Source organism: Pelobates fuscus, chromosome 1 (assembly GCF_036172605.1).
Source record: "Pelobates fuscus isolate aPelFus1 chromosome 1, aPelFus1.pri, whole genome shotgun sequence".
Lineage (NCBI taxonomy): Eukaryota > Metazoa > Chordata > Amphibia > Anura > Pelobatidae > Pelobates > Pelobates fuscus.
The window spans coordinates 58821637-59109994 of NC_086317.1; the positions used below are offsets into that span (position 1 = coordinate 58821637).

The 288358-nt window shown below is 41.5% G+C and overlaps 4 protein-coding genes across 6 annotated transcripts; 2 read left to right on the forward strand and 2 right to left on the reverse strand.

Moving 5' to 3' along the window:
• Positions 1-56281: 56281 nt before the first annotated feature.
• Positions 56282-112077, reverse strand: PROS1 (protein S). Of its 2 annotated transcripts, none has more exons than XM_063448778.1 (15): positions 111823-112077; positions 91925-92082; positions 89780-89804; positions 85369-85458; positions 83045-83167; positions 81682-81813; positions 77127-77249; positions 75698-75819; positions 64368-64486; positions 63531-63720; positions 62541-62705; positions 62182-62350; positions 61285-61433; positions 58001-58232; positions 56282-56886 (listed from the first exon to the last, which is right to left on the reverse strand). In XM_063448778.1, exons 1-15 carry the CDS (start codon positions 111902-111904, stop codon positions 56744-56746), a joined length of 2022 nt encoding a protein of 673 aa, XP_063304848.1. In that variant the 5' UTR covers positions 111905-112077; the 3' UTR covers positions 56282-56743. The 2 variants fall into 2 exon arrangements, with proteins under 2 accessions (XP_063304848.1, XP_063304840.1); XM_063448770.1 differs by having other exon boundaries at positions 61285-61436; positions 111823-112070.
• A 1993-nt stretch (positions 112078-114070) lies between these two features.
• ARL13B (ADP ribosylation factor like GTPase 13B) lies at positions 114071-167698 on the forward strand. Its single transcript, XM_063448736.1, has 11 exons — positions 114071-114290; positions 119854-119920; positions 120483-120553; positions 121475-121724; positions 146008-146113; positions 147388-147590; positions 159950-160058; positions 160398-160629; positions 161011-161127; positions 162469-162540; positions 167014-167698. Exons 1-11 carry the CDS (start codon positions 114248-114250, stop codon positions 167088-167090), a joined length of 1347 nt encoding a protein of 448 aa, XP_063304806.1. The 5' UTR covers positions 114071-114247; the 3' UTR covers positions 167091-167698.
• On the reverse strand, positions 133037-142778 carry STX19 (syntaxin 19). Its single transcript, XM_063443274.1, has 2 exons — positions 142602-142778; positions 133037-134234 (listed from the first exon to the last, which is right to left on the reverse strand). The coding sequence occupies exon 2, from the start codon at positions 134190-134192 to the stop codon at positions 133311-133313; it is 882 nt and encodes a 293-aa protein (XP_063299344.1). The 5' UTR covers positions 134193-134234; positions 142602-142778; the 3' UTR covers positions 133037-133310.
• A 10793-nt stretch (positions 167699-178491) lies between the features above and the next one.
• Positions 178492-218775, forward strand: NSUN3 (NOP2/Sun RNA methyltransferase 3). Of its 2 annotated transcripts, XM_063448748.1 has the most exons (6): positions 178492-178562; positions 180697-180801; positions 182790-183133; positions 192530-192684; positions 193555-193676; positions 218449-218775. In XM_063448748.1, the coding sequence occupies exons 2-6, from the start codon at positions 180707-180709 to the stop codon at positions 218705-218707; spliced, it is 975 nt and encodes a 324-aa protein (XP_063304818.1). In that variant the 5' UTR covers positions 178492-178562; positions 180697-180706; the 3' UTR covers positions 218708-218775. The 2 variants fall into 2 exon arrangements, with proteins under 2 accessions (XP_063304818.1, XP_063304828.1); XM_063448758.1 differs by lacking the exon at positions 180697-180801 and having other exon boundaries at positions 178526-178562.
• The last annotated feature ends 69583 nt before the right edge of the window (positions 218776-288358 follow it).

A 288358-nucleotide genomic window follows, 5' to 3' on the forward strand; every position in this document is an offset into this window, starting at 1 on the left:
TACATTAGGCTGTACTGGTTCTGGTGACTATAATGTCCCTTTAACAATAAGTTTTTTTTAGTTTTACCTATAACTATTTTTTACATAAACCCCCAATGAAAAAGGGAGCCGATCCGCCTGAGTTAATGACAGGTAAGCCTGTATCAGTGCTCCCTGCAGAGTTATAGTGCCCTAAACATAGTCCAAGCATGTCTAATGATGCACTCATGAGATGAATGCTGTGGACTGTACCCTGGTGTCCCCAAAAGCAGGAAAGCAGGAAATTAAGCGGGGCAGGACCCAAAAATCAGGACTGTATATCTGAAATCAGAAAGGATGGGAGGCATGAGAAAGTCTTTAGTGACTTTAGTGGGGAGAAATGTGCTAGAAGGAGAAAAGGCAGATAGCTTGATGAGAGATAGATATGGTTGTCAGGGAGGGAAATGTGTGGCCAGTCCTGATTCTGTGCACCCCATCAGATTTGGTGTTCGAGTGAAAGTTGCAAGCATCAGCTCAGGAGTGGCTGTACTGGAGGAAGGCTTTCCTTCTAACAGATGAAATAATAGACCCTAAAGCAAGGGTGAGATCTGGAAAGTAAAAAAGGGTTAGACAAGTTGTGGTGCGAGGTGACTGTTATTAAGAGAGCAGACAGGGTAATCTATTGCTCTGATCACTTAAACAATACAGCCTGCTCTCTCCCATGTGCTTTGAGATAGTGCTCATGCCCTATGTTACAGTGGAATAAAAAATAGATATTAGGAAGGATAAAATATGGCTAAAGTCATGGTGTTAGGAGTAGGGTTGCTGCATCAAAGTACCCCAATTATGTTATTTCAAACCAATTATCATTCTTGAGAGATGACATGATCCATATACACCACAGAAGAACTCGGAATAAAGCTAGTGACAAAATCTAGAACCATGATCAGAATGTGTTTGCCTCTCATACAAGAATTTGTTATTAGAACCTTCCCAATAAAAATGATTAAACAGTTGGCTCTAGAAAAGTGGGTTCACCTCCAAAGCATCCTTTTGATGTGCGATCTAAGATGTTTTACCAGTTTTTGACAAATAGTCTTTCAACTACCTAAATATATATATATATATATATACCTGGTTTAACTGGATGAACCACATGATTCAGTATAATCAAACCAAAATATATATTAATGTGGGGACTTTTACATGTTTGGATTCTGTTCTAAAGTGCCAGGTGTTCATTGGTTGAAAAATTGCCTCAAATGTTCCAAATGAAATAAAGTCCATGAGTTGAATGCAGGACACAATGATGAAGGATTGAATCACTGATCTTAAATGTTCTTAAAATACATTTAAGTGTTCGGAAATGAGCGTCCTGAATTCAACTTAACTTAAAAAAACATCAGAAGAATTTGAAAAAAGTTATTTCAGTATTAAAGCATATGTCCTAATTGTTGTTCCAGCTTTTTACTATTTCATTAGACATTTGTCTCTTTTTTGGTAGAGAGTCAAGTTTTACCTACTACAGCAGCTGGACACTTTAACCCCACACCTTAAGTGCTCAAAATGTTACGTACTACCTGAAAAAAATAATTTAATAAGAAAGTTTTACTTTTATACTATGTGGAAGTACTGTTTGTATGTGTCAAATGTACATGCTGTCATCCGACTTATTATGAAGATTTTATTACATCACAGACTTGGAGTCAGAGTGGTGACTTAAAGAGACACTCCACTGCACAAATACAAACAAAAAAACAATAGTAAATATATCCCAATTTTAAAAAAAATGCATGTATTCATGTCTGACATGTCATGATTCCCTTTTATTCCAGAAGTTTGGTCCTTAAGGGGTTAATTACACATTTTGTCATTGGTGGCAAATCTAAAACAGATTGCAAAAGCAGTAGATCTCTTATCATCAGCCATGCCATCCCTTTCTACTCCAAGCCAGGCATCTGCCTCTTAAACAAAGCTCCACTGAGCAGAAAAAAACAACCAGGAAGTAACAGAAACGGTTGACTGATTGACAGCTGGGAGGGTGTAACAAGATTAATTTAAATTTGCCATTTGTGTAAAATGAAAAAGAGAGGACACACTGACATAAAGGGGTCTGGAGTGACCCTTTACAATAATTCAAGCATATATGTCTCATTTACTAGGGAACTGAACAAATCACAACAGTCATTTCCTATAGAAAACTGAAATGAAGCTTTTGTAACTATGTAAAATGTATTCAAGTGTATCTCCCACTGGGAAACAAGTAGAAAAATATCTTTCCTGGCTAATCATGGCAGCATCACTTATGGGTAGCTCCTCCCTTAGCAGTCACAGGACAGGAATTAATTAGATTAATTAATTAATTAGACTGATAGGTATAAAGAGTCCCTCCTCCCCTTACACCACAGTCTTTTTTCCTGTCCTTAGCAAGTTCTACAGGACTTTTTACTTTTTATTTTATGGCCACCTTCCTGCATTTGTCGTGGGTTCGTTCCAAATGAAGTTCAGCCTCTCTTCATTTGAAGGACCCAGTAAACAGCCTGCATGGGCAGGACTAACTGGGTCAGGTTCAGAGTAAGTACTCTGAGTGTTCTGAGGGAGACACTGTTCTAAAACTTCCTGGGGTTGGTTATCCTTAAAAATTTCCCCTTGTTTCTGGAAGTGCCCCTAGTAATTGGGGTCGAAATCCCCCCCTTACCTTGTTGGCAGTGTTTTGGGGATCCATACTGCAGTCATCCGGATGGTGGATGCTGTTGGGCTCTATTGCGTGTTGTTTTCTGCCTGAGTGCCCTGTATTGCCCCTGGGGGCTTGCTGGGAGTTGCTGTCCTTGTGGGGGCTGTATTCGCCCGGATTGGCTGGTTTGCCGTGGTGTGCGTTCCAGCCGCGGAATTGCCGAACCCGGAAGTGCCTCGCGATGACCGCGAGGCTTGGAACGCATGGCGTGCGTTCCAGCGCTCTGCGCATGCGCGGACCGGGCGAAGAGGTATTTAAACAGGGGAATACTGACACTTGCCTGTCAGCTGTTCGGAACTTCTGATTTGCGGTCTGAACTTTCGCCAGTTCTCCTTCTTGCTGTCTCCTGGCTGCCTGGAGTGTGTTTTTTGCCGTTATGAGGTAGGATTGCCTGGTTTTTGCTGGGGGCTTTGGGTTTGCTTTCCAGTTTACCTTTTGGGCTTTTTAGGGATGTGTTCTGATTTTGCCTTTGTTCCTTTCTTAGTATGGATTCTCCCTCTGCCTCTGCTCGATCCCTCTCTAGAAAACATAGGTGAGCCATTTATTTTGTTCAGGGGGGGTTATTAAAAGAGTGCCATACTGAGCCTGTAATATATGTTATATATGGCTTTATTTCAGCCCCAGCAAACAGTTGGATTCTCCAGCGAGAAAATCCAGAGAAAAGACCAACAGATGCATCAATTGTTCATCACCTGCTCCACCTGGAAGGAACCTCTGCAGGGAATGCTTGTCGGAAGCGGCTAATGTCCCCAGTAAGACTTCACCGCAGGACGACCTTAAGCTTTGGATTTCCCGTGCAATTGCTGAGGGCTTTAAGTCTACCACGGGATGTGGTGGCCCTCCTAAGAGACGCAGAGCGGAACCTCAGTCTTCCAGCTCTGAGGAGGATCCTGACCTGTGGGAGGTCTCTGATGAGGGGGAGGAGGAGGCTGACTATGCCTCCAGGTCTCTGGACTCTAAATCTATAGATCGACTTATTACCCTCCTCAGAGACACTCTTAGCCTCACGGAAGAAAAATCTGAATTGAGAGAGGCTGACAGGTTTTTTGAGGACTTGAAACCTAATAGACCAACGTTCCCAGTACATTCCTCTATAAGGGACATGATCCTTCAGGAATGGAATAAGCCAGAGAGGAAGTCCACCTTGAAAAACAAATTCACAAGGACTTATCCTTATTCTGCCATGGACTGCTGCCTTTGGAATTCAGTTCCCAAGGTTGATGCCGCAGTGATCCATATGGCTAAAAAGACCACGCTTCCTATAGACTCCATGGCATACTTAAGAGAACCTATGGAAAAGCGTATGGATGGTGACCTAATTAAAGCCTATCTGGCGCTAGGCTCCGCCCTTCATCCGGCAGTGGCGCTGACCACTCTCTCCAGGGCCTTAAGAGTTTGGCTTGCTAATTTGGAGGAAGATATTGGTCAAGGTGTCCGTAGAGAACATCTCCTGGAAAGTCTCAAGGATTTGAGCCTTGCTACTGAATTTTGCTCTGAAGCCTCCCTGGACATCACTCGCATGATTGCCAAAGGTATGGCCCTATCTGTGGCCTCCAGAAGGGCCTTATGGCTTCATTCCTGGGGGGCGGACTATGCCTCCAAAGCGTCCTTGTGTGGTCTCCCGTTCAGGGGGACCTCCTGTTTGGTAAGATCCTGGAGGATGCCATTCAGAAAGCTGCTGATGGGAAAAAAGTGTTTCTTCCACAAGTCAGCAGAAAGAGTTTTTCCTCCTCCTGGAAAACCAGGCGATTTAAGGATCGGTCCTTTCGGGACAGTAGAAGCTACAAGCCCGGAAGGGAGTATTCCAGGAACTCTTCGTGGAAGTCCTTCTCTCACTCCTCTTCCAATAAGGCTTCCAGAGGTAGAGGTGCCAGAACCTCCGGGAAGACCTTCTGAAGGTCCTTGGGCCCATCCGGGTACGGTGGGTGGAAGACTGCAGTTCTTTTCCCCGGTATGGGCCGCAAATGTCACAGACGAGTGGGTCACCTCAATCATAAAAGAAGGCTACAGGATAGAATTTTCCTCTCGTCCACATGCTGCCCATTTCAGAAAATCAAAAGTGTCAGAAGGTGTCAAACGAAGGGCCATGAGGACTTGCATTTCCACTCTGCTGGAACAGAAGGTGTTGGAGGAAGTCCCTACTCACGAAAGGTTCCAGGGGATGTATTCCACTGTGTTTTTGGCCCCAAAGCCCCAGGGAAAGTGGCGTCTCATCCTGAACCTGAAAGGAGTGAACGCCTTTCTAGACGTAAGGACATTCAAAGTGGAATCCTTACAGACTATCCTAAAGTGCGTAAAACCAGGAGATTGGATGACCTCCATAGACTTAAAAGACGCCTACTACCAAATCCCTGTAAACAGCAATCACATGCAGTTCCTTCGGTTCTGGGCTTTAGGAAGACATTTCCAGTTCCGAGGGTTTCCGTTTGGTCTCAGCTTAGCGCCAAGGACTTTCTCGAAGGTCCTTGTCTCTTTGATTGCCGTCATAAGGATGAGAGGTATCGAGATATTCCATTACCTGGACGACATACTCATCATAGGGCCTTCACAAAGAATAGTGGAGCATCATACTTTAATGGCAATGAACGTCCTGCAAGTTCACGGGAGGCTTCTCAATATAGAGAAAAGCTCCCTGATTCCGTCTCAGACCATCGTGTTCCTCGGAGCGGTGATAAATACCATTTCTGCCCGTGTGTTTTTGTCTCCAGAGAGGGTCATGAAGATACAAGACAAAGTCAAGAAGCTCCAGGTTCTCGAAAGGGCCTCGGCAAGGGAAGTCATGAGTCTCCTGGGTTCTTTAACGTCTACGATAGGTTTGGTGAAGTGGGCCCAATGGAAGTTTCGCCCTGTACAGAGTTGTTTCCTTCTCCAGTTCGACAGAGAAAAAACGGATTGGGATCAGAAGATATCTCTGCCGCTGCCAGTAAGAAAAGAGTTGAACTGGTGGAAGAACAGGAAGAACCTAGCAAAGGGCTTTCCCTTGGAAGAGCCTCTGTGGACCGTTATTACGACAGATGCCAGTTCTTCTGGTTGGGGTGCCCACCTAGATTCCTCGTGGACTCAGGGGTGGTGGACTCGAGAAGAAAGTCGGCTCCACTCGAACCTAAGAGAACTACGAGCTATTTCCAAGGCCATTCGGGTGTTCCTTCCGAAGATCAGGAATTCCTGGGTGTTGATCAAGACGGACAACCGAGCGGTGGCCTCATATGTAAACAACCAGGGAGGCACAAGGAGCAAGCAGCTCTTAAAAGAGCTAGCTCCTCTAATGGAAATGGCCATGACCTATCTCCAGGGACTGAAGGTTTGCCGTGGTGTGCGTTCCAGCCGCGGAATTGCCGAACCCGGAAGTGCCTCGCGATGACCGCGAGGCTTGGAACGCATGGCGTGCGTTCCAGCGCTCTGCGCATGCGCGGACCGGGCGAAGAGGTATTTAAACAGGGGAATACTGACACTTGCCTGTCAGCTGTTCGGAACTTCTGATTTGCGGTCTGAACTTTCGCCAGTTCTCCTTCTTGCTGTCTCCTGGCTGCCTGGAGTGTGTTTTCTGCCGTTATGAGGTAGGATTGCCTGGTTTTTGCTGGGGGCTTTGGGTTTGCTTTCCAGTTTACCTTTTGGGCTTTTTAGGGATGTGTTCTGATTTTGCCTTTGTTCCTTTCTTAGTATGGATTCTCCCTCTGCCTCTGCTCGATCCCTCTCTAGAAAACATAGGTGAGCCATTTATTTTGTTCAGGGGGGGTTATTAAAAGAGTGCCATACTGAGCCTGTAATATATGTTATATATGGCTTTATTTCAGCCCCAGCAAACAGTTGGATTCTCCAGCGAGAAAATCCAGAGAAAAGACCAACAGATGCATCAATTGTTCATCACCTGCTCCACCTGGAAGGAACCTCTGCAGGGAATGCTTGTCGGAAGCGGCTAATGTCCCCAGTAAGACTTCACCGCAGGACGACCTTAAGCTTTGGATTTCCCGTGCAATTGCTGAGGGCTTTAAGTCTACCACGGGATGTGGTGGCCCTCCTAAGAGACGCAGAGCGGAACCTCAGTCTTCCAGCTCTGAGGAGGATCCTGACCTGTGGGAGGTCTCTGATGAGGGGGAGGAGGAGGCTGACTATGCCTCCAGGTCTCTGGACTCTAAATCTATAGATCGACTTATTACCCTCCTCAGAGACACTCTTAGCCTCACGGAAGAAAAATCTGAATTGAGAGAGGCTGACAGGTTTTTTGAGGACTTGAAACCTAATAGACCAACGTTCCCAGTACATTCCTCTATAAGGGACATGATCCTTCAGGAATGGAATAAGCCAGAGAGGAAGTCCACCTTGAAAAACAAATTCACAAGGACTTATCCTTATTCTGCCATGGACTGCTGCCTTTGGAATTCAGTTCCCAAGGTTGATGCCGCAGTGATCCATATGGCTAAAAAGACCACGCTTCCTATAGACTCCATGGCATACTTAAGAGAACCTATGGAAAAGCGTATGGATGGTGACCTAATTAAAGCCTATCTGGCGCTAGGCTCCGCCCTTCATCCGGCAGTGGCGCTGACCACTCTCTCCAGGGCCTTAAGAGTTTGGCTTGCTAATTTGGAGGAAGATATTGGTCAAGGTGTCCGTAGAGAACATCTCCTGGAAAGTCTCAAGGATTTGAGCCTTGCTACTGAATTTAGCTCTGAAGCCTCCCTGGACATCACTCGCATGATTGCCAAAGGTATGGCCCTATCTGTGGCCTCCAGAAGGGCCTTATGGCTTCATTCCTGGGGGGCGGACTATGCCTCCAAAGCGTCCTTGTGTGGTCTCCCGTTCAGGGGGACCTCCTGTTTGGTAAGATCCTGAAGGATGCCATTCAGAAAGCTGCTGATGGGAAAAAAGTGTTTCTTCCACAAGTCAGCAGAAAGAGTTTTTCCTCCTCCTGGAAAACCAGGCGATTTAAGGATCGGTCCTTTCGGGACAGTAGAAGCTACAAGCCCGGAAGGGAGTATTCCAGGAACTCTTCGTGGAAGTCCTTCTCTCACTCCTCTTCCAATAAGGCTTCCAGAGGTAGAGGTGCCAGAACCTCCGGGAAGACCTTCTGAAGGTCCTTGGGCCCATCCGGGTACGGTGGGTGGAAGACTGCAGTTCTTTTCCCCGGTATGGGCCGCAAATGTCACAGACGAGTGGGTCACCTCAATCATAAAAGAAGGCTACAGGATAGAATTTTCCTCTCGTCCACATGCTGCCCATTTCAGAAAATCAAAAGTGTCAGAAGGTGTCAAACGAAGGGCCATGAGGACTTGCATTTCCACTCTGCTGGAACAGAAGGTGTTGGAGGAAGTCCCTACTCACGAAAGGTTCCAGGGGATGTATTCCACTGTGTTTTTGGCCCCAAAGCCCCAGGGAAAGTGGCGTCTCATCCTGAACCTGAAAGGAGTGAACGCCTTTCTAGACGTAAGGACATTCAAAGTGGAATCCTTACAGACTATCCTAAAGTGCGTAAAACCAGGAGATTGGATGACCTCCATAGACTTAAAAGACGCTTACTACCAAATCCCTGTAAACAGCAATCACATGCAGTTCCTTCGGTTCTGGGCTTTAGGAAGACATTTCCAGTTCCAAGGGTTTCCGTTTGGTCTCAGCTTAGCGCCAAGGACTTTCTCGAAGGTCCTTGTCTCTTTGATTGCCGTCATAAGGATGAGAGGTATCGAGATATTCCATTACCTGGACGACATACTCATCATAGGGCCTTCACAAAGAATAGTGGAGCATCATACTTTAATGGCAATGAACGTCCTGCAAGTTCACGGGAGGCTTCTCAATATAGAGAAAAGCTCCCTGATTCCGTCTCAGACCATCGTGTTCCTCGGAGCGGTGATAAATACCATTTCTGCCCGTGTGTTTTTGTCTCCAGAGAGGGTCATGAAGATACAAGACAAAGTCAAGAAGCTCCAGGTTCTCGAAAGGGCCTCGGCAAGGGAAGTCATGAGTCTCCTGGGTTCTTTAACGTCTACGATAGGTTTGGTGAAGTGGGCCCAATGGAAGTTTCGCCCTGTACAGAGTTGTTTCCTTCTCCAGTTCGACAGAGAAAAAACGGATTGGGATCAGAAGATATCTCTGCCGCTGCCAGTAAGAAAAGAGTTGAACTGGTGGAAGAACAGGAAGAACCTAGCAAAGGGCTTTCCCTTGGAAGAGCCTCTGTGGACCGTTATTACGACAGATGCCAGTTCTTCTGGTTGGGGTGCCCACCTAGATTCCTCGTGGACTCAGGGGTGGTGGACTCGAGAAGAAAGTCGGCTCCACTCGAACCTAAGAGAACTACGAGCTATTTCCAAGGCCATTCGGGTGTTCCTTCCGAAGATCAGGAATTCCTGGGTGTTGATCAAGACGGACAACCGAGCGGTGGCCTCATATGTAAACAACCAGGGAGGCACAAGGAGCAAGCAGCTCTTAAAAGAGCTAGCTCCTCTAATGGAAATGGCCATGACCTATCTCCAGGGACTGAAGGCTATCTATCTCCCAGGCTCGGAGAACGTAGTGGCGGATTTTCTCAGCAGAACAGAAATTCTCCCGGGAGAATGGAAACTTCACCAGTCAGTTTTTGCTTGGATCACCCATCGGTGGGGCATGCCCCAGATCGACCTGATGGCCTCGTTCAGGAATCGCCAGGTGGAGAATTACTACTCCCTCCACCCAGAGAGTCAGGCACTGGGCCAGGATGCTCTATCTCTTCCTTGGTCGTTCGATCTGGGGTATGCGTTCCCTCCCCTACCCATGATACCCAGGTTCCTGAGAAAAGTTTGGTCAGAAGGGAAGAAGGTTATTGCCGTAATCCCAATTTGGCCTCGAAGGCCGTGGTTTCCCCTACTGTCAATGTTGAGCCAGGAACAGCCTCGGCCCCTGCCTGTTCTGAAGGATCTGCTAACGCAGGGTCCAATATTCCATCCTCATCCAGAACGCCTCAAATTGGGGGTGTGGGTCTTGAAAAAGAAAGACTTCAACAGTTAGGCCTTTCAGAAGCAGTGGTCAATACCCTCTTACACTCAAGGAAGGCTTCTACGTCCTCATGCTACCATAGAATCTGGGATGTGTTTCAGGAATGGGCTTCGGCCAAGCGAGTTGACTTCATACGCCCTCGCAACACTGAAATCTTGGAGTTCCTGCAAGAAGGTCTGGATAAGGGTCTTAGCATCAGCACTCTTAAAGTTCAGTCTTCGGCCCTGTCAGCTTTGTGCAACACCTCTTGGTCATCAGACCCATTGATCTCCAGGTTCTTCAAGGCAGCTTTCAAGTTGAGACCGCCTTCGAGATCCACTACCCCTCCTTGGGACCTTCCGCTTGTTCTCGACTACCTGACTGAGGATCTATTCGTTCCTCTTGAGAATTTGGATGCTGTCCTCCTAACTTACAAAACATTGTTCTTAGTAGCAATTACTTCCGCTAGGAGAGTTTCAGAGATCAAGGCCTTCTCCACCTTGCCTTCTTGTCTACAATTCTACCACAATAGGGTGTGCCTGCAACCTAATCCAGCATTTCTGCCTAAAGTGGTCTCTCGTTTCCATCTATCTCAAGAGGTGGTCCTGCCATCCTTCTACCCCAATCCTTCTTCACCAGAGGAGATCAAGTGGCAACGTTTGGATGTTATGAACTGCCTGTCTGTGTACCTTGAACGTTCTGCTCCTTACAGGAAAACTCACCAGCTTTTCGTTTTGCCTTCAGGGGCCAGGAGAGGTGAGGCAGCCTCTCTATCTACGTTGAAGCGTTGGATTGCTCTTGTAATCAGAAAGGCATATCTCAATAAAGATCGCTCTCCTCCACTGAAGATAATGGCTCATTCAACCAGAGCATTGTCAACTTCATGGGCTAATTGGGCAGAGGTTCCATACAATGACATTTGCAAGGCAGCCACCTGGTCTTCCCCGATGACGTTCATGAAACACTACAAACTAGATGTGGATGCTCCTTCCACCTCATTTGGGAAGAGTGTCTTGTCTACGGTTTCTTTGTCCCGTTGATATTAAATTCAGTCATAGCATAATAATTTGTTCTGTGTGTTTTATCATAATTTTATTCCCACCCTAATTTCTGTGAGCTTGGGTATTACCCATAAGTGATGCTGCCATGATTAGCCAGGAATAGAGAAAATTTATGCCAAACTTACCGTAATTTTCTTTTCCTGGCTATTTCTCATGGCAGCATCAGGGTTCCCGCCCATTTTTTATTTTCAGCTTTGTAATTGGACTGTGGTGTAAGGGGAGGAGGGACTCTTTATACCTATCAGTCTAATTAATCTAATTAATTCCTGTCCTGTGACTGCTAAGGGAGGAGCTACCCATAAGTGATGCTGCCATGAGAAATAGCCAGGAAAAGAAAATTACGGTAAGTTTGGCATAAATTTTCTCTATTTCTTTAGTACTCCCAAGAAGGAATTTTTTCTAGATTGCAAACTTGGAAAACATTTTAAACTGTTTTTTTTTTTTTTATTCTTTCGGATCGACAACAAAAACAAATGTGAGAAAGGCTGAACTTGATGGACGCATGTCTCTTTTCAGCCTATGTAACTATGTAACTATTTATTGCTAAACAAGAGTCCACAGCAGCCCATCCCTTCTGAGGTGCTTGGACTAATGAGATAACTTTAGCCTGAGCAACGATGGGCAGTGGTAATTGGCTGAGAGTGTCAGCTGACTACTTTCAGCCTACCACAGATGCTGGGACTATAGGGGACTATAGGCACAATAACCTATCCAATTAGATAACATAGTTATAGTGCATCAAGTGTCCCTAATTGTCATCTAACTTAAATATACATGTGGAAAAGCTGAACTGATCAAAGGCAATATAAAGCAAACTGTACCTGAACTAACGCAAACTGTCAACTAGTTAAGCAAGGACGACTAAAGATGTGCCAAAGCCACTTTTGCAGATCACAAGGGAAGCTATATGTCAATATACTGAATATACTGAGGAGAGCTGGTGTAATATAATGATATATTGTATATAATGTTGGTCTCCAAACTTTGCTAATAAAATATTGAGTTATTGATTAATGACACTTGACATTCATTGTATTGGTTTTGCATCTAAGAGTGTATTAATTTTTATGTGGCCATTAAAATGGTGACTTGCTATATAAAACAATTGTTGCCTAATATTCTTATCAGGCCTAGCGAACCACTGCTTGATTGGAGTTCTCACATGTAAATTTAGAAAGTGATTGCCTCAATATTCTATTACATCATACATCTATATATATATATATTGTTATATATTGATATTGTTGAACTCCCATTGCCCTCAGCTACAATATCACTGTAAGAATTATAGGCAATGGACAGCACAGAATTACATATTTTAGGATGCTCTCCCCCAGCCCTTTTCAGTGTTTCAGATTGCTAGAGATCTTTCTTGGATGCCTGTTGGCAGAGATGTTGTGACCACATACAATTGGCTTCTCTGGTCTGCACTTAATCCAGGTGGTCAGACAAAATCTGTGCACTCTGCTGCATCAGCATACATCTATCTATTCTGCAGTTGTTAGCACTGGGCTATTGGTTATTTGACATTCACAGTGAAAATTAGTGTCCAATTCATCAGGATTCCCCTGGACAACTGAGAAAGGTGGAGCAAGACTGATTCCATTGATTGGGGGGTGAATACAGGATGGATTGTTGCAGATCCAGGAGGGTGCTTAAGTTAAGGAGAAGGGATGGATTATTAGTTGGACCAGCATCTGAAGGATCCTATCTGATTTTTTGCAGATTGTCCACTTCACAAAAAAGTCAGATCAAAAGACATCAGGTGTATTCCTTGTACATGGCAGGATGGCCACATTGTTTTGAGATTAGTTGGTGACCTTGCTAAAAGCCTCCCAGGTCTTCAACGGCCATAGCTCGCTTGATGATTTGCTAGAAAGGGTGCATAGAGCACCCAAGGATGCATTGGTCCAGTCCGACAGGAAAGGAGCTCCGGTCTAACAGGGAAGTGGAGGGCTTGGAGATTTGTCTCCTAGCCTGGTGAGAAGTGGTGGTGGAGGAAAACTGATGGCAGGTGGTAGTGGTGAGGCAGAGCCAAATGGGGCAGAGGGATGACTTTGGAGATCAGACAGGCCTGGGGTCGAGAAGGTCTAAGATGGGCAACTGGGGGAGAATGTTCACGCCCTTCTCTTCCAGCACAGTCAGAAATGGCATCATTGTGCACTTTAACTGGCATATGTGGTGCCGATACTGATGCAGGAAGCAGATGTCACAGGCTCTGCTAGAGGATGTTGCATGCCAAAGTGAGCCGGAGAGAATGGCTTGATAGATGGATCCAGTGGAAGAATCAACATCCAGATCTGAGGATAGAGAGCTGACACCGGAATTGGCTCACAGGTCTGCAGCAACAGCAAGCAAGTACTGTTCTGTAGCTTAGGGCCCGCCAGCAGAGTGATTAGAGCATAGGGAGCGCTTGCAAGCAGAGAGATCAGTTGGCCCCTGCCCCTGGGAGTGCATGTGTTAGCTCAGGGGAAGGAAAAATGTATAAAAGGGGACTATGTGGACTTATGTGGCTGGTACTGAAATTGCTCTGTCTGCAGGGGGTTGGGATGCAAGCACGGCCTGAAGTGTGCGCAAGTTGGTATCACGGTGGTGACATTCCTGCTCTGCACAGTCAAATTCAGGATTTGGGAGGGGAGACTGCAGATGGCTGATAGTGAGTGCAGGCTGCTTAGAACTCATGAAGATAATGATTAAAGGAACTGTTTGTTAAGTTATCACTTCAACAGCTGACAACGCTGGCATGTTAAAGTATTAAAAAAAAGCTATGTCCCTGGTGTGTTATTTAAGGGAGGCTATGGTTGGTAGTTGATTTGAATGGGTCAGCACTCAAGGATTCTCCTGGACACCTAGGGAAGGGAGAGCATGACTGATACCCATGGATTGGATTATGGATTGCAGAGGATACATTGTTGTGAATTATGAAGGTTATTTAAGTAAAAGCGGAAGGAGGTTACTTACCAGTTGGCCGGAGCAGCTGAGGAATCCTAGTGGAATTTCCCGCCTACCCACCCTAGAGGAGTCTATTTCTCTTTTGGTGTGTTGTGCTGTTGATTTTCTTTCTTACTATTGTCACAGCAAGCGGTATTCCTGGCAATCCCAATCTAATTAAGGCATTGGGGAGACTGCAGTCTGCAGAGGACTGACAGTGAGTGCAGGCTGTTTAAGGTTTATGGAGATGAGGTTAAAGGAATCATCTTTTGAGTTATCACCTCAACAGCTATCAGAGTGTTAAACGCTAGTGTGTTAAAGTATTAATAAAACTGTGGGATTGCCCTATCCACACATAGTAATATCTCTGGTGTGTTATTTAAGCGGGCTACGGTTGGTAGTTGATATGTATGGGTCAGCAATCATGGAGTTAGTAGCATGCTGTGTGTGCTGTGTGACACCAGATGCAAACGTTGCACAAAACTGATATCGACAGCTTGGAAGAGAGTATTCCAGCTGGCTGATTGACAGCATAGGAAGGCAGAAAAAAAGATATTTATCCCCAGAATTCTTTTTTTTTTTTTTTTTTAAAGAATGTTAGTCTTTGCACCATTATGAAGTCAAGATAAAGTTGCCACTGTGCTTAGGGTGATTTCTCAAAAAATTGCATGGCATGCCCTGTATGTGCTAGGACAGCCAGACATAAAGTGTAAATGATAAAATTAAAATAATTCAGCTTTATTTTTAACAAAAGCATAAATTACTGTTAACTTTCAGTAAGATGTAGTCTATGAAAGAGCTGACATATAACAGTTCTGCTCTAAATGAATACATGCTGATTATAATAATAATAACAATAATAATACTATTGTCCACTTCTGACATGGACTATTAAGAGCAACCAGTGAATAATGCATAATGACATATATAAGTTTGGTGTTTAAACTGCCAACTTAACTTTTTTGATTCTGAGCAAATCCAGCATGATAATTTTATTTATACACCTTCAAATTATACTTGTAGAATTAGCTCCCTGACATCTTTTTTAAAACCGCACAGCTTTAAAGAGACAACTTGTAATTATTGCTTTGACAAAAATTCAGATATCAAGATCTACAACCCCCAAGAAAGCTGTAATTACATCACAAAAATCATATCTTGTACCATCTGAATTTTCTCAGCGGGAATCAACTGAATATGTATAACGCACCTGGCAGAAATTTTTAAACCCGTGTCGTTTGGATAAAGAAGAAACAATTTGAACTAGGGAAACACATTTTTAAATAAATGATTACATTAAGTAAATATCTACACTTTAATTAACTTGAAGAGTATAATGACATGTTTATTCGACACAATTCTCACTAGCCCATGTGCAGAGTTGCTCGAATATATATGGAGACTGGTTTTATTAAACAGTGAAATGTAGCAGACTGGAAGAGCTTTGCAAAATGGAAGTCACGATAGCAGATCTGGAAAATTTTCCCCCTTTCCTTTTTCCAAGTTTAATGTCAAAATGTACAGACTATCATCTGTTTGCAATGAACAATTCAAACAAAAGCAATTGAAATAGCTCAACATAACGAAGGCATCAAGTGGTTTCCCCAAATTCAACAGAAAATATTCAACCTCTTTATAGAAAATAACTTAAGTACTTAGTAGAGCACTCTTTTGGATTCCATCAAAACAAAATGCATAGCCAGATACCAGCTTCCGGCAGCGTTCCTGAGGAATCCTAGCCAATTGTTCATAAGCAATGGCCTCCAGTTCAGTAACATTCTTGAGTTTGCATGCTGCAACCCCCTTCTTCAAATCCCACAAAAGACTTTCTATGGGCTTCAATTCAGGTAACTGTGATGGAACAGAAATAGGTTGTGGTTTTGTTTTAATTCTCATTGTGTTATTAAAGGAATATTGGCTATTTTTTATTTTTGTGCCATATACCTTTTTTCTTTTAACCTGGTCACCTATTTACATCTCCTGAGAAGCACTCACCATAGAATTCCAGGTGGGGATCATGCCACCTACACTTTGATAATTGAGCAGTAGTACCTGCAGGAGCCCCATACATTAGGTTTGCTGCCTTTATTCATTATAATATGCTCTCTGGTTGGTCACCCAGAGCTAATCCACCTGTTGTTCTATTGCAGGTGACTGTGATAGCCACTGGAGAACTTTCCATGACTTATTCTGCAACCAAGCCTTGGTGGAATTTTAGGCATGCTTAGGGTCATTGTCTTGTTGAAAGGTCCAATGAGGCCCAAGCTTCAGCTTCCTCACAGATGGCATTTTCTCGTAGGATTTACTGATACTTCAATAAATCCGTTTTGCCTTCCACATGCTGCAGGTTCCAGTACCAGAGGATGCAAAGCAGCCCCAATTCATCACCAAGCTACCACTAGGCTTAACAGTAGACTGAGTGTTCTTTTCAACGTATGCTTAATTATTCTTCCTCCAGACATACCGCTGATCCATTGGGCCTTCAAATTTTGTTTTGTTGATCCACAGAACAGAATCCCAAAACTTCTGTGGCTTATATACATGTTTTTTTCTTGTGCTTTTGGGTCAGTAGTGGTGTACGTCTTTTGTTATGGCATACCTTCTGCATTTAGTACGTGCCTTACTGTGCTCACTGAAACCTCAGTGCCTGTTGCCACCAAGTCTTGCTGCAGGTCTTTTGCAGTCACTCAAGGGTTTTTCTCAACCTGCCTTCTCAGAAATCTGCTTGCACCCATTGATAGTTTCCTTTTTCTGCTCCATCCAGGTAGTGTAACCACTGTTTGTTCAACTTGGAACTTGCGAACTATGCTTTCAACAATGTCTCTAGGAACATTCAGTGCCTTTGCTATCTTTTTCTATCCTGTTGTTTATTTGCGAAGGGCGATGATCTCTTCACTTAACTTTGTGAACCATTCTTTTGTGCTTGAGAAGACCCCTGGTTTGCATGTTTGTGCTGTTGTGAAGGATTCTATTCCGGGGGTTGAATACTTTTAGGCAGGATAAGTCATTATAAGTTGTATTTTCAATTGAATTAGCAGAAACCACTTGAAGCATTCCTTGCATTGAGCTATTTCAATTGCTTTTGTTTGATTTGTTCATTGCAGCTGAAAGTCGGTAAATTTTGACAATAAACCTGATTTTCAATGGGGGTTAAATAATTTTGATTACAACTGTATATAATATTTGTATATGTAATATCATGAAAATAATCATTCTTATATATTAAAATTTGTATAAGTAATGATGTTGTTCCTGTATTTATAAAGTTAGAGCATGGACTTCGAGTGGGCATTGACATCTTACACGTAAAAATGCTTGTTTCTGATTGGGCCTTTTAAATATTAATGTTAATCTATTCAAGCACTATAAAATCTCACAAAGGTAAATTTGATCAAACATCCATGTTCCTAGCTTTTTAAAAGACCACCAGGATAGTTTGCTATATTAAGAACATATCATTGCCCAAATGCATCCTCGAAAATCAGTTTTAATTTGTTAGGAGTCAGTACAGTTAATTTAGTTTTTAGCTTATATTTAGCTGATTATGAAGGATGGCGAGATCTAATTATTTAATGGATGAAGGTGCTATATATGAAATATAAAATAAATACATTCATCAGAGAGCATTGGGAATTACACAGTTGTCAGTAGTGAAGCTGTGAACACATTTAGAAATTAACTATACAAAATGCTAGGTGGTCTGGGGCTTCCAATTGGACAGCAAACAATCTGAATTTGGTCTGATCATATCATGTTAGTCTTATTTTTGGGATGGAAAATATTTTGTATTCCCCCAACCATCATCAAATGAATAAGCTGAACAATTGGTCTTTTAGAATGCTTACAATAGCACTCCTTGAGACAGTTTTCCTGTTTTCAATGACCTGGAGGCGTTTCTTTTATTGGTTGAACTGAGGCTTGCTGCAATTGGATTAATCTGGCAACTTTTGCATTATTATATTTGTCCCACATTGCCACTGCTTCTAAAATGCTCCATTGTTACAAAAACGAACCCATGTGTATTTAAACTTAAAATTAAAGGACAACTGTCACCTTAAAACTATTTTCTTATGTAATATTCCTTTCATCAAGTTTTGAAAATAAATATATATTTTTTTTTAAATGAATCATATGTGTGAAGTATTAATAGTTTTAATGGTAAATAGTGTGAAAACTATTACATACTATCATTAAACACGTATATAAAGGTATATAGTCACTAAACAAAACATATTCCTGCTAATGCGGAGAATGTAGTAAAAGATCACACAGAAGGTACAAGGGTTGTAATCTGTACACGAAAGAGGATAAAATGTAAAGATAGATCAATTTATTTCTGTTAGGTTAATTTGAGGGTCACCAATAGTTCCCTTTTCCATCATGCAGCATATTTAGGATGTTTCGATGCTTGAAGAAGGGAGGCTAAGAGTATTGAGAAAAATGTAGATGTGCCATGTTTGAGAACAGTTCTAGTTGTGCAAGTTTTCTTGAAATAGGTTATAGTTCTCTGTAGTAAATGAAGGTTAAGAAGAAATGCTTATATAGATAACTAGATCTTATTGAGCAATTCCCTAAGAGAAAAGTTGCACGATAGAAATCACAAGACTGAAATCCAGAGTGATCTACCAGTTGGAGAGCCTGGATGACTGCTCTTTCTGAGATGTGACTGGTGCATTTGACTGAGAAAGGTGAGGCGAGAAAATGGGAATGTGCCATCAACGCAATAAGGGCTGGGATAGAGCTGATAGATTTAGGATATAATGCATTTTGCCATGTAGATGTTGTAGGAAGCTGAGTTTTTATGAGAGAGTTTTAGTTGAGAGATCCATGTGAAGAGTCACTAATGTGAATGGGTATGACTTATTTTTCCAGAGCTAACCATAAGTTGTGTGAGAAACCCTCTCTAGAATTCGGAGAAAGTTTATGTGGATGTTTCCAGTGGCGTCACTTGGGGGGGCAGAGTGGGCCATGCCCCCCGCTACATCATGCAGTGCCACCCCTTGTGCCCCCCAAATTGAAATTGAAGTCAGTAGCACTGCGTCTCCCATCACAAGCTGCAGCAGCACTGTCACTGTGGAACTGTGTTCCCCCCTTTTCCCACCAGCGGCCAGAGGGGGCACTGTGCTGGGAGGACTTTCTCCTGGGTTATAGAGAGCAGCGCAGGGCTGAGAGACAGAAAGAGGAAGCTCAGCTTTGCACAGAGGCATCCAGGCAGCTGCTTGTAAGTGTGAGTCAGTGTGTGTGGTTCAGTCTGTGTGTGTGTGAGTGTAAGGGAGGGAGGGAGGGTCAGTGTGTGTGTATGTGTATGGGTCAGTCTGTGTGTGTGGGTGGGGGTTCAGTCTGTGTGGGGGGGGTCAATTTGTGTGTATGGGTCAGTCTGTGTGCGGGGGGTCAGTCTGTGTGTGGGGGTGGGGATTACGTCTGTGTGTGGGGAGTCAATTTGTGTATGGGTCAGTCTGTGTGTCTATGGGTGTGTTGGGGGGTCATTCTGTGTGTGTGTGGGGGGATCAGTCTGTGTGTAGGGGGGTCAGTTTGTGTGTATGTGTCAGTCTGTGTGTGTATGTGTCAGTCTGTGTGGGGTGGGTCAGTCTGTGTGGGGTGGGTCAGTCTGTGTGGGGTGGGTCAGCCTGTGTGTCTGTGGGTCAGTATGTGTGTATGTGGGTCAGTCTGTGTGTGTGTTTGTGGGTCAGTCTGTGTGGGGTGGGTCAGTCTGTGTGGGGTGGGTTAGTCTGTGTGGGGTGGGTCAGTCTGTGTGGGGTGGGTCAGTCTGTGTGGGGTGGGTCAGCCTGTGTGTCTGTGGGTCAGTCTGTGTGTGTGTAGGGATCAATCTGTGTGTGTAGGGATCAGTCTGTGTGTGTAGGGATCAGTCTGTGTTGGGGTGTGGGGGCTCAATCAGTGCTTGGGGGGTCAGTTTGTGTGCATGGGTCAGTCTGTGTGTGGGTGGTCAGTCTCTGTGTTTATGAGTGTGAAGGAGTCAGTCTGTGTGTGTGGGGATCAGTCTGTGTGTTGGGGTGGGGTATTCAGTCTGTGTGGGGGGCTCAGTTTGTGTGCATGGGTCAGTCTGTGTTGGGTGCGTCAGTCTGTGTGTGTATGGTCAGTCTGTGTTTGTGTATGGGTTTGTGGGGGGGTCAGTCTGTGTATGGGGGTGGAGGGGTTTAGTGTGTGTTTTGGGTGGGGGGTTCAGTCTGTGTGTGTGGTGGTCAGTTTGTGTGTATGGGTCATTCTGTGTGGGGTGGGTCAGTCTGTGTGTGTGTGTATGGGTCAGTCTGTGTGGGGTAGCAGTCTGTGTGTGTCTGTGTATGGTTCAGTCTGTGGGTTTGTATGGGTCGGTCTGGGTTTGTATGGGTCAGTCTCTGTAAGTGCTTGAGCTCCAAGAGAGATACCTCTCATCTCGTGGCCTCCCTGGTACCCTATGGATAGGCAGCTTTCTCACCCACCACGGATTGTGCCACCCCCTTCCTACAAGGTAAGATGAGGGAAAGGGTAATATTCTTTTCTTTCTTTTTTTTTTTAAACAATTATTAAAGTAAAAATTGTAAAGCTCTTCCCTATCTGACTCTCTACAGCCCCTGAACACAGTACACCCAGACAGTGAATCCCTCACATACATACATTAAATTTATATATGTGTGCATGTGTATATATATTTATAGTTTGTATATTGTATTTTTGTAATATTGTATCCTATTGTAACAATGCAATGTTTTGTGGACCCAGGACATGAAAGCGAGAGAAATCTCAATGTATCCATCCTTGTAAAATATTTTATAAATAAATAAATAATACATACATACATGCTCCACCCCATTAAACACAAAATCTCATATATATATATTAACTACAGTTCTTGGTAAGCACTAAGGCAATGCAACCCCAATACACAAACACTCACAATGCAGCCTCTAGATGCACACGCATACACTTTACAGGCCCTTTCAGCACACACACACACTCACCTATTTGTATTTTTATTTAAATCCACCCAGCCTTTGGGAGAGCTGAGTGGATCTTTCCCTGGTGTCCTGTGTGTCTCATCTCAGTCTTCATGCAGTCTCTTTCTGCTCCTCTGCGCGCTCTCTGTAGTGATGCCGGGGCCGGAGTGACGTCATGTAACTAAATAGTGCGCAAGGGAGCAGAGTGGAACTGCAGGAAGGTTACTGCTCCCTCACGCGCCGCCTCTATGCTCCCAGCGGCGTACGGCTTTAATGTTTCCTGCACGGCTCAGCAAAGGGGTGACAAATGCCAGGGCCAAATATCTAGTCAGCATGGCAACCTGGTGCCTGGAATGTGTTGAGCCCTGTGTATATATATATATATACATATATACAAATAAAAAGTTATAAAACTTATATATAATCATATAAAAAAAAAAAATATATATATATATATATATATATATATATACACACACACATACACACACACACACACACACTCATATATACACACACGTTTTATAACTGCCCCCCTACTTTTGATCATGGCCCCTTATGTGCCCCCCCTAAGTATGAATCCTGGAGACGCCACTGGATGTTTGGAACTCCAAGTAGTTCCATTTTATATTGAAGCAGACCTCTCTATTATTCAGGGATACATTAAAATTAATTTCATGAGGCTTGCTAAAAGCCTGAGCTGTGGAGCTCCCCATGCAGGTTTAACACTTTAAGCTCACACTGAATCAACAACCAATCAAGGTCCAAACTCATTTGAATGAAGCTGGCTCTGGTTCAGCTAGTCTTATTTCAAAAAGATGTATATTTGGTGGAATCTCTCTAAATTATGTCCTGAATCTCCTTCTATAGCTACAAATTGATGCATCCAAATACATTGTTTGGGCAGTCAACAATGTATTTCTAAATTAACTCTATATATTGCAGTCCAACTACACGTGATCAAACACACCTTTTATTTGTTTCCTCTTTCTGTTTATTGTGATACTGTTGGTAATTTGTCATCCTATTGTCACCAGCATAGCTCTTAAGTTTACTAAAGGGTGACAATAAGCATAGGTGATTGTTATAGAACTGGCACAAATTATAAAATGGTATAAAATATTGTACAACCTTAGCAAATCAAAGTGGATAATGTAGTATAATCGAATGGCTTATAATATATTGTGACTTTCTCTGACTATATTCAAATTCCTATTTGGAAATTCTATTAAATGTAAAACATTTTCTAGAGCACCTCACTGACAAGGGTGATTCTTGTGAGAATGCTGACAAACCAATAATGGCCATGTATCTGTGTCATCTCAACCTGGTCAATGGAGCCAGCATTAGTCTGTGCATTAGTTTCAATTCTCACGCGGAGGTGCTAATCAGATTTGGCCAAAGAAGATTGGCTGTTCTCAAAAATGTTATTAATCATGTATGATGCTGGCATGATGTCAGTCTGGTACTAGCCCACACAAATTACATTTGTTACATGCATTTCTGGAAAGCTTGTAAAGGAGGTTACTTGATAAATACGTTTTGATGAATGGCTTTCTGTCATAATGTGATCATGAGGTTACTTGTGTGAAAAGATTACATGGCTAAGTGATCCAGAGAAAAGAATATTGACAGGTAGAATTGATGGGCCAAGACTAGGGTTGACCAGAAATACATGATGGTATCTATTGCTTACTTTGTATTCAATGGCTTTCAATTTATCTTGTCAACTCTGTTTAAAATGACAAGTAGCTATACTGTGGTGAAGGTACAAATTGTTATTTTTTTTCTTTTTAACTGGTAAATCACCCATTTATATTACATCTTTATTGTCTGTAGACATTGGAAGAAAAGTTGTTCTAGAATCATGTGCTTCCAAAATATATTTCCATTATTGCTTAAATTGCAATGTTTATTCAATGAGTTCCACTTGTGTATTGCATTATTATAGTGTATTGCTGAGTTCAGAATTACTGTGGAAGATGAAAAAAAACATAATATAAAAATGCATAACATAACGCACATTAAAAATCAGTCGCACAATCTCTCAAATAAGCAGATAGCCACCCTAAAAATAAAGTAGATGTGGCCTAGCATATGCTTTGAAATCCATTTGACTCTACGACCTGTGAACTAAATTCTGTTGTGGTTGATTTTTTCCTCTTAATGTCTTGTGCAGTTTATTGGGAAAAGTTTATTGAGCAGATTTGATGATGCTGAATATTATAGTAATGCGTTCATAATGCGCACCAGTTTATCGGCTTTGACCGTAGTCTCTTTATCCTAGTAAGGGCTTCTGGTAAATTATAAAGGAAACTCACATTTAGGGGATTGGTCACTAAAGTTACGTATTATAGGGAACAATTACAATTACAATTTCTAACTTTCTGAAAAACACCTCATGCTTAGTACGATTACGTGGTATTGTATAAAAATATGCATGAATCTGTACATATTAAACATAAAGATGAGGTCACCAAGAAATCAACAAAATCACAGAAAACCAGACAGGGGGCCAAAATATGTACAAAAGGGCATGCTATCACTTCAAAAATGCTTGTTAGAGTTCGAAGTGTAAAAATGTTTGCCAACCTAATAGTCTCTTATTATTAGGCATGTGTCTGCCTCACTGCTTATTAAGAACATCTGTAAAGGTGACAGATGCTAGGTGCCATATTTTGTCAGGAATACACTTCAGTACTTTCAGTCTTTTTTTTTTTGTTAATGGAAATATAGACATCTTAATACTTTGAAAAAATATTATATAAAATATTTGATAATTTTGTCAGATATAATACGAGAACAACAGTGCAAAATAAAATATGCAGAATTAAATGGACAATATAGTCACCAGAACAACTACAGCTTAATGTAGTTGTTCTGGTGAGTATAATCATTCCCTGCAGGCATTTTCACGTAAACAGCCCCCTAGGGACTCCTCCAGTGGCCACTCCTCAGACGCTCGGCATGGAGACGCTGAACTTTCCTCACAGAGATGCAATGATTCAATGCATCTCTATGAGGAGATGCAGATTGGCCCAGATGGCATTTGGTCCCACCTCCGTCCTGCATCCTTGCCGATTTCAGCCAATCTAATGCTTTCCCTATGGGAAATAAGGTAGGTTTTATTACCTTATATGGGGCTAAGTGGGGTCAAGCAACCTAAATGGTGGTTTTAACACTATAGGGTCGGGAATAAATTTTTGAGTTCCTGAGCCTATAGTTTTCCTTTAAGGAATATAAAAATAAACAAACACTATAGGCATTTAAAAATATAGACTACAATAGTAGTAGGCAGTTATGATGTTCATAATGTACCATGAGATTGACATTTTGATTCCCAGAAAGTATTCTTATCAAGCGACAGCCCTAAAGCATTCGCTTCAGGTAAGGATTGGTCAATAATTGGTGGGATACATCTAAAGTGATGTAATTTCTGAATAACATACTGATCCCCTATGTAAGAAGAGGTTTGAAAATGTCGTTATATGGAGACAGCCCTGGAACATCATGTGTCAAGGAAGTGTTAAATTGGATTATATCACTATAAGAAAAAATGAAATGTTACGCTAGGTGACTATGTTTAATCAATAAAAATATATGTATCACCCATGAGAGAAAATACTTTTAAATTTAACTTTCCCTCATTGCACTAACAAAAAAAAAGCTTAGAATAATTACCTCGCATAAAATTTATCTTAAGTATTAACTATAAACTTTAGGATAACAGCTGGAAGCATATAAATATATATTCCCTGAATGTGTCTTCGTATTCATGTTAGATATCGCAGAGCGACTGGAACTACCTCCAAAAGCACAATGCCAAGGTCATTGCCTGTCCGTATTACAATGATAAACTTAAGTCAACTGTTTTAGAAAGTAAGCTCAGATAAAATATGGAATGTGTGAACAAAGGTAAAGGTGACATTCTTCATTCTACATTGGTTATCTGATAAAAAATTAAAGGGATATTATTTTGATGACAAGCTTTGTGCTTTTATATAATGATAGCATTATTACTATGCAATGAAAGATATAGAGGCTGCGCCTTTTTTCAGTAGTTTTGATTTCATTTTTCTGTTTTTTTTTATTTTAAAATTGCATTTTATTGAAATAATTTCAAAAAGGGAATACAAAAAAAATAACAGTAGCCAATACATCCATACAGTTCCTAGTACAAAAATATCTGTAGTTAAGGGGACTCTCCAGTGCCAGGAGAACATATCCATTTTCCTGGCACTCCCCCTCCCTCCCAACCCCCATCCCATGTTGCTAAAGGGGTTAAAACCCCTTCAGTAACTTACCTGAATCCAGCGCTGATGTCCCTCGGCACTAGGTCAGGCTCCACCCATGCTCCTCCCCCACCAATGTCAGCCGGTGGGGGAGAACTAATGCGCATGCGCGGCAATGACCCCGCGCGCACATTAGAGGTCCTCATGCATAGCGTGAGGACGATCAACATCATTTAAACCACTTGTCGGGTTTTAATAACCCGGAAGTCCCCTTTTTTAATAACCCAGAAGCCACTAGAGGAGGACTTAACCCTGCAAGGTAAATATTGCAGTTTATAAAAACTGCAATAATTACACCTGCAGGGTTAAGGGTGATGGGAGTTTGCACCCAGACCACTCCAATGGGCAGAAGTGGTCTGGGTGCCTGGAGTGTCCCTTTAACATGAGCAGGTCAGATGTATCTGACATCCACAAGGTACACCACTAGAAGAGTGAAACAGCATAAAGTCATCTTACATAGCGCAGCAAGTATATTATATTTTTTACCTGATTTTGCATTAATGACTAGATTTAAAAGGTGATACTTGTTCTGTTTGTTACTTCTAATTGAAACTCAATTTTGTTCTGTAAATGTTTCTTCTAAGGGTCTACAGATTGCCAGGAACTATATATTTATATAAAATATTTTAAATAAATACTAGAGTTGTATTGTATGCAATTCATTATCAGTTAGCCTAGATAATAATGAATAAATAACAGAATGCTTGAAGCAAGAAAGCATCTGTCAAGGAAATTAATGTTTTTATCTGGCACCAGGTTAAGTTCTTAAATGTCAGACCTCTCGGATGGTTTTGAATAGTTTTACATCTAAGGATCTCGCCAGCCGGCCCATGCTAGTAAGCACCGGCCAAAAGAGGGGTCCCTGTCCCAGTGATCCGTAATGCAATGCATAATAGAGCCTTCATACCGGGGTTCTGGCCTTTGCCGACCATAAGTAACACTTGCAAGCTCTATAAGGTAGTGTCAGAGCATTGCCGTTGGGCTGCCCTGCAAGGCTTCAATCTAGTATACTAATTTTTGAGTGCATGCTTGTCATTGGTGATTACATAACACACCTCTCTCTGCCCCATCCCTTCTTTCGAGCTACCTTAAATGACCCAACCAACCAGGAAAGGTCAAAGGGTCTTAACATGCATAGCTTGGAGTAAAGACGAGACAGGGGGATATGATAGAAACATTTAAATACATGAAGGGAATGAACACAGTAAAGGAGGAGAGTATATTTAAAAGAAGAAAAACAAGAGGACATAGTCTTAAATTAGAGGGGCAAAGGTTTAAAAATAGTTTCAGGAAGTATTACTTTACTGAGAGGGCAGTGCAAGCATGGAATTGCATTCCAGCTGTCGTGGTAGAGGTTAATACAGTGAGGGAGTTTAAGCATGTGTGGAATAGGCATAAGGCTATCCTATGTTTGTACAAAAGAAAGGGAAGGTGCACACAATACCAGTAAGGTGAAAACCAGCTCTGACACTTAAATGAAGGAACCCCTTAACCTTCACAACACAAGTAAAACATGCAAGTAAAACAGAAATAAGTGGAGCTTAAGGTTTACCTTAATAAACAGTAATATGATAACGGTGGACAAGGTAAAATTGCAATGATCTGTAAATTACAAACAAGCAAATCTAAGTGCAGATGATTATTACAGAAATAAATAGAAATGAATAATAACTGGGTAACTCACAAACATAGAGCCAATAATACACTTGGCTCAAATGGTTAGCGCCTCTGGATCTTCTAAGGTAGATCCAACACCCTCTTTTTGTCTCCTCTCGATCTCCTCCTCGTTAACTCAGTAAGCAGGGATGCAAAGGGAAAAACTCCAATTGAAGGTATAAACAAACATTTATTTGAATAATTAATAAAAGATAAAAGAATAAAAATCGATATAATAATTCATGTAAAATCAGTCCAAAACGCGTTTCGCCATTAACTGGCTTCCTTAGTTGGTATGATGGTTGCTGTACTTTCTTGTTCTTTTATATACTCCCTAATTGTGAAATTGCCGGCATCTGCCGAACCGGAAATGAGCTGTGTGGAACGCATAAGTGATAGGCTGGAACGCACGTACACGCTGACGTGCGTGCGTTGATCATGTGGTCCGGCTGTTTTCCTTCCTTATTATTCGTGGAACGCAACACATGCGTTCCACTGCCAACGATCCTCAGTATCGGCTGTCTCACTTACTTCCCCTTCGTTGAACGCAATACCTGCGTTCCACATCCGGATTGCATATTTATCGGCAGAGAGTCCTTGAAAATAATGTCCACTGGGTCTCAATAGACCCAGATAAAAGGAATAAAACGGAATGAAGAAATAGAAAAAATAGACATCAAATTATCACAAATGGGGATATTACATACTCAAAATATCTATATTTTACGAGTATTAACACTAATAATGTGCTCTTACAATTATACATAAAGGTGAAGGAGAAAGACATATAAAATATGTAAAAAGGGAAATATACATAAAATAGGATAAAAAGAGATTCAGAGGGGTGGAGAAGCCTTAAAACACTTTCTCAAAGGGCTATAAAATAGCTTCCTCTTAATGGGAAACGGGGTGACAGTATTGAACATCTTAAAGAGGTATGAAATCAAGAGGAAAGGAAGACTTTCAATAGATGGGGAAAATTTAAGGCAAGAAATGGCATAATTCGAAATCTGAATTTAATCCATGTGGAGCCATAGTATTAAAATTAAAAATAAAAGTCATGCTTAAAAACTATGCTTAAAAAAGTTCTTCCACAATAAAGATTCGGTAGAACCTAACAACATTTCCCCGTATATCCATAGCAATCTTAGAGACAAATCTAAATTCTTTCCAAGAAATATGATCTCAAGTGAGAGCAAGACTTTCGAAACTATGGTTATGAAAGAGGTCAAAAAAATCAAACATACAAATAAATACCAAAAAAATCTTACAAATGTAGAGACAAAAACCCTAAAGAACGAAAATATAATCATAAAACCGGCGGATAAAGGGGGAGGAGTGGTAGTCCTATCCAAAGAGAAATATGTGGGAGAAGCGGAAAGACTTTTGTCAGACACAAATACATATAAAAAATTAGCATCCAACCCTAGTCAGGAAATCTCAACTAAGTTTAAAGGTTTTATCAATGAAGGTTTGGACAGTAAAATTTTAACAGATACAGAAGCTAAATACTTGCACATCACACATCCTCAAATCCCAGTGTTTTATTGTTTACCGAAGATGCATAAACATTTAATCAATCCCCCAGGGAGACCTATAATTTCTGGGGTCGAAAGCATCTCATCAAGGGTGTCGGAATATATAGACGTCCTATTGCAACCGGTAGTAATTAAGAACCAAACGTATTTAAAAGACACGATACATATCCTGCAGATTTTAGATAACATCAAATGGGAAGACAACTACATATTGGTCATTTGCGATGTCAGTTCCCTTTATAGTATAATCCCACACACAAAGGGAATAGAAGCAGTGCAATATTTTTTAGGAGAATCTAATTTTAAACAAGAGCAGATAAATTTTATTAAAGAAGGTATTTTTTTAATCTTGACCAATAACTTTTTTTGGTTTAAAGATAGTTTTTATCTGCAAATCAATGGAACGGCGATGGGAACCAAGTTCGCACCTAGTTACGCAAACCTTTTTATGGCGTATTGGGAAGAGGTGTTTATTTTACATAGCGAGTTTTTTGCGAACTTGGTCACCTATCGCCGTTACATAGATGACATATTTTTTATCTGGAAAGGAGATGATCTGAGTTTGACTAATTTTTTAAGCTTTCTAAATTGTAATGACTGGGGGATCAGTCTTACTTCCACTATAAGCAAAAAAGAAATTAATTTTTTAGATCTCACTGTTTTTATAGAGGAAGGAAACATTTTTACGAAAAATCATTTTAAGGAAGTAGACTGCAATGGATATATTGACCTTACCAGTTGTCATCATCCCCCGTGGCTTACTAATGCACCTAAGAGTCAGTTCATGAGGTTGAAAAGAAATTGCACAAAAGACGATGATTTTTTAGGACAAACTCAGATAATTAAGAAACAATTTTTAGAAAAAGGGTACAAAGAGGAAGATCTCCAAAAAAGTATAGAGGGAATAAAAAGATTAGAACAAAAAGATTTATTAACCTATAAAAAGAAAGAAACAAGGATAGAAGATAAAAAATTTAGTATTCCCTTTATCTGCAATTTCTCCGCCAACAATAAGAGAGTGCGGTCTGCCATTAATAAATATTGGCACCTACTGCAAGATGACCCCATTCTCAAAGAAATATTACCAGAGAGACCTAAGATTGTTCATAGGGGATGCAAAAATATTAAGATTTTTTTAGTAAACAGTAATTTAAAGCAACAGCAAAATGGAAATGGTAATTTTTTAACGAAAAGTAAAGGCTTTTTTGGGTGCGGTACGTGCCTTGCATGTAGGGAAACAGCAAATAAAAAAAGACACATAAAAAATATAAATGAAATCTCTAATAAAGAGTTTGCAATAAGAGACCAACTAACATGTTTTTCCAAGAATGTTATTTACTTATTAATTTGTCCTTGCAACAAAATGTATATAGGGAGGACCATTAGATGTCTCCATATCAGAATTTCTGAGCATGTGAGAAATATCCAGAAAGGGGTCGAAACACATAGTGTCTCTCAACACTTTAAGCACTGTCACTATCAAAATCCACAGGGTCTTAAGTTTTGTGCTTTTAAACTGGTTAAAAATAACTGGAGGGGTGGAGATTTCATAAAAAAAATTGGCATTGAAGAAATGACTTTTATTTTTAATTTTAATACTATGGCTCCACATGGATTAAATTCAGATTTCGAATTATGCCATTTCCTGCCTTAAATTTTCCCCATCTATTGAAAGTCTTCCTTTCCTCTTGATTTCATACCTCTTTAAGATGTTCAATACTGTCACCCCGTTTCCCATTAAGAGGAAGCTATTTTATAGCCCTTTGAGAAAGTGTTTTAAGGCTTCTCCACCCCTCTGAATCTCTTTTTATCCTATTTTATGTATATTTCCCTTTTTACATATTTTTATATGTCTTTCTCCTTCACCTTTATGTATAATTGTAAGAGCCCATTATTAGTGTTAATACTCGTAAAATATAGATATTTTGAGTATGTAATATCCCCATTTGTGATCATTTGATGTCTATTTTTTCTATTTCTTCATTCCGTTTTATTCCTTTTATCTGGGTCTATTGAGACCCAATGGACATTATTTTCAAGGACTCTCTGCCGATAAATATGCAATCCGGATGTGGATCCAGGTATTGCGTTCCACGAAGGGGAAGTAAGTGAGACAGCCGATACTGAGGATCGTTGGCAGTGGAACGCATGTGTTGCGTTCCACGAATAATAAGGAAGGAAAACAGCCGGACCACATGATCAACGCACGCACGTCAGCGTGTACGTGCGTTCCAGCCTATCACTTATGCGTTCCACACAGCTCATTTCCGGTTCGGCAGATGCCGGCAATTTCACAATTAGGGAGTATATAAAAGAACAAGAAAGTACAGCAACCATCATACCAACTGAGGAAGCCAGTTACTGGCGAAACGCGTTTTAGACTGATTTTACATGAATTATTATATTGATTTTTATTCTTTTATCTTTTATTGATTATTCAAATAAATTTTTGTTTATACCTTCAATTAGAGTTTTTCCCTTTGCATCCCTGCTTACTGAGTTAACGAGGAGGAGATCGAGAGGGTGTTGGATCTACCTTAGAAGATCCAGAGGCGCTAACCATTTGAGCCAAGTGTATTATTGGCTCTATGTTTGTGAGTTACCCAGTTATTATTCATTTCTATTTATTTCTGTAATAATCATCTGCACTTAGATTTGCTTGTTTGTAATTTACAGATCATTGCAATTTTACCTTGTCCACCGTTATCATATTACTGTTTATTAAGGTAAACCTTAAGCTCCACTTATTTCTTTTTTATAAGGCTATCCTAGACTTAAGATAAGGCCAGGGACTAATGAAACTATTTAGAACGTTGGGCAGACTAGATGGGCCAAATGGTTCTTATCTGCCGTCACATTCTATGTTTCTATGTTTCTTAACAAATTGTTGTCTCAGTTTGGCCTCACTCTGAAGAAGTATATCCCTATGTGAAATTTTTTTTTTCTTTTTATTCTTTTCAATATCCAATGGCCGCAAGTAAATCATGTCTTTTCTAAAAAGAATCCTTTAGGGGCTGCAATATTCTTTGAGGTAATTTATCCAAATAATATACTGGTGCTCAGGGCTCAGGGGATGGCAAATTCTCTTAATTTCTGAAGAGAGTCCAGAAACACAGATTCCATCATATTGCAGACTTTTTATTGGAGTAAGCAAAACATGACAATGTTTCGGCCCATATGGACAGCCTTTTTCAAGTCATGTTGTGCTTATTCCAAACTAAAGTCTGCAGTATGAAATCTTTGTGCCTGGACTCTCTCATTTTCTTAAAGAACCTCTTCAACTTGATATCTTTACTACCAAGTGCTTTTTGTTTAACAAAAATAATTACTATGTCATCTATATAAAACATGGTATGCCTAGCAAGCACATACATAGAAACTAAAAGAGCAATTTGGTGTATATGGATTGTTGAGATACAGATATAAAAAAATAAATAAAGTAATAATCTGCATATGTGTGTGGATTCCTACTTTATTTGTTATTTCACTTTTTGTGATCCCCCAAGCAGAGTGGGTTTTCTTGGATCCAGTACCTATTACTTTTTCTCACAGTGCAGATAAGAATATTTTTTGAGGTAGAGAGATACATAAAATTTTATATAAATTAATTTTCATTTTAAGAGAATACCATTTTTGAGATTATGTGACATTGATTTATTTGCAATAATTCAGAAATTGTTTAAAACATTAGCATGCAAACAGTGAACTTGACAAAAAAAAATAACCAAATATTCTGCTTATGGATATTAGCATGGAGAAAATGCCCTTTTGTTGTATTTTGTTCCCCCTCGTGTCCATCTGGTAGCTGTTTGTGTAATATCATATGCTGTCAGGACAACCCTATGTAAAAAGAATATGCTACCACGTATTTTGACATCAGACGATTACTGAAATGCATGGTCCCTGCACTAACGTGACGTCATTGTATGTGTATTTGTAGTATGTACTTCCAGCTTAAACAGCATGGTCACACTCACATGGGAATATAGCACAAATCTCCCCAGATGTTGAGCACGAATGCCCTATTTTAATATTTTTTTACATCTATTAGTTAATGCTACTAATGTATCTTGTTTCACCGAATGGAATGTTTGGTTTATGGTGGGTCAAACTATATAAGGATATTTAACTCAAGAGCCAGATAATTTTCGGATTGACTGGGCATTTTCTGTTCTGTTTAATATATTATATGGCAGGCCACCATCTAGTTAAAATTCTAAAAGCATATGGCTATAAAAAAGAAAAATAGAAAAAATAAATACCTTTGTAAGGCTTTGTTTATTTTGACATCAATCCAGTTGTAACATTGCAATTCCACCATGAAATCTAAATATTGTTATTGATTTTTACATATGTTTTTGCCTATGTTATAGACGTGCTTACATTGAAAGAAGACAAGCAGATTTTCATGTTTTGCTTGTTTTGGAAGGATTAAGAATAAGGAAGAGAGCCATGGCGAAATCATAAAAAACTGTTAGAAATCTCAGTAAAATGTTCTAGAATGCTATTGTTTCTACTGAAATCATTTTACTTCCTTTTAGTGCCATGGCTGTGTAGACATTTCTATATAAGACAGTATGCAGAAGCATTTGACATAGTAAGAAAATGTCACTCTGTATCCCCAAGGTTTTCAATAAATACTAATATTACTACAATACCAGTGCTTTAGATTAATGATTAATTCTATTTTCACATTATGGCCAGCAAGTAGACCTAAAGACTTTTCATGTTACAGATTACCACCACAAAATAATCTTTGGGAGTTTTGTTTTTCTTTTAACATTTGGAACTATGAGGATCTGTTCAATGTGGAGAGTAACTTTAGAAGAGTAAAGGACACCCAGAGCAAATTAAAGGGACACTGTAGGCACCCAGACCACTTCAGCTCATTGAAGTGGTCTGGGTGAAATGTCCCAGGTCCCTTAACCTTACAGTGGTATTTATTGCAGTTTCTGAGAAACAGCAATATTTACCTTGCAGGGTTAAGGTCACCTCTAGTGGCCGCCAGCGGGGGAGAAGCGTGGGAGGATCCTGACCCAGCGCTGAGGGAGATTGACGCTGGATTCAGGTGAGTAACTGAAGGGGTTTAAATGACGTGGAATACGGGGGTGGAAGGGGGCACTATAGGATGCTATAGGGCCAACAAAACATGTTTGTTTTCCTGGCAATATCGAATCCCTCTAACTTCGCAGTGAAATTTTGGTTGATGTAGCTGAAGCCTACCAATGTGCTGGTTGAGAATGGGGACCCCAAAGATTGCATGATTGTCTTTGAATCTATGAACGTTATATGTAAACATTAGGACACCATAGAAACGTTAAGCTGTAACTATTTCAGTCCTACGAGCAGCTTAAATCAATTTACCATTTACAACATGCTGAAACTTTAAATGTATCTGGTAGTGGATCAGTATTCAATATAGCTCCCTCTCTTATCCAGTGATATTCATTGCACTGAATTCTGGTAACCAGATGGATAGTAAGCTGAAAGTATCTGAATGTTTGCAGAATCATTAGTTGATAATGGCTAGTGTTATCATGCTTAATAAAACTATTAATTGTTGGGGGGCGTGGCTAAGCGACTGAACCACATGGCCGCACGGCTTCAGAGCTCCGGTTTGCCGCGTGAGATTTATATACTTTCTCGGCAGAATTACCCGACTGAACCGACCTCAGACGAAGGAGGTAGACCCACACTACAGCATGGGTTGGAAAACCAAAAGAATAAAGCCCAACAAACCCCGACAGGGCCAAGACATAGGATCACTCCTCCGACAGGCACAGCAGGCCAGCAGGTCCAATATGGCCGCCTACCCTGCAGTATACTCAGATTTGTCTGACGAACTGTCCCTGGAAGACGAAGAGGATGAACTACCGGCCAGACCGGCACCATCAGCAAAACTGGACAGCCCAGACAAGGCACCGGTTACAACAGCAGTGCTTAAAAGCCTGCTGGCGGACTTGCAAAACAATATCCTGGCAGATATGGCGAACCTACGCGCAGACCTCCAAGGCCTGACAGGCCGGAATGGCGCAGTAGAATCCATCACTGGGGAACACACACACACAACAACTTACCACCATGCAGCAGACAATTCTGAAGCTCCAGACACAGAACGAAGCATACGACAACAAATTTGTGATGATAGAAGACATACGGCGCAAAAATAATATAAAAATCAGGGGAGTCCCAGAGGCCATACACACAGAGGAACTACCACACATGCTGAGGCGCCTCATGGCAGCGTTACTATCCCCACGACAGGCCAAATCAATGTCTGTGGAGGATTGCTTCCGCATACCAAAAGCACCGAAAGCCCCCACAGCGGCCCCGAGAGACTTAATAGTCCAACTCTGCAATGGCAGAGACAAAGCGGCAATACTAACAGCCCTCAAAGACCAGGACCAGTACGACTTTGAAGGCATGCATCTCACCTTCTACCCGGACCTCTCAGGAGGTACCCTGGCATGGAGGAGAACCCTTCAGCCATTCCCCGCTCTCCTCCGACAGAAGGATATCCAATACCACTGGCGGCTCTCAAGAACGCTCTTGATCATCTACGGAGAGACCCGGCATGTAGTCCACGACATCACCGAAGCGAGAACCCTATTACCTACACTAGGACTCCAAATGGACTCACTATCCCCAGACAGACCGCAAGGGAGGGCACCTGCAACCCAACGCTGGGACCCAACGAAAGTGACTGTATTCGTCCCGTGGAAGTCTCCTCCAGCCATGCCAGCAGCGGACACTACCTGAGCTCCTGATATGAAAAGCCTGACACATACAGTTATCCTGAACCACTAGAGGTTATGTTAATGTTAATATTCTCATTTCACCCTTACACAGGCTCAGACTAACCCCACATGCAGCAACTCATCCGTACCGTAGCAAAGCGACCATCCGACCACACATTCACATCCCCACACTCTTCTGACAGGGCTCTATGCCGGACAACACAAGCAACTCTTTAGATAGATGTTGCACGCCTCGACCCGACCCGACAACAGCCCCAGCGACACGACTAAACCCCTATGATATAGGTTTAGCAGACTAGTAAGGAGACCCTACAACTATACACCCACGCAACACAAAATCCACAGTTATGCAATACAAGTTTAGTGTACCCTGCTTTATGGTTGTATGCTCAATCTGTGATTCTTACTATTGGCAACGTCATGATTTTCTACAATCAGTATGCCTGACATGACAATCACTCAATACAAGCTTGGCTATGCCAGGCATACCCTACTAGACCAACTGTTATTTCATGCATGCCTTTAGAAACGTACAGATCCAATGTTAGCCTCGTTGGTTGTGTTTTCATATTATATAACAATACGGAACTACATCAACAGATGTGTAGTATAAGCTTAATGTACCTGGCTTTATGTTTAGACGAGCATCTGTAAGCAGCATAATTGTTAAAGTCACGCTTATATACTAGCGGTTTGCCTGACCCAGCGATTACTCAATATAAGCTATGTTGCGACAGGCATAACCTCCTAGACCAAATGTTAACTCACTGATATATAAAAAAGTGCAGATCCACTGTTAGCCACGTTGGTATTGTGTTCAATGCTTAGCCCTGGAATGCTGTCATGGCACCATGGGCCTGTTTGTTCTAACATGCACAGCAAAAATAAAGAATACAAAAAAAACAAACTATTAATTGTTGGACACACTGCTGGCAAAGATGGTAAGTTATGGTTGAGATATTTTGTGGTTTTCATATGCAGTTCCAGATTATCATGATACCTATACATACTATGAAAACGTGCCTCCAGGGAGAAAACTAGACAGCCCTTCCCAGTAATGCTCACAACTCCTCAATAAACACCCACACATCACACCTCCATGGAGTGCACCTCCATCACACATTACAACATGAAAGGAGACTTTTCAATACCTCTATTCCTCCACTGCCACCAATAGCTGATATTCATATTTCATAGCCCAATTTGTTCCCCACTCATTGATTATCACCTTTATTCCTTTATTTCAGCTTCCTCCCTTTATTTAATAGCATATTTACAGTGTTTCATAATTAAAGGGTTAGCCACTTCTATACATATTTAAAGAGATAAAGGGAATCAAGAAAGTAAAGGAGGAGTGTATATTAAAAAGAACAATAACTACCACAACAAGAGGACAGTCTTAAATTAGAGGGCCAAAGGTTTAAAAATAATATCAGGAAGTATTACTTTACTGAGAGGGTAGTGGATGCATGGAATAGGCTTCCAGCTGAAGTGGTAGAGGTTAACACAGTGAGGGAGTTTAAGCATGCGTGGGACAGGCATAAGGCTATCCTAACTATAAGATAAGGCCAGGAACTAATGAAAGTATTTTTTTAAAATGGGCAGACTAGATGGGCCGAATGGTTCATATCTGCCATCACATTCTATTTCTATGTTTCTATGTAACATTTTACTTCTGCTTGTAAGAAGCTGTTGAACAGCTATAACTGTAAAAAAAAAAAAAAAAAAGCACAACTATATACTGTAACATTACAGGGTAACTCCAAGCACCATGACCACCTCAGTGATTTGAATGGCCATGGTGCCTGGAAAAGAGATGAGTTTTATGCTTTACTTTTTTTAAAGTTTAAGAAGGGGGATCCAGGGTAGGGAGGGTTACTCCAACCAAAAGAACTGTATTTTCTTAAAGCACTGTTTTTTGGTTGGAGTAACCTTTTGAATTGGCATTGTAGTACAATAACAACAGAAAATATATTAATATAAACAGTTAATTTGTAATAAACAATAAATTATAATAAATTGTATTTTCTTTTGTTTAAAATAATTCATTTTATACTACATATAAGAGAAATGTTCAGTCACTTTTCTGGTCCATAGCAAATATTTTAATTAACTTTTATTATGAACACTCTATTTGAACTTTATGGGCTTTAAAAACACCTAATAAATTGGAGGAAGATTTAGTTCAGTTTAATTTTCAGAAATGACATATAATCTCCTGTGACTCTAGGGACCTTAACGATTCCACTCCGTGGTGGTCGAAGATGAGTGGGAATTTTCATAAAGACATATCCTTCATGACAACGAAAGACAAATGACTTAAAGATTGTGAGAGCAATGATAGGTCCACAGAGCAAAGGTCTAACATGCACAACCCTGTCAGAAATTACATTAAAAACTGAAAGGAACAATCACTCATTCATCTTCTCTCCCTTGTGGGGTATCAAGAACTTTGCTGACGACATGATTCATGGTAATTCTATGATTAAAAGATCTTAAATCTTAATAGATTAATCTGCTTGCAACAAAACTATGGATCCAGCCACCTGATCAAAAGACCATTTAGTGTAATCGATTAGCCTTGTGTTTTGTTAATCTCAACTTTGCAATAAAATGACTATACCATTCTTACAGTGGCGTTTCTAGGTGGCAAAAATGACCAGGGGCTTCAGCCCAATAGTATCTTAAACTCCTCTTACAAACAGCCCTATACTTTGCCCTAAGTCCAGCCATAAACGTATGGCTTGTATGTGTTTTATAAATCCCATTATTGTGACACCAAACCTTTGATGAATTCAGGGTACTACATTAACCTGTATTTATAAACTCCACAAGCCATGCCGTATTAACTACAAGCCACTCTGTATTAACCCTTCACCCTACTGCATTACAACCCTGCCCTCTCGCAATAATCCCACCCTGTGCTGTATAACCATCTCCAAATATGGTTAATTAAATTGTCACACAATATATGCTTGGAGGAGTTATTTCCTGGAAAGCACCAAGTCTCATCTCGCACCAAGTTCTCATCTCACTATTACAGGAGACTCGGGGCTAACAATGATATGGTGATAACATTAGACTTTGGGATTTTCAGGACTCCATCCTGAGCTCCGGCACCACCCCTATTCCTCCAGCAACGTATATAAGTATATCTCTGCACCAATCACAGGGCAGTAGATACAATGGATTTGTTAATTTGTTTTTTCTTATTATTCATCATCATCATCCATGCTCGCACAGCAAGTGAAAGAAACCTTCTCACATATTGAACTTCTTTTAAAGCACTTGCTCTATGCTGATTGGGAACATTTCCCTGGCGTCCCCATATGCGTGATGCCAGGGAACTAACATGAGATGACAGGAGAGGAGACTGATTTCAGGATAGTTTCGCTGAACCTGGGACAGTTGGGTTGTATAAAATATATACTATCAAAACTAAAGAATTAGACAGTGATTCACTTTCAAACAGACAAACAGATTCCAGAAAAAAATAAAAAATAAAAATATAACATTGAAATTGGATAATGATCTGTGAATAAAACCCTATTCTTGAAAATCTTGTGTATTGATCTGTGTCTTCATCTTTGTTTTTTTTCATCAATTGTTAAACTTTTTAAAAACAAAAATGTTTACAACTTATATTTATATTGAGGCAGCTGTTGGTGATGTTTGATATCGGATATTTTTTTTTATTTTTTTTTTAAGTTGGAGGGTTAAGTGAAAGTTATTAGTGTGTCCACTTCTAACACATGATTTGGATTTGTTTATACATAAGCTATAAAACTATAACCGGATCTTTGTTCTTCTTTAAACCAAAATTGAAAGTGATTTGATGAATGTGTCGCAGGTTCACAGATTGCTAATTTTTATACGTTGGTAACGGTTCCATAGCTCACTCACTGAGGGCGCTAAACATCTGGTAAATTTATTTATATGGTAACCACCTATGGGTTAATGAGTAGAGAGTTTTCTTTTTTTCATTCAAGTAGTTCTAAAAAAAAAAAATGGACATCCCTAGTATTCACATCCTTAAAAATATACCAGGAAAAAAACACTTTCATATATGTTTACCATATATTATGTACATAATGCTAGTGTGTATTTATTACTTAACAGTAAGTCATGATAATATATATGATAGTTAATAAAAGTCTATTAACAAACGTTATTTTTTATTAATTTTTTGAGTTTGGCTATTTTGGACAAAAAGCTTTTTAATTTAATTTTCAAAGCACTGCAACCACAATTTTTGTGAATAACCCTAATTTCCCCCTCCCCCCCCAAAAAAACAAACAAAACAAAACGAAAACAAAAACATATTTGACTCTTTGTGTTAAACTAGATTATTCTTCATACAAATTATCACTGGAACCAACTCTCCCTGCCTTTGGAATGATAATGTCTGCACATGCATGATGTCTCAGCTTCATTTCATACCAAAACACAGAGATAATTCATATCTCATATTCTCAATCCCTATGTCTCAGACCGTGCCGCTATTATCCCTGATATAAAAACCAAGGCCTTATATCTGCAAGTCTGCATAAAATCACTACTCAATCTTTAGTAAATCTGCCAGTCAAATGTGCAAAACCCTGTACCTAATATGTAATTTCTTCTATATTCACTCTCTAAGGAAACTCTTCTCATTGCTCACAACCTAGTGATATTTATCACATTTTATTTTAGATAGTGACAATACAAGCATGGAGAAAAAGTACTTTTTCAATTTCAAGAGTTTTGCTAGCTATAATTCAAATGTTATCAGTTTTTATTAAAGGATATATTTTCTTATTAAACTACTTTAAACAATGATTAATCATTATGAAGATATTTGGCAACCTGGGCCATAGAGTAGAACAGACAGGATAAAAAATAGCATTTCTGTAGTACACTATCTCCACCTAGTGGCAAATACATTAATGCAAGTTTTGTATAACCTAGTAAGTGGTAAGCTTGACTATACGGCAATACTGCAATAAAAGAATACAGACAATAAACATGTTTATCACACAAATGAAATAATTTATCACACAAATGGAATAACACAATATGGTCTAGTTTATATAGATTTTTTTATGAGTAATATGAGTAGTATGAAATACAAAATAGAGCTTTTTAACTTTGTAAAACCCATCTTATCTAAGGTGGAATAAATGAGGATTTAGATGAAAATGAGAGTGTTGCGAGTGTGTACATCTCAGTGTGTCTTAGTAGGGTGAGAGTGTTATTCCACAACAGTTGGAGCAACCGTTATATACTTATCTCCAGCCTGGCATGTCCCTTTAAGTTTCAAAACTTTATCAATCTTTTTGTAACTTGTGAACAGTAAATACAAAAAATATTATATCATTTTATAATAATACCTCATATCCCCAAATCCCCCCATTCCAATCAATGCCTAACCCTATACAATCACTAACACTAAATCCCATAACACTAAGCAACTGCTAACCCTGAGGCACCCCTAACAAATAGATAACCCTAACCCAAGCAATGTGCCATCAGTGGAGGGATTAGCTCATGTCCCTGCAGTTATTCTAATGATAAGATGTTCTCACAAATAACAATATAGCAATGATAAAAAATGGAGCTGAGCTGACAAAAGGTAATCCAGTGGACATGACTTGGAATGTTGCTCCAAGGCATAAAATAACCCTGTTTGGGTTCTACACTGTCTTTTCAAATCATTCTGGATATATCTCCATTCAAAGTAGGATTGATACCTTCTACATGTCTCTTTTCCATTGTGAGAACAATTGGAAATGAAAAATTGACTGTATACTGTATGAATGAACAGAGGGGTTAATGGACGTGGAAATGTTGTTTCCTGTTGACATAGATGGAGCAATGCACACAGGTTCACAGAGAGAGACCATGGAATATACACAAGGCCATTGTTTCATGAACTGAGATGTGTATTCCCTGGACTAAGGATTGCTTACACATACTTACAGAGAGACAATAACTGCACTCAGGTGCAAACTGATCAGGCCTTGCATAATCAAAATTTTATTTTCAATGTATCTATTTAGTTTGATTGTGAATTATTTATTATTCATATGTTACCATTAGTGAAGAGTGAACCCGTTCTCTAGCCATGGGAGATCACTAATCAGCTCATTAGCAACCAATACATAAAACCACAATGGAACCATTGAGCTATAACATAATGCCCTTCAGATGGTCACAGGCAGGACCAGCATAATAAAGTAACTATCCATACAAAATGAGTGCGAGCACAATCCACCACAATGACAACATTAAAGGCTTACAGGTATGGGACTGTAGTCATAAAACTGGCATATGCAGATGACTTATTATGCAGATGTAAACCGGAATCATCCCTTGACACAATAATGACAGAATTAATTACTCTAAGTCTGAGATATTAGGCCTTCATGTCAAACCAGCTTTATGTTGACACCTCCAGTGCAGCTTCCCATTCAAATGGTGTGATTCCCACCTATGGTACTTGGGCATTTGACGAAAGACCCCATGGATCTGTATATACCCAAAATTACCAAACACTCTTCAGACAGTTGAGAGCGGATTGCGCCAATGGAGCATCTGCTACATCTCCTGGCTGTGCCACCTATTTATCTAGTTGGGGATAAGGTCTGACTGTCTACTCGCAATATCAGATTGAAGGTTTCGACTTTGAAATTGGCTCCCAGATTCATTGGCCCATATGTGATCTCTAGAAAAGTCAACCCTGTGTCTTATGCCTTTGCACTCCCCCTGGCCTTGCGTATCCCGAATGTGTTTCACGTGTCGTTACTCAAGCCTTTGGTGTGTAATCATTACACTAAGCGCGTGTTTCATCTTTCTTCTGTGTCTGTTGATGGTCAGGTCGAGTATGAGATCCACGCTGTAGTCAACTCCAGGTGGTCACGTGGGGTATTAAAGTATTTGATTAACTGGAAGGGTTATGGCCCGGAGGAGCATTCATTGGTGCCTGCCTCTGACATGAATGCTGCTTGGCTGCTGCATACTTTTCATGTCTGGTTTCCTCGTAAGCCGGACCCTTCCGGTGGGTTGTTTTCGGGGAGGGGGTACTATCACGCCAGCTTCCAGGTCCTTTCCTGCAAGAGAGCGGTCTGCTACTCAGCGGGCATGTCTCAGGGGCATTCCCAGGGGAATGCAGCTGAATATTTACCTATTGTCACGATGCCCGCCGGGTCCGCTCCTGCCAGAGAGTGGACTGGGACCCGGTGGAGGCATCCCGTTGCGGCGGCATTCCCATGTGGCAATGGGAATGCTGCTGATTACTCACCTCCTCCTGCGGCTTCTGCTGGCCTTACTCCGAGCAGTCTCGGAGCTGACAGGTGCCCCTCTCGTTACACACACATTCCACTGTCACATGCTCCTCTACAACCAATTAAGGAGCACCTTAGGCTATTTAAACCTTTTTTGTCCATTTCTCTCTGCCCTGTCATGGTTTCCATTCTGGTTATCAGAGAGCACATTTCTGGTATTGATTCTTGTGTATTTCGACTTTTGCTTTCTTACTGACTATTCTGATTTCTGTATTTCTTGAACTTTGGATTGTTTCCTGACTTCTGTACCTATCTGTTTACGTATTCTCTGTACTCCTGACCTCTGCCTGTCTTGTGCTTTTATTTTTATATGTTAAATCCAGCTGTTGTAAAGCCCGGTAATACGCCTTAGGGTTTTCTTTATTATTTTTACTTGGGTTCTGCGTGCTGGGGAGATTAGTGTATCCTGACACTTTGAGAAGTTCTACCTCACGGCACACTTTATGAGATTGGTGAGCTGGACAATAGCGAATAGCGAGCAGCTCTGGGTGAGACTAGAGTCGGACAGCATTGGTTCAGACCTCCAGGCATTACTTTGGATCAGGCATGGGAACAGAATGTGAGCTGCTGCTACAAACCCATTCATAAAGTCAACCTTTTCGCTCTGGCACTGCTTCGGAGCTAAACATTACCTGACCATGGATACAGGTCCACTGCTCCCGCTGAGGGGCAATCCTGACTTCATGGCAGATGAACAGGGCCCGGTGGGTAGCATAATGAGGCAGTTTAAATTCCCACGAACAACTGATGTACTGAGTACCCCATTAGAGGTTAAGTAGTTGGAAGACCTTTTTCCAGGAATATCACACATTCTTCTGCATTTCGTCATGAGGACACAGATTGCTGGATACATCTCTTCGATTCCACAAAAGCCATGTTTAACCACAGACCTGACAGACTTTGAGGCAATGTGTCTACAGGACTAGATAGTCCTTAGAAGCATCTTAGTGATCAATGGCATGCTGGCTGTGGGACGATACCTACTAGCTCCCCACTGCATACAATGCTGTGAAGATGACCTTCAACATACCTACACAGAGTTGGAGTGGGACAAGATGATTGAATTGATACAAAAACTCCAATGTCAGTCAGAGTACAGGAGAACACATAAAAGCTATTCACTCATTGTACCAACGTAGATGTAATCTGTCAATACCAGACACCTGCTGGCATTGCAGGGAAGATCTGGGCTTGCTTCTACACATTTGGTGAAACTGTAGATTAATCAAGACCTTCTGGAGAGCCATAAGCCATAACTTAACAACCTATTTCATGAACTTCTGCCTATGGAACCAGCAATATGCCTGCTACACCATACTCAAATGCCGACCCAAAGTAACAAGCACTCGGTGATTCCAAGGCTCCTAAATGCGGTGAAAATGGTGCTGCCACAGTTCTGGAGACAGACCTGAACGAGGAGGAGATGGGTGGAAGAGGTAGAAGACAAGCAATGGTTCGTGAACGGGAGCATTATACCTAGTGTTGGTTCTATTGTCCTCTGATAATTTTGCTAGATTCCTAATAGGTAGAAATGCCGTGGATTAAGGGAGGTCATCAGGGAGGGAGGACTGTGTCGGATGGCCAACGATAGCTCCAGGTACGTATGTCCTTATGAAGACATTGATGGTTGTCAAATTAATTGCGTCCTTTTGTGGCATGAGTAGAAAAAGAGATTCTAATCCTTTTAACTGCAGAAAAGAGGAATCAAATCTACTTCTAGTATAGAAATACAAATCCCTTCACAGGGAAAAATCATATATTCATTAGAAAAATTCTAGATAACTGTCTCAAATTATAATGAAGACCTCAAGGCATTGTGAGATTACTGGGTTATGCGGAATTCTTAAGTATTGAGAACTGATGTGGGGCGGAGCCTGACCGCTGCACCGATCGGTTGCACTTCATGAGGGCTCCGCTGGGAAACTCAAAATAATACCTTTATTTGCTGATTTGTGGCCCAAAATAATTTGTGGCCCACTACTGAAGTTCTTTAGCAGTCAAAGTCAACCGAGAGGAATCCGCAGGAGTCGACATCACTGATAAACCGATGAAATCTGGTGGCTCTGGCTGGGGGCAGACCTGCGGCCTACAAGAGGCCTACTCACAGTTGACGGGGGAAGGCGGACGATTCTTCTACTTGCTGTATGCCAACACTAACAAGGTCTACCTTACACACTCACATTACTCTCCCTGCCCCCCCCCTCCCCCCCCCCCCCCCCCCCCCCCCCCCCCACCGGTGACGGATATCCCTGTACTTGCTACCTGTGTTTAATAACATTTCTAACACTTTATATTCAGTCAGTTATTGGTGATATTTGATGCATTTTTAGGAGGATTTAAGTGAAAAGATTTCACTTTCACTTCTAACACAGGAATGGGATTTGTTTATACACAAACTAAAAAAAATGTTTACCTGTATCTACATTCTTCTTTAAACCAAATTTAAAAGTGATTTACTGAGTGTGTCACATGTTCACGGGTTACTCATTTTTATACTTTGGTAAGGACCTCATGGCTCAAAAGGTCACTAAACATCTGGTTCATTTCTTTATATTGTAGTACCACCTATGGGTTAAGAAGTAGATCGTTTTCTTTTTTTTCTTTCAATTAGTTCTCAAAATGTGGGTGTCTGTACTCTGCATCAATAGGTCTTTTTAGAAATGCTACAAAAAAACACTTTTAAGTATGTTTACCATATATTTTGTATTTAATAGCATTGTGCTTATTCACTTATTATGATGGATAAAATATCTGGTAATTAATAATGATACATTTGAAAAATATATCTAACATACATTAGTACAAATTCAGTTTTTTTGTTTTGGTTATATTTGCAAGTTGTTGTTTTTTCAATGCAGTGCAACAGCATTATTTGTGAATAAACCCAGTTTTATACTTTTTTTCCTCAAAACATTCTTTGACTCGGTCTGTAAAACGGAGTTATTTTTTTTATAGAATTCAGAAATCACCACTGGAACCAGCCCTCACCCCCAGGAAGATCTCTTTGGAATTTTATGAGCATGCATGGTGTCCCAGCTTCATTTCATACCAAAGCACATTGAGAATTCTTATATCTCATATTCTCAATCCCTACATTTCAGACTGTGCATTTCTGTTTTTTGATTTTAAACGAAGCCTTATTTCTGCAGATCTGCAATAAAATCACTACTTGACCTTTAGTAAATGTGCCAGTCACATGGCAAAACTCTCTAGCTAATATGTAATTTCTTCTATATTCGCATTTTAAGAAAGCTATTCTCATTACTCACAGACCCACTGACATTTATTTTACATTTAATATTAGGTAAGGACAATAGAAGCATGTGGGAAAAGTATTTCTTCAATTTCAGGAGTTTTACTAGCTCTAATTCAAATGTTATCAGGTTTTATTATAAAATATATTTTCTTATTAAACTACTTTAAACAATGATTAATCATTATAAAGACATTTGGCTATCTGGGCCAAAAAATAGAACGAACAAGAATATTTAAAATATCACTTTTTTTTGCCTAGTATTTCTGTAGTACACTATTTCCACCTAGTGGCAAAGACATTTATTTCAGTTTTGTATAAGCTACTAATAACACAATATGGTCTAGTACAGGGCTTTTCAAACCTTTATGGTCAGAGACCCACTTTTGAAAATGGCAATTTTTCTTTACAGGTATAAACTTGACACACCATAATAAACAAGTTTAGATTCATACAAGTGGCACACCATGGCAATCAGGTTTAGATTCATACAATTGGCACACTATGGCAATCAGTTTTACAGGCATACAATTGGCACACCATGACAATCAGTTTTAGAAGCATAAAATTGACAAACCCTGGTAATCAGTTTTAGAGGCATACAATTGGCACATCATCGCAATCAGCTTTAGAGGCATACAATTGGCACATCATGGCAATAAGCTTTACAGGCATACAGTTGGCACATCATGGCAGTTTTGCATGCATAAAATTAGCACACCATGGCATTTAGCTTTAGATGCATAAACGTGGCACATCATGGCAACTTTAGATGCATACAATTGGCACACCATGGCAATCAGTTTTAGAGGCATACAACTGACACGCCGTGGCAATCAGCATTAGATGCATAAAATTGGCACAATATGGCAATCAGTTTTAGAGGCATACAATTGGAACATCATGGCAATCAGCATTAGATGCATACAATTGGCACACTATGGCAATCAGTTTTAGAGGCATATAATTGGCACATCATGGCAACTTTAGATGCATAAAATTGGCACACCATGGCAATCAGTTTTAAAGGCATACAATTGGCACATCATGGCAACTTTAGATGCATAAAATTGGCACACTATGGCAATCAGGTTTAGAGGCATACAATTGGCACACCATGGCAACCAGCTTTAGATGCATAAAATAGTCATACCATGGCAACCAGCTTTAGATGCATAAAATTGGCACACCATGGCAATCAGCTTTAGAGGCATAACATTGGCACACCATGACAAACAGTTTTAGAGGCATACAATTGGAACATCATGGCAGCTTTAAATGCATAAACTTGGCACACTATGGCAATCAGCTTTAGATGCATAAACTTGGCACATCATGGCAATCACTTTTAGATGCATAAACTTGGTACATCATGGCAATCACTTTTAGATGCATAAACTTGGCATTCATGGCGATCTGCTTTAGAGGCATACAATTGGCACACCAGGGCAATCAGCTTTTGATGCATAAACTTGGCACATCATGGCAATCACTTTTAGATGCATAAACTTGGCATTCATGGCGATCTGCTTTAGAGGCATACAATTGGCACACCAAGGCAATCAGCTTTAGATGCATAAACTTGGTACATCATGGCAATCACTTTTAGATGCATAAACTTGGCATTCATGGCGATCTGCTTTAGAGGCATACAATTGGCACACCAGGGCAATCAGCTTTAGATGCATAGAATTGGCACACCAGGGCAATCAGCTTTAGAGGCATAAAATTGGAACACCATGGTGATCTGCTTTAGAGGCATACAATTGGCACACCAGGGCAATCAGCTTTAGATGCATAGAATTGGCACACCAGGGCAATCAGCTTTAGAGGCATAAAATTGGCACACCATGGCAATCAGGTTTAGAGGCATAAAATTGGCACACCGTGGCAATTGGTTTTAGAGGAATACAATTGGCACACCATGGCAATCAGCTTTAGAGGCATAACTTTGGCACACCATGACAAACAGTTTTAGAGGCATACAATTGGAACATCATGGCAGCTTTAAATGCATAAACTTGGCACACTATGGCAATCAGCTTTAGATGCATACACTTGGCACATCATGGCAATCACTTTTAGATGCATAAACTTGGCATTCATGGCGATCTGCTTTAGAGGCATACAATTGGCACACCAAGGCAATCAGCGTTAGATGCATAGAATTGGCACACCAGGGCAATCAGCTTTAGAGGCATAAAATTGGCACACCATGGCAATCAGCTTTAGAGGCATAAAATTGGAATATCATGGTAGCTTTAAATGCATAAACTTGCCATACCAGGGCAATCAGTTTTAGATGGATACAATTGGCACACAATGGCAATCTGCTTTAGAGGCATACGATTGGCACACCAGGGCAATCAGTTTTAGAGGCATATAATTGGCACACCAGGGCAGTTTTAGAGGCATAATTCTGGGTATCATGGCAGTTTTAAAGGCAGAAACTTGGCACATCATGGCAATCAGTTTTTTTTTTTTTTTTTTTTTAATTCTTTATTTTTGACGTGCAGGAGATTACAAAGCATAAACATACGCCACAACAGCGTGTTTGAATGGTTAAACATAGGATTAGCAGTGGCATGAGAGGTTTGCACATTTTTGTTTTAAAATGAAAATAACAGGCTGTTTAACAATATTAGGTAAGGTTACAAACGTTATGCTAGACAAGCTTGTGAGTGGTTTAGTCGCGTTTAAGATCGCGTGAAATGTTAGGTCATAGCTATGGTATTGCATACCCGAGTAGGTCAAACGTTGGCGTTTATACCATATTTACGACTGTTTCGAATAAATGAGAGTATCAAGCTATGAAACCTCGTTTTCATGTTATGGCAGGCTAAGCTAGGCATGCATAGAACAACGTTAATTGCGCTTAAGATATGGAGCTGGCTGGTCGTTTAAGTGTATATCTTCGTAGCGCATTACAAACAAAAAATAAGAGATTAGAGTATATAATAATAAAAAAAAAAAAAAACTGAGCTTAATCAACGTATCATGCTGGTGAAGTATAAAAGAGATTACATTGCGCTAGTTATTTAGGCTGGCTAGTGCAGGTGGGTCAGGTAAACTAGTCATATGCAAGATATATGTAGAGTCCACGTTAGAGGCAAAAAACATGAGTATACTACATTATGTTCTCTGTGTCAGGGATCAGCAGTGGTGACTGTTGTTCGTGCTTAGTCCCATAATGGCGTTTCAGCTTTAGGCAGCGAGCTAGAGTTCAGCCTATTCCCAAGGATGGGAAGCGTGAGCCCTGTGTGTGGAGGACGAGGGTGGCTGTAGCGTTCTGACGGCTCTGATGGGTATCCCTCCAGCCCCAGGCCGGTTGATAGGCCGGCATCTTCATGCCACGGACTTGGGGACTCTTGGGGTCCCAGTCCTCCCCTCTGGGGGGTAGGCAGGAGGTTATGGTGGTAGGTGGCCGCTTGTAGCGCAGGGTCCTCCGCCTGTGTGGACGGTGCCGCGGGATTCTGCCCCTGGTGGCCCTCGGCCTAGGTGATCTCTTGTGGGGAGGTTTGTGTGGTTTCGGGACTTGGGTGATCGGAGGGGGCCCACTCACCATCCGGCCCTCAGCCTCCCGGTCGTCCTCCTGGTGTTGGAGCTTTGGTGCGTTTAGTCGTGCCTCCAACCTGGCCCAGAAGTGGGTGAAGATTTCATCCAGCCTCCTGTGGGTGATCTGAGCAGAGTTTAGAGGCTCCGGCTCAGGTTGCTGGGAGTTGGCGCCGTTCAGGGCTAGTCTGGCCGCCATTTTGTGGAGTTCTGCTGGGGCAGTGTCTCAGCGAGTCAGAATGAGGTTGTTGCTTGATGCGTGGTGCAGGCTAGTGCGGACCGGGATAACCCCCGCCGGTCCAGAGGGGGGGAACAGGGCTGTGTTGCAAGCTTGGGAGGGCACTAGGTCGCACAGAGCGGGGGATCGGCCGCCTCACCCGTCCGGCGATACTGCTAGGCCTCACTCCCGTCACCCTCGACAGGCGCTCCGTGCACCCGCGGGCGGCAGACCCGGGGCAATTTGACTGGTTCCTGGGGTGGGTGAGACTTGATTCTGGCGTTTGTGAGGGTCCGGGCTGGCTGGAGTGCAGGTAATCAGGCTGCATGGGAGGATTGAGCTCGGAGCTCACACGAAGCACGTCCAGCCGCCATGAAGCCCAGGCCCCGCCCCCTCATGGCAATCAGTTTTAAAGGCATACAACTGCTTACTCAGTCAGAATCAGAAATGCTGTGTCCCACTTTTTAATCCAGGCACCTCACGTTGATTATCCCAGTTGTGGAATTAATGTAGAGAGGGCCCTGGTGCAAGTATGTTTTCTGGGCCCCCCTCTAGTGCAAGTGTGGCCAAAAGGTAGATCCTTATCAGTCGGAGAACTTCAATAATGCTATGCCAACTGGGGATCTACCATTTGCCCATCATCGCAGGGTTATATTTGTGAGCAGTGTTTGAGCATTTGAATGTAAGCATGTTTTTGCATTAAGTATATGTGTGCATGCATGGGTGTATTAGTGTGTACTGTTGCCATTGGAATGTACTGGTGTACTAGTGTGTCATGTTTTCATCATAATGCATGGGTATTTGTGTGTAGTGTTGGACTTTAAATGCAGGTGTGCTTTTTGTGTGTAGTGTTAGTGTTTGAATGAAGGGGTGTTTGTATATAATTTTTGTGTTTAATACAGGGATGTATTTGTATGTAATGTTTGCGTTTGATTGCAGAGCGTGTGTAGTGGATGCAGTGTGTGTATATTGTGTATATAAAATATACATATACACAATGTGTGTTTCAATGTAAGCATGTTTTTTTTTATGGAGTATGTGTGTGAATGTTGCTGTTTGAATGCAGGTGTGCATTTGTGTGCAGTGTATATACTTCCACACAAATTGAAACACATACACACACACTGACACAAATGCAAATACACAGACACAAATACACACACTGACACAGCGATACACACAAACACACACACAATGACACCTAGTTTCCCACACACAGAACACAGACACTCACACACGCAGACCATGTGACACGCAGAGACACATGGACACACAAATACACACACACTGACACAAAAGGAGACACAGATACACATACACACAGAGACAGGAGGTGAGGGTGACAGTGTTTGAGGGAGGTGAGGGTGGCAGTGTGGGAGGGAGTGTGTGTGTGCTGGTGACAGTGTGAGAAAGTGTTATAGTGGGCGGGCAGGGGGAGAAATGGTTACAGTGTGGGGGCAAGAGGACAAAAGGTTACAGTGGGGGGGGAGAAAAGGCTACAGTGGGGGAGCAGGGGTGGGAGGGACAGGGTAAGAAATTGTTACAGAGGGGGCAGGGGGATAAGGGTTACAGTGAGGGGGCAGGTGGAGAAAGGTTACAGTGGGGGGCAGGGTAAGAAAGGGTTGCAGTAGGGCGAGCAGGGAGAGAAAGGGTTACAGTGGCGGCAGTGTAAGAAAGGGTTACAGTGGGGGGGCAGGGAGAGAAAGGTTTATGGGGGGCAGGGAGAGAATGGGTTACAGTGTGGGGCATAGGGTATCGGGGGGTCGGGGGGGGGGGATCAACAGTCTTCCTTCCTTGTCTGTATGTCTTCTAGTTTCCTGGAATAACCAGTCCTCGTGAAAGAAAATGGCGACTCCCCTTGATTTGTGAGGTGAGTAAGCATGGAATGCCTGGGGTTAGTGACTAGAGTAGATTTGGGGTGAATTGCAGACACACAGATGCGTCTCATGGAGACAGAAAATTGCCGCTCCGGATTTATGCATGTCTGTGGTAAGCAGCCTCCTTTTGTGTGGGCTATTCAGACCCTTCACATTCAGGGAATAAATTTTAAACGTTGCTAACGCTATATCAGTGTGTGTGGAGCAGGGGTGGGAGGGACAGGGTAAGAAATTGTTACAGAGGGGGCAGGGGGATAAGGGTTACAGTGAGGGGGCAGGTGGAGAAAGGTTACAGTGGGGGGCAGGGTAAGAAAGGGTTGCAGTAGGGCGAGCATGGAGAGAAAGGGTTACAGTGGCAGCAGTGTAAGAAAGGGTTACAGTGGGGGGGCAGGGAGAGAAAGGTTTATGGGGGGCAGGGAGAGAATGGGTTACAGTGTGGGGCATAGGGTATCGGGGGGTCAGGGGGGGGGATCAACAGTCTTCCTTCCTTGTCTGTATGTCTTCTAGTTTCTTGGAATAACCAGTCCTCGTGAAAGAAAATGGCGACTCCCCTTGATTTGTGAGGTGAGTAAGCATGGAATGCCTGGGGGTAGTGACTAGAGTAGATTTGGGGTGAATTGCAGACACACAGATGCGTCTCATGGAGACAGAAAATTGCCGCTCCGGATTTATGCATGTCTGTGGTAAGCAGCCTCCTTTTGTGTGGGCTATTCAGACCCTTCACATTCAGGGAATACATTTTAAACGTTGCTAACGCTATATCAGTGTATAAGTGTTTGTGTGCTTTGGTAGTTTAAACCTGGAATTCTCGCAGTACAAACTCTGGGAACCGAAATCCCCTCCGGTATTGTGAGCAGGGCTTGTTGTGAGCGTCTTATACCAATGCTCATTATATTCGTGTTACTGCTGATCGGGTGTTGGGTGTAAGGTGTGTGAATTCAAACCCAAGCAGCGCATGGTATGTGCCTGCGGGACAATGCATGGTACATTTCAATAGAGAACATCACTAAGCATAATGACATCAGTATCAAAACAAGAATTAAACTAAAATTTAAACTAAAAGGGGAAGAACATAGGTACACCTGCATGCAGGGCCGGACTGGGATAAAAATTCGTCCCGGGCATTTTTTTATCAGAGCGGCCCACTAAGAAGGGGCGGGGCAGAGAGGGTGTGTTTTGTCGTCACTAATGACAAACATGCCCCCTTCTCAAAGTGCAGGCCAGGGCAGACCATGCACAGAGCTCTGCTAAAGATCTCTAGCATGAGAAAAAAGCCCTGTATTTGTTCTGCACAGTGCAAGCAAATTTAATAACATGCTTGCACTGTGTTTCCTTGCAACTTGTCTCTGGTGTCTCTATAAATGGAAAATGCCAGGAAAGAGTATTGTGCATGTGTTTGGAGCTTGCTTGTGGGATTGTGTGTGTGTATAGTGTGAGCTGATTGTGGTGTGGTATTGTGTTATAAGGTCGGTTTTAGTCGTGTTGTGTTTGTGGTGTAATGTAATGCATATGTGGCTAGGGGCTGTAGAGAATGTGTGTATAGGGGATGTAGCAAGTGTGTGCATACAGGCTATAGTGTGTGTGTGTGTGTGGGTGTGTGTATATATGTGATGTAGTATTTGTAGAGAGTGTGTTTAGGGGTGTAGTATGCGTTTGCTTACAAGGAATCTAGTGTGTGTATAGGGGATCCAGAGTGTGTGTGTGTGTGTATATATATATATATATGTGTGTGTGTGTGTGTGTGTGTGTGTGTGTATGTTTGGAAGTATTGTGTATGTGTGTTGGGGAGGTTCTGTGTGTATGTGAGGGGTGCAGTATGTGTGTATGATGGATGCTGTGTATGATGTGTGTGAGGGTGCTGAGTGTGATGTGTGTGAGTCCTGAGTGTGATAGTGCTGTGGATGATGTGTGTGAGTGCTGAGGGTAATGCGTGTGAGAGTGCCGAGTGTGATAGTGCTGTGGATGATGTGTGTGAGTGCTGAGGGTAATGCGTGTGAGAGTGCCGAGTGTGATAGTGCTGTGGATGATGTGCGTGAGTGCTGTGTATGATGTGTTTTGTGATAGTGCTGAGTGTGATGTGTGTGTGAGTCCTGAGTGTGATGTGTGTGAGTCCTGAGTGTGATGTGTGTGAGAGTCCTGAGTGTGATGTGTGTGAGAGTGCTGAGTGTGATAGTGCTGTATATGATGTGCGTGAGTGCTGAGTGTGATGTGTGTGATAGTGCTGTGTATGATGTGTTTTGTGATAGTGCTGAGTGTGATGTGTTTTGTGATAGTGCTGAGTGTGATGTGTGTGTGAGTCCTGAGAGTGATGTGTGTGAGAGTGCTGTGTGTGAGAGTGCTGAGTGTGATAGTGCTGTGGATGATGTGTGTGAGTGCTGAGTGTGATGTGTGTGAGAGTGCTGTGTGTGAAAGTGCTGTGATGGGTTTGAGAGTGCTGTTTGTGATAGTAGTGAGAATGATGGGAGTGAGAGTGCTGTGTGTGATGGGAGTGAGAGTGATGGAAGTGAGAGTGCTGTGTGTGATGGGAGTGAGAGTGATGTGTGTGATGGGAGTGAGAGTGCTGGGAGTGAGAGTGCTGTGTGTGATGGGAGTGAGAGTGATGGGAGTGAGAGTGATGGGAGTGAGAGTGCTGTGTGTGATGGGAGTGAGAGTGCTGTGTGTGCTGTGTGTGAATGTTAGAAGGGATTGAGTGTTGGGGGGGTAAAATAAAATGTAGCATTATGCCCCCCCCCCCCTTCTTACCTGTAGCCTGGGAGGTGGGGGGGTACCGGCACGCTGGTGAGTGAGAGGGGGGGACCGGCACGCTGGTATCTTCCCTGGCGGTCCAGTGGGTGAGTGAACTCTAGCCTGCGAGGCTAGAGTTCACTCTCGCGAGATCCGGTCGTTGCCATGGCAACGCGCCGGATCTCGTGAGAGGAACCCGGCGGAGCTGCAAGATAGAGCTCCGCCGGGTCCTCTCCCTCCCTCCCCAGCCGCATGTCTCTCCAAGTGGGCCGGTGAGGGAGATCTTTGATCTCCTCACCGGCCCTTCATTGAAAACAGCGGGGCCGGCGCTCAGATAGTGCCGGCCCTGCATAGACCGGCAGGGGAGATCCTGGGACTTCCCCTGCCGGCCTCGGCCCATGGCCACTGCGGCCCACCGGGCATTTGCCCGGTGTGCCCAATGGCCAGTCCGGGCCTGCCTGCATGGTACTCAGGGATATAGGCTGCCTCATATGGGAGATTGCCTTCTCTCAACTGTGGGCAGGGGGGTGTTGAAAGTCTCCACCGACAGTAAACCTCTCCTGGAAATGTAGGTTATTGAGCCTTCGTGTTCCGAGGGAGCGTAACTGTACAATATTTAGAGGACCGTAACACATCTTAATACATCACTAGACCTAGGCCTACAGGGCCGCCACTTAAATATGCACAGAACATGTTACTTGCGGTTTGCTAATATTATCCGTTTATCGCCTTTAGTTCTAAAATTTGCCATTCATATAGTCTTCACTTTTACAGACTATGCTGATAATTTTAGCGCAGCTAACATACAGGGTATTACACTGCGTGCATTATGACAAGTAATACTTGAGTGGTTGGATCGATTTTGGGGTGACATGTTGGATATGTAGGTTCAGTCCTCATTGTGGGCATCAGGTCTTGATGGTGACCCCACCATTGTCCATTCCGTTCGCATCTTTTTCGGCTGTGTTCTCTGAGGAGAGTTGTGTCCCATATTGTGATGCAGTCCCTTTTCTTTAACTTTCGCCATTCCGACTTCTGGTTCCAGGATTGCTTCCGTTTTGCCTTTGTACCAGATCAATAATTTAGTTGGATATCCCCATCTGTATGGTATTTGGCGATTGCGTAGGGTCTTGGTCATGTTGATAAATTCCCGTCTTTTCGCCATAGTAGCCGCTGATAAGTCGGGTCTGGAAGTTGGTCCAACTTCCTCATGTCAGCCATGAGTGCCTCCTTTGACTTGTAATAGTGGAAGCGGGCTATGACATCTTTCGGCGTGTCCGCCGTGAACCTGGCCGGTCTGGGGAGTCTGTGTACTCTATCCAGTGTCCAGGACGCGGCTTGTAGGGCTTGTAAGTATTGTGGGAGGGCTTCCACGGAGATTGCATCCGTTATATCCCGAAATCAGAGATTATTTCTACGTGATCTGTCTTCCATATCTGCCACTTTCAGTTTCAGGGCTATTTGTTCTTCTTCTAACTTCTGTAGCTGGTCTACCACATCGTTGTGGACTGAATATATTTCCTCTGTTTTGGCCTCTAGTCGGTTAGTGTGTTCCCCTAGTTCCTGAATGTCTCTGCGGATTTCTTTTGTAATTTGTCTGACGTCCAACCTTAAGGACTCTTTCAGGCTTTGGTTTGTGACAGGGGATTCCCCGTGGGGGATTTGCTCCGTTTCTTCCACTGCCAGATTTCCTGTGTCCAGCGAGTGTGCAGTTGATGCGTCGCCATCTTGGTTTTTCAGCGGGCGATCTTTTTTGTTGGAACGGATCGGATCCGTGATCTTCAGTTGTTTGGATGGTGCCATCGGGTCCGGGTACGTGTTAGCTCCCAAAATAATCTTTATTTTGCGCTTTTTCGGCTTGTTTGAGTAGCTTTAAGCTAGGTGGCTCACGGAGCTCTCTTTACTTGCGACTACTCCATGCAGTCGCAGGCCACGCCCCCAATTTAGATGGTCTCTTAAAGCCACAATCCTAAGTGAAAACATTCATATGTAATAAGCACCACACCTTGCATATGCTTTAATTCATATGATAATTTTTAACATTTACCCAATGCCAGGTCCACAATGATTAGCATTATTATTACTATTTGCCCTGAGAAGCACTCCTGTGTTAGCCTAAAGGTCTTGTGTGTCTCCAATAAAGCTGTGTTCTAAGATAGTCAGGGTGTCTGGTCATATCTCTTATAATATAATTAATATTAACTGTCAATCTGCACCACCGTTTAGAAAATCTCTGCAGCTATAAAAACTACCAATGTTACAAAAAATATATATTTGAATTAGTTTGGGCTAAGTTCCATTGTTGCTGTCACAGCCACTCTGTGCATAGAAAGTGTTTCTACACTATCTGTACTCACAGTTTGGTCCTAGCACTGAGACTGTGGGTATGTCTAGTGTATCCTTATACATGTATATTATATATTCAACAAATATAAGTTAATGTATTTTTGATGCATTATAGAGTAATCTATTATATCGCAGGTTTATAACACACTAAACATTTTTGTTTGTATATTTTTATTTATAGAATCTGTTTGTTTGTTTTTTACTGTACAATATATTTGTCTCTAGCGGTTTCAATATATGACAAAACAGTATGTAAAATTGTTTGAATTTTTTGTTCTAAACTCCCCGTATATTTCATAAAAGTTCTTAGAAAAAAAAATCCCCTTCGGTTTAAATCTTAATGAAACTAGATTTTATCTATGAAATACAAACATATATCATAATTATAACACTGACATAAATCACATAATAGGATCAAAGGCAATACACGGTGGTGCTTGGTGTAAATTTGTGGAATGCCAAGAAAAGGAAAAATAGAAAAAAAAAGAAAAAATGTGCTTATAGTGCCAGAGCCAAAAATATAATGAACTTAATCTAGGCACTTCAAGAATTCCATCATATTAGCAATGCTTTTCTGGCACACTTTGTCTTGGACAAAAAAACTTTGGTTACTCAGTAGTGGTATCTAAAAATAAAACCAAATAAGATTATTGAACTAAAGGACATGAATGTGATCGGATATCATTTTGCTTGAACACCGCTTCGTCCAAATCCAACAATTTATCATTTATGGTCACATTCATGCAGCCAATATAAAACGCGGACACCGGAGTAGCAGTAAGCGGAATGCCTAAAGTGAAATAAATGAAAGTGTTGTTAGGAGCACTTTTTTCTTGTATAATGTGTATTCAGCACTATAAATGTAACAATACTGTCATGTTGCATATCAACAATTAATGTGTCTTTTAAAAACAAACAAAGGGAGGAAGGCATAAAGAGTGAGAAAATGAGACAGACAGTTAGATAAGACAGACATTATATATATGTGTGTGTGGAGTGCAGATGGTTAGAGAGAGGGGAGAAAACATGAACACAATAGCTCTGTTAAGGAAGCCCTGTTTGGGTGAAACATGTAGGATTACTCCTAAGCAACCTTTTTTATCCTATGGCTTTTTACTATTTTTATATTTACACTCGATTAAATAAATAGCAGTTTTTTCACCTGTATCCTGAGTCCGGCCCTCCATACTTGCAGCGAATTGCTACGGGAAGAGGCGCCCTGGTTTAGCCCCCCAGTGTTATCGGGGGAGGCACCCTTCTGCGATTTATTCAACAACATCTTGTGCAATCTTTATCTGCGCAGTTTATTATCTCATGTAACAGTGTTACGCTATATTTGTTTTTTTGTGTTTCCTAATTATACCTGTAGATCTACAGCCATATTCTCCCACACACTTGCTGTTTTTCCGTACCATACAAAAGGAATATTGTCTGGGATATTCCTGGAGAGGGCTACCACTATCTAATAAGATAAGTGTTTTTTTCCATCACATTATTGATAAACCAAGTGTTGGATATACTTTGTGTTAGTTTACATAAGATAATCAATTGCCAGATAGGCCCAACTACAATAAAGGCAGTCAGAATCTCCTATCATTTATGTATATTTATTCACAACTAGGGGCAGTGGTCTTACCTTAGGAAAAAAAGGAAGCTCTAACCTATACATGCAACTTAATTCAATTGAATGATAAACAAAGACCATATGCACCATATGGGTGTAAAGTCCTCAAAAATGTATCTGAGTCTTAAATGCAGATGAACCTAGACAGCACCATAGTTTGCATTTTGAAGGGAAGCCCAAAGGAAGCACAGTCTTAGTTTATACTTTTATTCAGATCAGATAGATAGATAGATAGATAGATAGATAGATAGATAGATAGATAGTTGTGGGGGAAATATACCTGGTATTCCTCCCAAATATGTATCCACATGTCCTTTCATTGCTTGGTCCAAAATGGAAAGTTGTTTAACCAGTTGCTCTTTAGGTGAATAAGTGATTTCAGTATATGAATCAGTCACTAGTTCTACGTTAGATTTTGTGACTTTCAAATTCACTAGAAGATTCTTGGTGGTACAAATCCTTTTCGTTGCCAGCCGTGCAATGATAACATTATGTACGCTAACCACCAAGTCCTAAAAATAAGCAAAACATTGACATATTATGTAAAGGAGCCAACTACAGTTGAAATGTGCATTTTTTTTTATTTATGAAAGAGTGTTTAGTAATATACAAAAACATATTTACAGGACAATTCACTACCCAAGTTGGCAACCAAGTTTAGGAAGAAGCTTGGCTTCCTAGTCTCAGTTTCCTGTATTTTATTCTTGGTGTTGAAGTTTAGGGATTGAAGATATAATAGCCCCTTTGTTAGATCAAAACCTACCATTCCACAAATAAAGGTTTAAAAAAGCATGTTCTTCTGGTTACAAGTTAATATGGGTCCAAGGGCCTTTTTCTTTCCCTTTCTTCTTTTTTTAGTCCACACTTTATGGGATTGGAATGGCTTTTTGGTCCATCGCAATCAACTTCGATTGCTGTAGTCCGACTAGTATATCAGAGCAAACACCAAAGAAGCATACACTAGCACTAAGCTTAGTAAAGAGGGGCATTCTGCAATCATGTGTCGCCAGCTTTCTGGTGGACTTTATGTTAAATCAAGCATTTACATCTAAAAGACGGACATGATGTTGTAATTCATGTCTTGTCTTACTGCTGCCGCATTTGCAGTTGGATTGTGGCTGCTTCAGAATGCAGCCTCTCTAGATCTCCCCACGACTCTAGCAAACTATATCTGCTCCAACATCTTTAGCAACACTGGCTGCCCACTCTGTGACTGGATCCAGCCAGGGCTTCAAAGCTGTCTGGCCAAGGAACTGCACAGAGATCCTGCAAACAGTCTGCCTCAACTTTCCTATATGTCTATATAGATTTTCTCAGAAGGTATCAGGATGAATTCCTATAATTTCTTCTGCATCCCTGCACACAATGTTCAGGACTGCTTAATGTTGGTGGGAACAAACATAAAGAGCCTTGATCTTCCCTATCTTCCTCCTTCCCTCCCTCATGCACTCCTTCTCAACCTCTCTGCATTTATAATATTTTTTTTAAAATCCCATCCCTCTCCTCCAAGCAGAAGCATATGATTGGAAACCAAGTGGGCAGCGGTGGCATTGAAACCTATGTAAGAAGCTTTGCCTGGTGCTGTATAACAGGTATAACAGGTAAGTCTACACTTTTTGTGCAGAATTTGAAGGGAAGGGCCCTAGTTAATAATGTTCAGTAGGGCATTGTAAACTAAGAAAATACATATTTTATACAAAAGTTAAGAGTAACTCTTTAATTCAAACTAAGAAGTGCAAACCAGTTGAAAATCTGAATTGATTGCGTTTTAACCTAGCGAAGTTATATTTTATTCATATTTATTTAGGGAAAAGTTTACTTTTTAATAAGCACACCCACTAATGTCTTCAATAAATTGGGAGAACCCAATATATTTCAAATAAATAATGCAATGTATCTAAATTTAAGTGAATAAGGTATTTTCACTCTTCTACAGTATACCTGTTTTTGTCTTACAACAAGTTGAGCTAATACTGAAAATCACATTGCTACTTAAAATACTTCACATTTTGTAGACATGCTAATGATATTGTTAAATATGTATTAGTGAAAGTTACAAATTGTTCTGTCATAAAGCAAATTATTACATTCGTGGTTCCCATTTAATGTGAGCATAAAATGACAGTTATTTGATTGATGTAGACCCAATGAATTATTTATGTTAAATTATATTGAAAATTGTGGAAGTATAATTACGTGCTTTGATAAATAACAGATAAAAGCCCTGAGGACTAGACAAAAACACATTAGAACTCACACAATTCAATGTAAATATGTGTTTGTTGTTGAAAAACACAAATGCCACATACATTTTTTATTCATATGAATAAATACTAATCATAGAGAGATGTCTGTAAAATACCTGTAGATTATTCAAGGAGAAAAAAAACGAGAAGTTCAATGACTAGATATTACTTCCTGCAGGTTAAGAATGATGTCTGAGTCTAATTACTAAATTCTGAATTGCACTATAACAAATGGTGTAAAACCATCCAGCTGTGGGGGCATTTGGACGGCAAAGTTGCAACATTTTTCATAGTATTTAACAATGACCAGATTTTGCAGTCCTGGCCCCAAATGAGGAAGAATTGTGTCTGGATTTTAGCCTGTCCAAAAGTTATTGAAAGACTGAAATTCAGGCATGGATTCTTAAAATCCAGGTCTAGAACTACTTTGTCTTATGGTAAAGTCTAGCCTTGTCAAAAGTTGACAAATGGTGGAGGTCTACAGTTATTTTTTTTCCAACCCTAGCATTCATCACGAAGTGGCTGTGGGATTCAGGTATTGTCTCACTCATTACAAGACATGATCTATGGTGGCTTCCCCAGTCTCGCGGGTTCCTCCATGGACCTCAGTGTTGTACTCTCACACATGTGCAAAAGTACAGCACAGACATAGCTCCTGGCATGTGAAGTATTAGGAGCCAATGAAGTTTTACTGGAAGAAGATGGTGGCCTCCACAAGGTACAACTTCAGGTAAGTAACCCTACATTCTATAGCACCTCACTGCCACCGGACCCTAACCTGTCACTTTGGGGGGGGCTTTGTAATATATAAGTATTATATTTAAGTGAGTGGTGGCCAGCCAGTGCTTGCTTGTGAATAAATACAAAAAGCAGACAGGTGGTTCAATGTGACTCCCATCTAACTATTGGGAGTTTTAAGTTATCAACTCAGACTGGTCCAAAATCCAACATGAATAGTTCCAGAGCCTTTTTGAATCCACTCCATGAAGAATTCAGAAAGCAACATGTTGGTCCAGGCCACCACTAGGTATAACTAAAGCATTACCACGGTGAGCATTAAAGAATGTGAACAATGTGTTGGTTCAAAGTTTGGCATGCTAAGAGTTAAGGCAAAATATGTAATTATATATTTTTTTTATATGTAATTAAATACAATTATGTCAAAATGCATGACAGAGGTGGATTCATGTTGGTCATGTTTAAGTATTAAAAGTGAAGCGATCAATAAAATCCCCCACTATGTTTACCATCCATTATTTACTGCAGATGAATGTTAGTAAAATAAAATAGCAAAGGCAAACTAACAAAGTAAAAATACCTGTAAGATATCAGATGACTGGTCTTCCATAGCTAGAGCGAGAGGCACAGTCTTCCCAGAAACCAAGGCAAACAAAACACCAGTTCCTGTTGATGACCGAATATCTAGAGTAGCATTCACTGACCAATTTCCTTCGGTTGATGCGTTCTCTGCTAAAAAGTGAAATGTATGTTAATTTAGAATGAAAAACAATAAACAATTTGTTAAACAGTCACTCCACACCCCTAAACAACTTTAGCTTGCTGAAAAGTTTTATGTGTGAAGAGTGTGTCCTCTTTTTTTTATTTTGCAAAAAGTGCAGATTTCAATAGAAATTGACACGTTTAGACATTTACCCTTGGCTTTCAAGCAGTTAACAGATTCTGTTACTTCCTGGTTTGGTTAGGTCAGTGGAGCTGAACTCAAGAGTCAGACAGTTGCCAGTGCACCTGCCTTGCAACGGTTTCTCATTGAGCTGCATAGGGAAGTCTGTAATTGGACAGTAACGGAACGTCTGGGCGGGATAGAAGGGGAGGGTTTCCAAAGGCAGCAGACAAGAGAAGTGCAGGTTTTGCAAGCTGTTTTTAGATTTATCCTTAATGATTAAATGTATAATTAAATGCATGCAAGTTTTAATTTGATGTATATCTACTAAATAGTGATTTATTTTGTTTTTGGGCAGTGCAATGTCTCTTAAAGCATTGAAATTCAGATGCAAAGACAGCATGCTCATTTTGGGGCCTTTCTGTGGCAATCTTGTGATTTCATGTTTCTGGAAAGGTAGACATGGATGGAGGCTATTGATTTGTTATGTCCCAGAAAACAATAATGGGAATAGAAAAAAAAACACATCTAGTAATTGTGAGGTTATGCAACGTTCAGTGGATGTGCCTATGATTATATAATTCATCTACTTACTATAGTTCACTAGAAATTGGACAAGTCCACCCCCAGGATAATAGGAGCCTTTGTGCACAGACACTAGGCAATGCTTGCTCTGCGTTTGCTGGATGACCTCTTTTACTCCCAGAGCTCCTTGGTTCATTAAGTTCCATCCACGAATACATCCGTCCAATCGTGGGTTAATCTGCGAAAAGAGTGCAAAGTGGTGGAAATCTGTTACATGTCTATGCTTTGAACAATGGTGTTGTCCAGGACACCAACTACCAAAGAAAGGTCCTAACAATTCTGACAACACAATCTTAGAACAGACAAAACACCTTCAAACAATACAGATAAAGTTTTAGAAAAGTAAATGAAAGATGGTTTCAAATTACCGGTTTAATGAGATTTTCCACCTTCCGTGGCAGTCCTGCAATGTTAACTTTGGTTTCCAAAATTCCATTGATGGGTTTGAACAGAGATGTGGGGTTATTGATATTCATAACTGCTTCTTTTGCTATCTTCACACTGATCATGGTTTCAAACTCTTCCACGGATATCTAGAACAATAACGGCTTTATGTCAATGAAGGCTAGGTGATGGAGAGTTGTACGAGATCAGTAGTATGTTAAAATTATATTTTCCAGGCCAATGTAACCATGGTAACAATGTATTGTGCAGGTAGAGTGGCTAAAATAATTCCCAGTATTATTTTGTCTTTTATTGAAAACAATGTGGGATCTCGTGGGATTTGGGGCTAATACATAAATAATAATCACTATGCCATACCTCCACCCAATGTGAGATATGAACGCATAACTGGGGATGCAAGTACAGTGCTTGGTAATGATGATGTAAACATTATTGATGGCACAAGGGGTGATTTCCTTTGAATAGAGGCTAGCTCATGTACATAGTATGCCTAATCCTGTGCAAAGGTTTATTTGCTGTACCCAAATTTGCAACACTATAGAATAAAATTGAGGTGTCAGAACAGGAGCCTAAATCAAGCAGTGTTATTTACTAAAGTGACAATTGCCAGGAATTTAAAGTGAATTCAAAGTTAATTTAAAATTTAAGGAAAATTGTTTACTGAACAAGAAAAATCTCAAAGCCAGCTATGCTTCTAGTTAGGCTACTTGGACGTTAAATTTGAAATTCACTTTTAATTCAAAGCAATTCTCACTTAGTAAATAACCCTGTAAGACTTCCTATCAAATCGTGGACTTATAGGTGAAATGTGATTACCATTACAACATGCTGAGATAATCTGTTATCTTGTGTCTGCACCAATGGGCTAATATGACTATTAATCAAACATTATGTTATATTATATATACTTATTCATTGTTTATATGTGCTACTGCTAGTTAAAGTAAACTTACTATATGCCATTCACCATTATTGATGGACTTCCCACCAGATGTAACCTTGGTCCATAATTCATTCTTGAACTGGATTTCAATCTTTCCGTCTCTCAGAGCAAGCAGTAACCAGGAATTGCTATCAGGAGACTCGGCATACAGAAGGACTCCCTCTCCATCGTACGTTCGAAAATCAAATTCAGCAGAAAATCTATTTTTCAAATAAATTTCACAAACATCCTTTGACATAAATCTACGCAGTATTATGTGTAATAAATATACATAAAAAAAATATTTATTTTATCATAAAACTCAATGTCTTGTATGGGATCAATTAAAATTGATGAGATTGACGACTCACTGTCTATAGTACTGTAAAACTTCCCACTAGCACCCTGCTGCCAGTCCGAAGAATAACAAAAATCTTTTCAGTCCTAATTTCAGATTTATATGATTAATCATCATCTGGGAAAAATACTTAACAGATATGTTTATTTATATCACCCAAAGATACTGGGCTAGGTGAGAAGTCCATTATCTTCATATAAATCTACAGAATAATGCACATATTAATGGGATCCTCCACTTGCTGGTTTCCTGACTGCTAGGTCATTATGGTAGAAGACTATAGAACCTTGATCACGACTCATTTCTTGTTTACCAATAAATCCCCAAATACATTTTAAATATGTCTTTCTCCTTTTCGTAAATATCTTAATCTTAAATGTTTTTCTTTTCATTTTTCATATTTTTTTTTTTTTTGCATGAAGAGCGTTTGTGCTTAGCCCAAAATGTAATAAAAAACATATACACATCTTTTGTTGCAAACGTTACTTGTGGAACGTGCATATAACCTACCTAGTTATATCTGGCAGTTTAAAGGTCACATAAACTACAGGTATTGCAGTGAATTGTTCAGCTAAGTAGAGTAGTTCATAATTTGTCTCCAGATTCAGTGGCACACAAATTGGGATGACCTTAAAAAAGAGAAACCGAAGATACAATAATGCATTTATTATTTATTTATTCATAAAATATTTTACCAGGAAGGATACATTGAGATTTCTCTCATTTTTAAGTATGTCCCATGTCCACAAAACATTGCATTGATACAATAGGGTACAATAAAATACAAAAACAATATTAATACAAAACATACATACAAAATTTAACATAGAACAGCTAAGAAATATAAAATAAAAATATGGAAGGCTTCACAAATTTGCGTGTCATCCTTACAAGCTTTGTATTTGTAGGACGATATTTACTGAATTGCTGGGAATTCACCAGGAAATTGTAAATTGATGTCCAAACAAACCCGAGCTGGATACATAGCTAAATTGGAGACATTTTACAATTCTGCTATTTTTGGGATAAAGTTTCGAGTTCCCTAGCATTCCCCAAAATTCTCAGTTTGATGAATAAACCCTGACTGTACATAAACCATAATTACCGTATTTATCGGCGTATAACACGCACTTTTTCTCCCTGAAAATAGGGGGGAAATCGTGGGTGCGTGTTATACGCCGATATCCCATAATTACTTACCTGTCTTGAAGCGTGGGCCGGTGTTCAGTGCGCACCGCGGTACTGGAACTTCAATTTCAGGTTCCGGTTTCCGGCGGGACTGAAAGGAAGTGTGCACACTTGTGCACACTTCCTTTCAGTCCCGCCGGAAACCGGAACCTGAAATTGAAGTTCCTGTACCACGGTGCGCGCTGTGAAGCCGGCCCACGCTTCAAGACAGGTAAGTAATTATGGGACAAGGGAAAGTGCACTAGGGGACACTATGGGGGGGGGGACACTATGGGGGGGAAGAATACTATGGGAGGGGGGGGAGAATACTATGGGAGGGGGGAGAATACTATGGGGGGGGAGAACACTATGGGAGGGGGGGAGAATACTATGGGAGGGGGGGAGAATACTATGGGAGGGGGGGAATACTATGGGAGGGGGGGAGAATACTATGGGATGGGGGGGAATACTATGAGATGGGGGGTGAATACTATGAGATGGGGGTGAATACTATGAGATGGGGGTGAATACTATGGGAGGGGGAAAATACTATGGGAGGGGGGGGAAATACTATGGGAGGGGGGAGAATACTATGGAAATGGGGGGGAATACTATCGAAAGGGGGTGACACTATGGGATGAGGGGGGGGAACACTATGGGATGAGGGGGGGACACTATTGGAGGGGTGGAGAATACTATGGAAAGGGGAGGGGGACACTATGGGATGAGGGGGGGAATACTATGGGAGGGGGGAAATGTCCTGCAATTTCCTTCTTAAAATGAGGTGCGTGTTATACGCCGGTGCGTGTTATACGCCGATAAATACGGTATATCAATTAGGCACCCATAATCATGCAGACAGAATGCTGCAAATCGTGAGACCTAACTACTAACGCTCTCAGTTTGGTGCTTCGGTTATTATTTACTGACGTTAAACTCCTTAGCCAGCAATTTCAAACCCTAAATCAGCAGTCCTCTTTCAACTCGCACTGAGGTTTCTTAAAATCGGCTATAAAAACATAAAATTTCATTTGGAAAATCATGTTTGACTTCATACAATTATCTCCACATGCTACATTGCTTCTTGATGACTTGATTATCTAGTAACACATCGTTCCTGGTGCCTGGTATAATTTTGTGTTGCTGAAAATCTGCTATTTCCTTAATAAACACATCCAAGACAATTTACAAGAGGGAGTCAACAAAATTAAATATGACACTGCTTTTTATAGAAAATGTTATTTGCTATCCTGCACTATCTGAACAGAACTTAATAAAAAAAAATAAGTTAAGACACGCTGGAACAAAACTGCTCTCCCCACCACCACACACACACTTACACACACAAAACCATAACAACTACATGTCATTTTATATTTCCAATACAGCAATTTGATTACTCACGAGGAAATATGCTGCTTTCTTAGTAAGATCCATACTTCATGCCACCTGCAGTGCCGGCATTACTAACTACCATTATCTAATAAGAGCCAGTAGTACTATATCAGATGTGTTCCATCAAACACGCGCTCTCTGTGTGCGCAAGAATTATGTTCATTGTTATAGTTATTGGCTACTTACTATATATACCTACCTTACCCACATTAAGATGCTATGCTGTGGTTTCTTATGGCTTCTATTATATTGTATTTGGTCTTCTTGATTTTGACCCAGCTTTGTCTTTGTTTGTTCCGCTCTCTATAACCCGTGACACTACACCAGAAAATGTAATGTCTAAGCCCCCTCTACACCCTCACTGCCAATGTGCAGCTGGACGGTGCATGTACATTCTCGCTGAAATGCACCTGTACAGTGCAACAGCAGAGGATACCTGGGAATTTACATTTTGCAGTATTTTCTAATAAAAAAATTAAAAAAATTCAATATGATTATTTTTAGACTGGTGAAAATTCAGTTCGGCCAGTCCATTTTTTTCCAAAAATAAAAATTTGGGAGAGACGCATTCGGCAATATCTCGGTGTGGCTTGTCAGACTTTTAGTACTGAAAACCTGATACCGGAAACAAATCAGACAAACCAAAAGGGCATAAAAATGGGCCATGTATATTTTGTGAAAGCTACTAATAGGAGCATTTTCCTGCCATTTGATTCACAGATCAAGTGAGAATAATAAACCAATATAAAGAAAAACAGAAGGAGCAGTATACTCAAATATTTATGTATTATAAATTTATTGAATATATAATACATAACTATATAAATGCAGATTTGTTTAACTGCTTCTCCTTTTTTCCTCTATTGCTTACTTCTCACTTGATTTGTGAATAAAATCAACATGTAGTGACTGTCCCCTAGACATCTAGCATCTTTTTTTCCCCACCAATCATCTCTCTTTTTTGGCGCCACATGTGGAATTCAGAATCACGAGCCAAAACAAAGATGCTCGTCCACTGTGTGTTTTGTTTAGTTAATGATAAATCTACATTTCGACTCGCAGTTCGGGTTTTCGGCCAATCGACCAACTGGCACACATTTCAACAAAATGTAGTTCGGAATGAAATGAATCTCCAAGTCTACTTATTTTCAATGCTTCTAACACATACAAGGTGATTTATTGAACTCTAAATGGCAACACTAAGGCAAAAATAGTTGTGTCTATTCCTGAGTTGGAGAATATTTCCAGATCAGCTATTTTTGCCTCCGTTCATCCATTTTGATTTAATTTGCAAAAATCAGGAGTATAGTGAATAACCTTGACATATTTCCCAGCCATGTAACCCAGAGATATGAGAACATTTACTGTGGAAAATGTTGTATTACATCGGATAAACCAGAAGATGGCGATGTTGAACTTTCCAAGAATGTTTTTACAGAAAACCAACATTTGCCATTTTTTACTGTAAAACTGCAACCCAAAGGTATAGAGGGATGGGCAAGTACCTGTGGTATCCAAGGAGTTAATCCACAGCAAACAATCTCTTATATCCCGAAGCAACTGAAAATAATATTGCAATTTAAAGTTTATTGGGAAAACTAAGACGCTGGCTGGAGCCAGCGTCAAAAGACATATACCGAGGTATTTCAGGATTTCTCATAATAATGTGGGGGAGGGAAAGATATAGGTATAGGAAAGGAGAGAGTCTATGGAAAGCAATGACAGAGGGTCGGAAACGATGAATTAGAGGTGAGAATAGGTTTCAGCATTTGAGAAAAAACTACATGTTCACTTAAACTGCTATAGTGCAGTTCTGCAACTGGGCTTTATCACAGAGAAAACCATGCTTAAATTAACAATCATATGTATGACTGGGTAAAAGAACATCACTCTACAAAACAATATTGGCTCACAATTCGATGATCTTATTATTATAACACAGAGGTAGAGTGGGGAACACCTCTCCCATTTAAAATATACAAGGGTATGACTTGCCCTACTGCACTGTTCTTGACAGAGCTCTTTGATTGATGAGGAATTACATTTCATCTGAGAGTATTAAAAAGAGAAAATGCATAGAAACCCCCTGAGTAAAATGAATGAGCAAGCTAAGCAGAGTTACCCGATATTGGTGGCCACAGAATGATTAATAACAATTCAGAGCAATCAAATCCGGAAAATGTTTAGAAATACTTTGACCTGGTACCATTATCGTGTTCATGGAAGAAGTGGTGCTATTTGGAAAGCGGTGTGTATTATGTCAAGCTTTGAAACCTGGCACACATACATAGTTACTAAACTCCGAATTGGAGAGAATAAAATCCAAATGCCAAAACTGATCTAAAACAAATCTCGAACTCAGCTATAATCACAGCTTGGCTATTCAGCTTCAGTTTTGCCATTCGGAATTTAATTCAGGAGAATTCAGAGTTTAGAGAATAACCCTTTAACCCCTTAAGGACCAAACTTCTGGAATAAAAGGGAAACATGACATGTCACACACGTCATGTGTCCTTAAGGGGTTAAAGGACCACTCTAGGCACCCAGACCACTTCAGCTTAATGAAGTGGTCTGGGTGCCAGGTCCAGCTAGGGTTAACCCATTTTTTTATAAACATAGCTGTTTCAGAGAAACTGCTATGTTTATAAATGGGTTAATCCAGCCTCCAAATCCTCTAGTGGCTGTCTCATTGACAGCCGCTAGAGGCGCTTGCGTGATTCTCACTGTGAAAATCACAGTGAGAGCACGCAAGCGTCCATAGGAAAGCATTATGAATGCTTTCCTATGAGACCGGCTGAATGCGCGTGCAGCTCTTGCCGCGCGTGCGCATTTAGCCGAATGGGAGGATCGGAGGCGGAGAGGAGGAGGAGGAGAGCTCCCCGCCCGGCGCTGGAATAAAGGTAAGTTTTAACCCTTTCCTCATCCCAGAGCCCGGCGGGAGGGGGTCCCTGAGGGTGGGGGCACCCTCAGGGCACTATAGTGCCAGGAAAACGAGTATGTTTTCCAGGCACTATAGTGGTCCTTTAAATCATTGCACCATAACCACTACACTAGCCTGCAGTGCTTATGGTGTTTGGTATGGCCATTTATGAGGCAACAAAAACCATATGCAAGCAAAGATTAAACTGCAAAGTGCAAGTATTCCACAAACATTGTATTATAAACCTATGCAGAATGAAAGGAAAACAAAACACTAGAGCAGGGGTCCCCAACCCAGTCCTCAAGTACCTCCTACCAGTCCAGTATTTAGGGATTTCCCTGTTGTGTCTAAAGTGTTTTTTGTTTGTTCTTTTATCTAAATAAACCTTAGACACAACTTGGCAATCCCTAAATCTTGGACTGTTAGGGGATACTTGAGGACTGGGTTGGGAACCCCTGCACTAGAGTAAATGAAACAGAAGATGGCGATATTGAGCTATGACTTCTCAACAGCAATCAGTGTTCTTGTAAAATTGCATTGTCCTTTGCAGTGAGGGACAACCAGCCTTCTAGTAGTCAAAGGGTTAATTTCAGCAAACAATCTCTTGTATCCTGTTTTCTGGTATTATAATTTTATTACAATGAGGAAACTAGCCTTCGGGAAATAATCTAACAAATGCATATTAAAATTACTGGATGTAGTTTGAGATACTGTTGTTAAAAGCTGTATAAAAATGCCATCTTATTTTGTCACAGTTTTTTACATTTTTAATGGCATCACATGATTATGCAGCTGTTTTACAACTGGAATGCAATATATGGTAATAACACTATTTTAATATATAATGTCAGTTCTTATTTTCTTTTAGAATATTGCATTGATTATCTTAATCTAAGGTTTAGAAACATAGAATGTGACGGCAGATAAGAACCATTCGGCCCATCTAGTCTGCCCAATTTTCTAAATACTTTCATTAGTCCCTGGCCTTATCTTATAGTTAGGATAGCCTTATGTCTATCCCACGCATGCTTAAACTCCTTCACTGTGTTACCCTCTACCACGTCAGCTGGAAGGGTATTCCATGCTTCCACTACCCTCTCAGTAAAGTAATACTTCCTGATATTATTTCTAAACCTTTGTCCCTCTAATTTAAGACTATGTCCTCTTGTTGTGGTAATTTTTCTTCTTTTAAATATAGTCTCCTCCTTTACTGTGTTGCTTCCCTTTATGTATTTGTATGTTAAGTTATGTACAATAATATTAATATTAAACTTTTTTGAACAAGAAGGGTAAATTTAGCTTTCTCTAGCTTTTAAGTATTTTTGAGTCCCTTTTTATTATGAGGCCATAATTGTTGACCAACTTAACAGTATTCATTTTAGTGAACTTGGAAGTATAGAATTATGAGCAGAAATTACTGGAAATCAGATCTGCAACTTAGAGTTATTTCGCATACTGTATATAAATGTTTATGGTGAATAAGAAAAAAAACTCCATGAATTTAACCGAACGAATTGAAAAATAACCAAACTCATTTAATGATGTTCCATGGAAATTTCAAAGACTGCGAGTAAGAGATAAAGAAGCTGGTTCCAAAGTAGTGGTTAGGGCACCCCAAGTTCTTTTCCAGTTTGTACTGCACCTATATTTCCATCCAAAGGTTTCCACTTGATTGACTACATGGCCAAGTGAGATTCAATTGTGGTTCTAGAACCTCCAGTATTCATTTGGCTGAAGTACCAACATAAGGCACAAGGTCCCAATCGGTGCTTAGTGTGACTACGTTTCTGTGTGACTTGTATTCTTCAGACATGTTTTTAGATGCACACATTTCAGCACGAGATAAAATGTATCTGTTTTCACTAGTTTCTCCTTGATTACTCAGCACGAACATTCCAATGTTCTATCGATCCATATAAACACATTACACTTGCTCCAACATACAAGGCACACATAATATCCCTATCGTAGGAAGTAAATTAATTAGATGCTTGGTTTGAGAACAGCCGTGTGCATTTACTCCATGTCTCAAATAAAGATTTCATGGAGTACAAAATATAAGAGCCACAATGTTCTGCAAGATTCTGAATGCCATGGCCATTCCAGTTCAACCACTCATTCCTATCTCTTTCAAGTACTCTTAACCTATTGTTTGGTGATGGCGTACTGCTGGCAATCCAGTTGTAAACTTAATTTGAGCGATATTTAGTCAAGATGCTAGACACCTGAACACATGGTCCATCTCCATGCAATGACTACACTTTGTCTCAATATTTGCTTTGGATTAATCCTAAAATGCTCAGCCAGCTAATTTGTGCCTGTGCCTATTGGAAACAGTAGTCCACAATCATTGGAGTGCCTCTGGCAAACTTAGACATTAAACAAACATGTATGACTGAGCCTATAGTGTTAAAAACACCATCTAGCCCCTTGACCCTCCCCTTGATCCCCCTTTTCCACCCTAAATATAGTAAAACTTGTCTTTATTCCAGTCTGCTGCTGCTGGCTCTGCCCCTGATCTGCCTGCTGGCTGACATCATCAGAAATGATGATCTGATCCAATCACAATGCTTTCTCATTGGATTGGCTAAGATTGCTAAGGAGGTAGACCTGGGCAGAGCCAGCACGTAAAACACAGCCCTGGCCAATCAGCATCTCCTCATAGAGATGAATTGAATCAATGCATCTCTATGAGGAAAGTTCAGTGTCTCCATGCAGAAGGTGGAGACACTGAATGGCAGTTCTGCTACCACAGGAATCACTTCTAGTAGCCATATGAGGAGTGGCCACTGGAGGGGTCCCTAGGCTGTAATGTAAACACTATTTTTTCTCTGAAAAGACAGTGTTTACTGCAAAAAGCCTGAAGGGACTGATTATAGTCAACAGAGCAAATACAATAGGCTGTAGTTGTTCTGGTGTCTCTAGTGTCCATTAAAGTCATCACTAACCTCTATCTTCCATTTACAAAGCAAGAATTGCCACTTGACAGGTCTAGTCTCAAATATGTAACTGTGATTAAATTATACAGTTTTATTTTTTTTAGTATTTCTGATCCATTATTTATTTCCTACATTGAACATTCCCCATGTCTCACCATTATATGTTTCTTTGCCTTTTCAAGTGTGTGTGTCACAAATTGCTGCCAGCATGGGTCTGTCTCTTACAGAACCAGTTATGGTGTTTTTTCTATCCACAGAATACAATGTTACTACTGTGCAGCACAAAACTGTTGTTCACAGAAACCTAAGCTGTTTGTTGTAATGCTTATTTTTTTGCAAACTATACCCCAGGAGCTTTCACGAGTTTAATCAGAATCCAAGATACTGGCACGCTCCTGCCGGTGTGCCAGAGCTTAGAAGGAATTATACAACACCGTAGCCTGCGGAGTGAGCATTGTCTGCCAAGGCACTCTGAAATGTGCCAAGTATTTTAAGCATTCTTTACAAAAAGACAGAACTCTCAGAGTATAAACTTGTAAAAGGAAAGATCTAAAATAACACACACGGGTATTTACTTTCAAAATAATACATAGACAGACAGAGAGAGAGAAGAGAGAGAGAGAGAGAGAGAAATATTAAACAAATAAAATTGCTGTGAAAAGCAGATACTTAAACTCTGATAACCAAGTAATAAAATAATAAAACGAATATATATTTACTCAAAATCACTAGCAGCATTGCCTGCCTTCACTAAACCATAAAAATGATGTGAAGATATCGCTTAAAGCAACAGGCAATCAATGGAAGTTTCAGAAATCATTCACTATGAAACCAGAACACAATCACTATCCCCTGGTGGCCGACAGGATTACTTGTGCTAGAAAATGACACCTGTAACTTGGATTTCTATTGAGATGAATTGCATGACTGTCTCATGAAGACTTTGGGGACTGACAATTGCCTAAAGCTGTATGCATCACTTTGTGTGTCATTACATTGTGGTCAATGACCCCTGTAACTTACTGTCATTAGTTTATAAATGAGGTTACTAATTTCTTCTTGGGCCAAGCACACAGGGATGAAATGAATGTCCGGGCTATAACACAGTACTGTATAAGTGGTTGGCTGTGCCAGTTAGATCATTTCGGATGTAATGACAAAGCAGTATGCTACTGTGATAGGGAATATAAGAGCTGTAAGGCTGAGTCAATTCACGGAATTATTAGTACATTTTATCTCACTGCCTAAGCTACTTCACCATGATTTGCAAATAAAAGTATATTGTGCTTGTCTAATAATTCCATCAACATAAAGTTACAAACAAACAAAACAAGCCAAGTCATCAGCAGCTAGCCGCACGCCTGCCAACAAGGCAATCGGGCCAGGACGGAAAGTGCTGAGATCCACCAGGAAAGCGTGATGTTGATTTAAAGCTGGGCTTTCCAACAAGTTGCTCAATTTTCGTTGTCTCCCAGCTTGCAATAAGGCTTTATTATAGTACATATACTTTGATGGGTTCTGGTGTTCCAGCACACCAATCTAAAAAAATAATCTATGTTACACGGTGCTATATTAAATGAAAGGGATGAATATTTGGAATAAACCAGACTTCAAATGTGCTGTCTATATAACAACAGGGTATTGGCATGCTAAATCTATAGAGTGTACCCCAAAACACAACAGCTGAAATATAAAGCTTATATGTAAATATAAAATACATTATGTAGGGTTTGCATATCAGGAATGAATTCCCAATTATATTTTGGAAACAAAAAAAAAAAAAAAGGAAAGGATGTATTAAGCCAGATAGCCTTATGTAAATAACATTAAAATATTGTAAATGGAAGTGTGCTTGGGTCTCAATGCGATTAAAAACGTAAGGATTGCATGTATGTATGATTTTTACACTGGGTACTGGGATACATTTCTTTGAATTTTAATCTAATATTTCTTGAAGAGGGTTTCTCAACTAACTAATCTGAAAAATAAAACATATGTAGTTTTATTCCATATAGGAGAAACACGTGTTAGTGAAGTCCTTTCCTTACCTCTATGGGAACCAATGACAGACTAAGACATCTTACCACCGCATACTTCCCAATATTGGGAATTACGAGCCCTAAAGCGGTGTGCCAGTGACATCACTTGTAACACTAGAACCCAAAATTTTCAGTCATGCCTGTAAAGGGGGCAGGACCCCCCATAGAAAGAACACATCATCGTAGCATAAACACATGCCAAGATAACAACCTTCCAGCCCCAATCAGGGCAGACCACAGAGAGATCTATCTTTATATAATCTTAGTGACCTCAGCAGTGTGAAGACATCTAATGATGAGCTGGCTAGGGTTTGTTCTCGAATGTCCCTACATGTGAGTCACCATGGAACAAATCAGAGGAAATAAAATCAGATATGTAACATCAAAATCAGGACAGTCTGAGTGCATGTAACAGTCCATTCTCTCATGGAACACTTCAGGCACCATAAAACCTTCATCTAAATGACGTTGTTATGGTGCCAGGAGGCGCTAAGCGTACTCTTACCTCAAGGGGTTAAACCAAAACTAGTTCATTATCAGTATTTTAAACAGTAATATAGCAGCTCATATAAAGTTCAATATATTTAATATTTATTTCAATTTATTTATTGATATTTAAGATTTATTTAAACTGACAACTAGGAAAATGTTCTAGAAGTATATTTAGTAAATGTTATTTGTTTAAATATATTTTCCTGGATTATTACACATCACATGAGAACATTGTAGAATATAGAAAAAAGAAAGAAAAAATTCCAGCATCAACAAGTCTCACTCCAAAGAAGTTACAAAGTTCTAAGAAATAAATCTTACGTACATTCTTAAGAAAAAAGATTCCAATCTTGTTTAAAAGGCCACTTGTTTCCATCAGGAAGTAAATCAAGGAAGTATCTCAGTGGAATCCATCGTCATTGTTAAAGTCAGAGAACGTTTGGAAGTTCTGAACAATGCAGTCAAAAGACCTTTTACTTTGACATTTCATTTCTCTCCACAATAAATTGGCTTTGAGGAGTTCAAGGTCATTAGAACAGTTTATACCTTAATGAATGAGACAGGCACAGCAACTAGAAACTTATACCACAGAACATTGGGTAGCTTGGATGTTGGACTGGGGAGAGGCCTGACCACATAGGGCCAATTTGAAGAGAGGGTCCATCCACAAAGGGGGAAGGCCATTGAAAAAAGGGGGAATGTCAGCCTGGCGTGAGTCCATGTAAGGCTGACTAGCGGCCACTCTGGCCAGCCCCAGTCAGGATTTTTGGTGCCACTATAACAGCACAGAGCTTTATGGAGAACATCAACTATTCAATGCTGATGATTACCGTTGAAACACATTTTTCCAAGGTTCATTCACTTACACTGAAATACATGGCTACTTACATCACACGATTTCTTGTTTTGGGCAAGCTTAAATTTCTCTCTTCCATCACAGTAACAAGTGTAACCTCCTGGCCGATTAACACAATTGTGAGTGCATACTTTCTCAGCACATTCATCTACATCTAAAATATAGCAAAAACTAATCAGATGCATTGTTTACAATTGATTTTTTTTAAAATCATTTTATAAAATTATACATCAGGATTTTACTATACGTGATGAGAGATTACTTGTTTAGCCAACCATGGGGCCTATTCACTAAACACTGAATTAGCTTTTGCAATTTCAGTTAATTGCATTCCGCTCAGTTCTTTTGCATTTGGTTGTTAAAATTCCTGTGGTTCACTGTATTCAGTAAAAACCAAAGCTAACCATATTGAAACATTTGCTATTTTCAGATGGATCTCCTTGCTGCAGTGAGTTTAGTTTTAATAAAGCTCAACTGGATTTCACCCAAATTACAGCTGAATTGTAACTGCATTTACCCGCTTTAAGAAAAAAAAAATGATACCACTGATGTAAGAGTCATGTTTGGTGGGGAGGGGGTAGGGTTGAGGTAAATCCTTTCGGTGTTAACAAGGCTTTAAAGTAGCAATAAGGTGATTTATGTTTAGGGGCTCACAGTTAGAGTTCCCCTGTTTTGCATCACCCATGGAGATTCAGTTGATTTCAAAAGACAACCGATTAGCAGTCCAACATAAGTGCAAATTATGTTGATATAACCAAATTTGCCTTTTATGTATTACCGAATGTGTTACCGAATGTATTAAAACAACAATTGGGACAACTCAACTCCATTTGGCTGTTGTTCAGTGCAATTGTACATTTAGGGTATAGACCCCTATGTGTTCGGCTCCTTTTGTGTATCTCAACCACTACAGCAGAGAAGAGGTCCTAACATATCCTAAAAATCCACCCACACCTGGTGCTGTCAGTCAGAAGTCATAGCATGGGCATATACCCACCAACCTTTTTTAAAGAGGCTGCTTAATAACTCAAGGGAGATCTGGTGGCCAACACATGGACCTCCAGCTGTCGTAGAACTGTTATTCCCATGATGTATTTAGTTGGCTAGACATCACTGAGTTGAAGTTTTTCCAAAGTTAGGCGGACAGTTTAGTCACCTTAAGACACCATAACAACTTAATTTAAGTAAAGTTGTTTTGGTGCCTGGAGTGTTCCTTTAAGGTTCTACCTCTTGGCCAAGCAGAAAATGTAATTACGACTGCAAGTGCTGGGTTAGCTGAGCACTAATCATCACAGAGATAGGTACACTCTTAGCACTTGGAAGCACTCAGTCTCAAGAAGAAGTGTTTGAATCTCTATCCCACCAGTACCTAAAATTTGAATTCATGTAAGGATGAGAAGCTTTTGAGTCCTTAAACAAATGACAGCAGATCTTGTGTTAAAAATCATCTGATATATTTACCTTCACAAACTTTGGAGGAGATGTTATATCTATAGCCTGGATCACATTCACAGTCATACTTCCCAGGGGTGTTAATGCATTTTGCACTCCCACACAAGTTGGCCAGTTCACATTCATTTAAATCTATTAAATAGAAGAAAAAAAACACTCCTTTATACGTGACATGGAAAGGTGGCATGATCAAAACCAAAATAAGGAATATGGAGAACAACAAAGAGAATGAGAACAAGGGAATGGAAATGATATATAGGAGAAAGTAAAGAGAAATATACAGCTGAGCACACACATATATCCCAATGCAGCTGATGATCACTGTTTGGTGCCGAGAGACAAACAAATCTGCTACAAGATTTACTGTATGTAAGGGATGTAAGCTATATTCCTTAGTAAGTTGTTAGACAATATGCATCAATAGATTATTGTGATATAGTGCTGAATCTTGGTTTCTTGGCTCCTAGAAAGACTTTGGGGATTCCGCGGAATAAAGAGTTTCCTACTTTATCATCAACTAACAGTGTTCTGCAGAACTGCTTATAGATGTTGATTTGTCTTTGTACACAGACTGCACTGGCAGTAAATGAAATATGCTTATTTAATGCAAGGAGTTATGAAAACAGCAACCGTGTTAGATACCTGGAGCTTCAGAGGCAAACATGATCCTGCTCTCCTCACCTTCACGGTGATCAGTAATGAAACACATAAAACAATGTTAAAGAAAGAATGGATGTACTCATTAGGAAAATATGGGAAAATTTTTAAATACCCCCCCCTTCCTCCCCTCCCAAATTAACCATCTGGGTATTAACTAACATTTACCTGGATTGAGCACCTAAAAGAACATTTAATTCAAGCTGCACCAACAACCAAACCATTGGTGACAGGGGTTCTGTAGACATTCTGCTCTAGAGCAGTGGGTTACCCTGTTGTGTCTAAAGTGTTTTTTGTCTGTTTTTTTTTTTAAAAAAACACCTTAGACACAAATGGGTAATCCCTAAGTCCTGGACTGCTAGGAGGTACTTGAGGACTAGATTGGGAACCACTGCTCTAGAGCATAGTTCTTAGAGTTCATTTGGGATTCTAATAAAGACAACTTAAATTGGAGAATATCTACCTGATAGATTTTAATTTTTTTTTTATGCAGTGTCTCATTCAATGTCTATGTAGTTTGTTTAACTCATATTTAATGTGCTATCTGTACATTCTACGGGATTAACCATCAATTTGATTAAAAAGTTTTGCTTCTGAGGGGTGGCGCCTGAGCTCCGCATCGACGGGCGACAAAAAATCCAGCAACAGCTATACTCACCGGACATTTCCCACCTCACCTGCTCCCGACAAACCACAAAAGCACCAGCATCCACTGGCAATGGGAGGTGGAAGAAAATCCAGGCACAGTTCTGCCATAGCCCCGATATTCCACAATCGAGGGGAAAGGGCACCGCCACATGGCGGTGAGCAGCCGGAATCTGATTATGACTCCGACATGAGCGATACCAGACGCATGCAGTACGCAACTCCTATCACCCGCCAAGACTTAAGGGGACTCCTGCATGACATCAAAGCCAACATGGCCACAGAGTTTGCAAAGCACCTTGCTCCCATAACAGAAAACCTGGAGGAGCTAACAAGGAGAACAGTAGCAGTAGAAGAAAAAAAATGGAGGACCTGACAACTACCACCTCTGCACATGGCCAGGCCAGGTCCTTGAGAGACCAAATAAGTGTCCTGGAAGACACACAACAGGACCTGAACAACCGATCACGTCGGAAGTGGAACAATATCAGTATCAGATTGCTCCCCGAAGCAGTCACGATGGACACCTTAAACACCACCCTCCGAGAAACTTTCTGCAGCTTACTGCCCCAGGCACCGCCAGCGGAATTACTCCTGCACACAGTGCCCTTTGAGCCCCTTCCACTACAACCAACCAGCCATGCGCCGTAATAGTACACCTCCATTATTTTCATGTAAAGGAGGCTCTAATGAAGGCAGCCAGGAACACCCCCCTTACCATCGACAGACACCAGGTCCAATTCTTACAGGACCTGGCGCTTCCATGCTGAGGAAAAGAAGAGAACTCCGTCCTTTCACCCAAGCACTAATGCAACATAGATCTAGATATGCCTGGGGGCACCCCTTTAAATTGATGGTGCACCGTAACAATCAAATCTACACCTTACACGATATCGCAGACGCTACAGACTTTGCAGCCGGGCTCGGCATACCAAACCCCAACATGAACGCAACTCAGCCAACCCGCGGCCCCAGGGCGACCAGACTCGGACAGCCTACACCACCCTAGCACAGAAGCCCTTCCAGCCAGAAAGACAGATGCCTGTTACTCGACTGCAGAGAATCTCCGCAGACCCCTGAACACAAGACTGCACACACCTACCACCTCCATCACAAAGAGAACAAGTTACAAGGACTGACACCACCAAAGTCCCATTAGCGCACCAACAGACTAATGAAACAAGCCAGCAGAGTAGAAGAACAAGAACACCAAATCAGGACTACAGACACTCATGACAGCGAAATCAGAGTGGAGACATGCCAGACTATGGAGCGGATCAGGCAGCCAAGACACAGATAAGAACTGAAGCTACTAGAGATCCAACACCGATAGGCAAACTTAACGCTAAACACTACAGAACTGTCTTTACATGGCGACACCGCACCACCACAGGGCGGGACCCTATCAAACATAGCGACACGGGCAGGCAGACACACACGCACCCAACCAGGGGGTTCGGCATGGGGGACTCAGGGGGAATACCAAGGGAACGGGAGGGAAGGAGCCCCATCGCTGAAAGGGAAAAACACACACATATAGGGCAAAACAAGGCACCCCACTAGGCTCCCACAGACCCTCCGGGACCACAAGAGGGAAGCAATCTAACAGATCAAGCACGGTTAAAACAGGCCACACAACAGGGCCTAGAGTCACACAAAGGGGCGCGTGGGACACAGGGGGAGAGAACTAAGTGAGGGAGGGGGTGGGACATTGTGAAGAAATGACAAAATGTATGAATGTATATGTGATCATATGTATGTTTCACAATTTATGGTGCAAACCCTGCAGGCCCCATACATGCAACCTAGCCCTAAGGAATCGAAACAACCAGAGCTCTCATCCACCTGATCACACAACCTAACCAATTGAACGTAGCCCGACTGCCACCCAAAACCGCACAACAATGCACACAAAGCACAGATGCCAAAACAACCACAAAAGAGCAAGACACAGTACTGCATAGCAACCATAGGCACCAGCTCAAGGGTAAGGAACAAGGGACAAAAAAAACACGACTGTGGACACAGGGATGAATGCCAGACAAACGGGCGTACACGTATTGCCCCGCAAACAACAATACGCACCACATCATCAGCAACGCCACTCTGCGATGACAGCATCAGACTCCCCACAGACAAACTTCCAAAACCATCAAGCTAACAACCCACAATCCTCTACTCAACAACACAACACACCCCCTACATCAGGGACCCTAGCACAAATACGGATCAAGCACACCAACTTCACACACAGGAGACCAACCCACACCGACGACCCACAATCGCACCCCGGCCATCCGATATCTGCAAAAAACTCGGCACATAACACACGACCCACGACACAGGGGACCACGTAGAACCAGGGGGCGCTCAGACCCCGCCTCCCCTTTTCAACCCTTCAGTCCCCCGGGGGAACGTGGGCCCTTTGGGCGCAGATGGGACCAGCCTACACTAAGACAACCAACCAGACCTACAACACATGCCTGACGAGGATGTTAAACGAAACCGCCCACCAAGCGTATCTCACTCACCCATAGGACTAAAACCTCACTCACCCATAGGACCTTCTCTGGCCCTTCCTATTTCAAACCTTCAAACACTGGTTTCCCCGCAGAAATCATAACATTCCTCCAGACCAGATATCGCCCATCAGAAGGAGCTCTCCTACTACCCAACGTCGCACCACCCCATTTCGCAAAAACAAACGGAGCGAGACAGGGATGCCCACTATCCCCCTCCTGCTCACCCTTTCCCTAGAACCCCTGCTGGAAGCGATCTAATCCACCCCCGAAATCAAAGGAATCACCATAAGAGGCCAACCGTATAAAGTATCGGTGTATGCGGATGACATACTCCTAACCCTAACTAACCCAACCAACACTATCCGGGAACTACTAACCCTAATGCACATCTCCGGCTACAAAATTAACCTAACAAAATCCAAAATCCTGCCGATCCACCTGGACCACGATACCCTAGCCCTCTTCGCAACAAATTCACCCTCATCATTTGCGAATCCTCCATAGCATACCTAGGCATCCGCTTGCCTACGAAAGTTGAAGCCATATATAAAGAAAATCAGTATTTATTCAGCTTCCTTGTTTTGGCCTACAGTTTTGGATTCCTATGTCAATTCTTCATAATTGCCCATTTAGTCTTTGTAGAAAGGCAGCATATCAAGTTATGGGCAATACTTTTTATATTCCCTATACACAGTGCAAGAAGTAGAATGAGGGAGTATCATCATGAACTGTATCATTACCAAGGCAGGTATGTTTGTCTGCATGCAGGTAGTAACCATCTTCACAAGCACACCGATAACTTCCCTGCAAATTTACACATCGTTGGTTGCATCCTCCGTTCACTTTATCAGGCTCATCACATTCATTGATGTCTACAAAAAATAATTAGTAGAAATAAAGGTTAGGAACAATCTAAACCTTTAACCCTGAAAGACATGTAATAGTTTACAACATTTGGCACTCTAGATGTTGTGGACTACATCTCCCATGATGCTTTGCCAGCATTATGGCTGTAAGAGCATTATGGGAGATGAAGTCCACAATATCTGGAGTGCGCAACATCATTACATTAAGAAGTTACTTTCAGCACCATGACCACAGTGATTTGAAGTGGTTATGGTGCTTGGACTCTGTATGTGCAGCACTTCAATTTGAAATGCTGCACTTATAGAGACATCGCAACTTGCTGATAGAGGAGTACCTCCACATCCGACTGTGTCATTAACCAGCCCTTAAATAAAGTTGCCGACATAGATGCAGGCAACATATTAGCAATGGTCCCACCCTTACCACCAGCCCAAGTCCTCCTCTCAGCTGTCCTCCCCAACGTTCCTTCTCCTCCAAGAGGGAGTGATATCACTGGAGGAGGATCAGGAGGAGGGGGTCTTAGCGTGGGATCGCAAGTAAGATTTAGCTCTATTTCTATTTGTTTTGTTTTGGGAGTCTAGAATCTAGACCAGGCATTGGCAACCTTCGGAACTCCCGATTTTTTGGACTACACCTCCCATGATGCTTTGCCAGCATGATGGGTGTAAGAGCATTATGGGGGATGTAGTCCACAATATCTGGAGTGCCGAAGATTGCCTATCCCTGGTCTAGACTGTGCCAGCAACATACCAATTCCATTACTTAAAAAACAACAACACAAGAATCAAGTATTAACAGTCTTGTGGTCATTTGTTTTAACCCCTTAAGTACACATGACATGTGTGACATGTCATGATTCCCTTTTATTCCAGAAGTTTGGTCCTTAAGGGGTTAAACACATTAAACAAACCTAGATATATAATGCCAACACAGTAATATCTTATAAAATAAGCAATATATAAAGAAAAAGGTGCTTACAATCATGTGATTCCATTCATATTTTAGAATATCTATCTGATTGTATCTTCAGTCACAATGTGGATGTAGTTCATGTTAATGTTTAATTACCATTCCTGACTGAGTATCATACTGCTCTGGTCCATGAAAAAATTAACTTCGGTAAAAGCTTCAATAAATGAAAATGCATTTTTTTCTGTCTTTCTATGTTTACTTATTGGGTGATATAGCAGGATAGAAGGTTGTCCTATCGATCATGAAGTAATTCCATTCTCTTACCTAGTTCACATTCTTTCCCGTACCACCCAGGTTTACAAATACATTTAAAGTCTCCTTTCTCATCTACGCATTCCTGATATCCATCCTTATTGCACGGGACAGGGTTGCATTGATTAGGGATTGCTGCGTAAATAAAGAAACACCGTTATTCTTCAAATTCATGAAATATGCATTCTATGTTTAATTATTCACAGTGCTATAACAAGACTTCCAGACAGTCAATATATATAACACATTTAAAACGGGGCTCACTACAAGCACAAAGTCTCCCTTTAAACTCAGCCAATTGTGTGCCAGCTAGCATTTAAACACTTTCTGGGTGCGAAGGAACCTGAATACGATATGAATAAATAGGAAAAGGCTTATGCTCAGATAGTACCTACTTATGACAGATGTTGCATAAAGCATATATTGTGCATGTTTCCAATACCGTCTATTCAAGGAACAGATAAGTAAAGTTTTCAGCTACAGCATGGGTTCATGTCTGTCTATGGGCATTGGAGCAAAAGATAAGGAATCGGTGAATACTGGCTAGAATGAAGAAATTCCGGTAGCAACTGAATCATAGTTGCTACAGTTGCGCTGTCTGTGCAAAACGTGTTAATGAACAATATGTTCCTCTGAATCCCCCAAAAATGCTGGTCTGTTTTGTACAGGTCTGACAAGCTATCATCAATATGTTTAACTAAACTATATCCCTAATGTTGGATCAGCAAATTGCCCGGACTAGATGTACTTAAAACCAGTGAGACCAACAAGAAAAGAAAATGACAATGCGCAAACAAAGGAAGTTTAATGCTGTACAGAACTTTGTACCAACTACAGAATTATAAACGTAGCCTGTGATGAAGTGTCTGTGCCAAAATTAAGTGTTAGTAGTCCAAAAGCAATACTATCCTTTACTGTCCCTCACCTCCCACATTTAATATATTTAATAATTTCTCCCTCCCCATCACATATTTTCTTGGGTCTATTCATCTCTTCCTATATTTCTATCTCTGCACTTTAAAACCTTAGAAATATTATCATTCTTGTTAAATCTAGTTTCCTCCATGGTAGTAACCTTTTTGACCACATGATGGCAGTAATAGTTGGTGTGGTTTTAATGATGCCATTTGTTGCTCCCTCTTGAAGAAGGGAAAGGAGCAAGTAGGCTTTGATCAGTGGAGGGACAAAGTGTGCTTCCTTTCCGTTGGTCAAAGCAATTTTCCCACAATTCTTGCCTTTCCTCTGTGATCTCGCGATGCTTCCTGTCAGTATTCCCGAACGTCCTGTCACTAGACAGAACACTGGCGAAACAGCCGAATTTCGTCAGATTTTTTTGCGCTCGGGTTTTTTATTTTATTTTCAAAGTTTGACGGGTATTGTGAATCTTTATTTTCCCTTTTTTGGGGGCTGAAAAAAATAAGATTTTAGAAAAAAGAAGACATCAAATTGTTCCCCCTCACTATTTTTAGGGTGAGGGGGGTAGGTGGGTCTTTATTAAAAAATAATTGGGTGGGGGAGGTGACTAGGGGCTTGGGGTATTTACACTTAGTCCCCCCCTCGCCCATGGGTGGGGCCAGGGTGGGAGGACAATAGGAGTCCCCCCATTTTTATTTAGGGCCCCCGCCCGCCGCTCATGGGTGGGGGCGGGAGGACAATAGCTGTATCCCCAGTTATTGTTATTTCATATCAAATTGACCCCCATAGAGTGAGGGAGGACATGGGGGGCTTAAGAAGTGGTGGGGCTTAAGAAGTACCTCCCTCTTTGTAATAAACCAAACGAACGAACGAAGAGGTACGAATGAATGAATAGATGAAATTCCCGTTCGAATGCCCAAGTGTTTAAATAGGCATGCGCGGGAATTTGACAGCGCTATCTAGTGTGGGTAGATGACGTGTCCCACAGGGACTTCATCTACCTACACAAAGATGGCGGCGCCCAAGACCTAGGTCCGGGCACAAAATAAAGATGCAAAAATAGGTAATATGGGGGGCTTAGGGGAATTAGGGGGTGACTAGGGGTGCAATTAGATGTAGTGGAGTCGGGAGGAGGGTTAAAAAAAAAAAGGGATTCGGCCATGACAGTGCCGCTTTAAGAGCGGTTTTAATGCATGATGGATCTAATACATAGCATCATAGATGTAACGGTCTACCTTCCTCTGCATTATGAGCTCCTCTTCCTAACAAACCCAACAAGAATAATTTTAGTTTATATTATTAAGCATCCAAATAAATAATTTATATTTTCTCCAGAAATGTAACATATTTGTACGATGAATTAAAGGAAAAAGCACAATGCTTTTTAGGTTGTACATATACATAATAGAATAGACACAAACCATTAACACAACTCCTCAGATCAGAAGTCCCATCATAACTCAAATAGTTTACGCTGCTAGACATTCCCTTGCGGTGAGTGCCAAGGCAATCTATAAAACAATATAACACAAGTTTAAACATTAACATATCATACCTAACAACATTTTACATTGAACTAAAGGGGACACTTTAATTTTAGGGGTGTGGACAGGGGCAGGGCTATTCTGAGAAATGTTAGGTGTAATTTAGAACAAGAACAATGTATTTTATTTACATAATAATGGTTTCTAAATTGACATTTATTGTTTAAATACATGTATAACTGTGAGTATTATTGCTGTGGAGCTCTGTTATACACTTAAATAGAGCCGGATTACCCGTTAGCTGTCTGGGCCTGGTGTTTTGGCTCTGAGCGGGCCTTCTTTCAGCCAGCAGGTAGATCAAAAGATCTCCCTGCACATCCCTGCTCTGTCTCACTTCATTGAGGGAGTGGTGTCTGTACCTATATCTGGTTCAGACTGCTTTAAGAGCACACTCACGGTCCAACCTGAGCTTATGGATGAATCAGAATCCCACAGCTGGTGCTCTTGCGTCATTGACTGAGAGCTGGAACCGTGAAGGCACTCTAAAAGTGGTCTGTACCCAGGGGCCGGTCCTAATGCTGCAGGCTGCAGGGCTGGTCCTAATGCTGCACCCGCCTGAGTGCTCTGTTAAGAGCCTCAGGCAGCTGCAGTGCTGCTTCTCCCCTCCCCTGTAGCGTGGCCGAGCTCCTCTCCGGTCCGAGGTGCCCGGCCGGAGTGATAGGAAGGTGCACACTCAGTGTGCACTACCTGTCAGTCCGGCCGGGTAAAGGAAACAGAAACTCCTGTTCCGCGCAGAGTTTCTGTTTCCTGTAACCGGCCAGACTGACAGGAAGTGCACACTGAGTGTGCACCTTCTTATCACTCCGGCTCGGCCATGATACAGGGGAGGGGAGGTGAGGGGGGAGTAAGTGAAGGAGGGGGGAGAGTAAGTGAAGGGGGGAGAGTAAGTAAAGGAGGGGGGAGAGTAAGTGAAGGGGGGAGAGTAAGTGAAGGAAGGGGGAGAGTAAGTGAAGGAAGGGGGAGAGTAAGTGAAGGAAGGGGGGAGAGTAAGTGAAGGAAGGGGGGAGAGTAAGTGAAGGAAGGGGGGAGAGTAAGTGAAGGAGGGGGGAGAGTAAGTGAAGGAAGGGGGGAGAGTAAGTGAAGGAAGGGGGGAGAGTAAGTGAAGGAGGGGGGAGAGTAAGTGAAGGAGGGAGGGAAAGTAAGTGAAGGAGGGGGGGAGAGTAAGCAAAGGGGGGAGAGAGTAAGTGAAGGAGGGGGAGGGAGAGAGTAAGTGAAGAAGGGGGGAGATTAAGTGAAGGAAGGGGGAGTGACAGAAGGAGGGGGGAGTAACAGAAGGAGGAGGAGGGAGTAAGAAGAAGAAGGGGGTATGAGAAACAGGGGGTAAGAAGAACAAGGGGGGAGTAAGAAGAACACAAGGAGGAGGGGGAGAGTGAGGGTGAGGAGAAGGGGAGAAGAGGAGAAGGGGGGACTGAGAAGAACACAGGGAGGGTGGGTGGTGAGGAGAACACTGGGAGAGGGAAGGTGAGGAGGACACAGGGAGGAGAGGGGGTAAGAAGAACACAGGGAGGAGAGGGGGTAAGAAGAACACAGGGAGGGGGGTGAGGAGAAGGGGAGATGAGGAGGACACAGGGAGGAGAGGGGGTAAGAAGTACACAGGGGGGGGAGGCGAGGAGAACACAGGGAGGGGGAGGTGAGAAGAACACATGGAGGGTGGGTGAGTGTGAGAAGAGACCCTAGGGGAGGGTGGAGGAGAGGAGAGACCACTAAGGGGCAGGGGAGAGCTCTAAGGGACAGAAGGGACAGCTCTATAGGACAGGGGGCAAGACAGGGAGCTCTTTCATACTACGCGCACACACACACACACAATGCATCCCTATACATGCACAGAAACACACAATGCATCCCTACACACACAGAAACACACAATGCATCCCTACACACACAGACACACAACATGCTTCCCTTACACACAGAGAAACACACAATGCATCCATTACACACACACAATGCAACCCTTACACACAAAGACAATGCATTCTTTGCACACATACACAGAAACACACAATGCAAACTCTTACACACACTGCTTTTCTTACATACACACAGAAATACAATGCATCTCTTACACACACTCAATGCACACACATACAGACACACACCTTGCATCCCTTATGCATACAAACACAGATTCACGCAATGCATCCCTCACACACAACCAGAAACACACAATACATCCCTTATACACAAATACACACTGCTTCCACTACACACAAACACACTGCATCACCTGCACAAACTGGTATCCCTATACACTACATACCATAAGCACACATATTAGATCCTCTACAATAACACATAACACATCCCCTACACACTCAACTCCCTGTGAGCGAACTCATGGGTGGGTGGAACATATAAGTTGAGTTATGAGTGGGCCTTGTGGGCATACTCACCGTCAGGCCCTGGGGCCCAGACCTTGAGCTGTGTAAGGGGCCCCCAAAAAATGGAGCTGCTTCCAATTCTCCCAGAACATTTAATTTTGTGACCACAGTTGCAAACAGCCTCCAGAGATCCTGTTCTACACCAGACCGGTGGAGCCAAACTGCAGCCCATCATCATCCTCATCTGGTTGTAAGTAGGCAATCTAGTATATAATTAGTGACACTAATCTATAATTTACCTCACATTAAAGGGACACTATAGTCCCCAGAACCACTTCAGCTTAATGAAGTGGTTCTGGTGTCTATAGCTGGTCCCTGCAGGCTTTTTAATGTAAACACACACTGTGTGCAGCACTGGCGTTAGTTCGGATGGCAGATCATATGGGTGGGGCATTGTGATGTCACATGGGGGGTGGCAAATTCAGCTGTTCCCCATGCAGCCACAGGTGCCGCTGTGCTGGGAGATTGTGATTACTCTTCACTTCCTCCCAGCCTATAGAGCAGCGCATGGGAGAGAGAGAGGAGGAGGCATGATTTAATCTTACAACAAATCCAGTAAGCAAATCTTTATAAATTTGGGGGATCAGCTTTGTTTCCACAGTTTATTGGTGTTTACTCTGATGTCTGTATTAATATTGAGGGATTTCTAAGTAGTAACATCAGTGTGTGTCAGCAGGGCCAGCCGTTGGGGTGTGCAAGCTGTGCGATCACGCAGGGTGCCATGACAACAGAGGCGCCCGGCGGACAACACAGCTCACAAGTTGGGTACACCAGCATATTTAATTTAAACGATTCGCTGGTGGTCCACTGGTGCGCACCAACAGTAGGTGCAGTCAGATCATATCCTCTCCCTCGTGGTTCCGGTGCTATGTTAGTGAGTCAGAGCACAGGCTCGGAGATTCTCAGCCTGCGCTCTGACAACATTGAAAGTCAGAGCCGTGAAGGAGCAGGTATGGCAAAGAGCTACTGATTAGCATAACATCAATATCTGTTATAAAACCAGTAAAAGGTGGGCATGGATGGTGAACTGATTTGGTGGTGCAATGGGCCACTTGACTGGTTTTGCCCCCCAGGCCTAAGGCTGCCAGCCCTCCCCTGTCTGCACCTGCTACTGGTACAGAAAACAGAGCTCCCCCACCAGACCATCAGGGAAGGTAAGCAGTAAGAAGGGGGGGCATACATACACATACTACTCAGACACACATAGACTCCCCTACACACATACACACACGCACACAACAATCTGCCACACTAACTCCCCTACACACATATACAATTCAGTCATCTCACAGACACACTCAGCCTCTCCCCATATAACTCTTACCCTCCTCCACACACTCAGCCACTAAACACTCTCTCACACACAATACTTAGTCAACACACATAACTCACAGAAGCAGAGCTGAGAGGGGGGCCCAATCTGGGAACCTGCCCAGAGCCCTGGGCATCCTTAATCCAGCTCTGTAGTCAAACACACCAAGAATACTGAGCTTCTAGAATAAAGGGACATTAAAATAGAAAAAAGGGACACAGTAAGTGGAGCCCAAAATAAGGACTGATCCTCCTAAATATGGACACTTGGAGATATCATATTTGGCATTTGCAGCATTAAAAACATTAAGAAAACAGTTGCACAATCATTTCGGCAATAAAGAGCGTTATAATATATAGCATTCCTTGTTTTGGAGCCCATGATATATATTATTTAATAATATATCATATACATAATCAGATATTTGTAGAAATAATTTGGCTACAACTGCTGCAAATTAGACAGCACTCAACATTCATGCAAAAATAAATACGTTACAAAATGCTACATGACAGAATCTTATTAGCAAATTAATTTACGAACAATAATAATAATAATAATAATAATAGCACCAAGAAATACATTACCAACTTACCTAAGTACCTTGGGTAAAAATATTCCTAAAAATAAAATTAAAAAAGAAGGATGTTAATAGCAGCTAAAATATTTAATTTAGAAAAAATATTACTATGCAAATCATTGTAGATAATATTGGCAGAGTTTTATATTATTTTGGAGCTTAAGATTAACTAAAAAAAATTCAAATTACCAGTGTCTACATCTTGTGTATTTACTGTTCAGAACAAAGGATGGCATAGTTTAAAAAACATAAATTGCAAAGAACCCCAAAGCATGGAAGAGAAGAGAAACAGATTGAAGCAAGGTAAGTATAGGGTGATAGAGATGTTTTAATTAAAATTATAATTCCATGTACATGCATTCCTGTACTTACATACCTCTAAATTTGCTCACCAACCATCTACACAAAGAAAGAAACCCTTACAGTCACACAAACACATAGAAAGCCCACACAAGTGTACCTCTGCATTTGCACACATAAATATATATAATAGAACTCCATTGGTAATAATTGCATGTCTATTAGTAAGGGCTGCTTCACGCTAAAAAAGAGAGGCTTAAATATAAGTATATCAAAACAATTATTAATACAGTACGAGCGCTCCCATTAATAATAATGATTTTTAAAAATTTAGTAAATGTACACTTTATTAAATAAAATCCACAGACAGAGGGGCAAATGTCATAATGTCCTAATGAAACTGTGAGGGTACACACACATCTCCTAAAAAGACACTTATTGCATTTAGTGCCGTAAAAAATATATCAATATGATCAACTCTAGATAAAACGTAACCCTTCTGTGCAAATATGTTTACAAAATAATTATTTTCTATATTGATGTTTTTTTACGGCACTAAATCAATAAGTGTGGATTTTATTTAAAGGACCACTATAGTCACCCAGACCACTTCAGCTCATTGAAGTGGTCTGGGTGCCAGGTCCCCCAGGTTTTAACCCTTCAGATGTAAACATAGCAATTTCAGAGAAACTGCTATGTTCACATTGCAGGGTTAATCCAACCTCTAATGGCTGTCTTCCTGATGAAAATCGCATTGAGCACGCAGAACGTCCATAGGAAAGCATTCCTAGGGGCGTTTTAAATTAGTGTGCGGCTCTGACCGCGCATGCGCATTTGGCTCCACTCAGGAGCTGACATCGGAGGGGGAGGAGAGGTCGCAGGGCCGAGGGAGCCGGGCGCTGGATAAAGGTAAGTGGCTGAAGGGGGTTAAACCCCTTCAGCCCAGCGGGAGGGGGCCCTGAGGGAGGGGGAACCTAAGGATTATATACTGTCAGGAAAACAAGTTTATTTTCCTGACACTATAGTGATCCTTTAATAAAGTGTACATTTACTGCATTTTTTTTTTTTTATCATTATTAATAACAGGAGCACTCACACTATATTAATAAATGTTTTCAAACACATAAGCACTTATAAACACTTTTTAAACTCGACACAAACACTGAAACTCCTTGCTGTAGATACTGCTTGAGTATAAACGAAAAGCTGTTCACACACACTTATGAGGTGACGAGTTACCTTTAGGCCTGGCTAGTAACTTGGGAAATACATGTCATCAGTTACACATTAGAAATTACAGAATGTAACGCAGGATAATGAACAGTGCTTTCAAAGGCAAAAACTATTTTTTTTTATTTATTTATGCAAAGCAGACCTGTCATCCGGGGATGCAATATCCACTTTAAATTATCCCATGAAGCCAGCACAATCTTTACATGGAACATCACTAATTCGAGGAAAATGGACTTTAAAATGAATCAATTATAAAAAATTAATTACATGGTTAAGTGCATTAGATTTTTCTTTAATAAGATGCAACATAGACGCAACGCTGTAACGTGACTAATATTTATAAAATGGATGCAACTACCAGTGCATTGGAAAATTAAATTTTCGGTATTCTTCCAGGTCTTATCTCTACTTGTAATACATAAAGCGTTTTTTATTGTGATCACGCCAATGAAGTTTGAACCATGAAATGGAAAAATGGTGAATGGTATTTTGCATCTATATAATTTTATCACGAGCTGAATTTAATGACTTTGAAAGAAAAAATCATTTGCACTTCATCCCTAAAGCAGTATGTTGCATATTTCCCTTGTCATTACAAAAAAAAAAATTACAAGAGTATATGTTTACCGTTTCTGGGTCATTTTCAAAAACTTCCCTTGCTTCCTCTCTATTGCACAGTTCTTCAATGCATTCTCTCTCAAGATTTCCTGCTTTGCCTTCTTCCAAGAACGAGTTTGCTCTACGTTTTCGTATGAGAAAATTGGAAGCATACTGTGGAGACAAAACTTTACAAACATTGAATGAATGAGTTTGGTAGAGCAGAGAAAGAACATGCACATCCATGTAAAGTAAACATGAGACCTACTAATGAATGGTGAACAAGTCCCAGATCCAGCAGGATGGTCCCGTATTGCGGCCCTGTCCGACTGTCCTGCATCAGCGGAATCTACGGAACTGTCCTCGGCCAGAGCAACGCAAGCACATTATTAGACGCGCTCACACTGTACTGAATGGTGTCAGGGCACCATAGTCATGCTAGGCTGCAATGCTCCTTTTGGGGCAGATTGCCAAATTTATGAAGAAGCCTGCCCCTTGTCACTGCCTACTTCCTGGCTCTTCTATCCGAGTCGCCGGCACTCTCAGGGAAAAGTTGAGTGGTATGACAGCATGTTAGCAAAAATAACAACACATTTATATATATCAAGATAAATGTGCCTGAAGTTTAGATATCAGTCTCTTCACATGAACATTATCTCAACTTCTTGTGTGATGCTAAAGGCTAGTAGACCAGACTAATACCAGTAGAGATGAGATACCCTCTTTACTTGGGAACCTTCTAAATATAAGGGTTACTCCAGCCAAAACGTTTTTTTTTAATAAAAACTTTTTTTTGGTTTGAATAACCCTTCCTACCCTGGACTCCACTTCAAACTATAAAAAAATATATAATTAAAGTTAAAGCTTACCTCCGCTCCTGCATTAAGTTGTCTAGGCTCCCTGACTCTCTTGTACGTAGGCGGCATGAAGGGGAATTTGAGCCACCTGTGCATGCCGAAAACAGTCGCCCAATATGTCCAGAACTAGTATTAACCAACCTGGAACTTATGTTCTGGGCTGGCTAATAATGACTCAATGTGTCTCTAAAGGGACACTCCAGGCACCCAGACCACTTCTGCCCATTGGAGTGGTCTGGGTGCCAACTCCCACTACTCCTAACCCTGCAAGTGTAATTATTGCAGTTTTTTTATAAACTGCAATAATTACCTTGCAGGGTTAACTCCACCTCTAGTGGCTGTCTACCAGACAGCCACTAGAGGTCACTTCCTCCTTCATAGCACAGGTTTTCTGTGCTAGAGCGTCGCTGGACGTCCTCATGCTGTGTGAGGACCTCCAGCGTAGCTCATTTCCCCATAGGAAAGCATTGAAATGATTTTTCAATGCTTTCCTATGGGGAGACGTAATGCGCATGCGCGGCATTGCCGCGCATGCGCATTAGGTCTCCTCGGCCGGTGGGTGAGATCAGTCTCGCCAACCGGCCGACGCAATGAAGAGGAGGAGCAGCGCGGAGGAGGAGACAGCGGCGAGGGACATCGCCGCTGCCTCAGGTAAGTGACTGAAGGGTTTTTCACCCCTTCAGTAACTGGGGATTGGTGGGTGAGAGGGAGAGGGACCCTCCAGTGCCAGGAAAACGGATCGTTTTCCTGGCACTGGAGATTCCCTTCAACCCCTTAAGGACCAAACTTCTGGAATAAAAGGGAATCATGACGTGTCAGACACGTCATGTGTCCTTAAGGGGTTAAACGCTGCATATACAAACCTCAAGCACCATAACCACTTCAAATCACTGTAGGGACCTCTTATTGTTCCATTTATTTAATTTTCTAACTAGCAAAATGATCTTCCATACTGCATGGTACAGTAGTTTTTATGTAAATGTGTTGGGAGAACTAGGGACAATTTAAATTATATTCTGAATGTAACGGATCCCCTATACTCCGTCTGAGTATATCCACTGTTGTTCTCCCAAATCCCCAGTGAAGCAGTGATTATAGCTCCCAATTCCCCAAACATCAGCCTAGACTTGATGAAGGGTAGAAACGAATGTGTTTAATCATGGCCAAATGGCCCTCTTATATACAAAACAAGGATGCAGTAAAACACGTTCAAAACACTCCCACAAAATGACCACAAATTCCTGTGTCAGAGCGACTCTGCATAAAAACATAAAATATCAAAATACATACAAAACAAATAGGAACCCTCACAAATTATATATGGTTAAAAATCCCTGATCTGAGCGCCCAAGTTCTTCAAATAGCGCTCAGATCCATGCAGTGTAGGGGAGACACCACCGTGTGGCTGTCCGCACACATGGTCCTATGCCCAAAACAGTTCCAGGGAGTTGGTGCTTTTTGTGGTCAACTCCCGGGAGCTCCTGCTGCCACAATACGGGGTGCTCCAGCTGGCTCTTAGGTAGCATTTGTTCCCCTTAGTCTCAGGCACCCAGTGAAAGCTGGTATTGGAGGCTAGGGAGATTTAACTCTCGAACAGGATCTTTGTATCTGGCCCATAGTCCCTGGACAGGAGGCTAGCTAGCAGGCTCCTCCAGGAGTTCATGACAAACATCCAGGGTAAGGAGTGTTTGTCACACTGAACTTACCAGAGGGGACATGCAGTAATCTCTAGAAGCAACTAAGTAACATTTAACCCCTTAAGGACCAAACTTCTGGAATGGAAGGTGTCCTTAAGGGGATAAATAAGCTCTTTTCTTGAAATATGATGTACTGACACATAGAAGATAAGACATGTATATGTGCAAACCTAGCTCCAGTATTAAACATCAATGGTTCACCAGGGAAAATCTGACATCAGACATTTTAAAAAACATCATATATGTAAATATAAGGAGCTCATCAAATCTGGATATATTTAAAGGACTCCAGAAATGATAAAAAATAAAAAAAAATGTGCATACCTCCCAACAACAAAAGGCAAAGAGCCCCTAGAGCATGGCTTTTCTGAGAAATTTTAGGTGACTTAAGGATAACAATTTTTGCAACTCTAATGCAATTTAGAACAAGAACAATGTATCTTATTTACACTGACTAATTTCTAAACATATTTAATGTAGTTTAAAGTCACATTACTGTGAGTATTATTGCTGTGGAGCTCTGTTATACGCTGACACACCAACAATCTGGAGCTCCTAGAAAAGAAGGACATCAGGATATAAAAGATGGACAAAGAGATTTGGGCCCCAAATAGGGGCTATTCCACTATTTGTGGAGATATGCCCATGATTTCTTCCCGTTTGTAAGTGCAATCTAATACATGTTTCTTTGTTTTTAATGGTACCTCACTATGTGCGGTCTTTTTCTTTTCATGTATTAAATCAAGAAATCTTCATCATCTGAGACTCTCTATACAATTGATTCGTTTTAAACCCTGGTGGGGTGAGAAACCTGATATATCATCTGTTTGTGAGTTTTCTACCAACATCACATATTTCTCTATTGTTTACTGTATTACACTATGTTTTGTTTGTTATTATTATAGATCTCTAATTGGTCTACAGATCCTGGTTCATATTTCCAGGTTGTTGTAATTTTATGTATAAGTAAACTGGGTGCTTTCTCCCACTTTTCTTTGTTTTAGTTATTTGTTGGGTGTCTGTGAGGTACACATGGGAGCACATTTAGTCTTACATATTTAATATTGTTGTCTTTAGTGTGTATATTTCTTGCTTTTTTTACTGTATTGTTGTTCCCCACTAATTTTGCTGTAGGGAACAAAAGAGGTTACTCCCCAGCTCAATGCTCCTGCTCATTTGCCCTATAACCTTTAAGTTTGGTGTGTTGTTATTGTTGTGCCTCTGATGATTGAGTTTCTCTGCTTGCCTGCCTAATCTTGTGCTGTCTGTTATGACCTTAGCCTGATCCCACCGTACTGTGTTCGTAAAACCAAACCCTCAAGATACTCAAACTGGGTGATTGCAATTATCTGGATCACTCTTGCGAGTGTAGTTTAGCAAGATTGTGTCCTCTTTAGCAATACTGAGCTCATCCAATTTAAACCAAGTTTTAGACTATGTTAATGAACACTCAATGCTGTATAATTGTGAAAAGTCAACCTTTAAAAGTCAACAGATTACAATATTATAGGGGGGAATGATTTAACTATAAATAGGACAATTACAAAAAACGTACAGGAACAATAGGTTGAAGAGGACCCTGCTCAAACGAGCTTACAGTCTATACCAGGGGTAGGCAACCTACGGCACTAGTGCCGTGCACGGCACTCGAGGTGTCTTTCCACGGCACTCAAGGCTGCTAGAGCCAAACAGGGTCTGGCCTATCAGGCGTCTCAGTGATACTTCAAATATCTGCTAATACGAAAAGGTGGTGAAAGAAAATCCTCAATTTATGCATTGCAGAACGTAGAGGAAGTGACCTCAGATCAGTTCCTCCCAGCACTTGTGAATGGGAATCCACACTGCAGTAGAGCAGCCTGCAGCTGCTGTTGCAGCTCCTGTCGTTGACCTGTACCTGGCCAGCCTGGTCTCCACTGGAACCCAGGGAAGCCACTCACACTGCTAGATATAAACAGACCTGCATAATAAGCCTCCCCTCATACAAATAATACAAACAGCCCACACACAAACATACACACAATCCCCACTAACGCAACACCACTAACAATCCACATACATGCACACAATCCCACATGCAGCCTCTCACATGCAATACCCCAAACAGCCCCCACACACTACCAAAAACACAATGTGACATATCCATCCACACACAATTCCACAAGCAGCCCTCATACACAGCCCACATTTATATGTATCATACATGATACCATAAACTACTAATGCACATACAGGGCTGCCATCAGAAATTTTGGGGCCCCTGACAAAGCACAAGGTCTGCTGCTCCCCCTCCCCTCCCCTCCCCTCCTGGGCCCGCTCACACCCTGCCTTGTCCGCTGACAATGATGCAGGACTGAATGTGGTGTGTATAGTGGAAGTGAATTAGAATGTGTGTAATAGATGTAGTGTTTGTGTTTGTGCAGTGAATGCAGAGTGTGTGTTTGTGTAGCAGATGCAGTGATTATAGAGAATGCAGAGTGTGTTTGAGTAGTGGATGTAGTGTGTGTACAGTGATGTAGTGTGTGTGTGTAGTGGATGTAGTGTCTGTACTAGATGAAATGTGTTTAGTGGATACAGTGTCTGTAGTGGATGTAGTGTGTGTATTAGAGGCAGTGTCTGTGTATAGTGAATGCAGAGTGTTTCAATTTGTGGTGGATGTAGTGTGTGTACTGTGAATACAGGATGTTTGTGTAGTGGATGCTGTGTGTACAGTTAATGCAGAGTGTGGGTCAGTATAGTGAATCCAGAATGTGTGTCAGTATAGTGAATCCAGAGTGTGTGTCAGTATAGTGAATCCAGAGTGTGTGAATAGTTTAGTGAATGCAGAGTGTGTGTTAGTGTGTAGTGAATGCAGAGTGTGTGTTAGTGTGTAATAAATGCAGAGTGTGTGTTAGGGTGTAGTGAATGCAGAGTGTGTCAGTGTGTGTGTGTGTGTGTGTGTGTGTTGTGTCAGTGTATGTAGTGTGTGTGTGTAAATGTGCAATCTGGTGGGGAGGGGGAGGGGGAGGAAGGGGCATTTTCACATACATTTTTTAATTTTTTAAAAAATGTAATTAAATGTTTCTCCCCCCATCCCTGCTTACCTGGGTCCAGAGAGGGGGAGATTCCAACCCTGGTGGTCCGGTGGGGGGGGCCCGGCTCCCTGTTACCGCAGAGGAGGCCCAGGCAGCACACAGCTTCTTCTCTTCTCTCCTCTCTTCCAATAACTCTCGCGAGACCCGCGGAGCGTTGCCCTGGCAACCGGGTCTCACGAGAGTTATTAGAAGAGAAGAGGCTGTGTGCTGCCTGGGCCCCCGATATTCGCTATCTATGTGTGCAGAGAAAGAAAGTGGGGCCCAGGACTGCCAGAGCAGTCCGGGCCCCCCAGGGCCGCCGGGCCCGTGACAACCGTCATGGTTGTCACCCCCTGATGGCGGCCCTGTGCACATATACAATATAATAGCTCATATACGCACAAATACAACGATACAAAGCAATTACAGTAAAAATAACACAAGCAGAATACAGCAGCATACACACCTCAATTTAAAAAAATAGGATCGGCACGCTATGGGACATCACAATCCTATATCGGCACAGTGCTGCTAAAAGGTTGCCTACCCCTGGTCTATACATTGCAGGGCTAAGTTAATAGGGACACTGCACCAAGATCACTTCCATTATATGAAGTAGTCTGGGTATCTTTAGTGTTCCTTTATTTATTTATTTATAAAATATTTTACCAGGAAAGATACATTGAGATTTCTCTCGTTTTCAAGTACCGGTATGTCCTGGGTCCACAAAACATTGCGTTGTTACATTAGGGTACAATAAAATACAAAAACAATATTAATACACAATATATATAAAATTGAACATGGAACAGGTAGGGAACATATAACCAACCATGACATGTGCATTCTGTTTTGAGGTATGTAGAGAGGGATCTCTTAAAGGACTTTAGGCTTGGGAAAGATTTTAAGTGTGCGGGAGGTCGTTCCACAATTGCGGCGCTCTGTAGGAGAAGGAGGATTGGGCTGCTTTCTTTTTGTATTGAGGTACACTAAATAAAGTGAAGATGAAGGGTGCGTCTGGATTCCAGCGACAGCCAGTTTAGTTGTTTTAGCATGTCACAATGGTGGGTCCTGTAATTACATTGTAGCACAAATTGGCAGAACGAGTTATACAATGTATTGAGTTTATTAATGTGGGATTGCCATTAAGATGCATATACCACATCAGGCATAGGCAGCCTTCGGCACTGCAGATGTTTTGGACTACACCTCCCATGATGCTTTTCCAACATTATGTGTGTAGGAGCATTATGGGGGATGTAGTCCACAACATCTGGAGTGCCGAAGGTTGCCTATCCCTGTACTACATCCCCATAATCAATGATTGGCATCAGCATTTGCTGTACAATTTTTTTCCTTTATTGTAGGGCTTAGGCAGGATTTGTTTCTGTACAGGACACCTAGTTTTGGATAAAGTTTAGATGCAAGTTTTTCGATCCGATACATAAGATCGAAACCAGGTTAGCAAACAATCACCAATACCTGAGTTTTTGCAGTAGAATGTTGTGTTCTACTGTGTCAAAGGCCTTTGCAAAATCAAGGAAAATAGCTCCAGTTAGGTCTCCTTGTTCCATGCGAGTTTGGATTTCATTGCAAACTTTTAAGAGGGCAGTTGTAATGGAGTGATTCTGGTGAAAGAGCGATTGATCAGGGGTCAGATAGTTTGATTGTTGGTAGTACTCACATAGTTGCATATGGACACATTTTTCTAAGATTTTTGACAATACCAGGAGCAATGATATTGGGCGATAGTTAGAAACCAAAGTAGTGTCACCACTTTTATGGATAGGCACTACTCTCGCAGTCTTCCAAAGTTTGGGTTTGTATCCAGACACCAAGGATTTGTTAATTAGGGTTGCAACGGGTTTAGCAATTGCCGGCACACTGAGCTTCAACAGCATTGCTGGGATTTGATCAGGTCCAGACTGGTTTTTCATTTTTTGATTATTTAGGTGTTTTTTAATGACACCAATAGGTACAGGTCTAAAAAAGGACTTGTCTATATTGGGTCTTTAAGTATAAAGTGGTGAGATTCCCGATAAACGGGATCTATAGTGTGTCCACAGAATCTTATGTAGGGGTTAACCATTGGGTATATAACAAATATTAGGACTGGAGGTGGTCCCAAGCCCAAGTAAGCTCAGGGGCACCATGAAAAGATTCTATGAGTCTATCCTTGATGGACAAAATTAAAAAACACCTTTATTATAGGGTATAAATTCCCCAGAAAAATAAAGGAAACTTATAAGTAATACTAACACTTCTAATAAAATATAAATTATAAAAATGGGGGAGATAGTAGTATATATATCTGAGATAGGAGTGAGCAGTTAAATAGTACACAGTTCAATCCTTAAATGTAACCATATAACCTAGGGTTCTCTTATAAGTATCTCTTATAAATTAAGCTGTTTACTTAGTATGCTGTAGGATTAGAAATTGATACAATTGGACATTGAAGCCATAAACAATGTATCAATTATATTATCCAGGAACACCCAAGTGCTATGCAGTGTATTGCTGCTTCCTAGTAAATAGTAAGGACTAGCTTAACAAAGTATCTAGGACGTACTGTCTATGGAAGACTGATTGCCCCAAAATGCTTATAGCATGTAGTATGTTGCTGCTTCCTAGTAGACATTAAAGGCTTGCTTGACAAAAATATCTAGGACGTACTGTCTATAAAGGACAGATCGCTCCAAAGGTTCTGTAGCGTAGCCTTGAAATAAGTATCAATTATAGTATCTACGGGTACTCATGCTGCTAACACTGGTGAAGAGTTGCTAAACAGAGATATCTCAACCGTACTAACTGTTGAACACAGATTGCTCCAACATGATATTTACATCAATCTCCCCCCCACCTAGTGAACACACAAGTGCTGGTGATCAATTTAAAAGCATAACCTAACGCACGTTTCGGCGCTATGCAAGCGCCTTTTTCAAAGGTAAATGTGACACTGCCACTGACTCGGTTTTATATCCTACTACCTTAGTCAGATGTCCAATCACAGGGCGCATCCTATTAGCCTCTCGCGCGCCAAAATTTGGATGGGCGGTCTATGTATCTTAGCTCCGCCCCTCCGCGTCATCTTGGGGGCATGTGTCAATACGAGCGCATATGTTACTGATGGCTTGTATATATGATTGTGCCCAGATATATCTCGTAATGGCCTGAGGATATCTAAAGTTGCAAATGGCTTTATTTTATACAGTATATATGTCCAGAGAACGGTTTATTTATTAAAGACACAGTATATTACAAAAATAATGGAGAACAACCATATGCTTATCTAGAGATGTCTTTCTAACCATCTCTTTGATAATAAGGAAATGATTTCATGGTAAAATATGAGTGCAACAGAATAATGTAAAGCACTGCTGAGTATTAGATTATTCTATGTTGGCTCTATATATCCTCTTTATATGAAGTCATTGTATATCTCTTTAAATGGAAATAACCATTTTTATGCTTTGGACATATATAACACTAAATTACTGGTGACAATAGATACGCATGAGTGCATATGAGTATTAGATTATTCTATGTTGGCTCTATATATCCTCTTTATATGAAGTCATTGTATATCTCTTTAAATGGAAATAACCATTTTTATGCTTTTGACATATATAACACTAAATTACTGGTGACAATAGATAAGCATATGGTTGTTCTCCATTATTTTTGTAATATACTGTGTCTTTAATAAATAAACCGTTCTCTGGACATATATACTGTATAAAATAAAGCCATTTGCAACTTTAGATATCCTCAGGCCATTACGAGATATATCTGGGCACAATCATAAATACAAGCCATCAGTAACATATGCGCTCGTATTGACACATGCCCCCAAGATGACGCGGAGGGGCGGAGCTAAGATACATAGACCGCCCATCCAAATTTTGGCGCGCAAGAGGCTAATAGGATGCGCCCTGTGATTGGACATCTGACTAAGGTAGTAGGATATAAAACCGAGTCAGTGGCAGTGTCACATTTACCTTTGAAAAAGGCGCTTGCATAGCGCCGAAACGTGCGTTAGGTTATGCTTTTAAATTGATCACCAGCACTTATTGTGTGTTCACTAGGTGGGGGGGAGATAGATGGGATTAGAAGGAGATTGATGTAAATATCATGTTGGAGCAATCTGTGTTCAACAGTTAGTACGGTTGAGATATCTCTGTTTAGCAACTCTTCACCAGTGTTAGCAGCATGAGTACCCGTAGATACTATAATTGATACTTGTTTCAAGGCTACGCTACAGAACCTTTGGAGCGATCTGTCCTTTATAGACAGTACGTCCTAGATATTTTTTGTCAAGCAAGCCTTTAATGTCTACTAGGAAGCAGCAACATACTACATGCTATAAGCATTTTGGGGCAATCAGTCTTCCATAGACAGGACGTCCTAGATACTTTGTTAAGCTAGTCCTTACTATTTACTAGGAAGCAGCAATACACTGCATAGGACTTGGGTGTTCCTGGATAATATAATTGATACATTGTTTATGGCTTCAATGTCCAATTGTATCAATTTCTAATCCTACAGCATACTAAGTAAACAGCTTAATTTATAAGAGATACTATCTATCCTCATTCCATACAGGGCCCTTAGTCTCCTTTACAATCAGAAGGTATTATCTACCTCCTATATAGACTACATGGATTCTTAAAGGAACTCTAGGTTATATGGTTACATTTAAGGATTGAACTGTGTACTATTTAACTGCTCACTCCTATCTCAGAGATATATACTACTATCTCCCCCATTTTTATAATTTATATTTTATTAGAAGTGTTCGTATTACTTATAAGTTTCCTTTATTTTTCTGGGGAATTTATACCCTATAATAAAGGTGTTTTTTAATTTTGTCCATCAAGGATAGACTCATGGAATCTTTTCATGGTGCTCCTGAGCTTACTTGGGCTTGGGACTATATTGGGTCTTTGCAAATTTAGTGGTGCCTGATCCACATTTGTAGTTTCAGGATGCGTGTCATTTATTAGCTTGGCAATCAGGGCAGTAGAGCATTCGACAAAATAATTGTTAAAGGCATTTGCTACATCTAAGGGAAGTTGCAGGGTTTGGTTATCTACTTTGACAGTGGAGGGTTGGGAGTGGATTGGGGGAGTTTGTAATTTATTTATGACTTTCCAAAAGTTTCTAGGGTTTGATAGGTTATTGTTCAGATTTTCACAGAAATATTGGGCCTTGGCCAATTTTGTCTGTTTTGTGCATATATTTCGCCATTGTCTATATGCACAGTGATCATTCATAGAGACAGTACGCTTGAACTTTGACCACAAAGAATCCCGAAACTGGTACAATTGGATAAGGTAAGCTTTGACCCAGTTCATATGTGCTCCTTTTACCCTCACCTTATGCAGCGGGGCATGCAAATTCCAAATTTGTAGGAGTTTAGACTGAAAGAATTCAACAGCACAGTCTAGATCTTGGATAATGTTTAATCTGTGCCATGGGAGGTTCTTGATGTCATTGAGAAAGGATTCAAGATTACATTTTTTAAAGGACCTGGTGATTTTAATCTTGGGAGAGGATTTAATAGCCTTTATTTTGCGCAGGCAGTACACTAAACAGTGATCACTGAAACTGTTTGGGAGAACACCGGCCTCCTGGATTCTATCAGGAGAAGTGGAGAGAATCCAATCGAGCAGGGTATGGTTATGGATTTTAATGTTTATGCAAGTTGGGGAGGAGATTAATTGCGTTAGCTGCAAAGTCTTAAACAGCGTGCAAGAACTATTATTTTTAGGATTCAGCCAATCAATATTAAAATCTTCAAAGACCAACAGTTCACTTTTTGGGTTTTGAGCTATGGTTTCACTAAGGAGATGGGCTATGTCAGATAGGGAATGCACTGGGGAGCTAGGTGGGCGGTAGATTCCTGCAACAATTATTGCTTTCCTGCACGGGATCTCAATTGTGCCAGAAAGGAAATCAAAGGTGGTAGAAGGGCTAAAGTTTTGTAAGGGGGTAAACTTTATAAAATTTTCAACATAAATAACAATGCCTCCTCCTCTCTTTACTCTGTCATGTCTAAAATATGAATAACCCTGTATTGCAATGGCAGTATCTGGTATTTTAGTCGTTACCATGATTCTGAGAGTACAATGATTTTTGTTTGGCGATTTAGTGAATGGGATACTTTATAATTTTGTGAGGTTGGGGCAGGAGGGCTATTTTTTATAACTCTCCACCAGCACTCAGCAGATAAGTTACAGGAACAGAGCATGCCATGGTGTATGATAATGTGTGTGCTTATGCTGGTAGTTATGTGAACAAAATTGGATTGAGAAAATGGTTATAAAGAATAACAGTATGGTTAAATTTGGATTCATGTTAGTGGTATGAGGTGTGTAGTTGAAAATGAAACAGAAATTGTGAAAAACAAAAATTAAATAAAAGTATATAATATTGGTTTGAGATAAATATCTATTTGTAGGGAGAGAGGGTATGTGTTCTATAGGGTTAAGAGATTGGAAGGGTGTGCTGATCAGTGTTTGCATCTGTCATTTCAGGAGATTGAATGTTGTGTGGGAGACTATCTATAAATGAGGAAATGAGCATGGGGTGGGTGGATGAGGGGTAGGGCAGGAGGGGAATAAGTCTTCCAGAAGGCTACCTGTTTCAAACGGCTGTGGAACAGCTGATTGAGCTCTGGGTTCTTTGCTGGGCTGGGTATGTTTAAAAATCAGACTGTGGGAGAGAGATGTATATTAGGGTCAGATGGGCTAAGAGATGGGGTGGGGGGGGCATAGATGGACATTTGATTTAAGGTCATTTAAGGAAAAACAAAGGGTAAGATTGAGAATTACAGAGATAAGACAGAGGTATTTATGTAGGGAAATAAAACCATTAAACAAAGAACAAGAAAGATATATGGGCCTGAGCTGGTTAAAGGGACACTATAGTCACCTGAACAACTTCAGCTTAATGAGGTTGTTCAGGTGAGAACTATAGCTCCCTGCAGCCTCTCTCATGTAAACACTGTATTTTCTGAGAAAATACAGTGTTTACATTGAAAGCTAGGAACACCTCCAGTTGCAGTCACTCAGTGTGAACCAGAGGGACTTCGGAGTTGATAGAGGCATAATAAGCCTCCATCCACTCAGACCTGCTGTCATCAGAGCACAGGGCGGCTCTGTGCACAGCATCCTGTGATTCAGTATCTCCTCCCTCTGCATGCAGACACTGAACTTTCCTCACAGAGATTCATTGATTCAATTCATCTCTATGAGGAGATGCTGATTAGCCAGGGCTGTGTTTGAATCATGCTGGCTCTGCCCCTGATCTGCCTCTTTGTCAGTCTCAGCCAATCCTATGGGGAAGCACTGTGATTGGATCAGGCTACCACATGTCAGCAGACTGCTTATTTTTCTAAATCTAACAGCATGCAGATTTACAGCTTCAGGCTTGAATACAATAAGATTTTTTACTATATGTATGGAGGCTTGAGGGGCCCAGGGGGGCTAGATGGTGGTGTTAACACTATAGGGTCAGGAATACATGTTTGTGTTCCTGACCATATAGTGATCCTTTAAACTAGCTTTTAACATGATGGGCAAAGGCAAAGGTGATAAAATACTTTGCATGATTAGAACAGGCTGTAGTTACAATGACATGAAAATATATACATTGAAAATAATAAAAAAAAAATAATAGTCACTAAATATCAAAACACACAGACACAACAAAATTAACAGGGTATGTAGAAATAAAATGAAATGTCTTAATATCAAGTGAAAGATAAAAAGTGAATAAATGCTATAAGGAAGAAAAAAATAGCATATATAGGTCACAATTTACCCCATACATGCAATGTAATAATCATACCTTCCATATGTCACATGTCCGTCTTTGCTATCTACCTCCTCTATGGGTGCTCAGAATACCCAGTGGGTATAAGGGTATTTTTGCACAAGAAACAAAACACACAATAATATGCAATTTATTTAAATGCTATCACAAAGTTTCAAAGTAAAAAACTCGCTGTAATCTATGGTATATATAAGCATTGAAGACCTCCATAGTTATATTTCACAACAATGTGCAGTGTGTGAATGTATACATCATCAAGTCCACAGCAATACAACTCATGACATGTGTGGAGTGTAAGCAGTGTGTACAAGTATATCATAGGGCTCTCACAGTAAAATGCAGTGTATGAATGTGCGTAATGTATTAGGTCCACAGTAATAAAATGCTAAGAAATATGTGGAGTATAAGAGAATATCACATAGCTCCAGAGCAATAAAATTCACAATAGTGTGTCAAGTGCATGAGAGAATCTCAAAACTCCACCGTAACTTGTGGGGTGTATGTGGAGTATATGATTGTATCACAAGGCGCCATAGAAATAAATCTCACAGTAAGTAATAATAATGATAAATAATGTAATAATAAAAATAATATAATAATGATAAATAATGTAATAATAAAAATAATATAATAATGTGCTGACTGAATGTGGAGTACATCAACGTAGGAACCAAAGAAAGTATGAATGAGTAGTCTTTGAAAACAAGCTGAAGCAATATACAGTACCTCAGAAGTCATTGCTATTCTTGTCTTATACAGGGAGTGCAGAATTATTAGGCAAGTTGTATTTTTGAGGATTAATTTTATTATTGAACAACAACCATGTTCTCAATGAACCCAAAAAACTCATTAATATCAAAGCTGAATATTTTGGAAGTAGTTTTTAGTTTGTTTTTAGTTTTAGGGGGGTATCTGTGTGTGCAGGTGACTATTACTGTGCATAATTATTAGGCAACTTAACAAAAAACAAATATATACCCATTTCAATTATTTATTTTTACCAGTGAAACCAATATAACATCTCAACATTCACAAATATACATTTCTGACATTCAAAAACAAAACAAAAACAAATCAGTGACCAATATAGCCACCTTTCTTTGCAAGGACACTCAAAAGCCTGCCATCCATGGATTCTGTCAGTGTTTTGATCTGTTCACCATCAACATTGCGTGCAGAAGCAACCACAGCCTCCCAGACACTGTTCAGAGAGGTGTACTGTTTTCCCTCCTTGTAAATCTCACATTTGATGATGGACCACAGGTTCTCAATGGGGTTCAGATCAGGTGAACAAGGAGGCCATGTCATTAGATTTTCTTCTTTTATACCCTTTCTTGCCAGCCACGCTGTGGAGTACTTGGACGCGTGTGATGGAGCATTGTCCTGCATGAAAATCATGTTTTTCTTGAAGGATGCAGACTTCTTCCTGTACCACTGCTTGAAGAAGGTGTCTTCCAGAAACTGGCAGTAGGACTGGGAGTTGAGCTTGACTCCATCCTCAACCCGAAAAGGCCCCACAAGCTCATCTTTGATGATACCAGCCCAAACCAGTACTCCACCTCCACCTTGCTGGCGTCTGAGTCGGACTGGAGCTCTCTGCCCTTTACCAATCCAGCCACGGGCCCATCCATCTGGCCCATCAAGACTCACTCTCATTTCATCAGTCCATAAAACCTTAGAAAAATCAGTCTTGAGATATTTCTTGGCCCAGTCTTGACGTTTCAGCTTGTGTGTCTTGTTCAGTGGTGGTCGTCTTGCAGCCTTTCTTACCTTGGCCATGTCTCTGAGTATTGCACTCCTTGTGCTTTTGGGCACTCCAGTGATGTTGCAGCTCTGAAATATGGCCAAACTGGTGGCAAGTGGCATCTTGGCAGCTGCACGCTTGACTTTTCTCAGTTCATGGGCAGTTATTTTGCGCCTTGGTTTCTCCACACACTTCTTGCGACCCTGTTGACTATTTTGAATGAAACGCTTGATTGTTCGATGATCACGCTTCAGAAGCTTTGCAATTTTAAGAGTGCTGCATCCCTCTGCAAGATATCTCACTATTTTTGACTTTTCTGAGCCTGTCAAGTCCTTCTTTTGACCCATTTTGCCAAAGGAAAGGAAGTTGCCTAATAATTATGCACACCTGATATAGGGTGTTGATGTCATTAGACCACACCCCTTCTTATTACAGAGATGCACATCACCTAATATGCTTAATTGGTAGTAGGCTTTCGAGCCTATACAGCTTGGAGTAAGACAACATGCATAAAGAGGATGATGTGGTCAAAATACTCATTTGCCTAATAATTCTGCACTCCCTGTATATACTTTCTCTGCTGTAAAGTGCTAACTGCACCCATTACAGAGCAATGAGCATATGGTAAACCATGCAGTTTTCTATAGTGGTGAAGTGTCGCTGGAAGGCTATAAGTAGAATCGGTTCTAGACCTGTTTAAAGGAACACTGCAGACAGCATGACTAATACAGTTTCCTGTATTGGTTATAGTATTAGGAGTGCCCTGGTGCACCACCATGGTAAGTAATCAAATCATTTCAGAATGGTTTCACTAAATAGGGTCTGCCGGATGCTGCTCCCCACCTCCACTACTAATGACGGAGAACCAAAAGCTCTCTATATTTGCAGAGCTTCAGGTCTTGGCTGAGAGTGATCAGTTGATGCGTTCAGCCACTGAGCTAGACCTGTACTGCATGGCTTAGCTCCTGCTTAGGAGTTTCTGGCCCTCTGGTGTTAATAGAGGAGAAACGGAGCAGACCCCTGCTAATCTGGCAAAACTTACTGAAGCAGTTTGGCTTCTTAGAATGGGTGGCCAGGATACTCCTGCAATTTCTCACAAATAAAGCAATTATTCAATAAAGGTGCACAACTTTTACAAATGCATGTTTACATTTATAGTATATTTAGGTCAGTCTTCCCACTGCTATTGTTGCATCTTATTGAAATGTAATTGTTAAGAGCTATGTGAAAAAGCTAATGAACTCCTTAAAAATATGTTTTATTATTTCCAACAGTAAAATATTATATTTTAAAAGTCACACCATCATGACTGGTGAGATCTCATTCTCCTCTCTAGATTATTTAGGGAAGCTCTGTCCTCCCTCCACACACACGTCCTGCACTCATGGAGGAGTATATGAGTGTATTGCATGCCTTCACTGCAATAAAAATACAATAATGTGACTAGTGAATCAAAGATGTATGAGTGCAATAAATGGCTAAATTGAAAAAAATGTCAGTAATGTGTGGAGTGTGTAAAATATTATCTTTGGCTACTTAAAAAGTTCGGGGGTATGCATAAGTGGCAAATATACACTGAATTTGTCACAGTAAATAAAACAAATAAAGTGGTGAGAAAGTATTGAACATTATTATTGAACTATTAAACATTCCTTTATGTTTTCCTTGGTATATTACCAAACAACTGCATGGGTGCTAACTCACTGGCCCACAGACCAGCTCAGCAAAGAATATTATGTTGTTACATTGACTGTGCATGCCCCTGATAGGGTTCTGTGTTACTTTGCATAATATTAGATATATTTCATTCCAAGGATTCTTAAATCTGAGAGGTTTCACATATTACTATAATATTAGTTTATATGTTAGGGTTGTTCTTAAAGGAATACTATAGTTACCTAAATTACTTTAGCTAAATAAAGCAGTTTTAGTGTATAGATCATTCCTCTGCAATTTCACTGCTCAATTCACTGTCATTTAGGAGTTAAATCACTTTGTTTCTGTTTATGCAGCCCTAGCCACACCTCCCCTGGCTATGATTGACAGAGTCTGCATGAACAAAAAAAACTGGTTTCACTATCAAACAGATGTAATTTACCGTAAATAAAAGCTCAATCTCTAAATTTAACTTTAATCACATACAGGAGGCTCTTGCAAGGTCTAGCAAGCTATTAACATAGCAGGGGATAAGAAAATCTTAATGAAACAGAACTTGCAATAAAGAAAGCCTAAATAGGGCTCTCTTTACAGGAAGTGTTTATGGAAGGCTGTGCAAGTCACATGCAGGGAGGTGTGACTAGGGTTCATAAACAAAGGGATTTAACTCCTAAATGGCAGAGGATTGAGCAGTGAGGCTGCAGGGGCATGTTCTATACACCAAAACTGCTTCATTAAGCCAAAGTTGTTCAGGTGACTATAGTGTCCCTTTAATTAATTATTCATTTTTAAACCGATTTATTTATAAAGTACCCCCAACATATTTGAAAACGAGAGAAATCTCAATGTATCCATCCTGGTAAAATATTTTAGAAAATAAATAAATATTTTGAGGCAGGGTTATTTCATTTGCCGCCTTCAAACTCTTTATGCAGCAATTGGACTCAAATTGTTGGACCACGCATTATTCCCCTAAATTTGTAGTAGGCCTCAAAAGATTGTTCATAGAAGAAAATTGTAGGCCTAGATTGTCTTAGTAAGAATTTCTGTTTAGGGACATTGTAGTGAGAATAACCCCACAACATAATGCCATACCTCCCAAGTGTCCCTATTTAGGAAGGAGAGTCTGTATTTTCAGTCCAAATCCCTTTGACCCTCTTTTCTATTCTAAAGTCCCTATTTTCCACACTGTTGGTGTGTCTAAGTGTAAAACAGAAATCCACAGCAATAATACTCACAATATGTGTCTTTAAATGACAGTAAATATGTTTAGAAATCAGACTGCCTTAAGTAAGATACGTTGCTCATTTATATTTTGGTTGTATAAATTGTTATTAGTAAGTCACCTATCACATGTTTCTCATAATAACCCCACCTCTTGCCACACCCCCACTCACACTCCTAAAATTAAAGTGCCTTCTTTGTCCATTTCAAATGTTGTGAGGTGAGTGATAGCGACTATCAGAAATAACAATCAAATAGCTATTACAGGAAAATGCACACTACGGGTAACATAGAGAATATTATGTACTAAGCATCACAAATCAAAACAGAACAACACAAAATGTTGCGCACATATTTTGTTCCTATGGAAAATCATGTGGAGGAATTCTTTACTGCAAACGACCAATTAATTGTGTAATACAGCATAATTCACAACATATATAAATTTAGGCATTTGTGTCAAAAGTTAGATAACACTCTGAATAAGAATTAGCAAGAAATGTTGGATAATCCCCTAAATGCGTAGGCATTGCTCTCAATGCACATACATATTGAGCAATACCATAAGAAGTTATCTAAAAACCACACAAGAACAATCTTGGGAGTTGGAACACATCAGCAAGTTTGGCTTTATTAGCAAAATCTTAAAATCGATTACATATAAATTAAATCAATCGTAATTGTAATAACACTTAAACATGATAGAATAAGGGAATGAAAAAAAAGCACAAAAAATGTTGTTGACAAAACAAATTGGATGAACTAATGTTATTAAAGTTAAAGGGTTAACATGTGAATCTTACACACATCTATCTATCTAGTTAGTGAATTAATATATATACGAACTGTTAAAGAAAGTGAAAACAAAACATTTCTGTTTACACTATGTATAGAATATTACAAGTAAATAGTTACGTATGGATTTACTTGCAGGTAAAATGTAAGCAATGTGATTATTTTCTTTTTGCCCTGTTTTTTTTTTTCATGATCATGACCGCCTTTAGTGGAGAATACCACTTAAGGCGGTTATGATCATCCAAAAAAAAAAAAATAGGGCAAACTGATTTTTCAATAAACAGTACCCCAGAAATCAATACTACTCTTGCCATTTATAAATATAGAGCAATCAATTCTTCTCAAACTGCCTGGGCTTAGTTTTGATAAATAAAACCCACACTGGTGAGTGAATGTGTACAGAGCAACCTATGATAACAGGGGTGAACAAACAATGGAATCAAACAGAACAAAAAGTAAGCTGGCTGTGTTCATGACACAAGCTCTTGATCATCATTGCACTGTGGCTGTGTACAGGCTATCTACTGAAATTAAGCTGCCTGCTAAATGTTCCTTTAACTCTCAGGATATATTTAATACCTTACATATTCCAAGAGCGAAATAATGCTCTTACACAATGTATATCATCACTGTAATCCACTAGACACGTCTGAAAGCTCTCTGCTCACCTGGGTTACACTGCAGACATAACACAGCTTCCATAACAACTCAGACAACAAAAGAAAATGATTTAATATTTTGTTTCCTGCCAATACAAAAGTATCTCCAAAACAGAGGTTGTAGAGATTAGAATATGTTTTGCTCGTGTGATTTTTAAAGCAATCAGATAGGAGTGATCACAAAAAATAAGGAGAATGTATCAACTCTTGGAATGCTACAGGAAGCATGTGTGTTCCAGTATTTGGTGTCTGGTTACTTATGTAGCATTGTATTGCACACATTGTCTCCACCAGGTCCATATACTTAAAAAAGAGAGCAATCTCCATGATCTTGGTGGCAGGGCACTTTATGAAGGGATATAAAGTCTATCTCAGAGGGTTAAACATTGCAGGGAGTGAATACTTACATGTGCGCCCCTGGCAGTAGATATCCAGTTGGATGAGAGATGAAGTTAGGATAAGGGCACAGAGTTTGCCCAGTAGCTGCATGCTTCAGTTTGATGCACAGGAAGAGATTCCTGTACTGCCTCTGCCTGATCCCTGATCAGTGTGGTCTGTGAGCTCAGCTCAGCCGCTCGTTCAGTGCACTGGGCTGGGGGGGAGCTGTAAACAGGACTCAGGAGGGAGGCCCCATGATCCCAGGGCAATTCCAGGAAACATCCCTCCCCTGTAAACTGACATGACCAGTACACAAACAAGGCTTGATGGGATCAGGTATCCACAAATATCATTCAGTTCTGGAGAACAGGGGGGTATTGCAAAACCACTGTTTACATTGCAGCATATGCTTTCCAAACTTTCAGTATTACTGACTTGGCTTTAATGGATTGCTTTTAAAAACACATACAAGATGCAGGCAGTGGGAGATACCAAAAGATAAACATTATCAAAGACACTAAAAGGCAAAGAGCCAATAAGCTGCTTCACCCTCAGGCCATCCCTAATGGAGCCCATGCTGTACCAGCATGTATCAAAACAAAACAACAGCTGGCTGACTGCACATGCTGAGACTACCTATAAATGCAGGAAAAGCAACCTGAGTATATGCCAGGGTTTTTTTATTTGGCCCTTCAGTTGTTGGCACACTACAAGGCAAACAATCTTCTACCAACCATTAGAGAATTGCCTAAAAACAGCTAAAAAAAAAAAACCCAATGCTTATGTTCTATATACACAAAAAGAAAAGAAAAAAGAAGGTTCAGAGATTAAATGTGTGGAACAATGTATTAGATAATTGGAAACACTTGTGAGCGGCATTTTCACCCAACAATACAAGTTTATCAATCAAATTTAAATGACGTCAGGACTGCTGGTGTCTTATCAGGGCCCCCCAGCGTTCTGTGTGATCGGCATGTTCACGCACCCCGTGTTTTTATGTGCAACAGAATTCAGTTCCAAATTTTGCACAATATCATGATGCTAATGTCCCTCTGCGCTGGGTCAGGCTCCTCCCCCGCTGACATCTGCCGGCAGCCTGCAGGGGGTTTTATAATTAGTACTAAAACATAAAGAGGGTTGTACATGTAAGAATTGACCCTGCAATGATGGGCAAATGGTAAATCCCAAGCTACGTAGCATTGTGGGAGTCTGACAGATGGGAATCTACCTTTTGGCCACTCTTGTCCTAGAGGGGGCCAAAAACTATTTCTCGCAGCAGGGCCTCCTCTATATAAGTGCCGCCACAGGTGCAATGTAAGTAATAATAATAATGCGACAGCTCGTTGGATACCTACTGGCTGTGACCCAGGTGAAAACAAAAGTAGTTTACATCCTCTAGAACAGAGGTCCTCAAACTCCGGCCCCCCAGATGTTACTGAACTACAACTCCCATGATTCTATAGCTATCTATGTAATCCAAAGAATCATGGGAGTCGTAGTTCAGCAACATCTGGGGGGGGGCGGAGTTTGAGGACCCATGCTCTAGAATGTAAGCTCATTGAGCAGGGCCCTCCACCCCTCTGTTTCTGTACGTCCAGTTGTCTGGCTACAATTACATGTCTGTTAGTCCACCCATTGTACAGCGCTACGGAATCTGATGGCGCTATAAAATAATAATATTAATAATGCTTGAAATCAGTGGTAATATTGTCTCTGTCTGAGAAGTGAGAAAGTCATGTTCAGATCCCAGTCCAGCCACGTTCGCCGTGTCCGTCTACCTCCATCCCTCATAGATTGTGAGCTTGTTTGAGCAGCGCCTTCAAATATTGCTTTCCTGTCATTGTACAGCGCTGTTGGGTATGTTGGCGATATATAAATGCTAATAATAATATTCTAACTAAAGGCCAAACAGAACAGCTATTGGCCTAGACTTTGAATTCCCAAGAGATCAAAATTTAGTGAATAACCCATGATATCGCACGTTATTCATGGAGCCTGGCACTGGAACAAGAGAAATCCCCAGTTCATAGAGAACTACAAGTCCCAGGATTCTCAGCGTGTGTGCAGGGAATGGGTTATGTGGCAACACGATAGCTAAGCATCACGGGAAATGTAGTCCATGTACAGTGTAGCTGCAATCGTTCTAGACACCGTACCTACAGGCCCAGCATGGCCCCGCCTTGTTACCATGGTTACACGCATAGTAACAGCGTCATTAACAACCTTTGTTGTCATACTCCCCCCCCCGGCTGCCTTGGTAACCGCCTCCAGTCCATTCCATGGCCGCTCCGTCCGCCAATCGCTCGGCGCAGAGCATTGGTCACGTGTTCCGACGCTGCTGCTTAGCCAGTGACACAGCGATGGCCGCGCGGCTCTGGGTTCCCCCCGGAGATAGCTGCTGAGCGGGCAGCGAGGGGACGGAGCTGGCTGCTGGTCAGAGAGAGAGAGCGGAGTATGAATCGTTTACCCGATCAGCCCGTGCGATCTCCTAGTAACGGTGAGCTCGGATCAATGGACCATGTGGAATCTGGGATACAGGCCCGAGACAGCCTGAGTACAGAGAGAGAGAGAGAGAGACAGGCAGACCTGGGGAGAGAGGGAGAGAGAGAAAGGCAGACCTGGGGAGAGAGAGAGAGAGAGAGAGAGAGAGAGAGAGAGAGAGACACAGGCAGACCTGGGGAGAGAGAGACAGGCAGGCAGACCTGGGGAGAGAGAGAGAGAGAGAGAGAGAGAGAGAGAGAGGCAGACAGACCTGGGGAGAGAGAGAGAGAGAGACAGGCAGACCTGGAGGGAGAGAGAGAGAGAGAGAGAGAGAGAGAGAGACAGGCAGACCTGGAGAGAGAGAGAGACAGGCAGACCTGGAGAGAGAGAGAGACAGGCAGACCTGGAGAGAGAGAGAGACAGGCAGACCTGGAGAGAGAGAGAGACAGGCAGACCTGGAGAGAGAGAGAGACAGGCAGACCTGGAGAGAGAGAGACAGGCAGACCTGGAGAGAGAGAGAGACAGGCAGACCTGGAGAGAGAGAGAGACAGGCAGACCTGGAGAGAGAGAGAGACAGGCAGACCTGGAGAGAGAGAGAGACAGGCAGACCTGGAGAGAGAGAGAGACAGGCAGACCTGGAGAGAGAGAGAGACAGGCAGACCTGGAGAGAGAGAGAGACAGGCAGACCTGGGGAGAGAGAGAGGCAGGCAGACCTGGGGAGAGAGAGAGGCAGGCAGACCTGGGGAGAGAGAGAGGCAGGCAGACCTGGGGAGAGAGAGAGGCAGGCAGACCTGGGGAGAGAGAGAGGCAGGCAGACCTGGGGAGAGAGAGAGGCAGGCAGACCTGGGGAGAGAGAGAGAGAGGCAGGCAGACCTGGGGAGAGAGAGAGAGAGGCAGGCAGACCTGGGGAGAGAGAGAGGCAGGCAGACCTGGGGAGAGAGAGAGAGAGAGAGGCAGGCAGACCTGGGGAGAGAGAGAGAGAGACAGGCAGACCTGGGGAGAGAGAGAGAGAGAGGCAGACCTGGGGAGAGAGAGAGAGAGGCAGACCTGGGGAGAGAGAGAGAGAGGCAGACCTGGGGAGAGAGAGAGAGAGAGGCAGACCTGGGGAGAGAGAGAGAGAGAGGCAGACCTGGGGAGAGAGAGAGAGAGACAGGCAGACCTGGGGGGAGAGAGAGAGAGACAGGCAGACCTGGGGGGAGAGAGAGAGAGACAGGCAGACCTGGGGAGAGAGAGAGAGAGAGAGGCAGACCTGGGGAGAGAGAGAGAGAGACAGGCAGACCTGGGGGGAGAGAGAGAGAGAGACAGGCAGACCTGGGGAGAGAGAGAGAGAGAGAGACAGGCAGACCTGGGGAGAGAGAGAGAGAGAGAGGCAGACCTGGGGAGAGAGAGAGAGACAGGCAGACCTGGGGAGAGAGAGAGAGAGACAGGCAGACCTGGGGAGAGAGAGAGACAGGCAGACCTGGGGAGAGAGAGAGGCAGGCAGACCTGGGGAGAGAGAGAGGCAGGCAGACCTGGGGAGAGAGAGACAGGCAGACCTGGAGAGAGAGAGACAGGCAGACCTGGGGAGAGAGAGAGGCAGGCAGACCTGGGGAGAGAGAGAGGCAGGCAGACCTGGGGAGAGAGAGAGAGAGGCAGGCAGACCTGGGGAGAGAGAGAGGCAGGCAGACCTGGGGAGAGAGAGAGGCAGGCAGACCTGGGGAGAGAGAGAGGCAGGCAGACCTGGGGAGAGAGAGAGAGAGAGAGACACAGGCAGACCTGGAGAGAGAGAGACACAGGCAGACCTGGGGAGAGAGAGAGAGAGAGAGAGAGAGAGAGACAGGCAGACCTGGAGAGAGAGAGAGACAGGCAGACCTGGAGAGAGAGAGAGACAGGCAGACCTGGAGAGAGAGAGAGACAGGCAGACCTGGAGAGAGAGAGAGACAGGCAGACCTGGAGAGAGAGAGACAGGCAGACCTGGAGAGAGAGAGACAGGCAGACCTGGGGAGAGAGAGAGGCAGGCAGACCTGGGGAGAGAGAGAGGCAGGCAGACCTGGGGAGAGAGAGAGGCAGGCAGACCTGGGGAGAGAGAGAGGCAGGCAGACCTGGGGAGAGAGAGGCAGGCAGACCTGGGGAGAGAGAGAGAGAGGCAGGCAGACCTGGGGAGAGAGAGAGAGAGAGGCAGGCAGACCTGGGGAGAGAGAGAGAGAGAGGCAGGCAGACCTGGGGAGAGAGAGAGAGAGAGGCAGGCAGACCTGGGGAGAGAGAGAGAGAGAGGCAGGCAGACCTGGGGAGAGAGAGAGAGAGGCAGACCTGGGGAGAGAGAGAGAGAGGCAGACCTGGGGAGAGAGAGAGAGAGAGAGAGGCAGACCTGGGGAGAGAGAGAGAGAGAGAGAGAGGCAGACCTGGGGAGAGAGAGAGAGAGAGGCAGACCTGGGGAGAGAGAGAGAGACAGGCAGACCTGGGGGGAGAGAGAGAGAGAGAGGCAGACCTGGGGAGAGAGAGAGAGGCAGACCTGGGGAGAGAGAGAGAGAGAGAGGCAGACCTGGGGAGAGAGAGAGAGAGAGGCAGACCTGGGGAGAGAGAGAGAGACAGGCAGACCTGGGGAGAGAGAGAGAGACAGGCAGACCTGGGGAGAGAGAGAGAGACAGGCAGACCTGGGGAGAGAGAGAGAGACAGGCAGACCTGGGGAGAGAGAGAGAGACAGGCAGACCTGGGGAGAGAGAGAGAGAGAGACAGGCAGACCTGGAGGGAGAGAGAGAGAGAGAGAGACACAGGCAGACCTGGAGAGAGAGAGACACAGGCAGACCTGGAGAGAGAGAGACACAGGCAGACCTGGAGAGAGAGAGACACAGGCAGACCTGGAGAGAGAGAGACACAGGCAGAGCTGGAGAGAGAGAGACAGGCAGAGCTGGAGAGAGAGAGACAGGCAGAGCTGGAGAGAGAGAGACAGGCAGAGCTGGAGAGAGAGAGACAGGCAGACCTGGGGAGAGAGAGAGGCAGGCAGACCTGGGGAGAGAGAGAGGCAGGCAGACCTGGGGAGAGAGAGAGGCAGGCAGACCTGGGGAGAGAGAGAGGCAGGCAGACCTGGGGAGAGAGAGAGGCAGGCAGACCTGGGGAGAGAGAGAGGCAGGCAGACCTGGGGAGAGAGAGAGGCAGGCAGACCTGGGGAGAGAGAGAGGCAGGCAGACCTGGGGAGAGAGAGAGGCAGGCAGACCTGGGGAGAGAGAGAGGCAGGCAGACCTGGGGAGAGAGAGAGAGAGAGAGAGAGGCAGACCTGGGGAGAGAGAGAGAGACAGGCAGACCTGGGGGGAGAGAGAGAGAGAGAGGCAGACCTGGGGAGAGAGAGAGAGGCAGACCTGGGGAGAGAGAGAGAGAGAGAGACAGGCAGACCTGGGGAGAGAGAGAGAGAGGCAGACCTGGGGAGAGAGAGAGAGAGAGAGGCAGACCTGGGGAGAGAGAGAGAGAGAGAGGCAGACCTGGGGAGAGAGAGAGAGAGAGAGGCAGACCTGGGGAGAGAGAGAGAGAGACAGACCTGGGGAGAGAGAGAGGCAGACCTGGGGAGAGAGAGAGAGAGAGGCAGGCAGACCTGGGGAGAGAGAGAGGCAGGCAGACCTGGGGAGAGAGAGAGAGACAGGCAGACCTGGGGAGAGAGAGAGGCAGGCAGACCTGGGGAGAGAGAGAGGCAGGCAGACCTGGGGAGAGAGAGAGGCAGGCAGACCTGGGGAGAGAGAGAGGCAGGCAGACCTGGGGAGAGAGAGAGGCAGGCAGACCTGGGGAGAGAGAGAGGCAGGCAGACCTGGGGAGAGAGAGAGGCAGGCAGACCTGGGGAGAGAGAGAGGCAGGCAGACCTGGGGAGAGAGAGAGGCAGGCAGACCTGGGGAGAGAGAGAGGCAGGCAGACCTGGGGAGAGAGAGAGAGAGAGAGAGAGGCAGACCTGGGGAGAGAGAGAGAGAGAGAGGCAGACCTGGGGAGAGAGAGAGAGAGAGAGGCAGACCTGGGGAGAGAGAGAGGCAGACCTGGGGAGAGAGAGAGAGAGAGAGACAGGCAGACCTGGGGAGAGAGAGAGAGAGGCAGACCTGGGGAGAGAGAGAGAGAGAGAGGCAGACCTGGGGAGAGAGAGAGAGAGAGAGGCAGACCTGGGGAGAGAGAGAGAGAGAGAGGCAGACCTGGGGAGAGAGAGAGAGAGACAGACCTGGGGAGAGAGAGAGGCAGACCTGGGGAGAGAGAGAGAGAGAGGCAGGCAGACCTGGGGAGAGAGAGAGGCAGGCAGACCTGGGGAGAGAGAGAGGCAGGCAGACCTGGGGAGAGAGAGAGGCAGGCAGACCTGGGGAGAGAGAGAGGCAGGCAGACCTGGGGAGAGAGAGAGGCAGGCAGACCTGGGGAGAGAGAGAGGCAGGCAGACCTGGGGAGAGAGAGAGGCAGGCAGACCTGGGGAGAGAGAGAGGCAGGCAGACCTGGGGAGAGAGAGAGGCAGGCAGACCTGGGGAGAGAGAGAGGCAGGCAGACCTGGGGAGAGAGAGAGGCAGGCAGACCTGGGGAGAGAGAGAGAGAGGCAGGCAGACCTGGGGAGAGAGAGAGAGAGGCAGGCAGACCTGGGGAGAGAGAGAGAGAGAGAAGCAGACCTGGGGAGAGAGAGAGAGAGAGAAGCAGACCTGGGGAGAGAGAGAGAGAGAGAGAGAGAGACAGGCAGACCTGGGGAGAGAGAGAGAGGCAGACCTGGGGAGAGAGAGAGAGAGAGAGGCAGACCTGGGGAGAGAGAGAGAGAGGCAGACCTGGGGAGAGAGAGAGAGAGAGGCAGACCTGGGGAGAGAGAGAGAGAGACAGGCAGACCTGGGGAGAGAGAGAGAGAGAGACAGGCAGACCTGGGGAGAGAGAGAGAGAGAGACAGGCAGACCTGGGGAGAGAGAGAGAGAGACAGGCAGACCTGGGGAGAGAGAGAGAGAGACAGGCAGACCTGGGGAGAGAGAGAGAGAGACAGGCAGACCTGGGGAGAGAGAGAGAGAGAGACAGGCAGACCTGGGGAGAGAGAGAGAGAGACAGGCAGACCTGGGGAGAGAGAGAGAGAGACAGGCAGACCTGGGGAGAGAGAGAGAGAGACAGGCAGACCTGGGGAGAGAGAGAGAGAGAGAGAGAGACAGGCAGACCTGGGGAGAGAGAGAGAGAGAGAGACAGGCAGACCTGGGGAGAGAGAGAGAGAGACAGGCAGACCTGGGGAGAGAGAGAGAGAGACAGGCAGACCTGGGGAGAGAGAAGTTACTAGCGCACTAGGATGAGAGAGGGATTAGCGGGACTTGCAGATTTTGGGGACAGAAGTGACAAATTCAGGTTGAGAGGTACTGGACAATCTGTCAGAGAGGCAACAAGACATCTTGATGACATATAGGCATACAGTGTTTATGATGGATTTAATGTACATGTAACTTGTATTACTTTCTTTTTCTTATTTCTTTTTTTTGCACAGGTTCTGTTTTTTGTTGTTTTTTTTACTTCAAGCTTTTTCTTAAACAAATAAAAGAAGCTTTTATGGACTACTCTGGATAATGAATCCTTCCTGAGCATCTTTTACTGGAAGCAATCCTTATTTGGATTTTATGTTACAGGAAAAGGAATGTTTAGTCTGATGGCGAATTGTTGCAGTTGGTTAAAACGCTGGCGGGAACCAGTGAGGTAAGCTACAAAGCTGTCATTAAGCTTTATTTGCTATATTACCACAATTTACAGTTAGAGGAAGGTGTACAACCTACAACTTCCTTTAAACTGGCTTTAAACAATACTCCATGTACTGTAACTAACTATGCTCCTTCAATATGTTATGATTCAAGAAAGGTACATTGACACTTGTCTTTGTGCACAGATACCTGGAGCTACAGTGATGTTGCAAGAATCACTGCAATTATTAAAATACATTGCTAACAAATGTCATAGAACAGGGGTAGGCAACCTTTGGCAACTACATCTCTCCTGATGCTTTGCCAGCATTTTGTCTGTGAGAGCATTATGGTAGCTGTAGTCCACAACATCTGGAGTACCGAAGTTTGGCTACCTCTGTCATAGAAGAAAACGTATACGTCTCCATGCCCATCTAAATGTTAGTACAGTGTCCGTCATGTAAATCCTCACTTTAAAAAAAATAAAAAAATTTCTTCACCTTAGACTGACATTATCTGCTAATATATATATATAAATTACAAACGTAAGCCTTGTATGTCTTTTTCTTTTCATTTTAAAGGAAAGTGACTCTGGTAATGGTGGGACTTGATAATGCTGGAAAAACTGCAACTGTGAAAGGTATCCAAGGAGGTAAGCATATTCTCTATATAATTTTTTTCATTTCGAGGTATATCTAAAATCAGCTTGAAAGACTTCAATTTTCTGCAGCTGTTGCAAGCTCTCCTCTTTTTTTCCACCTGTGTAAGGGAATCCTCCAATCAGAAGTTTATCATTGAGCAGAGAAAATGCAATGTTGATATTGCGGGGATAACACAACCCATAGTGGCTGTTCTCCAAACAGCCACTAGAGATGCTTTTTGACTTTTCACAGAGTTTAACTCTGTGAAACGCCATTGGGTGTCCTCACGCTTTGCATAAGGACGTCCAGAGTCTTCAAATTCCCCATAGCAAAGCATTGCATGCTCATTAGATTCCCCCCATTGATCCAGCACCAAGGGACCACAGCATTGGAGTCAGTTAAGTGAAAGAAAAGGTTTTGAACGCTTTAGACGTAAAACATGGGGGGCCTACAGAAAAAGAAATGAGGGCACTTTTACTTTTTGGTACTAATATAGTGTTTATATTGCTAGGCATCTCTGGCTGTGTACCCCAGCTTTTTGTAATTGTGTTTTAAACTGGGGCTCTGCTTTACAAGGCCTGGCTTCTAAGCCCCAATGATTGATAATGCAGAAGGTTTATTCCAACCTTGGATGGCAATTACAGGCGGTGAGTTAAGATAACAATTCTCTTAACAGTTCTTCATAATTCCCAGTTCAGTGAATAACCTAATCCGTGTTGGCTAAATTGGTTTAAATATTTTGTTTGTTTTATACAAACAAAAGCAATCAAAACAAATCTCTGGGAAGCAACAATAGCCTTTCATAGCATCAGCAATGCCTGTGGCTAAATAAAATAGATTTAGCAACTGCAAATACATAGGAAAACAATCCCTGCGTCTAGTACTTGTTTATAGAAATGCACAAAGATTCATTTTGTTTGATCTTGTTACAGAATCTCCCGAAGATGTGGCCCCAACCGTTGGATTTTCAAAAGCAGACATTAAGCAAGGAAGATTTGAAATCACAATATTTGATCTAGGAGGTGGGAAAAGAATCCGTGGGATTTGGAAGAACTATTATGCTGAGTCCTATGGAGTGGTGTTTGTTATTGATTCTAGCGATGTGGAGAGGATGGAGGAAACAAAGGAAACAATGGCAGAAGTTCTGAGGCACCCCAGAATTTCAGGAAAACCCATACTGGTGTAAGTATTGAGTTTCTTAAAGCAAACACACCTTTTGATTAAACAGAATATGAATACTGCTATATCATTGCGATAATTGTCTGGTTTCTTATGGTGCAGTACTGGAATTAAATTTTGTGTAAAACCTTTTATTTTTTAATAATATACGTCTTTTTGATAGCTTAAACAGCAAATGTATTCCATGTGGAATCTGGGAATAAAATATTTAATTGAGTTCTCTGCCCCCTGTATTGTCAATACGTGCCTGGGTTATGTGTATGCAGCCTATGATGGCTTCAGATAAGACTTAACATGAATCTGAGTGATGGAATTTAGTTTAAAGCAGCTGGAATGGATTAGCTCTGGACCAGATAGCTAATTAGAACCCATACATTTTAAAAAAACTTAATTTATTTTTATAAAATACATATTGTAAAATCAGTGAACAAAAATATTCTGCATACCATTGCTGCCTAAATTACAAATGTTTAAAATTGGGAAAACAATTCCACTTTTTTACAATGTATTTTTGTCCCTTCTTCATGAAAACAAAACTCCAGATATTGTCCTGGCACCTCTCCTTGGAAGTATCATCGTGTTCTTGTGTGTAGAAAAGGATGGTGACATCAATGCTCAAATGTGCATGCATGGGAAATTATTCATTTGTGGAGGGGATAGAGAAACTTACATGTGCAGGTTCACAAGTAGAGAATACCAGGGAAGAGTCAGAGGTCTGTAAGACATGGTTGATAAACAGACACAGTTTGCAGTAACTGACCTCCCATAATATATTTTTAATGCATCGTATCTCTGAAAAAAAACATAGAGAACAAAACACATGCCTTCATGGTTCCTAAAGACATACAGCAAGCATCAGCAACAGGTAGAGTCGTCCCTGACCACGAGGGATCTCCACAAGTGAGAAGCCACTCATTCTGGTCTATGGTTTTCTGATTTTATTCCATATTTGTGCACAGCCTAGTTCACAGTTTTATCTACTGAAGCTCTGTGCAGTAATCTTCCAAGCTACAGTGTGCTCATGTAAGTGGCTGTGGCTCTCCTATAGGGGAGGAGAGATATGTGTCTTGATTGTGTGTGCAGTACAAAATAAATACAACTTTTTACTTGTGAGAATCAGGGCCACAGAGTAATAGCTGCAAATTTGAGAATTGTTGCAGTCACACTCAGTAGGGTGTGGGGATATTTATGGGATAATAATTGTAAACAGAGAGAATTGCCCACGATTTTCAATTCTCAGATCCCTAAGAATGTTTATCGTTATAAGTGAAAATGTAAACCATATAATAATTAAAATCACAAATTGTTATAAAAATAGATCATTTATTGTGACATTTTAAAATATAATATTAAGTAACATGCATGACAATAATTAATGGAATTTCAGTATAACATGAATATGCAATACAATATGGTAATGATCAGTGAATATGCAGTATAAAAATGGTATATATGCAATACAATAGACAATTTACTTCCTAGTTAATACAACATTGAATCTACAAGCTGTCAAGACTGATTTACGATAGGCTTCACAGAGAGGGGATGTTTCACAGAGGGGGGGGGGGGATTCTTCAGAGTGCAGCAATAAAAACTTAGCTTTCAGCTGGCAGTTAGAAATAGCCCTTTCAGTGCTGGCTAGACCTCTTCTAGGGATTTAAGATCTACTCCTATGTAATTTTAAATAAAAATTTAAACAGTCATAGTCTTTAACCCCTTAAGGACCAAAATTCTGGAATAAAAGGGAATCATGACATTTCACACGTCATGTGTCCTTAAGGGGTTAAACATTTCCTTGCATCCAATGAGAAATCTTACTATGTTCTATAAGCTAATATTTAATTAATTTGTCTAACAGATATGTTATCTTATTTTAGATCAAATCAATACAGCTGGATAAATGTCGATATTCTAACATGTGATATGTCACATAAATACAAAATCATCGTTTTTACCTGCAGAGTAAAAAGTGTAATAATGTATTTCTCATTAATAAGATTTCTAAATACCGAAATCTAATCGTGCTTTTATCCAGTCATATATCATGCTACTAGAAAATTTTAATTAATTTTAATTAATTAATGGAAGCCAGTATATTTACCAGTTAAGTAGATATTTTCTCATCAGATATTCTCAGGTAGCTAAGTGTCATGGGTCTCTTTATCTGCATGGAGTGTAAGAGTTTCTTGGTTACTCTGATCGCCCGATTCTCCCTCATCAATCTTTGAATGTATTGTAATGTTCCTCTCTTCCCTTGTCTTAACTTTTTAAAGGGGAAATTCCTCTAAGTGATAACCAATAGCATCACTGTGGGTGTGGTTTCTTTCCAGGTAACCATTTTAGTATTTGGACTCTAGATGGCAGTCTTGTCCCACTAAACATACCTATCCAGGAAACAGTTAACTTTTCCTGGTGGCTAATTTGACATCATTTTCGTTATCTATATGGTGGCTATAATTTTATATTTTCTGTCAGATCAAGAGGTTTTCTTCAGACTATGTGTCTCCATATTCTGTAGTAATTCCTAATATGACAGCTTGTAATACTACAAATGACCCCGAAATACAATGGGATCTTTACATATAGAAAGTAAAATTTAATTATTTAATCTCCTCTGTCATCTATGTCTGGGTATAGAATTTATTTATATTCCATTAGCATTTAGACAGTCTCTTATCACTTGGTTTGTTTATATTACACATTCCATTCAGCTCGGGCAAAGCAGTCAGTTTTAGAGAAAGGATAGAAATGTTGTGTCTCTTTGTTAACTTGAGAATAACAAAATGGAGTCTGATATGTTCAGATTACTTCAGAATATATACTTTGTATTTCTATCCTAGCACAAAATGTCTGCCGATATAAATACCCTGGCAAGGGAGACGGTGTAGGGTACTCTCTGCAATACTACCAGTGCTGTGATGCTGAAGTTCTACAGTGCTTAGTGACCCGTTTAAAGAAAAAATAAATAAATGTTAAGCAGTAGGCATCCATTGGATTCAAAGCTTTCCTATGGGGAGGACTAATGTGCGCGCGACATTTGCTGCGCATGCGTATTGGCGTCTGTGGGACGTCAGAGGAGGCGAAGCCGCGACCTTGAGGGAGCAGAGCAAGTAGGTCACAAATCTCTCACTGCCTGCCTCCACTCTCCCCCAGCACGGAACCTGCCTCCACTCTCCCCCCTCACTGGACCCCAGGGAATACCGATCCATTCCAGCTCTCCCAAAGTTAGAGAGACTGAATGGACTTGTATTAAATTAAAGCATATACTTTGTATGTGTCTCTCAGTGTGCCTCTGTGTGTGTATCTTTGTGTCTGTGTGTCTGTTTGTCAGTGAGTGTATATGTTTAGGTGACCAGCCTCGCTGATCGCGTGGGAATGGTGTTTTTTACTCACTCTTTTCTCCGTTTCTGTGTCAGGCTAACCAAGGGTGGCCCTGCCTCTGTGGCTGAGATCATCAAGCTTGATGATCTCGGCCAATCCAAAATTTTCCCATAGAATTGGGAAGCTATTGCTCATGCGCTGTAAAATGCTGCACCAATCAGCATCTCCTTATAAAGATGCATTCAAACAATGACAAACACGCATTGTGTGGAGACGCTGAATGTAGGTAGGCATCACTTTAAAGGAAGCATCTCAAACTCAGTCTAGCACAGGTCAAATAAATAACGTTTACGTTTGTGTGCCGCAAAAAAAAAACTTAACATTTCATAGAAACTTAGGTTTATTTTCAAAAGTACACTTTAAAAGAAAAAAAAACAAAACCGCACCCCCTTCTACTAAATCCCAGTCCTCCCCATGTACTAAATCCCAGTCCTCCCCCTATACATAAATCCCAGCACCCCCCTCTAGCCAACAAGTAGACTCCACTCATATTGCCGCTGCCAGTATGCGACTCTGGAGTGTGGCCTCTGGTATACCCCAAATGGCGTTGTCCGCACCTTGTGTCAAAGTGGATCCTCCCGCTACTTCTTGAAACCCTGTGAAGGTGGAGCACGTCGACGTCACGTTGGAATGTGATGTGGCGTTGCGTGCCTCCGTGCACCTTGAGGTGCGACACACACACACATTTACACATTCTTGCACACACTCACATCATTTTATTTATTTCTCCCTACCTTTTGGGAGCTGGTGTGGGGCCTCTCCCTGGGGTCCAGTGGGGATCTTCTATCTGGAGATTTCCTTCCTGCTCCTCACTGCTCCCTCGCTCGCAGCTTAGTGATGCCGGGTGCCGGAATACGACGTCATATGCCTGCATCACTACAGACGGCGCGCACGAGGAGGCAGTGAGTAGCCAGAAGACTGAGGTCTGCCAGCGACCTCTCAGAGTCCCGGCCGGGGAAAATTTTAGCAGAGTAGGCATCTGCAATGTGGAGAAAGCAGGTACTTACTCTGCTTTAACACTAAGCATATACTCGCGGCTTGTCGGGCCGCAAAGATGTTCATTGTGGGCCTCGAGTTTGACATGCTTGCTTTAAAGGGAAACTGTAGGCACCGAGACCACTTCAGCTCATTGAGGAGGTCTGGGTGCTGTGTCCCTTTTGCACCTAGTGCAAGCACTAAGTCTACCCTCAGTGGCTGTCTACTTTCCTCACGGATATCCAGCGTCAGATTTTTCCCCATAGGAAAGCACAATGCTTTACTAAGCGGAGGTCTAATGCGCGCGTGGAATTTGCCGCACATGCGCATTAGGCCCTACTCGTCGCTGGACGTTGGGGGCAGAGCTTTGACCCAGCACCGAGGGACATCGGCGCTGGGATCAGGTAAGTAAATAAAAGGGGTTTTCCCTTCGTATAGTGGCAGTACTTACAAGTGGGATGTTCCTTAGGATTCTGGACAAGAAGCTCCCCCTTCTTTAGAATTTAAATGCTGTGCTCCGCCTGCTGCCTCCATATAAGCTGTAACTCAGAGACACTCACCAGTTCTTCTTGTCCCGGCAACGGGACGGACAGGTTCCCCCACAGTGCAGGTGGAGATTTGGTGCGTTCAGCACAGGTTGCTGACCGGGAGGTGAGTGCCCGATAGTTTCCCGGGCGGGAACTGAGCGGCAACAGTACTTCCGGGTTCGCGTTACGGAACGTGACCGGGTACTGTCTTTTGTGGTTTTTTCTGACGGAGTTCCCAGGCGGTTCTCCTTCATTGCTCATTACGCATGCGCACAGTGGTGGAACGCACGCCCGGGAGGCTTTGCGTTCCACCAAACACAGAATCACGCTACTGAGCATGCGCGAAACGGTGTTTGGCGCCAAATTTAAAATTTGGATACATGGCTGTGCAGGACCTTCCTGACCCCAAGGGTGGGTGTACAGTTCTGGTTCTCCGTGTCACCTGCCCTCCTACACGGATCTTAGGTGATTTAAGGTGAGGTTTAACTATTGAACTCTCCTTTTTTTTCACCTTTTGTTTTTATGCATGCTTCTAGAATAAGTCCTATGTCTCCAGATAAGACAGATATAGACAAGATGTCAACTTCTGTTCCAAACACCACAAGTAAATCTAAGCACTTATGTTGTCTGGAATGTGCATTACCTCTACCTGACGGATGTCGCAAAAATACATGCAATCAGTGCGCAACGGATCGGCTAGTAAAAGCCGAGCAGACTGATATGGCATCCTTCCTGGGCTGGTTTCAGGAATATTTGTCCCAGACATTTGAAGCTATTCGGGAGAAACTGCCCACACAGCGTAGGAGGAATAGATCTCCTTCTGTGTCTGACGTCTCTTCGCCTTCGGATATTTCCAGCCTGGCTTCAAGTGTGGAGGAGGGGTTTCCACCAGAAGAGCTGAAGAAATTTATTAAAGAAGTGACGACGGCGGTACAAGAAACTGAACCTACCAAGGGTAAGGTTAAAGGTTTCCCAATGTCTCCTTAAATCTTGGATCTCCATCATAGAGGATGAAAGAATCTTGAAAGACGTACGTTCAAGTCAAGCTACAGTCTGGAGAAAAATGGGAAGATCTTCCTAAGTGGATGTTCAGATTGACCAGCTATCAAAGAAAACCACTATACCCATTGGCGAAGTCTCAGGGCTTAAAGACCCAATGGACGAACGGGCCGAAACTTCGTGTAGTAGAATATTCCAGGCCGCAGGATATCAGTGCAGAGCTGAATTTGCAGGTTCAGCGGTTCTCAGAGCTCAGAGCGTTTGGCTACAAGCCCTGGAAGATTACATTATGGGAAATCTGATACAGATCCTTCCCATCTCTTGTTCCTACTGAAAGATGAGTTTTCTTTGTTTATCAGCGAGGATTATGGGTTTGTCGTCAGTAGCCAGAAGAGCTCTTTGGCTACGAACATGGACAGCTGACTCTGCGTCTAAAGCACCCTTATGTGCATTACCCTTTGAAAGGAACTAAAAATTTTTTTTGGCACTCCTTTGGAAGACATTGTTAGACAGATGTCTGATACGAAGAAAGCCCTGCCTCTGGATTAAAGAACCCAGGGATATTAAAGTTTTCAGTACAAGGGTCAGAGGTCCTTTCGTTACCAGGGCGGTTTTGCAGGTTTCAAAAGCATGATGGCCTATGGCCATACCAGCCTGAAAATCCCTGATCTCGTCAGATCTCAGAAGCCATCCAGACTCGGGCCTGGTTAGTACTTGTATGGGAGACCAACTATGTACCTCAATTAAACAGCCAGTGGTCTTGACAGGAATCAACAGGCATGACAAAAGGGGAAGTTTTGACGCCATAAGATGGGAGGACGCCTTCGGTTCTTCACCCAAGACTAGGAAAGAGTGCTTCATAGGTGAATTACAAGAACCATTTCAGAAGGTTACAGAATAAAGTTTCATCGAAACCACGTCCATCCTTCCTACGGTCAAGCTATCCATCAAGAGTAAACAAATTCTCTTCTTCTTTAAGAAATGTGGTAGAGAGGTACCCAAACGTTGAGTATTTCAGGGAGTTTACTCACGCCTTTTTTTCTGGTTCAAATACCAGATGGAATCTAGTAAACACCTGCTTACCATGACAGAAGTTCCGTATGGAACGTATTTTGTCTTTTGACACACATTTTTACAAAGGGAGATTACATGGCGGAGTTGGTTTAAATATGCTTATCTCCATGTACCGGTTTCAGAATCTAACCGGAAGTTCTCAGGTTTGCGGTTCTAGCAACACTGGCTTGTTGGTCTAGTGGTATGATTCTCGCTTCAGGTGCGAGAGGTCCCGGGTTCAAATCCGGAAGTGCCCAAGCATTCTTGTTTCAAGAAAGCGAAGGATTCTCCATTTACATTTAAACTCTTCCCTTTGGCCTGTCCTCAGCTCTTCGAGCTTTTACGGAAATCCTGGCATCCATAGCAGTGGTTTTACGTCTGAAAGGTATCTCGATTGTTCCATACCTGGATGTTTGGTTCCTGAAGGCCCAATAAAGACAACTGCTAAATCTTCATCTCCCGATTACAATGAAGGTTTTAAGAGATCACGGTTGGATCCTGAACCTGGAAAAATCCAAGCTGACTGCGTCACGAAGTCTAGAGTTCTTGGGTCTTAGAGGAAATTCACAGTCCCTCTCTCTTTTTCTACCATTAGTGAAACAAATGAGGATTTTTAAAGCCGTATCAAAGCTGCATAAAACCTAAGTTCAATCAGAGATGCTATGAGGTTCTAGGCCTCCTCGCTTCTGCAATCCCAGCAGTGGCCTGGGCAAAGGCAGAAGCAAAACCATTGCAATGGGACATCCTTTCCCAATGGACACGAAAACAGGAAGATCTAGACTCTCCTTCCACCTATCCAGAAGGGTGAAAGGACTCCTGAACTGGTGGAAACACAGAAGCAAAATCTCAAAGGGCCTATCGTTTGCTCAGAAACAATGGTTTATGATATCCACATATGCCTCCCAGATGGGTTGGGGCGCCCATCTAGCTTCTCAGTTCCGTCAGGGTCTTGGAACGGAGTGGAGTCAGGCGCTTCCTGAAGTTTCAGGGTTTAATGCTGTTTGGAAGGCACTGGTTTCCTTCCGTTCAGCCATCACAAATCAGGCTATGAGGATTCAGTCGGACGACGCCACTACAGTGGTTTTTTTCGCCGGGGTGGCACGAAGGTAAAAGCTCTTCAAGAGCTCTGCTATCTCATATGTCTTGGGCTCAAGCAAATCTTCTCGCTATATCAGCTATCCATGTCAGAGGGTCTCTAAAGTTAGTTCAGACGGCCTCAGCCGTAGACTTTGGTCTCAGGCAGACTGGGCACTGTCAAGCTAAATTTTTTGGGCGCTGGGTTCACGCTTCGGCAGGCCGGAGATAGACCTGTTTGCCACAAGGAGATACAGGAAAGTTCAATGTTTTGCTTCTCTCCATTCAGGAGAGTACCCAGTTGTCCTAGACGGTCTATCGATACCTTGGACCTTCGACATGGCTTATGTTTTCCCTCCTGTCGCTCTTATACCACGGATTGTTCATAAGTAAGATGAAGAAGGCAAGTAATTGGCAGTCCTGCCCTTCTGGCCGAACAGGAGTTGGTTTTCGGAAGTGGAAAACTTGACAATCTCACGTTAGCATCTCCAGTCTCTTCTCAAATATTGGAGAATGTGACTCTCCCCGTGGAAACTCTGGATATTTTTCACCTGACTGCATGGTTGCTGCAAGGGTGATCCTTCAAGGCCATGGTCTCTCTGACCTTTATGTGATGTGTTGCTGTCTTCTGTCCGCTGGTCCACTTCGTAAATCTATTTCAGAGTTTGGATGAAGTTCAGAACCTGGTGTTCACTTCGAGGTTGGATCCGGCCAAAGCCTCTATCCCGGAAAGTCTTTCTTTTTTGCAAGATGGGTTTGAAGCCGGCCTGGGAGTTTTCGCTCAAAGGCCAGATTTCAGCTCTAAATCACTTCCTGGTTCGTGGCTTTGCCTCAAACCTGCTTTTTCTAAGATTTCTTAAGTCCATAAGGCTTAAGAGGCCTCCTAAGTAGTACCTTTCCCTACTTGGGATCTGTCTGGTGCTTCGAGCCCTTTGTGAACCACCATTTGAACATTTACTGGAGGTTCATATCAAGTTTCTTACCTTCAAGACGGTTTTCCGGGTGCCTATCGCCTCTGCTAGTTGAGTAGGTGTGATCCGAGCTCTCTCTTTCTCTCCGGAATTCACCTTTTTCATCGCGACTAGGTGGTCCTGCACACCAAGCCTTCTTTTTTGCCTAAGGTTTTTTCTGGTGCTGCAATTACCAACCTATTGTCCTACCGGGGTTTTATCATTTTCCTACGTCGGATCTGGAAAGAATGTGACATCTCCTAGATGTTGGAAGATCCCTGAAAATCTGTCTTCAGATGACTCAGGGATTAGATCCTTAGATCTATGTGTATTCTTTCATGGCGCTAACAGGGGTTGTGCTGTCTCAGGACCCTCTTTGGCCTGATGGCTAACGTATACAATCAGGTTGGCTTATCAATCCAAAGGGATTCCCCTTAGTTTCCCTTTCAAGGCTCGTGCCTCTAGAGCTATGACGACCTCCTGGGCTGAAAGAGCAGCCGCCTCACCTGAAGACATCTGCAAAACTGCTGCTTGGTCTTCCTTACATACTTTTATCAAGCATTGTAGGCTGGACGTATTCTCATCATCTGAAGCTGCTTTGGGCGTAAGGTGCTACAAGCTGTGGCCTGCTGAGTTCCCACCCTTTGTTGTTTGCAGGGGTCTTGCTATATCCCACTTGTAAGTACTGCCACTATACGAAGGGAAAAACAGTAATTTTACTTACCGTAAATTCCTTTTTTCTTAGTATAGTGGCAGTACTGGCTTTCCCTCCGCTTTCAAATAGATAAAATTCTATGCATCATTCGGTCTCCGTTTTGGTTCTTTTGTAGTACTGGTGAGTGTCTCTGAGTTACAGCTTATATGGAGGCAGCAGGCGGAGCACAGCATTTAAATTCTAAAGAAGGGGGAGCTTCTTGTCCAGAATCCTAAGGAACATCCCACTTGTAAGTACTGCCACTATACTAAGAAAAAAGGAATTTACGGTAAGTAAAATTACTGTTTTTAACCCTTTATTTACCTGGGATGGGGGGGCAGAGGGATCGGTTGTGCAGCACCCCTAGAGACAGAAATGCATATTTCTCTTTTTATTTGAGAATTGCATCCTGAGTATTTTCTCCCAGAGTTATTCAGTAAAGTTAGAATTCGAAGTAGTAGGCCCAAAAGCCAAAGTAGCCCAATTGGAAGGATAACCGATTTTGAGAATGTTTCCAATTTAGCATTTTTCACCTTGCATTTGAGATTCACTGTGAATTCTCACTTAATTAACCCTTTTAGCATTTGAATTGTATTCCAGGATTTGCTTGTCTTCAGGGTTAAGGAATTGCAATGATTGGAGACTTTAGATAACGTCTCATAAGTCTTTCATAACGACATAATGACCTATTTAGTTTTTAGAAATAATATTGACAATTTAAATATATAAACACCATGTCATGCACACATTATTTATCATTGTAAAAAAAACATATTCCATACTCCATTTTTATTTTTTTATATTTTTAATTTTTATGGCAAAGAAAAACTACCCTCCTCTCCTCATTTTTACGGTGATTTTCTAGATTTTCCTATCTCTACACAGGAACATGTGCCGGCACTCAAGGAAGATCTTTTGACCGTGATCTTTTGACCGTATAACTTAGATTAAAGGAAAATGTGTGAAATGTTAAACACAGGAACATGTACTGGCACGAAAGGAGAATTTTTTCCCCCTAAATCTCCCAATAGTAAATCATATAGTAGAAATGTGCAACTTCACTTCTTCGGTGGCTAAAAGTTCCATTTTGTTAATGCTGGAATATGAATAATAACCTCTTTGAATTTAAACTGAAGACATAAAATTCATGGCCAAATGCCATTACAATTTGTCTTTGTTTAGTGTCAAATTTTAGAGTGATTTGGCAGGACTTACACCGTCATAGGCCAATTGACACTGATTAGTTTCTTATGGCCCTGGGAAGTTAATCATTGCTTCCTGATATATACCCTATGTTAGTGTGGGTTTGTTTTTATTTATTCTTTTTGTAGAATCAAGTTTCCCTTTAAGTAGAGATCTGAATAACTTTCCCGCAATGATCAAATGGAAAATATATTTGTTGTCAAGTCAATTGTTGGTTTTTAAATACATTTATTAACAATAATACTCACTTTGGTGCGTAATAATAGTCTGTAACCTTTTAAGGCAAAATTAGAGAATTTAAATATGGCTAAATAATATCTTTGCATTATTTGCCTTGAATTATTGTCCTCTGTGCCACTTAAACATAATGGACACTTAACCCCCCCCCCCCCCCCCCCCCCAGATGAGATGTGTGTGTAATCAATATTGGGACCAAGAAAAATGTAATTTCTCTTAAAGAACATAAGACAAGGCATTACAACCAAATACATGTTTTCTTTTTTAGAAAGGCTAATAAAGCAGAATCTGACCTTATTGGATTATTGTTACTGTTTATTGTTGGTTTTAATACGGATCGTCCAGAAACCTCTCTGTGCCCTGATTAAGAAAACATTCTAGTACCAGAGCGGTTTGTTGAGCATGGAGTGATTCTTTAAGCTTGTAAAACATGGTCATTGTATGTTTTACTGCAGAGTTCAATTACGTAAACGTCAAAATCTTGTTCTGTTCCTCGTTAGCAACAAGGGAAACAACAGCAAAAGAGTGTTTTGCATGGGTTTTTCTTTTTCCATTTAACTGCCTGTTTAAATGTTTCATTTGATCTCTGGACGTGATCTTCTGTCTTTTTGGTAACCATTTCAATATTCTCAATCATGTCACCTTGTTCTTCTACTAACTGGGAAATCTGGAAAAAGATGTCTTTCAGTTCCTTCATCTGATTTTCTAAACTCCGCAACTCTCTGTGTCTCTGCTCAATCTCCGATAACTGTGCCTTAGTGATCTTTACATCTGTGAGCAGATTCTCATTGAAGACATCCCACTTGCCTTGTTCCACCATCGTGTTGATCTCCTCTTCAGATATATCTTTTCCAGCTACTTCCAGCTGCCTTCTAATAAACGTTTTACATTTGTCTTGCTTTCCTGTAATTGTTTGGTTGTATTGGAGCATGACATTTTGAAATTTTTTAAAGAGGGCAGTATGCTGGGTCTTTAGAATCCTGGAGAGGCCCGATGATGCACCACAGTCTGCTTCTGCCTTTCTAGCGTGCTGAGCGAACAGATCCAGTCTCTTTTTAATGTTCTCAGTCTGGAGTTTGATGTCCTTTGTAATACTGCTGTCCTTTTTTAGAACGCTGAATCGTCTCATTGACGATACAAGTATTTTTTGCTGCTCCCCAAATTTTTTTACATTTTCAGAAAGCTGGTTGATATCCTTTTGAATTTTGTGGATTTCATCCAAGTAGCTTTGTAGGATGGGCTCTTTTTCAAATATAACCGCCTGCTGCCTTATCTCAAGTGGTTCACTGTTGTCTGTCAAAGTGCATTCAGGTGTTTTCGATGACTCTGATTCTAAATCTTTTGCTTTCTTAATAAATTCTTGAAGTCGATCTCTCATTTTTGCAGTTTATGTACCAGATAATGTGTAAACGCCAATATTCTAAGAAATGTAAAAAAAACAAGGGTTCATTGTTAGTATTTCAGAAGTAAGATTTAAAAATAAATAAATAAAAGTACAATGCAAGAACATGGCAAACACCTGGGAAGATGTTGATGATGCGGAAAACATCTGGAATGTTAACACCCAGACATGATTGTCTCAAGGATTTGTGTACAATGCATCTCATGATGCTCAGTGATTGCATTAGCTCAGCAGATATTTGCAAACTACTAATACTGCAGACACATGTTTTAATGGTTAAAGGCGGGGCTCGATTAATCCCAGGAGCCAGGTCGCCATGGCGACTAGGAAATTTGTGATTTTTGGGATTTGTTTGCCCTTTCAGCCCCCGAAGTGAAAAAGTGCTGACAAATCACCTGAGATCGCAGGCGGGCTTGCAGGCTCCTCATGGAGAGTGGAGAGAGGCAGGTAGCAGGGTATGCTATCAAAATCCCCTCGCGGAGTTGGGGGGTCACTAAGTGTGGAGGCGGCAATGGAGCTATAATCTCTCTGCTCTGCTCCCTCGCACCCCTCGCAGTGATGCTGGGAGCCGAATATGAAGTCACTCCGGTCTGGCATACTAAACAGTGCGCGGGGGCTGAGTAGGAAGATGATCGGTGCAGCACCACTGTCAGTGAGTGTTTCTGTTTAGGTGACCTGCCCCCCTCCAATCACATGGGAAAGGTGTTTTCACTCACCTCTTTACCCACGCCATGCTCGTCGCGCCACCTCCATGGGGAGTTCAGCAATTTTGATGATCTCTGTCAATCCAGAGCACTGGTAGATTATTGTGCATGTGCGGCATAACACCATGCTGCAACAATAAACATTGTTGGCATACATTAAATATTCATAATGTTCCATAATTGTTAGCAAGTAGCCTTGGCACGCGTGCATGCACAGGGGATCATGCCAAGATGTTGCTGTGCATGAGAACGCAGATCTGTTTTGGATCAAGTCGAACCTATCCAGCTGTACCTTAGGAAATAAGTGGAATTTAAACTTATCTTCTTTCTCTTTGGGCATCATCCCAGTAAACACTTGAATAGCATTTTCTAGCATAAGTAAGTGCGGAAATGTAATAAATCTTTTTAAATAATTTATCTCCTTCAAATAACTTTTATCCATATATGCATGTATTTTTTTTATTTACTTATAAAATATTTTCCCAGGAAGGGTACATTGCGATTTTTTTTTTTTTTTTTTTTTTTTCTTCTCATGTTCACGTATGCCCTAGTAAGGCAGAAAGAATAAATAAATGTACGGTATTATTTTTGTGCACACAATTATGCGCTTTTGTCCTTACAATCCAATTCTGAGCAGTTTTGAGAATGCTACTTTGTTGTAGTGTATATTATGTTGTTATTGGCTCAAAGTGTAACCTTCCAGTATGAATAGATAGGAGGTTTACAATAAGTAAGCTCACTTGTTCTACTGGCAAATCAACAGGGAAGTCCAAAAACTAGATAGAAAATCTGCTCTGCAGTCAGGCAATACTTTTGGCATGTTATGTATCTGGTCAGTAAGGTATTGCTGCTAACTATCAAAGTACAGTTGGCAATAGACACACATGTATACATATTAAAAAAAAAAAAAAAAAAAAACTAACAAAAACCTAATTCCTTCTCTAATGGCACAAAAAGCCTTAGAGAGTCCCAAGTTGCAAGTTAATAATTAAAATGAAGTGAAATAATGAAATAAAAATTACTCAATAAATTAAACGTTAGAATTCTTTTTTTGTTTTGTTTTAATCAGTTTTACATTTGATTGTGTCTCTGTGTGTGTGTGTTTCTTTTTAAATTGTAGTTTGCTGGCAGGATTTCAATTGCTTTCAAGACCTCCTTCAAGGGCATGTGAAAGTAAACTTTAGTTACTATTAAAAGTATCTGATGCATTCTTTTCAATATGCATGCTGTCTCAGGCTAAGCTGATATGCAACTCTTAAAGGAACACTATTTAGTCATCAGAACAACTACAGCAGGGCTTGACAAATTTGCTTTGAATCTAGGAGAAAGCTAAAAAAGTTAGGAGCCAGTTTTTTTCAATGACAAAAATACAATTCTTTAATGAACACTATTGTCCACGGAACCACTACAGGTTAATGTAGTGGCTCTGGTGTCTATAGCCTATCCCTGCAGGCTTTTCAATGTAAAAAGGCAGTGTGTTTACATTGCTGCCAAGAACCACTCTTGTGGCAGTCACTTAAACTAAAGGGTCTCCTACCTCGGTGCATTCAGCATCTCCACGCTCTGCATGGAGGTGCTACATTGATCTAATGCATCTCTATGAGGACATGCTGATTGGTGCAGCATTTTGCTGCGCATGCTCAATAGCTCCGAATTCTTTTCAATAGGAAAGCATTGAATTGGCCTAGATCTAGATTTTTTAAAATTATTTGATACACTCAAATAGACACACACACACACACACACAGATTCCTAGATACACACAGTCAAACACATATACACACATGATGGATAAACACACTCTCACAGATAAACATACGCACACGCACAGAAGTCTGTTCCAGTGGGACTGGGCAGCATCTGGTGACAGTAGGCCTGGCTGCAGCTGATGGGAGTGGGCTGTCGCTCTGTTCAGACTCCTCCTCCTATATAACCGTGAAGCTCTCTGTGCAGACTCCCCCTCCCCCTGTATCCCCATGCAGATCTCTGTGCACCAGAAGGAAGTGAAGGGAACTGTAATTACTTCCTCCTGGAGCTGAGGCTGTGCAGGGGAATGGGCAGGCGGGCAGCTCTGCGAAATATGAGTGGGCGGCGAGCAGAGCAGTCGCTACCTGGTTCCCTGTCTGCATCCAGTCAGCTGCGCAACCTCAGCTCCGGGATAAAATAATTACAGTTCCCTTCACTTCCTCCCGAGACACCGACGGACAGACGCCTGCACGGGGATTGAGATAGGAGGGAACGGGCTGATCAATCCCACAAGAGTTGTTCCTTGGCGGTAATGTGAAAAGGCTGTGTTTACATTAAAAAGCCTGCAGGGACAGGCAGTACACACCAGAATAGCTACATTAAGCTGTAGTTAAGGACTTGTCAAGCCCTGAACTACAGCTTAGTGTAGCTGTTATGGTGTCTGTCTGTCACTGCCGGCTTTATAATGTAAACACAGCTTTTTCATAGAAAAGGGAGGGGTTACATTACTGCCAAGGAACACCTCTAGTAACAATCACTCGGATGGCCAATAGAGGTGCTTCCTGGGTCAATGTGCAGCACTGACGTTCAGCACCTCCACTCTCTGCATGGAGATGCTGAACGTTCCTCATAGTAATGCATTGATTCACAGAGATGCTAATTGGTGCAGCATAGCGTTTTGGCTCCGAGTTGGCTAATGACGCTGCCAGAGCTTGTACTAAGCAAAGCAAAAGGGCAAAACGTTGCACGTACAGACTACAGGCACCATGACCACTTTAAATTGTTAAAGTGGACATGATGCTTGTAGTAACCCTTAATTGATAACCTATGAAACACAAGCATTCCCTTTAAGCAAACCTGCAGTTTGCACATATTTCAATGAGCTTTGAAGACATATCAGATTGATTTTGTTCCAACGGCATGTCGGCTTGTTTAACTTTACACATGTATTCCAGTTCAGCAAGTACATTAAATTTGTTTTACATGACTGATAAGGAAGTCCTTCACAGTTCAACCTGACTGCTGAGAATGAGATCATAACAGTTGCAGTTTGTAAATATGAGAGCAAAGATGTAAGTGGCACAAAACTGGTGTCCTACCCAATTATAGAGAGGTATTCTGAACTACATTTCCCATGATTCCCATCCAGCCTCTAAGACGCCAACGTTACCCCCCAACCCTTAACTCCCTTAAAAGGTTATAAAATTTATATTATCTACAACGCCGCGCGGGTGGCCCTGCCTCTGATCTTCCTCCTTGCTGACATCATCAGAATTTATGATTTCAGTCAATCCAAAGCTTTCTCATTGGCTGAAATCGGCAAGGAGGCGGTAGGGCAAAACACTGGCTTGGCCAGTCAGCACCTCCTCATAGAAATGCATTGAATTAATACATCTCTATGAGGAAAGTTCAGCATCTCCATGTAGAGCGTGGAGACACTGAACGGCAGTGCACCGCCCCAGAAAGCACCTCCAGTGGCCATCTGAGGCAGTGTTTAAATGAAAATGCCTGCACTGAATGATTATACACACCAAAACAAATACATTAAGCTGTAGTTGTTCTGTAGTTGTTCTGGTGACTATAGTGTCCCTTTAACCTTTGTTGTTTAACTGTGGAATTATTATTTTATTATTTATATAACGCCATCAGATTCCGTAGCGCTGGATCTAAAATAGCCTCCTGGTAATCATCACTACACATCACAGAAAGAGGGAAATTCTATATATTTTTTTTTTTTTATTGCTATATAATCACATTGGAGTCTCTCCTATCTTGGTATTAAAATATCTACCAAATGGCAGTGTTTTAGGATACAGGGTTAAAACTAAAGGACCACTTCATTGATATGAAGTGGTCCAAGTGCCTTTAGTGGTCCTTTAACCCTCATGAGGAAGGAATAGAGCCAATGAAACCATGTTGCTGTCAAAAATCTTTCCTGGATGGCAAGACTCTAAGAAACAAGAGCGAGGCTCTGTCCCTAGCTAATAGATGCAATGAATAATGCTCTGGAGTATTATTGCTCCAGGACATTTTTTTTTTTTTTTTAATTCTTTATTTTTGTTGCGCAGGTGGTTACAGAAATATTGAAGAACGCCACAACAGCGTATATGTGCAAATCAACGAGTTAAAACAGTGGCAGCGCTACATGCGCATTTTTTGATATTTAGGTACAGGCTTATCTATACGCCATAGATGCGTTCCTAGATGCTTATACATGCTTAGAAATGGCGTGAGTGTATGTACAGTTTAAAACATAACTGGTTAGACCTTTTCGCTTTAAACAAAACTAGTGGGGTGTTACGTTGCTACATATTACGATCATATAGTAGTAATAATAACAGTAGTATGGTTATCATATCGTGAGGATAAACAAGTGAACAAGACATTATGCTAGCAGAGCTGTATGTCGATAGTGGTAATAATAAATTGTTCGCAAACCGTATAATGGCCCTGTGGGAGGTAGTACAGTTTTAGTGTTAGTACATAGTGGACAGGTTAGTAAGAAAGTTGTTAAACATGCTTAGTTTTTGCTTAGCCTGGTATGTGCGGTTAGTGAGCATTGGGGAACCCGTTATATCAATCGACTGTTCTACCATGCTTGAGAATAGAGCTGGTTATGTAGTAACAGGCTGATCTACATGTAAGACAATTAGGAGGGAACATTAGTAGTAGAGATATTACTCGGGTGGGTCAGGGAAAATAAGCAAAACATTAATAAGCTGACTTAAGTAATAAGTAAGTGACGAGTACTATGCTAGGCAATACATGGCTGTAGTTACTTATGTAGTTCCCGTTCGGTTACATGCTAAGTACAGTACAATTAATGTTATTAAGCTAATATTTAGTTGATTATGAGTTAGACCATATGTTAAGATTATCAAGAGAGTTATAACGTAATGAACAGAATCAGCCTGCTAGTTCACATATAAATGGTTAGTTACATGAGTCCAGCAATGCGGGTGCGGGTGAGTCAGAGAGTTCATTTTGCCCCGCAGTATCTGGGATCTTAGTGCTTTCTCAGCCGATTCCCAGCTTGAGAGGGGATTTCAGGGCTCTCCATAGTTGTGTCCCCGCAGGTGGTGCGTCGCCCTTTCCGAGTGCTACTTGGATGTATGCACCATATTGTAACCTGTACTGTCGTTGTTGGGAGTTGCCGTCTCTGAGCACTTTGGGGGTCGCTGCCCCTGTAACTTGGACCTTGTTCCGGGGTTCCGCTGCAGTCTTCCCCCAGCACCGCAGATGACCAGCTTCTTGGTGCTTTCTTGGTTTCCGCCTTATGTGTGTGGGGTCTCGTGGGACAGGCCTGCCCCTCGGGGGCCTTGGAGTGGCGTCGGCACTTTGTGGGCCAATATATAGCCTTTGATCCTCTAGGCAGGGCCGAACAGATGTATGGTTGCCGTGTCGTTCCTGTGCCCCCGTCCGCCGTTGTGAGCGAGTATGTTGTAGTTTAAGCGGGATGGGCACGAGCTTAGCCAGGGAGCCTGCCCGGTACGTGCCGGTCTGCTGGGTTCTAGGCTTGGCTGTAGTTTTGCTTCCAGATTTGACCAGAAGTTGGCAAAGTGAGAGTCCAGTCGGGCTAGGATGTTGTCTATGGAAGCCTCGGCAGAGGTAGCAGCGACAGCCGTCGCCATTTTGACGCGTGGTATTCGTCGAAGCTGAGTATAAAGAGGTAATAATGGGTGCCCTTCTGGGACCTGGGGGGGGAGGTGCAGAAATCCGCTCGAGTACCTGTATGTTAGCGTCCAGAGAGCGGCCGTCCCTCTGGCGCCAATTGTGCTTGTAGGCCGCATCGGGTGTCAGTGTGGTTGCACCGGTCTGATCATCGATTATTCGGTATCGGTCTATTCGTTTTGGTCTCCGCTATGCAGTGTGTAGTATCCAGCGGTGTGAACTGCTGACTGGCGTGATTTAAGGCGAGTTTTATCGCGTGGAGCTCAGGAGCTCTTGAGGTATGCTGCCATTCAGCTCGCCAGTCAGGCTCCGCCCCCCTCCAGGACATTTTCAATACAAAATAGAGTTTAGGGCTGCTGACTGTCAAAACCTCACAGGAGCTTATCTTCCTGCTATCAGGGAAGCAGGAAATCCCACTCTATCATATAAGGAGAAACAGCCAAGGAGAAAACCTTATAAAGTCCCCCCCATACCTGTTCCATTCACGTTGTTTATTTAGTTTGATGGTACTGATACTGCTGGTTACATGGATGTGTAATATTGTCAATGCAGCTAAAGAGTGGTGGTCTCTGGGCGCTGGGAAGACTTTAATTTTATTCTCAAACTGCGCCCTGAAAATTGACTCGCTAATAAAAAATCCACCATAATCAGTAAGCAAAGTAGTGGTGGATATGGGGCATAGTGTGCACTAATCTACAAGTGAAAGCTCATAGTCAAATAGTGTCAAAGGTTCTGGCTCAGATTCTCTTGGAATTCTATCATCTTAACATCCAATCATGTTTATTTATTTATTTTTTTAAACATCCTAAAATGTGAATTGTTAAATGAAAAATGAATGCATTGAAAGCCTGGAACTCTTATTATTTCCACTGTAGTTGATAATCATTTTAACTTTGTACTTCAGTCCCCCAAATATAATCCGATCCCATTTATTTTGTAACTTCTACCTTATGGAAATCTCTTTTGCTAATGCTGCTATAAATACTGTTTTGCCTCCAAATATTGCACATAGTACACCTCCCCTTTATTTCAATGTAATCTTCAAGGTGTTAATGAAACCCAGGAGCACTATACAAACTGTATCCATACAACATGCACACAAAGCATTAGTCAAATTCATTACATGCATCACAAGAGACTAGGTATCTTTTAGCACTCTGCATTACTGGCCAACTCCTTGTTCCCTCCTGCAACTGATAAGTTGTGTGCTCACTGTTAACCCATTCATCATGGGTGGCTTGCCAAGACACACATTACGTAAAGGGGTTTGACTAACCTTTGGTCAATCCTGGTTTAAAACAAACAGGACATTTTAGACACTTAAAATAAATTTAAAAAAACTCCCAATTTAGCCCTGTTTGTAGTACACATGCACTGTTTTTACAAAATGGAAAAACAAATTTAAAATGTTTATGCTTCATTATGTTTACTCTTTATTTAAGAGGTTAATTTTTTTTTTTTCTATAGAGAGAGTACTTTTCAAACTTTGATAACCATGTAGTTTAATATTGGTTAAAATTATAATAACTATAAAAACAAAAAGTATAACGGTTGCTCTATTCGACATGTGCTAGCTTTTTACTTGCCCTTGGTACAAGCATTTTATTACTGAATACAAATAATTTTAATGACTACGACTTCTGCACAAGCAGCGTATGAGACTTGCAAGAGATTTCAAATGTTTTGTTCCTGCTTGTGTTATACATGTTTTTATCAAACATACTTAATAAATCAGAGTATGATTCATTGTTTTCATTTTTTTAACCTATGTAATAACCGCTTCCTATTGTTACAGATAAAAAGTAGGTAACTACCCCAGATTGAAATATGAAAAATAAATATATTTTCAGTGCTTTTAACCCATGAAATCCCAAGGGTACTCAGTGACTAACATGCTTCGCCCCAGTCTGACACTTCGTAAATTAGTTTTCACAACGTGAAATAAACTACCACTGATTCTAATATGAACCTTTTGTTGTATTGCATTATTTACGATAAGTGCATAGTATGAATGATGTCATATATAAGGGAGCAGTTAACTTACCCTTTTCACCTTTTCTTTTTATTGCCCTTTGTGTATATTTTCCGTGTGCTCTCAGGCAATATATCCAATGTTAAAAGCTAGCATTCTGTGATTGCTGGTTTAGTAATCCTTTTTAGCATGGGAGCTCATCACAATGCAAGACTGTCTGGCCAAGGAGATATGACCTAATATAAGGCATTCTTGGTAACTGAAAGGAATCTTATGTCGCCTGTTCAAATGATACACTTAGCTTGGAGGCGGGTCCTTCACTAACTGACCAATAGAATAAGAGAACTAAGCTATTGTGTGTGTGTGTATACAGTTTTACAAGTGTGTTCTTTTTCAAAACCACATGGATGTTTTACTTTACATGTAACGTGTGATTTTTAAAGGAAATCATTTTATATGTATGTTTTAAACAGATGTGAAATCGTTATAAATTGGGATATTGTCCTGGCAAGTAAACTGTTAATAGAGAGTTTTATCTTCAATGCGGAGAGGGCATCAGACCGGTTTGGTTGGCTTTTGCAATATTGACAGTGTTTATGTTTCAAGTATAAAGCTTAGCTGGCTGTTAAACAGTGAATCCATTTGTATTCACTTGCTAGACTGGGTTCCGGTCCTGCTAATATTTCATTTTGAGAAGTATGGAATTTTATTATGCAATGTAAAGGATGGCTGTTTTATGCAAGTGCCCTTCTGAAATTAAACCGTAATCATTTTTCATTTTTACAGAAAAAAACACACGTTCCATGTAATTTAGCCTTGTGGTGCATTAATCCTATAACCATAACAACTGAAGGGCTAAAGTGTTAACGAACGGTTTAACCGCAAACTCTTAAGAGAAGGCGTTACTCATGCACTCTCCCAGTCTACTTCCCACGAAGGAGCCGCTGTTAGGCTGAAAGCGTCAGTTTACTCTTACACTTCCAGGCTCATTTTATATGTTATTGTGCATTATCTGAAGGTCTGAAACCATCCCATAGTACATTTCTTGACATTCTTGTGTAACTTAATGCTAACTATCTCTTAACTATCTGCACAATGCTTGGTTGGATGAGCAGTGCCTCTGACCAAAGAGGACTTAAAGTTGGCTACCTCTTTACAGCACAAGTAAACCAGAAGGTGTACTGAAAAGAGGTGTTCACACACAGAGGCTTTACAATATGTAATATTTTATTTTAAATAACAATTAAAAAAAAATGACCCCTTACCATTAACCTGCTTGTGGAATAAAGTTTTGCGGCCATTTCTAGATTCTGTACATATACAAAATGATTCTGTCACGTGGAGGGAGAAAAGCAACACACAAAAGATAATTGTGCTATGTTTATACTGTTAAAGCAGTATTTCAGTTCTTGTAATAGAATATTTACACTTGCATTTCCTATTGATTGTACTTGGAGTATAATTCCCACCATGCACGTTGTTTCCTGTTTGGCTGCTCATTTTGTTCATTTTTCAAATGTGTCTTAATTTAGAAGTGAACATTGGAGGGGATCTCCATGACTTCTCACAGCATAATAAGTATTTTTGTATTGCTGATGAACTAAAAGATATTATTCACAGTAAACACAAAACAATAGTGAAGAGCAAAGGAATGGAAAATAAAATTAACTAAAAATATACACAAAGAAAATATATAGTAACAGAATTAATAAAAACAAAAACACTATGTATGATATGTTTGAGAAATAGACACACACACATACTCTCATAAGGGACTCAATTGTCCCTTAAAGGAACACTATAGCGTTAGGAATACAAACATGTATTCCTAATGCTATAGAGCCCTAGTCACCTAAGCGTTCCACAGGAATAAATGGTTAATTAAACATTTATTTGCTTACCTTAATCCAGCGCCGGGCTCCCTCGGCGCTGGTGACCTCCTCCTCCTCCTCCATCGATGTCAGCTCCCAAATCGAGCCGTATGCGCATGCTTGGCCAGAGGCGCACGCGCACATTCAAACCCGTCCCTATGGAAGCATTACTCAATGTTTTCCTATGATGATCTTTTTTGACGCTGGAAGTCCGTAAAGACGTCCAGTGTCAAATAAGTGCAATTTACTCAGTGTAAATCGCGGAAGCGCCTCTAGTGGCTGTCTCCCTGCAGGCTGGATTAACCCTGCAGTGTAAACATAGCAGTGTCTCTGAAACTGCTATGTTTTCAGCTGCAGGGTTAAAACTAGGGGACCTGGCACCCAGACCACTTCATTGAGCGGTAGTGGTCTGGGTGCCTATAGTGGTCCTTTAAAGAAACAACCCAAGCACCATAACCACTACATAATGCTTTTTAGAATGGTTTATCTTATCTGGAGCCCACCGTGAACCAATCGCCACCTCTACAACTTCACATGGGGAGACAGAAGCTCCTAAACAGGAATTTCCATTAGCTCTCCTCAGCTAATGCAAGGCTAGCTCATTGGCTGAAAGCATCAATTGATCGCTCAATAAGCTAAGCTTTTCACTGGCAGGCTTAGCTCAGTGAAGAGTTTCCAGTGCTCACTGTTCAGTGGTGGAGGAGGGGAGTGACGCCTGATGTAGTAGTTATGGTGCTTGGAGTGTCTTTTTCACAAGCATTAAAGAAGAGCTCTCACTGACTATAATAGACTATTCCAAATCCCCCCTCTCCCCCCCCCCCCCCCCGCAAGCCATTAAACAATATTTAATGCATTTTCGTCATTTTCTCTTTACATAAACTATATTTTATGATGTATTGATGATATTGCCAAATGTCAGCTCCGCTGTAACGTTAAATTGTAAGCTCTTGCATCTTGTGTAGACCTTTGTATAAAACTACACTTTATTCATATTGACTTAAAGGACCACTCTAGGCACCCAGACCACTTCAGCTTAATGAAGTGGTCTGGGTGCCAGGTCCTTCTAGGGTTAACCCATTTTTTCAGAAACATAGCAGTTTCAGAGAAACTGCTATGTTTGTGAATGGGTTAAGCCTTCCCCTATTTCCTCTAGTGGCTGTCTCATTGACAGCCGCTAGAGGCGCTTGCGTGATTCTCACTGTGAAAATCACAGTGAGAGCACGCAAGCGTCCATAGGAAAGCATTATGAATGCTTTCCTATGTGACCGGCTGAATGCGCGCACAGCTCTTGCCGCACGTGCGCATTCAGCCGACGGGGAGGAGAAGAGGAGGATCAGAGGAGGAGAGCTCTCCGCCCACCGCTGGAAAAAGGTAAGTTTTTACCCTTTTCCCCTTTCCAGAGCCGGGCGGGAGGGGGTCCCTGAAGGTGGGGGCACCCTCAGGGCACTCTAGTGCCAGGAAAACGAGTATGTTTTCCTGGCACTAGAGTGGTCCTTTAATAGAGTAGCTTTTCTCTGATCCCATCAGGAAATACATGCATGTTTTTATGTAATTTGCAGCTAAACTAATCTTTTTTTTTTTTTTTTTTTTTACTTTGTGTATTACAGCCTGGCCAACAAACAGGACAGGGAAGGGGCACTGTCTGAAGCTGACATCATAGAGTTTCTCTCACTTGAAAAACTTGTTAATGAATATAAATGTTTATGTCAGATTGTAAGTATCAGGTTTCCTCTGACTGTTGGAAATGTGATAATGTTAAAAAATGTATGTGTTTTCCAATAGTGCACTAAAGTATTCTGAAATGAGTCCTGTGTCTGTAACAGGGGCATCCAATCAAACCATGTTGGCTATACACAGTTGATTACTTTGTTGCAGTAACTCTTCATGCCTGCTTAGCTGTGTAATCTTAAAGGAACACTATAGTCACCTACCGGTAAATTACTTTAGCTAAATAAAGCAGTTTTAGTGTATAGATCATTCCCCTGCAATTTCACTGCTCAATTCACTGTCATTTAGGAGTTAAATCACTTTGTTTCTGTTTATGCAGCCCTAGCCACACCTCCCCTGGCTATGATTGACAGAGCCTGCATGAAACAAAAAACTGGTTTCACTTTCAAACAGATGTAATTTACCTTAAATAATTGTATCTCAATCTCTAAATTGAACTTTAATCACATACAGGAGGCTCTTGTAGGGTCTTGCAAGCTATTAACATAGCAGGGGATAAGAAAATCTTAATTAAACAGAACTTGCAATAAAGAAAGCCTAAATAGGGCTCTCTTTACAGGAAGTGTTTATGGAAGGCTGTGCAAGTCACATGCAGTGTGACTAGGGTTCATAAACAAAGGGATTTAACTCCTAAATGGCAGAGGATTGAGCAGTGAGGCTGCAGGGGCATGTTCTATACACCAAAACTGCTTCATTAAGCTAAAGTTGTTCAGGTGACTAAAGTGTCCCTTTAACAGGATGACATGACTCTTATAAACCAATCTCCTAAAGGTTTATTTACACTGAACTCTGAATTGTAACACTGAAAGCCGAAGGGCACAAATTCAGGCTAAAATAGTCAAGCTGCTTCCATAGCTGAGCTGCATGATTTTTCAAGATCAACTATTTTAGCCTAACTTTTGCCAATGATATTTAAATTCTGTAAAATTCAGATCAACACTAGTGTTAATCTGTAACTTAAAATTTATATCTGCCCTTGAAACTTTCAAGTCATTTTATGATCTTTGTGTATATATCCACCTAAAATGAACGTGGTTTCTAGAAGATTTGTTTTCTACATTTGATATAACTCTGTTAAACATGTCCTAAATGGTTTGAATATTATTCCCGTCAAATAAATGTTGAGTATAGTTTGCCGTTGTATTTTACAAAACGTTGTGTGATCACAGACATGAGCCATAAGTGTTTTGTGTCAATATCACTTTGCTTCCACTTTTGTATTTACATTATTAAGTAATTATTTTGATTCCTCTGTTCAGGAGCCATGTTCTGCAGTTGTTCGCCAAGGAAAGAAAATTGACAAGTCAATAAAAAATGGTCTGAACTGGTTGTTATGTGTAATCGCAAAAGATTTTGAAGCATTACATGAACGCATTCAGAAAGAAACCGCAGAACAGAAAGCCCAAGAGGAACAAGACAGGCGTGAACGAGCCGAGAGAGTGAAAAGAATACGAGAAGAGAGGTACTACGATACTATCCTAAAAATTCAGGACAGACTCGGGGGCTGTAAAAGCTTGTTTTGGGCTTGGAATATTGGTGGATTATCCATGCATAAATGTTCTTGCTGTTTGCTGTTATTAAGGTTGATGATCATTATAATTGATTTGGTTTGAATGTTTCAAATAATTTTGGATGAGAGTAGTAGTTTCGTTTATGTGAAAATCGTTCTGTCCATTCATGTTTTGTCATGTATGGAGCTAGTCATTGTTGCACTGCAGATGTTTTCTTTTTGAAAGCTATGAGAGATCTGGGTAGGTGAGAACTTGTATTGTGTGTCCCCTGTGTGTACACATGCTATACAAGTACTTTTACAGCCATATGCAATCATAAATTTCCCATTGGCATATTTCAATGGTGGGAAGTTGGCTTACTGATGTTATAAGTAATTGCCCTAATTGAGAATAGGACATTGGAATCCCTTAACCCCTTAAGGACACATGACATGTGTGACATGTCACGATTCCCTTTTATTTCAGAAGTTTGGTCCTTAAGGGGTTAAAGCAGGGTTGTCTCTTTGTGAAATATGCAAACATTCCAAAAGGGACAGATCTGGTGTGGGTCAGGTGGCTGGGGGATGCAGGGAAAGGTAAGGTTTGGTCACTTCAAGCTTTCTCTCACAGCAGCCACTGTTCTCATCCTACAGGTCCACTTTAGTTCCTGGTGCATCAGTTGCTAGGAGCTGCATAAGTGCTGTACTCTCGCACGGGCACTGAGGTCTTGTTGTGCCTAATCATTAAATTCATGAAGCACCAATATCCAAAAAGTAATAATCAATACCTAATAAGGTTTATAGCGATATTGGCGGGCACACAACCCAGTTCGGATAGAGTATATTGAGTTAAAGGAAAGAGAAATCACACAAAGACCAAGTTGAATATAAGAATTCACATTACACTTTATTATCCACAAAGGGATCTAAGCAAAGTAAGTTGTACTCTCATTTAAGTAGTTGCATGCATTTACTTCAAACCGCTTAGTATCTAGATATATCAGCTTAAGTATACATCACCATTAGAGAAGCTTGGTTGTCTCCTTGCCACACATGACTGGGGAGAACTCAGGCAGTCACTCGGAGAGACCCTCTCTTCTGGGAACAGCAGAAACCAGTAACACGCGTCCGCATTACAGGTGGGTAGTTCTCCAAGTGAGCGCAAGATTCCCTTAGTCTTATATACCTGTCTTCAAGGACAGACAGTAGTTCTTTATCAGTGCAGCCCAGCAAAAGACCTTGATACAAGCAGCTGGATGGACCTGGCAGTTGGCCAGACTGTTCAGGACCACCAGAACTTATGTCAAGTCTTGTGCGGTTAATTATCGCTTATCTACAAGCTTTCTTTGTACTGTTCTAGAGATGGCAACATAGGTTTTTGATGGCAACATAAGTTTCTCAAACTGCTGAAATGCTGTCTCAGCTTATAGTGCTGTGTCAGCTCTTAATAGCTGTGGCATAAGGTCTTCAAGCCTGCATCTAGTAATTGTGGCCTTCAAGCCTGCATCTAGTAATATGTGCTATGTGTGCTTATATGCTTGCCGGTGCCATCTTAACTATCTATAAATGTTTGAGTTGCTCAATAGTGATCGATCAATCATACTTAATTAATATGAAATATTATTATCACATTCCATCCCTTGATCACTCAGTGAGCAAAACCTCACACATTTACACATACCATTCAGGTTATCAGCATGGGGAAAACCCATTTACCCACTGATTCCCATTATGCTCCACTCACACCTGGAACCGATTCAAGCCTAATTAAACTCTTCTAGCGCTACACTATGATTTATTTTTTAAGCTAGCAAAGCTTTGAATGCAGAAAACTGTAATTTTGTAGCACAGATAAATAAAAAGTATAATAAAAACACACCATGCAATACCTTTTGTTATTTTCAACCCAAGCCCTCCTATCCAGGAGTATTTTGTAGCATTAGCTAACCAGTGTATAATAGTGTAGGTTCTCTTTGTGCCCTGCTGATTTGCATAACTTTCCCAATATTGGGTAAGCTCTTCTAAAGAAATATTAGAGCTTACAGTTGTATACAGTATGCGGCAGCCAAAGGGCGTTGTAGATTCTAACGTTAACAAATCAAATGATTCATTTGGTAACTTAATATAGGTCATTGACTCAGTTTCATTGTGGCTAAAATAGCCTTCTCCATAGAGGTTTGCTCTCATGTTTGGACAGTTAATGGTCAGGCAGGTTACTCTTATTTCGATCTCTCTCCATCTCATCTCTGCGGAATCACTCTGGTCCCAACCTCCAATCTCATTGTTGGTATCTGAGACGACCAAAGGGTGTAGAGTAAGCACGGTCATCACAATAACAGCCGGACCAATGAGCTTCGCCTGTAAAGATACAACTCATTTTACTCTCTCAAATAACATTTGCCCAAAGGCACATATTCCCATTTATCATGACCTGACTTGGAAAGTATCACGGTATTGTCATTGCCTGTTGCAATAATGTCTGCTGGTTCTGGGGGACCTTTCTCTGTCCTCACCCAGACTTTGGCCCCTGGATTTAGGTTAGTAGAGCTAAATCCCTTATCTCCTCTTACTGTTTGTAAGGTGGGGGCTGTTCCTTTGTGTACCTGTCCCTGGTAAATGGGGATGATAACCAATTGGGCTATTCTGTCCCCTTCTTGCACTAGCAAGTCTTGTGGTCCCTGGTTTAACAAGAGGACCTTTATTTCTCCTTGGTAATCAGCGTCTATGACCCCTCCCATTACAAGTATCCCTTTAAGGGCGAGGCTAGACATAGGTGCAATTAGTCCAAAGTGTCCCGGGGGTATCTGTATTCCTATACCTGTGGGGAACATCTGAACTTGCCCTGTTTTAAGTCTTTCTTCCTTTCTGGCTCGCAAGTCTATCCCTGCAGCCTTTGGGGTAGCCCTGTATGGTGCCAAGGCTCCCTCCTCTGTTTCCCAATATGTGATGGTGTTAGTTGCTACATATGGTTTAGCTTGTATATTGGGTGCGATCATTCTAGTGAGGGGGGTGTCATGATCTGAGAGTGGCCTATTGTTTAAGATGTTCACAGCTGTAGGCAAGTTATCTCTCCATTTGACCATTGTCCCTTCGCCAAGTTTTCTCAATTGTTGTTTCAACAACCCATTCATCCTTTCAATCAGACCAGCTGCTTGAGGATAATAAGGTATGTGAAATATCCATTCAACATTGTTTTCATTACAAAAATCTTGTACCAATTTTCCTTTAAAGTGACCTCCATTGTCACTCTGAATCTGTAATGGAAGACCATAGTACTGTATCATGGTTTCCAACATTTTAATAGTATTTATTTGGGTAGCCCTCTTGCAAGGGTGAACCAATAAATACCCTGAATATGTATCCACAGCCGTGCATACATATTGACAATTTTTACTCATAGGAAGCGGACCTATGTAATCCACCTGCCATATTTGCCCTGGTGCTTTACCTCTTTTTATTTGACCTCGTACCATCCCTGGTACATGTCTATTCTGCTCATGCTGACACACTGTACATTGCAAAATTACTGTTTTAATTAAATCAAGCGGCACTAAAATGCCTCGCTGTTGTGCCCACCTGTGAGTGGCTTTCCCTCCCAAGTGTCCACATTTCTGATGGGCCCAAGTAGCCAATCCCAAAAGTGAGTTAGAATTTTCAACAGACGCCTCTGAGATCTTGGCTTTCTCGTCTGCAAAAGAGTTAAACAGACGATCCAATGAGTCAGTATTGCAGTGAGCATCAACATGAAAGACTGTTACCTCATTTTGATGTACCATCTCCCATATCTGCTCCCACAAATCTTTTCCCCAGACTTCCTTTGTATAAATCATGAACTGATGTGACTACCATGTAGGCAACCACGTGGCCAGTCCATTGGCAACAGACCAGAAATCTGTGTATATATATGACAACTTCCAGGCATCTCTTGTTTCAAAGCCTGAAACACTGCATATAACTCTGCATACTGGCTAATTTTTCCCGTTCCTGTCGTAGTCAGTATTTTCTTGGTTTCTGGATTGTAAGACACTGCTTTCCATTGTCTTTCATTACCAATGCATTTTGCTGAACCATCAGTAAACCAAGCATGCTTTGCTTGATCTTGTGTTAGTTGCGCAAAATACTTTCCCCACTTTACTGGAGATTCCCCTGGCTTGTCTGCGTCTGGCAGATAACCAGGTTCTTGTATCAGCGCATCTGCAATTTTCTCATGTAGTACAGCCGTACCACTATTTCCTGTTTTAGCTCTATCCTGTATGTACCACTTCCATTTTATGATACTGGACTTTTGTGCATGACCTATCCTATGTGTCTTAGGGGAACTAAGTACCCATTGCATGATGGGTATCTCTGGGCGTAAGAACACAGTATGTCCTACTGTCATCTGTTCAGTATCTACCAAGGCCCAATAACAGGCCAAGAGCTGTCTCTCAAAGGGTGTGTACCTCTCTCCTGCCTCAGGTAACTTCCTTGTCCAGAAACCAAGGGGAACCTTAGTCCTTCCTTGTTTCTGCCAAAGGCTCCAATTAGCCCATTGCTGATTTACTGATACATTTAAGTCTATGTCTCCATCTTGTATGGGCCATAGATCAAGGGCTTGTTGTCTTCAAGGACAGACAGTAGTTCCGTATCAGTGCAACCCAGCAAAAGACCTTGATACAAGCAGCTGGATGGACCTGGCAGTTGGCCAGACTGTTCAGGACCACCAGAACTTATGTCAAGTCTTGTGCGGTTAATTATCGCTTACCTACAAGCTTTCTTTGTACTGTTCTAGAGATGGCAACATAGGTTTTTGATGGCAACATAAGTTTCTCAAACTACTGAAATGCTGTCTCAGCTTATAGTGCTGTGTCAGCTTAGTAAACAGGTGTAGTGCTGTGTCAGCTCTTAATAGCTGTGGCATAAGGCCTTCAAGCCTGCATCTAGTAATATGTGCTACGTGTGCTTATATGCTTACCGGTGCCATCTTAACTATCTATAAATGTTTGAGTTGCTCAATAGTGATCAATCAATCATACTTAATTAATATGAAATATTATTATCACAGGTCTAGAACCTCAAGGTCTATGGAGGAACCCGCCTGGAGTCTTCATATACAATTCCTGAATCCCACTGCTGTCACTTGTGACATATGCTGGAATTGGACAAATGTTGGTGGCGGAGCTTCACCTTTTGTCTACTTTCATCAACTTCAAGGTTTGCCATAAGTCAAAGTAGTCCCTACTGTGTCTTATGGTATCTTTTGGATTGCAAAGGATTCCAACTCAGTCTTTATCAGTATTTTTTTTAAAAATATCTCTTCATAAAATACTGAAAAGTGACAGATCCATTTAAGCTGTGTGTTATGAGATACATTGAAAATATTCAAAAATTATACTGTGAAAAGCTTGAAGGCAGTACATTTCAATGCATAACATGTTTTAATAATATAAAAGTTCTGGCGCTTAATACAAATAAACAACAAAAGGATGATTGTCTGTGATCTGCTAAAAAAAAAACCCTGTGCTTCGGATAAAAAACTTATTTTTTTAATGTTTAGTTTGTGCTTCATTTCTAGTGGCAACAACTATTCCATATGGCATACGCCTTATAATGACATGGATCTGTATTTGTCATCCAAATAAGACAAAACACATTTTTAGATAGATACATAAATCAAGCATCATTTTGATTTGTGCCCATTATATGCAGTCAGGCTGCTATATAGAGAAACTACACATGGTTCTTTATGTCTTTAGTGATATGCTAAAGTGGACGTTCATACATTTGCATTAGCACAATGACTTTGGACATTATTCATTGGCGGAGAGCTGCCTGCTGATACTGAGATCCTGTTAAAATTTCCTTTTTATATTTAAATGTTTGGAATCAATAATAAATAGCAGATGAATGCTATTACTCTTATGCTTTCTCTAATTTAATCTTTACAACATATTCAAACTTTCACATAGTCTCAGATACAGCACACACGGTTCTATAAAATACTTATTAACTGAACACACATCTTGCTTGATCACATCTCTTGGTAGACTAGTAAAATTCTAGAAATTGAGCCTGGTCTAGCTCCAATCCTTATGTGTCTGCTACTTTGCAGGTTTTTTTGTTTGTTTGTTTGTTTTTGTTTTATAGGGTGGTGCACTGAAGGCTACAACAATGTATTTCAATTATGCCTCCCTCAATCACTACCACACCAAATGTTATAATTTCGGGTTTGCAAGAATGCCTCCATTTTGGAGTTGACACTGTGTAGCTGCATAATTCACAGACCCACAAGTCCAGATAACTGGCTTATTGGTAAAATCTCTGACGACTCTTGTTGCAATGCAATCCAGAAAACATGATTCCAGAGTAAGGAAACAAATTCCGATTTGATTTGTTGTCTCTTTAAATGGCCTCACTTAGTAAAAGTAAAAAGTATATGGTGGTATTTTAGTTTAATTTGTTTTGTCAGTATAGGCTTGCACATTCAATGTGGTCTTTCCTCCAATATTCACATTAAAAAGCTCAGTGTTGTCAGTGACAAGATGACTATCCTTTGACATCTATTATTTTAATACACCATGTGCTAAGAATACTTGACTTTTATTTGTAGTTTAGTTTTTAACTTAAATATGTATTGGATATATCAGATATCTTGCACAGTGCTATCGGGGAAAAAAAAAATTGATTCAAGGAATTTAAAGTATTGCAGAAACAAAATCTGATCATCTAAGATTATTTAAAGGAACACTATAGTCACCTAAACAAATTTAGCTTAATGAAGCAGTTTTAGTGTATAGATCATGCTTCTCAGGCTTCTCAATTCACTGCCATTTAGGAGTTAAATCACTTTGTTTCTGTTTATGCAGCCCTAGCCACACCTCCCCTGGCTATGATTGACAGAGCCTTTATGAAAAAGCTGGTTTCATTTTCAATCAGATGCAATTTACCTTAAACAATTGTATCTCTTTCTTTGTAAATTGAACTTTAATCACATACAGGAGGCTCTTGCAGGGTCTAGCAAGCTATTAACATAGCAGGGGATCAGACAATCTAAATTAAACAGAACTTGCAATTAAGGAAGGATACACTTTAGATGACTCTTTACAGGAAGTGTTTAGGAAGGCTGTGCAAGTCACATGCAGGGAGGTGTGACTAGGGTTCATAAACAAAGGGATTTAAGTACTACATGGCAGAGAATTGAGCAGTGAGACTGCAGGGACATGATCTATACACCCAAACTGCTTCATTAAGCTAAAGTTGTTTTGGTGACTATTGTTTCCCTTTAAATAAGAAGAAAAATAAAACCGGCATGAAAACAACTGGACAAAATAGAGAAAAATCTTTCCAGTAATGACATTTAGGCAATCTAATATATTAAAACATATACACGTTTATTTCTTCAAATTTAAAGGGACACTATAGGCACCAAGACCACTTCAGCTTATTGAAGTGGTCTGGGTGCAATTGCCAGACCCCTTAATCTTGCAAAGGTAATTATTGCAGTATTTAATAAACTGCAAAAATTACCTTTGAGGGTAAACTCCACCTCTAGTGGCTGTATAGCAGACATCCACTAGAGGGACTTCCGGTTATTAGATGACTTTTGGTCACCTAACTGACGCTGGAGGTCTTCACGCTATGCATGAGTACGTTCAGCGTCACCCAAAACCCCAAAGGAAAGCATTATATATGCTTCCTATGGGGGGATGTCATAATGCGAGCGCTGTGATCGACGCACATGCGCAATAGGTCTCCCCCTGGCTGACATTGCAAGGGAAGAAGGCAGGGCCTATGGCAGCGTCAACGAAAGTCAGTGCTGGACTCAGGTAAATGACATAAGGGTTTTTTAAACCTTTTCTGGACCACAGGGAGGGGGCGGGCCGTGAGGGAGCTCTACCACTTTGTTTTCTTGGCGCTATAGTTTCCCTTTAAAGATGAAATGTATTCAGTACAAGAGGTTCAAGTCAGTTGTGCAAAGAGCAGTGGTTAGTGTATGTGTATATATATATATATATATATATATATATATATATATTCACCTTCAATGTATATAGTTTAAATAGTGGTGCTGTTAATGCTAGATTTGCTGTTTAGTTTGGCTGTGTCAGGCAGCATACATTTGACGGTGGGTATATTTGAGACGTTGATTAGAGGTTTGTTTCCCATTAGATGGGTCTTTAGTTGGGAACTGAGAATGTATTGTTAAGATGCATCTTAATTAGATCTGGTGGGGATCATCTAGTAAACATGCACCTTTGTTCCTTACAGTCTAATAATTAAAAGATTAAAGAGATATTGTCAAACAAATAAGACCCCTTTTTTTAATAAAGTCAAATTCATCATCAGTTTCGCCGAAAGTATCTGTTACACTGGCTGCAAAGGGTCTTTTGTAACTTTCCAAGTGACTGTGTGCACTGATCCATTTAGTCCTTTCAGATAATTACATTATGCCTAACTATCTTGCTCAGGTTTTTTGTTTTTTTTTATATTTTCTTTTATTGGTACAGAGTAAATAAGTACAGTGCCTGTATCGCCACATTAGCGAAAATGCTCAGGTTTTTTTTTTTTATGTTAATAGTGCCTCACTGAAGAATCTGTTTGTGATTCCTCTCACCTCATTCTCACCTCCTGGGGACTAGAGAGGATACCAGACTGGAGGGTTGTCTCAATATATTTAAATCTTCACCACCAAAACTTAATTCCTTCATTTTATCTCTCCACAGCTAATCAACATAATCACCAACCACAGTAATAATTTCTTGCATATAACACAATTTAGTTACCCCACCATACCCTATGAAACATGTTTTATCCACAATGCATACAGTGTCCATCACTCACCCCCTTGTTACTAATGCCATCAGTGGCAGCCTCCTAAATCATCCTTATTTGCTATGGTACCCACAAATCTCACTCCAGTGGCTGCTACATCAGATACAGCTTTTATCAGACGACACAGTGTATCCCGAATTAGCTCCCACAGAACCTTTACAACCCGCCCCCTTTCATGTACATCTCCCATTTAACAGTTGTTAAACGGCGAACTTCAGCCACTATGCCAAGCTGGCATTAACATCTCCCATATCTTTCCCTTGACTGCCAGGCACACCGCAGGATATCTTCCTAAAACAGCATGCTATTCTAGGAATGTTATAGAACTACCATGGTTTTGCTTATCTTTTTTTTTTTTTTCTTTTTTTTTTTGTGCAAATCTTTTTGAGTCTCATGTTTTTAATGTCTCATCTGCATATTTTGCATATCACTGTTGATGAGCACTGTCATTCAGAGCAGCCATTAGATATGCAAATGTTATACTTTGGGGACTTTATACTGTTATTAACATTGAATTGTGGAGAAGTAACAGAGAAATTGCAAATTTTAGGCTTTAATGTCTGAAATGGAAAAATCGTCCAGCTGAACCATTTTCCCATCTCCGCTATTTTGGTTTAAAGTTTGCACTCCCTTGGCAAGTCTTCACAGTTTATTCAATAACCCAATTTATTATATTTTTTGAATTTTACTTAAAGTGTAACTTTCATGACAGTCACTGACAATTGCTAATAGCATGCTATTTATAATTTTATGTTGTAATTTATGTGATGTATTTTTTCCTCTGGCAAAATATTTCACGTATTGCTAAAGGGATAGGTGTATGGGGGTGACTAATGTCACTTTCAAATGCCGATGCGATGGCAATGGAGGCAACGTGTATTACTAAGCAGGGCCACCGGTATGTAAGCGGGAAGGTTCATTACATTTTGGTAACGCTCACCCCCTTGACATTTGTTTCCCTGCTAGAATGCTAATATGGAAATTTCCATGTATGGATAAAACTAGTGCCAAGTTGACGAGACTCAATTAGAAAAACAATTGTTTATTATTTATTTATAAAATATTTTACCAGGAAAGATACATTGAGATTTCTCTCGTGTTCAAGTATGTCCTGGGTCCACAAAACACTGCATCAATATAATAGGGTACAATAAAATACAAAAACAACTTCTGATGTCGAAAAAAAATAATACAAAAACAACATTAATACACAATATATACAAAATTTAACATAGAACAGGTAGGAAATATATAATCAACCATGACACGTGCATTCTGTTTTGAGGTATGTAGAGAGGGATCTCTTAAAGGATTTTAGGTTTGGGGTGTGATTTGAGTGTGCGGGAGGTTGTTCCATAATTGTGGTACTCTGTAGGAAAAGAAGGATCGAGCCGCTTTCTTTTTATTTTGAGGTAGACTAAATAAAGTGCTGGTACTGGATCGGAGGTTATAGGAGGTGGGAACAGCCAGGGAAAGCATTGCGTTCAGGTAGAGTGGGAGTTTCACAGAAAGGCTCTTAAACACAAGGCTGGAAAGATGAAGGGTGCGTCTGGATTCCAGTGACAGCCAGTTTAGTTCTTTGAGCATGTCACAATGGTGGGTCCTGTAATTACATTTTAGCACAAATCGGCAGAACGGGTTATACAATGTATTAAGCTTATTTAGGTGAGTTTGCGGTGCAGGTGCTTATACTAAATCCCCCTAATAAATGATTATGTTTGTGTTTGGGCTATAGCTTTTTTATATACAATCTATACATTTAGGATAAGCATTCTGGTTGTTCTAGAAAGTTCAATAATTTAGAGCTGGTTTATATAGGGTATGGTTTTTTATCAGTATTCTAGTGTGCCGATTATACACTTGAGTTTATTTTAGTTTGTATATTATCATCATATATAGTTAAAGGAACACTATAGCCTTAGGAATCCAAACTACCTAAAACTATAATGTTCTTCCCACTACATAGATGTCTAAGCCACCCTAAATAAAAGTTCAAATGTTTTTACCTGACTTTTTTCCAGTACTGAGACATACTCAGTGCTGCTGCATGCTCCACCTCTTGCAACATCATACGGCATCGCTTCCCGTCCAATCCAATGCTTCTAATAGAAAAGCATTTTAAACAACTAGTGCATGTGAGGTGACTGTCATGCTCATCCAATTCAATGCTTTCCTACGATCGGCATTGGATGTTGAATGTCACATAACCAAGTCCAACTTGGTTATGAGTGCGGAAGTGCCTCTTGTGGTTGCCCGCAGTCAAAACATTTCTGTATCTACTAAACATAAATGTTTTCGGTTGCAGTGCTAAAACGCCAAGGGCACTGCACCAAGAGCACTTAATTAAGGTGGAGTGATCTGGGTGGCTTTAGTGTCCCTTTAAATGAATCATTTTAATTTGCATACAAAAGTGTCTAATATGATGTATTTTCTAATAGAATAGATATGAAGATAATTTCATACTCTAAAAATGTGCATGTGTTGCCTTTAACCCCTTAAGGACACATGACATGTGTGACATGTCATGATTCCCTTTTATTCCAGAAGTTTGGTCCTTAAGGGGGTTAAACTAAAAGTCAACAAAAACGGCAAGAGCACCCTCTTGTGACAGTATGTATTATGTCACGGAACAGAGAGAGTCACTTGTTTATAATTAGCATCACATTCTGTGTGTGACACAAGCTGTTTAACCCCTTAAGGACCAAACGTCTGGAATAAAAGGGACTCATGACATGTCACACATTCCATGTGTCCTTAAGGGGTTAAAGTCTATGATTGCAAGGTTCAGGCATTGTCTTGATAATTAATTATCACTTTTTACCAATTCATAATGAAACAATTCCATTGGAAATAATGAGAAATTGTCATGAACTGGTGAGAATAGCCACATGCACCTGTTGGCTGCTAGTCATTCATTTTAACAAATTTGCCAAAAACACATGTTCTCTGATGTTGTGGAATAACATTACATGGTTTCAGGGACATAGCACATAAACAGGAAGACGACAACAACCAACAAGGGGGGGAGGGGGGGAGTTGTCACTATATAATTTTTCCTCTTTTTTTTCTGATACATCTAAAGCACATGGAGTTCAAAATATTGTACGTTACCAGCAATGAGCACATATCTGAGCATTTGGCTTGAATTACAAAAGGGGTATGCCGAACACCATAACCACTCCAGTTTATTGCAAGGGTGCGGTTCCTACTTTTTATTTATTTTATTTTTTTAATCTTTATTCGTCACTACACGAATCCCACTTAAATATTTTTGATGGATAATTAGAAAGGTGAAGCCTCAATATAAGGTGTGGAACTTACATGCTGAGAAATCTTCCACTCTGCTTAAACCTTTTGAAAGCATTTAAAAAGAAAACCAACAAAGACAAAACAGAGAGACCGCACCAATAGATTCCTTACACCACAACTACGACAATAAACTTCAGTGGATATATTGCTTAACGTGTACCTTTAAAGCTAGATAAAGTATATACGTATTGACTGATTTGACTGATTTACAGAGACGAGAAAGAAAGGGAAGAGGCAGAAAGGGAAGGAAAGCCTGTAACAGATGATGACTCCATTCTGACAGTCAATCCTTTCCAACCCATATCAGCCGTTATCAATGAGGTATGTATGCATGAAATGATTATACTGGATGTGCCTTATTTAGGTTTGATAGACTGCCATATTAGGGTAGTTTGTTATACAGTGTGGGGTGACCAATTTGTTATATATTTAATTTTGTTACATTTTTTTTTTCTACTCCTCTAGTGCCATATATATCTTTATTATATTGTTTTTTTTATTTTTTTTTTATTTTTATTTTGTTTAATTAATATTCTGATAGATACATCTCTCTTTCTCTATTTAGAGTCAGGGATTAGTCTGGCTTCCAAATAATTTAAATATTGTTAAATATTTTCTTGTTTCCGTTTTATTTTGTGATGAAACACATTATATTTGTAGAATGAAGAAAAGATTCGAAAAGAAAAAGAGAAGAAACGTCAAAAAGTGGCGAATGAGCCAAATGGAATTGACATACCTCTTGAGACAAAGAGTGAAGACACAGGGAGTGAGAGCAGTCAGCCCAGCCAGACTGCCCAAGGGGGTGATTTAATAGAGGAATATAAGGATGCTTTAGTCCAGAAACTGGAGCAAGATGAAGCCATTTGTGACTCCTCTGAAAAGAGAGACTCAGGTATTTTCCTGATTTCATTGTGTGTACACATTCACATATAAAAAATATGTGATTAAAACATTTAAGCTGCTTGGTATTCCACTTATTTTTTTTTAACCTCAGTGGGAGTGGAGACATTATTACCATTTTAAACTGTCTAGAGCCATCGTTCTCAAGCCAAATGTCATGAATTGCCAATGGTTTAGAATTTAGGTCAAACCAAATTTTGGCACCATGGGAAACTCGGTGTTGCCTACAATTTGGTAGAACTATGTATATTTAAATAATTTAGCATTCTGTCGTAACTGACAGTTTTTGTAACTGTTTTTTTTTTTTTTTTTTCACTGCATTACAGTTCTTACTACCTACCGTATGCCTAAGAAATTGTTTTGTTGTTTTTAGATCAAAGCAAAAAGAAAGCAAAAAAACTCAAGTTAAAAAGGAATCACAGAGTTGAGCCTATCAGTACTGAGGAACCTGAAATAAAAAGTCCAATTACCCCTCCACCTATTGTACCTGGTGAGTAATGAGTGGTCAATTCTCCCGTTCTGAAGGAAGAAGACGGATGAACAAGCTGCATCATTTAACATTAGATTACCACAGTCTGACTTTCTAATTTATTATAACTTTTGTACACCCAGAATCTTGGCTAAATGTATAAATCTAGTGAAAACCAAAACATTGTCAACAGCTATTTATCATCTGTTACATTGTTGAATACATGTATCAATCAGTATTTTAATTGTTAATAGCTTGTAAATTGTAAAAATCGTTTTAATTTATTTCTATGAAGTATATTTTTTTAATATCGAAAATATTTAATATGCTGTGCTATTATATATCTTTTAAGTGCTGTCCTCTGCATTTATAGCACTATGCAATTCTATCCCGACTGTAACAACCATTGTATTTACTGTATGATTAAATAAATTTCATATAGTTTGTTACCCTAGCCAGCAATACTCAGTGTTCATTTTATATTATAATAGGCTTTTTTGCTAAATAGGAAATATTGTTATGTGTGTTGCACACATAATTTACATACATATGATGTTATTTAAACTTGAGATTACTTTTTCTTTCATAGAACTATGTATGCGGTTGGCTCATCTAAGCTGCCTGTTATAAAACTTCAGGCCAGTGGTTTAGTTATTTATTGTTAGGATAAAATCATGTGTATCCCTGGTATCCTTGACTGCTTTTAATGAGTTGCTACAATCATCATAGCAACTACAGCCTGCCAGACGCCATTCATTGGATGAGAGCATTTAGATGACTTCTCTCTGCCAATGACTGCCATTCTGTACAATAAAAGTTGCTCAGAATTGACAATTATTAACTCTAGTTCTGGACTGGCTGATAACACCCTAAATGACACTGCTGTAGGTGGAGTTACACCTCTGCATAAGCAGCATTTCACAGCGACATTCTGCACATATAAACTCCACGCACCATGTCCACTTCAAATCACTGAAGTGGTTATAGTGCTTGGAACAACCCTTTTAATGTGTTAGCCTTTTCTAATTCCACTGGAAAACTATATTGTTATTCGGTTAGCCATTCTTGAAATACACATTTTCTGGTTATCCTTCAGGCTTCCACTCCCATCACCTCCCCCCCCCCCCAATAATGCCTAAATATATTTAGTGGTTTCTGTCATTTTGTCCTCTAAGGTCTCTCTATACGTGACTATTGGGAGCCTATTCTATCAAGACGATGATACAAAATACACCAGGAAAATTCTTACTGATATGTAATATTTATTTTTTATCCAACAGCAATTCCACGTTTTAGAGTGTGATGTTTTCTTTAAGCTTGCGGGTTTTGTTTTTTAATGAAATTTTGTTTGTTTTCCTGTAGTTGGATGGGGAACCCCAAAAGTTACTAGACTTCCTCCAAAACTTGAGCCTCTTGGAGAAACACATCATAATGGTAATCCAGAAATACCTTTATTTTCTGTTTCTTCGCATGCGCATCACTTCCATTTGCATGTGGTCACTTAACCGTTAACCTTGTAATTAACCATCATTTTATGACTTCATCCCATCTATTCCAACGGTTTTATATATTGATGATGCCTTTGCCACAAACCTCCCCATCAGTGTAAAAGTACAACGTTTTCATATTCAAACAAATTTAAACTATATGAATTGTTTCAGGTCATTGTTGTACATTTAAATATTTACCCCCGAACTACATTACTTTTCTAAAAGGAGCTTACAGCTGTGTTGTTCATATCCTGGATAGTCAAGTTTGGTACCCCAGTGTCTGTGCGCAGCATCCTTCCCCTACATCCTCTGTTTTCTAAACCATGCAATGCAGCTGAACTTCCATTGGTTGACTCTCCGTTCTGCACAAACAAAACATCTATTCATCCATGTTGGGCTGGCTACTTATCCACCGACATATTTATGAATGTACTTTAAACAAAACCACCTAATTTCACCCTATGACTGCTTGGAACAAATTTAAAAGCAAAATGCCATTGGATCACAATGAACACTATCAAATCCCCCTGTGATAACATATCTAAACCTCTACATAATTTGTCAAAAACAGACCAAGAAAAATAACGAGAATTTAGGTATTCTCACAATTAGGAGAAGTAATCTCTTACAGCATATTTTTCTATCGTGGCAGCAATATTACAAATTACAGAAATAAATCTTTATTTTTCCTCCTCTCCAATTTCTGTCTAAATATTTATAAAATATTTGTAAGAAACACTATGGTGTTTAAGAGGGTTAAACTGCTTGAAACACAATACAAATACCTGCTATTATCCATGTATAAAACTAACCTAAACCAGCTGTTTCCTAGTCATTTAATCACTTTGTTAATATGATCATTTGTGTTGTCTTGTCTTCCTGATCTGTAACATTTTTTGGGTTCATTTGTTTCACCATAATAACAATTACTAACCAAAGCAATTTATTCCTAATAAATACCTCTAAACATTAACACCTTGTTTGTGTTCTACATGTATTACATGTTTATATATTACATTTATGATTTTTCCAATGCAGCACCATATAAAGCAGGAACTGTTTGTTTGTTTGTTTGTTGTTTTTAAGTAACTTTGGGAAAAGTGTGGCAACATTTAGATTTTATTGTCACATTATAAATATTGGCTAGAAATGAATTTAAAGAGATACTATAGTCACCAGAACCACTACAGCTTAAAGTAGTGGTTCTGGTGTCTAAAGCATGTCCTTGCAGGGTTTTCAGTGTAAACATAGCTTGTAAACGGCAATAGCAATGCAAACTCTTCTAGTGGCAGACACTCAGAGAGCCACTAGAGTTGCTTAACATTTCAATGCTGCACTGTGTTCAGCATCGGTGTTCAGCGTCTCTATGCTCTGTATGGATACACTGAATGCTTCCCATAGAGATACACAAGAGAAAAAAAAGAAGAGTATAGGCAACACTCCTGGATACTGATGGTGCAAGCTTTATTCAAGGGTAAGTTACCCCACTAAAAGAATGTGATGTTTTGGCTAAAATGAGCCTTGATCATGCTGATTAATGAGGAAATGCTGAATGGCGCAATTTGATGTTTTGCAGCGCATGCACAATAGCCTCCCAATGCTTTACTATTAGAAATCATTGAATTAGCTGAGATTGTCAAGTCTGATGATATCAGCCGTGGAGGCGGGAAGGCCTAGCCCATTCTGATGGTGGACGGGAATCTAAATGTTTACTCCAGCACTATAGTGTGTGGAATACATGCTTGTATTTCCAACACTGTAGCGTTCCTTTAAGAAAGAATGTTCCACTATTCAACCCATCCCAGATGTCACAGTCTAAAAATGATTAAATAACTTATACTGATATCACTTTTAACACTTTTAACTATGTAGCAGTGCAAATTTTATGGAATATTTGATTAAAGATGGGGATTATGTAGTGACAGTTTAGTAAAGCTGTGTTTGGGATTTTGGGAGTTGAAGATCTTCTATGAAAATGTTACCTCACCACTAGTTAAAAAAAACAGTCACCCCTGCAGTTCAGTTGGAAATTAAAGACAAAATCCGGTTCCCCACATAAACCTGACAAATAAAAGGAATCATGTTTTACAATATATGGTTATCGACGCTGGAAGTTTAAAAGTAGATAGACTAAAAAAATATCCACAATGCAGTTTTCCTTACCAGCTTAAAAACATGTTATTTTTGTATCAGCAACCATTGAGATGAAGGCCGGTTTATGTGTCCGGTTTTCTTTTTACACAATAGTGTTTAGCTTCAATATTTCCTATCAATCTCCAGTAACAGAATAATCTTAAAGGGAAACTCCAGTGCCAGGAAAACAATCCTTTTTCCTGGCACTGGAGGGTCCCTCTCCCTCCCACCCACCAATCCCCAGTTACTGAAGGGGTGAAAACCCCTTCAGTCATTTACCTGAGGCAGTGGCGATGTCCCTCGTCGCTGCCTCCTCCTCTGCGCCGCTCCTCCCTGTGCTTCCGTTGGCCGGTGGGCGAGACTGATCCCGTCCACCGGCCGAGGAGACCTAATGCACATGTGCGGCAATGCCGCGCATGCGCATTAGCGCTTCCCATAGGAAAGCATTGAAAACGAATTTCAATGCTTTCCTATGGGGATTTGAGCGACGCTGGAGGTCCTCACACAGCGTGAGGACGTCCAGCGACGCTCTAGCACAGGTTTCCTGTGCTATAGAGCAGGAAGTTCCCTCTAGTGGCTGTCTAGTAGACAGCCACTAGAGGTGGAGTTAACCCTGCAAAGTAATTATTGCAGGTGGGAGTTGGCACCCAGACCACTCCAATGAGCAGAAGTGGTCTGGGTGCCTGGAGTGTCCCTTTAAAGGTGGGTTAAGGGATTATAATATTTAACATTATTTGCTGAAGCATTTAAAATATAGTAATTTGAATAAGATTTATTATGTTATTTTTTATAGGTTTCATACAAATAAGTATGACTGTTAATTTTAGATAAAGAAAATACAGTCTTGACAGAGCCTTAAAATACCAAAACACTGTTAAGGTGTTAATACCAAATAACTGTTACAAGGTTTTCAAAATAGAACTACAACTCCCATGATGCTTTGCCAGTCTTAGAATGCTACTCTTTTGTGAAAGGGACACTATATTCACCAGTACAACTACAGCTTAAAGGGACACTCCAGGCACCCAGACCACTAATGCTCATTGGAGTGGTCTGGGTGCCAACTCCCAAAACTCCTAACCCTGCAAGTGTAATTATTGCAGTTTTTTATAAACTGCAATAATTACCTTGCAGGGTTAACTCCACCTCTAGTGGCTGTCTATTATACAGCCACTAGAGGGAACTTCCTGCTCTATAGCACAGGAAACCTGTGCTAGAGCGTCGCTGGACGTCCTCACGCTGTGTGAGGACCTCCATCGTCGCTCAAATCCCCATAGGAAAGCGTGGAAATTCGTTTTCAATGCTTTCCTATGGGGAGACGTAATGCGCATGCGTGGCATTGCCGCGCATGCGCATTAGGTCTCCTCGGCCGGTGGGCAGGATCAGTCTCGCCCACCGGCCGACGGAAGAACAGGGAGGAGCGTCGCGGAGGAGGAGACAGCGGCGAGGGACATCGCCGCTGCCTCAGGTAAGTGACTGAAGGGGTTTTCACCCCTTCAGTACCTGGGGATTGGTGGGTGGGAGGGAGAGGGACGGACCCTCCAGTGCCAGGAAAACGGATCGTTTTCCTGGCACTGGAGTTTCCCTTTAATGTAGTTGTTCTGGTGTGTATAGTATGTTAAGACAAAAGGCAGTGTTTACATTACTGCAAAGGAACACCTCTAGAGGCAGTCACTCGATGGCCACTAGATCTGCTTCCTGGGTCAGTGCTGCAAAATGGCACAGCGTGGTGTTTTGTTGTGCATGTGCATTAGTCTTCCATTACTTTCCTATGGTAAAACATTGCACTGGCTGAGAGAGTCAATTTTGATCATCTCAGCCAAGGAGGGTGGGGACAGCTGCCACAGACCCACACCGTGCTGGAATAATGGTAAGTTTTATTTCCTTTTTAACAGGAGCAAGAGGTGGGGGGCGGCTACCTAAAATGTGTTTTTAACACTGTAGTGTCAGGAATACACATTTGTATCACTGACACTATAGTGTTCCTTTATGTAATTCAATAAAACGGCACGATCTGACTGGATTACCAGATATTATAGGGTTAAGCAACTGACAATTAGCTGCATGTAACATAATTTAGATGATCGATAAATACACATTTGAATAAGAATATTCATTGTATTGAAGTTTAACATGATATGTAATATCTAGTGAATAAAACTGATATTTATTTCAATATTAGAAAATGTTGCTCACTCATTTTGTTCTTTATGGTTCTCTGCAGCGATAACTCTCTGATAATACATCCATTTCCTTTTGTGACCTACTGTTTATTTTTAAATAGATTTTTATGGGAAGCCACTACCTCCGCTGGCATTAAGGCAAAGACCCAACAGTGATGCTCACGATCTTATATCTTAAAGTCACAGAATGGATGTTATTCTCTTATTACATTGCACCAATGGAATTACCTGAACAGTATTTAATTCATAAAACCATAAAGCAAGTAGATTCATCATACTTTTTTGTTTGGATTACTAGAAAAGCACATTTCTTAACGACCATTCTGGAAGATCAGAACAAATCCTGCCAATTGAAAAAGGTTCACTTCGGCTCTAGACCCGATTTTTAGAGGAGTTACATTTTTAACCCAGTATTCTTACCACTATTTGTATTTCAGGTTTGTATTCTACAATTGGGTGGACACATTATGTATTTATACAGATTTAAAGATACTTTTGTAATAACATGTAGGGGGTCAAACCTGCAGACTATTTTAACATTGTATATATGAAACTTTTTAAATGGGGTGATGGCACAAGAAGAGTCCTCACTTAGTGGGGTGTTGGTCCTCACCGTTCATAAAGAAAGAAATAACTGTATATTTTGTTTTCTTTTTAGCATAGTGACTGTCTACAAAGCAGTTATTTACATGTAGAAATCGTGATCCTTCTTGTTCAGAGGACAGTACACACCAAATCTGTAGTCAGCTCTTTCCTTGCTCGTTATTGAACCCACAGTTACTCTAACAAAGTTATTTTTCCGTCTTCTTCAATAAATATTTTTATTTGATAGAGATTACCAGCTTCTTGTAGGCATTTCCCTGTGTGGTGAAAATTCGTAGCAAGAAGGATATTGGATATTTTTAATATAGCACTGTCTATATCTCTGTCCTTCAGAAGACTTTTCTATACCCTAAGAATAGGGTATATTCTGAAATTACAAAGGAAAATTGGGTTATGCACATGCTGGTACTTACTTATAGTACTACATATTTTTTAGCCATCTTTATAAAAATAAGGAAATGGGGATCCCGGGTGAAGAGTAAGGAAGGAAAAGCACAAAACCTGTGGTCAATCTGTTCTGCCTCTTCTGTTACTCTATTCAGAATTACCCCATGCAAATAAGCCTTTTATACACAGTCACTATTTTAGGAAGAAACCAAAATTAATTTTCAATATCCTTTTACTTTAGGTTATATTATTGCCTTTAAATGCATTGTAAATAATAATTGTATATATTTTTTAACAAAATATTGCTAAGCCTAAAATATGTAATAAATTATATTGTGAAATTGCTTTGTGCAGTGTCTTTAATCTGTACAAGGTTTTTTTTTTTTTTTATAAATCTTTATTTTTCAATTCATGCACGTTAGCATTGTACAACATTAAAAAAGAGAAAGGACAGGCGTGCCCGGGAGCACAGGTCTCATATAAACATTGTTTTCACAATTTTTCGACATACAGTGTAATTATACATTCGCTCAGTGTGCACGGGGGAAGGTGTTATTATCGGTTCGTGCAATGTAGTTAGATGGTTTCCTCTGTTCTGGCGGTGTGTCTGATAACTCTATAGTTCAGGGCTATAGCTGGCATTCAGTAGTAGATGTCGGTAATTGCTTACATCCTTTGTCTCCGTGCGCCTCTGTGCTCTCGGGACTCAGATATGTAACTTGCATATTATATCATCTGTATCCTATACACTCCCTATTAGCATGAACATTTTTAGAACAGGACCGTTAGTTAGGTCCAGAGATACATGAAGAAAGAAAAGAGTAGAGGGGGATAGTGGGGGGGATCGGATTGGGTTTGGGCATTTCCACTGTGGGGTGAGCGGCACAGGGGGCTGTATCTTCCAGTCAGTGTGCTTAGTCAGACCAGTTTGAGGTATGCCAATCAGTGATTGGTGTAGTCTTCCCACGGCTCCCATGTTTTAAGGAACAGAGGGTATGTGTCTCGGACTTGTGCCGTTAATTTATCCATGAGGTGGGCCTCTTGGATGTTGCGGATGATTCTTTCCTTTTGTGGCGTGTCTATTTGTAGCCAAGTCTGAGCCAGGGCTCGTCGTGCTGCCAGTGTGAGTTTATTGTACAGCTTCTGCTCTTTATTGATCAGAGTGTCAACAGGTCTAGCTATTAGAAATGACCAGGGGTCTGGTCTGATTGGTTTATTTAACACTGCGGTCAGGAGGTGAGCCACCTCCTCCCAGTAGGTCACGACCTTGGGGCATGTCCACCACATATGGAGATATGTGCCTTTCTCCCCACATCCCCTCCAGCATGTGTCGGTAGTTGTTTTACCCATGTGGCATAGTTTAACCGGGGTGGTGTACCACCTCATAAGCGTCTTGTAACACTGCTCTTGGTGTATCACGCATACGGATGCCTTTGCTGCTGCCTCCCAGATATCCTGCCATTCCCCCCCCTCCAGAGTTTGCTGTAGGTCATTCTCCCATTGTGTAACATAGGAGGGGGTGTATGCCTTATCTGATGGTGCACTGAGCTGGTTGTATAAAAGAGTGATGAGGCCGGTACGTGGTCCATCCGACACGCATAGTGTTTCATAGAATGTGAGCTTGGTCCTGGCGGCTGTTTTGACATGTGTCGTGCGTGCAAAGTCCCGTAGTTGGAGGTACTTGAAATGGTCTCTAGTGGTTAGTGGGGCTAGGGTATTGAGTTCCTCAAATGTTCTGATCGTGTTGGCGTGGTATAGCTGATGATATCTTTGTATGCCCATATTCTCGATGCCCCTGAAGTCCCTAGCGGCTAACCCAGGCAGGAATGCCTTGTTACGTAGATAAGGCATGAGAGGGGAGATTGGGTGTGTGAGCGCATGTTTGTGGGCTGTGGAGTCCCAGATCTTGATTGAGTTCAGGATTGCTGGACACGTTGTGTTAAGTTCCGGTCTATCGGGTCTTGGTATCCATATCCAGAACTGTGGGAGGTCTGTGCTCATAAGCAGAGTTTCAAGGTCAACCCACCTATGTGTGTCGGGTGGTGAATGCCACTCTATGATTTGTGCTAACTGTGCCGACAGGTAGTAGGCATGTAAGTTGGGGAGACCCAGGGCCCCCCTGCTTTTGGGTGTGTGCAGGGTTTGTCTCGCTATCCTGTGCCTCTTCCCGGCCCATATAAATTCGTCTATGGCTGATTGGAGTGGCTTGATGTCTCCCTTGGTGACCTTCACCGGTAGAGCCTGGAAGAGGAACAGGAGGCGCGGTAGTGTACAAGGTTTTTATGTTATGGTGCATCCAATTTCATGTCTACCTGAGGCTGATTGTTTTTTATACGAAAAGGATAAATAAAACTTCCTTTCAATTTAGGTCTGATAAAGACCATTTACTCGTTGAACGTTGCTATTGGTTTCTAGATGTAATAAAAGAGATATACAGTGGGGCCTCGGTTTACAAACGACTCGGTTAACATAATTTTCGGTTTACAAATGAAAATCCATTGAAAATAATTCCTTGGTTTACTAATATTTTTCGCAATACAAAGCAAGTTTCCCCAGGATGCATTGCACCTGGGAGGTTTATAGCACCGCCCCCTGCATGCTGGAGCCTGTGGGCAGCACGTGGCGTTGAGGGTGGAGGTGTTGGAGCGGCTTTTGCATTGAGTTTTGGAGCCATTCTGAAAATTGTTTGCAGTTGTTTTGGGACTTTTTGGTGCATTTCTCAAGCTGTGGGAAGGTAGGGAGCTGAGCTTCATCGTTTGCATGTGTTCTGCATTGTGGGTTGGTTTCCATGCCGGCTCATTTTGACTTTTTTTCTGACCTCCAGAACAAATTAATTGGTTTTCAATGCATTCCTATGAGAAACCGCGTTTCGGTTTACAAATTTTTCGCAATAAGAAATGTCCCGGAGAACGCATTAAATTCATAAACCGATGTCCCACTGTATATTGTCTCATGGTCTAAGTGCATGAGTAGAAAGCAGTGTTAGTTAAATGAGCACTCCAAACACCATAACCACTATAATTTGCTGTTGTGTTTATGGTGTCAGACATGCCCTGGCACCCACCGATTGCAAGACATGGAGTCTGCCAGGCACCACTGCCCGTCTACACTACACCTGACAGGGAGCTAAAGCTTCTAAGCAGTGTGAGGCTGATCAATCAGCTAAACACTGCATAAACCAATAAAGGGTTAACTAGGGTGTTACTGAGAATATTTGTTTCTGCCCTCCTTCACTTGCCACATACAGTTACAGGTAACAGTGCCAGAGAGGTCCATATATAGATATTGATTTATTTTAAATCCTGATAGCCAGAGGCGGCTCTAGACTTTATGAGGCCTTAGGCCAAACGCAAACATGAGGCTCCACTAACAAAAAAGTGTCACATATACACATTGATGCACTGTCTACCTGTGTATTTGCCTGAGAGTGTGTCTGACAGAGAGTATCCTTGTGTGTGCGAATGTATGTCTCTGTGAGCATGTTTGTGTTTTTGTCTGAGACCCTATGTGTATGGGGTAGCTGATGGTGAGAGGGAGCGGGGGGGGTGTGATGGTGAGAGGGAGTGGGGGGTGATGGTGAAAGGGAGCGGGGGGTTGATGGTAATGTGAGAGGGAGCAGGGGGTGATAGTAATGTGAGAGTGAGAGGGGGTAATAGTAATGTGAGAGTGAGGGGGGTAATGTGAGAGTGAGGGGGGTAATGTGAGAGTGAGGGGGGTAATGTGAGAGTGAGAGGGGGGTAATGTGAGAGTGAGAGGGGGGTGATGTGAGAAGGAGGGGGTGATGGTGAGTGGGGGGAGGCTGAGGGTGGTGACGGAGGGTTATGCTGAGGGTGGTGATGCTGAGGGTGGTGGGGGGTAATGCTGAGGGTGGTGAGGGGTGATGCTGAGGGTGGTGGGGGTGAGGCTGAGGGGGGTGATGCTGAGGGTGGTGGGGGTGAGGCTGAGGGGGGTGATGCTGAGGGGGGTGAGGGGAGTGATGCTGAAGGTGGTGGGGGGAGTGATGCTGAGGGGTGGTGAAGCTGAGGGTGGTGGGGGGTTATGGGGGATGGTGAGGCTGGGGGGTGAGGCTGAGAGTGAAGGGGTAATGGTGGGGGTGAGGCTGAGGGTGGTGGGGGGTGAAGCTGAGGGTGGTGGGGGGTGATGGTGACGGTGGTGGGGGGTGATGGTGACGGTGGTGGTGGGTGTAGCTGAGGGTGGTGGGGGTGAGGCTGAGGGTGGTGGGGGTGATGGTGGGGAGGGGTGATGGTGAGGGTGGTGAGGGGTGATGGTGGTGGGGGGTGATGGTGGTGGGGGTGAAGCTGAGGGGGGTGAGGCTGAGGGTGGTGATGGTGGTGGGGAATGAGGCTGAGGGTGGTGGGTGGTGGGGGGTGATGGTGACGGTGGGGGGGTGAAGCTGAGGGTGGTGGGGGTGATGGTGGGTGGTGGTGGGGGGTGAGGCTGAGGGTGGTGGGGGGTGATGGTGAGGGTGGGGAGATGGTGGTGGGGGTGAGGCTGAGGGTGGGGTGAGGCTGAGGGTGGTGGGGGGTGAAGCTGAGGGTGGTGCGGGGTGATGGTGGTGGTGGGGGGTGAGGCTGAGGGTGGTGGGGGTGATGGTGGGGGGGTGAGGTGGTGGGTGGTGGGGGTGATGGTGGTGGGTGGTGAAGCTGAGGGTGGGGGTGAGGCTGAGGGTGGTGGGGGGTGATGGTGAGGGTGGGGAGGGGTGATATGGTGGGGGTGAGGCTGAGGGTGGTGGGGGTGAGGCTGAGGGTGGTGGGGTGATGGTGGTGGGGGGTGAAGCTGAGGGTGGTGGGGGTGAGGCTGAGGGTGGTGGGGGTGGTGGTGGGGGGTGAGGCTGAGGATGGTGGGGGTGATGGTGAGGGTGGGGTGATGGTGGTGGGGGTGAAGCTGAGGGTGGTGGGGGTGATGGTGGTGGGTGAGGCTGAGGGTGGTGGGGGGTGATGGTGGTCGGGGGTGAGCCTGAGTGTGGTGGGGGGTGATGGGGAGGGAGAGCCTACCTTTCCCTGGTGGTCCAGTGGGCTCCCTGGTGGTCACTGCTCTCGGTCTGCAGCTCCGCAGAGCTGCAGACCGTGTAATCTCGCGAGATTTCAGAGCGTTGCCGTGGCAACCCGCGGCAACGCTCTGATTGGCCAATTCTCGCGAGTCACATGGTCTGCAGCTCTGCACACTGCGGAGCTGCAGACCAGTGTCTGCAGTGGCCGGCCTGGCAGCCAGGAGGGGCCTCGCACCCGGTGGCATACCGGGCAAGCCGCCGGGCCCCCTCCTGGTGTCAGGTCCTCGGTCACTGACCGAGGACCTGACACACTCTGCCAACAGGCGGTTTAGGCGGCCGCGAGGACCCAGCCAGCGCGAGGCCTTAGGCGGCCGCCTAAACCGCCTAATTAGAGAGCCGCCTCTGCTGATAGCCCACACATGGTATGAGAGAGAAGCAGCAATCTAGTCTATGCTCCAGCTTGGTTATAATGGGTTATATGATCTACTATGGGGGACTCTATAAAAATACTGAATTTCATCCAGATATCTCGGTCTGTATTTCTCTCAGAATATTTTTGCCTTCAATTCCTACTGCATATATCGGAAAGAAATATGTGACTACATTTCTCTAACTTGCCATGAAGAAATGGGGAAAAAAGCATGTACAAATGTATCAAATTAAATTTTTTACATACTAAATGAATTCATGCAAGTGACTGTTAAAAAATGTTTGGGGGGCAATTAATCTCAAAGTAAAGAAGAAGGCTTGGGGACCTGGAATAATAGTTTTCAGATTCTGACTATAGTGCTCCTCTAAAATATGACTTTTCACAGAATCTTCCATTTTCAGACGATCATCAAATTGAGAGTGGTGGGAAAAAGAGAGAATTATTATTATTATGAAATTTATCTAGTGACATCAAATTCCGGAGCGCTTTACAATGGGTGGATGAACAGACATGTAGTTGTAACCAGACAAGTTGGACACACAGGAACAGAAGGGTTGAGGGCCCTTCTCAATGAACTTACATGCTAGTGGGAGTGGGGTAAAATGACACAAAAAGGTAAGGATAGTATTAGACTAGTGACAGTTGCAGAAGAGGAATCAGTAAGGAGCTATTAACAGTCTAATTGATACGCTTTTATGAAGAAGTGGGTTTTTAATGATTTTTTTGAAGGAGTGGAGACTGGGTGAGCATCTAACGGAGGAGGGAAGCGAGTTCCACAGGAACGGTGCAGCCCTCGAGAAATCTTGAAGGCGAGCATCAGAGGTGGTAGTACAGACAGAAGATAGACGTAAGTCTTCAGCAGATCGTAAGGGCCTAGACGGGACATACTTGTGTATACGGGAGGATAGATAGGTGGGAGCAGCATTATGCAGAGATTTGAAAGCAAGAACCAGAATTTTAAATTGAGCTCTATATTTTATAGGAAGCCAATGTAGGGACTGACAGAAGGGTGAGGCATGGGAGGTGCGGGCGGACAGGAAGATGAGAAAAAAATATATTTTACATTTTAAAGTTAATTTGTATTTGAAAAAAAAAAAAAGTGGTTGAAAGACTCAAATCAGTTTATTCAAAAATTATGGTTAGGGCATAAAGGAAATGCAGCTTATTAATAAACGTGACATATTTAGTAAATTGAAGAAAAAAAAAATTCACTAGAAAATTAGATGCAAAAGTTTAGGTGACACTTTAATATTTCTTCCCCATTGTATCAAATGTAGCATGACTTCCTGCCTCCTTTGAGCCACCAGTATTCAGTAGATAAGCAGAGTCAATGCCACTTTCTCCATAAAACACATCAACTCTGTGACCTCCTGTGTAATGACCATATTCTTTAAAGGGTTACTCTAAGCACCATCACCGTTTCAGTTATTTAAAGTGGTCATGGTGCCTGGAGTCTGTATATGTAGCGGTCTTGCTGTGAAAATATGCACATGCCAAGTTTAACCCCTAGGCTGTCGGAGGCCACTGTGCCAATAATTGTCTGAGAGTGGCCAATGAATGGCACCTGCAGCACTGTGGAAACGAAAAGCGAGTCACTGAGGAGGAAAGGAATCTCTGCCCGGCTGGAATTACCCAGGTAAGAGGGCAAACCATTATTAAATGGTTTGACGTATTACAGGGGGGGTGAGACTCCTAGCACCATAACCACTACAATGTAGTGATGCTTAGAGTAATCCTTTCAGGTCTGTTCCAAAATAGCCAAGCTGTGGCATTTTAGCATTAGATTTTGCAGTCTGGACTCAATTTGCTAAATTTCAGACTTTAATGAATCAAGAAGGAAAAAAAAAAAAAAACAACCCCCCCCCCCCCAAAAAAAAAAAAAAATCTGTACTGTGTACATACAGGGAGTGCAGAATTATTAGGCAAGTTGTATTTTTGAGGATTAATTTTATTATTGAACAACAACCATGTTCTCAATGAACCCAAAAAACTCATTAATATCAAAGCTGAATATTTTTAGAAGTAGTTTTTAGTTTGTTTTTAGTTATAGCTATTTTAGGGGGATATCTATGTGTGCAGGTGACTATTACTGTGCATAATTATTAGGCAACTTAACAAAACACAAATATATACCCATTTCAATTATTTATTTTTACCAGTGAAACCAATATAACATCTCAACATTCACAAATATACATTTCTGACATTCAAAAACATAACAAAAACAAATCAGTGACCAATATAGCCACCTTTCTTTGTAAGGACACTCAAAAGCCTGCCATCCATTGATTCTGTCAGTGTTTTGATCTGTTCACCATCAACATTGCGTGCAGCATCAACCACAGCCTCCCAGACACTGTTCAGAGAGGTGTACTGTTTTCCCTCCTTGTAAATCTCACATTTGATGATGGACCACAGGTTCTCAATGGGGTTCAGATCAGGTGAACAAGGAGGCCATGTCATTAGATTTTCTTCTTTTATACCCTTTCTTGCCAGCCACGCTGTGGAGTACTTGGACGCGTGTGATGGAGCATTGTCCTGCATGAAAATCATGCTTTTCTTGAAGGATGCAGACTTCTTCCTGTACCACTGCTTGAAGAAGGTGTCTTCCAGAAACTGGCAGTAGGACTGGGAGTTGAGCTTGACTCCATCCTCAACCCGAAAAGGCCCCACAAGCTCATCTTTGATGATACCAGCCCAAACCAGTACTCCACCTCCACCTTGCTGGCATCTGAGTCGGACTGGAGCTCTCTGCCCTTTACCAATCCATCCATCTGGCCCATCAAGACTCACTCTCATTTCATCAGTCCATAAAACCTTAGAAAAATCAGTCTTGAGATATTTCTTGGCCCAGTCTTGACGTTTCAGCATGTGTGTCTTGTTCAGTGGTGGTCGTCTTTCAGCCTTTCTTACCTTGGCCATGTCTCTGAGTATTGCACACCTTGTGCTTTTGGGCACTCCAGTGATGTTGCAGCTCTGAAATATGGCCAAACTGGTGGCAAGTGGCATCTTGGCAGCTGCACGCTTGACTTTTCTCAGTTCATGGGCAGTTATTTTGCGCCTTGGTTTCTCCACACGCTTCTTGCGACCCTGTTGACTATTTTGAATGTTCGATGATCACGCTTCAGAAGCTTTGCAATTTTAAGAGTGCTGCATCCCTCTGCAAGATATCTCACTATTTTTGACTTTTCTGAGCCTGTCAAGTCCTTCTTTTGACCCATTTTGCCAAAGGAAAGGAAGTTGCCTAATAATTATGCACACCTGATATAGGGTGTTGATGTCATTAGACCACACCCCTTCTCATTACAGAGATGCACATCACCTAATATGCTTAATTGGTAGTAGGCTTTCGAGCCCATACAGCTTGGAGTAAGACAACATGCATAAAAAGGATGATGTGGTCAAAATACTAATTTGCCTAATAATTCTGCACTCCCTGTATTTCCTTTTATCCCCTTTATTATGCTAATTATACATGTTTGATTTGACTTTTTTTGTCTTTAATTTTGTCTTTTTTGTCTTTAATTTTTTCTTTCTCCAGTAAATTATTTCTGCTTTTCAAAACTGGGATTGTCCAACTAGGAACTGTGGATAATTGGATTTGCAAGATCAACCATGCTCCCCTGATCACATCCCACAAAAGACATGTTAAATAATAACTACCAAAAATAGATTGAAATCCTTGACATACGATGTACTTTGTAAATCAGGACAAATAAATTAATTTATTTTTAATTAGTTGTTTTTTTAACCCCTTAAGGACACATGACATGTGTGACATGTCATGATTCCCTTTTATTCCAGAAGTTTGGTCTTTAAGGGGTTAAACTGCACTAATATTTTGCACAGTATTATTGCCAAAACGGTGATAAAAATACATATATTTAAAGAATTTATAATTGCACAAATTTAAATAAAATTTTGTGTCACATCAAATTAAAGCTCCTATTGTCCTTGTCCTTTAAAACAGCATATAATTTGTGCTGGTGTAAAAAATAAAATACAAATATGTTAATTGCTGTTGAACACACACAAAGCAAAAATTGCGTTGGTCCTTAAAACGGAACTGTCACATTTGGGGATCTTTGCATATTTTGCAAACAATCCCAAAGGTGACAGAACTGGTGTGGGTCGGGGTGGCCATGGGGTGCAGGGAAAGGTAAGTTTTACTCACCTCAAGCCAAGTCAGTGCTGTACTATGCAACACTGAAGTCTATGGAGGATCCCGTGATATCGCAGGATGCTCCATAGACAGAGTCTGAATCCCACAGCCATCATTTGTGACGGCTTCTGGGACTGGACAAAAGTAGACGTCAGAACTCAGAACGCTGCATTTTGGCAACTTTTGTCAATCTCAAGCTTGCCCATAAAATCTTGTGGTATCTTTGGAAGGCGTTGGAATTTCAATGAAATTATAAGACATTCTTTATCAGTGTTTCATAAAGAGTATACTGAAGAGTGACGGATCCACTTTAAGTACAAAACAAGCAAACTGAATCTTGGTCCTTTAAGGAACCCTATAGGAGCATTAGGAATACAAACCTGTATTCCCAACTTTATCACATCCCACTGCCTCTGCGGCTCCCCACCGACTAAAGGGTTAAAAACTGTGCCCCCCACCCCTTTCAAAGTCAGGCAATGTTATGGGGACAGGGGCACTGCACCCACAGATTAAGTTGTCTGGGTGCCTATAGAGTCCCTTTAAGGGGTTAATGTAATACAAAATTACACCCAAATTGTTTCCTTATCACCATAGTGACCTGTTCTAGAGTCACCTTCCTGCAATCTAATTTTTTCCTTTCCAGTGATTTCATGAAACCAATCACAAGGTGTTTTAAGACCCTCTGTTGCACCATGTGAGCTCTATCTTTCCATGTACAGCACAATGATCACTAGCAAATACAATAAAAACATAATAAGGTATCAGGATGTGGGGCTAATGCAAAGTCATTCTGGAACTCAAGGGGTTAATGAGCCCGGCGAGAATGAGTTAACCCTACCATTGCCTTCAATGAGATAAAGGCTCTGACTGAGTCACGTGGTGAAGCGCAGCCAATGAGCGCGAAGGACCAATGCTGTGACCTAGGAGCTGCTGTGGCGGTTACCATGACGATCTCCGTCACCCGGAAGTGTTTGTGCTGCATTGCACGTTGTTTATGGATGCTGCCATTTTTTTATTTTATTTTTTATTTATCTGTTAATGCACAGTAGGTCAGCCCATGCTTGCTACAGAGCTGTGGGTGAGTAAGCATGCATGCAACCGTGATTCCTTACTTTAAATATTGTATTAAAAGATTGAATCCAACAAGGACCTGACACTGAATTAATAGCAAACTGTCTGTATGAGTGTAATAAAGGTCATATATCCGGACATATATGGAAACACACAAAACAACAATATTCTGTGTGTTTGTCACATGTGTGATTCTTGTTATTTAACCCAATACTCCGCCCAAAATTAGTGAGTAGCACCCCACAGCTCCTACTGTGAGCATGCTTTGTAGAATCACCCAGTCTTTGTCACTTTTGCAGGGCACAAAAATATCTTGCTTAAAGGTACACTCCAGGCACCCTAACCACTTCTGTCCATTGGAGTGGTCTGGGTGCCAACTCCCATCACCCTTAACCCTGCAAGTGTAATTATTGCAGTTTTTATAAACTGCAATAATTACCTTGCAGGGTTAAGTCCTCCTCTTGTGTCTGTCTATCTATCAGACAGCCACTAAGGGAACTTCTGGGTTATTAAAACCTAAAAAGTGATTTTTAAACGATACTGGACGTCCTCACGCTATGCATGAGAACCTCGAGCATCACCGGAATCCCCATAGGAAAGTATTAATTAAATAATGCTTTCCTATGGGGAGGTCTAATGCGCGCGTGTGACCAATGCCGCACATGCGCATTAGGTCTCCCCCGCTGGAGCTGGTTATCACAAATTCTAATTCTATGCCCATTGTATCTTTTAAAACTTCTAATAAAAAAAAAAAACTTTAAAGTGGCTCTGTTACCTTGTGAGGTATTCACATATTTTGGCAATGGTGATCTGGGGGTGCAGCAGAGGTGAGTAATTTAACCTGATGATGTTCCCTGTGGTGCCACCCTCAATATTTAGCTCCTACTGTGTTTTCCGCCAGGAGCTGACTAGTGTTGCAGGTGCCCCAACCTTCGGCAACCTAATTTCGGTGGCTCAGTCGCAATATTTGGGTCTTGTCCCGCTGTCCTAACTTGGTTCTCTGATGTCCTATTTTTGGGGACACCAGGGAAATGTCCCCAAAAACATGACTGCATCAATAGATGTGCTTGCACTATGTTCAGGCCACTAGGAACTTGCAGATAGCACTGAAAAGCCTTATCCCCACAGCCATCTCTAGCGATGTTTGGGGGAAGTGATAAAACTTAGGTCTGCCTCTTCTCATGTTATGCTTTTACCATAAGACAAATTACTTTGTCTTAAGATATAGTTTGTCTTACTGAGCATTTTAGAAAAACTTAATGAAATGCTCAAAACATTTTTTTGGTGACAGCTTCTTTAAAAGTCACAAAGCACATACGCTTATGGTATATGCATAACCTTTGTAATGACAACAGTGGACATTAGCAGTGAGAAGAGAATTTGCAGGTTGTTTTATACTTGTGGTTTATTTGTGTGTAGTGTTGCATTTGAATGTAGGGATGTGTTTGTATGTAGTGTTGATATTTGAATGCAGGGGTTAGTTTGAATGCTGAGATGTATGGAACAGATATACAAATTGACGCACATCCAGATATACACAGGTACACCCACTGACACACATCCAGATACACACTGACATATATACAGATTCACAGACACACAGATTTACAAATGCAGATACATAGACACACACTGATGCACATGCAGATACACAGTCATACAGATACACAGAATGACACTCATACAGATGCACAGATACACTGGGGCACACACTGACACACATTCAGATACACTGACACACACAGATACACAGTTACTCATGCAGGCACACATGCATATACACAGATATACCCACATGCAGATAGAAAGATACACAGACACTCACACAGATACAAATGCAAAAGGACATACATCAATTGGGTGGCCCTATCTGCTCGGGCCACCCGATGGACTCCCTTAGCGTGTGGGTCCCGGTGCAGCTGGTAGTTTTGCCGCTGAATCAAATATAAGCACTGATCCGTGATAAATCTTTGAGTTATGTCAGTTTGGTCTTTTTTTCCATTTAGTCCAATAACATTCATGTGTTTTCGCAATGATCAACAAACATATTACCTTATTCAGTTACAAATACACAGCTGCTTATAATATAAATTGTGGAAGCAAAATTATCTTTATTTTTATTCTGTTACAATGCCACACAGGGAGAAATAGATGGGAAGACTACAGAAGCAAGTTTGCCAATTAGTGCTTAATTACTTTGAGAAAATATATACAAAAGAACTGGGAAGCACGTGGACCAGTGTCAGGTACGTTTAATGTGTAACTGTCAGTGTAGTCATTACACAAATACACATTCAATAAGCACTGGATATTTGGCAGCAAGGCCACAATCAGTTTTGGTATCAACTTAGCTTCTTCTTTCCTACATCTCTTCTTCTAAAGATGTCTGTCAAAAATACAGATTCCCCAAAGTAGAACTTCCCTCTTCTACTTGAGGCAGGGTTGACGGCGCTGGACTGAAGACTTAACGGTTTAACCCCTGAAGATAAAACGGTGCATGGGACTTTCTTGCACCATAACATGTCATTCCGGCAAAGTTTTTTACGGTGCTTGATTGTCCCTTTAATGCTTCCATTGACTTTCTGTGTCGTCCATGACTCAATATAAAATTCTGATTATTTCTTACAAAGGTTTTCAGAAGTGTACACATTCCTCCAGATCATTTGTAATTAGAAAGTACACTCACATCCATGCCCTCATCACTGTTACCTGTTCTCCTTTTACACTCTCAGTTCTCATGCACAGGCCTTTTTTTTCTGGATGATAAATATGTGCCCATGGTATGATAGACGGACAAGGAACAAATGCATTTTACCTTTACAGTGCTTTTGAAGCTGGGCAGTACACTTCTTGGGTAGCTATGTGCTGTAGCAGCATCAGACTACCCTACCCTGTACTGCAAATGTGTCCTGCACAACTGGTGTGGCGCATGCACACTACCACATCAGTGAAGTCATGTGCATATGCCCCCAGACAGGTCCCCTCTGGTGCATGCACACAATCAACATAAGAGAATCTTAGCATATGCTCTAAACACACACACCTCCCCATAAGGATCCCATACCCCCACTTTTGGTGGGGTGCAGGCGTCCTACACGGGTAAGCTGACATCCAGCTGTTTCAGCCTCGCTTCCGGTGCGGCCATGTCACCCGATGTGACGAGGGTAGGGAATTTGATAGAACAAACAATAGCAACAACAACCCTGTGACTTGAATTCAAAATTCCTACAATACCAATGGCCTTTACTGTTTCTTCTCACGTTCAAGTAAGAACTACGCTGTGTGATGCATATAAAATACTTTTTATTATAACAAATTAAAATACAGACAAGAATAATGATAGAATTGTTGTACAGGCTGAGCGTGTTTCCCAATCTATGGACACTTTCTTAACAACATCCTGGATCGCCTATTCATAACTACCAACCCCAGAGCAAAGCTTACAGACACCAGCCTGCTGCTTAATGCACAGTGACTTCGAGGATCATTCTGAAATTGTGAAATATTGTAAACCTCGTAAGTCTGCAAAAAAGAGCTTTAGAACAGGGGTCTGCATAAATCTGAAAACTAAAAACAGTATACACCTCTTGTTCCATTGTCATCTTCTCAAGGAGAGAGTAGTTTAGGTCAGACTGCAGCCATTAAAACGGGTAAACTTATGGGTCATCTTTGCATAGGTGCTGTTTTACTGGCTTTAAATGGAAAACACTATAAACCTTGGCCAACTTTTGCAACTAGAGCATAAAATAAAACCTTGGCTGTGGCATGATTGTGCCTAGATAGGGCACATGAGATATATATATATATATATATATATATATATATATATGTATATATATATATATATATATATATATATCACCGAGGTTGTATGGCAAAGTGGCTTCTAGCATGAATTTGCCATCTGGGCAGCATAGGATCTATAGACATAGCAAGAATATGGGAAGAAAAGAAAAAGCGTATTTACTGAGTGGCAATTAAGGAATATTATCTCCAAATCAGATTATTGTGCAATGAACTTTTCTCGCTAAACTTGTGAGTGACAAACTATATAAAGAATATATTGTTTGTATTTGTTTAATGTCTACCTCTTACAAAAGTTATTGCGGTACCAAAACAGACCATAGCCTCTAGTTCTGTCAGATTGCTATCTAACAGTCATTTACCTTAGTAGCTGGAAACGGAAAAAGATAAAATATTGTGTGCACTGAAATCTTTTATTTATTATCTTTAGGGAAATTCTTACGACTCCTGAAATCTGGCAATATGCTGTCATGCTGAACAATTTCGCATCCCCCTGGGAACTAGAGAAACAGCTACACTTCAAGGGCTATCGCTTACTGTTTAAAAAAGTCTTATCACAGCACACAGAGGCGTTAAAGTGTTACGGTAATAAAAATCCTGGCAAATTTCCTTCTCAGCGGCATCAGAATGGCAAACTTAAAGATTATTACATATTAAACGCCTCTTCGCTCCTTCCTGTGTTGGCCCTAGATGTCAAAGATGGGGAAAGGGTGCTAGATATGTGTGCTGCCCCTGGAGGGAAGTCCGTAGCACTTCTGCAGTCTGCATTACCAGGTAACATGCTCTAACATGTCATTATATACAGTGAGGGGGGGAAGTATTTGATCCCCTGCTGATTTTGAATGTTTGTCCACTGACAAAGAAATTACCAGTCTATAATTTAAAAAGTTATACATTGATTTGCATGTCAATGAGTGAAATAAGTATTTGATCCCCTATCAATCAGCAAGATTTCAGGTAACGAGCTGAGATTGGGTGCACTGTCTTAAAAGGGAGTGTTTCCTAATCTCTACTCGTTACCTGTATAAAGATTCCAAACTCTCCACCATGGCCAAGACCAAAGAGCTGTCCAAGGATGTCAGGGACAAGATTGTAGACCTACACAAGCCTGGAATGGGCTACAAGACCATCGCCAAGCAGCTTGGTGAAGTTGGTGCGATTATTCGCAAATGGAAGAAACACAAAATAACTGTCAGTCTCCCTTGGTCTGGTGCTCCATGCAAGAAATCACCTTGTGAAGTTTCAATGATCATGAGAACTCAGCCCAGAACTACATGGGAGGATCTTGTTAATGATCTCAAGGGAGCTGGGACCATAGTCGACAAGAAAACCATTGGTAACACACTATGCCGTGAAGGACTAAAATTCTACAGTGCGCACAAGGTCCCCCTGCTCAAGAAAGCACATGTACAGGCTGTCTGAAGTTTGTTAATGAACATCTGAATGATTCAGAGGAGAACTGGGTGAACGTTTTGTGGTCTGAGACCAAAATCAAGCTCTTTGGCAGGAGGAGGAATGCTGCCTATGACCCCAAGAACACCATCCCCACCGTCAAACATGGAGGTGGAAACATTATGCTTTGGGGGTGTTTTTCTGCTGAGGGGATAGGACAACTGCACTGCATCAAAGGGACGATGGACAGGGCCATGTACCGTCAAATCTTGGGTGAGAACCTCCTTCCCTCAGCCAGGGCATTGAAAATGGGTCGTGGATGGGTATTCCAGCATGACAATGACCCAAAACACACAGCCAAAGAAACAAAGGAGTGGCTCAAGAAAAAGCACATTAAGGTCCTGGAATGGCCTAGCCAATCTCCAGACCTTAATCCCATAGAAAATCTGTGGAGGGAGCTGAAGGCTCGAGTTGCCAAACGTCAGCCTCGAAACCTTAATGACTTGGAGAGGATCTGCATAGAAGAGTGGGACAAAATCCCTCCAAAGATGTGTGCAAATCTGGTGTTCAACTACAAGAAACATCTTACCTCTGTGATTGCCAACAAGGTTTTTGCCACCAAATACTAAGTCAAAGGAGTCAAATACTTATTTCACTCATTGACATGCAAATCAATTTATAACTTATTTGACATGCATTTTTTCTGTTTTATTTTTTGTTATTATGTCTCTGACTGTTAAAATACACCTATCATTAAAATAAAAGACTAATTATTTATTTGTCAGTGGGCAAACATTCAAAATCAGCAGGGGATCAAATACTTTTTTACCTCACTGTATGGTGAACCATATCAGACATAAAATGACTCTCTAGATCAGGGTTTTCCAAATACTGACTCTGCAAATGTTGCTGAACTACAACTCCCATGATTCTTTGAATTAAATAGATAGCCATGGAACCATGGGAGTTGTCATTTAGGAACATCTGGAGGGCCAGAGCTCTAGATAAACATTATAATGTAAATTGAAAAGCATAACTTTTAGATGTTTTCTGTATTTTATTTATTTCTATTATTATTTGTACTGTTGCAGCAAGGCTACTTATATTCTAAACGTACTGTTTCAGCTGCAACCAGATCATGCTGCCTCCATTATACATGAAAGGCTAAATCTAACATGAAGGGAAATGCCTAATGCCCTCGAACATACCATGGAGCCACCAAAATGCTTTATTGGGACAGATCCAAAATATATTTACTGCAGAGAACCCTTCTGAATTGTTTATGTTTAAGGAAGTCTTCTCTTCCTACCTATGGGGAACTGGGTTAAGGAAGAGACTACTTTTGTTTTTTAATATTGTTTAATTTTTAATGTGGGTGAACTTCCTTGGGAGAAGATCCCTTTGTTGCTATGATCTTGAGAAATTGGCATTAATGGCATGAAATTTGGATTAGATTGCTTATGGACACCCTGATCTATTGTAATAATAAATTGCACACATCAAAAGCACAGTGATATAAGGGTGAAAGGGTGAAAGTTTCTTTGTTGATCCAAAGAGAAATCTTACCGTTAAAATGGAGTAGAAGGATTTTTTGTCAAAAGTGGAAATCTCTTCAATTTGTTTTTGCCTTCTTTTAGATCTACAGCAATAACACAGGTATTTGAAAGACTAAACTTGATAGACTTGAGTATTGTTTCCTCCCTACGTAACCATCTCTTTAAAGAAACACTATAGTGTTAGGAATACAAACTCGCCCCCACCCCCTGTCAAAAAAGGATTTAAAAAAAACAAAAAACATTTATTTTCACTTACCTCTGTGCTGGATCGGGTTTTGTCAGGATTATAGTTGATCCAGCACGCAGAATAGTATCACAGCTAGGACAACGTCTAACCGGACCTTAGAATGGCCGGACTTAGCGTACCGCAGAATAGTCAAAATACTTGCCGAGGTCAGGGATACAGAATGAGACACAACAGAATGAGAAAAGCCAGAAGTCAAGAATACCAGAAATCAGGGAAGTCAAAACAAAGCCAAAGTCAAATACCAGAAAAACGAAATCCGGAACACACTCTCAGATAACCAGCTAGTGAAAACCACGACAGGGCACTGACAAAAAGGTAATTTGGGTGTAATAGGCTGTCTCTGACCTCTTACCCCAAAACATGCATGCGCGTCTATAACGTGACGACGCACGTACGTCGGCGCCATCCTTGATGAGTGCAAAGGTAAGTTTCTTATAAAAGCCCGACCGGGTGTTTCTAAGAACTTCGCACCCACTTGAGACCGGAACGGAGGGAGACCGAGTAGCTGCCTGCCGAGCCCAAGGTAAGTTTGAAATATCTCTGACGGCGTGGCTGCTTAGTTTGAGTGCAGCCATAATGTCAGAGATGCTGGGAGCCGTGACAGGTTTCTCCTCCCACGATATCATGGAGATGGGGAAACCTAATGGGGGCGAGTTCCTGTGTACCTGCTCTCCTAAGCATTTCGCATAGGAGAGCATTGAATCAGTGCTTTCCTATGGGGTATTTGAAGACGCTGGACATACTCATGCAAAGCATGAGGACGCCCAGCTTCATTTCGCAGAGTTAAATCCTGTGAAAATACAGGAAGCACCTCTAGTGACGGTCTAGAAGCAATCTTAAACATTGCAGTTTTTCATGTAGGGTTAAGGGGACAAGTTCGCTGCACCCAGACAAAGAGGGACACATCAATGTTCTGATACATTTTAGGTGACTTACTAATAATGTAACTTATAACAATGTATCTTATTTACACAGACTAATTTCTGGGAATGTATAGCCTGAGCAGTGTAGCTTTTACAAAGACTGTAACAGTCAATCAGAGCATTATTTTTAAATATTGAAGAGCTGTTTAACCCAGAGGCTATAAGGCTGTCTTGTATGTGCAACTGTCAATGGTGCAGATCCATTCCAGATAGAAGCTTTAAGGAAATCTTGTCTGTGCATTTTACTAATCTAGTCCCATCCCAGATAATTTTGTGTCATATTGCCAAGCTTGAACATCTGCATGTGTATGCATTTTAACATGCATTTATATAGCCTGCATGTGAACTACACATTTCCTGTAAAGAAAGACCTCATGTTTAAACTTCCTTTATTGCACAGTGTGTTTTATTTAAAATGTTGTATTTCCTGTTATGTTAAAAGCCTGCTAGAGTCTCCAGGAGCCTCCTGTGTGATTAACCCCTTAAGGACACATGACATGTGTGACATGTCATGATTCCCTTTTATTCCAGAAGTTTGGTCCTTAAGGGGTTAAAGGGACACTATAGTCACCTGAACAACTTTAGCTTAATTAAGCAGTTTTGGTGTGTAGAACATGCCCCTGCAGCCTCACTGCTCAATCATCTGCCATTTAGGAGTTAAATCCCTTTGTTTATGAACCCTAGTCACACCTCCCTGCATGTGACTTGCACTGCCTTCCAAAAATACTTCCTCTAAAGAGAGCCCTCTTTATTGCATTTCTGTTTAATTAAGATTTTCTTATCCCCTGCTATGTTAATAGCTTGCTAGACCCTGCAAGAGCCTCCTGTATGTGATTAAAGTTCAATTTAGAGATTGAGATACAATTATTTAAGGTAAATTACATCTGTTTGAAAGTGAAACCATGTTTATTTTCATGCAGGCTCTGTCAATCATAGCCAGGGGAGGTGTAGCTAGGGCTGCATAAACAGAAACAAATTGATTTAACTCCTAAATGACAGTGAATTGAGCAGGGAAATTGCGGGGAAATGATCTATACACTAAAACTGCTTTATTTAGCTAAAGTAATTTAGGTGACTATAGTGTTCCTTTAACAAAGCCAGATTTAAGAATGGTTCATCTGGTTCATCTGATATTACAGAACCCGTTATATGTAAAACTAATTTGAATATGTATGGACTTTTGTTGGGGGGGTCTGATGGACTGATCCGGACTCTGAGTGCCCACGGTGCCACAGGGCGCCACGCGGGTAGACTGGACATGGCCTGGGGTGGTCAGATGGAGGATTGACGGCCACATGGGGTCCACACCGGCGGGAGTGGGAATGGCTCTCACCTATTACAACGGACATAGCATCACTCACTCCACAACATGCAGCAATACTGCCTATTTAGGATGATATATTACATATAGTCTGTTGAAGTTATTTACATATTTTATTTGCTTTTCACCCTAACTGCTGTCTATATTTTCGTTATAAATTTGCAATGTAACACTGAACACTTGACCTTACAGCAATGCTCGTATTTCAATGCAAAATACAGTTTAACCTACATTTACTGCTTTTTTTATACGCTGTCATACCAAGAATAGATAGATTATTGTTAGCGTTACTGATACATGTTAGACGATTGCTGTTAAGTAACCAGTCTAAATCATACTTGCGCAGCTAGTAGCATACACTTGTCAGTAAAAGCAAAAAATTCAAGAAACCACTGTGGTACTCCACAGATGTAGCCAAAATAGTAAAAAACAAAAAGTTAGCATTTAGTAATTATAAAAAAACCCAGAGTGAGGAAGACAGAATGACCTATAAGATTAGGCAGAAAGAGGCTAAGCAAGTTATAAGAGCTTCCAAATCACACACAGAAGAGAAAATAGCACAGTCAGTAAAAAAGGGGGACAAAACCTTTTTTAGATACATAAATGAGAAAAGAAAAGTAAAACAAGGATTAGTTAGATTAAAAACAAAAGAAGGAAGGTATGTAGATGAGGATAAAGGTCTAGCTGACTGCCTCAATGAATATTTTTGTTCGGTATTTACAGATGAAAATGAAGGAAAGGGACCTCAGTTAAGAAAAAGGATAAATGAGTCATTTATTACACGTGAGTTTACAGAGGAAGAGGTTCTATTTCAACTGTCAAAAGTAAAGACAAATAAGTCAATGGGACCTGATGGAATACACCCAAAGCTATTAAAAGAGCTTAGTGGTGTACTAGCAAAACCATTAACAGATTTATTTAACCAATCATTGATAACAGGAGTAGTCCCAGAAGATTGGAAGTTAGCGAATGTTGTGCCCATTCACAAGAAAGGTAATAGGGAGGAGTCGGGCAACTATAGGCCAGTAAGCCTAACTTCAGTAGTGGGGAAAGTGATGGAAACCATGTTAAAGGATAGGATTGTTGAACATCTAAAAACACATGGATTTCAAGATCAGAGACAACATGGGTTTACTTCAGGGAGATCATGCCAAACTAATCTTATTGATTTTTTTGATTGGGTAACTAAAATTATAGATCAGGGTGGTGCAGTAGACATTGCTTACCTCGATTTCAGTAAGGCTTTTGACACTGTTGCACATAGAAGGCTTATCAACAAACTACAATCTTTGAGTTTGGATTCCAATATTGTTGAATGGGTAAGGCAGTGGCTGAGTGACAGGCAACAGAGGGTTGTAGTCAATGGAGTATATTCGAAGCTTGGGCTTGTCACCAGTGGGGTACCTCAGGGATCTGTACTTGGACCCATTCTCTTTAATATTTTTATTAGTGATATTGCAGAAGGTCTTGATGGTAAGGTGTGTCTTTTTGCGGATGATACTAAGATATGTAACAGGGTTGATGTTCCAGGAGGGATAAGCCAAATGGAAAATGATTTAGGTAGACTAGAAAAATGGTCAGAGTTGTGGCAACTGACATTTAATGTGGATAAGTGCAAGCTAATGCATCTTGGACGTAAAAACCCAAGGGCAGAGTACAGAATATTTGATAGAGTCCTAACCTCAACATCTGAGGAAAGGGATTTAGGGGTGATTATTTCTGATGACTTAAAGGTAGGCAGACAATGTAATAGAGCAGCAGGAAATGCTAGCAGAATGCTTGGTTGTATAGGGAGAGGTATTAGCAGTAGAAAGAGGGAAGTGCTCATGCCATTGTACAGAACACTGGTGAGACCTCACTTGGAGTACTGTACACAGTACTGGAGACCCTATCTTCAGAAGGATATTGATACCTTAGAGAGAGTTCAAAGAAGGGCTACTAAACTGGTTCATGGATTGCAGGATAAAACTTACCAGGAAAGGTTAAAGGATCTTAACATGTATAGCATGGAGGAAAGACGAGACAGGGGGGATATGATAGAAACATTTAAATACATAAAGGGAATCAACACAGTAAAGGAGGAGACTATATTTAAAAGAAGAAAAACTACCACAACAAGAGGACATAGTCTTAAATTAGAGGGACAAAGGTTTAAAAATAATATCAGGAAGTATTACTTTACTGAGAGGGTAGTGGATGCATGGAATAGCCTTCCAGCTGAAGTGGTAGAGGTTAACACAGTAAAGGAGTTTAAGCATGCGTGGGATAGGCATAAGGCTATCCTAACTATAAGATAAGGCCAGGGACTAATGAAAGTATTTAGAAAACTGGGCAGACTAGATGGGCCGAATGGTTCTTATCTGCCGTCACATTCTATGTTTCTATGTTTCTATGTTTACACCTGCTTAGCCGTAGGGTATTCGACAAAAGACATATAAAAATAACACCCTAGGCCATAACATATGCCATATTGCCACATACTGCCTCACTGAGACACAGGTAGCCACATGCGTTGAGCTTTGTTTAAAACATTTAGCGCATACATCTGGCTTGAGAAGAGCCCGCTTAACACTCATGGACCTGAACATAACTGCGACTTATTAAGAGGTATACACTCCATCTCTACCGCACATTTAAACAAGCGCTGCACTCATTGGCCATCTTATACCTAGCACCTGCATATAATATGCACAACTTTTAATCACATATAAGGGGCCCCTTTATCTCTTCTGTTGCTACCACCGCTCTTCCCCTCCAACCGCTCATACGAACTTGCTTTCCATGCCTAATGCAATATAAACATAAGTTCCTAAGCATGACCCACTGAGTACGTATTTAGTGACTAAGACTTGGCTTAAATGATTATTATATGTAGGCGTAGACTGGATATACAGATGATATGAATAGCCAATTGTCATTCAAAGCGGTATTGATGTGAAAAATGTACTGTGCATTACCATGGTCTGACAAAATATGCCTCTGCGCAGGCAATACTGCATTCACCATTTAAACTTGTTTTATGTCTGCTATCATACGCAGGGGCGTATTAGCCGCGAGGCTAACAAGGCATTTGCCTTGGGCGGCATTTTCCAGGGGGCGGCAAAAAACACCGCCCCCAAATGCCCAGGGCAAATGCCTTGTTAGCCTTGCGGCTAACTGACAAGCCCTCTGGGCGGGCGATCTGCTGGGCGGTGCTGGCGGGCAGCTGGCGAGGGAGCACTTCCTCTGAGCTGTCTGCTCAGCTCCCTCGCGCGCCGCAGAGTGAGGTTGGGAGACGGAATATGACGTCAGAGGGCAGGGGCATGATTTAGACACCAAAACCATTTAATTAAACTAAAGTTGTTTTGGTGCTTTGATTATCCCTCTCATATATAGTATTATAATTTTTTTCCTTCCTTAGTGTCACAGAGATGGGAGAAAAAATCCATGTTATCTCCAGTGCTTTGTATGATTTTATAAAAAAAATTTGATTTTTGTGAGTTGATAGTGCTGTCATTCAGACACAGGAGAAACAATAGTGCTTATCTAGCTGCCAAGATCAAGTCACTTGTCAGAATCATTGCTCTCATAGTCTTCTGATAACTGCTTGTGAAGAGCTCCTTTCCAGCAATGATTAATGCCACATTGTGTCAGAGCAGAACTGCTTAGTAGGATATTACTGTGAAATGAGCTAGAAGAGATATAACCACTTCCCTGAGCATCAGGAATCAGCATTTTCCTTTTCACATTATCTTCTGTTTTTCTAAGCAGTTTTTTTCGTGCTATTCGTTCATATATCTGCATACTAGTTTGTTCCAGTTGTAGGAGCTTCAAGAGAGAATAAGCAGAACTAATAGTGTATAGGGTGGCGTTTGGTTGTGGCGTGAGATGAATACGAAGAACGATGTGAAGTTGTATGTGAATTTACATTTGAAAATAGAACATCGGTAGATGATAGAAAATAGAACGCCAGTAGATTAAAAGGCAGGGGTGTAATAATGCTGTTTATAAGAATTGATAAATCTGAAAAGTAAATGTTTTATGTTGAAAAGGCAAGCATACAAAGAGAATGAAAAGTGAACCATTGTGACCAAGCTGGATGAGGAGGACAAAAGTGGACAGAGAAACGTGAGGTATGGTGGAGTCTGTATTACACTTGTAGGTACCCAGACAACTTCAGCTCAGTGAAGTGGTAAGGGTGCACTGTCCCATCACCCTTAAACCTGCAAAGCTAATTATTGCAGTAATTAGCTTGCTTGATTAACTCCACCTAGCTTGCTTGGTTAACTCCACCTAGCTTGCTTGGTTAACTCCACCTAGAGGGACTTCCACGCTGTTAGGTGACTTTTGGTCGCCTAACTGACACTTAACGTCATCACGCTATGCATGGCGATGTCCAGCATCACCCGAATCCCCATAGGAAGCATAGTATAATGCTTTTACTATGGCAAAATCCTAATGCGAACGTGGCCATTGCCACGCATGCGCATTAGGTCTCAGGAGCAAAGGCGGACCCAAGCCAGCACTGAGGGACATCGGCGCTGGACTGAGGTACGTGACAGAAGGGGTTTTTAACCCTTCAACTTTGTGTTCCTGTTTTTTAAAGTAGGCTGCTAAATTTGATGAGCTATTGTCATGACTTTCACTGGCCATTGAATGGTAAATGATCTTTAAAACAACTCATGCAATATATATTTAAAATGTGTCATTGGAATTTTTTTTACATTTAAATGTTTATTTTATTTTCCTTAGGTTGTCTTCATTGCAATGAACCAGAAATTCATAGATCAAGAAGACTGAAACAGACATTGGAATCTTTCGTTCCAAAAACTCACATAAATATAATCTCTAATTTTGAATTGGATGGAAGGTTAATAGGAGAACATTGCCCTCAGATATATCATAAGGTTTGTTTTTATAGTTGAATGACTGGATATTTTTCAAAATGATGGGGCTGCAAGTATAGATTGATCAGATAATGTAATAACATTAGGTTTAAGCAGAAGGTCGCTTTCCAGTTGTGATTAAACTACAAGTTCCATAATGCTCAGCATCTGTCAGAACTGAAAATAGCGTGTCTGCTTAAGCATCATAGAAACGGATCTTCCAAAACCAATTGAGAGCCGTGGGGGAGATGTATCTAAAAAGCGTTCTGTTCTATTCTAAAAGTGATCTAATGAATTAAAAAGGGGCAATCACAAGGGAAGCCAGTGGAACCAGCGGTCATTTTCCATTGGTGACTAATTATTTGTGAAATACTCCAATAATTCAATCTTGAAGCCCTGTGTTATTCAATTTAAGAATTATTTTGGATCAATGCCCAAGAGATCTTACTTCTTTCAAATCTTGGCTTAGTCTTACAAAGGGCAGGAACACCCATAAAGTATGCCATGTCAAATACACAACAATCATAAGTAGCTTAAAGTTCCAGGTATATTTGTAGCACCTTTCTTCAATATCTGCTTCATTCTAGCAAATTTAGTTTGGTGGAGGTTAAACAAATTCTAAAGTCATCATGTATAGGACAGTGATGGACATCATCAATACCTGGTGGGTTACCATTTATCTAAATCATATTCCTAATCCATAAATAAGCAATCCGACTGAAAGCACTGAATATTGTGTGGTGAACACCTAAATGAGAAATAAGTTGTATTAATTATGTTTAAATGAAAGAATACAATGTAAGGATTATGTTTTTGTGAACATAGGAGTTTGAGTAACAGGGAAATCAGCAACAAACATGTGGGTTAAATATATAAATTCTTCTGTTTTAGGTGTTAGTAGACGCCCCTTGTTCTAATGACAGAAGCTGGCTCTTTTCTTCAGACATTGAGCAAGCCGCGACAAGGATATCTCAAAGAAAGATGCTTCCAGCAATACAGACAGAGTTACTCAGGTACGTGCAGTGGTAAAACAAAAACTGAAAAGGAGCTTTTATCAATATATTGATTTACATTGGTTTATTGATTTTTCCCCCCCATCATGTAATTAAATATGCGTTTATATAAAGGTGCAGTTGTGTCTTTTCCCCTTACATCAATCTTCCAGTTATTTATTACACATTTATTCTTTGCTGCTACTTCTAGAGAATCTGGAGTTGTTGCTGTAACTGACAACTTGTTATAGACTGACTGAGTTCTACTTTAGATATGGTCAATGACCATAAAGAAACCAGCTGTTGTTTCGCTGGGTATAGAATCTTTAAAGCCTTGTTTTTCCTCCTGCTTTTACTGCCCATCCTGTCATCACTGATATTTTGTCAGAGGAGCTGTAGCAGCCTTATCTGGGCAGATTGCAGCTCAGGACCATGCACCAGCCCACTATTGTTTTGATTGCCTAATAGAGAGTAAATGGTCTAGCCTCTGTCAGCACTGAGATCGCTTACACTGCTCTGTTTTGATTGAACGCAACAGAGTGAATCGGAGCATCTTATCCTGTGGTGAGATTGCAAGGGTACTGCGTACGTGTACAAAGACACAGGCTATTTTCTTCCCTTGGATATTTGTACAAGGGATGATTCCTTACAGGACCATATAACCAGTTATAGAAAATTTGCAATGACATCCAAAAGTACAGGGGGCCGGTCAAGATTTTAGATGACCGCAGCACCTGACCGGACCCCTGTTTAGCGATACCCATCGGGTGACCCTAAATGCTTGGGCCACCTGATGGGCAAATCGCCGGGGAACCCCAATTTTGGGTTCCGCGGACCACTAATTGGGAAATGCTGCTTTAGAACATCGACTATTGCTGTGCAATGTAACGCTTTAAAGGCAAGGATGGATCAGAGAATAAAGCTTTTATTGACAAGTTATATAAATAAAAGTATTCTGCTTTGAAGAAGTAATATTTGAGCCCCTCCATGAGTTTTTTGTTTTTTTTGAGGGAGTGTAATTACATTAATTGAGAGAACCGTGTTTTTTTTGTAGGGCAATCTCCACAGTTCCAGTAGGGGGCAGTGTTAAAGAATGGCTATTCTTAGGTCCATTCATTGTTATCTTTAAAACAATAATAAAAAAAAAAACTTAGTAGCTGTCAGTTCTTTAGAAGAAATCACTTGACCAATAATCAGTTCAACATATTTTATTTTGGGGTTTGCAGACAATATGTTCCTTGCCGCCCAGTAAGTTCAAAGCGATAAACATGGGTTATAAAGAATGCTAATATATTTTACTTCTTAAAATACAAAAATAGTTATAGAAATATAGTGTTTTATGTATATGTATCATATATCAGGAAATCTGTACATCATTTTCTCTAGCCTAAAGCAGATGAGAAGTCAATGGGGAATGTTAGCTGCCAATTGTTATTCCATCACTATTGAGAAGATTGGTTTTAAAAAAAAGTATCTCAATTTAGACATGTATAAAAGTCATTAATGGATGCAGTAAAATGTCTTTTCTACTGATTTTGCCATTTACTGCTTAAGAAAATCAATTATTGCACTTGAGTGAATGGACTACAAAATGTTTGCATTCTATTGGATTTTAGAGAACGCATTAACACTGTCACATTCAGTCCTCACTCTGCATTGTTTTAAAGAAAATCTAGATTAGTATCCTGTTGACTAAAATTAGTTAGACCCTTAAAACTGTATCACTAAGGGGGGGAAAAAGTTCCTTTGAAACACAGGACCAGCCAAAGAAGGAACCTACAGTGTCGAAGAACATTCTGATTTATCACAGAAATATTTGAGTGTCTTATTGAAGCAATGCATCATGTCATCCCTTTCTTAAGGAGAAATCAATCACAATCCCAGCCCTCCTTTATAATTCTCTCGCTCTGTATTTGACATGAAAAATCAAATCTCAGAAGCTGGAGGTAAACGAAAGCATACATCATTGTTACCATTCCTAACCTTAAGCTTCTGAGAATTAAGATGTGGCTATCTGTGTATCTTCTGTGCATCAATGACTGATAATTCAAGTTATCTATACTCTAAAATATTAAGCAGCTTTTAAAGATAATACAGATGTTATTTTTTTAGATTTTTTTTTTGTCCGTCTGCTGTGCAGGTGGCATGTTCAGTCCATGTATTTTTGCATATTATATTTACTGCCAACTTGTTTTCTTAGTATTTCACAGATTACCTTGTAAAATGCCGGGGTATATTTATTATAATATTGCTTTACATACCCGAGAAAAAGAAAGAGGAGCTGTAATTAAGTACCTATATATATATATATATATATATAATTATATATATATATATTCTTATATATCGGAGAACAAATCTACAGTATTTTATCATTTTAATAACTGTGCAATGGTTCTGTTTTGGAAAACTTGTAGATTCTGATTTGTCTGATTTAGAGTATTTACGTCATAGTTAAATTTAACATAATAGCTGTGAATTCAATTAATATTTTTAGACTCAGGCCACATCATGCAGTAACCATTTTGCCTTTCATCTTTTCGACAGCTATACTATGTAATGAGGTTATTTGACCAACAAGGTCACAAGAAATTGCCATTCATAATTTTTCTAGAATTAGATACCAATAAGTTTAGCAGTGCTAAGAAGGACAGGTGAAGGATTTTCATTGCTTTGAACAGTTTTTGAAATAATGTGATTTAGACATTATAGTCCGTGAATTATGGAACGACACGTGTTAGCTTTTTTTTTTTTTTTCAATATCAAATTTTTGAAAGTGACATTTTAATATACAAAGGAGAGATACCCGATAATGATAAGTTTGATGCTCTCCTGACCAAAGGTATGTATATTCACAAAAGGCAACTTTTATCTTTCAGTTGGTAAATAATCCCCTTGTCTGCATTTGTATATGAAAAACTAAGTTTGTCTGAGCACTCTTTTTACAACATCATACTTATTTAAAGGGACACTCTGGTAATCATAAAAACTTTATCTAAATTAAGTTGTAATGGTGCCAGGTGGCCCCAGGTGCATTCTTACCTTATCTGTTAAACCATTTAAAAACGGTTTAACCACAAATGTTGCCTCCAGCGCTGATATCCAGGTCCCCCAAGCGTCATGTACTCTCTGCATCTGAGTTACAGGAAGTGCAGAGTGCCACCAGGCAAGGGGCGTTGCTGATTGGCTAGAGCGGTTAGCTCTCCATTCATAACAAATTAGCAAAAAGGTCCCCTGGAAGCACCAGAGCCAAGCTATCAACCTTCAGTGTGGGCCTGTTGATGCCCTCTACTGGTTCCTCTTCTGGTATTTTCTAAGTGGAGACAGTGTATTTAAATGGAACCATGATAAGATATAGGCTTACGGACCAGAGGGCATTTAGGCTGAGATAGACCCAGAGACTTGTGAACAGCACGTTTTCTTGTGTGTGGTACTTGTAGAACATTTTTTTAAAGATATATATATACACATATAAAATCAAGAGGGCTACACATATAAAATCAAGAGGGCTGCACTCACCTGAACATGCATACATTATAGGGTGCTGCTAGGGCCAAAATATACTAAATACACAAGCCAGCGCACTTGCTTTTTTACTAAAAAAATTATTTCAAAACTCACAGATTGTGATAAGCACTAAATATATAATTTATCATAAAGAAATTACGTTGCTTTGTGTTGTTATATGGTTACTTACCTGCAGTCTCTCATTGTAGAGCAGCCATTCAAGAGTGTTGCAGTGCTGTAACACCCACCCTCCTTTGCCACCCCCACCCCAGCTTGTGGGCAGTCATTGTGCTGACACCCGCATGCATGTTTCAATGCCACTTCATCAGCATCAGAGCGTTCCATACACACCCAGTAAGCATGAGAAAAGCCTACTAGGGGGTAGTAGTGTGACAGGGAGCAAGAAAACTGCTTTTGGGGGGGGTTCTTCTGCTCCCTCCATCACTCAGATCTCGGCATTAGACTCTATGCCGCACACCCTTCTAATGCCAACTACTTGATTGACAGATGGTAAAGGAGTCAAAACATTACTACCTACATGTTTACTAGCATTGATGCTAGTACAGTTTATATATGAAATTTAATCATCTTTATGACCAAATTGTGTGTGCCTTGTCAGATACAATCTAACATTTATCAGTTCCTTTTTAAAAAAAATATTATTATTATTATTGGGATTTATATACCGTATTTATTCGAGTAAAACGCGCAATTTTTTTTACCGATTTTTAATTTAAAATTAGGGGTGCGCGTTATACTCGAATAAATATACCTCCCAGGACCGCCGGGCTCATTACAAGCCCGGCAGTCCTGGGGGGGCCGGCAGCAAGCGTTTACTCACCTCCGTGCAGCTTCCCTGTGTAAATCTCGCTAGACCCGCGGCCAGCTCTGACGCTCTGACGTCGTCAGAGCTGGCCGCGGGTCTCGCGAGATTTACACAGGGAAGCTGGAGGAGCTGCACGGAGGTGAGTAAACGCTTGCTGCCCGCCCCCCCAGGACCGCCGGGCTTGTAATGAGCCCGGCGGTCGGTATTATCGAGCACCCACTCGAATATTTATTCGAGTATAACAGGCACCCTAATTTTAGATTAAAAATCGGTATAAAATTTTATAACGATTTTTAATCGAAAATCAGGGGTGCGCATTATACACGTGTGCGCGTTATTCTCGAATAAATACGGTAGCGCCAGTTTATTCTGTAGTGCTTTACAAAAAAAGGTGAATTTATCAAATGAGACAAAAACAAAGTGTAACAGGAACAATAGGTAGTTGAGGACCCTGCTCAAACGAGCTTATAGTCTAAAGGAGGTTTGGGATAAAAACACAATAGGAAGGGTATTGAGGTAGACCGCAAATAGACGTGGTAGGAAAGTAGCAGAACTGGAGGTGAGACTCGAGTGTGGCCCTTTAGGAGAGAGCAAGAGGAAGGATTAAGAGATAGAAGTTACTTTTGGAAGCTGTAAGCATTCCTAAAAAGATGGGTTTTGAGAGACTTCTTAAAAGATTGAATACTAGGGGAGAGTCTGATAGGGTTTGGCAGGCTATTCCAAAGGAAATGAGCCGCCCGTGAGAAGTCTTGCAGGTGTGAATTTGCAGCAAGGGTGCGAGCAGCAGACAGGAGAAGGTCACCAGTAGAGCGGAGAGACCGAGAGGGGACATACCTACGAATCAGTGAAGAAATGTAAGAGGGGCTAGAGTTGGTTAGAGGTAAGGGTTAGTATTTTAAATTGACACCTGTAGGGTACAGGATGCCAGTGTAAGGATTGACAGGGGGTTAGGTGTGAGAGGAGCGACAGGAGAGAAAAATCAGCCTGGCAGCAGCATTCATCACAAATTGTAGGGGGGCAGTACAGCTGCTGGGGAGACCAATTAGGAGAGAATTACAGTAATCCAACAAGCTCCTTGGCGCAGCATCTTGCGTAAGAAAGGGGTGTATGCGGGAAATGTTTTTAAGTTTGAATTGACAGCTTTTAGCAACAGCCTGGACATGAGGCGCAAAGGTGAGGCCATGATGACACCAAGACAGCGAGCTTGAAAGGATGGGGTGAGGCAGGTACCATCAACCCGCAGGGAGAGTGAAGGAGGAGGATCAGTGTTATGAGGAGGAAAAATAAGAAATTCAGTTTTAGAGAGATTGAATCACAATTCAGTTTTAGAGAGATTGATTTAATCTGCCATTAATAATTTATGAAAAAAAAAACATTAGTGAGATAAAAAAAATAGAAATTGTATAAAACACTAAAAATGAATAACCTCAAAGTTTTCCAGCATGTATTTGTATGTTTCACAACTTTTGTACCGAGCATTTCTCTGTAAACCAACCAAGAGACCAAGTAGGCTGAGCCAATAGGTGTCAGTGTTGCTTCATGAAATAATTGCATGTCTTAAAAGTTAGCATTTAGATGGAGTGACTTGCTTCAAATTTCTTTTAACATTGAAAACGGTTAAATTACGGTATCATTAAATCTGACCCTTTCCCTGGAATACAAAATATCAGTTTGTGCATTGGAGAATACTGTGTATTCTTTTAATGTAGCAAAATGTGGAAGAAAAAATAAGTTTCTGTTGTAAAAAAAAAAAAAAAAAAAAAAAGGACTGCCTATTCATGTTCTTTTCATTAACATCACATTTAGGATTTAGTTATATTTAATATTCATGTTTTGATTTTAGGCAGACCAAGCTAATAGAATAAGGTTTTAAAAGTCCAACGATTCAGCAGTTTAATCAAGTGTTCATTCATGGGCTACGCATTCACTGATCCCACTAGCTTCTGAACACTGACTGAATAATTTAATAATTTGTGGTCATTACCTTGCAGCGGTGAAGCTAAACAGCTCTAAAAAGGATTATTATTTGACCCTACTAGTAGTTATTGTGCCGTAGGCTGTTCTGGACTCCTGTTAAATAATAGATGGGCAATAGCACTAATGGTATAATTGTGTTATTTTGTAAGGCAAACACAAGGTGATCAGTCAATAATTGCACCTGTCCTTTCTAATGCTATATTGCACAGAATTAAAGCTGCAACTTATCTGGACGTCTGCTTTTCACTATTCCTGGCCACTTGGTATACTGATATTTTACCATAGTTTCTATTTATGTGTAATATTCAGTGACCTAACACAAGTACCTCAGTTGATAAAGAATTTTTTGTTTGACTTTCCTTGCCAAAAAATTATTCAAACTGACAGGTTTGCAGTTTTCTAACTATCTGATTGGACTCATGTTATACAATTAAAGGACCACTATAGTGCTAGGAAAACATACTCATTTTCCTGGCTCTATGGGGTCCTTGGGTCCCCCTCACCCTCAGGGCCCCTTCCGGCCGGGCTCTATGGGGAGTAGGGGGTTATTCTCCTCCTCCTCCTTTCCCCGTCATCGGCTGAATGAGCATGTGCGGCACGAGCCGCGCGCGCATTCAGCCAGTCCATAGAAAAACATTCTCAATGCTTTCCTATGGCCACTGGCGTCTTCTCACTGTGAAAATCACAGTGAGAAGCGCGGAAGCGCCTCTAGCGGCTGTCAATGAGACAGCCACTAGAGGCTGGATTAACCCATTTGTAAACAAAGCAGTTTCTCTGAAACTGCTATGTTTACAGCAGAAAGGGTTAATCCTAGATGGACCTGGCACCCAGACCACTTCATTAAGCTGAAGTGGTCTGGGTGCCTATAGTGGTCCTTTAAGTGCTTCTGCTCTTAATGCTAAAAGCTCATACCCACCGCTTAGAGGATCAATCCTGTTTCAGTGGGTGTTACACTTGTTGCAAGATACACATCTCCTGCATGTTTAGGAAGCACATGTTTGCTTCCTATAACAGGTTAAAAGTCCCCAACAGATTATGTTAAATAAAACGTACCTGCCTTCTCTCTCTTCATTCTCAGATTGCCTGTCCAAAGCTCCTGCAATAAATCATTCTGGCTGTTTCTTTCTATGTTGCTGCTCTCACACAGTGCCTTGTCTTCACTACCAGCCATAGGGCACCAAAAATATTTGTGTAATTAACCAATAGAAGACAGGAAGCATACCTTATGAAATCTGTACAAAAGGCAGCAATATCATGGCAAGACCACAAATGGTGTTTCTAGCCCCTCTTTGTATCCATCTCTTAAAGGACCACTCTAGTGCCAGGAAAGCATACTCGTTTTCCTGGCACTAGAGTGCCCTGAGGGTGCCCCCACCCTCAGGGACCCCCTCCCGCCTGGCTCTGGAAAGGGGTTAAATCTTACCTTTTTCCAGCGCTGGGCGGAGAGCTCTCCTCCTGCTTTCCTCCTCCGATCCGCCTCTTCTCCTCCCCGTCGGCTGAATGCGCACGCGCGGCAAGAGCTGCGCGCGCATTCAGCCGGTCACATAGGAAAGCATTCATAATGCTTTCCTATGGACGCTTGCGTGCTCTCACTGTGATTTTCACAGTGAGAATCACGCAAGCACCTCTAGCGGCTGTCAGTGAGACAGCCACTAGAGGAAATAGGGGAAGGCTTAACTAATTGATAAACATAGCAGTTTCTCTGAAACTGCTATGTTTATAAAACAATTAGTTAACCCTAGAAGGACCTGGCACCCAGACCACTTCATTAAGCTGAAGTGGTCTGGGTGCCTAGAGTGGTCCTTTAAAAGTCAGATGAAGAACACAGGCAGATTTGAGTTGGGTCTCCTGGTATATACGGCAGTATTGCGGGATAAGTGTGGTAAATGCAACATGAAAAAACTGGGTACTTGATTATGTGCACATGATGTCTACATGAACCAGAGCATAAATTAGTTTTGTAGGAGTATAGCTCCCCTATATACGAAATTGCATAGTGTCCATCACTCATTACGACATACAAGTACTGTTCCACACCATTCTGAAATAGTTTTATGGAAACCAGAAAGCGGATGAATTGACAATTAAAATCCAATCTAAAACAGACCAGTTTCTAAGCCTTATTCAATAGCCCTAGTTACCGGGAGTGGGGTATTTCCCCCTCAATAAATTCAGAAGCAGTGCTAAAACATAAAAAGATTATAACCAATGAACATTGGGTAAAATGTTGCCTTTCCTTTTAGCATTCCCTATTTGTGTAGATGACTCAATCTGCTATTATGTCTTGAGCTATACAAATTAATCATCGTGGAATCTTTTACTCCATATTTAGCAAACATACACATCCATTCTTTCCAAGTAGATGCCATCTGAGATTGTACATTCATTTGGAGGTCTGCTTGGCAGCTGTCTATCTATGGTACGATCATGGGCTATTTCTCTGTTTGTGATTAAATGTACTACTTCTTTTAATTACTTTTCAATATTCTTAAAACTACTGTTTGTGTCGTAAGCTAGAGTTAGAGTATACTTCATTATGCCATTTAGGAACTATAAATGCCATTTGAAATATTGTCTGACTAGCAAGAAGATGATTAATCTAATCTAATTCGATTTATTGCTGTTTAGAATTTAGTAGGGTGTGCAGATACATTTTACCTGATTCAATATTATTCCTAGCATTTTTTATTTCGTATAAAGTAAACATTTTTAAAGTTGCGCATCACTTAAATGAAAAAGAGGGTATGGTATCTGGGATTGGGAAACATTATTCCAGAGTGGATTGATGACAAAGCACACGGCGATTGCACATTGACAGCCGATATAAGAGTGATGCCAGGCTGGTATTCAGTCTATCAATGACCATGCTGTTTGATGAAAACATTTATCTCGACAGCGAGAGTTTGGTGAACCACTGAAAACGAATGACCCGTGCAGCCTGAACATACCCCACATGAGGATTTTTGCAGGTGCTAAAGTTTCATCTTCATGACAGATCTTTTATAAGACTAAGCTGATATAACCAGGAAAATAGAGGAGACCATTTTTCATTTCCCATGTACATGGAATCCTGCAGTCAGTTTCAGTATTGTTTATTCAAGCTTGTTCTGTTCATCTCGTCTTCCTAATCTGCTAGTGCCGAGTTGCAGAAACTTTGTAGGAATCTGACAGCTTGCATCCGGAGTTTCTGAATAATATGTTTTTCATTTTGAAGTTTCATTACACAATTACATGATTTTGCTATTGCATGACGAAAAGTCATGATTTTAATAAAGACACGGAGGCGAGTATTGTCCCACCCAACTTGCGTAAGTATGTGAGGATTTTATTCCGCAAATTTTCCCACCCACATCGTCTTGTAATTTTATTACAAGACACGGAGGCTCGTATTTGCAAGTTTAAAGCTGGTCCACCGCTGCCGTAAACAGGTGAGTAGTCGGGCGAAAGTAATATTCTCGGAATGTCGACTCTCCAGACCAATCAGCCATCCTCATAAGGTCCTCCAGGCATGCCCCAGATGTGATAACTGCGGATGCCGAGGCGCTCCTTACTGAATGAGCCCCGAAGATGGAGGTATCGATACCTGCTGAGCCGAGTAGCCACTTCAACCAACAGGATAGGGTAGTGCTTACCACCGGTTTAAAAGGTGGACGGAGTGAGAGGAAGAGCTGGGGTGTAGTCGCCACCCGGTTAGTACGAGTGCGATCCTCATATTCTCTTAAACACGCCACCGGGCACAGTGCTGGTGTAGATGGGAAAGCCGGGTATGAAACCGATCTAATAGATGTTTTGGTTCGTCTATTGATGGTGAACGTTACCCCGTCAGGGGTGTATGATCTTGCGTCGAGGTCCAAGGCCCGGACGTCCGATACTCTCTTGCAAGATATAAGGCAAAGGAGACAACGTAATTTGGCTGATAATTGGCGTAGGGAGAGATCCGGATTCGGAGGCCAGGCGAGGAGGAAGGACAAAACAGTGGAAACATCCCAAGTGGAGGAGTAGCGGGGCCTGGGCGGTCGGGAAAGTCTGGAGCCCCTTAGGACTCTGCACACTAGTGGGTGTTGACCGGCTGGGTTTCCGTCCAAGCCTTGATGTGTCGAGGAAATAGCCGATCTGTATAAATTGATAGTTCGATATGCCTACCCTTCCTCGAAAAGGGATGTGAGGAAATCCAGAATGAGTGTCACAGGGGCTGAAACGGGATCCACGTTCCTAGCCATGCACCAGCTAGCCCAATTTCTGCAGGCTGACCCATATGCTCGGAGCCCATGCATCCGCCAAGAGTCGTCGAGTAGAGTCCGAAACACCTCGGATTTCCCAGGGTCCCCTGAAATGCGCCAGGCCAGTAGGCTGAGAGAGGCATTCACCAGGAGGGGGTGACAATCCTCTGACGGGTTCCTGAGAAGGTCCTGGAAGGTTGGCAGCAATCTGGGGAGATCCACTGCCATCTCCAATAGCTGTGGGAACCATGATTGCGTCCCCTAGAAAGGGGTGACGAGGACTAATTCGGCCCACTGGCGGCGGGTCTGGATGAGGGTGCGGGGGATCATCGAGAAACACATATAGTGGGGTTTCTTGCCAGTTCTGCAAGAAAGGTGTCCACGGCTTCTGCCGATGGGTCTGGTCTCCTGCTGAAGAAACCACAAATGGTTTCTTCAGCTGGGCGTTGAGTCAGGATGCAAAAAGGTCTATAGCAAAAGGACCCCACAGAGATGATATAGTGGAGAACACCTCCACGTCCAATTTCCAGTCGCTGGCGTCCGAGAGATAGCGAGAACTCCAGTCCGCCTGGACATTGTGTAACCCTGGCAAATATTCTGCTTGAACCATCAGGTTCCGTTCCAGACAGAACTCCCAGAAGTCTTTCGCTAATCCGGCTAGGAGCGCCGAATGGGTACCGCCCATGTGATTGATGTACCACACTGCTGAGACATTGTCCATGCGGAGGTGGATACATCCATGTGCCTGATCTTTCGCAAAGCTGCGGACCGCGAAGGAGCCCGCCAGTTCCAAGGCATTGATGTGTAACCGGGCTTCGGTTTACGACCAGCGGCCTCCCATAGACACGCCTGCGCAGTGAGCGCCCCATCCCTGTAGGCTCGCATCTGATTCTATGGTGAACTCCGGGAGGGAGCCGAAGATCGCCTTGCCATTCCAAGCGGACAGGTTGAGAATCCACCAGTGGATTTCGTCTTTTGTCTCTCTGTCCAGAGTCACCAGGTCCGCGTAGGACGCGCCTTCCCGTAGGTGCGCAATCTGGAGTCGTTGTAGGGCTCTGTAATGTAGAGGGGCAGGAAATACCGCCTGAATGGAGGATGTTAAGAGGCCGATCAAGCGAGCTAATTGTCGCAACGTGAGTTGCAGTTGGAGGAGTGCCCTGCGCAGCTCCTTGCGGATCGCACAAACCTTGCTCGTGGGTAGGCTCAAGGATTCTTGAAGTGAGTCCACCATAAATCCTAGGAATTCTATCCGTGTCGTAGGGGTCAGACGGGATTTCTTCCAGTTGATGATGAACCCTAGATGGGAAAGGAAATCTATTGCCAGTTTGATGTGTCGTAAGAGGACCTGGTGAGCTTGAGCCATGAGTAGGATGTCGTCTAGATAGACGATAAGTCTTATCCCTCAACTGCGTAGCTAGGCCATCGCCGGGCGGAGGAGCTTGGTGAAGCACCAAGGGGCAGATGAGAGGCCAAAGGGGAGGCAGGTAAAACGCCAGGTCTTGTTGCGCCAATGGAAGCGTAAGAGGTCCCGAGATGTTTCTGCCACCGGGACTGTAAGGTAGGCATCCTTGAGGTCTAGTTTCGCCAACAAATCTCCGTGCTGGAGTAGGTCTCTCAGGTGTATACCCTCCATCTTGAAATGACGATACTTTACCAAGTTGTTGAGGGGGCACAGGTTTATAACCGGGCGCATAAGGCCACCTTCTTCTTCACGAGAAATACATTGCTCAGGACCCCAGCGTTGCCTATGGGTGCCTGTTCTATCACCCTCTTGTCTAGGAGGTCGAGCAGTTCCTCGTTGATCAACATGCGATCGTGCCGAGAGAGGCAAAGTGGTCTGGGGGAGGGGATACTTACCGGATCCCCCACTAGCTCTATGTAAAACCCCCGTATTGTGTTGAGCACCCAGGTGTCGGACGTCAGGCCCGACCATGCTGGGAAAAAATGTTGGAGTCTGCCCCCTACACAAACATGAGAAAAACATAGATGTGTGCACAGAGTGTGAGAATTGAAAAGACTCACCGTAAGGTCGTCTTGAGCCGGTGTATCCACGGAAACCTCTTGAGCGCCATTGCCGGCCGCGGGACGGGAAGAATGGAGATCAGCCCCTTGTGTCGTGATAGGTGGGGCATTGAGTAATGGAGCCTCGTCCCGCACTTCGGGACTGGAAATAATTCCGGCCGGCCAGACGGCTACTAGATCTGCCGGCCCTGGTAGAGACCCGTCCCTGGAAAACCTTTCTCATAGAGGTTTGTGCTTTATCAAGGGCAGTGAACGTGCCCACATAATGCCCCAAATCGTTGATAAATGAGTCTCCAAACAGAAGGCCCTGGGCATCTTTGCCAGGTTCCGTGAGGGCCAAGTTAGCTAATTTGGGGTAAATTTTAAAAAGTATGGCTTTACGCCGTTCAATTGATAGGGAGGTATTCACACTCCCGGCAATGCATATTGCTCTTTGGACCCAACCACGAAGGTCATCGGGGTCAACCATGCGGTGTTCCGCTTTGGCGTCTTCCGCCAGGTCAAACAGTTTGGCCAAGGGGCCAAATATGTCTAAGTGCTTGTCTTGGCAGGCACGCAGGGCTGAGTCTAAACCCTTGCGTGGGTTCCAGTCCAGTTTGGTTAGGTACTGGGTAATTTTTGGGTCCACTTCTGGGGTGTCACACACTTTATTGGGGACTATTGGTCTGGGGCATTCTGCCCTAGGCTTGTTTCTTGCAGCCTTACTGAGTGGGCGCCGTACCCAGGCTTCTTGGTAGCCTGCAACGTGGTCCGCTGGGAGCCATTCCGCGGACCTTGGGTGGTGAAGCTCGTCCGGGTCAAATAATGGCTCTCCCAGCGGATCCACTAGGGCGGACCCCGCGGCCGCGGGGTTTGCCGTCCCTATTTCACCTCCATGCGTCTCCGCTTGTGCGGAGGAAAAGAGGTCTGTGCCCCACTCAGGTCTCTCTGTATCTGAGTCGGTCTCTGACTCGATCTTGGCCTCCTCCTCTGACCCGATTTCCGAGTCGGAGTTGCTCTCAATTTGTGCTCTTGCACATTTCCAAAGCCACGCCCGTTCTGCCAGGCGCAGAAAGGCTCGTTTCGTGCTTGGGTCACGCTTTCAGGGGCGACCAATGGTGCGCCAGTCTTGGTGTTTCTGAAGGCAGGGAGAGAAATATGTTTGGCTTTGTGTGTAGGCTTTCTATGTGCCTGGTCACCAGGCTGTCCCATAGGGCGCGTGAGGGTTGCGCCTAAATCAATGGGATCTGCGTCCATAGGCCGTGCCAAAAGGGCTTGGGCAATGGACTGAGAGAGGGCTGATGACATAGATCCCATTGCTGCCATAATAGCGTCGGACATAGAGCGCTGAAGCGCCGTGAATTGGGGTCCCTCTGAAATATGGGGGTTATCGCCCGAAGAGAGCGGGTTTGACATGGTGGCCGAGGTCTCCCCTAATGGGGTGGTGTTGTCCCCATCCGTATGGGCGGGAGAGACAGGCATATTGGGTTTAGGCATAGTAATAACAATGCTAGGGATAAAGTCAGTGAGAGTAATTCACCCAAACTGACTGTTAAAGTAATAGTAGAGTTGCAATATTCAAAACCAGATAGGAGAAAGGTATTTAAAAAATGCTGACAGACAGAAGACAGAGACTCTCACCAGGGCCCAGACCGTTGGTATGAGGAAGGCAGGTCCCAAAAGGGGGGGAGGAGAAACAGGAGGGTCACTGAGCTGACCAGAAAAGAGCGGAAAAATAAAAAACGAATTAATGCAGTGAATAGATAGAAGGGTTTAAGTAAAGTGAATAAAAAGGTGAACAGTCGTTCGTCTAAAAAATTTTAATGAAAAATTCATCTAAAATGAGGGAAAACAGCCGAACGGACAAAACTGCTGAACGGACTATGCGGTAATGAGTGAATGCGGCCGTTCGTGAGAAACCAATGTTCGTCAAACGAACCGAACTAACGGTCGCAAACAACCGAATTACTAATGGGGAAGGTGTATAGAAGACCCCGGTGTTCGTGCGAGGAAACGCAAGAACGAAGGGTTCACCAAGGGGACACGGAGACAGAAGTACCCAGGGAGAAAATGGCACTAAAGCGCTGAACAGAGACCAGAAAACGGGTATAAAGTCTAGTGAGAGAAGGAGGTCAGGATTTCTCACAAGGAATAAAGGTGGGGGTGCCCCTAGTGGGTATGAGGGCACCCCACACGGTCTGGGAACCTGGGAGTACAACGAAGAACTAATATTCAGTCACATAAAATACATAAAGCAGGATGTAAGGAAAGGATTAATAAAATTATAAACGTATAGTAATGAGAAAATTAAGTATTATCAGAGTATAATAAAAAGGTACTTATCTGACGTGGTAGCAGCAAAGAAAGAGGGAAATGGGAAGGCGGACTAGGGTATTATACTGGACATAAGGGGGCGTGGCCTGTGTGTGAGACATGTACTACCTTTTCTTTTCAATTCTGTTCTTTGCTGCTATTGTGGACAGTAAAGAAAGGGATATGCAAATACGAGCCTCCGTGTCTTGTAATAAAATTAATATCATATTTGCAGATGGATGACATGTGATATACACCTGCTTTCCCCAGTCTCCTTCCTTCTTAACATTCTGACATTTGTTTCCCCTTGTTATTAGTTAGACTGTAAGCCCAGAGTCACATTAGTTGGGTTATGACAAAGAAAAAAAAATACCTGTATAATGTAATATATGACATTATGCAATGTTTGAGAACAAAGATTCAAGACTGTATTTCCCAAACAAGGAATCGTGGGCAATTCATAAGAGAATTGTACAGTACATATTCAACCTTAAAAAGTAAGCTGGAAAACTAGGCGGATTTTAGAATTGTTAAAATTCATCAGTTTTTGGGTTGATCATAAAATGTGTTGATCAACAATTAACTTTCCTGTTTGCTGTTTAACCTCTTCAAGTGGTTAAACATTGCTACTTTTTTTTTTTTTTTATCCTGACGGTTCAAGCAAACCATATGGCTTGAAGGTGTTAAAGTATTCACAGCATGTTTTGAAACATAATGCTCTTGACTTTTTTTAGGCTTTGGGGTATCTTCTTACGATCCATTTATTCCTCATCACTTTGAATTGTTTTTCTTATTAAATATAACACATTCACAATACTTAGTTATTTTTTCTCATTATATAATGTTGTAGGCTACATTATGTTATTAAAAATACAAGATTGATTTTTCCAATGGAATGTCATGTTATCATACCGACAACCATTTTTATACTGATCATCAAATGAAAATAAAAAAAAAAAGGAGAAAATAATGGAGTCTGGAAATTCGTGATCAAAGTTCAAGGTGCCTAAGTTTAGGGCATTAGTATGTACCTAAGTTGGGGCATAATAACAAATTATATACAATAAAGCAACACAAAAAAAAAAAAACTTGATTCAATATTTGATATAAAAAAGAATGGTGATTAAGAGAACACAACCCTTGAACATAGATTAGTAATAATGCAAACTGCTATAATTGCTTATACCTATTTATGCTTAATAGGGACTGGTCACATTATTCATCTGTATATTAGTTTAAACAACGGTGATGCTTTTATTTAATCAATGAGTTGGACAACAAACAAACAAATAAACAAACCATATAAATCATATAGCTCACCTTTTAAAGAGATACCCTGATAATACATTTGGAATAGTATATGTTTAAGTGATGCACTAAAATAGGTGTTGATCAAATGTATGATTTAACTTCACTCTGTATGAATAGCTGAACATTAGGGCGTCTTCTACTGCTCAATTCTTCCACCCACCACTTTTACTAGCTTATTTCGGCACTGGCATCCTATCCATCAATCCTTTCTCCCTTTTGACAGTCTGTTATTCCTCTTGTGTGTCTTTTGTTTGATCAGTGCCTTCTCCACCTCTTGTCTCTGTAAATATTATGTATGCCAATTACTTAGTGTCAATTATACCCATTCTCTAATTGTGACTGGCTGCGGAATATGTTGGTGCTATATAATTATTATTAATAATAATAATAATAATAATGTATGAATAAAAGGCCACATTTTAGAGTGGCCTTTTATTCTGGCCAGCCTAAGGCACAACTTTGCAATAATCATGCTGTCTAATAAGCATCGTGATATGCCACACCTGTGAGCTGGATGGATTATCTCGGCAAAGGAGAAGTGCTCACTAACACAGATTTAGACAGATTTGTGAACAATATTTGAGAGAAATAGGCCTTTTGTGTACATAGAAAAACGTCTTAGATCTTTGAGTTCAGCTCATGAAAAATGGGGGCGAAAGTGTTGTGTTTATAATTTTGTTCAGTGTAGTTGCATCTGTCTCTTTTGCGGAACAGTAGCAATGTACAGTGGGACCTCGGTTTACAAACGCCTCGGTTAACATAATTTTCGGTTTTCAAATGAAAATCCATTGAAAATAAAGCCTTGGTTTACAATTTTTTTTCTCAATACAAAGCAAGTTTCACCAGGATGCATTGCCCCCTGCATGCTGGAGCCAGTGGGTAGCACGTGGTGTCGAGTGTGGAGGTGTTGTATCAGCTTTTGCATAGAGTTTTGGAGCCACTCTGGAAATTATTTGCAGTTGTTTTGGGACTTTTTGGTGCATTTCTCAAGCTGTGGAAAGGTAGGGAGCTGAGCTTCGTCGTTTGCATGCCTTTTATTGTTTGTTCTGCATTGTGGGTTGGTTTCCATGCTAGTTCATTTTGACTTTTTTCTGACCTCCAGAACGGATTAATTGTTTTTTAAATGCATTCCTATGTGAAACTGCGTTTCGGTTTACAAATTTTTCGCAATAAGAAACGTCCCGGAGAACGTATTAAATTTGTAAACCGAGGTCCCACTGTATTTTCATTTTCTGCTCCCTACTTTTTGGCGATTATCCAATCTGGTTTAGTAAGGAATTTGAAATATATTTTTGTTGCAAAACATACTTGTTACAAATGAGCATATCTGTGTGTAAAATACATATGGGCCCTTCATATTTAAAAAATTCAAATTCTGCACTCTGTAATTTGTGGAGATCGCCAAACTATAATGACTTTCATATGTCCATATCTGATTGAGATTTTGGGGGTACCCTTTTTTAACCCACATTTAGCATTGTGAGTACCTTTTGGTTATAGCTCTCCCAAGAGTACAGTTACTATTTTTATTTTCATGTCATTCTACTAAAAAAGAGAATGCACTTTTCTTCTTTGCAATCTAATCTATAAATGCTGTCTACGTAATATTTTGTTTAATTGCATTAAAGAACGTTATGTTTCTTTAAGAAATCAATGCTCAGAAAATACTCTCTTCAAATAAATGAACCTCTTCCTCCAGAATTTTAATTTCTTTCTCACCACGAGCATGGTGGTTCAGCTGAATCCCAGTCATGTCAAGTTTCTTATTGTTTTTAAGTCTCAATGCAATTACTGCAGATCCGGCTTAATAATAGTACCAGAACTGCTGTATTGTATGGTCCTCAAGCAGAATGTACTGGGTGGTTCATAGAAAATGCAGGATATAGGAAAACATGTGTGAGAAGAAATGAAAGATGTATGACTGGAGGGTCTCTTTCCACAGTTCGTTATATCCAGTGCTAGCAGTCTTCTTTATCTTCTATACATGTTCTGTAGTTTTGTGGTTCCATTGAACCTTATGGAGCTGACAAAATGTGTAACAATTATATTAGTGAATTATTACTGGTTTAGCTGAACTAGGAATTGTGGAGATTTGTGATTGAAATGGATATTTTTGACTAAAATAGTCAAAACATTCTGAGAACCCATTTTTTTTCTTCAGTTGTTTTTACCCGTAATATAAATTCCCATATCCATTCTCATCAATTTTTGTTTTAGTTAATAAATTATACTCTAAATGCTCAATAAGTGCCAGTCTCAGTACAACATGATCCTAAATAATGATTTCCTCCAGTGTAGATAATTTTTAATGTAAGTCTCCATGAATATTGCAACGTACAAAGTATAATGCATAGCAAGTTAAGTCAATAAACAATAGCTCCCAAGAACAAGAAATGGGTAGCTTCAGGTTTCCCTTTGGGAATTAGACAATGGACCGAAAATTTTACAGAAAATTCTATTACGTTTATGAAAAGAGTAATATTTTTTTTTTCTTTTTTTTTTTTGCAATACTTAACCCCTTGGTCTGAATTATGAACCAAAACCAAACCTAGAATTTTAACTGCAGACTTGGAAAAAATAAAGTACACCCTCTTTGAATTCTGTGGTTTCTACATATCAGGACATAACAATCATCTGTTCCTTAGCAAGTTTTAAAATTAGGTAAATACAACCTCGGATGAAAAAAACAGCACTAGAAATATTACACAGTGTCATGATTTATTTAACAAAAAGTGGAGAAGCCATGTGTGAAAAACTAAATACACCCTTACTGCTTCCATAGGAATTAAGAGGCTAAGTAGTAGACAGGTGCAGCTAATAACAAGTCCTTGATTAATTGATCATCAACAAGTGTGACCACCTCTATAAAAGCCGAAGTTTTAGCTGTTTTTCTGGTCAGGGACATTCAGGTGTGTGTTAAAACAATCCCAAAAAGGAAAAAAGATATCAGCAATGATCTTAGAGAAGAAATTGTTGCTTCCCATCAAACTGGTTAGGGTTATAATGTCTTTCAAACTATTTAATTCCATCATTCTACAGTGAGAGAGGTTTTTCAAAAGTGGAAAACTTTTGAGAAAAAAAAAAGTATGTGGAGTAATAATGTATGTAGATTTATGTCGGTATCTGTTAAAGAAAAAGGAAACAATTTTTTTTAATTAAAGATTTTTTACTAAAGTTGAAAACGTTCAAGATGGTTACCAATCTTCCCAGGAGTGGACATCCTGGCAAATTCACCCCAAAGTCAAACTGTAGGATGCTGTAAGAAGTAGCAAAAATACATCTCAGTCTCTACAGACCTCAGTTATCATGTTAAAGGAACACTATAGTCACCTAATTTACTTTAGCTAAATAAAGCAGTTTTAGTGTATAGATCATTCCCCTGCAATTTCACTGCTTAATTCACTGTCATTTAGGAGTAAAATCACTTTGTTTATGTTTATGATTGACAGAGCCTGCATGAAAAAACAAACTGGTTTCACTTTCAAACAGATGTAATTTACCTTAAATAATTGCGGCATAGAACGCCGTAACGGCTTGCAGCCCCAGGAGCTAGGAGGTACTCACCTCCGCCGCGATCCTCTTCTGGGGGGCTGCCTGAGAGCCCAGGCAGCCCCCTCCGGCAAATGAGGCCCCCGGGGGCCATGTGATCGCTCTCAAAGAGCGATCACATGGCCCCCTATAGCTGGCTATGGATCTGCCAGCAGGGGGACTGTCTAAAATATTAGACAGTCCCCCTGCTGGTAGGTAGTGTAAAAAAAAAATATTAAAATGTTATAAAATAAATTAAATGCCTTTTTATATATATATAATATGTATATATATTATATATATATAATATATATATACATATTATATATATGTAACGTCATACGTAATGTATTTTAATATTAATATTAGTATATATATTAGTATTAAAATACACTTAGAATGACGTTACATATATATAATATGTATATATATTATATATATAATAGATCTACATATATATATTATATATATATACGTATAATTACAATAATAAATAAATAAAATAATTAAATAAAAAAATAAAATATTGAAACAAAATATAAAATAAATTATATATTCATATGTAATTTCATTCTAACTGTATTTTGTTATTAATATATATATTGGAAACAGAATACACTTAGAATGACATTCTATATATATCTATCTATATATAAAATACAAATAACCGCAATATATATATAGAGATAAATACATATAATTACATAAAAGATTACATTAGTATACACGTAGAATTTATATACCTATAAATGCATATATATTAAAATTCTACGTGTATATTAAAGTAATTTTTTAACATAATTATGTCATTTGATTAATTAAAATTTGATTGACATGCCTGACAACACAGGGAGAAAGTGCAGAGAATTTAATTCGCAAGCACTATATTTGACCCTGTAACTCTCCAAGACACCATAAAACCTGTATATAGGGGGTACTGTTTTACTCGGGAGACTTCGCTGAACTCAAATATTAGTGTTTAAAACTGGTAAATTGTATTACAACGATGATATTTTAAGTAAAAGTGACGTTTTTTGCATTTTTTACAAACAAACTGCACTTTTATGGACTATATTATTGTTGTAATATGTTTTACTGTTTTAAAACACTAATATTTGTGTTTAGTGAAATCTCCCGAGAATAACAGTACCCCCCATGTACAGGTTTTATGGTGTTTTGGAAAGTTAGAGAGTCACATATAAGGCTTGCATTTAATTTTTTTGACATTGAAATTTGCCAGATTAGTTATGTTGCCTTTGAGACCGTATGGTAGCCCAGGAATAAGAATTACCCCCATGATGGCATACCATTTGCAAAAGTAGACAACCCAAGGTATTGCAAATGGGGTATGTCCAGTCATTTTTAGTAGCCACTTAGTCACAAACACTGGCCAAATATTAGTTTTTTGCTTTTTTCACACAAAAACAAATAAGAACGCTAACTTTGGCCAGTGTTTGTGACTAAGTGGCTACTAAAAAAAACTAAACATACCCCACGTTCAATACCTTGGGTTGTCTACTTTTTCAAATGGTATGCCATTATGGGGGTAATTCTCATTCCTGGGCTACCACACCGTCTCAAAGGTAACATTACTAATCTGGCAAATTTCAATTTGAAAATGGAACGTTCTATATTTGACCCTGTAACTTTCCAAAACACCATAAAACCTGTTAATGGGGGGTACTGTTGTACTCGTGAGACATCGCTGATTACAAATATGTGCATTTTGTTGCAGTAAAACCTAACAGTATTATGACATTTACAGCTAAAATGTGAGGCGGAACTACAAATTAAAAAAAAAAAAAAATCTCAGTTTTTTTAATTTTATTCATAATAAATTGTTTCATATACAAATATTTTATATGAAATGAAAGCCCTGTTTCTCCTGAACAAAATGATATATAATAAGTGTGAGTGCATTTAATATGAAAGAGGGGAACTACGGGTGAACAGACATATAGCGCAAATTCCAGTTTTTGTTTACGTTTTGTTTTGATCAGAACGTGTACTATTGACTCCGTCCTGAAGGGGTTAAATCACTTTGTTTCTGTTTATGCAGCCCTAGCCACACCCCCCCTGGCTATGATTGACAGAGCCTGCATGAAAGCATAAAAAAAAACTGGTTTCACTTTCAAACAGATGTAATTTACCTTAAATAACTGTATCTCAATCTCTAAATTGAACTTTAATCACATACAGGAGGCTCTTGCAGGGTCTAGCAAGCTATTACCATAGCAGGGGATAAGAAAATCTTAATTAAACAGAACTTGCAATAAAGAAAGCCTAAATAGGGCTCTCTTTACAGGAAGTGTTTATGGAAGGCTGTGCAAGTCACATGCAGGGAGGTGTGACTAGGGTTCATAAACAAAGAGATTTAACTCCTAAATGGCAGAGGATTGAGCAGTGAGGCTGCAGGGGCATGTTCTATACACCAAAACTGCTTCATTAAGCTAAAGTTGTTCAGGTGACTATAGTGTCCCTTTAAATGTTAAAGTTTATGATAGTACATTTAGAAAAAGGCTGAACAAGTATGGTTTGTTTGGAAGGGTTGCCAGGAGAAAGTCCCTTCTCTCTAATACCAACATGACAGCATTACTTAGGTTTGCATAGTTGCATCTGAAGAAACCACAAGATTTCTGGAACAATGTGCTTTGGACAGACGAGACCAAAATAAAGATACTTGGCTATGATGCATAGTGTCATTTGGTGAGAAGCAAACACAGCATATCTAACTAACTGTCAAGCACAGTGGTGGAAGGGTGATGATTTGAGCTTGTTTTAGAGCCACAAGACCTGGGAACTTTACAGTCATTGAGTTGAGCAACTCCTTTTGTATAGCAAAGTTTTCTGTAGTCAAATGTGAAGCCATCTGTCTGACAGCTAAAGCTGGGCCGAACTTGGGTCATGCAACAGGACGTTGATCCCAAGCACATCTATAACAGGCTGGTTGAAAAAGAAACTAGGGCCTAGGTGTTGGTGTTGTAATGGCTTAGTCAAAGTCCACACATCAACTTGATTGAAATGCTGTGACGGGACTTTTAGAGAGCTGTGCATAAACAAATGCCAGAAACCTCATTGAACTGAAGCAACGTTGTAAAGACGAGTGGGCCAAAATTAATCCACAACGATGTGAGAGACTGATAAAGTCTTACAGAAAATGATTACTGCTAAAGGTGGTTCTACAAGCTATTGAATCATAATGTGTTCTTAGTTTTTCACACATGGCTTCTTCATTTATTATTTATTCATTGATAATGTGTAATATATGTTGTTCATCCAAGGATGTCCTGATATGTAAAACCATAACCATCAAAGAGGGTGTGCTTTCTTTTTCCCATCACTTTATATGTCTGTTCAACCAGAATTGACCTCTTTCATATTAAATGCACCCACACTTATTATGTATCATTTTGTTTAGGGCTTTCATTTCACATCAAATATTTATATATGAAATAATATGAATAAAATCTGAAATATATGAAATAAAGTGAATAGAAGAAAAGTGTGAGAAATTAAGAGATTTTTTTATTTTCAAAATTCTACGTGGCATTTTAACTGTGCATGTCATAATACTGTTAGCTGTTACTGAAATAAGACACACATATTTGTATGCTTCGATGTCGGACGAGTTCTCTCTCTCTCTCTATTATAAAAATAAATACGTAGAATGATATTTAAAGAGACACTGTATACATACACACACACACACACACACAATTTACATATAAATACAACAAATGTTCAAATATATGTACATACATTCACACACAAACACCAATACATGTGCCTTCACATACATAGACCCATATACACACATACACCTGTTCACATATATGTATATATGTGTATATATATATATATATATATATATAGACAAAATACCAAAGCCAGGCACTCCTCCGTTCATATAGTTTTAGAGTATTATGGGCCCAGGTGCAATCCCGCGTTATATATATAGATAAGTAATGAAGGGAGCACACTAGGTCTTGAAAATCGTGCAAAATTATTTACTGCATTCAAAAAGAATACAACGCTGTGGTATACAAAACAAAAGATTTTTTTGTATACCACAGCGTTGTATTCTTTTTGAATGCAGTAAATAATTTTGCACGATTTTCAAGACCTAGTGTGCTCCCTTCATTACTTATCTATATATATATATATATATATATATATATATATACATATACACACACACTTTGCACATACATACACACACACACACACACACATTATATATATATATATATATATATATATATATATATATATATATATATATATATATACACACACACACATTTTCCAATGATTTTACCCCTGAAGGTTAGACAGCACCCAGACACTCCTGCCCTTATACCAACTTCATTGAGATGAAGTTGTTATAGTGGTGGGAATGTTCTATTAAAAGTAATAGAACAGACATCTTAGTGCGTTGATCATTTTATTTTTATCATATTTACTTGTCTGATTAATTACCATTGTGATATAGCAAACCTAATTTTAACTCGATTTAGATCATTTGAAACACGTTGTCAACTTTATTTCAATACATAAGTGCCTCTATTTATTTTTCTCTGTCTAAATTATCATTGTTCTTGTAGTTATTCAGCACGAAGGACATTTTTCCATTAACATATTGGTGTTTAATTTGGAAAGTAAGTAATCCTTGTTCTTTTAATTTTAAAAAGGGTTTGCTTTCCTTCAGCATCTCGTTAGATTTCATTATTCTTCATGTACTCTCTCCAAAGGAAGATTTGCTTTTGCATTTACTGATCCTATAAAATGAACCTTTTGACCTACTACTAGAAGAAACACCAAATATACGCTTTAAAATCTGACACTGCAGATTGTTTAATATATACTGCTAAAGTTTGTGCTGTAAAAGCTGAACATCAGATTATTATTATAGCACAGATGGGGTTTACATACATAGTAAGGTCAGGTCTTGGTAAGGGTCAAATTCTATGCCTACGTTTTAGAATGCTAATGTTTAAGAATTAGGCAGAGGAAATAATTCACCTCTGCATGAATTCTTTTCTTGCATGCTGAGTTCTTCCTAAAAATAACATTAGTTTATTCTTGTTCTTGTGTTCTTTAATTACCACAGGTCTGCAATACGTGCTCTGCATCCCGGCGGATCTCTGGTGTATTCAACATGCACTCTATCGAGGGCAGAGAACAGTCATGTTATTGACAGTATTTTAACTTCCTGCAGAGACGTTAAGCCAGTGGATCTAAGTGACTTGGCAACTGCATTATCTCATGAGTTCTATTTTGCTTCTGACATACCTCATGGACTTTTGGTTCTTCCACATGTAGGAAAATCATGGGGTCCCATGTTTGTGGCTAAACTTCGGAAACTCTAGGCCAGCGAACTGTGCTCTTAATTTATTATATTTGAATTTTAATGGCATGGTTGTGTTTTTTGTTGTTTTTTTAAACAGATTTTTCATTTCAGAGGTGCCATTCTTCCACTAGCAATTGATAATCACATAAAACAAATGAGATAAATGTTGATGATTTTTATTTATAAAATAAAATATTTTTTTTGTAGTATTGGTACACTGGAAACAATCAACAATAAGTGATGTTTTTAACATAATTTCTCCTATCACTAAAGAGAGATCTCCACCAGTGCAGGACTGTACTACAACCTCCTTAGTGAATGTTGGCATGAGAATAATTTGTGGCGGTTCGTAGTTTTATATTCTAGCTCACTGTTCCCATTACCTGTGGTTTGTTGCTTGAAAATATGCTTAGCTGCAGTGTGTCTGTGCCATGTTACTCAGCAAAGAGGAACTGCTCGGTACTGCAACTTTCATCATGATCAACCAGCCAAAAGCAAGTTATTGTAGATACATCATACTTCTGTTTTGTCCACTGTAAAGTGTTCCCACGGATCCATTCGTGGAGTCTGGTTGAAATAGAGTTATAAATATAATCTTGTGAGGAATAAAAGGAAAATGGAACAATCGTGAAAATAATTTTATAAATGTCTGTTCTCTAACAAAGAATGATTTAATACACTTTTTAGTGATAAATGCAGGTATATTTATTTACTTTTATATTGTTTTTATTTATTTCTATATTTAATCCCTTAAAGATCAACCTTTATTTGATTGTTTTTTCTTAATGACCGAAACAATTTTAGCGTTTTTGCTCTTTGTGTTCAACCGCAATTTCCATCTTTCTCATTTACTACACAAGCACATATGCTGGTTTTTGAGGGTCATGAATGGCTTTAATTTGATGTGACATACACATATATTTAATAAAAAAAAAATATATACACAAAAATGCAAAAAAAACCCAATTTTTTTTCACCGTTTTGGCGTAATACTGTGTGCATAATTAGTACAGGTTAAGAAAACTAATTCAAAATAAATGTATTTTTGTCCTGAATTTATTTGTGATTTTAGTATATTTTTGGTAAATACGGGTCATAAAATATAATTTCAATATGGGGAGATTTTAGAATTTGGTCTTATGAGTTCTTATCAGCCATCACAGAAAATAAAATTTCCACACAAAAGTATATATTATATAAAGTAGACATCACAGGCTATTTATTCAAGCGTATTTTTACACTTTTTATGTAGCCACTTAACTGCCAATCTCTGCTAAATATTGTAGTAAAAAAAACGATTTTGCTTATTTTTAAGTGTTTTTTTATGTAAAGTACACAGGCTCAACAGGAAAGATGCATAAATACCTGTAATTTTGGAGCAAAAAAACAGACCGCATGCAAATATACTAATACAAATTAAAGAAAGTAAATCATTGCATATTCATACCCCACAGTAATACTCCAAAATAATATAATAATAATTATATAGCTGGGGCATGAATATGCAATGATTTGCGTTGTCTCTCAATGTTTACTAGTATACCTGCCTGTGGTCTGGTTTTTTTTTTTGTGTGGTTATTGTGGACACTGAACACACCTCCTTGGGAGGAGCTCTCAATTTTGGCTTCAAAATTGTGGTTTGTTTTTGTTTGGTTACAATGGTAACTGAACACACCTCACTGGCTCCAGAGTGACAGGTATTTAAATCATGTTGTACTTACATACCTTATACATGATTAAAGAGACACTGTAGTCACCCAGACCACTTTAGCTCATTTAAGTGGTCTGGGTGCTGTGTCCCTTTTGCACTTAGTGCTGCAGCTCTAAGTCTGCCCACAGTGGCTGTAGAGAGCTAATGGAATCGAAACGTTTATCTGATGCTGGACGTCCTCACGCTCTGCATGAGGACCTCCAGCATAAGATTTTTCCTCATAGGAAAGCATTGATGCCGGCTGACATTGGCAGGGGATGAGCATGGGCGGAGCCTGACCCAGAGCCGAGGTAAGGAGGAACCTTATGCCTCGTTTCCACTGAGCGGACCGGTTCGGGTCGGTACATTTTGGAAGGTTTTGAATGGTCCGGCCTATTCCAGCGAGCGTTTCCACTGCAAGTTGGAACGCCTGGAGGCTTGCGTGGTTTACGCCAAATGCGTGTGGCGTCACACTTGGGCGACAACATACGTGACGCTACAAATAACAATAATGGAGGTCATCCAGCAGCTCGTCTTTGCTCTATTTGGCTTTTGGTTCTTTGAAATCAAAGTACATGCCGCACTTTATGAGAGAAGGTTGCGAGCGGCGAAGAGAAACACAGCAGAAAAGAGAAGAAAACTTATGGCTTGGGTCTTGAGCCGGGAGGTGAAGTACACCTTTGTGTGGCAAAGACAAAGACGGCAGCGCTATAGGGTAAGCAACTTTATGCCATTTGTCATGTAGTTCTACACGTATTAAAAAATAAAAATAATACAGAATATGTAAAAAAAAATCGAATATAAGATGGGAAGGATATACATTATGTATTTAACAACATACATGTTGCACACATATGTAAAAATCAAGAATTACACCTTATACATAAATACTCCTTATGTTATTTATGTTGCTCGCTTTTATACATGATGCTATCTGTCCGTGTAAAGTATTTTATGTTGTATTAATAGTGATATGGTAACATCTGTCCTTTTTTTTTTTAAATGTATTTTTTTAGACGCTTCTCCTTTTGTCAAAACAGCGCCGCCGACCAGTCATTTGGGCTCTCCGCCGCGCCAATGAGTGGTGGGATGTGACCGTCCCTGGATTCACACACACACAGTGGGTGCACAATTTCAGAATGTCTGAGGAAACATTTTTATACCTTTGTGCAAAGCTAGGTCCAGCGATGGAGAAGCAAACCACCAACTTCAGAGCCTGTGTGCCTGTGAGGAAAATAGTTGCCATTGCACTGTGGAAGCTGGCTACCAACAGTGAATACAAAAGTATAGGTCATCTTTTTGATGTCAGTAAATCATCAGTGTGCCGGTGTGTGCAGGACTTTTGTAAGGCTGTATGCACATTGCTAGCTCCTGAAATTATTCATTTTCCGGACTGGCAAAAGCTTAAAGACATGGCTGACTACTTTGAGAACAGGTGCGGCCTTCCACAGTGTGTTGGTGCTATTGATGGGTCACACATACCAATAATAGCACCACAAGAATACCACACTGACTACTTCAACAGAAAAGGGTGGCATTCCATCATCCTTCAAGGAGTAGTGGATGGAAAAGGACTATTCTGGAGTTTGAACGTAGGAAAGCCTGGGAGCTTGCACGATGCTCGGGTTCTATGACTGTCCACATTTTGGGATTGGGTTGGCCAGGGAGGCCTGTATCCTGTTTGCAGTAAGAACATTGGGGGGGGGTGGGGGTGAATGTTGGCTATTATGTGCTCGGGGACTCTGCCTACCCTTTACAAAATTGGCTCCTGAAACCATTTCCTGACAATGGCCGCCTGACACTAGAACAACAAACCTACAACAAGAAAACATCCAGGGCACGGGTCGTAGTTGAAAATGCATTCGGAAGACTTAAGGGTAGGTGGCGTTGTCTTATGAAGAGGAATGACAGTGACATTGCACTTGTCAAATCCATGGTGCTTACTTGCTGTGCTCTTCACAATCTTTGTGAAAGACATGGAGAAGACTTCCACCAGGATTGGAATACGTCTGCAGAAGAGCCAGGACGGGTAATTACACAGGATAGCGAAGAAGAGTGCAGTGAAATACATCAGGCTCTCATGCGGCACCTCAACATTTAATTTCTCACCCTGGTTTTATTAACGTTTTATTACGGTTTTATTACATTTTTAAGAAAGTTTTAATAAAGTTTTACATTTAATCAGACACACACAAGAAGTCTCTCCTGTTTTTTTATTCTAATAAAAAAGTGATCTTTCAAAATATACTCACAAGTACAGAGTAAAAAAATATATTTACAAATAAACATTATTTACAAAAAGCAAAAATAAATGTAATTATCAAAAAAATAAAATAAAGAAGTGTACAGGTCCTGTGCTAGCTGAAAGGAACTACTGCCTGGGCGGTGACCTGGGATCACGACTGCCTCCCAGCACTTGAACAAGCTGCCCAAGGACACCAAGGAAGGCCTGGTTGAAGGTAGCCAACTGCTCCATCTGCTGCCAGGCGATTTCTGCCTCCTATCGCCTCGCTTCCTGGGCATCCTGACGCAGTGCCTGAAAGCGCCGCTCAGAAAGGTTCTCCATCCTTTCCTGCTGCCTTTCCTCTGCTGCCCGCATATCTTCCATGACTGTGCGCAAATCCAGCTGAAACAGTCTCCTATCACCTGGAATATACAAAAGACCATAATAGTGTTTTTTTTTTGCTTGTTTTGTTTTTTTTAGCAATTGGTACAAAAAACAGTTGGATATCTATCATTTAACATAATGTAAATAAGGAAAAGATGTAACACATAAGAACAGTATAAGCACAAAGTAAAATAAACACACTAAACACAATATACTTAAGATAAGCTCAAAATACAATGAAATTTAAATAGCAGTATATACAGACAATGTACAATTATGATTATGGATTTAATTATGCAAACAAACTACATATAGAAGCATTTTGAGTGAGTTCACAGTTTGCTGTAAATTAAAAGTTAGGAAAATGCACAATTACAATGTTCACTCTGAACATCATGTCTTACCAGTGTGCCGGGGTGCATTGGGCATACTCTGTGGTTGGGTCGGTGTTGACGTAATCGTACTGGTGCTGCTGAACGAAGTTGATGGACCATCGTCAGAAACATATGAAAAGTTTGAGGTATCATTGGAGAGTCCTTCAACTGTATCTGAAAATGCACAGATCAATAGTTCAGTACACTGTACAAATAAAATGTGTTTTTTGGTGCAAATAGTTAATGGTTTTGTGCAGTGAATCTATAAATGGTTAGCAGAGCGAAAGCCAATGCAAATTAAGAAAAAATAAATCTTACCAACGGGTTCTATCATGGATTCGAGAAGTGTAGATGCAGAGTCCAGACCGCCCTCCCTGCCTTGGTCTGCCGGCCTATGACCGTAAATGGCATCCATGGCGTCGTACCACTTCCAAGTACTTCAACTGTTTCCACTATGGCTGTTGGCATCCTTAATTTTTTTATATTGACCTTTCAGCTTTTTAAGCTTTGCCCTACACTGACCCGATGTCCGTTCAAATCCCTCAGCTGCCATCCGCTGAGAAATATCGTTATACACCTTTTCATTTCTCACTGATCCATCAAGTTCACTCTGAATAACGCTATCGCCAATTATAGTTAGGAAAGTGGATAGTCCCTGAGCCGACCAGACCTTGCTGTTGTTTGCAGGCATCCTTCTCCTATTATCTGGACTAAACGGCGACGTGGTGTTTGTTTCGCGCTTGACTTTGACGTGAGCATTGGCATTTTTCTGTCCGCCAATCAGTGGAATGTATTGTGTGACGCCAGTAGCTCCGCCCTAACCGTACCGTACCATTTCCTATGGCCCTACATCTGAAGGGGGACCATGAATGGTGCGGTTTGGTTCGGTTGTATGGGCCACTTACATAATGGAAACACTCGAAATAGCATACCGTACCGAACCGACCCGAACCGATCCGCTCAGTGGAAACGAGGCATTAGAAATCTATAGTGCCAGGAAAATGGCTTTGTTTTCCAGGCACCATAGGATCCCTTTAAGGTCAACATTGTATTTGTATGTGTTGCTGTCTTCATTAAAACCTCAAAATACATCCTCCTATTGAACCTGTGGATTTTATACTGAGTACTATTACCTAAATTTGCGGGCCTCCATCGCAAATTATTTGGTACTTTGGTTCCCATACCAATCCCCAGGAATCCCACACAACTTTGTTTATTCAATGGGGCTTTTTTTAACAAGTACTTGGCAAACCTGATGTATGCTACTACTATACAAAACTCCATATTGTGTTCAGCTGCATCATCTGAGTACAATAATACTCCCAATGTATGCCTTTGCCACTATCCTGTGAAGCTACAGCACCATATAAGAGACCTGGCTGCCATGGATTCAGGGTTGCAGGGCAGGGGTTTCTCTTGCTTGTGTGATAATTTTACAAGGGGCATTCGTTGTTTCAGGTTCTTGAAAAATATAGACAAAAGGGACCTGAGTACATGTTAGTTTTAGTGGGGCTGAGAGTTGTTCTCAGCAATAAAAACAAAGAGTTGTTGAAAGTGGACTTGGTGGGGAACTGAAGTTACTGTTATATTGTATGCAAATGATTTTTGTACGTGCACACTTTAATTTAGCAGTTTATTTTGTAAACTTGATATGTGCTACCGTAATAAAAATCATTAAATCATGCTTGGCTATATCTCCTGAGTACAGAATGATCCCTTTCATATACCCTTGTCAGATTTTTGTAAAAAATACAGAGCTGAATTTGTAATCTGTCCATTGCAGTTTTTTTTTTTTTTTAATGACACATTAAGATGGATTTGATGCGTTTTCATGTATTTTAGTAGCTAACTTATTTAAATTACTCCATTAATGTATACCGTTTGCAAAATTGGGCACCATTGGGTACTCACATGATATATTTTGAGCTTTTTTGAGGTACCATTTTTATTTAATCAAAGTTCATGGTTTTCAGTTTTATTTTTCATTTTTTACATATATATTGTATTTTATTCTTATTTACATCTCATGTGTTCCATTGTAATACAGTTATCATAACTATACTGGGCAACATCTCCTGATTAGAACAATCTAAAGTACTGATCCTAATCCAAGTCTTAATCATTAATCCTAAACCAAACCTGAATTCTAAATAAAATTCTAATCACAAATCTAACCCTAGATCTAATAATAAACCGAATGTTAATCCTAACCCATACCTAACCTAACGTTAACATTAAAGGGCTACTATAACCTATTATAGAAGAGGGACTTATCATGCGTAATATGCCCTACTGGGCACTATGGGAAAGGTCCCACTCTTAATTTGCAGTAAAACCTGCAAATATAAGGTTTTACTTATGTTGAATACAGCACCAGTGAAGATCTTCCATGCCCCTCTCCATCACTGGCGATGCTGTCTAATCACAGGCTTTTCATAGAGAAGCCTGTGATTGGACCGTTGTGTCGGCTCAGCAATTGCAGGTTCGATTACAGGCTCAATTGTGGGATGGATTATAGGCTCAAGATGGACAGAAACAAAAAACTTGAAAATTGTCAGTCTATTCTTGTTCTGAGAAATGAAGATTCTTCCACGTGAGAAATTGCCAAGATACTGAAGATCTCGTATAACGCTTTATACTACTGCCTATACAGAATAGCGCTGTAACGGACCGTTTTGGACACCAGAGGTTAAAAACCGTTTAGGCGATATTCCCCTTTCCAGATGCACAGGCAGCAACTGTAAGCACCAATCTCCCGAACTGCAAACTCTACGAATCCTGGAAACAGCCGAACAGGAAAACCATACGAAAGGGTTACACTCCTGGCAGTCAGCATACAATCCAAAAACGAGACGACACTTCGGTTTGAGGGTTAAGCAGAATCTGACTGTCCTGGCACATACAGTCACTTATATTCCCAATCCACAACCACAGTACAGCCCACAGGGTATTACAGAACAACCAATCAATCAGTACAATAAAAACACTCCCACACAAAATCCTCCCCTCTGCCTGTGATATGATTACTGAACACAATGGGTAATCTCATTATCACAGGCAGAGGAATACAGTTTTTACACAATATTTATAACTTCTAAAATATACATGTCACACACATAAAACATAAATTTTCATAAGCAGCATACTCCAAATACAAACATATGTCAAAATCATCCAAATTGGTCCATTGGCTCAAAAGATAGATCGAAGTCCTTTGTGACCAAATGAAGCATGGCTTTTCTGCCCAAAACCAGTTCCACAGAGTCTTCTATCCTGGAGATAATTGAGAAGTAATCCAATTATCTCCAAGGACAGAGGCAAAACTCCATTAGCCACATGGCAGACAAAGGACAATAAAAGACATAAAAATACATACTGTTACATTTATCACATAGAACATACACATTCTACCTATCCCCAGATAGCTTAGATCTGAGCGCACATTATTACCGGATGGCGCTCAGATCACATACATACAGTTCAATCGCCATGGAGCCAAAGTCTTTCATACAGTCTATCAGTATACGGCTGGGCTCCATGGCATAGCTATCTGGGGTAGCATGGCTTTAACAGTCCGCAGAAAGGCACAAATAAACCTTTCGGCAGGGAAAATAACAGGTTTGAACTGCAGGGACATAGTCTAAAGGGCGAGGTTGGTTCCGCCACAAGCGCAAACTGTCTCTAACCAGGATGAAAAAAAGTAGTAGGCCCTGATGGACAACTGAGCAAGATGAGGTAAATAAGTGAGACAATCTAGTTTGAGAAATAGATGTCTCACGGGTCAACTGACAGCTTTATCAAATGGAAACATCGAATGTGACGGCAGATAACAACCATTCAGCCCATCTAGAACCACAAAACCCCAGTCTCAATGTCAACAGTGAAAAGGCAACTCCAGGATGATGGCCTTCCACAGAGTTGCAAATACATAACCATATCTCAGACTGGTAAATAGAAATTATTTAGATGGGCAAAATAGCACAGATAGTGGGCAGAAGAAGATTGGAAAAAAGTGTTATGAAATCTAAGTTTGAGGTGTTCAGATAACAAAGAAGGACATTTGTGAGACCCAAATAAAATGAAAAGTTGTTTGACACCATCTTTCAAGCACAGTGTCACATTCAGTTCCCTCTCATTGTAATGAATGTTCTGTTTTTAATATGGAAGATTTTATGTTTACTATCATAGAACAGGTTTAGCTTGACGAAAGAGAAAGAGAGATCGTATGCAAAAATTCAGAAGAAGATTTTTTTATTATTACATTTTTGTGACCGGCACAATGATCTGATTACGAAGCTTGGATTACATCCAGGAAGTTAAACTTCATAGGGAAGCCTCTGCACCGATTCGTCGAGGGTGGTCAGCAGGAGCCGCCCTTCGGGTTTAAAAACAGGATCGAGGGAACAGTGAAGGCGTGCTGCTATCGGAAGAAGAAGACTGGTTTGAATGCCCCTAAGGAAGTCTGATGTAAATCAGATGAAATACATAGAGCTGAAGACTTGACAGAGTGTTTTAGTATTTTCCTCTTTCTTTCTGTTTTCCAGTGGTTTTATATGTGGTGGAGTCAGAAGATTTTCCCTTATTACCGGAATACTTACTGGGAGAACATATTTCTACAGCTCCAGCTTTTCATTTGATGTGCCTTATATTTCTTTGTGTCTTGTAAGTGCATTTGGTATTAAAGTTTTGATTTTCATTTTGGATACTATGCACTATGTCTTGCTCCTTTCTATTTACATGTTATACCATTGCGCTGAAGGATTGAGGGTTCCTTTGAGAGATTATTGATGTGCCTACTATCAAGAAGTGGTTTGAGAATGAATATCACATCACCTTGAATTTTTGTTTTTAGTGTATGTACAATACTACTCTATGGTGTCATTTGTATTTTTTTCTGTAGACCCCCTTTAGATTGTAAATAACAAAATATTGTAAGGTACAAGTACTGATACAATTACTAAAGAAAATACGTGTTCATAGTAAATCATGAACTTAATAAGGAAGAGAATTAGAAGAGGGGCAACAGAGGGAACTGGAAAAAACAAGGACTATAATACAAAGGGTGAAAGAGAAGGAAAGTGAAAGCTCAAGGCAGATATTAGAATGAGATCCCAAGTAAATCGTGCCTGAAGGTCATGGCCAAATTTCCTGGATGGCATTGAATAGCTTGCAGTTTATATGACATTTCTTTGTAGCATTTGGTGGTGAAATGTCCTGTACAGGCCACGTCTACTAGCACAGGATGGGTAGATTTCCAAGTATGTGCTATAATCATAACATCTACTGTCAGTATATGTAACATATTGGGCCCTTTAACATGAGAGGGAAACACGTTCAATAGAAAGACCTGAGGGTCAAGAGGAAGGTGGTAAGTGTTGAAGAGTGTATCACAGTTTGGATATCTGTGCATGATAAGCAACTTCATCTTAGTAGAATAAGCTTGATAAGACATGCTACTAAAGTGCAATTAGAAACAAAACAAACAGAAAATCCATGCAGCCTAAACGATGTGTGTTTTAGAAAAGGCATTTGAAATAGTAGTGGATCACTTGTATCAATTAAAAATATGAATATACTAGTAGAAATTACAATATGGTATCCTGATGAGCTCAATTAAAAAGACCGATAACCAGAGGTGCAACTACAAACCACGGGGCCCCGGTGCAAAAATTGCTCTGCCCCCCCGTGTTTCATTCCATAGCCCCCAGCCCCTCCATATGTCTCATCCTCCTCTTCAGGCCAGCATGTATCTCATTCCCACCCCCTGCCCCTCCATGTGTCTTATTCCCCCCACACCCCAGGTCCTTTAGGCCTCCCGTGTCTCTCATTCCTTCCTCCCCCATCCCCTCCATGCGTCCCATACCCTCTGTGTGTCCCATTTCTCCCTCTCCACCCTTCTCTCCATGTGTCTCTTTCCTCCCTTTCCCCCCTACTCTCCATGTATTGCATTTCTCTCTCCCCTCCATGTGTCCCTTTCCTCCCTCCCCTTCCTGTATCCCTCTCCCCCCTCCCCTACATGTGTCACTTTGCTCTCTCTCTCTCCCTCCCTTACATTTGTCCATTTCCTTCCTCTCTCCCCCTCCCCTACATGTGTCCCTTTCCTCCCTCTCCCCTACATGTGTCCTTTTCCTCCCTCTCCCCTACATGTGTCCCTTTCCCCTCTCTCTTCCCCTCCCCTACATGTGTCCCTTTCCTCCCTCTTTCCCCCTTCCCTACATGTGTCCCTTTCCTCCCTCTCTCCCCCTTCCCTACAAGTGTCACTTTCCTCCCTCTCTCCCCCCTCCCTTACATTTGTCCATTTCCTTCCTCTCTCCCCCCTTCCCTACATGTGTCCCTTTCCTCCCTCTCTCCCCCCTTCCCTACATGTGTCCCTTTCCTCCCTCTCCCCTACATGTGTCCCTTTCCTCCCTCTCCCCTACATGTGTCCCTTTCCTCCCTCTCTCCCCCCTTCCCTACATGTGTCCCTTTCCTCCCTCTATCCCCCTTCCCTACAAGTGTCCCTTTCCTCCCTCTCTCCCCCTTCCCTACAAGTGTCACTTTACTCCCTCTCTCCCCCCTCCCTTACATTTGTCCATTTCCTTCCTCTCTCCCCCCTTCCCTACACGTGTCCCTTTCCTCCCTCTATCCCCCCTTCCCTACATGTGTCCCTTTCCTCCCTCTCCCCCCTCCCCTACATGTGTCACTTTCCTCCCTCTCTCCCCCCTCCCTTACATTTGTCCATTTCCTTCCTCTCTCCCCCCTTCCCTACACGTGTCCCTTTCCTCCCTCTCTCCCCCCTTCCCTACATGTGTCCCTTTCCTCCCTCTCCCCTACATGTGTCCCTTTCCTCCCTCTCCCCAACATGTGTCCCTTTCCTCCCTCTCCCCCTCCCCTACATGTGTCACTATGCTCTCTCTCTCTCTCCCTCGCTTACATTTGTCCATTTCCTTCCTCTCTCCCCCTTCCCTACATGTGTCCCTTTCATCCCTCTCCCTTACATGTGTCCATTTCCCCTCTCTCTCCCCCTCCCCTACATGTGTCCCTTTCCTCCCTCTGTCCCCCTTCCCTACATGTGTCCCTTTCCTCCCTCTCTCCCCCTTCCCTACAAGTGTCACTTTCCTCCCTCTCTCCCCCTCCCTTACATTTGTCCATTTCCTTCCTATCTCCCCCTCCCCTACATGTGTCCATTTCTTCCCTCTCTCCCCCTCCCCTACATATGTCCCATTCCTCCCTCTCTCCCCCCTTTCCTACATGTGTCCCTTTCCTCCCCATGTCCCTACATGTGTCCCTTTCTTCCCTTTCCAACCATGGTAGGTACGACACTGCTGATAATCAAAGAATGCAAGCTAATCCTAAAATATATGTTAGTGCAAAATATAAAGTTACAAGTTGGATTATTTAAATATCTAATGTTTTTGTGTCTTATTGATGATCAGAAGGCAGACTTTTTAAATTTATTTTTATATTGGCACATAGCAAAGAAGAACTAATTACTTTACTTTAGGAAATCAGTGTTAGAAAACCTTACAGCAACATGAAGCTTATGTAGTAAAACGATGAAAGTTAAGGCAGGTAAAGACCCTACTACAGGTTAAATACTGATGGGTAATATGGGAGCTATGTATAGTTATGCATAGCCAGAACATTTATTTTCAATCTTACAGAATATTTTTTTTGCAGGATTGGTGACAAAGGATTGAATTAAGGAATAAACAGTGTGCACATTTAACAAAGGATAAACAAAATCTCTGTTTTGGACTTACAGGTTTTTAAAGGAATACACCTTAGGTTCCTCAGCACTGACTCCTTTTCCACCTCCTCTGATGTCAGCGCAGAGAGGGAACGTAATGTGTATTGAATCATCAATGCTTTCTTACAAGGAATTTGAAGACACAGCATAATTTCATGGAGTCAAACTCATTGAACCTGCAAAAAGCGCCTCTAGTGGCTGTCTACCAGAGGCATTCTTAACATTGCAATATAAACAATGCAGTTTCTCTAAAACTGCAATGTGTTATATTGCAGGATTAAGGGATCACGGACAGTGCACCCAGACCATGTCAATGAGATGAAGTGGTCTGTGTGCCTATTGTGCCCCTTTAAGTTTGACAACTGTGTTGTGGTTTATGAGATATATTCAGGCATACATTTTGCACAATACGATTAGCAAGAGTCAACATGAAAGATACGTCATGTCACACTATCCCCACTGTATTCCAAAAATAAATAAGAAATTGTATAAGGGTGTTGCAGTAGATCTACAATGAATTTTCTAAAGCCTTTGGCACAGCTCTGCATGAGAGCTAGGTAGGAGTACCAGATGAAAAAAAATGTTTCAAAAGAGAACACTATTTCTTTGATTGGAAAAAAAAAATGAAATAAGAAAAAGCAAAGCTAAAATAAAAATAGTAACTCAGGAACTGGGGCTCCTTAGAGGTAGGTAGCACTTCAAATATTCCTTACATACAAAATTATATACAAGTTGGAATCTGTTTAGATTTTCTAAAACCAACTTTTAACTCATGCCAGATATTCGTTCTTTTGACCGAATTCTACCTGCTGATAATCTTTATTTAACATTTTTTTGATCAATTCACAAGGAAATATATAAACGCATCAAGTAAAAAGGCGAAGAAAACAGGAATATGGTCACAAGGATGTATTAAATGTAATAGAAACATTCTGAAAACAGCTCATGAAAACAATGAACAAATAGTGCACATCTATCCATATTTTCAAAGTACAGGAAGACGTAACTGGAGAAGAGCAAAGAATGCCCAGGACATAGTCCAGAGGGTGATGTGTTTCATTAGGAGACGAAGGCTAATGTGCCAAAGAGATCGAGGTTGGATAGACTCCCAACCTGGGAGAGAACAGGGTAGAAAGAAAAAAGCAAGGGGAATAGACAGGCAGAGAGCAAAGAATAAGAGGGATCTAAATACAGGAAACTTACTGCCCTTCCTGCGGCCTCAGAACTACTCTCCACGCTCCCCAGAGGAACCAAGATCACCTTAGTTCTTTTAACAGAATAGCAGTTCTTTCATGAGAGTTAAAAAAACAAAACACCTTATATCACCCAACAGAATCAAGCCCTTAACATGGTGCACACCAATTATTTTGTGATTTAACCAATGTTGGAGGCATCTTCAGGCCAACAGTTGACTTTGTAAAGCAATCCACAAGGCAGTAGACATGCACCAGCGGAAACCATAGCTTCGACTTTTGTACGGTAAGATGAAGAATGTGCAGGATGCATGCCCCCTCCAAGTTTCAGCACCTCAGTCTATCACCTGGACTATAAGGTCTAATTTACCAAAAAAAAAACAATATTTGGAATATAACTATACACTTTGAAATGGATTCTTCTACTGTTGACTTTCACTTTACGGACAATAAGTATTTAGCTTTTACTTTTTAAATTTATGTACGTCTTATTTATAGTTTGTGTAACTTCTGCATGAACATTAACATTCTTTCATTTTAAATGCATAAAGATTTCTTTTGAGAGTTGATTTATATTCAGAAGCTGTCATAGGAAAGCATAAAGAGCCTTATTTGCCAAGTTGTTTACTGGTAACGAGAGACTTGTGTTTACTGCAAAGGTCAGGGACTCTATTGACATTGCCTTTCATCTTTTCCAGATTAACTAAATAGAAATTGAAAGGTTAAACTATGTCGAAAAAACAGCTTGAAGTTCCATCCTCTTGCTTTAAGTAGTCAGGTTGCAGCAGCATGTAAATTGAATTACTGAAGATGATTAGTAACAATAATTGTTTTGTGTTCCTTGTGTTATGTAGATAAAACACTTCAACCATTAGAACCACTATTGTTGTTACTCTTATTTTAATTCTTTGTAATTATAGTTGTGTGTGTAACATTTTAAGCTAAGAGTCTCACTTTATACACATTGTATTCTCATAGGGCTTTGAAGGATTGCTGACAGTATAAATTTGTGTTAAAAGTCATACTAAGGACAATAGAAAGAATCAACGAAACCACTAAACTAACAGCTATGGGATACACGTAATACATATAGAATTCTATCAAATCTAATAGCATCTGCAAGGTTAGCTAATGATAATTATTTGTATTGCCTAGTTTGTTAAACACTTCCACCACAAATGAACGTGGCTGGTATATATTTCAGTTTGTTATGTATTGTACTACAGAATATTAAAAATAGAGTTCTGAATGCTTATGTATTTTAGATAGACACATAAGTCCTTAAGATTACTTTATTTTATTTTTATTAGTTACATTGTCAAATGTCAAGGTGTGGGATATATTACGCAGCAAATACAAATATTAGGCAGCAGTCCTTGAATTTCATGTTTTGGAAAAATGGGCAAGCGAAAAGATCTTAGTGACTTTGACAAGTGCCAAATAGTGATGTCTAGATGACTGAGTCAGTGCATCTTCAAAACAGCAAGTTTTGTGGGGTGTTCCCAGTATGCAGTGCCTAGTACCATTCCAAAAGTGGTGCAAGGAAGCACAACCGCTGAACTCGCCGTCATGAGCTCCCAAGGCTCATTGATGCATGTGGGGATCGAGGGCTAGCCCATCTGGTCTGATCACACAGAAGAGCTACTGTAGCTCAAATTGCTTAAAATGTAATACTGACCAGGATAGAAAGGTGTCAGAACACACAGTGCATCACACTTTGCTGCATATAGGTCTGCATAGCTGCAAAATATTTAGAGTGCCCATGATGATTCCTGTCCACCGCCAAAAGCACTTTCAGTGGGAATGTGAGTGTTAGAACTGGACCATAAATCACATATTCTTTTAGATTACGTGGATGGCTGGTTATGTGTGCATCATTTACCTGGGGAAGAGATGGCATCAGGATACACTATGGAAATAGACAGGCCAGTGCAGGCAGTGCTGTTCTCTTGCCATGTTCTGCTGGGAAACTTTGGGTCCTGGCATTCATTTGGAAGTTACTTTGACACGTATCACCTACATAGAGGTCGTTGCAGACCACGTGCACCCTTTCATGGTAATGGTTTTTCCTGATGGCAGTGGGCTCTTACAGCAGGATAATGGACCCTGCCTGACTACAAAAATTGTTCACTAATGGTTTGTGGAACATGACAAAGAGTTCAACTTGTTGCCATGGTCTCAAAATTCCACAGATCTCAATTCTATTGAGCATCTGTGGGATGTGCTGGGAAAACACATCCAATCCATGGAGGCCCCACCTCACAACTTGTAGGACTTAAAGAATCTACTGCTAATGCTAATGCCAGAAACTACAGGACACATTCAGGGGTCTTGTGGAGTCCATGCCTCAAGGTATCAGAGCTGTTTTGGCAGCACGAGAGGGACCTACACGATATTATGCAGGTGGTTTTATTATTGTGACTGATCAGTGTATGCAGGAACATCATATATATATATGAACTATAGTAATAAAGATTTTTTAACATTAATGGGATTTATTCACTTACACTCAAATCAGGGACAGTATATACATGGGAATTGCAAAATCTAGGCAGAAATAGGCAAATTGTAAAGATTTTAAAGGTCCTGAAGGGGTTAAACAAAATAACAAATAACATACCGAATAAATCATGGGGAAAAAAAATAATTATTCGAGGGAATTGATATGTCACTCATGGGGTATGAGAGATCGCAATATTCAGGTGTACTTTGTTGACCAGAAGGAATATTTAAAACATTTTTTAACAGTTTCTTGGGAATAATTCATAGACAAGGTTTTCAGATACCTTTTTAAGACAGCCTTCAGGTGCCTGTTTGAAGGGGCCTGCGTCCTGTGAAAACCTCTCTTTGCATTAGTCACTCTTAGTCAGGGCCGGCGCGTCCATAAGGCGGCACAGGCGGCCGCCTTAGGGCGCCAGAGGAGGGGGGTGCAAAAATCCGAATCCCCTGCCTCTGGCTGGAGACTCGGATTTTTAATCTCACCTCTCTCCCTGCAGCCAGCACACAGCAGGAGCCTGGCAGTGAAGTCAGCCGTACTCCTCTGATGATGTCAGAAGGGGGCGGGACTTCTACTGCTCCCAGACTCCCCAGCGGTCCTGACTCTATCTGCAGCTCCAGCCTCCAGTGCAGCCTGTCCCAGCCGACCACCAGGGATAAGGTTCTCCCTCCTGGCCCAAGGTAAGCCCCTGGGAGGGGGAGGGGGAGGGGGAGGGGAATAACTTTTAGTATGTTTACTTTTATTTTATTTTTTAAATCAAAACGTTTTTTTGTGTTTTTTTTTGCAGCCTCTCTCTACTGCCCCTGCCCCTGCCCCCACTATACTACCCCTGCCCCCACTATACTACCCCTGCCCCCACCATACTACCCCTGCCCCCACCATACTACCCCTGCCCCCACTATACACTATACTGCCCCCACATACTACCCCTGCTCTCACCATACTGCCCCTGCCCCACCATACTGCCCCCACCATACTACCCCTGCTCCCACCATACTGCCCCTGCCCCACCATACTGTCCCCACTATACTGCCCCTGCCCCCACCATACTGCCCCTGCCCCCACCATACTACCCCTGCCCCCACCATACTACCCCTGCCCCCACTATACACCATACTGCCTCTGCCCCCACCATACTGCCCCTGCCCCCACTATACACTATACTGCCCCCACCATACTGCCCCTGCCCCCTCTATAGCCCCTGCCCCACCATACTGCCCCTGCCCCCTCTATAGCCGCTGCCCCACCATACTGCCCCTCCCCCTCTATAGCCCCTGCCCCACCATACTGCCCCTGCCCCTGCCCCCTCTATAGCCCCTGCCCCACCTTACTACCCCTGCCCCCTCTACAGCCCCTGCCCCACCATACTACCCCAGCCCCTTAACAGCCCCTCTATAGCCTCTGTCCCCACCATACTGCCCCAGCCCCCCTCTACTGCCCCATGTGCCCCTCTCCAGCACTTCTACTTCCCTCTATAGCCCCTGCCCCCACCATTCTGCCCATGCCCCCTCTACGTCCCTCTATAGCGCCTGCCCCCACCATACTGCCCCATGTGCCCCTCTACAGCACCTCTATAGCCCCTGCCCCCACCATACTGACCCTGTCCTCCTCTACTGCCCCATGTGCCACTCTACAGCACCTCTATTACCCTCCATAACCCCTGCCCCACCATACTGCCCCTCTACAGTCCCTCTATTTCCATCTACAGCCCCTGCCCTGTCTACAGCCCCTCTATTTCCCTCTAAAGCCTCTACCCCACCATACTGCCCATGCCCCCCTCTACAGCCCCTGTCCCCACTATACTGCCCATGTCCCCCTCTATTGCTTCTGTGACCCCCTCTTTATCCCCTGTGCCTCCTCTATTTCCGTCTACAGACCCTGCCCCCTGCCTCTGCCCCCCTTTCACACGCCTCTACTGCCCCTGTCTCCCCCCTCTACTTCCCCTACCCCCTATACAGCCCCTTTTCCCCCGGTCCCCACTCTACTTCCCATTTACCCCACCATACTGTTCCTGTGACACCACTTTATTGCCTCAGTGTCCCTCGTTACAGCCTGTGCCCACACCATACTGCCCCTGTGTCCCCCTCTACTGCCAGTTTCCAACCACATTGCCCATTTGCTCCCACCACAGCCCCTATACTCCCTTCTACAGCCCCTAACTCCCTTACTTCACATCCCTTCCACTCCCTTGTACAGCCCCTATTCCCTTACTACAGTCCTTACCCCCACTACAGCCCCTCTCCCCCAATTTCTGCCCATTTCCCCCACACTACAGCCCCTGTTCCCACTTGCAGCCATCAACCTACTTCAGTCCCTAACCCCCTACTACAGCCCCAATTCCCCACTACATTTACTAAGCCACCAATTACAGACCCTAACTCTCAACTACAGCCCCTAACTACTCAATTACAGCCCCTAACTCTCAACTACAGCCTCTGTCCCCCCTACCACAGCCCCTAACTCCTCAATTAGAGCCCCTATTACCCCACTAAAACTCACTACCAGCCCCCCCACCCACAATTAGGTTCTGGATCTGCCCCTGCTTTGTATACCTGTGTCTGCATGTCTCTGTATGACTGTCTGTCTGTGTATGAAAGTGTATGTATGTCTGTGTCTGTATGTCTCTATATGACTGTGTCCGTGTGTTTCTGCCTGTGTCTGTATGTCTCTGTATGACCGTATCCATATGTCTCTTTATGCCTTGTTCTGTGTATATATGTCCCTGCATGCCTGTGTAAGTATGTCTCTGCATGCCTGTATGCTTTGTTCTGTATGTATCTGTATGCCTGCATCTTCATGTCTCTGTATCAGCCAACTATCAGACTCACAAACATCCCAAATCACCAGATTATCAAAATTTTCCTCACCGCACCACGACTAACAAATCTAGCTATACACAACCTTCAGCACCTACACCCAGACCACAAAGGCCTAGATTCGGTCACAAATACTCAGACACTTCTAAGTCACCACCTAACTACACCCACAATAATAGATACCAGTTACTGTCTATTGATTCAGAGATTGAGGAGAATTTTTTAGACATACGTACACAGAACCTACCTCACACACAGACCCCATATCTACCCAGAACAAGGAAAAGAAGCCTAAGTATAGAGGAGGGAGAGGTGGCAGAAGACTACAAAAGAGAAAGGAAGGAAAGACAATAACCACGACAGATGAGAAAAAATTTGGAATTTTTAATCTTTCTCATAAAGTTTTAACCTCTACTCAGATTTTAGTCTTAAGCAAAGGTCTTAAATATGCCCCAACCAACTCTTTCAAACCCTTTCAAGCATTTCTAGACATCAATAAATTCGTTAGGAAAGCTACTATAAAAAGATTTTTTTCTCAAAATAGTAATGTTTCCACTGTACCAAATTTAGCCTCGCAAACTCAGAATTCAGATACGTCTATTGAATGCCCTATCACACACACTGTTTTAAAAAATCCCTCCAAATTTTATCCTTCAAATTTTAAGTCAGGACCTATAGAGGTCTTTGAAAAATTGGTTCTAAAAGACTTCGAAAAGATCAAGCACAAAAAGCACGACCCACAGAACCTTACCCAGAAGGAATGGAAAGCCCTAAAGGAATTACAAAAAGATGACGAAATTGTTATTAAACCCGCCGATAAAGGCGGAGGTTTAGTCATTCTATCTAAATCCATGTATACAAAAGAAGCAAACCGTCAACTCGATGACCCTGAGGTATATAATAAATTATCCTCTGACCCTACCTCCAATATCAAAAATATTTTAAGTGAATTCTTACAAAAAGGACTAGATAGTGGTATCTTAACAAAACAAGAATTTGATTATCTTAATATCCTTTATCCAAAAATTCCAGTAATTTACTTTCTTCCCAAAATACACAAAAATGCAATAGAACCCCCTGGAAGACCTATAGTATCTGGCATTAATTCTGTACTATCCAATCTTTCTGAATATATTGATATTTTATTACAACCCTTTGTCAAAGAAACTAGGTCATACTTGAAAGACTCTCTTACTCTTTTATCCTTTTTAAGTGATTTTAATTGGTGCCCAGATTATATACTAGTAACTTGTGACGTACAATCCCTGTACACCATAATTCCCCACAATATTGGATGCCAAGCAGTTGAAAGGATTTTAAAACAAAATAGTTTAATTCCGAATTCTCAAATTGATTTTATACTGATATTATACTCACCAACAATTATTTCTGGTTTGCAGACTCATTTTATATACAAAGAAAGGGTACAGCTATGGGAACCAGGTTTGCCCCCAGCTATGCCAACCTCTTCATGGCAGACTGGGAATCTTCAGCTGTCTGGGGCGATCATGGCTGGCGGGCAAACCTGGTTTCGTATTTTCGTTATATTGATGATCTGTTTTTTATTTGGCAAGGTACCGATACATCTCTGAAATTGTTTTTAGATAATTTAAATATCAATGATAGGGGTATTGTTTTAACATCAGAATCTAGTAATGTGTCAGTCAACTTTTTAGATTTGAATATTTTTATTCAAGATGGGCGAATTCAAACCAAAACTTTTTTTAAAGAGGTTTGTACAAACACAATTATAGACCAAACTAGTTGTCATTATAAACCTTGGTTGGATGGTATCCCAAAGAGCCAATTTCTTCGCCTCCACCGTAACTGCTCATCAACAGCCGATTTCAATGCCCAGTCCACCTCATTAAAAAATATGTTTTTAGAAAAAAACTATGAAGCAGACAAATTAAACACAGCCTTAGAGGTAGTAAAAGAGAAGGAAAGAACGGAACTCCTAAAATATAAAGCTAAAAAAACAGACCCCCCACAACTCCCTATTATTTTAGATTTTAATAATAAGAATAAAATTTAAAAAAAAATCATAAATAAACACTGGCACATTCTAAAACAGGACGACCTTTTAAAAGAGCACGTTCCAGACAGACCAAATGTTATATTCAGAGGAGCCCCTAATTTTAGATCAATTCTGACTAAAAATTATACTAAAGAAAATACACACCAAAAAGAACATTTTTTATCTAGGCCTAAAGGGTTCTTCAAATGCAAAAAGTGTATTGTATGTAAAACCACGAAAGACACCACAAATTCAAAATCCACCCAGTTTTCTTCCACCACCACTAAAATTTCCTACCCTATCAAAGACTTTATTGGATGCAATACAAAAGGGGTTATATACCTTTTGGAATGCCCATGCGGATTGCAATACGTGGGCATGACCAAAAGATGTTTGAAAGTGAGACTGGCAGAACATTGCCGTAATATTAAAAAAGGCTATGAAAACCATTCAGTCTCTAAACATTTTATAAATCATAATAAAGACCCGACTCTCTTAAAAGCTATTGGGATTGAACAAGTTACCCTTCCTTGGAGAGGTGGAGATATCACAAATATTTTAGGAAAAAGGGAAATGTACTGGGTTTTTCAACTAAAAACCCTCTTTCCAAAAGGACTTAATGCCGAATTCGATCTTTTTAACTTTTTATAATATATATTATCTTTCCCTTTATTTTTAAATATATTTTTATTATTTCTGCACCCTTTAATTTTAAACATATATATATATATATATATATATTTTTTTTTATCTAAATATATAATTTTTTTTTTTTTTATACATTATTTTTTTATATATTGTTTTTTCTTACTTGCCCTCTTTTTAGTACTGTTTCTGCCCCTTCCCCATACTTATATTTATATATATCCATTCCATTTTTCCCTTGCATTCTATATAGATAGGATGCTTTTTGTTTACACCAGTTTCCCCATACATTTCTATTTATTCCTTACATCTCTTCAGTATTTATTTTATTTATTCCTCTTATTTCCTAGTTATTTATTATATTGTTTTTCCCATGTATTTATATATATCTCTTGATTTAGATTTTTTTCCCTTCCCCATAGTTTTTCGTTTTTCCATTTTTCTAGTTTTATATTTTTTTACTTCAATAGGGATGTGCCTTACCAGACACTACATCCCCCACAATGCTCTGCGCAAAAACACGTGACCGCGTACGATCGCGATCACGTGTTCCCCAAGTGCTGCTATTGGACGGAGGTGTGCCCTCATAGGCCAGCCTCCATCCAGACTCTGCATTCCTCTCGAGCCCTATGCTATGTCACGTGACCGCAAGCGATCGCGGTCACGTGTCCTTCACTTCTCCTTCCCCTTCCGGTCTCCCTGAACGCCACCAATATACTACACCTCCCAATAAGCATTGCGACATACCATGTGATCGCGGTAGCTCGCGATCACATGACTATTTATTTTATCCTTATGTACCATTAATAAGACTCGTTTTTACATTATGTTTATAGTATTTAGAATATTGTTTTATCATTAAACCATGCTCCAGTTACTTTTATGTTATGTTTATGTTTTCAATATTTTTGTATTACTCTCATTGTACTGATGACGTCATTTTGGCGCCAAAATTCAAACAATTATGTATCCTCTAAGCTTATATAAGCTTCATTGTACCAGGTTAATGTATATTATTGCCAGTTGATAAAGCCCTGTGTGGCGAAACGCGTTTTGGCATATTTTATATATATATTTTATTTGTACTAATAAAGGAATATTGGCTTTTTCACCATACATTTGCCATATACCTTTTATTCTATTTTTTACCTATAATTAAAAAAAAAAAATTTTTAAATTATACGTTATACGTCAACCTGGTTATACGTCATTTTGGAGCCGACAATTGTTCAAAGAATCCTAGGTGGGGATCAAACCACCCACGCCATCAAAGTGAGCAGTATATCTTGCTCATTTAAATGTGAGTACGTCCTTTACTTTTAAGTTTTATTTTTATTCTATATACAGTGAGCACTATATTTTATCTCTCTTTTACATCGAGGAACTACCTACATCTATGTCCCGCCAGTGGGGGGTAAAACGCCACTGAATGCTGATTACACTTGAGCAAGTATATGCTCTTGCATAGGTGAGTAATATACCTCCCCTACAGCTACTTTATTTTATATATTTTTTTATACAGTGAGCACTATATTTTATCTCTCTTTTACTTCGAGGAACTACTTACATCTATGTCTCGCCAGTGGGGGGTAAAACGCCACTGAACGCTGATTACACTCGAGCTAGTATATGCTCCTGCATAGGTGAGTGAAATACCTCCCCCTACATCCACTCTATTTTATCTACGTCTATACAGCCTGCACTATTGGAGTCTATTTGTCTTTTTATTTACATGATCATCATTGAGTCAAGACTACCTACACCATAGAAGACTCAGCCTTCCATCTACTACAGTATCAAGTCTCCATCAGCCTATTGGAATCCACTATATATTGGGACTATTACGCACACATTTATATTTATTTTATTCTATGTGTATATATATGAGAGTAATCTACATATTTATTTCACTTTTTATTGGATTATTTTAGTATAGCGCGACCTATTATTCTGTTTTTGCCTCATGTCTCTGTATGTCTGTGTTTGTATAACTGTGTCTTTATTTATCTATATGTGTGTGTCTGTATGACTGTATGTCTGTGTACCTGTATGTGTTGATTGTATGACTGTGTTTGATTGTGTGCCTGCATATTTCTGTGAATATGTGCCTGTATGTGTGTGTAGCTATATATCTATGTCTATACTATAAAACAGAATGAGGGGAGAGACCCACAGAAAAGGGCTGTGGGAAAGAAAGACACACAGAGGGGCTGGGCGGGGGGGGTGGGAGAGACACATGGGGGTTGTAAGAGACATACAAGGGGGTGTAAGACACACTAATATATACAATACACTAAATGGGGATTTCAAAAGGCTGAATATGTGAGATTTATAGTCACCTTTAGAGACATCATTGTCATTTTATGTCAGAAGGAAATATTATTGGCACTTGTTTCCAGTTGGATACACTGTAACACAGTGAGACAATAATCATACAGATGGCCCTGCATTCAGGATAGTGTTTGAACCTATGGCTTTGTCTATCTATTTGGAGAGTCTAGGAAATTTGAAACACCTGTGCTAGCCATAGGTGGTTTTGTTTTGTTAGCAACATACCACATGTAAAATGAATACTAAAGAAGACACTGTGATAGCTTAATCTAGTAAGTAGTTACTCTAGTATTTTAAATGGGAGATGTTTTGTTTTTCCTATCTGTATCTGGATTGTGTATGGACATTTAAGTAAACTTTTGTACATGTGCACACAAATTCCTTTTGTTCTTTAGTCATCTATTTTATTTTCAGATTAAGAAGCTGTGCAGCACCATAGCACTCTAGAACCACGATGTTATAGTTGATATTTTTATTTTATGAAGAAAGAAGTATTTTGAACAAACAGATTAATATTGGGTGGGGTGGGAGCTAATAATTGCCCCCAGAGTTGGTTGGCTGCCACAATATTCCATCTTCAATAAAGAGTCATTGGCCATTTGTCTTAACAGCTGTTCTGGCACGGTTTAGAGAAATCCATGCCCTGATAACTCAAACTAAGTCAGGCTCTCTGACCTCTTAAGGCAAGAATATTCAGCACCTTTCTACCTTGATTCTTTACCTAAATACTGGACATAGCCACTTATATCAGAACAAAAAAAACTTGTATGGTTCAGAGTTTTATTAGCAAAATGTAAAAAAATCACATCTGTCACCTTCTATCACAGAAGATTATGTGGAGGTGGAGAAATAGACAAAATGTTTCTGTTTTTCTGTTTCTTAATCATTACTACACATTAAAGAAACACAGCATCACTAATTTATAGGTGTTTCTTAATGTTTTATTAAATTTGTGTAAATTCCAGGATGGTGATGAGTCTTCTTTAAAATCTCCATTACTTTATGGGGCTCATGTTCTACTCATTGACTTAAATATTAATTGTAGCATACAAAAAGCCGTATTTATGACAAGTTAGATATATGAACAAGTCGGTTGTGGTGTGCCGAAACCGATGTATCGTGTAGGCCTGTAATAAAAGAGAGCAAAAATTGAATGAAAATAACTTTATTACAATACATATCTTTACATTGCAAGATTTATGAAGGCTTGTCTCAACTCTAGTTCTGGTTGTGGTATGTATCTAGAATACACTGCAAATTTCCAGCGTCCTAATCTTTTTATGATGTGAGCAGAGACACTGTGTCTTGAAGCAGCTAATGCTGCCCTGATTCTGAATGAGTGTCCTGTAAAGGCATTAGGGTTGTGTCCCAGTCTGGTTAAGAGGGCTCTGATGTACGTTATGAATTTAGCTGTAGTGAGTGGTTTGCCCTGCAGTGTAAATAGGGGCATATACAGGTTTAGGCCAGTGAGTGATAAGCCATAAAGGTCTAGCATTTTCACCGGGCACCATTTATTGTCTGTTGGATAGTACGTTATCTCAGTAGGTGGTCCTGATTGATTGGTTTTAGTATGAAGGATGTGGTATTGTCGGTTGTAAATTCGTTAGGTCATAAGAACCTGTAAAATGCCAGGTAAGCTTCGGTCTTAATGGTGAGGTTTGTATTTGGTTCAAATGGTTTAGTGTCTAGCAAGTCAGATAGTGCCCTGAATTTAGAACCATCTATCGGTTGTCTTTTGGCTGTCGTGGGGTTATCTAGATGTTGTATATCTCTGAGAATGTTCTTCAAAGGGTAAGAGGACATTAATTGTTTGGTACTAGGGTAGGCACTTAAGATATGGTGTTGTATTCCAGTCATGTAAAGTTTTATGGTGTTGAGAGAGAGTTTTAAATTGAGGTGGCAAAAGGAAATGAATGCCACTATAGAATTCAGTGATTGTACGTCTGGAATTTGATAGTCGGATGTAAACTTAGTGTAAATGGCAACAGCCCTATTGCATGCTCTTGAGGTGTTTACTGAGAGGGCAGAGCTAGCCAGGAATCTGCCGTGTGCCATTAGGTGGATTGATCAAAGATTAGGTCTTGGAACGATGGAGTTAGGACTGAAACTGTGTCGGCCATCGAGTGGACTTCGAAGAAGTTCTGAAATTTAGAGCGAGGCAAAGCGTCAGCTGCTATGTTGGTGCGTCCGGGTATGTGAATACATGTAATATGAAAATGTAACGTGGCTGCTAGCCACGTGAGATGTCTGCTGAGTCTCATGATGATGAGGGATGAGGATCTGCCTTTATTTAGGATGCCACTTGCAGCCTTGTTTTCTGTAAAGCATTTAACTGCCTTACCTTCCAATAGGTGCCCCCAGGCATTGGTGGCAGCCACTATGGTGTAAATTTCAAACATGGCTGAAGTAATTTGGAATGAGGGCAGGTCAAGAGTCTCGATTGGCCATGTGTCTCGAAACCAGAAATTTACGAAAATAGCAGCTGCTGCGTCGGTCCAGATTGTGGGAGAATTTTCTGAGATGGGGGATGAACATAGCTTTACCGTTCCATTTGGACAGCAACCTGAGCCACATGTTAAGATCAGCTATGGCATGTTCATCCAGTGTTATGGAGCTGAAGTCATTAGTCAGTTGGGGAAGAAGGCATAGGAGTCGGGAGATAAAAGCTCTGCCTTGTGGAATAATAATAGCAAAGTTTAATGCACCGAGTAATGACTGAAGCTCAGACCTAATACACTTTTTTTTGGCCAGAAAAGACTCCATGGATTGTCTAATCCTAACAACTTTCTCTAGAGGCAGGCTAGCCTGTAGAGAAACCGTATCCAGTTGAATCCCCAGGAAAACCAAATTGGTGAAAGGCCCTACTGTCTTCTCCCATGAGAGAGGAACCCCTAAAGATGGGAAAAGTGCCATGGTTTTGCTGATACTAGTAGGTGTTGTATGTGAGACTTCTATTGTGAGAAAGTCGTCTGAGTAGTGGATCACTGGATCACCGATCACTGAGTAGTGGATCACTGATGGGCATTCGTATATATTGAGTAGGAGCCAACCTAGTGTGTCTGCGAACATGTCAAAAAGTTTGGGACTATTTATTTGCTCTGTCAGATGTGTGGTGAAGTAGTATTTACCTCTCCACTTTAAATAATGCACATGCCAAAAGGACGGGTGTATCGGTAAAAGCTTGAAAGCGTTGGAGATGACGGTCTTGCCCAACCAAGCACCTACGCCAGCCCTTAAGATGGCATGTGTGGCGTTGTCCACTGTGGCATAGTGCAAGGAGAATTCCTGAGAGGGACTCAAAGAGTTAATACTTGAAGCAGACAAGGAATGTGGAGCCGATAAATTGATAATGAGACGTTTTTTATTTGAGAATTTTCCTGTGGCAATACCTATAGGGTTGGTACGCCAACAAGAAAAAGGTGGGTGAGCAAAAGGTCCCAGTATGAAGCCATTGTCTAGCTTCTTTTTTATCAATACGTCAGTGTTGAGGGGGTCAAGTATTGCTGACTGTAGGTTGGGACATTCATGAGTGCCAGTAGGGAGTGCGATAAGGCCTGTGTGGAAACCTTCGGTGAAACCCTGTACCAAGAAGTCGACTAAGTGGCAAGAAGGGTGTGCCTGGAGATAGTATGCCAGTTATGTTAACTTTGGTCAGTCATTGCTTGGGATACAGACGGTTAGGGCACATGGTTTTGGTGTGAGCCCTAAAACAAATTGAGCAGACGTGCAGCAATCTGCATGAGCTAAATCTGCCACTGCCTGAATTGAAATTGTTGCAGATCTGCGCTTTCCCTAGATATATTATGGGCCTGCCCAAATTGTCTTTGAGACCTCTGTGTTCAGCAGTGGACGAACTAAAGGGTGCACGACTGGTGGTGGGAAGATTTGGATCTACTGGACACAAGTTGGTGGAGTGAGAGACGGAGGAGCATATGGCGCAAGAGGGGGGTTTTAGTCCGGCGAAGTGGTGACAGAATAGTTTGGTGCCAAGCCTACTCCAGTTGGTGTGAATTGTGCCAGGGACACTGCTGCTTTGGCCGAAAAAGATTTGTGGTAGTCATAGAAAGTGAAAACCCCATATTTGTGTCCCAAATCCACCAATTTGTGCAAGTAAAGGTTCCAATTCTTCCTTAAGGTGAGGTGAAGTGGAGCATATTACATCACGGTATAGTCCGAAGGCAAGTACAAATTCAGGGATAGTGAGTTTGCGATTAAGTCTGGGATCCCTGGCCTTTAGTACGACGGATAGATCCCCGTAGTAATATGATTTGTTCTCCTCGACATCCTTGGAGGTAATTAGTAAGGAAATCAAATTCACATCCTTGCCCTCCAGAATGTCCTTGTGAATGGTCGGGGGTCCTAGGTGCGCAGGAATGATTATGTGAGTAGAGGTGCCAGGAGTAGGGTAAAAAATCATGGCATTACCATGTGAAGGAGAAGAGATTAGGAGCTCCGTGGCTGGGGTGGGTGTCGGAGATTGTGGGATTTCCAGTTTCTCAAGTCTAACAATCACAGTATTGATGGAAGTGTGCACAGCTATCATCATGTTCTTAACTTTAGTGAAGTGATCTAGATTGGTTGACTGTACAGTAGTACATGGCTGAGGTGTGCAAGAACTAGCAGTTATGACGCGGTACAGTTCGGCCTCTTTGGGCAGTAGCTGGGAAGTAAATGCCTAAATGTTTTTAATTCGGTGGGAAGTTTCGGTATAGTCCACGTACGGAAAGAGCATGGGCTGGTCAATTCCAAATGCTCTGTAGGGGTAATGGGTCCGGGCGGGGAGGGTGTCTGACTGGAGTGCCAGGTAATGAGAGTTCGTCATCGTGTTCCGGGACTTGCAACATTCTAAATTACAAGGATGTTAAGGTAAGTTCTGATCAGCATAATTGACCTATTCCAACTGGCTTATAGTCAAAGCTTAAAGTGAAGAAATTACCTGACATACGAGGATGATGAGGCCCTACCAAGTGGCTTTGAGAGGCTCCACCTATGATTTGGGCCATTGGGTCGACGTGACGCGTTCATTGGCCTCACGGTGACCATAAAAGTGACTATTGGAGATGGCACGACTGGTGAGGCCCTAACTGTATACCTGTAGAGGTTGGAGTGAGGCATTATTTACGTACAGGGTCAATAGGTGTAGGCCTCACTGGATTAGTTTATGTTATAACTATTTAAGGCCGTTGATTGTAATGAACTAGCCCTACCACCATTAAAAGGGAATTGAGAAAGGCTGGATGATAGTAACAAGTGCACCTAAAGGATAAAGTGGACGGACTAGGTCATATATAAATTAAGTAACATGCTACTAACCACACAGGTAAGGATACATGTGAGAGTGATATCAGAACAGTGCTAACAAGAAACGCGTCCTTGTAGCAACTGACCCACACACCATATTGCAAAGTTAAGTGCCTGAGAAGTGGCAGTGTGCAGATCCTGTGACAGCACGGATAGTAGGGAAGTTTGTATGTAGACTATCAACTAGTTTAGGGTATAGACATATTATTATTATTATTATTATTATGGTGGCCCAGGAGCGTAGTTTGACCCACATATTTAGGGATGCACGAGTAATTGATATAAGTAGTGACAAACGATTCCACAAATTAATGCATAAGGATGTGTCTTGACAAGCATGGTAGGAAAATTGCAAACTTACGTTTTACCGGTTCTATGGGGAAGATGTTCAGCTAGCAGAGTGATTACAGAGACCGTAATTGGCTGATGAAAACAGCGCGGACAGAATGGATGACCTACCGTATATACTCGAGTATAAGCCGAGTTTTTCAGTAAATTTTTTGTGCTGAAAAACCCCAACTCGGCTTATACTCGAGTCAATAGTCTGTATTATGGCAATTTTCATTGCCATAATACAGACTGGGGGCTGCAGAGATGTTACTTACCTCTCCTGCAGCTCCTGTCAGCTCTCTCCTCCTCCGCGCCGTCCGTTCAGCACCTCGGTCAGCTCCCAGTGTAAATCTCGCGAGAGCCGCGGCTCTCGCGAGACTTACAGTGTGAGCTGACAGAGGGAGCTGACCGGACGGCGCGGAGGAGGAGAGAGCTGACAGGAGCTGCAGGAGAGGTAAGTAACATCTCTGCAGCCCCCACAGCCCCCCCACTGAACTACCAACCCCACTGGACCACCAGGGAAGGAGCCCCCCTCCCTGGCCAGCTAGCAAGCAGGGAGGGGGGACGAAACAAAAATAAATTAATAATAAAATAATAATTAAAAAAAAAATAACATTACAAATAATAAATAATAATAAAAAAAATATGAAAATAATGAAAAAAAATAATAAGTAAATAAAAAAAAATAATGAAAAAAAAATATTAAAATAATGTAAAAAAAAATAATAAAATTGCCCACCCCCCAAGGCTCTGCAACACACATACACACACACACACACTGCACTCTTACACACACACACTGCATTCATACACACTGCACTCATACACACACACTGCATTCATACACACACGCTGCATTCATACACACACGCTGCATTCATACACACACGCTGCACTCATACACACACGCTGCACTCATACACACACGCTGCACTCATACACACGCTGCACTCATACACACGCTGCACTCATACACACGCTGCACTCATACACACGCTGCACTCATACACACGCTGCACTCATACACACGCTGCATTCATACACACGCTGCATTCATACACACGCTGCACTCATACACACTGCATTCATACACACACACTGCATTCATACACAGACACTGCATTCATACACACACACACTGCATTCATACACACACACACTGCATTCATACACACACACACACTGCATTCATACACACACACACACACACACACACACTGCACTCATACACACACACACTGCATTCATACACACGCTGCACTCATACACACACACTGCATTCATTATATACACACACTGGAAATAAATATTCAATTAATGTAATTTTTTTTTAGGATCTAATTTTATTTAGAAATTTACCAGTAGCTGCTGCATTTCCCACCCTAGTCTTATACTCGAGTCAATAAGTTTTCCCAGTTTTTTGGGGTAAAATTAGGGGCCTCGGCTTATATTCGGGTCGGCTTATACTCGAGTATATACGGTAATTATGGGAAAATAGGTGACTACTTATTACATGTGTATAAGTACAGGTAGATAGTGACAATGTTATGTAATCGAGGAGAGATGGGCGTAAAATAACATAGCTAACGTAGCTAAGTAATAATTCTATCTGTATACAGGCGAACGGGAACTTCCGCAAACGTTGGCGAACCGGGCGAACCGCCATTGACTTCAATGGGCAGGCGAATTTTAAAACCCACAGGGACTCTTTCTGGCCACAAAAGTGATGGAAAAGTTGTTTCAAGGGGACTAACACCTTGACTGTGGCATGCCGGAGGGGGATCCATGGCAAAACTCCCATGGAAAAATTACACAGTTGATGCAGAGTCTGGTTTTAATCCATAAAGGGCAGAAATCACCTAACATTCCTAAATTGTTTGGAATAACGTGCTTTAAAACATCAGGTATGATGTTGTATCGATCAGGTAGTGTAAGGGTTACGCCCGCTTCACAGTGACAGACCAAACTCCCGGTTTAACGCACCGCAAACAACCGCAAACAGTTCATTTGCACAACCGCAAACCCCCCATTTGCACATGTTTTAGTGCAAACTAGTCTAACTACTAATATAGTTGAAACATGCTACTTTTATTCATGCCAGACAACCATGCAGGCCAGACTAACAAACATGCCAGGGCCAATCATAGTTAACCACATCAGATAGTAACATGGCTCCCTCTATATACAGAGTAAACATGGCTCCCTCTATATACAGAGTAAACATGGCTCCCTCTATATACAGAGTAAACATGGCTCCCTCTATATACAGTGTAACATGGCTCCCTCTATATACAGTGTAACATGGCTCCCCTCTATATACATAGTAACATGGCTCCCCTCTATATACAGTGTAACATGGCTCCTCTCTATATACAGTGTAAACATGGCTCCTCTCTATATACAGAGTAACATGGCTCCCCTCTATATACAGTGTAAACACGGCTCCACTCTATATACAGAGTAACATGGCTCCCTCTATATACAGTGTAAACATGGCTCCTGTCTATATACAGAGTAACATGGCTTCCCTCTATATACCGTGTAAACATGGCTCCCTCTATATACAGAATAACATGGCTCCCTCTATATACAGAATAACATGGCTTCCCTCTATATACCGTGTAAACTTGGCTCCCTCTATATACAGAATAACATGGCTCCCTCTATATACAGAGTAACATGGCTCCCTCTATATACAGTGTAACATGGCTCCCCTCTATATACAGAGTAACATGGCTCCCCTCTATATACAGTATAAACATGGCTCCTCTCTATATACAGAGTAACATGGCTCCCTCTATATACAGTTTAAACATGGCTCCTCTCTATATACAGAGTAACATGGCTTCCCTCTATATACCGTGTAAACATGGCTCCCTCTATATACAGAATAACATGGCTCCCTCTATATACAGTGTAAATATGGCTCCTCTCTATATACAGAGTAACATGGCTCCCCTCTATACAGGGGCGTACCTGGAGCATTTGGCACCCGGGGCGGATGCTTTATTTGGCACCCCCCACCCCAACTTTGAAATGTAAAAAACAACTGCTATTTTTTTTAAATGTATATGTATGCAGTGTGTGTATATTGTGTACAGTGTGTGTGTATAGTGTGTGTATAGTGTGTGCAGTGTGTGTATAGTTAGTGCAGTGTGTGTAGAGTGTATGCAGTGTGCATGCAGTGTGTATGCAGTGTGCATGCAGTGTGCATGCAGTGTGCATGCAGTGTGTGTAGAGTGTGCATAGTGTACGCAGTGTGTGCAGTATGTGTATAGTGTGTGCAGTGTGTATAGAGTGTGCAGTGTGTGTATAGTGTGTATGCAGTGTGTGTATAGGGTGTATGCAGTATGTGTATAGTTAGTGCAGTGTGTGTATAGTGCATGCAGTGTGTGCAGTGTGCATGCAGTGTGTATAGAGTGTGCATAGTGCATGCAGTGTGTAGTGTGCATGTAGTGTGTGTATAGTGTGTGCAGTGTGTGTATAGAGTGTGCAGTGTGTGTATAGTGTGTATGCAGTGTGTGTAGTGTGTGTATAGTGTGTGCAGTGTGTGTATAGAGCATGCAGTGTGTGTATATTGTGTGCAGTGTGTAGTGTGTGTGTATAGTGTGTGCATAGTGTGTACAGTGTGTGTATAGCATAATAACATGGCTCCCCTCTATATACAGAGTAACATGGCTCCCCTCTATATACAGTGTAAACATGGCTCCTCTCTATATACAGAGTAACATGGCTCCCTCTATATACAGTGTAAACATGGCTCCTCTCTATATACAGAGTAACATGGCTTCCCTCTATATACCGTGTAAACATGGCTCCCTCTATATACAGAATAACATGGCTCCCTCTATATACAGTGTAAACATGGCTCCTCTCTATATACAGAGTAACATGGCTCCCCTCTATACAGGGGCGTACCTGGAGCATTTGGCACCTGGGGCGGATGCTTTATTTGGCACCCCCCTCCCCAACTTTGAAATGTAAAAAACAACTGCAATTTTTAAAATGTATATGTATGCAGTGTGTGTATAGTGTGTATAGTGTGTATATTGTGTGTGTATAGTGTGCAGTGTGTGTATAGTTAGTGCAGTGTGTGTAGAGTGTGCATAGTGTATGCAGTGTGTGCAGTGTGTGTATAGAGTGTGCAGTGTGTGCATAGTGTATGCAGTGTGTGTATAGGGTGTGTGCAGTGTGTGTATAGTTAGTGCAGTGTATGCAGTGTGTGCAGTGTGCATGCAGTGTGTATAGAGTGTGCATAGTGCATGCAGTGTGTGCAGTGTGTGTATAGTGTGTGCAGTGTGTGTATAGAGTGTGCAGTGTATGCAGTGTGTGCAGTGTGCATGCAGTGTGTGTATAGTGTGTGCAGTGTGTGTATAGTGTGTGCAGTGTGTGTATAGTGTGTGCAGTGTGTGTATAGAGTGTGCAGTGTGTGCATAGTGTATGCAGTGTGTGTATAGTGTGTATGCAGTGTGTGTAGTGTGTATGCAGTGTGTATAGTGTGTGTACAGTGTGTGTATATTGTGTGTATAGTATGTGTATAGTGGGTGTAGTGTGTGTATAGTGTGTATGCAGTGTGTGTATAGTGTGTATAGTGTATGCAGTGTGTGTAGTGTGTGTAGTGTGTGTATAGTTAGTGCAGTGTATGCAGTGTATGCAGTGTGTGTATAGTGTGTGCAGTGTGTGTATAGAGTGTGCAGTGTATGCAGTGTGTGAAGAGTGTGTGCAGTGTGTGTGTATAGTGTGTGCAGTGTGTGTATAGAGTGTGCAGTGTGTGCATAGTGTATGCAGTGTGTATAGTGTGTGTGTATAGTGTGTATGCAGTGTGTGTAGTGTGTGTGTAGTGTGTGTGTAGTGTGTGTGCATAGTGTGTGCATAGTGTGTACAGTGTGTGTGTAGTGTGTGTATAGTGTGTATAGTATGTGTATAGTGTGTGTAGTGTGTGTATAGTGTGTATGCAGTATGTGTATAGTGTATGCAGTGTGTGCAGTGTGTGTGTATAGTGTATGCAGTGTGTGTATAGTCTGTGCAGTGTGTGTATAGAGTGTGCAGTGTGTGCATAGTGTATGCAGTGTGTGCATTTTGTGTATAGTGTGTATGTAGTGTGTGTATATTGTGTGTAGTGTGTGTATATTGTGTGCAGTGTGTATGCAGTGTATGCAGTGTGTGTATAGTGTGTACAGTGTGTGTATAGTGTGTACAGTGTGTGTATAGTGTGTACAGTGTGTGTGTGTGTGTGTATAGTGTGTGTATAGTGTGTGCAGTGTGTGTATAGTGTGTGCAGTGTGTATCGTGTGTATATAGTGTGTATGCAGTGTGTGTATAGTTTGTATGCAGTGTGTGTATAGTTAGTGCGGTGTGTGTATAGTGTATGCAGTGTGTGCAATGTGTATGCAGTTTGTGCAGAGTGTGTATAGTGTATGCAGTGTGTGTAGAGTGTGTTCAGTGTGTGTATAGTGTGTGCATAGTGTGTACAGTGTGTGTATAGTGTGTACAGTGTGTGCAGAGTGTGTGCAGTGTGTGTAGAGTGTGTGCATAGTGTGTGTGCAGTGTATGCAGTGTCTGTAGAGTGTGTATAGTGTGTGTAGAGTGTGTATAGTGTGTGTAGAGCGGCGGGTGGGGGCCCTAAATAAAAATTCCCCCCTCCCCCATCAAAGGTGACTAGGGGTCCCCAAGCCCCTAGTCACACAACCAAATAAAAAGGCCCCTACCTACCCCCCTCACTCTAAAAAATTGTGAGGGGGGAATAAAATTACTACCCTGAAAAGTAAAATTCAACTTACTATTCAACGTCTTCTTTTTTCTAAAATCTTCATTTTTCAGCCCCCAAAAAGGCCAAATAAAAAGCCATCATACCCGTCGAACTTAAAAATAAAATAAAAAACCCGAGCGCAAAAAAAATTGATCCATCTTCACCCATGGAGGGCTCCGTGTCAGTGTGTATCAGGGATCCTTAGGATAGGTGTCAATCCATATCTGCCAAGTGACCCTATGTAGGGGGAACAGTCCCTATTCTGCTCTGTGTCAGTGTCTGGCGGGAGTATCTGCAGTAACACAGAGTGTCTGGGGGGAGTATCTGCAGTAACACAGGGTGTCTGGAGGGAGTATCTGCAGTAACACAGGGTGTATGGAGGGATTATCTGAAGTAATACAGAGTGTCTGGGGGGAGTATCTGCTTGTAACATTTATATGCACAAAAAAAAAAAAAAAATAATAATAAATTGACAAAAATAAATAAAATGGTTGCAGCTTCCGAAATAATCTAAAATGGATGCTGTCCAGTAGGTGGGAGGGTCTGCTAGGGAGGGTGTGCTGCTGATTGGCTGTAATGTGTCTGCTGACTGTGAGGTGACAGGGTCAAAGTTTACTCAATGATGACGAATAGGGGGCGGACCGAACACCGCATGTGTTCGCCCGCGGTGGAGGACGCGAACATGCTATGTTCGCCAGGAACTATTCGCCAGCGAACCGTTCGGGACATCACTAGTATACATATATAATAACTTAGCAGTAATAGATTGTGTGGAATGAAAATTAGTGATTAACAGGAGAAATTAACCTAATTATTCAGTGAAAAGTACATTAACCGAAAGTTGTAATTTACCTGTAAGCCGCTAGAGGGCAGCGTATGTCAGCGCCGCTGATCTGGTAGGTTTCAACTAACGGTCGGCCACCGAACGAGTGAAACATATATTAACATAGATCATGTCTGGGAAAGAAACATGCGAATGGCTGCACGTGCGGAAGGTACCATGCGTATGGTGCTTGGCAAATTGTGTGTATTTGCTCGTTCGGGGAGACTCACTGTTCATGGATTACTTTGGAGACAGACAGAGGAAATTCGACCCGGCAGTAGTTTGAAGTTGTTAGGTCGGCGGTGTGCGACCTGTGGCGGCTGTGGAGCAGGAGGAGCAGTAACAGAATGAGTGGTTAACCCGGCTGAAGTGGACTACCAAGCTCCAAGATGGATGCTAAATGCCGTGGAGGCCCTGGCGTAGCTGCAATAAGCTCCAGTAGTTAGCTGACCTGGTGGTAACTGTAGGTAAATACCGACGGTGATTGTAGGCTTGGAGTGACCAGTGTTGTCAGCGAGGGATCGAGTTTCCAGCCGAGTATAGAACCTGAAGTACAAAGGTTCTCAGTGAACCCGGCGGCATCAGCCCTGTGGTGTAGGGAGTCTGGGTTTAAATAGCCGGGTAACCCCTTCCACAACTTCAGGCTCCGCCTTCTTAATTATCAACATAACATTATGGTTAAAGAAATCTTCTAATGCTTGGAAAATGCAATTAATTTATTTAAATGTGCTTATGTATAACGAGACAAACCGTGTTGTGTTTCAAACAGATATTCATTTTTCAGTTTGAACAATTTTATATGTCAACAATATTATCATGTTTTCCTTTCTAGCCTTATAATTCGTCATCGCTGATCTTTCATTATGCAAGTTGTCTGAGGAATACGATTGAGCTTTTAGCATAAAGTGATAGACGCTGTCCCTATTAAATCACTGTGTCCGTTCCTTGGAGCAGTCTGTAAATCATCATAAAAACCATTCCCTCACTATTAGTGAGTGCCTCCACTAATTCCCAGGATGGGTGATGAATCACGAATCACAGGCCAGGCAGACTGCTCTGTGAAATATACCTTGTGCTTTATGTGTCCTGAAGCCAAAGCAACGACTCACTGAATAATTGACAGATACAATACAACCGATGAATTAATATTTATGCCATTTCTACTAAATCACTCACTTTAGACATTTTATATCAGTAGGACACCTGCATTGGGTGTGTTTGTGCATGTCATACGATGGAAAGACTCGATTGAGATCTCGTATATCTTATAATTTTGTAAATGACAAATTACCTTTTTAGGTAAAAATATATGTACAGTTTTTTTCTGATATTTAATCATATTTCATATATTAAGAAATAAACCACGTTTGAATAATAGTGGAGTGTTGTGTGTTATTGTTATAGCTTCAAACTAAACATAAAGCCTAAAATATGCACCTTAGAGGTAAACTAACCTAAAAAAGGTTTTGTCTGCAAATTTAAATGTGATTGGCAAGTAATGAAACATCATTGCAACATCTTCCAATTGTGCCTCAAATGGGGAAAACAATCTTTACTCCTGCAGGGAATGAGCCATATTCACTATTCCTACAGTAAGGATGCATGTGTAATTATGTTTCCATCAGTCTCAATGGACGACCTTGTGTACTTGGTATATATTGTGTATAGTTCCTGTGTATAATTTGTATAACAGTAAAAATGCAACTATTTAGCCTTTTTGCTATCTACAGTCATATTACTTTTATTATCTAACTCTTAATGAACTCTTCAAATGTTTTATTTATGTATTTATTTATTTATTTTTATGACAAGCGAGATAATTTTAATATAATGCTCATGAAATGGTAATATAATATTTGATCAAATACACCTTTTCAAATATCTAAAAATTGGGTGTAAATAAGTCCAATGCATTGGATAATTTCAGATATGAGAGTGATATAGCGGTCAAATTTGGACAATAGCAGCAACCAGAGACACTAAGCACTCCCTTTACCTAGTAGGACTAGGGACTGGCTATTTAACTATAATTTGTATACAGTGCTTGTAGACCCCTCAGCACAACATTGTATTATTCCCCTCACCAAACAATACATTGGAATGAGTAATGGGGTGGGGGCGCACCAACAAGTTATTGCCCTCAAATATGGGGTGCAGGAAGAGGGGAAGTCGTTCCATGGATAAAATGTTTATCTGAATTTGATCATTACCATATACAGACGTTATCCTGTTTATGAAGTAAAGCAGTGCATCAGTTGCTGACTGAGGACCATGCAAAAAAAAATTACTAGTGGGAACTTATATTTGTGCCACCCGCATAGAAGTACCATATAATTTCTATGCATAGTTTGGTCATGCTTAATAACTTTTATGCTGCATGAAATCTCCAATTATTAGGAAAAGAAAATTTTTTTCCTTGCATTATTTTTTGTCCTGCATCTTGAAAGATGGTTTTCACGTCCTCACAAAACACTTTATTGTGAATTGAAAACATTACTATTACCTTATTACAGCTAATTGAAAACATTATGGAGACATTTATCAAGGCAAAAGAGGACAAAGAGCTAGATAAGTAATTGCCATGGAAACCAAAAGAATGTCTCTCAACAATTAGCACTTTGAGCTCACAATTGCCTTCATAAATCTCCCCATATGTATTTAAAATATCAAGAGCTAAAATTAATGTAAAAACTAATTTGGTGAAAAAAATTTAATAAAATAAAAGAATAGACAGACAGAGCAGAAACTGTACAAACACTCTTTGTTTCAGCAGGAACATGTATTTTCTCTCTAGTTTTCATTTAAGAGGGAAATATTACTGTCAAGCCTGTCCCCAGACATAGTTTCTATAATACTTTTCTATTTCAGTTTTATGACACTTTGATAAAAGATATTATTTTAATGACCTGCATTTTTCCCTTCTTTCCACAAAATCCTAATCTTGTGACTGCTTGCTGCGATACCTTTTTTTTTTTTGTCTTCTGGGTAGAGACATAATTCCAAAAAGCTACACATTGGCCTGAGGCCCAGAAAACAATTGTTAATGTCCAACAGTGACAGAATGGCACCTAAAGCTGTAGTAATGCTTTTGTATTTTTCTTATCCTTGCCAAAACATAAATGTAGCTGAATCCTCAACAGAACTATGATAAATATGAAATTTTACAAACATATGGCAAAATTATATGCTCTTCCTACTTGTATAAATTAAAATAATTAGGATTATGGGTGTTGTCAAAAATGTCCACATTTGTCTACTCTCCACAAGCCAGTTGTAGAGCATTATGTGCTGGATACACTAAACTGTACCAATGAAGTTACAAATATAACAAACTATCCACGTATTCAGTGATTGCCCAAGACGTGTATGTTGTGACTTGTGAGCATTAACCAATGAAATATATGATAACAGATGTGTAACTAGAAACCACGTGGTCCCAGTGGCCCCTGCACCCACCTGTCTCACCCCCCACCTCTCTCCCATTCTGTGCCTGCTGACTCCCATATAATGTGGCAGAGTGGACCATGGGTAGAGGATCTTCTGTTTCTGGTAGGAAGTGCTCACTGAAAGCACTTCCTGTCAGACCGGGGTCTGATTAGCCACACTACATACAGTGTCTGGCAGCAAAGGGAGTGCTGTGCGCTCCCCTCCTGCCTGTCACCCGCGACTGCATGCTCTGGGCAGATGCGACCGTGCACTGGCCCTGAAGGCATGCTGACCCACCAATCCCCTCCATGTGCATCACAGGTCAAAGGCCAGCCGGGCCCCCTGAAGTGACATGCCCGGTGGCAGCTGCTACCCCTGCAAGCGTTGCCACTGTATGAGAACTTGCTCTATTACTGATACATACTTTGAATGTAGGATCCTAGGTAGATATTTGATAACAACAATTTGTGACATTATTGTAGGTATATCTTACTAATACAGGAGCTTATGTTCCAGATCCCACCTCTGTATAGTGAATAATAGTTTTTTTTTCCATTTGCTAGTGCATATACAAGCCTTAAAACATGTTTAAACAATCATACATTATGTGTTTATTAAATGCGCAATAGCGCTGAAAAAAAATGCAAATAAGTAAATATAAAAGTAATAAGTAAAAAATAAAAATAAGTGTGCCACCGTACGTTTCGCTAAGCTTTATAATTTCCAATGGTCTGTGTGTGTGTCTGCATTGAACATTTGAGACATTTCCTTGCGTACGTACATCTGCACATATCTTTGATGTTGCTCCATCATCACACCTCATATTCATCTGTGTGTTCTATATATTGGTGCATTTGCACCTGAAATCCCTATCCTGTGTCTGTGTGGGTTTCTTTTCAAATGTCTCTTTCAGGAAAGCCCTTGCCATGTGCACATTTATTTCTGATACCCTATATGTAGAGTTGAGCGGACACCTGGATGTTCGGCTTCGGCCGAACTTCGGCAAAATGTTCGAGTTCGGACTCTAACTTGACCCGAACTTGACCCCGAACCCGATTGAAGTCAATGGGGACCAGAACTTTTGGGCACTAAAATGGCTCTAAAAAAGTCATGGAAAGGGCTAGAGGGCTGCAAAAGGAAGTAAAATGTATTGCCTAAGTACTAATACAGTTGCAAGAAAAAGTATGTGAACCCTTTGGAATGATATGGATTTCTGCACAAATTGGTCATAAAATGTGATCTGATCATCATCTAAGTCACAACAATAGACAATCACAGTCTGCTTAAACTAATAACACACAAAGAATGAAATGTTGCCATGTTTTTATTGAACACACCATGTAAACATTCACAGTGCAGGTGGAAAAAGTATGTGAGCCCCTAGACTAATGACATCTCCAAGAGCTAATTGGAGTGAGATGTCAGCCAACTGGAGTCCAATCAATGAGATGAGATTGGAGGTGTTGGTTACAGCTGCCCTGCCCTATATAAAACACACACACACACACCAGTTCTGGGTTTGCATTTCACAAGAAGCTTTTGCCTGATGTGAATGATGCCTCACACAAAAAAGCTCTCAGAAGACCTACGATTAAGAATTGTTGACTTGCATAAAGCTGGAAAGGGTTATAAAAGTATCTTCAAAAGCCTTGGTGTTCATCAGTCCACGGTAAGACAAATTGTCTATAAATGGAGAAAGTTCAGCACTGCTGCTACTCTCCCTAGGAGTGGCCGTCCTGTAAAGATGACTGCGAGAGCACAGCGCAGACTGCTCAATGAGGTGAAGAAGAATCCTAGAGTGTCAGCTAAAGACTTACAAAAGTCACTGGCAAATGCTAACATCCCTGTTAGCGAATCTACAATACGTAAAACACTAAACAAGAATGGATTTCATGGGAGGATACCACAGAGGAAGCCACTGCTGTCCAAACAAAACATTGCTGCAAGTTCACAGTTTGCACAAGAGCACCTGGATGTTCCACAGCAGTACTGGCAAAACATTCTGTGGACAGATGAAACCAAAGTTGAGTTGTTTGGGAGAAACACACAACACTATGTGTGGCGAAAAAGAGGCACAGCACACCAACATCAAAACCTCATCCCAACTGTGAAGTATGGTGGTGTGGGCATCATGGTTTGGGGCTGCTTTGCTGCGTCAGGGCCTGGACGGATTGCTATCATCGAAGGAAGAATTAATTCCCAAGTTTATCAAGACATTTTGCAGGAGAACTTAAGGCCATCTGTCTACCAGCTGAAGTTCAACAGAAGATGGGTGCTGCAACAGGACTATGACCCAAAGCATAGAAGTAAATCAACAACAGAATGGCTTAAACAAAAGAAAATACGCCTTCTGAAGCGGCCCAGTCAGAGTCCTGACCTCAACCCGATTGAGATGCTGTGGCATGACCTCAAGAAAGCGATTCACACCAGACATCCCAAGAATATTGCTGAACTGAAACAGTTCTGTAAAGAGGAATGGTCAAGAATTACTCCTGACCGTTGTGCACGTCTGATCTGCAACTACAGGAAACGTTTGGTTGAAGTTATTGCTGCCAAAGGAGGTTCAACCAGTTATTAAATCCAAGGGTTCACATACTTTTTCCACCTGCACTGTGAATGTTTACATGGTGTGTTCAATAATAACATGGCAACATTTCATTCTTTGTGTGTTATTAGTTTAAGCAGACTGTGATTGTCTATTGTTGTGACTTAGATGATGGTCAGATCACATTTTATGACCAATTTGTGCAGAAATCCATATCATTCTTTTTCTTGCAACTGTATACTTACCCAGTAGAAGAAGAATGTTACACTGTATACAATTTTGTATACAATTTTAAATAAAAAGTATACAAACATAGCCAGGATTCAGCTGTAAGCATTTGCAACACTTACAACAATCAAGTAACATACATTCATATAAAATGTAAGTTACTTGGCCAGTTAATGTAATGACAGGAATGAATAAGTAGATAACTCCCTAATTCCCACGGTATTATAGAGCTATCTACAAAAAGGCTGAAAGACCTAAATTGGTCTTTCAGCCACATTTACTAATACTAAGTAAAGATTACTTAGTCTTAGTAAATTCTGCCCCTACTCGCTATACTGCGAGAAGGGGCATGTCTAGTAAACAGTGAGCTGTAAAAAAAAAAAAGCTGTAAAAGAATGTAAAATAAACCTATCGGTGCACTAATGTAGGGTGGGTCGGGGCCCTACATAACAATGAGGGGGGGGACCTACTGTCCTCCCCCCCCAGCCCCCACCACTCAGGGGTGGGGGCCAGGGGGAGGACATTAGGTTCCCCTCCAATTTTTATTTAGGGCCCCCACCCACCGTTTAGGGGTGGGGGCCAGGGAAGAGGACAATAGGTCCCCCCCCCTTATTGGTATTTAGGGCCCCTGCCCGAAGCTTGGGTGGAGGACAATGGGTCCTCCCCCTTTTTTCTTTAGGGCCCCCACCCACCACTCAGGGGTGGGGGCAGGGGGGCAATAGGTCCCCCCTTTAGATTAAAAGCCCCCACTCGCACTTCACAAGTGGGGGCTCGGGAGGGGGGCCGCGGTTTAAACATTTTTTTTTACAGTGAGCAGCCACCCCTACTAGCTGGGTCACATGCTGCACTGGCCAATCACAGCCATGCCATTAGTAGGCATGGCTGTGATGGCTTCTAAATGCTTGTTGATTGGCATATCCCCAGCTTGGGGTCCACATACATTTTTATTGTAAGCCCGCCCAGGCATCACTGTGTCTGGGAGATAATTGAGTCAAAAACCGGTAATTCATCTTATCTTCCACTTACAGAGAACCAAACACAAAATCACAATATGTACCCCAAAACATAGCCAAATTATACAGGAACCCCACATGTCCCATATCCTCGGATACCCCTGATCTGAGCACTTAAGTGGTCCAAACAGTGCTCAGATCCAACCAATCTAGGGGCATCGCCATCGAGGTAAAGTTCTGACCAGCCACCCACGTGGATGATGCCCAAAATAGTTCCAGGAGAAAGATGGGTTTTGTCCGGTCAACTTTCAGGAGTTCCTGTTTGAAAAAAAATGAAGGCTCCCCCTGGCTCTTAGGGAGCAATTGTTCCCCCCAGTCTGTAGTGCCTTTCCTCCAAATAGCACTCCCCTGACTTGTTTGTAAAAGGGGCATACAATGGTACAATTTCCCCAGGAACTGCATGGTAGAGTGTCTGAAATTAGTTACATGGCATCGACGACCAAGTTCGGTAGACAAAATTGCTGCCATTTAACAGAGCACGTGTATTCTGTTATACAAATGGCAGCCACTTAGAGAGAGCACTTGATGTTATTCAGCTTGCTTAAATATAAAGAGCCAGGGGGTAGCCAGAGTTCGGCAAATATACAAGGGGAGAACTTTCATTCGGGAAATGAACAACAGGGGTACTGGCAATCGAACAGACAGAGGTCATATAGAGACAACCCATTTAAGGTTACCGCGCTATGTCCGATTATGCATAGTAGAGTAAAAACTCTTTCAATATTGCATTCAGAAAAGAATTAGCTAGAGATTCCATAACGCTGAAAAAAAAGTCAAGACTCGCAGCAGATGTCTGGAGTCTTCAAATGAATCTATTCTCTTGCTGCTAGCAGATGTCCCAGTATGAGATGAATTTATAGGAAACTGTAGGGATTCTTTTAGAGTGGCAGATTAGGAGCAGCGAAAGATGTCAACAAAAGGAAAAATGTTACCTAAATACCTTGAGTGAGCATCCTAAACTAGACATATGCTTATTTTTAGTCATCACTTGCATCTTTTTTTTGCATAATAAGGAATTTAAACTTCACTAAAAGCACAATTTATCTTGCAAAGAATGCAAACGGATTCCTTGCTGAAAGTAACATTGTAGACCTACTCAGTCATCCTGTCCCATCCTATCACCTCGACCATCATTTCTCCCATTTTTTTACGGAATGCATACATTATTTATTGCGGGACACAGGTTTTCACAGTTTGGGGTGGGCATGTCTAAATTGAGAGTCATCGTTTATTCATAGAAGGTGTCAACATTCATGTAATTGGTGTTCAATAAGTCTATGTTGTTATTCTTCTGGTTTTCTATAAAACAAAAGGTTACATAAATCATTCAAAACTAGGAATGCCTTACCCGAAACCTGCGTAAATGAACAGTTTATTTGTATTCATATATAGGAATATGATTATTCATGCAAGTAATAAGCTGGATAAATAATTAAGTAAAGGAAAAGTTCATTAAGATAAGAATATTCACTCTAAAATTCCAGGCACTATAACTACTTATGCTCCTTGCATGGGTTATGGTGCAAGGAGATCTTTTGTCTTTTTCTTCCTGCACAAATTAGCATCTAATTACAGAGATTTGCAAAAATAGTTGGAATTATGATTTCACTCATTTAGAAAGCTCTTCATCTGCCTGTCCATATATTTGCAGAGCATGTGCACATATACATATCTCCACCTCCCTGAGAAATAGTGGCAAAATAGTGGAAATACAGGAGGGAGGGGGTTAATAGAGAAAGTCTAGACTCCAAAGAAGCGTGCCCTCTCTTGCCTCAAGCAAAACCCCAAACTAGCAAAATCACTAACTCCTAACTGTTGAACTGGACTGATCAGCTAAACGGTAAAGTTGGCTGCCTGTTCTAGGAGTAACTGTCCTAACTAAAACACCAAATCGGATAGAGAGATCTCGAGGGGGGTGACCATGTATAACGAAATATCACAGGAGCGTCCTCCCTAACAGTCAATTCCACTCTTCCCGAAGCGCGTTTCGCCGACTGGCTTTTTTTGAAAAGCCGCCAGTCGGCGAAACGCGCGTCGGGAAGAACTGAGGGGAGGGTGGAATTAACCCCCTCCCTCCTGTATTTCCACTATTTTGCCACTATTTGATGCTAGCAAACATATCTCCTTTCTCCTTACATTTGTGAGTTCTGTCCTCACTAATTTGTAGATATATTTTTCCTTTTTTTTTAGTCTTTGATATTTATTATTTTTTAATTGGATTATTAAAAGTTATATTTTAATTTTGGGACTGCTGACCTCAATACTAGTATCCTGCAGGTGCACTAGTACATATAGGATGTGCACTCTCCAGGTTTACGTGTATTTCTTTCTGTCTACATATATTTCATTCAACAGGGGTTACCCCCCTACCTATTCCAGCAGTCTGATACACACTCTCTATTCCTCTCTCTTTCATTAACTTTTTTTGAAATAAAAATAACAAATACACCGAATGAAATGTATTTAAACAATTAAAGGTAAATATGTCTTTCTTGATATTTTGAGACTGATTCAGTCACTTATTATTAAAACCGTTGCAACATGTATGTACTTTGCTTCAAAGGAAATACAGCTTCAGAGTTATGAACCTGTATTTTCTGTCATACAACCTAGGTCTTGATGCTTCTAATATTAGTCCGTAATTATACCTCCGTCCTGCCTATCTTCATTGCGTCGTGTTTTGTGACCTTATAGATAAAGCAAATTGCAAGAGAGACGGGAAAACGACAGAATTCTGTGTGCTCAAATTGTGAGTTAATGTGCACTGCCACATTCTATTTTGCTCTAATCAAATTACTTTCCGTTTTGAGGTTTGGGCTTAAATAGAAACAGGTAATGAAAGAACTTAAACTGAGTACCAAATGAATCGGTACAGTTGGCATTTCCATTAATGGACTGTGGCCATTATTACTTTCATCACTGTAACTGGTAAGATTAACTCAGTCATGCGCCAATATTGACAGATGGTGTAAGTTAAATTAAAGTGTTTCATATCTGCTTTTTCAAATGTATTTTGGCAGTTCTAAGTCTGCTGCCCCAAAATGTGTATTTTTATTGAAGCAATCAAGATCTCATTACATTAGGCAAACAATATACACGGAGAGCAGTAGAAGTCATAAGTAAGTTTAATATTATTCATGATTTCTGTCTTCTGTACCTACTAGGAAATATGATATAAGTGTTCCGTTTTGAGATGACCTTGTCCAGCATATTGAATCAGACTAAATTATAGATAACTTTACTTTACATGCAAAGTGCCCTAACCACTAAAGAAACATTAGGATAGGAAATATCAAGTAGGAGTGAAGCAGAGCTGGAGGAGAGAGCAAAGCACTATCCCATAGGAGAGCAAGAGACAGGTATGTAAGGGAGAGATTACTCTGGGAGGCCATACGCTTTCCTGAAGAGATGGGATTTAAGGCCCTTCTTAAATGATTGAAGACTAGGGGAGAGTCTGATGGCAGTAGGCAAGTTATTCCATAGGAGAGGAGCCGCCCGTGAGAGGTCCTGCAAGCGTGAGTTGGGCGTAGGGGTGCGAGCAGCGGTCAGGAGGTGGTCGCGGGCAGAGCGGAGGGTACAAGGAGGGGCATACCTCTGGATCAGTGAAGAGATATAAGAGGGGCTGGAATTGTTCAGTGCTTTAAATGAATGGGTTAGCACTTTGAATTGACTCCTATAGGATACAGGGAGCCAATGTAAGGACTGGCAGAGGGGCGAGGTGTGAGAGGACCGACTGGATAGGAAAATCAGTCTAGCTGCAGCATTCATTACAAACTGTAGCGGGGCAGTACGGCTTTTGGGGAGACCAATCAGGAGAGGGTTACAGTAATCCATGCGGGAAATTACTAGAGCATGGACAAGCTCCTTGGTAGCATCTTGCGTAAGAAAGGGGCGGATGCGGGCTATGTTTTTGAGTTGGAACCTACAGGACTTGGCAACAAACTGGATGTGAGACTCAAAGGTGAGACCAGAGTCAAGTATGACGCCAAGACAGCGCGCTTGTAGGGATGGACTCATGTGGATATCACTGACTTGAAGGGAGAGTGAGAGAGGAGGATCAGTATTAGGAGGAGGAAAGACAAGGAGTTCAGTTTTAGAGAGGTTAAGTTTGAGAAAGCGTGACGACATCCAGTCAGAGATGGAAGAGAGGCAAGCAGTGACATGTTGCAGGACGGCCGGGGAGAGGTCCGGTGAGGAGAGGTATATCTGAGTGTCATCAGCGTACAGGTGGTAGTTGAATCCAAAAGAGGCAATACGTTTTCCAAGAGAGGCAGTATAAAGAGAAAATAGAAGGGGACCAAGGACAGAGCCTTGGGGAACTCCAACCGAGACAGGGTGAGGGGAGGAGGTATCCTTGGAAAAGGAGACACTAAATGAGCGTTGGGAGAGATAGGAGGAAAACCAAGAGAGGACAGAGTCACAGAGACCGAGTGATTGAAGAGTTTGAAGGAGGAGAGCATGATCAACTGTGTCAAAGGCAGCAGAGAGGTCAAGGAGAATTAATATGGAGTAGTGACCTTTGGATTTAGCGGAGATTAGGTCATTAGTCACTTTGATAAGAGCGGTCTCAGTAGAGTGGAGAGGGTGGAAGCCAGACTGAAGAGGGTCAAGGAGAGAGTTGGAATTAAGGAAGTGAGACACACGGGTAAAGACAAGTCTTTCCAAAAGCTTTGATGAGTAAGGGAGCAGGGATATGGGACGATAGTTAGAGGGGGAGGACGGGTCAAGAGATGGTTTTTTCAGGATAGGTATTACAGTGGCATGTTTAAGGTCAGCAGGAACAGTGCCAGAAGAGAGAGAGCAGTTAAAGATGTGTGTTAGGATAGGCACAGGACAAGGGGAGAGAGATCTGATGAGGTGAGATGGGACAGGATCAAGTGGGCAAGTGGTGGGGTGAGAGGAATGGAGAAGTGCAGCCACCTCTTGTTCAGTAGCTGGGGAGAAAGTCTGAAGGGTAGGGAAAGCATGATTTATGTGTGGTTGAGAAAGAGAACGGCAAGGAGGGGAGAATTGTTTCCTTAGCTGTTCAATATTGTCAGTAAAGTAATATGCAAAGCTATCAGCTGTAAGGTTAGTTTGGGGGGTGGCCACAGCAGGGCGGAGAAGGGAATTAAAAGTGTCAAAGAGACGTCTGAGGATGAAGGCCTTCAGTAAAACCCGGGACAAGCAGGAGCGCATGTGAAACATCAGCCCTGATATGTCCCTGGGAAGCCCCCTGGGAACAGAACTCCGCTCCAGACCCGCAACCACGGCCTCCAGAACAGCATCGGCTAGGTACCTGTGGACTGCCTCATCATCCGGCTTCCAGCCATAGCCCACGCTCACACTACGAGACCTTTACATCTGCACAGACGCTACCTTAACTGTTAGCTGAATTCTGACGTACCCATCAAACAAGGACTCAGATATTCTCCCAACAAACTTTAAGTTTCACATTGAGTTCCTAAAATTAATCAATAAGCCCCTCCTGCTCACATACGTTAACACTGTAGTTGTCCTGCAATTTGTTCCTGTGTATTTTATTTTGAGATATAGGCTTGGCTGGAATAACAAAGCTTAACTACTTTAGCATCTATGTCTAGACATTAATCAAAGCTTACCGTTGTTGTGGACAGAATATTAACTTTAGTAAAATGCCTATTTACTCTGAAAAAACAAAAAAACAAAACAAAAAAAACAGTTAATGTGCCTCTTAAACAGTTTGCTGTTGAATACTTTTTCGGAAAAAAAATGTTGCCATAACATTTATTTCAAACTTTGGATAACCAGCTGACATACATACAGTAGATGTTAAGAAAAATAGATAACTCAACATTTTTAACCCCTTAAGGACCAAACTTCTGGAATAAAAGGGAATCATGACACGTCACACATGTCATGTGTCCTTAAGGGGTTAAATACTGAACTTATAGAAATTGGCACTGAATTGAACCTTTGTGGGAATGCAGATTATTAAAAAAAGTGACACCACAATGTCAAAATAATGTCCATATGTCATAATAATGTCCATATGTCATAATGCCAGCATTACGAAAGATGCATGTACTTTTAATCTGAACATATATTATTATTACTATTATTATTGGTATTTATATAGGGACAACTAATTCAGCAGCACTTTACAATATTATGAAAGGGGGGAAATTTACAATAAATTAGACAATTACACAGTGACACAGGAACAATAGGTAGATGAGGGCCCTGCTCAAATGAGCTTACAGTCTAGAGGAGGTTGGGTACAAATACACAACAGGGCAGCAAGGTGAACAGCCACCAAACAAGGTGAAAAAATAGCAAAGTTGGAGGTGAGAGTGGAGTATGGGCCTGTTGCCCATGAAGGCAGCTCTGCTGGTGGTGCTGCCCCTGCGCCGACCAGCCCTGGAGGAAAAATGGTCCCCGCAATGGAAGACCATTCGGAGGGATTGTTGTGCCTTGTTGAGGGATGTGTAAATGGAGACGTGCCGATTCAATTCCTTCATGAAGGAGTCTCCGAATAGCAGGCCCTTGGCATCCGGACCCAGCTCCTTAGAGGCCAAATCACCTAATTTGCCATTCAAGTTTGTAAAGTGCCGCCTTGCAGTGTTCCGAGTTAAGGGCCACATTGGCATTGCCCAGGAGACAGGCATCTCTCTGGACCCACTCCCAGAGGAGTCAATCGGAGGCCCCCCTTGCAGGGCGTCATCCGCCATAAGGAAGATCTGGATCAGCGGGCTGCTAATATCAAGGAATTTATCCTGGGTGGAGCACAGACCCTGTTCCAGGCCCTTGCATGGGTCCTTCCCAGACTTCATCATAAAGGTAGCAAACACCGGGTCAAAGTCAGGGGTAAGGGCCACCTTGTCCGGCAACGTCAGGTGTGGACACTCAGCCCGAAGTTTCGCTCTTACTTCTTTAACCAAAGGGCGGTAAAGCCAGTAGCGAAGAAACTCCGCAATGTGGTCCAGTGGCGCCCATTCTGCAGAGCGGGGGTGCTTGAGGAGGTGCGGGTCAAGAGCGGAAGACCTGAGGTGTCTAAGATCTCACTGGGGTCGCCAGCATGAGCAGCAGGGGCTTTTTGCGAGCCGGCCAGAGGAGAGTCCAACAGCGTCTCCCGCACATACCGTGAACTATGGTCAGCGGCGGCAATAATCAAGCGCAGCCTACTACGTGGTAGCCGCGAGTAAAAAACGGGATCAGTAAGCTGCAGGCAAACTGGGGAGTGAGGGGGAGAGGGTGGGGGAGGTAGAGCCCAGGAGGGAACCGCAGGAATGCACAGCACAAGCGCCGGCCGGGGGGGAGCCCCAGGGGTAGATTCAGGAGGGAGTAATAGGGGCAGAGCAAAAACCCAAAACCCCTTGACAGGGAGCAGGGCACCCACCCCACAGACAGCCTAGCAAAAGCCACAGATACAGCAGACATGCAAATACAGCAAGTAATTACCATGAAAAAACAACCCAGAGCAGAAACATTCTCTGAGTTGAGTGCTCACCTGGAGGCAGCAGCAAAGAAAGAGAAAGTGGGAGGGTCTGGCTAGTGGTGGTTTTATACTGCTGTTATTTTTAACAATTTCTTTGCTGCTGGAGGTTTCAGTAAAGAAGGTAACGCAAATATGAAGCACAGGACTGCTATGAAATTTCCCTGTCAGGGATTCATAGGGAGAAGGACAAGCAGTGTGTGAGACCATAAGCGTGCACACAGGGTGTGCCGGGTGTGCCTGGGCACACCCTAATCCCCGCGGCATGCCTATGGATTGAGACGGCAGGGGAGATCTCGGCTCATGCAGAGCCTTCTCTAAGCCTCCATGGGCCGGTGGGCAGTTCAAAGATCTCCCTCACCGGCTCACAGCTGCAGGGAGGGAGGCAGGAGAGGACCCGGGGTCATATATAAGAAAGGAAGTTATACTGTTGTACATGTAGCATTACATACATACTATGTAATGTTATTTATTTAAACTAGCATATATATATATATATATATATATATATATATATATATATATATATATATATATATATATAAAACAGTAGGTGTAGCAGGTGTCACAACTTGGGCTAGTCCCAAAGCTCTTAAAGTGAACGAGTCATGACAAGTTAAAGGTACTCTCCAGTGCCAGGAAAACATATCCGTTTTTCTGGCACTGCAGGACTCTGCAGTGCTCCTCTCCCCTTCAGTGACTTTCTGGCACTGCAGGACTCTGCAGTGCTCCACTCCTTCAGTGACTTACCTGAATCCAGCGCCGATGTCCCTCTGCACTGGGTCAGGCTCACCCACGCTCCTCCCTCGTCGACGTCAGCCGGCAGGGGAGACCTAATGCGCATGCGCAGCAATGGCAGTGCACGCACATTAGACCTCCCCACCAGAAAGCATAGCGTGAGGACATCCAGCATCATTTAAAACACTTTTCATGTTCTAAGAAGCCGGAAGTCCCTCTAGTGGCTGTCTGACAGCCACTAGAGAAGGACTTAACCCTGGAAGGTAATTATTACAGTTTATAAAAACTGCAATAATTACACTTGCAGGGTTAAGGGTGGTGGGAGTTGGCACCCAGACCACTTAAATGGGCAGAAGTGGTCTGGGTGACTTGAGTGTCCCTTTCACTTTATCAGTCAACTCAAAGTGCATCACAGAGATGTATTAACTTGTCTCTCTTCCGATGTACTCACCTTTGTGGTTGTTATGCTTCATCTCCACCACTCACCGTCCCCACCAACCTCCCATCTACTTGTGCTCCACTTGCTCTCTTCTTCGATTTGCCTGGCTGGGGACACTTCCCAAGCAGGGCAAACCTCCTCCATGAATCCGACACATTGGTTTCAGTATCTGCATGCTGGTATTCCTATTCTCATAAGCCAGTAATAACAGCATTGTGGAGCGTGTCCTTTCTGCTCTCCTTGTCACTCAGTGAATATATTAGAGAAAGACCTATTTTTAAGCTCATTTCCTTTATAGCACCAGCATGAGTATTATAGCCAGTAAATGGAGGGACGAGCCTAAAGCTTGAGCTGAATGGACGCTACTCTCCCGAGCTCCTGCAAAGTGCTACTAAAACTAGCGTAATCACAGCAAACGTGCAGCATATACACCAAAATACCTCCCTCGCCAGCCCAGCAGCACAGGGGGTGATCAGGTGCCCTTCTTGTTCCAGAAATCGGGCAGGAAAACACACCACAGAGCTGGGGCCTACCACATACCATCGGGCCCACAAGTCGCATCGTACCTCTCAGTGCTACATCTGGAGGAAGCAGGCTTGTACCCTTACAGTGCCAGTGAACAACTGCACGGCAGTGTTTCCATGGGCCGAAAATCCCAGGAGCCACAAGCTGACGCATCCAGAGACTCTCAAGATATAGGAGTTTTACTCCAGCGCCCTGTGGCCTACAAAATGGCGGCCATGCCAGCTCAGAATCAGTCTCCAGAGACCATGTGGAGCCTGCAAATGGAAGACAGCCACCACTGTCGCGGCTAACCCCGGATTTGCTGACCCCGGCCACTAAGCTGGATATAAAAAACCTGCTAATGGAATTAAAACAGATGTCTGCGGCTGATATGAACCTAATAAGAAAGGAGGTACAATCAGTGACCACTGGAGTCCAGGCCTCAGAGGAGGACATATCGGACGTACAGAGGTAGGTACAGGGACTTCTGGAAACTGTACTACAGTTTCAGGTCTCACACACGAAACTAGCAACCAGGCTAGATCTAACTGATAACCAACACTGCCGCACAAACATAAAGATCAATGGCATTCCAGACGCCATAGGCCCAAACAAACTGCCGCACTACCTACGGTGCCTTTTCACAACTCTATTGCCTCACACACTGGCTAAAAAGCTCACCCCGGAAAGTTACTTCTGAATCAACAAACCCAGGCAAGCACCAGCGGCTGCACCCGTGACAAGAACCGAATAATGACCGCAGTTCGGGGAAAACCCCATTCTAATTAGAATCCGCGCAGATAACCTTTTTCCAGGACTTAACTACAAACACACTACTATGGAGAAAATCTCTTGACCTGGTAATCCAGAGGCTCCGTGAAGCTGGGGGAGGGCGGGGGGCACACAGATAGACATTACAAAGAGCCCTCATGGTAGAGACGAACAGCACTACCACACGCTGCACATCACCCACCGAAGCTGAACCCTTTCTCCAGGTTCTTTGACATACACTAGGACCCGCAGCTCCTGAAAAGATGTCCACGACACACACCTGGGACCTAGCACGAACTGCACCTTTGGCCCCCCATATAAGAGGGAAATCAGGAGCTAACGCTTGAACTGCCATATGATATTTTCACCGTTTCAGTTCAGCTTTTGTTATAGATGTTAACCCTTTTTTTTGTAGTTCCATTTTCAGATAAATCCCATATCCGCACACCTATCCACCCTTAACACTTACCCGTAACCAATCGTATTCCACGGTCGCTGAAGCTTGGCCCAACCTTTGCCAGCACGCAAACTGACTAACGATAGCAATCCCCACCTCCCCCCCCCCCCACAGTCCCCTCTGGTTAGGGGTCATAAAGCATATTGTCTTGAACCATAAGGACCCATGTGGGCAAGAATATGTCATATCATGATTTCGTACTCCCCCCCCACACGTGGAGCCACAATCCAAGACACACCACAACTAAACCGCAAATATGACAGTACCCTGGTCCCAAATTAAACTTCAGATGTACAAATTATAGTAGGTGCCCTGTTGAACCCAGCATAGCTGTACCCTTTATTTTATACTATTTTGATATTGTTCTACTCTCACACTGCTTTTAATATATGAGTTTTCTAAATGTTTAATTCTCTGCCTGAAGTATCAGCTATGCCCAAAACTACTGCAATATTTGTTTTTCAATAATTACCTAACAAATGAGACAGTTATCTCAGGAGGTTACAGCATAACTGTTTAGTTTTTTCTTTCTTTTGGTTGCGATGTTCACTAACTAACCATAAGCCTGCTGTCTTAAACCTGGAAGTTTCTCATTTAATACTATAGTCTTGTTTAAGTCTCTAACATGTTTTCATGGTTATTTAATATAGAAAAATGGTGCAACTGTATTACCATGACTTACCATTCTGCTTTACATTGCCAAATCTGGAATTGTGTTTTAATCAGCCTGTATTCCTAACTATGCACCGCAAAAATAAAGAATTATAAAATAAATAAAAAGCCACTAAATGGTGTTGTAGTGGGTATGATAGTAGTCAAACTGTATCTATGTGGTTTGATCAAAACCAGAGGTCTCTGAGGTGCCCAGCCTCCATCTTCAGATTGCTAATCTTGAATTTCCATTTCTGAGTTAAGAATATCCGTTTTTTCCATATTTGCATGGATTGAGATCACTTTTGGTTTTGGTTGAACTTCTTGAAAATTGTTTGACCTAGAACCGAGGGATGATACCTATAGACAGGGCTGGTGCAAAGATTTTTGGGTACACAGGCGAAGATGATTTTGGTGCCCCACCCAAAAGCATCTTCACCTGTGTGCCTCTTAACCCGCCTTTTGTTTCTTCTCCCCTTTTTTAAATGTCTTACGCCCATTAGTGTATCTTATCCCCTATTTTTCCCCATTGTGTGTCTTACAACCCCCCTTTGTGTGTCTTACTCCCCCTGTGGTGTAATCACCAAATTAATATATATATTTTACACAAGGTTCGTCTACATTAAAAGGTATTTATTTAGAAGACAACAACACAATACTATAAATGTATCACAAACACACAGCCCAGACCCACGGAGCAACAACCCTTTTAAATCTATCTATCTATATAGTAATCCCCTTCCCCACACGTTTGATCTCACCCACGGTTAGGCCTTCACATCTAGTAATGGCTCACTGCTGCAAGTCTAACATCACATCCACCAAGGAAGAAAAGGAAGCAACAGAGTATAACATGGTTCACCAAGATAGCACATGGCGTCTGCACATCTGCTCAGTAGCACAGCCAAGAAGGAACAGAGAGAAATGAGGATAGTGGGGGGAGTGGCTATCTCTCTCCTGACTTGTAAAGGTATTGAATTACCTACTTACCATATCAAAGTAAAGCTTATCCCCCTGTAAGAAAGATCTACATGAACTTGATCACATGACCCCTGGTCACCATGTTAGTTTGATGACAGAATGTCACCACACCCCCCAGCCCCTTTGTGTGTCTCCTTCTCTCCCAGCCCTTTGTGTCTTTTACTCTTACCAGCTCCTTTGTGTGTTTCTCTTTCACCTCTAGCCCGTGTATCTCCCCCCAGCCCCTCTGTGTCACTTTTCCTCTTCTCCAGCCCCTCTGTCTCTCTGTCATCCCAACCCCTTTTTATTTGCGATCCAAGGCCCTTCTGTGTGTCGCTTTCATCCCCAGCCCCTCTGTGAACTTTCTCAACCCCAGGCCCATCTGTGTGTGTTTTTCTCCGCCCTCATGTGTCTTTCTCCCCACTCAGGCCCCCCTGTGTGCCACTCTCCCCTCCATATCCCTTAGTGTTCCTTTCTCCTACCCTCCATGTCCGTTAATGTTACTCTTCCCCTCCCTTACCTGTCTTAGTGCCCCCCATTCCACTCAATGTACCTCTCCCTTCTCTTTTAGTGCCCTCCCTACCCCAGTGTTCCTTTTCCCTTCCCTCCCCTGTACCTTAGTGCCCCCCCCTCAATGTTCCTCTCTCTCCCCCCTAGTGTTCCTCTCCCCTCCCTATTTTTTAGTGTTCTCCCCATCGTCCCATAGTGTTCTTTCCTGTTTCCCCTTCCCTGTCCCATAGTTTTCTTTCCTGTGTCCCCTCCCCTGTCCCATAGTTTTCTTTCCTGTGTCCCCTCCCCTGTCCCATAGTTTTCTTTCCTGTGTCCCCTCCCCTGTCCCATAGTGTTCTTTCTCCTCCTCCCCATTGTGTTCTTTCCCTCCCTGTTCATTAGTGTTCCCCCATAGTGCTCTCACCCCCCATAGTTTTCTACCCCATCCCCTGTCCCATAGTGTTCTCCCCATCCCATAGTGTTCTCCCCCCTCCCCTGTCCCATAGTGTTCCTTACCACCACCCCCCCCCCCCCCCGACATCACATTCTTTTGTTAATTGTGGTCTAATGAGATTGCTTCCTTTAATCCCTTAAGGTCAGAGGCATTTGTAAGTTCTTGTCAAAACAAAATCAGAACAAAACCTGCATATGAGTTATATTTCTGTTCAATTTCACATAAAATATTTATATGTAAAACATAATTTGAAATAGATAAAATCTATAAAAAGTCCACTTCAAACTCTTATACCATAGCCTCTTCAAACTCTTATGCCATGGCCACTACTTGACTCTCTGTTGGGCTAAACCGATTGTTACCTAGTGAACGGTTTCATAGCATTTACTTTTGGTTACCTCTCCTCAAGTTCTCAATTTAGTGACATAACATAGCATAACAATACCCGACTGTCTGTTGCCCATTTAACCTACCCCCTTACACACCAGACGGTGAGAATAACCCCAACTCTCTCAATGAGCGGGATCTTCCATAGTCAGTGGCGTACCAATAGGAGGGTGGCACACATTGGTGGGGTGACATGACTGCCATCCACCCTTGTGGGCCAGGCAGCATTATTTAATTATGAGGAGCGTATTGCTATGACGCCACGACGTTGACGTGCTCCGTCTGTCCACCCTCCACGTTATCTCGAGCAGTAGCAGAAGGATCCGCTCTGCTGCATTGTGCAGCACCATGGCGGAAAAGCCTTGAGGCTGGAGCAGCAGCAGCGGCCATAGCAGCAAGCTGTGAGTGTCTGCTAATTTTGTGGTTTTTTTTTCTAAATAATGGGTATTACAGGCAGGGAAGAAGGGTGGTATAGGGTTTTAATGAAGAAGGTGGTGCAGGGGTTTTAGTGAAGAAGGGGCAATGCTGGGGTTTTAGTGCAGAAAGGGGGTGCAGGGGTTTTAGTGAAGTAGGGGGGTCGTATGGGTTTTAGTGAAGAGGGAGGTTGCAGGGATTTTAGTGAAGAGGGGGGTGCAAGGGTTTTTGTGAAGAAGGGAGGGTGCAGGGGTTTTATCAAATTATCTATTTTCAGCTTAGTTTATTTATCTTCTGCTAACTGTAGATATATGTAAAATGGTAATGCAGCAGAGTGACCAATAGAGTGAAACGTTAACTACACACATTCAAGCCTTCCTGCTACATTCCAGTTTGCCTATAGTAGTAAGTTAAAGTAAAACTGTTATCTGTATGCTGTGCAAGAGTTCTGATGTCGCTAGCCACTGGGCACCATCTTGTATGTAACAGTGTTAAGCTCATAATTTTACTTATTTTGAAAAATGAGGCTGATTTGTTCCAGAGTTTCTTTCTATTTGCATACCCATTGCAGGTATGATTTGTGTTTATTTGCTGTGAATCCCATTTCTTTATTCTGTACCGTTCCTTTTCATGCTTCAATAAAAGAATGATTGACAAAAAAAACACCTTAAAAATAATAAAAATTCTGAATTACAGCCATTTCTTTACTTAAAACAAAATCAATACCAAATATTTTCCCTTGGTTGATAACATTTTAATGGGCATTGTAAGTTTTTGGTCCTTTTTGAGTTTTTTTTTTAAAGACAGTGTTACTTTGTGCATTTTGTAATTATACAAGATAAACTTTGCAAAACTACATGATCATATTTAATCTCTTTTCCAACTCCTTCGCGTTATTCTCTTGTAAGAAGTTATAATAATTAGTATTAAAAATTGTGAAATATTCAGTAATTGGATTTAGATAATGGGTCAGTGAACTGGAACATTTTTTCATTGTATTAATTATATTCTCATTTTGCATGTTCTTTAATTTGCAAGTCAGCAATTAGCATGCCTCGTTTTCCATTTTGTTAAGACACTCTCTTTGTCTAAGTAACACGCAACACATTACGTTTACCTCAAATAAAAAAATAAAAAAATGATCTTCAACCAATTAATCCCTAAAGCTCATTTATGCTCACACAGGTAAGTCCTCTAGCAATGCATCAGTATGGTGATAAATAGGCTTAGAAGAAATATCCTTGCAAATATGATTTTAAGGAATATTTAATCATCCATACTGATCAGTCACAACATTAAAACCACCTGAATAATATCGTGTAGGTCCCCCTCGTGCTGCCAAAACAGCTCTGATGGGTTTAGAAACAGACTTCTAAATGTGTCCTGTGGCAGAATACAGTATATCTCCATTTATTTGTCATCAATTAATCCATCCACCCACACACCAATCCATTCATCCACCCATCCATCCACTCATCCATTGAACTGGTTGACATGGATTTATATGAATACAAAATAGCAAACAGTATATTAGGACAAAATAATGTAATAGTAGGATTTTGGAAACATCACAAACCATGAAACTAAAACTTGTGTATTTTATAAATATCTAGTTGAATGTGGAGATGGCGCAGGGCCGTCTTTAAAGTAGGGCAAACGGGGCAGCTGCCCCGGGCCCAGTTACTTCTGGGGGACCCAAGGCAGCTGCCCTGTGGGCCCCGCTGTCTGCAAACAGTTTTTATCTGCCCCATGGACCCGCCAGTGCAGCGGCTGAACCGGGGGCCCACACACTATGGGGGCCCGGTCGGGCGCTGTGGCCCTTTAACATCACAACCTGGCCCTGTTGCTTTACGGCAGCAGGCTGGGAAGACGTGAGTGCTGTGAGAAATTTCCTCCCAGATAGAGCGAAGCCGGGAGGGAGGAGAAGGTCAAAAGGAGGGGGCTGAGCCTCTCACTTCCAACTACCTCAGCCTGCCACTAGACCCCAGGGAGCCACCCTCCTGAATAAGGTAAGAGACTGGAGGGAGGCTTTAACCCCTTAAGGACACATGACGTGTGTGACACGTCATGATTCCCTTTTATTCCAGAAGTTTGGTCCTTAAGGGGTTAAAATATTAAAGTTTGCATGTGTGTCAGTATGTCAGTGTGTGTGTCTGTCAGTATGTGTGTGTATGTCAGTATGACTGTGTCTGTGTGTCAGTATGTCTGTATGCCAGTTTGTCTGTGTGTGTTCATATGTCTGTCAGTCACTATGTCAGTGTGTGCATCTCAATATGTCTGACAGTGTGTATCTCTATGTTGTCAGTATGTGTGTCAGTGTATATCTGTGTATCTGTATTTAGTCAGTATATCTATTATATCTATGTTTCTATATGTTGTGTGTGTGTATCTATATCTGCATGTGTGTCTGTGTGTGTATCTGCATGCAGTGGCGTACATACCGCGGTTGCAGGGGTCGCAGCTGCGACTGGGTCCATCTACCCAGGGGGCACGGACGCCCTGTGAACCCCTGTGACCGGGTGCCCGCTGCCATATGCTGCGGCCCCGACCGGCGCGGCAAACTGCCGGGGCCGCACTGCCCGTCACTCCTCCCAGGTATCAGCACGGGAGGAAGGAGAGGGAGTCAGAGTGGGAACTCTATCTCCCACCAGCCTGAGCCACCACTGGACCCCAGGAAAAGTCACCCTCCTGCACCTAAAATGGTAGGAAACAGGAGGATGACTTAAACATTTTGTATATGTGTTTTTGTTTGTATGTGTGTATGTGTATGTGTTTGTGTGTGTGTGTGTGTGTCTGTATGTATGTGTGTCTGTCTGTATGTGTGCCTGTATGTATGTGTCTGTCTGTATGTATGTGACTGTGTGTGTCTGTATGTGTGTCTTTGTATGTATGTGTGTTTGTGTGTGTCTGTGTGTGTGTGTCTGTGTGTATGTCTCTGAGTGTATGTATGTCTTTGTGTGTGTATGTCTTTGTGTCTGTATGTATGTGACTGTGTGTGTCTGTATGTGTGTCTTTGTATGTATGTGTGTTTGTGTGTGTGTCTGTGTGTATGTGTCTGAGTGTATGTATGTCACCTGTGCCCTCTCTACTTTAGTTCTGCTGCTGCGTTGGGGAGTGGAAGACATGATTGCATGTCAAGGAGTGGGAGCGGGTGGCAGGGTCCAGGGGGTCACAAGCAAATGCTTGCCCAGGGCCCAATTAATATTAAGGACGGCCCTGAGATGGCGTAATCACTCTAATATACAGTAAATCATTAAGTATTTTTATATTATGATTCATATTTTAATTACATTTTTATGAAACAGTGGTTCTAATACAAACTCACTTATATACACTTACACATCACTAGACACACAAACACACACTGACACAACACATTACACTTATACACGGAAACCCACAGTGACACATAAATGCTTATACATCAGACGACACCTTCGCAAAAAATTTGCCCTGCTTGCCATCATCCTTTTATCTAACATGGATTTCACATGGTGAAATAAAATGTTTGCATTAAATCATACTGCTCAGTGCAGTTAGTAAGTTCTCAAAATAACATATAATCTATATATTCATTTAAATGAACATGTCACGGTCAGGAAAACAAATGTGTATTCCTGCCCCTATAGTGTTAAAACCACCATTTAGGTGGCCTATCATCTCTTTAGAACTGATGCTGAACGGCAGTGCTGCACACTATGCATCACTGTCCCAGGAAGCACCTCCAGTAGCCATCTGAGGAGTGGCCACTGGAGGTATCTCTTGGGGGCAATGTAAGCACTGTCTTTTCTCTGAAAAGGCAATGTTTACATGAAAATGCCTGCAGGAAATTATTATGCTCACTAGAACAAATACATTAAGCAGTAGTTGTTTTGGTGACTATAGTGTCTCTTTAATGTGGCTTCTCTTAGTCTATTAGAGGTTCTAGTCTGTGTTGCTAACCACACAACTACATTGCCCCATTAATTTTCCATTCAACACAAGTGTTCTGTTTAATCATTCATTCATTTTTTTTTTAAATTATTTGTTTGTTTTCTTTCTTTCTTTTTTTATTCTTTTATTCGTGTTTGTCTTACAGAGCCTCTCCTTGTTTGGAGTTAAGTATTATGTCTTTCTGAATAAAATATTCATCATCATCAACATCATCTTCATTATAATCATCATCATGATGTTTTGTGTGTTGTTTATATCCAGGGGAGGGCTGGCAGCCTTAGGCCTGGGGGGCAAATCCAGTCAAGTGGCCCACTGCAGCAAGAGGAGAGTAGAATCATCTTTCCCATGTATTTGAAAGGGGGGAAGTCACCTAAACAGACACACTCACTGACAGGCACACACACATTTGCTTATTTGAGAGAGACACACACACACACATATGCACTCATACCGACTCACACAGACAGGCATACTGGCTGATACACACACACACACACAGACAAACTGGCACACACACACAGACAAACTGGCACACACACAGAGACATACTGACACACACACAAACAGACATACTGACACACACACAGGCTTCTGATGCTCTGTCTATAATAAGTGCCTTGAGGGGTCGAGGCACTCAGTATATATGCAAAATAAATCAATTAATTAATTTTAGAAAAGTAACCCCTACCCGCCCTCCCTCTTCCTCCCACTCCCTCCCACTCCCTCCCACTCCCACTCCCTCTCCCATGTACTTACCGATCGTTCCCCCACCGGCGATCGGTCTTCTTCTTTGGAGGGACACCTCTCCAATTTAGGACCCCCAGGGGCCATGTGACCAGAGCGGTCACATGGTCCCCATAGGTGTCCATAGTGCTGCCAGCAGGGGGACTGCCTGAACTGACAGGCAATCCCCCTGCTGGTGGAAAAGTTAAAATAAAGTTTTAAAAAGTAAAACAAAATAAAAAATACAGTTAATAAAATAAAAATTTTATTGTATATATGATACACATAAATCCAACAAGGCAGGCTGCTCTAAGGACTTTAAAAAGAAAATTAAGTAACATTAAAAATAACAACCGTTATTTTTAATATTACTTAATAAATTTTCTTTTTAAAGTCCGGAGAGCAGCCTGCCTTGTTGGATTCTTTATCTATTGGAGCTCTGGTGATGCGCCCGGTATTAGAATATTTTTCAAGCATGAGTGCAGGGGATTATTGCATTTTTATATATATATGCCATACTATAATATATATTATAGCTATATATATATTTGTGTTAAGGGCTCATGATAGTACAGAAGATACAAACACTGATAAGTGTAGGATGGTATTAAAAGAGCAAGTCGGTTGTGGTGTGCCGGAACCGACGATGAGGTAGGCCTGTAAATAAAGAGGGCCCACCAAGAAGAAATGTAAAGAGAAAAGGAGTTAATAATGAGGAGTGGATGGGAGGGTGATGCAGCGCTGACCTCGAACGATATGGAGCCAGGTAAGGGGTGTCCCTTAAGTAGGGAAGAGGTGTGTCATACGCCCCTCCCACAATTACAGGCCAAAAGGCCTTAATACTTGTGTTAAGGGCTCATGATAGTACAGAAGATACAAACACTGATAAGTGTAGGATGGTATTAAAAGAGCAAGTCGGTTGTGGTTGTGGACAAAAAAAAAACGGTCGTTAAGGACCACGGACATATCTAGGATGAACGCGGCAAATAGGAGCCCTGGACTGACCTGAACCGGCGGTCCGTGGCGATCATGGCCGGGGGGGGGGGGGGGGGGGTTTGCCAGAGACCCCAGCAGCCCTCCTGCAGCAGCTCCGGCCACCCCGGCCCTCCAGGGCCATGTGATCACCATGATCACATCGCCGAAATAGGAGTCTAGGAACTGCCAGCAGGGCAATTGTCTGAGCTGTCAGACAGTCCCCCAGACAGCTAAAAAGTAAAAAAATAAAATAAATTTGTTATACATATATATGTATAATATATTATAAAATAATTAAAGCATTTTATAATATATTATACATATATAATTACATTATAAGTGTACTTTGAGATTAATACATATATATCTCAAAATACATATATATACATATCTCAAAATACACTTATAATGAAATCTTATTTATGCATTATATATGTATAATATATTATAAAATGCTTTAATTATAATATATTATACATATATAGGGCGTGTATGTGCGTGTATATATACAAATATATATATACACACAAACGTATTTTATATATATATATATATATATATATATATATATATATATAATATAAATTGGGGGGAAAAAAACTAAACATTTCTAAAAACAAATAAAAATGCTAAATTTGGCCAGCATTTATGACTAAGTGGCTACTACAAAAGACTGGACATACCCCATTTTGAATACCCTGGGTTGTCTACATTTAAAAATCGTATACAATGAAGGGGTTATTTCACATTCCTGGGCTACAATATGGTCTTAACAGGCAACACAGACTCAACAAACCAATCTGACAAACTGAATTGGGCAAGCCCTATATTGATCCTGTAACTTTCCAAAACACCATAAAACCTGTACATGGGGGTATTGTTATACTCGGGAGACTTTGCTGAACACAAATATGAGTGTTTACAACAGTAAAACTTATCACGACTATAACCAGTAAAAGTGCAGTTTTGTGTAATAAAATGCAAAAAACATATCTTTGACCAGCGTTTGTGACTAAGTGGCTACTACAAAAGACTAGACATACCCCATTTTGAATACCTTGGGTTGTCTACATTGGAAAATGTTACACAATGATGCAGGGCCGGCGCTACCATTAAGGCGGACTAGGCAGCCGCCTAGGGCGCCCCTTGGGAAGGGGCGCCGCCAGGAGCGCCGGCCCCCCTAATGCTGCAGCCGCCCGAGCGCTCTGTAGAGAGCCTCAGGCGGCTGCAGCTTTGCCCGGGCTGGTGCGTCCATGAGGGCGCACCGCCCGGGCACAGCATGAAGAGAGGGAGGGGGCTGACAGGAGGGAAGCGCTCAGCGCTCCCTCCTGTCACTCCCTCTCTGTAGCGTGACCGAGCGCAGTATAGTCTGCCGGTACAGGGAGCATCTGTCTCCTGTACTCGGACGGACTAACAGGAAGTGAACACTGGTGTTCACTTCCTGTTAGTCCGCCGGGTACAGGAAACAAAAGCTCCCTGTACCCGTGGACCATGATACAGAGCTCGGCCACGCTACTATAGAGGTAGGGGAGGGTGGGGGGAATAAATAGAGAGGGGGGGGAGATAAATAAATGGAGAGGGAGGGGAGGAGGAGAAATCAATGAAGAGGGGGGAGGAAGAAATAAATGGAGAGGGGGGGGAGGAGAAATAAATGGAGAGGGAGGGGAGGAGGAGAAATCAATGAAGAGGGGGGGGGGGAGAAATAAATGGACAGGGAAGGGGGAGAAGTAAATGGACAGGGAGGGGGAGAAATAAATGGACAGGGAGGGGGGAGAAATAAATGGACAGGGAGGGGGGGGGAATAAATGGACAGGGAGGGGGGGGTAATAAATGGACAGGGAGGGGGGAGAAATAAATGGACAGGGAGGGGGGGAAATAAATGGACAGGGAGGGGGGGGAATAAATGGACAGGGAGGGGGGGAAATAAATGGACAGGGAGGGGGGAAATAAATGGACAGGGGGGGAATAAATGGACAGGGGGGGGGACAGGGTGGGGGGAATAAATGGACAGACAGGGGGGGGAATAAATGGACAGACAGGGAAGGGGGAATAAATGGACAGGGGGGGGATAAATGGACAGGGGGGGGGAAATAAATGGACAGGGAGGGGGTAAATAAATGGACAGGGAGGGGGAGGGAATAAATGGACAGGAGGGGGAGGGAATAAATGGACAGGGAGGGGGGGGATAAATGGACGGGGGGGGATAAATGGACAGGGAGGGGGGGGGAAATGGACAGGCAGGGTGGGGGAATAAATGGACAGGCAGGGTGGGGGGAATAAATTGAAAGGGGGGGGGATAAATTGACAGGGAGGGGAATTGACGGGATTAGGAGGGGAATGAGAGTGGGGAGGGGAGAAGAGAGTGACAACGGGGGAGACGAGAGTGACAAGGGAGGGGGAGAAGAGAGGGACACGCAGGGGAGAAGAGAGTGACAAGGGAGGAGGGGGGAGAAGAGAGGGACAAGAGGGGGGAGAAGAGAGGGACATGGGGGGGAGAAGAGAGGGACAAGGGGGGTTGAGAAGAGAGTGACGAGGGAGGGAGAGGGGGAGAAGAGAGTGACAAGGGAGGAGGGGGGAGAAGAGAGGGACAAGAGGGGGGAGAAGAGAGGGACATGGGGGGAGAAGAGAGGGACAAGGGGGGTTGAGAAGAGAGTGACGAGGGAGGGAGAGGGGGAGAAGAGAGTGACAAGGGAGGGGGGAGAGATTGACATCCGTCACACACACACAATGCACCCATTGCACACAGAAAAACACACAATGCATTACACACACAGACACACACACACAAGCAATTCAACCCTTACACACAATGCATCCCTTACACACACAGAAACACACAATGCATTCCTTACACACACTCAATGCACCCCTTACAGACGCACACACTGCATCCCGTACATGCACAGAAACACTCATTGCAGCCCTTACACATACAAACACAGATTCACACAATGCATTCCTTACACACATATCAGGACATCCCCTACTCCTGTGAACAAACTAATTGGTGGAACATGAAGGTGGACCCTGGGGCCCAGACCTTGAGCTGTGCAAAGGGCCTTAAAAAAAATGGAGCCTTCTTCCTGTTCTCCCAGAACACAAACAGCCTCCAGAGAGCCTGTTCTACACCAGACCAGTGGAGCCAGACTGCAGGTAGAGCCCATCACCATCCTCATCTGATTGTAAGTAGGCAATCTAGTATATTATTCGTGGCACTAATCTCTAATTTACCTCACATTAAAGGGACACTTTAGTCCCCAGAACCACTGCAGCTTAATGTAGTGGTTCTGGTGTCTATAGCCTGTCCCTGCAGGCCTTTTAATGTAAACACGGTGGCACTGCAGCACTTGCGTTAGTTAACATGGGGCATTGTGATGTCATATCGGGGGGGGGATGGGGGGCGGCAAACTTTACTTTTGCCTAGGGCGGCAAAAATCCTTGCACCGGCCCTGCAATGATGTGGTTATTTCATATTTCACATTTTTTTTTTTTTTACACACTTCTCTTAGGGTTGCCAGGTATTTCTCAGGTATTTCTTAGGGTTGCCAGGTATTTCTTAGGGTTGCCAGGTATTTCTCAGGTATTTCTTAGGGTTGCCAGGTATTTCTCAGGTATTCCTTAGGGTTGCCAGGTATTTCTTAGGGTTGGCAGGTATTTCTCAGTTATTTCTTAGGGTTGCCAGGTATTTCTCAGAAGTATTTCTCAGGTATTTGAGGCTGCCTAGCCAGTGCCGGTATTGCAGTAATACCGGCAATACAAATGTCAGTCTCAGTATAAACAAAATAAACGCGGCAAATAGTAAATTATATGATATGATGAAGATAATGGTATATTTAGAAAGACCATTTAATGGCGAGAAAACCAGCATATAATATGTGTGTATGTACAGTAAATGAGTAACAGGAAACTTACAGCTCAACACAAACACAGCAGAAATGTAAAGAGTGCCCTGGTCCTTAACGGTAAGAAAATTTAAAAACCATCTGGTCACTAAGGGGTTAAACTCAATTTATATACATCACAGCGATATATGTGTGTTTGCTGAACACTTACTTTTAATTAACACATACTTGTCTTATCTTGACACAGATGTATTTACTCGCTGTCTGCCTCTTCTAGCTGACAGGGTCATACTTTGAGAAAAACATCTTGTTTCTTCATTTTAGCACCTCATGGCATATTAGCTAAATTACTTTTGCTATTATGCATGTATTCTTTTTATGACACACTATATACGTATTTCCTTCCTACACAATATCTCTGACAATCCATTATAGACCAAATGTTGAATATTTGGTGTTTTACAAGAACATATATTTTATATTAATGATGAAATAGTCTTTTAATTCAAATCAAATATTTCTGTCTTTTTACCGTCATAACATTTTGACCACCAGGTGATATTTTCCAGCTGTGATGAAAGTTGTAAATACGAAATACCATGCATATTAAATTGAGTTTAAATGGCACTAGAAAATATAAAAAAATAAAACATATTGGAAGGCAAAGAGGGTTTTTAATTTGCCAGATGGCAGCATTTTTTTTACACTTGCAAGTACCTCAATGCACACCCTTCCCAGCTGATTATATGTTTCAGTCAAAATCATTCTTCAAGAACTAGTTTCTTGCTGTGTGATTCGCAAGAGTGCAAAAGCTAATCATCCACATCACCTGAACAATATGCACTGAGATTCATGCTTTGTTATAATAAGAACTCGATGAGACATATTCCACGCACACCAGCAACTCTGAGACCAAAACCTTCATTTCTCTCTGAATGCTTAAAAATCAGCCAAGTCTGAGATGCAGTACATCTGTTTGCTTACACATCGACAGCAACAGGTGATAAAATTGACATATAAAATGCGATCTTTGCATTTGTTTTGTCTATACAGAAAAAAACACAGTTACAGCAAAATTTTACATCAGAATAAATTCCAAGTTACACAATGCATGGATGTGCAATATATCTGACCCATTTTTAAGGAATTATAAGTGAGAATATATTTCTGTTAAAAAAAACTTTTTTTATGTTCTAGAGAAAGATGGTATGGTTTTTATCATTGTAGATAAATTTACAGAATCAGATTCATGTAGAAGGTGAAAAATAGGTAGTGTACGTTAAGAAGAATGCTACTGAATAAAAAAAATAAAATCCCCTTTAACTTGTGTAAACCTTTTTTCATGAGATGGTCTGTGTGACTGACACTGCCTGCATGAAAATAAAATTATTTCATTTTCAATTAGATGTAACTTACTTTAAAAGTTGTTATCTCCTGCTTTGTAAATGTAACTTTAATTACATACAGGAGGCTCCTGCAGGGTCTAGCAAGCTATTAACAGAGCAGGAAACAAGAAATTCTAAATGAAAAATAATTAGCAATAAAGTAAGTGTATACATTAGATGATGCTTTACAGGAAGTGCTTAGGAGGGCTGTGCAAGTCACACAAAGGAAGGTGTGACTAGAGCCAAAGTGATTTAACTCCTAAATGTCAGAGAATTTAGCAGTGAAACTGCAGATGCATGATCTATACACCAAAACTGCTTCATTAAGCTAAAGTTGCTTTGGTGACTATAGTGTAAGTATAGTGTAAGTTTCAGTAAGAATCACAACAACAGAACTTGACCCAGTTCACTATATAGAGCCACATTTTCCATCTATAATGAGTTAGTCATCTCTACTTCTAAAACACCTTGAAGAGGTTCTGTAGGGACTATAACAATTTTATCTCATTAAATTGGTTACAGTGCTTGGAGTCATCTTGTACTGTCCTTCCATTCAGTGTTAAACTATTTTAAAGCAGTTTTATACTAAATTAGGGTTCCTAGCCGCTTACAGCCTGACCCCCACTGGAGGTGGCAGGGATTCCACACTTCTTTCTTGCCATACCAATTCATACCATCAATGGGCACTGTGATTGAAAGCTGTCCTTTAACACTTTCAGCCAATCACAGCTGCCCATAGAAGCTCAGGCTAATGCTTCCTAATTTTTTTCAGTCGACATAGAAGGGATGGGCTGCTGGGGACTCTCCTAAAAATACTGAATGAAAGGATAGTGCCATCGGACTCCATACACTATAAACACTTCAATGACATGAAGTGGTTACATTTCCTACAGTATTATTTTAAGTGTCTTAAGAATGACACTATAGACTGCTTACTTATCTTAAAGGAGAACTGTCACCAATACTATATTTTATTTTAATGATGGTTGTTTTGTCGAATTTTGAAAGGAAATCTGTATTCTTTGTTAAATGTAAAAACATTAGAAAACTTTATGAAAGGATAATTATATTTAAAAATAGTGTGAAGTGACATTTGTCCCTTAAACATCTACTCATGCACTTCAGTAAATATACTGTGTAACATTTCCTGCAGGATTTGTGTAACACCAAAAACTTTTTGTTTGTTCTACGGGCATTGTTAAGGTTATATATCTTTACACTTTATGGTTTATAGGCTCTCTGGAACTCCTGTCTTTAAACTAAAAAAAAAACAACAACCCATAATAAAGCACACACATTGATAGGATGTTAGTGTTATATTCACTTTTTATACAGTCAGACAACAAGGACATACGACTGCTTTTACTGGCTGTGATGTGCTAGTAGCATGCAGGTCAGCCTCAATCTTTTTCAAAGCTGTATTGAAAGCTCATGTCAGAAAGGGTTTTGCAATTAGTCGAAAAAGCACGCAATTCAGTTTCACTCTGCTGAACCCAATCTGTTGGATTGACAGCCAAGGTCTAATAGATTCTTCCACTAGATAATTAGACCAGTGTAACGCAGCACAAAATGAATTAACATTTGCACTTCAAAATGAATATTCAACACTGTAGTGTATGCTGTATTGTGTGGTGTTTTCAGTGATTAGCAGAGTTCCTTATTAGAAGCTTGTAACATTTATTGGTGCATAATGGCTCAAATTAAACATTTTATAAAGTTCTAGAGGTTTCACACAGTTTCTAAGGATAGTTGTGGTTTCTTTACATTTGCAGTAAGGATG

Coding starts and splice junctions, on each gene's coding strand:
- PROS1 (XM_063448770.1), bottom strand. CDS start 111,904: ATGCAGCTACTGGGCAAACTCTGTGCCCTTATCCTAACTTCATCTCTC. Junction 92,083..111,822: donor CTACTGCCAGGGGCGCACAT/GTAAGTATTCAC, acceptor ATGTTTGTAAAG/TTTTGTCTCCACAGTATGCT. Junction 81,814..83,044: donor CGGGAAAGAATGTGAACTAG/GTAAGAGAATGG, acceptor TATTTTTTGTAG/ACATCAATGAATGTGATGAG.
- ARL13B (XM_063448736.1), top strand. CDS start 114,248: ATGAATCGTTTACCCGATCAGCCCGTGCGATCTCCTAGTAACG. Junction 114,291..119,853: donor CGTGCGATCTCCTAGTAACG/GTGAGCTCGGAT, acceptor TTTATGTTACAG/GAAAAGGAATGTTTAGTCTG. Junction 119,921..120,482: donor CGCTGGCGGGAACCAGTGAG/GTAAGCTACAAA, acceptor TTCATTTTAAAG/GAAAGTGACTCTGGTAATGG.
- STX19 (XM_063443274.1), bottom strand. CDS start 134,192: ATGAGAGATCGACTTCAAGAATTTATTAAGAAAGCAAAAGATTTAGAA.
- NSUN3 (XM_063448748.1), top strand. CDS start 180,707: ATGGGAAGACTACAGAAGCAAGTTTGCCAATTAGTGCTTAATTACTTT. Junction 192,685..193,554: donor GCCCTCAGATATATCATAAG/GTTTGTTTTTAT, acceptor CTTCTGTTTTAG/GTGTTAGTAGACGCCCCTTG. Junction 193,677..218,448: donor ATACAGACAGAGTTACTCAG/GTACGTGCAGTG, acceptor TAATTACCACAG/GTCTGCAATACGTGCTCTGC.